This window comes from Bos javanicus, chromosome 9 (genome assembly GCF_032452875.1).
Source record: "Bos javanicus breed banteng chromosome 9, ARS-OSU_banteng_1.0, whole genome shotgun sequence".
Taxonomy (NCBI): Eukaryota; Metazoa; Chordata; class Mammalia; order Artiodactyla; family Bovidae; genus Bos; species Bos javanicus.
Window position 1 is genome coordinate 95,927,309 of NC_083876.1, and position 270,438 is coordinate 96,197,746.

General features: G+C 45.6%; 8 protein-coding genes, 1 long non-coding RNA gene and 3 other non-coding genes across 29 annotated transcripts; 7 read left to right on the top strand and 5 right to left on the bottom strand.

The window, feature by feature from the left end:
• Positions 1 to 34,460: 34,460 nt before the first annotated feature.
• Positions 34,461 to 46,579, bottom strand: SOD2 (superoxide dismutase 2). Its single transcript, XM_061428456.1, has 5 exons — positions 46,494 to 46,579; positions 45,931 to 46,133; positions 41,216 to 41,332; positions 39,332 to 39,511; positions 34,461 to 37,354 (listed from the first exon to the last, which is right to left on the bottom strand). Exons 1-5 carry the CDS (start codon positions 46,514 to 46,516, stop codon positions 37,209 to 37,211), a joined length of 669 nt encoding a protein of 222 aa, XP_061284440.1. The 5' UTR covers positions 46,517 to 46,579; the 3' UTR covers positions 34,461 to 37,208.
• LOC133254254 (uncharacterized) lies at positions 46,578 to 61,992 on the top strand. Of its 4 annotated transcripts, XM_061428469.1 has the most exons (5): positions 46,578 to 46,789; positions 48,360 to 48,426; positions 56,548 to 56,746; positions 59,654 to 59,796; positions 60,700 to 61,992. In XM_061428469.1, the coding sequence occupies exons 1-5, from the start codon at positions 46,578 to 46,580 to the stop codon at positions 60,700 to 60,702; spliced, it is 624 nt and encodes a 207-aa protein (XP_061284453.1). In that variant the 3' UTR covers positions 60,703 to 61,992. The 4 variants fall into 4 exon arrangements, 2 of the variants coding, with proteins under 2 accessions (XP_061284453.1, XP_061284452.1); XM_061428468.1 differs by having other exon boundaries at positions 59,654 to 61,992; XR_009738622.1 differs by having other exon boundaries at positions 46,658 to 47,555; positions 59,654 to 61,992.
• A 7,744-nt stretch (positions 61,993 to 69,736) lies between these two features.
• Positions 69,737 to 69,809, top strand: TRNAG-UCC (transfer RNA glycine (anticodon UCC)). The gene has a single exon. It is a non-coding gene; the product is annotated as a tRNA-Gly (tRNA).
• A 7,818-nt stretch (positions 69,810 to 77,627) lies between these two features.
• WTAP (WT1 associated protein) lies at positions 77,628 to 104,217 on the top strand. 8 transcript variants are annotated; one of them, XM_061428461.1, is made up of 9 exons: positions 78,935 to 79,853; positions 81,181 to 81,343; positions 86,144 to 86,181; positions 87,946 to 88,001; positions 91,077 to 91,135; positions 92,400 to 92,527; positions 96,075 to 96,253; positions 101,454 to 101,608; positions 102,972 to 104,217. In XM_061428461.1, exons 3-9 carry the CDS (start codon positions 86,152 to 86,154, stop codon positions 103,553 to 103,555), a joined length of 1,191 nt encoding a protein of 396 aa, XP_061284445.1. In that variant the 5' UTR covers positions 78,935 to 79,853; positions 81,181 to 81,343; positions 86,144 to 86,151; the 3' UTR covers positions 103,556 to 104,217. The 8 variants fall into 8 exon arrangements, with proteins under 8 accessions (XP_061284446.1, XP_061284443.1, XP_061284451.1 ...); XM_061428462.1 differs by lacking the exons at positions 78,935 to 79,853; positions 81,181 to 81,343 and adding an exon at positions 77,628 to 77,712; XM_061428459.1 differs by lacking the exons at positions 78,935 to 79,853; positions 81,181 to 81,343 and adding an exon at positions 77,928 to 78,011.
• A 5,666-nt stretch (positions 104,218 to 109,883) lies between these two features.
• ACAT2 (acetyl-CoA acetyltransferase 2) lies at positions 109,884 to 126,844 on the top strand. Of its 2 annotated transcripts, none has more exons than XM_061428457.1 (9): positions 109,884 to 110,065; positions 110,800 to 110,934; positions 114,582 to 114,763; positions 116,197 to 116,314; positions 121,944 to 122,087; positions 122,868 to 122,990; positions 123,656 to 123,810; positions 124,252 to 124,362; positions 125,061 to 126,844. In XM_061428457.1, exons 1-9 carry the CDS (start codon positions 110,011 to 110,013, stop codon positions 125,229 to 125,231), a joined length of 1,194 nt encoding a protein of 397 aa, XP_061284441.1. In that variant the 5' UTR covers positions 109,884 to 110,010; the 3' UTR covers positions 125,232 to 126,844. The 2 variants fall into 2 exon arrangements, with proteins under 2 accessions (XP_061284441.1, XP_061284442.1); XM_061428458.1 differs by lacking the exon at positions 109,884 to 110,065 and adding an exon at positions 110,073 to 110,601.
• TCP1 (t-complex 1) lies at positions 125,371 to 136,434 on the bottom strand. Its single transcript, XM_061428455.1, has 12 exons — positions 136,131 to 136,434; positions 134,420 to 134,505; positions 134,096 to 134,224; positions 132,926 to 133,023; positions 132,438 to 132,548; positions 131,952 to 132,133; positions 131,435 to 131,561; positions 127,306 to 127,481; positions 126,860 to 126,983; positions 126,386 to 126,578; positions 126,131 to 126,294; positions 125,371 to 125,666 (listed from the first exon to the last, which is right to left on the bottom strand). Exons 1-12 carry the CDS (start codon positions 136,192 to 136,194, stop codon positions 125,450 to 125,452), a joined length of 1,671 nt encoding a protein of 556 aa, XP_061284439.1. The 5' UTR covers positions 136,195 to 136,434; the 3' UTR covers positions 125,371 to 125,449.
• On the bottom strand, positions 126,667 to 126,796 carry LOC133254514 (small nucleolar RNA SNORA20). Its single transcript, XR_009738694.1, has one exon. It is a non-coding gene; the product is annotated as a small nucleolar RNA SNORA20 (small nucleolar RNA).
• LOC133254516 (small nucleolar RNA SNORA29) lies at positions 132,627 to 132,763 on the bottom strand. Its single transcript, XR_009738696.1, has one exon. It is a non-coding gene; the product is annotated as a small nucleolar RNA SNORA29 (small nucleolar RNA).
• A 220-nt stretch (positions 136,435 to 136,654) lies between the features above and the next one.
• Positions 136,655 to 142,508, top strand: MRPL18 (mitochondrial ribosomal protein L18). Of its 2 annotated transcripts, none has more exons than XM_061428471.1 (4): positions 136,655 to 137,390; positions 137,893 to 138,079; positions 141,378 to 141,460; positions 142,135 to 142,202. In XM_061428471.1, the coding sequence occupies exons 1-4, from the start codon at positions 137,339 to 137,341 to the stop codon at positions 142,200 to 142,202; spliced, it is 390 nt and encodes a 129-aa protein (XP_061284455.1). In that variant the 5' UTR covers positions 136,655 to 137,338. The 2 variants fall into 2 exon arrangements, with proteins under 2 accessions (XP_061284455.1, XP_061284454.1); XM_061428470.1 differs by having other exon boundaries at positions 136,665 to 137,390; positions 141,378 to 141,609; positions 142,135 to 142,508.
• A 2,244-nt stretch (positions 142,509 to 144,752) lies between these two features.
• PNLDC1 (PARN like ribonuclease domain containing exonuclease 1) lies at positions 144,753 to 171,674 on the top strand. Of its 5 annotated transcripts, XR_009738621.1 has the most exons (20): positions 144,756 to 145,633; positions 146,046 to 146,103; positions 146,384 to 146,457; positions 148,276 to 148,315; positions 149,069 to 149,192; positions 149,370 to 149,458; positions 150,614 to 150,714; positions 152,340 to 152,416; positions 152,972 to 153,115; positions 153,641 to 153,710; positions 156,066 to 156,151; positions 157,980 to 158,035; positions 161,839 to 161,903; positions 162,306 to 162,359; positions 162,560 to 162,602; positions 164,059 to 164,158; positions 164,551 to 164,726; positions 164,810 to 164,908; positions 167,019 to 169,715; positions 170,037 to 171,674. XR_009738621.1 is itself a non-coding variant. In XM_061428451.1 (19 exons), the coding sequence occupies exons 1-19, from the start codon at positions 145,558 to 145,560 to the stop codon at positions 167,080 to 167,082; spliced, it is 1,596 nt and encodes a 531-aa protein (XP_061284435.1). In that variant the 5' UTR covers positions 144,756 to 145,557; the 3' UTR covers positions 167,083 to 171,674. The 5 variants fall into 5 exon arrangements, 4 of the variants coding, with proteins under 4 accessions (XP_061284434.1, XP_061284436.1, XP_061284435.1 ...); XM_061428451.1 differs by having other exon boundaries at positions 167,019 to 171,674; XM_061428452.1 differs by lacking the exon at positions 164,551 to 164,726 and having other exon boundaries at positions 144,755 to 145,633; positions 167,019 to 171,674.
• Positions 171,675 to 177,880: 6,206 nt separating this feature from the next.
• LOC133254258 (uncharacterized) lies at positions 177,881 to 185,163 on the bottom strand. The gene is made up of 2 exons (XR_009738624.1): positions 184,952 to 185,163; positions 177,881 to 183,338 (listed from the first exon to the last, which is right to left on the bottom strand). It is a non-coding gene; the product is annotated as an uncharacterized LOC133254258 (long non-coding RNA).
• On the top strand, positions 185,143 to 210,461 carry MAS1 (MAS1 proto-oncogene, G protein-coupled receptor). 2 transcript variants are annotated; one of them, XM_061428473.1, is made up of 2 exons: positions 185,143 to 185,454; positions 203,322 to 210,461. In XM_061428473.1, exon 2 carries the CDS (start codon positions 203,357 to 203,359, stop codon positions 204,332 to 204,334), a length of 978 nt encoding a protein of 325 aa, XP_061284457.1. In that variant the 5' UTR covers positions 185,143 to 185,454; positions 203,322 to 203,356; the 3' UTR covers positions 204,335 to 210,461. The 2 variants fall into 2 exon arrangements, with proteins under 2 accessions (XP_061284457.1, XP_061284456.1); XM_061428472.1 differs by lacking the exon at positions 185,143 to 185,454 and adding an exon at positions 186,655 to 187,051.
• Positions 210,462 to 270,438: the final 59,977 nt, after the last annotated feature.

The following is a 270,438-nucleotide window of genomic DNA, read 5'->3' on the forward strand; positions in this document are numbered from 1 at the left end:
AGTTTGCCTGAGAGCAGTAGTTCCAGAGAGAAATTCAGGGATGAGAGATATCTGGGTAGAGGATCAAGTTCTAGGCCCTTTTGTTTGCCCTGAATCCCCCTCTTCCCGAATGGCTCTGTGGTAAAGAGTCTGCCTGCAAAGCAGGAGACGGAAGAGACACAGGTTTGATGCCTGCGTTGGGAAGATCCTGTGGAGGAGGAAATGGCAACCCCACTCCAGTATTCTTGCCTGGAAAATCCCATGGACAGTGGAGACAGGTGGGCTACTGTCCATGGGGTTGCAAAGAGTCAGGCATGACTGAGGACACAGGCACACACACGCGCACACACGCACGCAGACCTGTCCCAGGGGCAAGCAGCCAACCACTTGTGCAGTGGGGTTGGTCCTTTATCTGTTCAGGCAGGGCCAGTGCATTTTGTCCCGAGTAGCATCTTCTCTAAGGAACAGTGTTTCCATGCAAAAAACAAAACAAAACAAATAAACAAGGACTGTTTATCCTTTCAAAATATGGACAAAAAGAAAGAGAGAGGAGTTGAAGGCTTTGCAAGTGAGAGCCAGGTTTCTGCATTTTTTGTTAAGAGTTTTTAAAAGATACTACAATCTCAGTATTGTGTATTATCAAGCAGGTGACAATCAGTATTATTTCCATTCTCATAGTATATAAGGACAGCCCCAACCTGTGCACCTCTGATCCCAGTGGAGCTATGGAGTTGTTACCTTCAGGCAGAAAATCATCATGTCTATGGACTAAATGATGAATAAATAAAGTGATATATATATATATGTGTGTGTGTGTGTGTGTGTGTATAATATATATATATACCACTTTTAATGTTTTTCCATGCTTTATAAATAATAAAATGCAAGTTTGTAGAAACATCACTGAATTCACATCAGATTTTATAGTTATATTTGTTTCAAAGATTTGACATTACAAAAAAAAATACAACTGCCATAAAACTGATTAACTGGAAATGTCAGATTTCTTTCTTTGCTTTTAATCAACCTGATTGCAATTCTGAGTTCCCATCCCTCTGGATCGGCAGGAAATTCAAGCCGTTCTTCTCCAGGCTCCCCTCATCCACAAGCAGTGCTAATGTTATATCTTAAATTCTTATGCATTCTCCCCAGTGATTTTGTTAAGTATGGAAATCTTCAGTGAGTTTTGGTACCATCAGGTGCTGGGGACCAAGTCCCACTGGGAACAAGTGTCTGAGGGCTGACACCTGTCAGGACCAGGACCCTAGAACCCCTTCTATGCTGGGCCTCAAACAAGAAGGAGGTAGAATATACAGAGGAACAAACTTCATATTTCTATCAATTATTCTACAATCATCTTGTATCAGGGTCTAACTAGAAAACAGAACCCACACAATAATTTTAACAGAAAAACTTTAATATAAAGCATTATTAACTACAACAGGAGATTAAAGGGATAAATAGAACTCTAAACTATGAAGGGATAAAGAGAACTTCATCCATGGGATGAAGAAGGGCCTCCCACAGGGGTGCTGGTAGACTGCACTGTGGGCAAGGAACTGCAGCTGGATTGGCAAGCAGGGAACACCCCACCAGGATGCAGGTACCTGAAAGCTGAGAGGCCAACCACTGGGGTGTCTGTTAGACCCACCAGCAGGGATGCCTCTGAAATGCAATGTCTAGCAAGGTGAGCATCACTAGACGTTCCTCCCCTTGTGTCTTCTTCCTGCCACAGTATGATTTAAAAAAAAAAAAAAAAAGAATCACACCAAAAAAGAAAAAAATCATACAAGTACAAGGAAGTGCTATTCATCCTGCTTTACTGTCAGCCTAGCACTCTACCAACAGAGCATTAACCACGTGCCAGCTGCTAAGCAGAGATGCTCACAGGGCCCAGCTCCACAATCACAGGGCAAGCAATAAAGGGTGGGTCTAGTGCCAGGCAGAAATAAAGAGACAATGGGCACATGTATAAAGAATCCTGGAAAGGTCTGTGTTCAACAAGACCTCCTGTCCACAGCAACTGGGAACTCATGATCAACATTAAATGATAGTAAGCTGCCTTCCCTTCTGTTATCGGTTTGAGAGGCCAGGATTCCATCTTGGGTGGGTGTCATTCTATGGACCACAGTCCCCCATCTTCCAGAAGGACCTAGTGCAGAGACTCCTCTTTGCTTTCCCAGGACCCAGTCCACCCTCCCTCCAGAATCTAGCCTTGTCACCTAATGCCCAAGAACCCAATACATGTAACAAATCCTCAATGGGACGGTTGAACTTCCTACAAAGTCTATTTGAGGTTTGAAAGGCAAAGACTATAAAAATTCATATGCAATACCACTTAATCGAATTTTCAGTGAAATTTTTATTAAACCTCTTTTTTGATAAAGTTGTGTATATAAACATAGCTTCCAAAAGTATTTCACATGCTGGAGTATATGCTTCTCTGACAAGAAATAAAATTTAATTTTGTTGAACCGCTGCAGCTGTCCACAAAGAACACATTTCATGATTACATACTATTACCTACCTACCCATATGTATCAGATTAGTTCTGATGGAAGTAAAATAAATTTTGGCACATTTGATTATTTGAAAAAAAAAAGTCTTCAGTGAGTTACAAAATGCTTATGAATTTTATTGAGAGAAATAAATATTATAAATAACAAGAACAAATCATTATTTGCAAACAACATAATCCTATACTATGAGGAGTAAAATTTCAGATTAAAAAATTAGGATTAGGGGTCTTCTCTGGTGGTCCAGTGGCTAAGACTATGCCCCCAGTGCTGGGGGAAGGGAGGCGGGTTTGATCCCTGGTCTGGGAACTAGATCCCACCTGCTACACTAAAAGGTCCTGAATGCTGCAACAAAGACCTGGTGCTGCCAAATAAAGAAATAAAAATAAATATTCAAATTTAAAAAAAGTTAGGATTAATGAAGTTTCCAGTGAAGTGATCAGAAGTGAGAAAACACTTAAATAATTTTCCCATGCATCAGCAAAAATGTATATAATGCAAGGGAAAAAGACATTCCACTAGGAAAATATCAACAATGGCATTTTAGAATAAAGAATTTCTATACCTTTCTGAAGAATAACTAGTGTCTAAGAACATAATCAAAGATCTTTTTGTAAGCTGACAGCACTCAGATCAGTGTCTGACCCATAGCTGACTCAAAAATATTTACTGATTTGACTAGAGTTGAAACCCTAAGACATTTTCGTAAGCTGATTGGTTTACCCAATCTTATTTGGAGATACACACAGTTACATGTCAAGTCTGCTGAGCTTTATCCAAAGAGCTCTATGCTTATTGATTTTGGTATCTAATGGCTCTGCTTGGTTCAAGATAACCATCCAGGGGATGGATTGGAACAGCACATCTGTGTGATAGAGTGCTGTATCCAGCAGATGTGCCCCCAAAGCCCAGTCAGGCTGGAGCAATTGCCTGGCAGAGTGGTATGAGTTGGTGAGGAGGAGGGAAGGCCAAGCTGCAAAGAGAACCAAGCTTGGTGAATATTACAGGAAGCTGGTGGAAAGCCCATCTAATCAATGCCTACACACACTCACGTGCTGCAGAGTGAGGGGCAGGGGCTGACCATCCTCTGGACTAAATGCGTCTAGGACTTCCCTGGCGGTCCAGTGGCTAAGACTATGCCTGCTAATGGAGGGGATGTGAGTTCAACCCCTGATCCAGGAAGATCCCACGTGCCGAGGGGCAATTACACCCGTGAGCCACAGCTACTGAGCCTGAGCTCTGGAGCCCGTGACCCACAATGACTAAAGCCCTGCACACCCTATGGCTGGTGCCCTGCAGCAAGGGAAGCCACCACAATGAGAAGCCGGAGCACCACAACCAAGAGCAGCCCCCGCTCGCCACTAGAGAAAGCAACGAAGACCCAGCACAGCCAAAACTAAAAATCAAGAAATATTTCTTTAAAATGCATCTAGTCATAGAGTGTGAAGGTGCTAGTCACTCAGTCGTGTTCAACTCTGTGCGACCCCCTGGATGTAGCCCTCCAGGCTCTTCTGTCCATGGGATTCTCCAGGCAAGAATACTGGAGTTGCCATTCCCTTCTCCAGGGGATCTTCCCAACCCACGGATCAAACCTGCGTCTCCTGTGTCTCCTGCATTGGAGGGTGGATTCTTTGCTGCCTGAGCCACGGGAGAAGTCCAGACACAGGCAATAGTTAGAACATGGGTGAAACTCTAGATTCCTCAGAGCTTCCCCATCTATGAGGAGAGATCGAGGTCACATCAGTTATAAGAACTGCTGCCCTGGTTGTGGCCTGCCTTGGTCAGTCTGAGACTCCTGGTCCTCCAGCCCTTCCCCATGCCTGCTATTTACTCCGCCTCACTCCCTAGCCCTGATATTTCCTCCACCCCCTCCATCTCTGCCACGTGCTGTGGGACCCTGCCCAGAGCAGTGGGGCTCTCCTGGTGTCCCAGCAAAAGGAAACAGAATGCCTCACCACCCACTTGAGCTGCATACGGGTGAAAATACTAGACAGATTCCAGGGTTCTTCAAGCCTTGAAGGTGAAGTCACTCAGTCGTGTCCGATTCTTTGTGACCCCATGGACTGTAGCCTACCAGGCTCCTCCGCCCATGGAATTTTCCAGGCAAGAATACTGGAGTGGGTTGCCATTTCCTTCTCCAGGAGATCTTCCCAACCCAGGGATTGAACCCAGATCTCCCGCATTGTAGGCAGACACTTTACCGTGTGAGCCACCAGGGAAGTCGGTCTCCATGCCTTACAGAGATTGTTAATAAGAAAGCTTCCAGGACCAGATCAGGTAACCAGGGAGACAAATCCCAGCATCCATGGTGAAACCCGGAAGCACCTTTTCCCTCCGGTGATGGAGATGTTCCCACCCTGCCTGGCCCCTCTGCAGACTCGGGCAAACACCTCAGCCTCTCGTCAGTGTACCAACAAACCCAAACTCCACCATGGTATCCACCCAAATTCTATCTCAGGAGGCTCCTCATGGGTGGGGGTTCCAAGAAGAAGCTGAAAGGATTGGCCTTGCTTCCCCCATCCCACCCCACAGTCAGCAGCAGCAGCCCTTTCCCATATTCTTTGATAAGTAAAAGAAATAACATCTCGATCTTGTATACAGTACTACGCAGCTGGAAGGCATGTCCCAGCCTTACACCCTTTTATTAGCTTATGGCTATCTTCATCCTACATGAAATCCTGGCATCTCTGCCTCCAAGGATTCCCACCACCAGACAAGCTCCAGTGGGGCTTGTCCAATTCTAGTGGTAGATTTGGGGGAATACCTCAAAGCTATGGTTTTTCCAGTTCAATTCAGAGTTCAGTCGTGTCTGACTCTCTGTGACTCCATGGACTGCAGCACACCAGGTTTCCCTGTCCATCACCAACCCCTGGAGTTTGCTCAAACTCTTGTCCATCAAGTCAGTGATGCCATCCAACCATCTCATCCCTGTCATCCCCTTCTCCTCCCACCTTCAACCTTTCCCAGCAACAGGGTATTTTCCAATGAGTCAGTTCTTCACATCAGGTGGCCAAAGTATCGGAGTTTCTGTTTCAGCATCAGTTGAGTTGGACCATAAAGAAAGCTGAGTGACAAGCAGTTGATTCTTTTGAACTGTGGTGCTGAAGAAGATTCTTGAGAGTCCCTTGGACAGCCAGGAGATCAAACCAGTCCATCCTAAAGGAAATCAATCCTGAATATTCACTGGAAGGACGGATGCTGAAGCTGAAGCTCCAATTTGGCCATCTGATGTGAAGAGCCGACTCTGATGGAAAAGACCCTGATGCTGGGAAAGATTGAAGGCAGGAGGAGAAGGGGGTAAAAGAGGATGTGATGGTTGGATGGCATCACTGATTCAATGGACATGAGTTTGAGCAAACTCCAGGAGATGGTGATGGACAGGGAAGCCTGGCGTGCTGCAGTCCATGATGTCACAAAAGAGTCAGACACGACTGAATGACTGAACAGCAACAATTCAGTTCCTCAGAGTCACACCAGCACCCTCAGCTCCTGCAGCCTGATCCCCACTATCCACAGCAGATCCTTCCTGAACAGCAGGGAGGCGGGAAGGCGGTGGCCTCCCAAGTGCTCTTCTTCACGCTGTTTCCAAGGTGAACTTTCTAATAAGAAGAATTTTATGTAATAAAGAGCTGGAGAACAATGGATATTTACAGAAAAAGAATTTTGAAAGAGTTGCTTGTATTTGAATTTCCATTTGGCATTTAGAGCAAGACCCATTAGGAAAATGGGTTGTCTGACTTTTATCCAAAAGGAGGATATGAATTATTTGGAGAGGTTTTTGGTTAGATTTGCGGGGGTTGGGTTGGTTGTACATTTGAGGGGGAGTGAGTTAGCTGGCTCAGGGCATTGGCATTTTAAATGATGGAGACTAATTCAGCTTTGACAGCAAATTCACCCATAGGTGCTGACTTGAAGGAAAAAAGAAAAAAAAAACAAGCAAACAAACACAATGACTCAGGACTTAAGAGTCTAGAAGAGAATATAAAAATATCCAGGCATATCTCTGTCTCCTGGCACAGACATTAAGGGATTATTTTCCCTTGAAGTATTCTAAAACACAAAAAGGAAAGGAAGAGAAGGAGGGAGGAAAAAGGAAAGGAAGGAGGAGAAAAGAAGGAAATAAGGGAAAAAATGATTTGTGGGATTTCTTTTTGGACAGGGGTGTGGAGACGTCTTCAAAAAACATTAGTGAAATATACGTAGGTTCCAAAAGCATAGACAGATGTTGGAGGAGGATTAAGAACTTAGTTATTTGCTGTTTTGAAACTTTAGTTGTGTTTAGAATAAACATAGAAAGAAAGAAGGAAGGAATTGGATCTAAATTTGGAATAGCTAACTGGGTGGTATGGTCGGAGCGATCCCATGGACTGCAGCACGCCAGGCCTCCCTGTTCACCACCAGCTCCCGGAGCTTGCTCAAACTCATGTCCATTGAGTCAGTGATACCATCCAACCATCTCATCCACTGTCCTCCCCTTCTCCTCCTGCCTTCAGTCTTTCCCAGCATCAGGGTCTTTTCCCTGATGTTCTTCACATCAGGTGACCAAAGTATTAGAGTTTCAGCTTCAGCATCAGTCCTAACAATGAACATTCAGGACTGATCTCCTTTAGAATGGACTGGTTGGATCTCCTTGCAGTCCAAGGGCCTCTCAAGAGTCTTCTCCAACACCACAGTTCAAAAGCATCAATTCTTCGGCGCTCAGCTTTCTTTATAGTCCAACTCTCACATCCATACATGACTACTAGAAAAACCATAGCTTTGACTAGACGGACCCTTGTTGGCAAAGTGATGTCTCTGCTTTTTAATATGCTGTCTAGGTTGGTCATAACCTAGACCTCTGGGTCTTACCTGCATTCAGTGAGGGAGGCTGATGATGACTGAGGAACCAAACATACTGAGTGGACAAACCACATGATCTCCAGGAGTCTACTTCAGTAAGAGCACGGGAAAGACAGCTCTGAGAAAGTGACATTTGATCAGACACTTGACCTGACCCCATGGCGACAGGCACCGGACAGTGTGACAAGCCCCTCTCACAGGTCAAGTTAATTTTGTTTCCAGCTCTACACCAGCTTTTCCTATTTCCTCCTAGTGTCCGTGGATCACAGGTATTAATGGCAGTGGCAGTGCCGCCAAGATGGTTTTCTCAGGAAACAGAATGAATACAGATGAAGAGGAAAACATTTCCATTGCACATTCAGGAAGACCAAGGTGGGGTGGAATTATCACCCCCGAGGAGAGGCTCCTGAGCTTGACTTTCATCACCGACAAGGTCATCATGCTTCTTTGCAGTCCTTGGTTTGAGACAGTAAATGAAGTCTGCACCCAGAGGACAGACAGGCGCTTATGGGACTTAGCAACCACAGTCCTTTCCCTGGGCAGCTTTTTGAGCTCATGTCTATGCTAGAACTGGCCTGAGGGGCAGTTGTGTGCACCCATAATATACCCAACATCACAGTCTCCACTGGCCACCAACCCCCAGCCCACTCATTCTTGTGGTTGGGTTATTCCTGGTGTCCAATATCTATTCGCCCTGCTGGCAGTGTTTTATTCCACTGTTCTGGGCTAATTAGAATAATCGAAGCCTCTCTCTTTTAAACACGAGCCACATATCATTAAATCAGCATCAAGCTGGTCTGGGCACTTATCATCAGCTTTCCACATTCCTCTTTTTTCCAAACTTTAGGTCGAGATTGCTGCACTCCTTTCAGCAACATGTGATTTTTGGAACTGTGACAAAAAAGGAAGTCTAAATAGGCTTCCTTGGCTGCAGCCCGGGAGAGCCCAGAAGGAAATGGAATAATGAACCGTGTGCTGTTAGTCAGCCTGGGTTTGTTACCAGGTCCAAACATAGCTTTTGCCTTTTATGGTATTTAGATCATATCAATGACTTAAGTTCAATAGCCTAGTCCAGCCCCACTTTCTTTCTGGGAATCTTCTGCCCAAAGGCAGTTTTCTATTAACACAATGGGGCATGTTATTGGGCCATTGTTCACAGATAATTCACCGAATTGTTCCTTATTAACTCTCCTTAGATTGCTTTCAAATGACTTCTATTTGCCAACATAGGTAATATATATTTCATTCCTCTTCTACATATTAAAATATTGTTATTTCCCATATAATTTGGATCCTAAATAGTTTTTTTTCCAAGTATTATTATCACTTAACACTCAAGGAATACCCCATAATAATAGCAAACTCTAAAAGAGCACTTATTATATGTTCTGGGCACTGTTCTAAGAACTTCACATTTATGAACTCATCAAATCCCCTGACAACTCTCTAAGTTAGGTATTATTATAGTATTTTACAGATGGAGAAACTGAAGCACAGAGAAGTTAAGGAACCTGCCCAGGGTCACACAGCTAGTAGGGCTGGGCCCATAACAGGTCTAATGCACTTGTTCCTTGGCACTTAGACTTAATCACAAGATCTCCCATTCTTCTTGTCCAAGTTTAATGATCATCAAATTCGCTACTTATCTCTTCTCTGAAACAGGAGAAATAGGTCGTGCCCTTCAAAATGGTAAACATAGTCAAAATGTCATCCCCTTCAGATTGACTGCTTAAATGGGGATTGGTTGTACCTCAGCTCTTCCAAGAGAACGGGTAGTTCCCTTACAGAGAAATGACTCAGATGCATTAGCTTTTCCAGGCCACTGGGCTACTATTTAACTCATTAACATTCAGGAGACTTTTGTATCCGAATTTTCTAGCTCGGTGCACCAGACTTTTAAGGCTGCAACTAGCTGCCCTTTCTTTTCTCATCCCTTATTCTTCCCTCCCGTGTCACCGACCTCCTGCAGCCTCCTTCCCACACTTGTGTTCATGCCTTTAGCCCAGAACACCCTCCCCCCTCCCCCAACTTTTCTTTTTTAATTAATTTTTGTTTGTCTCCAATTTAGACTTGTATATAACTTTAAAATAAAAAATAGTTCTAAAAGCTTACAATAAAGGAAACCAGCAGCTCCCTACCCCATCTTTCCCCATCCCCAAGTCTTAGGGACTTTCAACTCTTTTAACTGTGTCTTCTCCATATCTCTAAATAGCATGTGTGTCAAAGGGATTAGGATTATATTCCTTTTCACTTAAATCAAAAACCTTTCTACTTTGACTTAAATAAATAAGGCATTTAATTCACACAAAAAGAAGCTCAAGGATTTCCCCAATGGTCCAGTGGCTAAGACTCCACACTCCCAATGCAGGGGGCTCAAGTTTGATCCCTGGTCAAGGAATTAGATCCCACATGCCACAACTAAAGATCCCACATGCTGCAAGGAAGATCAAAGATCCTAGGTGCTGCAACTAAGACCAAAGCAGCCAAATAAATTAATTAAATAAATATATTTTTAAAAATTAAATAAGCTCAGGCATAGACATTCCAAGGCAAGAATAATTTCAACAGGTTCTTCAGAAACCAGGCTCCTTCCACCTTTCTGTTTCAGCATCCTTGCTGGTGACATTCATCTGCATGGTCAAAAGATGGCTGCTGTGCCTCCAACCATTGTGTCTACATTCCTGGAAAAAAGAATGGGAAGGACAAAGATCTCTCTCCCAGTAAGGCTTCACCTTTTAAAATTTTATTTGAAAAGTAATATACTCTGCAAGGACTTCTGCCTATGGCTTCTTCAGTGTTTTCAAAGTTATTGCTTATAAAGGTTTGGGCGAGGGGGGAGTTTTCTGCTCTTCTTATAGTATCTGTATTCCCTCAAGTTCTTTTTTCTGTTCATGTCTTTGTCATTTGTTTGTTACCGATCTGTCTTTAACATTGGAAACTTTCCCGTGCATCTTGCAATCTTTGCCTGCTCTTCCTAGTTAAGAGTAAATCTCAAATGAAGTGGTTGAAATAGCTCTATGTGGGCAGGATCCGTGGGACAGGGGACCCCAACACAGGCAAGCAGGTGTGTAGTCATCATCTGACACACGTGATTGTCAGTATCTGAAGGTCTTTTCTCTTGAGCTGCTCAGTTTCCCCAGAGAGAACTCCTCCAATATGCTGTTTAGGGTGCATAAGCTTGGTTGCCAGCATTCAAAACATGGGTAGAGAAGGTTCTAGGGCACCTCACTGCACAGCATGTAGCCCCCAGCCTTAACTGTGCCTGGCGTCCCTGAGTCCAGAGCATGTGTGATGAAACATCTGGTGGACTGTGGCCACCATACTGCTCAGCTGTCAGACGACCAGCAGCCTGAGCACAAGACGGTAACCAGCCTGGGCGTCACGGCTGATCGGGTGAAACGAGGGGAGAGTTTCCATGCTCACCAGCAGAACTAAACAGCCTTCCCACAAGAAAATAAACAATCCAACTTTTTCCATTTGTAGGAAAGAGCAAAGATGGCTTTGTCAGTCTGCGGTATCGAGTATGCCGGTCTCCTGTGAAAATTACCTCACTGACCCACCCTTGTTACAGCTGAAAGTTGGAGAGGTGCCCCTGTCGGGGAGCAGGCCAGGGCCGGCGTACCCACACCCGTACCCGCACCCCAGCCCCTGGTGTGGCTTGATGTGGGTGTTGGGGGGAACAGAGCCCTCGATCCTGGCCTCACCCATGCCCACCACGGTCCCTGGAGCCCACCAGCTCAGGCTGAGCATGGTTTCAAGGAGAGAGATGTCAACACACGGTCATCTTGTGATTACAACACCAGGTTCCAAATGCAAATCCTTGGGCACCCACCACTGTCAAACAGATTGTCTCTAAGTATTCGTTTAACACATTCATTGAGGCCCACACTGAGTGATTTTCTATCATTGTAAGTGTACACGTGAACAGGCTCATGACAAGCTCATTTCCATAGGCCAACACAGAGTCAGGGTTTTGGGGCGGTGGGGGGTGGGGAACTTGGCAAGCTTCTCACTTTTCTGCAGTTCTTTTTTTCTTTAAGTTTTTGGGGAGGACTTTCAGAATTACATGATTGCAGAGGCAAATAAAAGGGGTCTTGATTTAGGAAAGCTTAACCAATTCTCAGGGCTTCCCAGGTGGCGCTAGTGGTAAAGAATCTGTCTGCCAAGGCAGGAGATGCAGAAGACTCGGGTTTGGTCCCTGGGTCAGGAAGATTCCTGGAGTAAATGGCAACCCACTCTAGTATTCTTGCCTGGAAATTTCCATGGACAGAGAAGCTTGGTGGGCTACAGTCCAGGGGCGGCAATTTCCACTGACCTTGTCTTCCAGCTGATAACCTCGAGGGCACCCCCAGATCACGAAAATACAGGGACAGTTGGCATCATGGTGGCGTTGCTTCCATCCCACCTCACCCCCTCATCCCAGGGCACCCCCACCTGGGGAAGCAGGGCCCACATGTGTCCAGTGATGAAAGGACTTACTTCCATCACAGGTCCTTACTCACAGGTGACTTCCATTGCTGATTTCACCCAGCGATGGTGCAGGGCCCTCTGTGAATCAGATTCTTGCCTGGCTGACCTACTCATAAATCAACCCGTTTTATATATTTTCGGGTTTTTTTTTTTTTGGCCACACCATGTGGCCTGCAGGATCCTAGTTCCCCAACCAGAGATTGAACCTGCATCCCCAGAATTGGAAGCATGGAGTTCTAACCACTGGACCGCCAGGGAAATCCCTCAACTCTTATTTTAGTCTGAACCTTCCAACCTCACCAGCTCAGGGTCAACCTCACCAAGCAGGACGGCTGGAACGAGGACTTTGGGGAGCACAGAAGTTGCCATGTGCAAAGTTAAAAGGTGAGTGCACAAGGCTCAAGGCCAGACCCTCTGAGATGCTGACCTCAGTCTGGCTTCCCCCCTGAACTGGACACCTTTGACCCATGCATAAAAGGTCACCATTTTCCAGGGTATCTCTGGCCAGAATCACCCTTCCTTGGCTTCAAGGTCATCTATTATTTAGCCCAGTTTTACTTAACCTTCTTATTATTACCATCCTTCTCCCAAGAAGCCTTTTTAGACTTTTTCCCCCCTAATCACCCCCTCCTATAACATTTTCATACTGCAGATATACTGTCCATCAATGTGTGGACTGAATCCCTTTGGAAGGCATAAACCATTATAACAATCTAAGGTGTTTTGCTTCCTGAGAACAAGTTTTTGTGATTTCTCTGCATTCAGAAAACATGTACTAACTGTTACTGCCATAAATTTTGTCTTCTATCATCAGAGGAATCCACCTGCCCACAGAGAGGGCAAAACCAACTCACGAATAGCACCAAGATGATGGGCTCCTCACAATAGTCCCAAGGACTCTCCCTGCCAGGCTGTGCTGGACAGGGCATTGGTCCCCCACCCTGAGCCCACTTCCCAAGCCCCTTCTGCCCTCACTAACCTCCTCTCTTCCCCTGGTTTATTCCTCCTCCCCAGGCTGTTTCCTGGTATGCAAGAGAGATTCAGCTCACAAGGAAATCTCATAAACTTTGAATACTTCATGAAACAAAACCTCATAGGTCTCTACGTTAGCAAGTTGATAAAGTCGTATATTTATTCATTTATTTATTAACTGGTTCAGTTAATCAACCAACAAACATAAGAAGATGATTCTGGGACTTCCCTGGTGGTCCAGTGGCTAAGACTCCACACTCCCAGTGCAGGGACCCAGGTTCGATTCCTGGTCAGGGAACTAGATCCCACATGCCACAACTAAAAGATCTCACCAGCCACAACAAAGACCCAGCACAGCCAAATAAATCAATAAATGTGTTTAAAAAGAAGACGATTCTGGGTGCAAGATGAATGAGATATAGCCTTTACGCACAGGACGTGGAGGTTGAAGGATGTAGAGTGACCTCCACCCAGAGCTGGTGCTTGACCAGGTCTCGAGGAGCAAACACGACCTGCTTTAGAGAACTGAAGAGACATCTGTGGGAAGACCAGGGGATTAGATGGACAGTGACCACTGTTTTGGGAAACTGTACCAGAGTCCAGCATATTGAAGGCACAGTGAGTGCAAGACAGTAGGGGCCCCTCTGTCTTTTATTAGAGACTTTGTTTTAGAGTCTACTTTGCATGATATGAGTATTGCTACCCCAGCTTTATCATTTGTATTTGCATAGAATATCTTTTTCCATTCTCTCACTTTCAGTCAGTGTGTGTATTTAGCTCTGAAGTGGCTCACTTGTAGACAGCAAATAGCTGAGTCTTGTCTTTTTATCCAATCAGCCACCCTATGTTTTTTGATTGGAGCACATAGTCCATTCACTTTTAAAGTAGTTATTGATAGATATATACTTATTGCCATTTTATTACTTGTTTTCCAGTTGTTTTTGTAGTTCTTGCCTGTTATTTTCTTCTTCTTTTGGTCTTCTCCCTTGTGATTTATTTCCTTTAGTACTATGTTTGGGTCCTTTCTCCTTAATTTTTGTGAATCTATTGTAGATTTTTTATTTACAGTTAACGTGAAGTTTATGTATATTGACCTACAGTATATGTAGTTGTTTTAAACTGATAGTCATTTAAGTTCTAACATTCTAAAAGATCTACATTTTTACTTCCCTCTCTCATATGTTTTGTGGTTTTGATGTCATATTTTACATCTTCATGTCTATCTTTAAATGCTTATTGTAGTCACTATTGATTTTGCAATGTTTGTGTTTTACTCTTAATACTTACTTATTCGAGTGGTTGATCTACTGCCTTTACTATATATTTGCCTTTACCATTGAGATTATTTCCCCTTTTGTATATTTTCTTATTTTTTGTTATGTTGCTGTTCGTCACTCAGTCATGACTTTGCAACCCCATGGACTGCAGCACGCTAGGCTTTCCTGTCCTTTACCATCTCCCAGAGTTTGCTCAAACTCATGTCCATTGAGTTGATGCTGTCATCCAACTGTCTCATCCTCTGTCCTCCCCTTTTCACCTTGCCTTCAATCTTTCCCAGGATCAGAGTCTTTTCCGATGAGTCAGGTCCTCACATCAGATGGCCTAAGTATTGAAGCTTTAGCTTCACCATCAGTCCTTTCAATGAATATCAAGGTTGATTTCCTTTAGGAATGACTAGTTTGATCTCCTTGCTGTTCAAGGGACTCTCAAGAGTCTTCTCTAGCACCACAGTTCAAAGGCATCATTTCTTCAGCACTCAGCCTTCTTTATGGTCCAACTCTCATATCCATACATGATTACTGGGAAAACCATAGCTTTGACTATATGGACTTTTGTTGGCAAAGTAATGTTTCTGCTTTTTAAAACACGGTCTAGGCTCATCATCACCCCACTCCAGTACTCTTGCCTGGAAAATCCCATGGACGGAGGAGCCTGGTAGGCTGCAGTCCATGGGGTCGCAAAGAGTTGGACACGACTGAGCGACTTCACTTTCACTTTTCACTTTCAGGCATTGGAGAAGGAAATAGCAACCCACTCCAGTGTTCTTGCCTGGAGAATCCCAGGGACAGTGGAGCCTGGTGGGCTGCCGTCTATGGGGTCTCACAGAGTCGAACAGGACTGAGAGACTTAGCAGCAGTAGCAGCAGCAGCAACAGCTAGGCTTGTCATAACTTTCCTTCTAAGGAGCAAGCGTCTTTTAATTTCATGGCTGCAGTCACCATCTGCAGTGATTTTGGAGCCCAAGAAAATAAAGTCTGTCACTGTTTCCATTGTTTCCCCATCTATTTCCCATGAAGTGATGGGACCAGATGCTGTGATCTTTGTTTTTGAATGTTGAGTGTCGAGCCAGCTTTTTCACTCTCCTTTTTCACTTTCATTAAGAGGTTCTTTAATTCCTCTTCATTTTCTGCCATTAGGGTGGTATCATCTGTATATGTGAAGTTATTGATATTTCTCCCCTCAATCTTGATTCTAGCTTGTTCTTCATCCAGCTGGGCATTTCGCATGATGTACTCTGCATGACCATGTACACAGGTCAGTAGGTGCCCAATATGCTACTGGAGATCAGTGGAGAAATAACTCCAGAAAGAATGAAGGGATGGAGCCAAAGCAAAAAGAATACCCAGCTGTGGATGTGACTGGTGATAGAAACAAGGTCCAATGCTGTAAAGAGCAATATTGCATAGGAACCTGGAATGTCAGGTCCATGAATCAAGGCAAATTGGAAGTGGTCAAATAAGAGATGGCAAGAGTGAATGTCAACATTCTAGGAATCAGCGAACTAAAATGGACTGGAATGGGTGAATTTAACTCAGATGACCATTACATCTACTACTGCAGGCAGGAATCCCTCATAAGAAATGGAGTAGCCATCATGGTCAACAAAAGAGTCCAAAATGCAGTACTTGGATGCAATCTCAAAAACAACAGAATGATCTCTGTTCTTTTCCAAGGCAAACCATTCAATATCACAGTAATCCAAATCTATGCCCCAACCAGTAACACTGAAGAAGCTGAAGTTGAACAGTTCTATGAAGACCTCCAAGACCTTTTAGAACTAACACCCAAAAAAGATGTCCTTTCCATTATAAGGGACTGGAATGCAAAAGTAGGAAGTCAAGAAACACCTGGAGTAACAGGGTGGGTGGGGGGGTTGGGGGGGAGTGGGGGGGGTTGGGGGGGAGTGGGGGGGTGGGGGAGGAGTGGGGTTCGTGAGCTCAGGGCTTCCTAGTCCTCCATTTTGATCCTTCTCAAATAACATAATATTGTGAGTTTATACTTTTGTACTCTATGTCAATCGATTAAATAGTGATATTCACAATAAGCATTGTATAACTGCAAATACACACACACAAACATACCGAGACCACCTACTTACCATAATTTTAACCAGAAGGGAAAAGATCAGTGTTTGGGGAACAATGCAAGTGTGTTCAGTTGCTAAGTCGTGTCCGACTCTTCTGTGACCCCCCATGGACTGTAGCCCACCAGGCTCCTCTGTCCGTGAAATTCTCCAGGCAAGAATACTGGAGTGGGTTGCCATTTCCTTCTCCAGGGGATCTTCCCAACCCAGGGATCAAACCAAGTCTCCTATATTGGCAGGCAGATTCTTTACCACTGAGCCACCAGGGAAGGTTGTGGAATGATGACAGGTTACCAAAATTACTTTAACAGTATCTCCCTGTAGCAGTGAAATTTAAATGCTTTGGGGTTAAGGTTTAGGATGAGATTTTAAACCATTGTAATAGCTGTTAGGCCCTAATAAAAATAATGAGCAAAGCCTGTGATAAATACAGGCATTACACTGAGGACATCACATGGTGAACACTCCATATGAATAAATATGTCTATTAACTACGCTGCACTACAGCTAGGCATACATAATACCAAACATCTGGTTGAAAACTAAAAGTAATCAGATAATAATGGATGTCTCCAAAAAGTCATGGATTTGGAATATGAAATAGGATTTCATATGTTAAGGTTTTTATTCCATGGTTTTTCTGTAATACAGCTTGTCTCTTTATCAAAGTCAGAATTAAATTAAAAGCTAAAATTTAACATCCATGTATTTAGCTAATTAAAAGCTAACGTATTTTATTTGTAAACCACTAGAATTGCTCTGTAAGTAGAACTAGAAAATAAAACACAAAATTGAATTTGAAGTCCCTACACTTTTGTTAATATGGGCATCTAAATATTGAGGCTGTCATACATTTTCAAGATATAGATTCCATGTTAATTTCAAAATTTGATTTTGAAACATAAATGCATTTCAAATGTTCACAGATGTGAGAGTTCAAAACTCAAATTTAAGACATACACATTCTCTGGCAGTAGTAAAGTATATATTGTATTTTTGAAGAATTCACAGAACCCTGCAGAAAATGTATGTGTAAAGTCAAGAAAAAATGTTAATTTGACACTGTAACTGAAGTCTGCCTCGTGACAATCACAAAAGACTAAAACCAGATAAATATCTTGTTTATTATAATCTAAATAAACACCAGTATGTCTTAGATATACTGTTTGATGAATAGTCCAGAAGATAACAAAATGATAAACACCATCTCCAGACAAAATTTCAAAATATTTGACGTTAATGGAAAATAAAAGACAATAGTCCTGGCATTTGCCCAGGACATGCATTCTCAAATTCTTGTATTTGTTTACTAGAACTAAAGAGCAACTTACATCTCAAGAATTCCAATGTATATGTTAAAAATCTTGAAAATAACCAGAGGTAAACATTCTGCCTGATTTTCTTCAAATATCTCTGTAAGAGGTTATGTACCCATCAATATTTAAAAACTAGCTTAAACAATTATACTTAAAAAATAAATCTTCTCAAACTTCGCAGGTAGTCCAGTGGCTAAGACTGAGCTTCCACTAAAGGGGATGTAGTTTTTCAATCCCTGGTCAGGGAAGTTCCACATACTGGGAAATGTGGCCCCCCCACACACACACAAAAAAAATCTTGTCTTTATTTTTTCACACACACACACACACACACAACACACACATCTCCCCACCCAACACACACAAATAAAGAAAAAACACCAAATCAATTTCGGAGTCTGAATAAATAGGCAGTATACAACTAGTCAGCCTAATGTTCTTAAGCTCTAGTCCTATAATACATTTTTGGATGTGCTCAAAGTTTTTTTCATTTCAGTAGTAATGTAAAATTTTTAATGTAAATGTGCTTTCTGGGCCATTTGGATGTCTGCTTTATGTCTGAGGATGCAAGGATGGCATTGTGTCTATCAATCACATGGTCACCAGCCACCAGCACTTTAAGTTTGGTGAGCTTAGCAGAACAATGAATATAGTAAAGTTGCAGGATATAAAATTAACACACATAAATCCCTTGCATTCCTATACACTAACAATGAGAAAACAGAAAGAGAAATTACGGAAACAATTTCATTCACCATTGCAACGAAAAGAATAAAATACTTAGGAATATATCTACCTAAAGAAACAAAAGACCTATATATAGAAAACTATAAAACACTGGTGAAAGAAATCAAAGAGGGCACAAATAGATAGAGGAATATACCATGTTCATGGATCGGAAGAATCAATACAGTGAAAATGAGTATACTACCCAAAGCAATCTATAGATTCAATGCAATCCTTATCAAGCTACCAACGGTATTTTTCAGAGAACTAGAACAAATAATTTCACAACTTGTATGGAAATACAAAAAACCTCGAATACCCAAAGCAATCTTGAGAAAGAAGAATGGAACTGGAGGAATCAACCTACCTGACTTCAGTCTCTATTACAAAGCTACAGTCATCAAGACAGTATGGTACTGGCACAAAGACAGAAATATAGATCAATGGAACAAAATAGAAAGCTCAGAGATAAATCCACACACCTATGGACACCTTATCTTTGACAAAGGAGGCAAGAATATACAATGGAGAAAAGAAAATCTCTTTAACAAGTGGTGCTGGGGAAACTGGTCAGCCACTTGTAAAAGAATAAAACTAGAACACTTTCTAACACCATACACAAAAATAAACTCAAAATGGATTAAAGATCTAAATGTAAGACCAGAAACTATAAAACTCCTAGAGGAGAACATAGGCAAAACACTCTCTAACATAAATCACAGCAGGATCCTCTATGACCCACCTCCCAGAATATCGGAAATAAAAGCAAAAATAAACAAATGGGACCTAATTAAAATTAAAAGCTTCTGCACAACAAAGGAAATTATAAGCAAGGTGAAAAAACAGCCTTCATAATGGGAGAAAATAATAGCAAATGAAGCAACTGATAAAGAATTAATCTCAAAAATATACAAGCAACTCCTACAGCTCAATTCCAGAAAAATAAACATCCCAATCAAAAAATGGGCCAAAGAACTAAACAGACATTTCTCCAAAGAAGACATACGGATGGCTAATAAACACATGAAAAGCTGCTCAACATCACTCATTATCAGAGAAATGCAAATCAAAACCACAGTGAGGTACCATTTCACGCCAATCAGAATGGCTGCGATCCAAAAGTCTACAAGCAATAAATGCTGAAGAGGGTATGGAGAAAAGGGAACCCTCTTACACTGTTGGTGGGAATGCAAACTAGTACAGCCACTATGGAGAACAGTGTGGAGATTCCTTAAAAAACTGGAAATAGAACTGCCTTATGACCCAACAATCCCACTGCTGGGCATACACACTGAGGAAACCAGAAGGGAAAGAGACACATGTACCCCAAGGTTCATTGCAGCACTGTTTATAATAGCCAGGACATGGAAGCAACCTAGCTGTCCATCAGCAGATGAATGGATAAGAAAGCTGTGGTACATATACACAATGGAATATTACTCAGCCATTAAAAAGAATGCATTTGAATCAGTTCTAATGAGGTGGATGAAACTGGAGCCTATTATACAGAGTGAAGTAAGCCAGAAAGAAAAACACCAATACAGTATACTAATGCATATATATGGGATTTAGAAAGAAGGTAACGATAATCCTGTATGTGAGACAGCAAAAGAGACACAGATGTAGTGAACAATCTTTTGGACTCTGTGGGAGAGGGCGAGGGAGAGATAATATGGGAGAATGGCATTGAAACATGTAAAATATCATATGTGAAATGAAAAAAAAAAAAAAGAAATGGACTTAAGAGATAAAAGAGGCATTGTTAAGCCAGCAAAGGTAAAAAGCAAATTGCATGGCAAATGGCAGAAGGAGTATATATTTTTGCAATACTGTGAATAAAGGAGAGTGTTGGGAGAATTGCATTACCTCAGGTCTTCACTTTCATGCATTGGAGAAGGAAATGGCAACCCACTCCAGTGTTCTTGCCTTGAGAATCCCAGGGACGGGGAGGCCTGGTTGGGCTGCTGTCTATGGGGTCGCACAGAGTCAGACACAACTGAAGCAACTTAGCAGCAGCAGCAGCAGCAAGGAATGGTATGGAAGCTGTAAAAGGAAACACAGGAGCAGGAAGCAGGCAATGAGATGTTTACACAAGGAGGTGTGACCCAGAATCACTGACGCTGCCCACTGGAATCGCATTAGCCTCATAATTGTGTTTGGAGAAGGAAATGGCAACTCACTCCAGTACTCTTCCCTGAAAAATCCCATGGACAGAGGAGCCTGGTAGGCTACAGTCCATGGGGTTGCAAAGAGTTGGACATGACTGAGCGACTTCACATTCTTTCTTTCATAATTGTGTTGATACTAAATGATATATTTGTTTGATTTTATAGCTATATACAATCTGTTAAAAAAATGAGCTGTTTATAAAGGTTTATATTTTTATATAAACATATTAAATATAAAAAATGTAAATGTTAAAAACTTAACTGAGTCTCCTGAATTCTTTCATTAACTCACAGAAAAATGGGTTTTCTTATCAAACCTTACCATTCCTCTGAAATGTCCTCATCTCACGTCTATGGCGCTACCACCCTGAATGCGCCCAATCTCATCTGAAATGTTCTCATCTGACTTTCCAATAAATTGTCAGAGTGGGAACATTTCTGACAAGTGCTAAATTATGGGCAGAGCTAGGCCCCAAGGTTCACATTGTGCTGGCAGAAAATGCAGTCTTGCAATGTATTCTTAAATGATGGATTTTTATCCAACAATATAATTGCCTATGGCTCTCCAAACAGAGGTTTCACAATGTTTGGCTCCGGCATCATAGCAATAGAGAAAATAAAAATTATCATACGGATTTCATGTATTCATTCATTCAACTATTTATTAAGTCTATCTATAAGGTGGTGTCATGGGTTCTGGGGACCCATGCTAAATGTTAAAGCAGCACCATGGCCTCTGCCTTTGTGGAGCTTATGGTCTAGTGGAGAAAATCATTGGTAACCGAACAATCCTGCAGCCTAGGAAGTAACAACCAATGATGGAATGTGTTCTCAAGTCACCTACCACCCTGAGGATATTGTACAGATGACCAAGTCGGGTCTCAACCCAATACTCTATTGTCAAAAGGGAGCCTTGATCAGAAAGTTGATCAGCTTTCTGGCTGTCAACACAAAGAGCACAATCTGAAAAGTCACACTTTCCCTAATCATTCTGCAAACCCACCAGCTGTTCAGGGACAGAGTTGACCTGCTACTGCAAGTTGAACAGAAGTTTTCTGTTGATCCACCGGAAAGAAGAGGAGGAAGAAAGAGAAGAAGAAGGGAAAAGAGAGAGAGGAAGAGGAGATGGGAGAGAGGGAGGGAGGGATGAAGAAAGAAGAAAACTGTAAGACGCAGATGAACAGCACCTTCCACGCCCACACCCTCCATTTGCTCCCATCTCGTTCAGAGCAAAAGCCAATGTCCCCCCCAGAGGCCACAGGCCTCAGTGAGCTACCCCCTCCCAGCCTCCAATCCCTGCTTTCCAGCCACACAGGTCCCCTTGACCACTGATCCCCCAGGGAAGCCCACTAGGAGTCAGGCACTGTGCTAAATGCAGCACCTGCATTATTTAATTGGTGCCACACCCTGTCAAGGGTATTCTCACCCTTTGTTACAGATGGGGAAATGGATTCTTAGAAAGATCAAATAAAGATCAGCAGTCACACAGGTGGCTACGGTAAATGGCCAGGACTAGGGCAGGATTCAAATCAGGAATGTCTGTTTCTGAAGGTCAGGCTCTCAACCACCGTCTTACACCTGTTCGAGAAACAGAGGTCTGCAAAACGCCAAGTGAATGTGGTGTGGGTAGATGGCACTCCAGTGGTCCGCATAGTCCAAGAAGGATTGCCAGAGGATCTAGCAAAATCTAGAGAACAAGTGGGTTGCATCAGCTCTACCTTATTATGGTAGAGGAGGAGGAAGGAAGAGGAGGAAGCAGATGAGAAGGGCGGCAAGAGAGCAAAACCTATCACTTATGAACAATCTCCATGGGATGTGTTGAGCAGGTATGCTCCAAACAAATTTCTATTGGTATTATTTCTTAGTTTTTATAAATATTGATCAGCAGAGAGTTTGGAGGTTTATTCTGACAACTATCTGAAGTATTGATTATATAGCACAAATTACAGGCAGGCCCATACCATACCACTTCATGGGCTTCCCGGGTGGTTCAGTGGTAAAGAATCCACCTGCCAGGCAGGTGATGGGGGTTCCATCCCTGGGTCAGGAAGATATCCCCCGGAGGAAGAAATGGCAACCCACTCCAGTATTCTTGCCTGGAGAATCCCATGGACAGAGGAGCCTGGCGGGCTACAGTCTATTGGGTAGGAAAGAGTCAGACATGACTTAGCGACTAAGCAACAACCTTCACCTTGTCAGTTGAGTTGAGAGGAGGGGGCTGCAGAATAAACTACAGTGTGCATGAACAGAAGGCGGTTTGCTCCGCAGGGAGGCAGCCCAGGAGGCATGGTCTCCCCAGAGGAGGGCTCTAAGCTGGCTTCAGCACACAAACAAATGGCTCTCGAAGGCAAGTATAGGCCAGGGACACCCTCGATCACTCTCACTGGGCAAGTGTTTTTAATGAATCTTACTAAACATTATTTATAGCTATTTTTTTAACCTCAGTAAAGCCAGAAATGTCTTGAAACACTTTAACTTTCAAAAAGTTTGAAGCAATTGAGCTACCTCGAGTGGTTAGCAACAAACCTTTAAAATGAGGTTTAGATTTTCAGAGACTAACATCTGTTCTTTGACAATCATTTGACATCAGTTCAAACAGCTCCTAGATATTGATAATAAAACTGTGTTATCCGTCTATGGGGTAATGCTTTCTATTCCACTTTCCAGAACTAAGAACATACGCCGTCTGGGACTTCCCTGGTGGTCCAGTGGCTAAGACTCCAAACTCCCAATGCAGAGGGCCCAAGTTCAATCCTTGGTGAGGGAGCTAGATCCCAAATGTCACAACTAAGACCCAGGGCAGTAAAGTAAACAAATACATTAAAAATATATATACCATCTAAACTGAGAAAAACGTTGGACTAAAGTGTGAGAAGAAATGTCTAAAGAAAGGTGCGGGGGACTTCTCTAGTAGTCTAGTGGCTGAGACTCTGCACTCCCAATGTAGGGGGCCTGAGTTCAATCCCTGCTTAAGGAACTAGATCCCACATGTTGCAACTAAAGATCCACATGCCACAATGAAAACTGAAGATCCCACGTACCACAGTTAAGACCTGACACAGCCAAATAAATGGATAAAAACATTTTTTTAAAAAGTGCTAGTAAAAGTAAAGAGCAGTTGAAACTGATGGGAGCCTGGTGTGAAGCCCTGTGGTGTTAGGGATACAAAATGAATAGAGACCCATCCCCATCATGGATAAATCCCAAGCTCATAAACAGCAGAAATCGACAAACAGATTGTTACAACATAAACCAGTGAGTACCAGCACACAGAGAGGGGCAGAGTGCAGGGAAGGGACCGATTTGGCCTAAAGTGTCCGAAACAGGCAAATCTCAGAGAACAGTGGATTTTCCCCAAGAAGAGAAAGAGATAGAGGGAAGGAGTGAAATATTTGAGGAAATAAGAATTGAGACACAGAACCTACACAAACCGGATTACACAAATCGGATCACCTTCTCGTGTAGAGAACCTCCTTGGCAGGAAGTGGAGGCAGTCAGATCTGAAAAGCCACAGAGTAATTGACACCCCCACTCGGTGGTCCTCCACTGTGGTTGGTAAAAAATGTCTGAAAACTGAACATGGCATTTCAGTAACCAAAATAAATCAGAACACAGAATTTGGGCCAGGGGAGTAGGAAGAAAAGGAACACGAAGCCTGAGCTCTTGCCTAAAGGGAACGATTTTTTAGGTGAATAAGAAAGAGAATTGCTAATAGTGATCGAAATTGGCAAAACTGTAGAAATTCGCCTCTGGCAAATTTAGAAGCTTCCTGTTTGGAGCCCTTACAAGACTCTGCATGTAGCTAAATACTCTATCCAGATGGATCAGATGCAGAAAACAAAGAGAGTGTTTTTTACCCCGTCACATTTCCACAGGGTCCTCAATGCAGGGAACTTCTAGCTACACCCATGGCAGCTTCTAAGGCAGGAAACAGGATTACTAACTACAGTGGTGACTCTGGATTGGATCCTTTTGCTACAAAGGGCATTATTGGGACACCAAGTGAAACTCAAATGGTATCTGAGGATGACGGGGTAGGAAAGGACAACTGTTAATGTTCTGACTTTGAAAGCTGTCTAGTGGCTTTGAAAGAGAATGCCTTATATGCAGGAAACACAGACCAAGAACTTGGTGGTGAGAGGGCCTCCCATCAGCAACTACCTCTCAGAATATTCTGAAAAACCCAAGGTTCTTATGCTGTGATTGCAACTTTTACGTAAATTTGAGATGGCTTAAAAATAAAAAGAATTCAAAGGTTTAAAAATTTGCAAAGTAAAAGATGATCTGTTCTCAAATGAGCAAAACTGACAAGCTAATGTACTTCTTTGGCAGGGGTAGGGGACCTTCTTTAATACTGTTCCAAACCACTCTTTCAGTAAATCACTTTTTTAGCAGAGAATGCAGGGGAGAAAAGTGTAGCAATACTGCCACCTACTGGTATCAAGCAAATGTACTTAGGGTGAAGTGAAGTGCAAGTCTCAGTCCCTAAGACTCTCTGTGACCCCATGGACTTTTCAGTCCATGGAACTCTCCAGGCCAGAATACTGGAGTGGGTAGCCTTTCCCTTCTCCAGGGGATCTTCCCAACCCAGGGATAGAACCCAGGTCTCCTGCATTGCAGGCGGATTCTTTACCAACTGAGCCACAAGGGAAGCCCCAGAGGTTTCCTCCAGTCAGTGAAAGAATAAAGCTTTTTATGGGGATTGACTTTTAAAAGCTGTTGGAGAGCAAGGCAAACAGGCCCTTTAACCTTGAGACCAGTGTTAGATTTAAATCTGAGACTCAGCGCAGATGGCACATGGCTTTTTGGGTTTCAGATGAGTCCAGGTCAAATGGGGAGTTGAAGAGATACATTTAAGGGGTCCAAATGAGACACAAGGCTTCCCTGGTGGCCCAGATGGTAAGGAATCTGCCTGCAGTGCAGGAGACCTGGGTTCGACCCCTGGGTTAGGAAGATCACCTGGAGAAGGAAATGTCAACCCAGTCCAGGATTCTTGCCTGGAGAATCCCATGGACAGAGGAGACTGGCGGGCTACAGTCCATGGGGTTGCAAAGAGCCAGACACGACTGAAGCTGCTGAACACGCAGGCATAGAGACACAAAATTTTCTTTCCTTATCCCACCCCCACAAACTTTGGAGAAGATGCATCCTCTAGGAAAGAGAAGGAATTCCTGGCTCTAGGAATAGGATATCAGGCCAGGCCCCAAGGAGGGGAAAAAAAAAAGAAAAGAAAAACCGCTAACAAGATCATAGCCAGCTCACAGGGCATCTTTGTGAGAACTGAACAGATACAGCTTCTCGAAGAGCAGAAGGAAGGCTGGATTTCATCCTAGTTTGCACCCTCCTGGCCTGATACCATAGTAGACACACCTTCTGATGGGTGAACATTTAACTATCCAAGAGTTATTAATTTTTCTTTTTAGTTTTTATTTTTTAGTTAAAGGATAATTGCTTTACAGAATTTTGTTGTTTTCTGTCAAACATCAACATGAATCAATGTGAATTTAACTCCATTCCTACAAAACTAAAATATACTCTGATCACTCCCCTTGTTATTTACCTATTGAGTTAAAAATCAACAAAGAAAACTGCACGAAGATGTTCATAGCAGCTCTATTTGCAATCGCCGAAACTCAGAAGCATTCAGTTGGTGAAGAAATAAGTAAACTGTGGTACATCCAGACAAGAATATTATTCAGTGCTAAAAAGATATGAGCTATGAAAAGACATGGAGGAAGCTTAAAAGCATTTTACTAAGTGAAAGAAGCTAATCTGAAAAGCCTAAACACTCGTGATTCCAACTCTGTGACATTCTGGAAAAGGCAAAACCATGGAGACAACTGAAAAAAAATCAGTGGTTGCCAGCAATTTGGAGGAAGGGGATAAATAAGTAGAGCAAAGACGATGTTTAGGGTAGTGATTCTATTTTGAATGATTCTGTAACGGTAAGTTTACGGCATATGTTTGTCCAAACACATAGATCATATAAAACCAAGTGAACCCTAATGTAAGCCATGGACTTGCAGTGATGATTTGTCAGTGTAGGTTCATCAGTTGCAGTAAGTTCAGTTCAGTTCAGTCGCTCAGTTGTGTCCGACTCTTTGCGACCCCATGAACCGCAGCACACCAGGCCTCCCTGTCCTTCACCAACTCCCGGAGTCCACCCAAACCCATGTCCATTGAGTCAGTAATGCCATCCACCATCTCATCCTCTGTCATTCCCTACTCCTCCTGCCCTCAATCTTTCCCAGCATCAGGGTCTTTTCAAATGAGTCAGCTTTTCGCATCAGGTGGCCAAAGGATTGGAGTTTCAGATCTTTTGGGGCATGTTAACAGTAGGGGAGGCTGAGGTGGAAAGGCAGGAGGTATATGGGAAATCTTGTACTTTCAACTTAGTTTTGCTGCTCATCTAAAGCTACTCTAAAAAAATAAAGTCTATTTTTAAAAATTCTATCTTTATTTCACCAATAACCATAATGATAATTGAATATAACCAAACTAGAAAGAATAAGAGACAATTGGGCATATAATTGCCCACAACTTTTCAGTGTTACAAATTTGGGACTTCCCTGGGAGTCCAGTGGTTAAGACTCTGCCCTTCCAATGCAAGGGGCTCAGGTCTGATCCCTGGTAGGGGAACTAAGTGGCTTTCCTCGTGGCTCAGATGGTAAAGAATCTGCCTGCAATGCGGGAGACCTGGGTTTGATTCCTGGGTTGGAAAGATCCCCTGGAGAAGGAACTCCACTCTAGTATTCTTACCTACAATTCACATAAGATTCTGCATGCCGATCCAAAAGTCTACAAATAATAAATGCTGGAGAGGGTGTGGAGAAAAGGGAACCCTCTTACACTGTTGGTGGGAATGCAAACTAGTACAGCCACTCTGGAGAACAGTGTGGAGATTCCTTAAAAAACTGGAAATAGAACTGCCTTATGATCCAGCAACCCCACTGCTGGGCATACACACTGAGGAAACCAGAAGGGAAAGAGACACGTATACCCCAATGTTCATCGCAGCACTGTTTATAATAGCCAAGACGTGGAAGCAACCTAGATGTCCATCAGCAGATGAATGGATAAGAAAGCTGTGGTACATATACACAATGGAGTATTACTCAGCCATTAAAAAGAATACATTTGAATCAGTTCTAATGAGGTGGATGAAACTGGAGCCTATTATACAGAGTGAAGTAAGCCAGAAGGAAAAACATAAATACAGTATACTAACGCATATATATGGAATTTAGAAAGATGGTAACAATAACCCGGTGTACGAGACAGCAAAAGAGACACTGATGTATAGAACGGTCTTATGGACTCTGTGGGAGAGGGAGAGGGTGGGAAGATGTGGGAGAATGGCAATGAAACATGTAGAATATCATGTATGAAACGAGTTGCCAGTCCAGGTTCGATGCATGATGCTGGATGCTTGGGGCTGGTGCACTGGGACGGCCCAGAGGGATGGTATGGGGAGGGAGGAGGGAGGAGGGTTCGGGATGGGGAACACATGTATACCTGTGGCGGATTCATTTTGATATTTGGCAAAACTAATACAATTATGTAAAGTTTAAAAATAAAATAAAATTGGAAGAATAAAAAAAAAAAAAAGATTCTGCATGCCAAATAAAAATATATTTTTAAAAAATAATGAAAATTTTTAATAAAATAAAAATAATAAAGTGTTACAAATTCATGTGTTTTGAGTTCAGTTTTAAGGTGGGTGGGAAGGGGAGCTCATTGCAAGTATTCAATGAAAACAAAATTGAAATATTGATTTCTTCTATTTCCTACCTTTCTAATCAGGAAATACACAAATCTTATATTCAGTATTAAAGAAATATAGAAAAACAAGTAATGTTTGTGCTTAGTATAAAACCTCAAAAAGTTGGAAATTCTCCTTAAAATTTTCTCTAAGTGCAAATGTTCCTTAAACAGAGACCAGGTGTTTGAGTACATGAGAAGGTTTTGTACAGTTGTCTTAACGATGTAAAAAAAAAGCGCGGGCGGCTGCGACGGGCGCGCTAAAGCGAGGCCGAGAGGAGCTACCCCACGTCCGAGCTCGGGGGCAGCAGCCGAGAGTGCCAGACTGCGACAGTGCAGAGGAGCTACCCCGCGTCAGAGGTCAGGGGCAGCGGCGGAGAGGAGCTACCCCGCGTCAGAGGTCAGGGGCAGCGGCCGAGAGGAGTTACCCCGCATCTGAGGTCAGGGGCAGCGGCCAGGAGGAGATACCCCACGCCCTTAAGCCCAAGGCCAGGGGCGGCGGGCGGGAGGAGCAACCCCACGCCCCAGGCCAGGGGCGGTGGCTGGGAGGACCAACCCCACGCTGTGGCTGCACGGGCACAGGAGGGCCTAGAGGAGCTATCCCACGTTGAAGGTCAGAAGGGCGGGGGTCCAAGGTAAGGAGCATTGGCTGCGCTTTGCTGGAGCAGCCGTGAAGAGATACCCCATGCCCAAGGTAAAAGAAACCCAAGTAAGATGGTAGATGTTGCAAGAGGGCATCAGAGGGCAGACACACTGAAACCATACTCACAGAAAATTAGTCAATCTAATCACACTAGAACCACAGCCTTGTCTAACTCAATGAAACTAAGCCATACCCATGGGGCAACCCAGGATGGGCGAGTCATGGTGGAGAGATCTGACACAATATGGTCCACTGGAGAAGGGTATGGCAAAGCACTTCAGTATTCTTGCCTTGAGAACCCCATGAACAGTATGAAAAGGCAAAATGATAGGATACTGAAAGAGAAACTCCCCAGGTCAGTAGGTGCCCAATATGCTACTGGAGATCAGTGGAGAAATAACTCCAGAAAGAATGAAGGGATGGAGCCAAAGCAAAAAGAATACCCAGCTGTGGGTGTGACTGGTGATAGAAGCAAGGTCCGATGCTGTAAAGAGCAATATTGCATAGGAACCTGGAGTGTCAGGTCCATGAATCAAGGCAAATTGAAAGTGGTCAAACAAGAGATGGCAAGAGTGAATGTCGACATTCTAGGAATCAGCGAACTGAAATGGACTGGAATGGGTGAATTTAACTCAGATGACCGTTATATCTACTACTGCGGGCAGGAATCCCTCAGATGAAATGGAGTAGCCATCATGGTCAACAAAAGAGTCCAAAATGCAGTACTTGGATGCAATCTCAAAAACGACAGAATGATCTCTGTTCATTTCCAAGGCAAACCATTCAGTATCACAGTAATCCAAGTCTATGCCCCAACCAGTAACGCTGAAGAAGCTGAAGTTGAATGGTTCTATGAAGACCTACAAGACCTTTTAGAACTAACACCCAAAAAAGATGTCCTTTTCATTATAGTGGACTGGAATGCAAAAGTAGGAAGTCAAGAAACACCTGGAGTAACAGCAAATTTGGCCTTAGAATACGGAATGAAGCAGGGCAAAGACTAATAGAGTTTTGCCAAGAAAATGCACTGATCATAACAAACACCCTCTTCCAACAACACAAGAGAAGACTCTACACATGGACATCACCAGATGGTCAACACCAAAATCAGATTGATTATATTCTTTGCAGCCAAAGATGGAGAAGCTCTATACAGTCAGCAAAAACAAGACCAGGAGCTGACTGTGGCTCAGGCTTAAATTGAAGAAAGTAGGGGAAACCACTAGACTATTCAGGTATGACCTAAATCAAATCCCTTATGATTATACAGTGGAAGTGAGAAATAGATTTAAGGGCCTAGATCTGATAGATAGAGTGCCTGATAAGCTATGGAATGAGGTTCATGACATTGTACAGGAGACAGGGATCAAGACCATCCCCATGGAAAAGAAATGCAAAAAAGCAAAATGGCTGTCTGGGGAAGCCTTACAAATAGCTGTGAAAAGAAGAGAAGCAAAAAGCAAAGCAGAAAAGGAAAGATATAAACATCTGAATGCAGAGTTCCAAAGAATAACAAGAAGAGATAAGAAGGCCTTCCTCAGCTATCAATGCAAAGAAATAGAGGAAAACAACAGAATGGGAAAGACTAGAGATCTCTTCAAGAAAATCAGAGATACCAAGGGAACATTTCATGCAAAGTTGGGCTCAATAAAGGACAGAAATGGTATGGCTCTAACAGAAGCAGAAGATATTAAGAAGAGGTGGCAAGAATACACAGAAGAACTGTACAAAAAAGATCTTCACGACCCAGATAATCACGATGGTGTGATCACTCATCTAGAGCCAGATATCCTGGAATGTGAAGTCAAGTGGGCCTTAGAAAGCATCACTACCAACAAAGCTAGTGGAGGTGATAGAATTCCAGTTGAGCTATTCCAAATCCTGAAAGATGATGCTGTGAAAGTGTTGCACTCAATATGCCAGCAAATTTGGAAAACTCAGCAGTGGCCACAGGACTGGAAAAGGTCAGTTTTCATTCCAATCCCAAAGAAAGGCAATACCAAAGAATGCTCAAACTACCACACAATTGCACTCATCTCACACGCTAGTAAAGTAATGCTTAAAATTCTCCAAGCTAGGCTTCAGCAATATGTGAAGCTTGAACTTCCTGATGTTCAAGCTGGTTTTAGAAAAGGCAGAGGAACCAGAGATCAAATTGCCAACATCCACTGGGTCATGGATAAAGCAAGAGAGTTCCAGATAAACATCTATTTCTGCTTCATTGACTATGCCAAAGCCTTTGACTGTGTGGATCACAATAAACTGTGGAAAATTCTGAAAGAGATGGGAATACCAGACCCCCTGATCTGCCTCTTGAGAAATTTGTATGCAGGTCAGGAAGCAACAGTTAGAACTGGACATGGAACAACAGACTGGTTCCAAATAGGAAAAGGAGTTCGTCAAGGCTGTATATTGTCACCCTGTTTATTTAACTTATATGCAGAGTACATCATGAGAAATGCTGGACTGGAAGAAACACAAGCTGGAATCAAGATTGCCGAGAGAAATATCAATCACCTCAGATATGCAGATGACACCACCCTATGGCAGAAAGTGAAGAGGAACTAAAAAGCCTCTTGATGAAAGTGAAAGTGGAGAGTGAAAAAGTTGGCTTAAAGCTCAACTTTCAGAAAACGAAGATCATGGCATCCAGTCCCATCACTTCATGGGAAATAGATGGGGAAACAGTGTCAGACTTTATTTTTCTGGGCTCCAAAATCACTGCAGGTGGTGACTGCAGCCATGAAATTAAAAGACGCTTACTCCTTGGAAGGAAAGTTATGACCAACCTAGATAACCTAGGAGGAGAAGGGGACGACAGAGGATGAGATGGCTGGATGGCATCACTGACTCAATGGACATGGGTTTGGGTGGACTCCGGGAGTTGGTGAAGGACAGGGAGGCCTGGCGTGCTGCGATCCATGGGGTCGCAAAGAGTCGGACACGACTGAGTGACTGATCTGATCTGATCTGATCTGACTTTTTGGTTCACAGGTCACCCAACCACACAGGCCACAAATAAATCTAATTGGAAAGGGCTGTGCCTTATTTGGGGATTGGGACTTTGGGCTGTCTGTCTTGGAGAACGGGTAAGTGTTCCCAGGAGGAGATTGAAACAGATGCTGTGTCTAGGAAGGCACACCATGCTGAGCCTAGAGTCCTGCTCAGTAACTCCTGGTTCTCTGTCCTGAGCATACACGCTTCACTTCCCAGCAGCACCCCTGGCTTGGTGTTGCTGCATGGCTAATTTCCAGCCAGCGATGTGGGAGCAGAGTGATGTGTGCCAGGCCATAAAGCTTCCCGTGAGCAGCTCTCCATGCCTTCTCCCAGGCTGCCAGCTTGCTCCTCACATGCACAGGAACCATGGAAGCCATGCAGTCAAAGTGGCAGGGCCTCAGTAGAAGCCTGTATGTGAATTACTAGTAATAGAGTAGACCATCAACCAGATCAAATGCTTGGAGCTTAATAGGAGAGAGAAACATCTAGCATTTATTCATTCAGAGGCTGTCAGTATAGCAACTAGCAATGTACCTCAAAAATACAATGACGGAACAAAGACACACCCAGGCAGCCTGGCTCCACACTTGTGCTATGCCACTCCCTACAAACATGAGGTGTTATCATGAACCATGGCTTTTGACATGCTGATGAGGGCTAGAAGCTAAAGACTTAGTTGGTTTTCTTCCTTCTGGTTTCCTCCTTGAGCCCCCGTGAAAGACGGAAGACAGTACTAACAGCAAATATGTGATTGGTTGGAAAATCTTTGTTTAAAGAATATAAACTGAATAGCTTTTGTAAATGACAGGACCATCCGGCATCATCAGTATGCATTTGGCTACAATGATTTTAGTTAATCCATAAAATGCTAGAGTTGTCACCTAAGATCATCTTTCCAAATCCATCATTTTACATGAAAGGCAAAGGACCAGAATCAGGCATGCTGACCAGTATCACACAGGTGCTGAAAGCATCAGGACCAGGGCCCAGGCCTCCCAGGACCACCCATTGCTCTTCTGAGTCATGTGCAAAGGCCCTGTGGTCACAGACGCTCTGTGCGGCTGCTCTGTGGGCTTCAGTAACTTCTGAGCCTGGTGGATACATGTATTTACAATATAATGTTGCTGTTGTTCAGTCATTGTCACGTCTAACTCTGTGACCCCATGGCCTGCAACACACCAGGCCTCCCTGTCCCTCACCATCTCCCAAAGTTTGTCCAAGTTCCTGTCCACTGAGTTGGACAGGATGGTTGATGCCATCCAACCATCTCATCCTCTGCCACCCTCTTCTCCTTCTGCCCTCAATCTTTCCCAGCATCAGTGCCTTAGTCGCTTGGTTGTATCCAACTCTTTGTAACCCCTTGGATAGTAGCCCACCAGGCTCCTCTGTCCATGGAATTCTCCAGGCAAGAATACTGGAGTGGGTTGCCATTCCCTTCTCCAGGGGATCTTCCTGACACAGGGTTTTTTCCACCGAGTCAGTTCTTCACATCAGGTGGCCAAAGTATTGGAACTTCAGCTTCAGCATCTGTCCTTCCAATGAGTATTTGGGGTTGATTTCCATGATGGTCTATCAAATCACATCATTTAATAAAAAATGTTAATGTAGGCCCAGAATTGTGTGCTCCATACCAAAGACACACAAATGATCAGGGACTTTCTGCCCTGGGCCTTCCTGGAGCTCATGTTTTCACAGGAGCAGAGACACAACAGCCACATTGTGTGTGGAGGTGTGGGGTGCAGCCCCGGGACACTCGGGGGAGAACTGTGAGCAGACAGAAGAGATGAGGCATTTGTTCTTTCCCTTTCAAACTAAAGTTGAGACACCTTATTTTTTCAAAGTGTCTTCCAGAAGCTGCTCAAGAGCAGCGTTCACTACCAATACAAGCACACGTGGAGCAGCTGACACGTGGCTTCCCCAAACACGGGCAAACCTAACTCTGCTTCCCGAGAACATACAGCTGACCCATGTTTGAACTGCACAGGTCCACTGACACGCAGACCTTTTTCAATAAACACATAAAGTACGAGATCCAAGGCTGGTCAGAAGCCAACTTTATATTCTATGTGGATTTTTGACTGTGTGAAGTGTCTGTGCTCCTAAGGTCCCGAGTTGCTCAAGAGTCAGGTGGACTAATGGTCCAGGGAGAGCTTCACTAATCTCATACTTTCCAACACCCAAGTGAATAAAATATAATCACTCAAGATGTGATATGATGTTAGTTGCTCAGTCATGTCCGACTCTTTGCGACCCCATGGACTGCAGCCTGCCAGGCTCCTCTGTCCTTGTGATAAAAATCTTTTTTCCTAGAGTTAAGACAAGATTCTGTGTTTGGGTAATGTTCTAAGATGTTATAATTGGGACTTCCCTGGTGTCCAGGGGTTAAGACCACACTCCCAATGCAGGGGGCACAGGTGCAATCTCTGGTCAGGAAACAGATCTCACGTGCCACACAGCATGACCAAAAAATAGATGTTTTAACGTTATAATTTATCATATAAAATGCTCTATAGCTGGAGATAGAATTCATATGTCTTCAGGGTTTTCAGAGTAAAATTTCAACTGCCTATCATTTATTATTCCTTTCCTACCGTAAAAATGATACAGCATTGTAGGATTATAAACATTTTTTGAACATATTTAATGAAGACCCCTTTTGGTGGCAAACAGATTCTTTTATTGGCAATCAAAAAACTTCACACTTACAATATGAAAATAAATGCTCCTTTAATGAATAATTAAATGAAAACTTTGCAGGACCTTACAGGGTATTTAGTAGGTACCACGTGTACCTTACAACACAGAATGTCAGCTTGATGGGATTGTGCGAGCGTGACTGAAAATGAGAGATGTCATTTATAAAACAGCTACCTCACAGCTTTCCCAAAGAGTAGTTCCTCTGCGATTAAAACAAGAAACAAAATTCGTACTTCTGCCTCGTTTTAAGATGTGACTGAGCATACATCAGTCTTAAATTTTATGATTTCGATGTTGCTTTTTCAAGGCACTCAACAGAAACTCAAATCTCATTTTAGAATCATGAATCTGAGATTTGCAGTGAAGCTGTAATTTCTCAGTATCAAAGTTTCATTATTACACAACAATTCTGTTTCACAAACACCCTTCGTACTTCGTCCTGCTCCCCTGAGGCACTGCCCATTCTAAGTAAGGTTTCTGCAGCTCGTCTGAGACTAGAGCAGGCTCTGCTGCTTCGGTCACAAAACTCTTCCTGGGTGAACAGGAAGAGTTGCCCTTGCCCTTTCCAGAAGAAATGCTGTTTTTACTTTTTCTGTTTCTTTTCTACTATGAAAAACAGGGCTAAACCGAATCTTAGAATCTTATTTTCTGCTGGATGATTAAAATCTGTATTGCATATGTCATCTTAAGTCTCTTAAAATCCAAAACTTTAGTGGAGGACAGTATGCTTTCTCTTGTTGTCACTTAATCAAAGCAAAAATAGAGCCCCATAGAAGTTTCAACATTGAATGTTTTGTGAGTCGTAAAGCTTAGTACGAGTCCAACAGCTTGATATGTCCGTAGTCTGTGCATTATCTTTGATAGTTCATGATCTAGAAGACCACTTGTAGTCAAAAGCCCATCTTTCAAAAAGGTCCTATTTCCTCAATAGTCTGTTTACAGAGTTCACTGCCTTGTTTATATATATAGGCATGTATATCTGTATACAGGATACATGTAACAAGTGGTCACACAACTGCCTTTATATATACAGGCACATATATGTATATATAAGATATATGTTAGCAGCAGTCACTCAGCTCTTAGCTGTGCTCCATGAAAGCCACTTTGGATGGCGATCATAGTCTCTGAGTCATTTTCAATCCATACACACACACACAGTTAACACCAGTCTCATAAATGCTGTTGACAATTCAGAAGGACTGCTTTTCTAATTGAACTCTAAAAGAAAAGTGCCTTGAATTTAAATTTTTTAAAAAACTTCAGTCTTCAATATTGAAACTGCTAAGTCACTCCATTTTTCTATGGAAAAAAAAAAAAAAACAACCCACAGATAATAGAGTTGGGGGAAACTTTTTAAATGAAAAAATAAATTTGAAAAAACATGAAAAAGCAAATTTGAGAAAACACCCTGTTACTAAATAGTTTAAGAAAAGAAACCTACAGAGAGAAAATATTCCCATAGAAAGGTAAAAGCTATGTGGACTGCCACAAATAATGGCATTATTTGTAATAACAATTAGAAATAAATGAAACCTTCAGTAATCGGACTGTAAAATTTATTAGGAAGTGTCCAACTGATAAAGCATTATACAGCCATTAACGATGAGGAGGGATCTGATGGACAGGGAACACCTGAAGCCAAATACAGAAAGGACCCTGCTGCTCTGAACAGCTCCAGTCGAAAAAACTAAGCAGGAACGCCATGTGCGGTGTCACTGAATTAGGGGTAGTCTTCCTTTTACTGGAAAAACCAATAAAGCAATATAAAGCTTCTGTATTGATTGTACCTTTTCTAAAAGAAAGCAAAAAAAAAAAAACCCTCAAAATGGAAGAAATTACTGAAAAACAAGTCTTTGCAAATAAATGTTCCAGAGCGGGGCGTGCGTCTGACTGCATCCAGAAACCAACGTGTCTTTCATCACTTGGGAGGCAGGACCTGAGCCAGCCTGGTTCTCTCGAGAGGAAGGCGGCGTGAACAGACCCGGAAGAAGAGGGGTAAGTGCCCAGCCAGAGGATCTGTGGCCACAGCCCTATTGTGGATTTTATTAACCAGGCTGTAATTTGTCCCCTTTGAGTGCTTAGACAACACACATTGCTATGCTTCAAGACAAAATTTCACAAAAGTCTTTATTTTTCTTGCTACAGAAAAATTCAGAGGCGCTACTATTTCCTTCTCATAATAAAGCAATTCTCAGCAATCAAGTCATATATATTTTTAATGACAAAATGGTTAGTGTTAACCCTATGTAACATGTGATCAGAAAATAATTAAAGACCACGGGGTGGTGACTATCAGAAACAATACTGGACAGAAGATTACCAACAGAGCAATTTTCAATAGAAAACTGAGCATTTTCCTTGGGAAATAAATTTAATATTCTATTATTAAGCAACTGGGGCAAAAAAGATTAGATTTTCTGTAACTGCGATTGAACAGGATTAGAAAGCCTTCATGGGGATGAAGTTTTTTTTGATGGTTTTATGATGACAACTACCACCTCCTAGCTAGTTTAGCTCTCAGAAGAAAATGTTCAATCAAAAGGCTAAATCATACAAAGCACTTAACGTTTTCAAACAGTTGCCTAATAACAAACTTTTAAAAGAGATTATCCATAGCAGTGGATTATTTTTATCAAATTTTTGAACAAGCCACACTCAGAAACACTACAACAGAGCAGCGTACTGGTTTATCTGGTTCTCTGCACTACTACAAAAATAGTCAGAAAGAGCTTGGTGTACTCAGTGTAAGGCTGACGGTTTACTTGCTGCAAGCCGTGTATCGTGCAGTTACATTCTCCCAGTTGATCACATTCCAAATGGCCTTCAGATAATCGGGCCTGACATTTTTATACTGAAGGTAATAAGCATGCTCCCACACGTCAATCCCCAGCAGGGGGATAAGACCTGTTGAAACAAAAACCACGAGATTCAATCTAAAACACTGCATCTTCTCACTTTAACTGTCCTATGCACACAAAATTACCCTTTACCACATTCTCGTCCACTTTTCAGTTTCTTATATATGATATATATAGGAAATCTGCATAAGAATAAAGATCCTAAACGATTTTAAACTTTACTCTTTGGAAGAAGAAAATGTGATAAATAGGAAAAATAATTGAAATAGACTTGGGAAAAATCAACTAAACCACAGTATTTAACAGGTGTTCTTAAAATCAACAGATTTATCCAAGAGCCAATTCTCAGTGGTCCTTACTAGGGGTCTCAAAAAGGGTGTGATTCATTTGCAGGGGTGGCTATGTGTATGCTAAGTCACTCAGTTGTGTCTGACTCTTTGGGACCCCATGGACTGCAGCCCACCAGGCTCCTTTGTCCATGGGGATTCGCTCAGCAAGATTACTGGAGTGGGTTGCCATGCCCTCTCCAGAGGATCTTCCTGACCCAGGGATCAAACCCAGGTCTCCAGCATGCCTGAGTACCTTCCAAAGGTGGTGTGCATTTGTGGGGGGCTATGAAAAACCTGCTCTGCTCCCCTGGACTAAGGTTAGTCACAGAGAGCACAAAGCATTTATGATGTATAATTAATAAAAGTGAGTCACTTTTCGGTACAACAGAAATTAACACAACATTGTAAACCAACTATATTTCAATAAAATAAAGCACAAGGTTTATATGAGACATTAATATAAGAATAAGTTAACAACGAAAACTGAGTAAGACTTAAGGAAAAGATGCACATTTCAGAAATTAAGTAATTTAAATGAAGAATTAGTTAAAGCTACAAAACATTCATTTAAGAAACCTCTCTAGGGACTTCCCTGGAGGTCCAGTGGTTAAGAATCCACACTTCCAATGCAGGGGGCATGGGTTTGATTCCTGGTCAGGGAACTAAAATCCCACAGACCACGCTGTACAGCCAAAAAAAAAGGAAACCTCTCCAACTGTAAGCACTCCTCTAAGAAAAGAGTCATCAACAAATGTGTCTAAATCCATCGTGAGGTGTGCCACTAATCATTTATAATTAAGGCAGCAAAATTCATACATGACTTTTCCCATAAATAAACTGCCATGACTTTCATTTATCTTTATTCCTATTGGCTTTCTTCAAGCGGGGAGAAGGCGGTGTCGCTAGGATTCACCAATCACAGCCTTCCGGGTCAGGTACCTGACTCCAGAGCACTCAGGGCTCACAAATCTTTGCTTTTCCCAATTCTGTGGCTCCCAAAAGAGCAGCTTAGATTCTGACTAAATCTGGACAGATCCGGGGCAGTGGGTCATGTAAGGAGGTCTCCTGACATGTGCAGAGGCAGAAAATATGGCTGAGACCCACTGCTAACCGATGCGATCACCTTTCATCAGAGTTTCAGCTGACCGCTGGATCGTTAGGACTACTCCCTAAAGAGCTACTACTTCCATCTGGCTCAACATGAAAAAGGAATTCATGAGCCCAGCCTTCAGCTTTGAAGCCCAGCCTCTTCCTGAGCCAAAGCCCTCTGCAAGGCAGACTCTGGAAACCTGAGCTCTGGTCCCAATTTAGCCACAGGTGCTCAGCAGAGGGGATGAAAGTCCAAGGTTTGAAGTCAGACCGAGCCTGTGTCTCTTTTCCTCCTTCATGCTATTTATCTAATCTTAGGTTTTTATTCTAGTGCATATAATTATTCTGTAGCCTGATATGAATGCTCTATCAAATGAAGCAGAGCTTACATTTAAAATCTTTTTTGTTAACATATCTGTAAAATTACATGTGCTAATTTTATAAAATATCAAGGACCTGGAAAGCATTTTTGCTCACACAAGACTCTGGGTATCGGCTCCTAAGATCTGCTCAAAACTTATTCAGGAAGGTTTAAACGCTGTTAGTCTCCAGTTCATGATAAATGCTTTATAACGAACCATCTCTCCAGAATAAAGAATTCTAACCTGTTGTTCCTTGCAGGGGATCCTGGTTAGAACAAGCAGCAATCTGTAAGCGTCCCTGCTCCTTATTGAAGCCGAGCCAACCCCAACCGGAGCCTTGGACACCAACAGATACAGCAGTCAACTTTTCCTTAAATTTGGCAAAGGAACCAAAGTCACGTTTGATGGCTCCCAGCAATTCCCCTATTAAAAACAGAAACCAAAAAAAGGTTACAAAACCCACCCATGAATGAAGAGATTACAACAATTACAATAAATCATTTTAGCACATATATCAAGTATTATTGTCATACGGCCCAAGACACCAGGCAACACAGAAAGCACTCCGTAACCCAGCGAGCCTACAAAACACAGTCATTCCTGCCCCGACATGACAGTCGTCGGGTTTCATGATTTTTATTCACGTGTGTGTTACTGAAACACGTTAGAGGGATTTTTTTCACTCACAGTGCTATTTCCACAAGGAAAGAAATAGTATTTTCCATTCGCTTTCTTTTTCCCCCTCAACAGAAGATTTTACTTTGAATCCTACCCTACCTACTCTGTCGCAATTTGGGAATAAAATGTTATGGCTGAGAGTTGCTTCTTCTCCAAGGCAGCCTAGATCTTTCCTATCTTAATTACTACATCATTTTAAAAAGAGTGATGTTGCCTCTTAAAGTGAACTGAGGGTGCACTCCACGGGTCATCACCCTTTTTATTCTGTACCCGTACAGAATACAGTCCTAGACTGAGCACATCAACTAAATCAACTACGCCCAAGATATTACTTCTCCTATTTTAATGGTCTAAAAGTAATCATCTAGGGGCTTCCCAGGTGGTCCGCTGGCAAGACTCTGTGCTCCCAATGCCCCAAGGCCAAGGTTTGCTGCCTGGCAGGGAATTAGATCCCACCTGCCATAGCTAAGACCTGGCAGAGCCAAAAAAATAAATATTCAACTTCTTTTTAATTTTTAAAGTAATCATCTATTATAAGCACAAGTGGTGAGATAAAGGGGCACGGATAACACAAAAATGGCAGAGTGCCAAAACCTGTTGGCTGAACATAGGTGTATCTGATATTCTGGTAACTCTCAATACCTCAAAAGTATTAAGTCATGGTCCAAAGATCTACCTCAGAAAAAATAAATTCTCCAGCTCCCCATACTTACTCCTCCAATCATCCTTACTTCCAAATGAAATTGCTTATTTCAAGTGCATAAGGTGCCTTCTAGAATATGATTAAAAATGCCTCAGAAACTTAAGGTAGATGCCAGAAGACCAGAGACAAAGGTGGAGAGCTCTGTTTATGGCCCATACCTTCCCTGGGATGGGAAGGATAAAGTTACGGGACTCCACGCACCAAACAGGAAGTCAAGTGAACAAGCAGAGCGAACAAGTCCATTGGCTCTGGACTCCCTTGTTACCTGCAGCTGTCCTGGAAAACCTATTTTTCTGGGACAGTTTACTTTTTTATCAGCTAGAAAGAGTAGTAAAATAATAGCAAAGGGCACTATTCTATAATGGCCTAATTTTTAAAACAACCCTATAATTATCCCCATACCATACAGATGAAGAAAAGTAAGATATGGAATGGTTAATATCTTATCCCAGGGCCTAGAGCAAGTAAATGAAAATTCATCTTTCCTAAAAACTCAGTCTTCCCCTGATGCACAGTGCATTTTGACCAGGAGATGACACCGTATGTGGTATTGTGTGTGTGCATAATTCCCTGGATGTATTCTGCACTCTCGCACGTGCCCCTCTGAAAGTTACAACTCTGTCGTACCCTCTGCTATGAGAAAGATGCCATCATGATACCTCAGGGAGAATGAAGGTAACTTAAGAAAATCAAGTCATTCCTACTATGCACAAAATGAAGCCAAGGTTGCCCCAGTTTAAACCAACCTTGGGGTTCTCCACCACCGTTAGGGCTCAGATTTGTCCAGAAGATGCTGTGATTGATATGGCCCCCACCGTTGAACTTCAACGCAGGCTGCAGAGCTATCTGAGCTGTAACATCACCTGAAAGATTAAAATACGAATACATTTTCTTTAAAGTCTTGAGCTTTATGGCAACCCACTCCAGTGTTCTTGCCTGGAGAATGCCACTGACAAAGGAGCCCGGTGGGCTACAATCCATGGGGCTGCAAAGAGCTGGATACGACTGAGTGACTGAACAAGCAGTCCCAAAACTTCACCATTTCAATATTTTACCAAAAAAAAAAAAAAAAGTGTCCCCAAATTATGTGTCCCAGTGGATTTTCAGTTCAATCAATAATGTAGCAAACAGCTAGTGAGCAAGAGTGGCAAAGCTAGTGAAAAATTCACTCCTAGGCTTCGAAGAACTCGGTTTTCTCGGATAGAAAAGATTTCAGTAAATGACCTGACAAAGAAAACAAGGACAGAAAATAGTGGAGTGCTATAAAATAGATGGTTGCATACACAGGCTATATGGAGAACGTTCAACTCTCATTCTCTAGATAGACAACCACCTACGAACATGGTTATACTACCCAAACCTCAACTTACTCAAAACTGAACCGCTCATCTTCAACCCCAAACGCGTTCGTCCAAAGGCCTCCCCCATCTCAGTGAGTGCCAGCTGTTTGCTCAGGGTATATTTGATGACATGGTGATTTGTAATTCTTTTCCTCTCACATCCCACATCCAACCCAGCAGCAAAGCCAGAGAACATCCAGAGAACATCCAGAACCTCATCCCTTCCTCCAGCCTCCATGTCTCCCACTGTCTGCTGCTTCTACACCCATCCCTACGGTCTATTCTCAACACAGTGGTCAGAGGGCTTCTCTAAACCTCAGACTGATCATGGCACACCTGGGGTCAAACCCCTCCACAGGCTGCTCTTATCAGAGTGAACCCCAAGTCCTTACAATCGGTACAGGGATGCGTGTCATACGGCCCTCTGCATCTCCCTGCTGGCCCAGCTCAGGCCACAGTGGCCCCTCCTGGCACTTAGATAGCCGGCCTGGCATGCAGCCAGCTTAGGGCTTCCACTGACCACTGCAGCCTTTGCTGGAACACTCTTCCTGGAGACAGCCTCCAGGTTTACCCCCCCTTTCCCTCTCAAGTCTCCACTGAAGCATCAACCACATTAGAAGGCTTCTCTAACCACAATATAAAATGGGCAATGCCCACCCGCCTCCAGACCACTTCCCGTCATCTGTTTTCCTCGATAGGACTTCAGCCCCTGACATACTACACATTTCTTATTCACGTCTCTTCATGCAAGGAAAGCTCCAATGAAGACATGGACTTCTGTGCGCTGCTGTGTCTCTGAGGCTCAACATATTGCCTTACAACATAGCAGGCACTCATGACACTAAATGGAGTTTCTACAGAAAAAGAATTCTGACCTCTGTACTTTAAAAAGAATGGCATATTTGGAGCTGTTTTTTTGACCTTGCCAAACATGGAGGCAAAATAAGATATTTTTTTCTATGCCTTGAAGAAGGTACAGACTAACAAAACTATTATGAAAGATGGGAATTTCCTTATTCAGTATTAAGTTCTTATGACTCCAAGATCCCAAAGTGAAGGACACAGAACCAAGCAGAACTCTGCCCTTGGGGAGCTTACATAACAGAAGAAGTTTTCTATTTCTGTTGTTGGTTCATTCACTCAGTCATGTCCAACTCTTTGCAACCCCATGAACCACAGCACGCCAGGCCTCCATCACCAACTCCCAAAGTTCACCCAAACCCATGTTCATCAAATCGGTGATGCCATCCAACCATCTCATCCTCTGTTGTCCCCTTCTCCTCCTGCCCTCAATCTTTCCCAGCATCAGGGTCTTTTCCAATGAGTCAGCTCTTTGCATCAGGTGGCCAAAGTACTGGAGTTTCAGCTTCAAAATCAGTCCTTCCAATGAATACCCAGGACTGATCTCCTTTAGGATGGACTGGTTGGATCTCCTTGCAGTCCAAGGGACTCTCAGGAATCTTCTCCAGCACCACAGTTCAAAAGCATCAATTCTTCGGTGCTCAGCTTTCTTTATAGTCCAACTCTCACATCCATACATGACCACTGGAAAAACCATAGCCTTGACTAGACGGACCTCTGTTGACAAAGTAACGTCTCTGCTTTTTAATATGCTGTCTAGGTTGGTCATTTCTGTTGTTAGGGTGCATGCTAAGAACACACATAAGAAATGGCGCTGTCTGAAACAATAAAGCCTCCAGGTTTTAGCAATTCAGAAAGTGAAGTGAAGTCGCTCAGTCGTGTCTGACTCTTTGCGACCCATGGACTGTAGCCCACTAAGCTCCTCCAGCCATGGGATTCTCCAGGCAAGAATACTGGAGTGTGTTGCCATTTCCTTCTCCAGGGGATCTTCCCCACCCAGGGATCGAACCCAGGTCTCCCACATTGCAGGCAGATGCTTTAACCTCTGCACTACCAGGGAAGCCCCAGCAATTCAGAAAGGAGAAGGCCAATGATATCTAAATACACAGATAATCTTTGAGAGTTCTGTTTAAGATACCAACTTTTGTCACTATGTTTACAAAATAATTTTCTGACAGATCAGTGTTTCCCTTACTAATTTTTTTTGGAGAATCAATCTAAAAATAAATACAGAATTTATATTGCTTTTTACTGCCAACAGTAACTATAATGGAAAAGAAACTTGCTTACTGAGAACTAGTTTCATCACAATCTCCTCAAGTTTACATAAGCATTTTTAAATTTTAATAGAAATTTAGGGGGCTTAATATCTGCTTTTAAGAATTTTTCTGAAGCTCAACGTTTTCTTTGGCTTCACAGTAGTTTTTTCCTCTGTTGAATACAGTAAAAGTCAAATATATATGTTTGTTTGAAAAGTATTTATGGTACTTACCTGAGATAAAATTAATGATGTTATTTTCCTTACACTTTTTTCCAAAATTTTCAAACATGAAAATGTAACTTCTTAATGGTTTTTAAAATATAATTGTTTAAATAAACAAAAGTACCACAGATACTTATAGAATATATTAGAATATATATATAGAACACAGAGTATATTGTGATAAAGTAAAGCTTTTTTCCCAGAAGCTTTCACTAGACAAGCAAAGCTTCTATTGCACAAGGACTGGCATTTAAGCTGCTTTTAAAATACTGAAGAGGCATTCATAGGTGTCATGTGTTGTCTTGCAGGAAATAAGTTTCACAACTGGGATTTACCCCAGCCTCTCCCCATTACCACATTCTTCCCGAAGTTGTTTTTTCCCTAAATCGTAGAACCTCTTCCTGTACTCAGAACCTTTTTCTTTCCTCAGACCATCCCTCTGATGGTCACAAGTAAATCTTCCAGAATGTGGTAACTTCCTCTTCTTTTCGTTTACCTAATAATCTCACACACGACCAGACTGAACTGCTGCCTTTTCCCACTAGATGTCCCCAGTCAACAAGCAGTCACTGCCTAAAATACAATCAACCAATTTCTCAGGACTGAAATTCAACTCGCAGATATAGGAAATCTAGAAAACTGGTGCTGATGAACCATGTGCAGGGCAAGAATAGAGACGCAGATGTAGAGAAGGAATGGACTCGTGGACAGGACGGGTGGGAAGGAGCAGGGGAGGAATTGAGAGAGCAGCACTGAGGTATATACAGTGCTGCTGCTGCTGCTGCTAAGTCACTTCAGTCGTGTCCAACTCTGTGCGACCCCATAGACGGCAGCCCACCAGGCTCCCCCATCCCCGGGATTCTCCAGGCAAAACACTGGAGTGGGTTGCCATTTCCTTCTCCAATGCATGAAAGTGAAAAGTGAAAGTGAAGTCGCTCAGTATACACTACCATATCTGAAATAGCTAGCTAGTGGGAAGCTCCCTGTACTGCACAAGGAGCTCAGCTGGGTGCTCTGTGATGACCTACAGGGGTGGGCTGAGGGGGCGGGTGGGGGAGGCTCAAGAAGGAGGGGATATGTGTATACCCATAGCTGATTCATGGAGAAGGAAATGGCAACCCACTCCAGTATTCTTGCCTGGAGAATCCCATGGACAGAGGAGCCTGGGGGGCTACAGTCCATGGTGTCGCAAAGAGTCGGACACGACTGTGCGACTAACAACAACAACATAGCTGATTCATGTCCTTGAACAGCAGAAACTAACACAACATTGTAAAGCAATTATACTCCAAATAAATAAAATGGGGGGAAAAAAACATTTAGGAAAAAAAATGCACTTTTAACTGTGTTGCTTCAGCCACACGTACAGCCTGGAAACAACGGTTTCCCTCACGCAAAAATGTAAAAACTATTCTGTATAGAAACGTTAAGACATCGTACTCCCATAGACGGCCCCAGACTCAAAACACAGAATAAAGTTCACGCACTACGGGTTTTGTCAACTGAGCTCCTCTAAAAAAAGAAAAACACCAACTCCGTACTATATTTTCACTCAATTCAAAAGAGTGGCATATAAAAGAAAACAGAGTGGCCAACAAATGCAAGCCTGGGTTCCCCACGAAACGGCTGTTGTCCCTGTGAATTCCGCCCCCAGGTCCACGCGCAACGGCGCGCGTTGGTTCTGCGCGGCGCCGGGGGGCACTGGTCTTTACCAGGCACGCCTCGCAGCGTAGCGCCCCGCCACCCGCTTCCCAGAGCCCGGCCGCCCGGCACCCACCCTTCTCCAGCGCCTCCCGGTACTTCTCCTCGGCGACGTTGAGGTTGTTCACGTAGGCCGCGTGGTGCTTGCTGTGGTGCAGCTGCATGATCTGCGCGTTGATGTGCGGCTCCAGGGCGCCGTAGTCGTACGGCAGGTCGGGGAGGCTGTGCTTCTGCCGGGAGCCCAGCACGCTCAGGGCCGGCACCAGTCTCCTGCTCGTGCTGCAGAGAGAGCACACCCAGCGCGATTGGGCCCCGCACGCAGCCACCTTTCCCCCGCGAGCGCGTCTCCGCAGCCCGGAGAGAGGACCCGAGCGCCGGAGAGGAGGAGGAGGAGCGGGGTGGGGCTGGCCCTTGGGACCGTCGGCCAGCCGGCCGTCCAGTCTCCAGCCTGAAACTCAAGCTGCGGTCCAGCGGATCCGGGGGCACCTGGGCGCGCTCGGCCCACCACCTGCCCGCAGGCCGGTGTCCTGGAGCCCGCGGGGCCAGCGCGAGCGGGCCAGTGGAGGGCAGCAGCGGCAAGCCACCGAGGCCCCCGCCGGGGCCGCGACCGGCCGCCGCGCCCGCTATCCGGAGCCTCACCTGCACGCCGCCCGCGACAACATGGTGGACGCCGCCCGTGGGCCTCTCGGAGCTCGAGTAGCAGCGCCGCGCTGACCTGAGACGATGCGCTTGTGTCCCGGGCTGCGCCGCAAGGACACCACCGCCGCGGCCCCGCCTCCCGCGCGCCCCGCGGCCCCGCCCTCCTGCGCCCGCCGCGACCCCGCCCCACTGCGCTCGCCTCGGCCCCGCCCCGCTGCGCGCGCCGCTTCCAACTCCGGGGAAATGGGGTGCTCGGCGCTGTGGTCGGCCCCGCCCGTGCTCCGGGCCCAGCGCAGGTGAGAAAGAGGCCCGGCAGTCTCCCCGGCGGCTGCGCGAGCCGCGGGGCCCCCACTGCGACTGCGCGTCTCCGGGCGCGTCGCCAAAGGGAGGGCCGCTGTTTTCCCTCCCCCCAGCCCCCGAAAGAGATGGTACGGCTCTGCGTTCCGCCCCCGTGAGGGCACCGCCTGGCGCGGCCCGCGGATGGGGGGCCCAGGCCCCGCGGGCCGTGCCGGGAAGCCCGCGGCTGCGTTCCTGCTCCTTCCCGGACGCTGCCGGGGTGGGGTGGGGGGTAGCCTCGGGGTCCCGGGCCCTTCGCACATTGGAAAGACTAGTGTTTCTGGGAGCCGCATCGGAGCGCAGCCGTGAGCCGACGCGGTCTCGCAGGAGAGCGGGCCCTGGCTCTGGGACGATGTAGGGCCGGTCCCTCTCCAACTACTGCCCGGAGTGAGCGTTCTTTCCGAGTGAACCGACCTTGGGACCTCCGCCAGGCCTGATAATAGTGTTACTGTGCACCCGCCACGTGCCAGGGACTGCGCTGCAGAGTTTACATACATTTATCTTTGTTTCACTCCTAGGATAGGCATCATTGATTCCCGCTTAATGAACCGGTTGCCCCGGTCACACCGTTAATAAGTGAAAGATCAGGATTAGAATCCAAAGTTCACACATTGATTACCAGGCCTTAGCAGTCAAGTCTTGAGTGTTTGCCGGGAGAATATAAAAGAAGTACAACAGAGGAGTCTTTGCTGCGGCGTCCTATTTCTAATGAACTGTAAATATCAGGTACTTTCTCAACAACTGGGAAAAAAAATCCTGAATTCTGTGAAGAAATTAGAAAGTTTTACACTGTTACTGGCCTGAGTTGGGCCTTTCCTGAATAGAATAGTACAGTAATAAACAGACAAATAATAGGTGCTGAATAGTGTTTCAGTTACCTTCCTCCACCCCCTTCACAATTTCCACCCCACCTCTGTGCCGAGGATGACTAGGGGAACCGAAAGGGGAAGCACTGAGCCCGGCTTCACAGAAAGGGTAGGGCTTGCTGGCAGTCAAGGTGAATGTAAGGGCATGCTACCAGATGGAGGAAATTCAAGTTGGAACCAGGTGATGAGTGTCCTTAAAACTCAAACACGTAATTGGTAACCGGAAACTGAAAAGCATTTTAGCTGACATGAGGCATATTTAAAGTAGTTTTCCAGTCAAGGGAGTCTGCCATTGATTTAAGGGGCAGGCTAGTTAAAAAACTGTTGTATAAATTCTAGCATGAGATACTAAGAACTGCTTTTAGGGTACTAGCTATGGGAACTGGAATAAAAGCATTTGGAAGAATGAAATAACAATTCAGTGATAGGTCAGTCGCTAATAAAAAGGCTTGTTCTAGTGAGAACAAAATATCACTAGAAGGAGATTGAGCCCAGTCAGGCCAAATCGCTGTACTTCTTTTTTGTACAAGTGATGCTTTGATATTTAAATTGAATTCCCACCCCACCCCCTCAGCAGGACAAGCTCTTTTGAGCAAGCAACAAAGGCTGGGTTGTGGGGAAGTGAGATTAGTGTCTCTAACATCATATCTGCCATTGGTTACAGCCTTCCAGAAGACACCCCAACTACGAGATTGACCAGGATTGAGACCAGGGCTTGGGGGCTGCAGGAGGTAATGAAAATGTCTTACATCCAGTAAACGGGCCTGTTTTTCCTTTATAGTTGACCATTATCAGTTCAGTTCAGTTCAGTGGCTCAGTCCTGTCCAACTCTTTGTGACCCCATGGACTGCAGCATGCTAGGCCTCCCTGTCCATCACCAACTCCCAGAGCTTGCTCAAGCTCATATCCATCCAGTCGGTGATGGCATCCAACCATCTTATCCTCTGTCATCCCCTTCTCCCACCTTCAGTCTTTCCCAGTATCAGGGTCTTTTCCAATGAGTCAGTTCTTCGCATCAGGTGGCCAAAGTATTGGAGTTTCAGCTTCAGCATCAGTCCTTCCAATGAATCTTCAGGATTGGTTTCCTTTAGGATTGACTGGTTGGATCTCCCTGCGGTCCAAGGGACTCTCAAGAGTCTTCTCCAACACCGAAGTTCAAAAGTATCGATTCTTCAGCACTCAGTTTTCTTTATAGTCCAGCTCTCACATCCACACGTGACTACTGGAAAAACCATAGCTTTGACTAGACGGACCTTTGTTGGCAAAGTAATGTCTCTGCTTTTTAATATGCCATCTAGGTTGGTCATAGCTTTTCTTCCAAGGAACAAGTGTCTTTTAATTTCACGGCTGCAATCACCACTATAAGATGTACTCATTCAACTGTCTCAAGGAGTTAGATTACAGTTGACTGGAATCTGTCCCAAATTCCTCCCGCCGGCTCAGGATGTCATCTGCCACATCAGGGCACCATAATTGTGGATTTCCCATCAACAAACTTCCCAAGACTACTTCACAGGCATCTCAGACCCACCAGAGTCTAGATCAACATATTGGCTGAAGAAGGAAAAATGTAGGTTGAAATGAAATCCTTTGGAGTTGGTTATTAAACAGATCCAGCCACAGTGTCTCAAACCCAGAAGTGTGTATTCCCTCCTGTAAAAGAGATCTGGAGTGGGTAGTCCAGGGCTGGGATGACAGTGCTGTGAAGTCCTCAAGGAACCAGGTTCCTCTGTCCTCAGAGTTGCCTCATGATGATAGCTTGTAGAACACCAGCTATCTCACCCCCTCTCCATGAAGAGGGAGGGACAAAAGGTTGGTCCCAGCTATCTCCTTTCAAGGATTCTCCATGGTAGATTCACCCAACAAATTCCAATCAGAATTTTGGTAGAAAGCTGTACCTAACTATAGAGGAGGCTGGGAAACATTCGTTTAGCTATGGCCATTCCCAGTGTTAAAAAATGTGGAATTCCTTAACAACAGAGAAAATGAATAACGGATTGGAAATTAACAGTCTCTGCCACATATCCTTCTACAAGACATATTTTCACATGCTTAGTAATGAACTCGGACCATTTATGGAATGACTTTAGCTACATTCTCTCCTTTTTCTCTCTCACTCTTCCTTTTCACCCCTTGTACCACAAACCTTACCCAGACAGGAATCTCAGTGAGAATTGCTCCACCAGCTTTCCTTTTGCATAAATGAGATCGCTAACAGGATCAAGTTGTTGTTGTTTTACTGTAGTTTAGTCACTCAGTCATATCCAACTCTTTGCGACCCCATGGACTGTAGCCCACCAGGCTCCTCTGTCCCTGGGATTCTCCAGGCAAGAATACTGGGAGTGGGTTGCCATTTCCTTCTCCAGGAATAGGACCAAGAGTAGTACTTAAATTGCTAAAATGAAACCAGTGATCTAGACAAAGAGAGAAAATGATGGGAAAGATAGAATATCATTAACAAAGGTTTCAAAGTGAGCTGCCCACGCCACAACATCAGGCGGATTATAATTAAATTGCATCCTCTAAGAATGCATTAACTCTTGGAAAGGAAAGGGGAAGGTTGGCTCAGAGCAGAAGTGTTTATTGAATGAGACAGGTAGTCAGAGACCCCAGTTTGATTCCTGGGTCGGGAAGATCCCCTAGAGAAGGGATAGGCTACCCACTCCAATATTCTTGGGCTTCCCTTGTGGCTCAGCTGGTAAAGAATCCACCTGCAATGCAGGAGATCTGGGTTCAATCCCTAGGTTGGGAAGATCCCCTGGAGAAGGGAATGGCAACCCACTCCAGTATTCTTGCCTGGGAAATCCCTTGGACAGAGGAGCCTGGTGGGCTATAGTCCATGGGATCTCAAAGAGTTGGACACAACTGAGCAACCAACATAAAGGAAGAAAGGAACTGACGTAATTGAGCAGATCCTCAGTTCTGGTACTGTCAGACCCTGTTCTGGTGCTGGGTCTGATGCTCCACATCTTGTCTTAATTCACAGCATCTCTGTAAAGTGGCTTATTATTTCTCTTTTGCACAAAGGTAGTAAGTGACTTCAGCTTCCCTGGTGGCTCAGCAGTAAAGACTCTGCCTGCAATACAGGAGACCCAGGTTCGATCCCTGGGTTGGGAAGATCCCCTGGAGGAGGGCATAGCAACCCACTTCAGTAATCGTGCCTGGAGAATCCCCATGGACAGAGGAACCTGGCAGGCTACAGTCCATAGGGTCGCACAGAGTCGGACACGACTGAAGCCACTTAGCACACACACACAGAGTAAGTGACTTGACCAAGGTCACACAGAGCCAGTCGATAGTAGAGCTCGGCTTTGAATGTACTGCTCTCCCTGTTAACCCTAACATCACTGTGCCTTTAAACAGCCACCACACCCCCTGCCCGCCACATTCCTTGCACCCGGTAAAACTGAGCTCAACCCTATTTTGTTTGTAGTTCACTGTTTGAAACTTGCCCCTCCTATGCTGGGTCCCAGCTTTTTCCTGTCTTCTCGACTCCTGATTGATCTTCAGCCTCTTCTCTTGCATATGATTCAGGTCCTAGCTCTTGAACCTAAAGCTTGAACTGGTCCTCCGTTCTCCCTTGCCCCCTCTCATTTGCCCCTTCGATCACCTTTGCTCCTTAGTCTCATTGAAGACCCAGCTTCCTGGAGCTTCCCTTGACCCTGACCCACCTGGCTGACTTTCCTACCCTTGTCTATGGAATTAGACTCACTAGCCATGAACCTGGGAAACCAGAACAGAATGGGGGAAGGGTGAAGAGAAAAGTGGTCCCATACTTAGAATCCAGGTGATGCCTGCGTAAGATCCCTCTGTAAAAACTAGGCAACATCTGCCCCTTTAGGGGAATCAACAATCCACCATCATCACCACTCCTGGTGTGTACTCCAGAGAAACAAGGCTACTAAGATGCGTATATGCAGAGAGAAAGAGATGTATTATAAGGAAGTGCCTCATGCGATTATGGAGGCTGGAGATCCAAAACCTATAGTGTGAACTGGCAGGCTTGAGACCCAGGCAAGCCAGTGGTGCAGTTCCAGTGTGAAGGCAATCTGATAGAGGATTCCCTCTCACTTAAGGAAAGTCAGTCTTTGCTTTACTTAGGCCTTCAACTGATTGGATGAGGCCCACACACCTTATAGAGGACAATCTGCTTTACCCAGAAATTTACCAACTTAAATGTTAATCTCATCCAAAACATCCTCCAGGTTAACACCTAAAACTAACCACCACACAGGTAAAACACAGGGGGGGCAATGCATTCCATGTAAGCGGTGGGGAGATTTGTTAGTCATTACACCGCAGAATTCCACTTAACAACCCAGGATTTATCATGGAGTGAGGCTGAATTCATGGCATAGTTCTAAGAATAACTCTCAAGAGCTACTCACAATGAGTTGACCCTGACCACAAAGGGCAATCGGAGAAGGCAGTGGCACCCCACTCCAGTACTCTTGCCTGGAAAATCCACGGACAGAGGAGCCTGGTGGGCTGCAGTTCATGGGGTCGCTAAGAGTGGGACACGACTGAGTGACTTCACTTTCACTTTTTACTTTCATGCATTGGAGAAGGAAATGGCAATCCACTCCAGTGTTTTTGCCTGGAGAATCCCAGGGGCAGGGAAGCCTGATGGGCTGCCGTCTCTGGGGTCGCACAGAGTCGGACACAACTGAAGCGACTTAGCAGCAGTAGCAGCAGCACAGAGGGCAATGACCATGCAGAAGGAGCTCAGGCTGGCTATGTCTCCTGGCCAGCATTTGTTAGGAGCCGCCCTCCCACCAAAGGTCCACTCTGGAGAACCAGAGGGGGCACGCAGGAGGCATGGCCTCATATACAATGGAGGTTCATTCCAGAACTTGGTCCACGAGAAAGGATGGACCCTGGGTCCCGTCTCAGGCGTGTCCCAGAATATTCTCCATCCTGGTCTGCATCACCCGATCCTAGGGCCCACTTACATGTGCACTGGCCCTTTGGTGGGAAACTGGATAAAATCCTGTCCAATAAGCCTAGAGGGATCTTTAACCTTTGATTTAGTGTCAGGAACTAGTCAGCTATGTGTTGGGATAAGATGCTCTGTTTATGAAAGACAGCTGATCAGTTACTCTTGTAAGGAGTTTGAAGAATAGCCTCTCAGTGATGGACAAACCAGCAGCTCTCTTATGCTCCACATTCACCCTAAACATTCCAGTCCCCCCTGAGCAGACATCTTAGTCCTGTCCCAGACCAGTTTAACACTTAATCCAGTTGTCAAGGACTATATTTGTCCCCCAGATTCATATGCTGAAGTCCTGACCCCCAGTACCTTAGAATGTGACTGTATCCAGAGACAGAGCTTTTTTTTTTTTTTTTAGTATCAGACACTTTTACTTTTTATTTAAATTATTTCCCTTTTTATTTCCTTTTTATTTTATTTTGGAGTATGTTTGATTGAGATGGCATCATCAACTCAATGGACATGAGTTTGAGCAAACTCCAGGAGAGAGTGAAGGACAGGGAAGCCTGGTGTGCTACAATCCATGGGGTCGCAAAGAGTCGGATGTGACTTGGCAGCTAAACAACAGCAACGGTAGTCGATTTACAGTATTGTATTAGTTTCAGGTGTACAGTAAAGTGATTCAGTTATACATTTATCCATTCTTTTTCAGATCCTTTTTCCATGTGGCTTATTACCGAATATTGAGTAGAGTTCCCTGTGCTATCCAGTATGCCCTGTTGTTTAGTTTACATACAGTAGTGTGTATATATTAACCCCAAACTCCTAATTTATCCCTCCCTGCACCATAGTAAGTCAGACGAGGAAAGACAAATATCATATGATTCCACTTATATGTGGAATTTTAAAAAATAAGACAAATGAACTTATTGACAAAAATTAGAAGCAGACTCACAGACTCTAAGAAAACAAACTTATGGAGACAGAGCCTTTTAAAAGGTAATTAAGGTACAATGCAAGCACTAACCCCCCCTCATAAAAAGGGGGCAAGGCCAGGGACACACACAGGCCAAGGGGCGACCATGTGAGGACATGGGGCATCGAAGAGCCCAGGAGGCAGACCTAAGAAGAGGCCAACCTTCCCACACCTCGCTCTCAGACTCCTAGGGGTGAGGGGTGAGCAGAACGGAGAAGAGTCAACCCCAACGCTCTGTTAAAGCCAGAGACAGCTCTTCTGTCTCCCCAGTGCCGCGCTGCCCAGAACAGGAGCCTCCCTGCCTCTGGTCCAGGCTCGGAGACTTCATAATCGTGCTTTGAGTAGCAGCTGACTCCATTAGCTGGGGTTGGAGGGTGGATGAGAAAGGATTTCAGTGGGTGCTTGAACCTTCACGTTCTACTCCCCGCATGGACCGCCCTCTGGTGCTAAGCCCGCCAGGAGCTGGGATGTAGAACCAGCCATGTCCCCACCCACAGGTGCTTGGTCATAGTCCTGCAGAGCCTGTTACCCCAGAAGATCAGCGGCTCTCGGGGTGTGACAGCAAAAGCCTGAAGCTACCCAGAGACTAGAGTCTGGGGTCAAAGGCTGGAACCCAGACAGCTGGGGCTTCAATCTCAACCTCCACACTGCTGACGATTTAAACCAGGTAACTGTCCCACTGGGGGGCTGTCCTGGGTATGCAGGATGTTTACCTACCTCCCCGGCCACTACCCACCAGAAGCTGGTAGTCCTCACCCACCTACAGCTGTGACAACCAAAGACGTCTCAGTCTGCTCGTTGCACGTGATGCTACCCCAGCCCTTCCATTTTCAAGTCTTCTCAGCCTCCATACCGTCCTGGCCTGAAGCTTGGTTGGATGAGCTTACAATTAGTAGCAAGGCAAATAACCTCTAAGAGAGATGAAAGAAGTTCTTGGTAACTGTTATTAAGAAACAAACAAACAAAAATAACTGGAGAAAACCTATACATTGGAACAAAGTTATGCTGAATGATGACAGCTATCTGGGAAAAACAGTATCTGCAAAACAAAAAAAAGATGCTAACATCATCACCCACAAGTTTCTCAGTTTAAAGGGTAAACACAGTTGTGAAAGATTACTAATGTCCTTTGGGAGGTATGATTTGAGCAGCTGTGAGCAAAACACTGAGGCATTGGGCAAACTGGGAAACAGGACAGTGAATCAGAGTTTCTTTTCCTTTCTTGAGACATCAGTGGTTTGATGAAAGAGGGAGCTTGCACACACCCCCACCACCCCTTTGATAAGAAAAATCACTAGCTGGGGCCTGGGGCAGGTATAGAGGAAAGTCAGTCATGTGAGTTGGTGTATGTGAAACAGGCCTTGGTCCCACAGGGGATGGACAGAGAGCCAGAGAACAGCCATCTTGAGTGGCCTGGTCATACACTCCACCCTGACATACCCTGCACGACCCTACACTCTTGATCCACCCCTCTTCCGGAACCTTCCTGGGGTCAGGTATGTAGGGGGCACTGCAACCAGATACAACAAATACAGCACAGACAGAAGCAGCCAAAGAGAACTAAAGAGCGAGAGACCAAGTCTGCTCAGAATTCACGTGCCAGGATGTGCGCAGATTTTGCAGCCAAGCGCTTACTGGGTCAATGGAAAGGGAGTCAATAGCAGCGGTATCCTGTCCAGTTATAAGGAAGGCCACCCGCGGTTTTCACCAAGCCAGAGCCACCCCCACATGGAGGGGCAGGCCGGCTTTAAAAGAAACATTCTGGGACTGCCCTGGTGGTCCAGTGGCTAAGACTCCCAAATACAGGGGGCCTGGGTTCAATCGCTGATCAGGGAACTAGTTCCCACATGCCACGCTAAAGATTTCACATGCCACAGTGAAGATCCTGCGTGATGCTACTAAGACCTGGTACTGCTGCTGCTGCTGCTGCTAAGTCACTTCAGTCGTGTCCGACTCTGTGCGACCCCATAGATGGCAGCCCGCCAGGCTCCCCCGTCCCTGGGATTCTCCAGGCAAGAACACTGGAGTGGGTTGCCATTTCCTTCTCCAATGCATGAAAGTGAAAAGTGAAAGTGAAGTCGCTCAGTCGTGTCCAACTCTTAGCGACCCCATGGACTGCAGCCCACCAGGCTCCTCCATCCGTGGGATTTTCCAGGCAAGAGTACTGAAGTGGGGTGCCATTGCCTTCTCCGAAGACCTGGTACAGCCAAGTAATATTTTGTAAAGGACAAATAAATAAAAGAAACCTGCTGCTGTGAGGCACAGCCAAAATAAATCAATAAAGAAACCTTCTGGTGGTCTAGCAGGAGTCAGCACAGCACGTTCTATCACCCTAGCTATGTTGCATGCCTTTAGAGGTGGACCCCCCACTAGGTCTTTCCAAACAAAAAGCGGTTAATCCCACCAGTTGGACACGTGTGTCCAGAAGCCAGCCTACTGCACTCCACATAGCACAGCCTGGGGGCTCATGGGCATCAGTTACACAGTAAGGCTTACCAACGGGATTCCTTCCGATGTATCGGCGTGAAGCACAGGAAGACGGGGAGAGTCTTTCCCCTCCGTGGGGAAAAAAAATATATATATATAATATATATTTCAGTAATATATAAATAATATATGTTATAGTATATAATATATGTTGTATATTATATATGTTAATATATATAACAATATGTTATATATACTATATATATTATATAATATTTATAATATGTAATATATTTCAGTTATATATATATATAATTCTTTCCTATTATAGGTGGGCCCAAGATATTGCATATAGTTCCTTGTGCTATACAGTAGGTCCTTGTTGTTTCTCTATTTCATTTATAGTAATGTATTTCTGTTAATCCCAAACTCCTAATTTATCCCCCCTCCCAACTTTGTCCTTTAGTAACCATAGGTTTTCTTTTATGTCTGTGTGTCTCCAACTTTCATTTTTTTCAGTTCAGTTCAGTTCAGTCACTCAGTCGTGTCCAACTCTTTGAGACCCCATGGACTGCAGCACGCCAGGCCTCCCTGTCCATCACCAACTCCCAGAGCCTGCTCAAACTCATGTCCATTGAGCTGGTGATGCCGTCCAACCATCTCATCTGTCGTCCCCTTCTCCTGCCTTCAATCTTTCCCAGCATCATGGTCTTTTCTGGTGAGTCAGTTCTTCGCATCAGGTGGCCAAAGGACTGGAGTGTCCGCTTCATTTTTTTTACATATTTATTTATTTGGCTGCATTAGGTTTTAGTTGTAGCAAGGGGAATCTTTGCTGTATCATGCAGGATCTTTAGTTTGAAGGCATGGACTCTCTAATTGCAGCAGGCGGGTTTGGTTGCTCCGAGGCATGTGGGATCTTGGTTCCCCAACCAGAGATAGAACCCAGGTCCCGCTGCATTGTAAGGCACATTCGTAATCACTGGATCACCAGGGAAGTCCCATGACTCCAACTTTTTAGATCACACGGAGTAAGAAGACATTCACCTCTTAGTGCTAAATGAAGAACACATTATCTCTGTGATCACACTTTGGAAGTTGTGTTTAAAGATTCTGGTCTTTGGAACATAATATCCATGTTGTTAAAATTGGACTTTCCGTTGGCCTAGTTTCCTCGCAAGTTCAAGCCTAAACTTTTCAAGTTCGAGACAGAGATTTGTGTTTCTTTTCTCGTTTCCCTGGAACACGACGCCATCCCTCAGTTTTCAGACTGAATTCCAGGGGAGAAATCCTCAGCGATAGGATGGTCTCCAAAACCAGGAGAGAAAAGAGTCTGCTTTAAACATCTGCCAGGCAAGACAGTGGTGGTCAGGTAGCAGCCTCGCCCCCACCAGCAGGAATCTCCCACCCCACCACCACGAACAGTACCAGAACCTCCACACTCCTGCAGCTCAATCCCTGGAGAAGTCAGAAGCCACGAAGAGCTTACTGGAAGAGGAGGAACACAAGAACAAGGCTGGAAACTTAACCTCCACCAGCTTCCCACCTTTCTCCCACTGCAGGCTTGCTAGCTTCCTACAGGTTTGTGCTGAAAGAATAGAGTTTCAACCTTAAACCAGAGATTGTGCCTGTGTAAGGGAACCCTCCTGCACTCTTGGTGGGAATATAAATTGACACAACCTCTATGGAGTACAATATGGAGCGTCCTTTAAAAAACTAAAAATAGAACTACGATATGACTCAGCAATCCCACTACTGGGCATATACACCGAGAAAGCTGTAATTCAAAAAGACACGTGTACCCCAGTGTTCACTGCAGCGCTATTTACAATAGCCAGGACATGGAAGCAACCTAGATGTGCATCGACAGATGCATGCATAAAGATGTGGTACATATATATACAATGGAATTTTACTCAGCTATAAAGAGGAATGAAATTGGATCACTTGCAGTGATGTGGATGTACCTAGAGTCTGTCATACAGAGGAAAGTAAGTCTGAAAGAGAAAAACAAAATAGCGTACAGTGACGTATATGTATGGAATCTAGAAAGATGGTACGGATAAGGTTATTTGCAGATCAGGAATAGAGACACAGACGTAGAGAATGGATATGTGGACACAGAGAGGGAAGAGGAGGGTGAGACAGATTGGGAGAGTAAGACTGACAATATATACACCACTGTGTGTAAAATAGGTAGCTAATGGGAAGCTGCTGTGTACCGTAGGGAGCTTAGCTCAGACTCGGGGATGATCTAGGCGTGGATTGAGGGGGTGGAAGGGAGGTTCACGAGGGAGGGGATGTATGTATACATACAGTGATCCACTTCACTGTAGACCAGAAACTAATACAACATTAGAAAGCAATTATACTCCAATCAAGGAGAGAAAGACTGTGCCTGTGTTCTGACTTAAAGTGATTATATGACTTTTTATTATGTAAGAAGTTTTTTAAAAAAAATGGCAACGGGGGCTGGCATTTTGGTCCAGGGCAAAGAAAACAACAAGCCCCCAGGCCAATGTAATGACACAGCTGGGGACAAAAGAGAGTCACTGTATTACCACAGCCTATGAGTCATTGTTACTCAATGTTTTGAGTACTCAAACACTGAGCAGGACTCAATGTACTGCTACACTGACCAGAAATCCTCCCATGTTTCCAGAGGATATTCGAGTGACCACCAGATTTCCAGCACTAATTTGGATATTTTTCCCCATGAATCATTTTGGTGGGGATTTTAGAGAAGAAACTTTGCTCATGCCAGCATTTTGCCTAACAGTATCCATCCCAGGGATTTCCCCAGCAGTCTAGTGGTTAAGACTCCACCTTGCAATGCAGGAAACATGGGTTTGATTCCCTGGTCAGGGAAGTAAGATTCCACATGGTGCACAATAAAAAAAGGAAAAAAAATGACTATCCATCTCCAATCAGCCCAAATATAACCTTAGAATTCAAAAAGGAGTATGGTGGCTCAGCAGAGAAGGCAATGGCACCCCACTCCAGTACTCTTGCCTGGAAAATCCCGTGGATGGAGGAACCTGGTGGGCTGTAGTCCATGGGGTCGCTGAGAGTTGGACACGACTTAGTGATTTCACTTTCACTTTTCACTTTCATGCATTGGAGAAGGAAATGGCAACCCACTCCAGTGTTCTTGCCTGGAGAATCCCAGGGACAGCGGAGCCTCGTGTGCTGCCGTCTATGGGATCGCACAGAGTCGGACATGACTGAAGCGACTTAGCAGCAGCAGCCCCAGCATGGTGGCTCAGATGGTAAAGAATCTGCCTTCAATGCAGGAGATCTGGGTTCTGATTACTAGGTCTGGAAGATCCCCTGGAGAAGGGAATGGCAAACCACTCCAATATTCTTGCCTGAATTATTCCATGGACAGAAGAGCCAGGCAGGCTACAGTCCATGGAATTGCAAAGAGTCGGACACGACTGAGCAACTTGCACTTTATGCAAAATTACAACTTAGATTCTTCTAGATATTTAATGGCTTCCTGAGTTGTTTTCAAACTTTTCACCAATTCCTTTAGAAGAGTATTAGTAAGAGTAGCTGCTCTGACAGACAAGCTCCCACTTCCCCAGGGTTGACATTATATATTCCAGCATTCGTGTATATATTCCAGGGTTGTGTCCCCAGCCTCCTGTCCATTGGTGGGCAGGTGAGAAAGAGAATGAGAAAGGTGTTAACCGGCCCAGCCTGGAAATGCCATACATCCCCTGCCCACAAACCATTATCTGGAGTTCAGTCTTACAGCTGCATCTGACGGTAAGAGAAGCAGAACCAAGTAGCTGACTTCCGTGATGAGGAAGAGGAGGAAATGGGCTAGATGAGTATCTAACAGGTGACTGGCACACACATACTAAGGATTCCGGTAATTGTAATAAATGTGAAGATGTCAGTTAAGGAACTTTTCTGGTGGTCCCCTGGGTGAGACTTCGCCTTCCCATGTAGGGGACGCAGGTTCGATCCCCGGTCCAGGAAGGTTCCACATGTTGGAGCAACTAGGCCTGTGAGCCACAGCTACTGAGCCTCTGCCCTAGAGCCAGTGCTCCGAAACCAGAGAAGACATCACAGGGAAGAGCGGCCCCGCTCACCAAAGCTAGAGAGAAGCCCACTCGGCAACGAAGGCCCAGTGCAGCCAAAAAGAAACAAATAAATCTTAAAAAAAAAAAGCATATTAAATAGGTAACTTTCGGAAGACAATTACATTCTCTTGAGTCACTAAATGTTTATAAGAATTTAAGTAATGATAGTAAATAAGGGAGATATATTTAGCTCCTTTAACATTCTTATATAATGAATATACGTTTATACAACTGACTGATAAAATTTCAGTGAACACAGAACCTAGGATGATTGTCACCCCACGCCACATCTAGGCACTCGCTAGTTTGAAATTAATCTGAAAAACATGCCTTGGTAATATGACTGACATCATTACCACAGTTGAATATGGTGGTAACCTAAGCTCTTACACAATCACTCGTCCAGCACGAGGTCAGGGATGGCCCAAATGACCCTGTAGACAGCTCTTGACTCCAGTTTTCCAAAGGCCAAGGCTGAAGCCAAGTACATAGTGGAGTGTAGATAAATACCTAGGTCAAAGTCATACCATGGTTTATCCTTTAAAAACTTATTAAATTCTTGCCTCTTTCTAATGCCTTCTAGTAAGATTCCTATACGGAGCAAGCACATGGATCTGCTGGCTTTGATCCTGTACATATTGTTCATTTGCTGTTTCCAGAGGCCTGTAAACACTTCTTACCCTCACCTGTCCCTTCATCTAGAGGCTTGGTCCTCTTCTCAGCATCGGCACTTCTGCCTGGGCCCTAGTTGGATGTAACTAGCGGGTACCACCACGTGTCTCCCCCTCAGCTCTGCTCCTAGAATGGGCCTCTGACAACACTTGTTCATCTAAACACATCTCCGTTTCCCATGCTTCCTAGACGTGGCCTTGGACAGCCTAGGGTTCCTCATTAATAAAGGCTCTGAGGGACTCCCCTGGTGGTCCAGCGGTTAAGAATCTGACTGCTAATGCAGCAGACGTGGGTTCGATCCCTGGTCTGGGAAGATCCCACATACCACGGAGCAACTGAGCCTGTGCCCCACAACCATCGAGACTGTCCTCTGTCCTCCACAATAAGAGAAGCCATCGCAATGAGAAGCCCACACACCACAACTAGGGAAAGCCTGCGTGCAGCAACCAAGACCCAGGGCAGCCAAAGAGTAAACAAATAAGTAAATACTTAGAGAAAAAAAAGCCTGGGGCCTCTGCAGCCCCTCTTACCTTGCCTCATGCCCAGTCCTGCTCTCGCTACCACGCGGCTATTCCTCCAGTGGGACAGAAGCACGACTCAGACTTATTGGATTGTTTGGCTATATTCAGCGTTTATTTCCTAGGGACCAAAAAGAAAACCTTCCTGTGTGTGTATCTAAGGTTTATCCTACTGAGAGGGAGGCTTACTATTCAGCTTAAGGGTTTACAGGCAGAAAATAAGGAATTTCCAAGTTGGGGACACGTCATCATAATATCTGCCTGATGAAGGTAAACATCCAACAAAGGTCCGTCTAGTCAAGGCTATGGTTTTTCCAGTCATCATGTATGGATGTGAGAGTTGGACTATAAAGAAAGCTGAGCACCAAAGAATTGATGCTTTGGAACTGTGGTGTTGGAGAAGACTCTTGAGAATCCCTTGGACTGCAGGGAGATCCAACCAGTCCATCCTAAAGGAGATCAGTCCTGAAGATTTATTGGAAGGACTGATGCCGAAGCTGAAACTCCAACACTTTGGCCACCTGATGCGAAAAGCTGACTTATTTAAAAAGACCCTGATTCTGGGAAAGATTGAGGGTGAGAAGAGAAGGGGATGACAGAGGATAAGATGGTTGGATGGCATCACTGACTCAATGGACATGAATTTGAGTAAACTCTGGGAGTTGATGACAGACAGGGAGGCCTGGCGTGCTCGAAAAGAGTTGGACATGACTGAGCGACTGAACTGAACTGAGTCACATGCTTTGCAGTAGCTGGGCTATTACTTTGCTAATGGTTTCTATTTTTGCATATGTCCCTAAGGGAAGCCTGTTGCGTAGGTTTGGGTGGACTCTGAAATCAACTTAAATTCATCCAAGCTGATCACCCCTCGAAATTGGTGCTAATTACTGACTCTGCCTCAGCCGTCCCACCTGTGAAATGGGACAAGCACAAGCCCTTACCTCGCTAGATGTCTGGCTGTGAGGATTAAAGAAACAACATGTGGAAACAACCAGCAAAGCATTAGGAGCAGTTTCCCACCTCTCTTTCTGCCTATACCCTCCCCCACCCCCGTATTCTTTTTCTCTCCAGAAACCCAGCCAGACCTTGAGCTTCCCTGAGTCCCCCACCGGGTGACGAGTCCCATACAGACTTTCCACGTCCTAAGAGGGATGAGCCCGGCTTTGAACTGGAACATTCTAGCACATTCCATCTGGGCTTCACCAGTCCCTTCTCTTGACTGCACGCACCCAACTGCCCCCACCCTGGCTGGGCCTGGGTAGTGATTTGGCCTTGACTTGGCTTTGACCAGAGGGCTTGGAGGCACAGTATTTCCCCTTTTTGCTTTTGGTTCCTCACTAGGTGGTACTCTTTCCCAGAAAACTCTGAAGCATTTCCTGTTCTGCAATCCATTGAAAATTTGTATCAGATGACTGATTCCAGTGCCCAGGTGGTAGGGTAATCCAGCCCTGGTGCGGCTCCAGTTAACCACATCCAGGCGTGTCGGGGTTCAGATCAGAAGCCTGTGCAGGAGTGAACGGCAGAGAGAGTGGTTGCTGTCCATGGGGTCTCTGTCTTGCTGGGCTGCCCCTTCCCAGGTCTTGGTTACAGGGAACAGGCTTTTGTTGGGGGTTGACAGGGGCATGTTTTGTCTATACTTTCCAGGGTGCCTGCTTCTGGGGTTTATGTGTGTTTGTGTGTACTCAGTCAAGTCCAATTCTTTGCAATCCCATGGACTGTAGCCCACCAGGCTCCTCTGCCCAAGGGGATGCTCCAGGCAAGAATATTGGTGTGGGTTGCCATTTCCTTCTCCAGGGGAATCTTCCTGACCCAGGGATCGAACCCCCATCTCTTGTATCTCCTGCATTGGCAGGTGGATTCTTTACCACTAGTGCCACCTGGGAAGCCCCTGGGGTTTATGAAGCCAAAGCAAAGCCAAGGGTCCTGAGATCCCCAACCAGTGTGTCTGACTGTGGTTGATGCACACGCGACATCTGGGATTTTTAGTTGTGGTTAGCGAGAGTAACATGGAAGTGTGTGTCTACTCCATTTCCCCGGGGCTGGAACTCTCCTGGAGAAGAGTATTAGTGAGAGCAAGTCTCCCGAAAACTGACTTCTCTTGCTGAGTTCATGATTAACCTCTATCCAAACCTTGATTGCCTTGCTTGTCTCCTCTGCCCTCAATTCCTTTCTTGTCTCCTCTAATCTCAATCCTGTGCTGACCGAACGCTAACCAACCAGAGTCAGATGGCCGAGACGGTTGTGCCGATGATGTCATTAAAGTGGTAGCGTGTCTGCTGTTGTAGATCTCGTCACTGATGGACACACTCAGGTTGTCTCTCTGGGGCAAGGTGAGTTCACAGACCCTGGAGCCATGGACCACCTGGTCAGAGAATGGTAAACTGGAGACATTCTGATCTCCAAAACCACAATTTAGAAATGTCACAAGAGGGACTTCCCTGGTGGTCCAGTGGTTAAGATTCCGCACTTCCAGCACAAGGGCTGCGGGGTCCATTCTAGGTCAGGGGGCTAAGATCCCACATGCCTCACAGTGTGACCAAAAAAAAAAAGAGAGAGAGAGAAATGTCACAAGACGACGATTAACCCGGGTTTCTTTGCTCTTTCCATTTAAAACACCCCTAACTCAAAGACCAAGGTGGAGTGGATCTGAGGCTTGTCTCCTACTCCCTTGCCGGATTCCCTGCAAATTAACCCTTACGTTGCTGCAAACACCCTCTGTTAGAGTTTGGCTTTCTGCACTGTGGCCACACGAACGCTTGCTCAATTATATTAGAAAAGCAAGATGGTTTTGATGGGTGGCTGGGAACCAACTAGGAGAAAAGATGAAGGTCTGGACTTGACTGGCAGACGCAGATGAGTGGGATGCAGGAAAATAGTTTGGAGGTTAATAAAGGCAGGAAAGAGCAATGAAAATAAGTCTGATATTGGTCCTAGCAGACCTCTGTAGCAGGTGGTCAGCATGGTCAGTATTAGAACAACTGCCCAGAGTCCAGCATGCTTCTCTTGACAGAAGAACAAACTGGCAATTTGTCCTGGGGAATCAGCTAGTAGGTCTCTTGAGCTAGTAGGTCTTTAATCTAAAAAGGAAATAAAGCTTTCCTTTTTAAAAACTGGGGTTCTGCGGTAGCTCAGTTGGTAAAGAATCTTAGAAGAGGTTTCACTGAGTGTTTGACCCAACAGAATTTATCTATTGCTCCCATAGGTTAAACCCAGTTGGTGAGACTAAACAGAATACTATTTTGAAAAGTTCTGGAAATAAGGGTCTCCAAGCCTCTTATATTTTTAATGTACTGAGGTCTGTATAAGTTTGATGTTTTGAAAGTGAATAATGGGATTTAAATGTCTGCTTTACTACACTGCTAAACCATGAGGGCTTGTAGTCATAACGTGCTGTGAAAACAATAATAAAAAAGCAAAATGCCACAGGAAGATCAATTATTTTGATGTGTGGGTAAAGGAAGCACAGTTCATGTCTTAAGACTTTGAATAGTCAGCTCTCTCCTGGTGAATTCCTTGATCATCTTATATTACATATATAAAGGAATTATTATATACATATATGTATGTATGTACATATACACACATACATATTTTTATCCTGAGAAAAACCTCCTTTGTTGGTAACTTTCCATTTTCTTTAACTTGTTTATCATGCAAATACCCTTTTTCTCTGTGTAGGTCAGCACGTGTTTTGCAATGGGTAACAGGAATCCTGACGGACAGTGGTTTAAACCATTAAGGAGATTTTCATTTTACTTCATGAAAAGCCCGTCAGCTGGCAGTCCCTGCTTTAGTTTGGAAGCTTACCAGTGTCATCCAGGATCCAGGGACTTTCCACCCTGTTTTTCCACTTGGCCCTCAGGGTCAGGATCATAAGACGGTTTCTACCAAGGAGGCGGAGGCGAGCATTGCAGCCCCTCCCAGCCTGTCAGGAGAAGGAAGGTGGCGTGGGGTGGGGGTGGAGAGGGGAAACGGACACTTTTTCTCCTCAGACACGTCTCTCTTGTCAGAAGGCAAAGTCTTTCTCAGAAGCCCCAGAAGACATCCTCTGGTCCTGGCCAGAATTGGTCAACTGGCCACGTCTGCCTGCGAGAAGACCGGGTGTCACTGTTTTATAAAGACCACAGTGCCCACAACTGACGGGGTTCTTAGCAGGGGCACCTGCTCCTCTGGAGGTACTGGAAACAGAGAAGGGGCACTTTTGGTCGTCACAGAAAAAAAAAGAGGTGCTACTGGCATGTCGTGGATTAGTTTAAGGATGCTAAATGTTCTAAAATGCACAGAACCCTTCTACACACAAAACAAGATTTGTCTTACTCAAAATACCAAGAGCAGTGCTATTAAGAAACACTGGGCTCAAACCAACAATCATTCACCCCATGGGCTGAAGGTATCACGACTCGAACACAATCTGGGGGCCAAGAGCAAGAAGGAGAACACGGCTCCCAGCAGAGGTGCCCTGGTACCCCGGTGGGGGTCGGGAGGAGGGTGCGTAATCGTGCTGGCACGTTGAGTCCTTTTCAGAAAGTACTGTTACTTACAACGAATGGAGAGCAAGACAGGGAAATCAACTCCAAGGGCTGCCTTTATTTTTCCTAATGAAGAGATTTCCCCGTAATTGGACAAGCCTGTTTCCAGGAACAAGTGAGTCTGAGTTCCCCCCGCCTCTAATATCTCTGCTCCTTGCTCCCACCAAGGATTGAGAATGACTAAAACCCAACTGTATAGCCACTATTTCAAAGATAAACATCTCCTTTGAAGACTGTGTACCCAGTTCAATAGTGGCAGGTATCTAATAAATATTTCTTGGGTATATGACAAAATAAAGTGAAAGTGTTAGTCGCTCAGTCATGTCCAATTCTTTGCGACCCTGTGGACTGTAGCCCACCAGGCCCGTCTATCCATGAAATTCTCCAGCAAGGATACTGGAGTGGGTTGCCATTTCTTTCTGCAGGGGATCTTCCCAACCCAGGGATCAGAACCTGGACCTCCTGTATTGCAGGCAGATTCTTTACCATCTAAGCCACTAGGGAAGCCCTATATGACAAATATGTTGATTCAAATCAATACAAGGAAGCAAATCCCGGAAAAACATTCCACATTATGTTCAAGGAGATAGATACGGTGAAATAGAATTTGAAAAATTGTACTAGTAAAGTAAAGTAATGCTCAAAATTCTCCAAGCCAGGCTTCAGCAATATGTGAACCGTGAACTTCCTGATGTTCAAGCTGGTTTTAGAAAAGGCAGAGGAACCAGAGATCAAATTGCCAACATCCACTGGGTCATGGAAAAAGCAAGAGAGTTCCAGATAAACATCTATTTCTGCTTCATTGACTATGCCAAAGCCTTTGACTGTGTGGATCACAATAAACTGTGGAAAATTCTGAAAGAGATGGGAATACCAGACCACCTGACCTGCCTCTTGAGAAATCTGTATGCAGGTCAGGAATCAACAGTTAGAACTGGACATGGAACAACAGACTGGTTCCAAATAGGAAAAGGAGTACGTCAAGGCTGTATGTTGTCACCCTGCTTATTTAACTTATATGCAGAGTACATCATGAGAAATGCTGGACTGGAAGAAACACAAGCTGGAATCAAGATTTCCAGGAGAAATATCAATCACCTCAGATATGCAGATGACACCACCCTTATGGCAGAAAGTGAAGAGGAACTCAAAAGCCTCTTGATGAAAGTGAAAGAGGAGAGTGAAAAAGTTGGCTTAAAGCTCAGCATTCAGAAAACGAAGATCACGGCATCCGGTCCCATCACTTCATGGGAAATAGATGGGGAAACAGTGTCAGACTTTCTTTTTTTGGGCTTCAAAATCACTGCAGATGGTGACTGCAGCCATGAAATTAAAAGATGCTTACTCCTTGGAAGGAAAGTTATGACCAACCTAAATAGCATATTCAAAAGCAGAGACATTACTTTGCCAACAAAGGTCCATCTAGTCAAGGCTATGGTTTTTCCTGTGGTCATGTATGGATGTGAGAGTTGGACTGTGAAGACGGCTGAGTGCCGAAGAATTGATGCTTTTGAACTGTGGTGTTGGAGAAGACTCTTGAGAGTCCCTTGGACTGCAAGGAGATCCAACCAGTCCATTCTAAAGGAGATCAGCCCTGGGATTTCTTTGGAAGGAATGATGCTAAAGCTGAAACTCCAGTACTTTGGCCACCTCATGGGAAGAGTTGACTCATTGGAAAAGACTCTGATGCTGGGAGGGATTGGGGGCAGGAGGAGAAGGGGACGACAGAGGATGAGATGGCTGGATGGCATCACCGACTCGATGGACGTGAGTCTGAGTGAACTCCGGGAGTTGGTGATGGACAGGGAGGCCTGGTGTGCTGCGATTCATGGGGTCACAAGAGTCGGACACGACTGAGCGACTGAACTGAACTGAACTAGTAAAAAATATGATAAAAACCTAATTGTAATATATATATATATAAATATATATATATATATATATATTTTAGAATACCAGCAGAGTTCTTTGTGGTCTGCAAAGACAATGAAGACTAAATATCATTAGCTTTAATGGTGGTTACAAAATTGTTAACCAAGGCTGAAGGATTAGATTGGGTTGGTATGCTGCAATGAGGCTCACAGAAAAATTGTAAGGAAGTCAATGTAGAACCCACTAGCTTAGAAAATTCATCTACAAAGCTTGGTTTAGCTCCTCTATGTGTAAAACCACAAACCTCTATATTTGAGCGCACAATTAAAGTAAATAATGTGTTTAAAGCTAGTTGCTAGTGAGGAATGGCAGATAACCTGGTAAAGAGGAGTGGAAAGAGCACTGAAGACAGGAAGGATGGACGAAGCTAAGGAAGTGACTCACAGAAGAGCATGCTATGCTCATGGTGAAGGCCACATGAGCTCTGAGCTCAGGAGTGCTTCTGCGAATCGCTGCTGCTACTTCTCCAAGGACTAATTCTGCCCATCACCAGGCTCCCTAGACTTCTTGGGTGCAAAGATAAAAAGCCACACTTACTGCAAATACCTTTTTCCATGTATTATTGATTTATTTATTTGGCTGCACTGGGTCTCAGTTGCAGAAGAAGGGATCTTTTATTTGAGTCAAGCAGCACGTGGGATCTAGTTCCCTGACCAGGGATGGAACTCTGGCCACGTGCATCAGGACTGCAGAGTCTTAGCTACTGGACCTCCAGGGAAGTCCCACAAGTACCTTTTCCTTTTCTTCTTCTGGTATCCCTATTAATACTTTATTAGGTGGCTCCTAAATCAAAGTAGGAGGGTTCTAGGTTATGCGCTGAGTAGCAGGCTGATGCGGAGAAGGCAATGGCACCCACTCCAGTACTCTTGCCTGGAAAATCCATGGACAGAGGAGCCTGGTAGGCTACAGTCCATGGGGTCGAAAAGAGTCGGACACGACTGAGCGACTTCACTTTCACTTCTCACTTTCATGCATTGGAGAAGGAAATGGCAACCCACTCCAGTGTTCTTGCCTGGAGAATCCCAGGGACGGGGGAGCCTGGTGGGCTGCCGTCTACGGGGTCACACAGAGTCGGACATGACTGAAGCAACTTAGCAGCAACAGCAGCAGCAGCAGGCTGATGGGAAAGAAGTGACCACTTGACTTAAACCAATCTAAATCGATCACATGTGCCATTTAAAACAATAATATGTAAGTAAGTTTCTTCATGGGCTTCCCTTGTGGCTCAGCTGGTAAAGAATCTGCCTGCAACCCAGGAGACCTGGGTTCCATCCCTGGGTTGGGAAGCTCTGCTGGAGAGGGGAAGGGCTACCCATGCCAGTATTCTCGCCTGGAGAATTCCATGGACTGTATAGTCCACGGGGTCGCAGAGAGTCGGACATGACTGAACGACTTTCACTCACTCAACCTTCTTCATTCTTTGACATCTCATTTGAAATTGCAGCTTGAAGCTGGCTGCATATTGACACTGTACTAGGTTTAACTGGGGTGCTCAATAAAAATTTATTGTTTATAGTTTCACAAAGGTTTTTTTTGGAGTAATTAATTTGGTAGCGCCGTTAAACTTGTACTACTACTACCCTTTCTCCTGTATTTACTGTAAATTGGAGGTTGTCCCACCATTTCAGATTCAGAATTTGACCAGTTCAGGCAGTGACCACCAGGTGGCACCACTATACAAGCGTGTTCCCTTTGCAACTAGATCAACTGTGAGGTGATCCTTCCGTGCCACATGAATCCTCCTATTTCCCAGCAATCTGTCTAAAGGCTGTCTAAAGCAATCTGTCTGGCTAAAGGCTTTATTTTCTTTTAATATCTTGCAGTTTTATCTGTCAGTTATATCTCATTAAGGCTGAGGGTGGGAGGAAATTTTTCAGCTGGTTTTAAAGACACAAGATTCAAATTCTTATTCCATGAATGCAAGTACTTTACCTTCAGAAAAGTTTAATATTTATTTTTTCCTGGGACCTCCTTGGTGGTCCAGTGGTTAAGACTCTGCACTTCCACTGCAGGGGGCACAGGCTCAATCCCTGGTCAGGGAACTAAGATCCTGCATGCTACTTGGCATGACCAAAAAGAATTTTTTTTAATTTGGACCTTTTTTTTTTTTTTGGTTCACTGGGTCTTCATTGCTTTGTGTGGGCTCTTCATTGTGGTTCTCAGACCTCCAGTTGTGAGGCACAGGCTTGGTTGCTCTGCAGCACGTGGAATCTTAGTTCCCTGACCAGGGATCAAAGCTGCATCCTGCATTGGCAGGTAGATTCTTAACCACTGGACCACCAGGGAAGTCTCAGGTCCTGCTGTTCTTGATCTAGACTTTAAGAGATACCACCAAAGTAACACAAGAGAAGATTGTTTTAATGACGTGCAGTTTCATTCATTCAACAAAAGTACACCTAAGCGTCAATAATGCAGCAGGCCCTGAGCTGGGCACTTGAGCTCTAACTTCACAGAAGAAATGGTCCCCTGTTTAAAGCGGGAATGCACCTGCCTCATCTGACTGGAATATGGCCAGGAATTAGCCCTGATTTGCAGAGGGAAGTCCTGTCAACAGATAAAGGTTTTAAAGTCCATTGATAATCCTTCCTGAATCAATTGTTTCTTTTTTTAACACTTATTTTTAAAATTTTATTTATTTGGCTGTGCCAGGTCTTAGTTGCCGCCTGTGGGATCCAGTTTCCTAACCAGGGATGGAACCTGAGCCCTCTGCATTGGGAGTGCAAAATCTTAGCCACTGGACCCCCAGGGAAGTCCCCAAAGATTTCTTTATTGCATAACAGTTATCTTCTAATTACCTCATTTATATTTATTTGCTAGTACCCTATTGTAAGGAAGAGTTTCTTCTCATCCACCCAGAGTGAACCACACTATTCCTTGAAAAAAAAAAAAGGCAGGGCAAATACTATTTTTACTTTTAATAACTAATTTCTTAAGAAGCTGGTGTAAGTCATTTCCGATGATGGAAAACCAGCCCCCACCCGCTTTGTCTCTTATCAAGTGTAACTGCAGAGTCATAGATTTTTATTTTTTCAGTACTTACAATCCAGTCTAGTCATTTTCTTTTACTGTTCATTCATTCATCTGGCTACATAGGGTCTTGGGTATGGCAGGCAGGATCTTTGTTCAGTCTTCGTCCTGGCATAAAGGATCTTCAGTTGTGGCATGTGGGGTCTAGTTCCCTGACCCGGGCTCTAAACTGGGTCCCCCAGCATCGGGAGTGCAGAGTCTTAGCCACTGGACCACCAGAGGAGTCCCTGTAGTCTTCTTCTGGTGCTAAATTTGCCTTAAATTTGGCCTGTGGGAGATCCTTCAAGCTAGTTCCTGTGTCTTTTAAAAATTTACTTCTGAAGATTGAATATACCAAAGGACATGGCCTGACCAAATATGAAAAAAGAAATTCTGACCCACAACCTGCATACGCCTGCCCAGGAAACCAATTCCCTTATCTCTGATAACCAGCCTCAGAAGCCAACCTGCTGTAAGTCACAGTTAGAGGAAGTCAGGCTGCTATCACAAGTAACAATCCAGGAAGGTAAATAATAATGTATGACAATCAGCTCAAAATGGCCCTGACCTAATTAAAAACTGACAGCTTCTCTAAGTTTTGTCCCCACTTCCAACTTAGAACTAACCAGAGAAAGCCAAATCAGCACCCCTAAACAATCAGACAGGTAAGCTTGCTCCCAGATACCTGCTTCCAGCTTCTCCGTGCCAACAGCCACCAGCAGGGCATATCTGAAGCCATTCTTTCTTTCCACTATGAAGCCCTCCCATTCCTCTGCCTGCCTCTGCCAAAATGCAAGGGATGGTGGTTGACCTGACTCTGACTCTGAAGAAATAAGACTTTGCTTTTCTCATTGGCTGGTCTTCATTTATTTCCACACATTACTGAAGTACAATTTACATACACATGAGGATGCAATCTCAAAAACGACAGAATGATCTCTGTTGGTTTCCAAGGCAAACCATTCAGTATCACAGTAATCCAAGTCTATGCCCCAACAGGTAATGCTGAAGAAGCTGAAGTTGAACGGTTCTATGAAGACCTACAAGACCTTTTAGAACTAACACCCAAAAAAGATGTCCTTTTCATTATAGGGGACTGGAATGCAAAAGTAGGAAGTCAAGAAACACCTGGAATAACAGGCAAATTTGGCCTTGGAATACGGAATGAAGCAGGGCAAAGACTAATAGCGTTTTGCCAAGAAAATGCAACTGGTCATAGCAAACACCCTCTTCCAACAACACAAGAGAAGACTCTACACATGGACATCACTAGATGGTCAACACCAAAATCAGATTGATTATATTCTTTGCAGCCAAAGATGGAGAAGCTGTATACAGTGAACAAAAACAAGACCAGGAGCTGACTGTGGCTCAAATCATGAACTCCTTATTACCAAATTCAGACTGAAATTGAAGAAAGTAGGGAAAACCACTAGACCATTCAGGTGTGACCTAAATCAAATCCCTTATGATTATACAGTGGAAGTGAGAAATAGATTTAAGGGCCTAGATCTGATAGACAGAGTGCCTGATGAACTATGGAATGAGGTTCGTGACACTGTACAGGAGACAGGGATCAAGACCATCCCCATGGAAAAGAAATGCAAAAAAGCAAAATGGCTGTCTGGGGAAGCCTTACAAATAGCTGTGAAAAGAAGAGAAACGAAAAGCAAAGCAGAAAAGGAAAGATATAAACATCTGAATGCAGAGTTCCAAAGAATAGCAAGAAGAGATAAGAAGGCCTTCCTCAGCGATCAATGCAAAGAAATAGAGGAAAACAACAGAATGGGAAAGACTAGAGATCTCTTCAGGAAAATCAGAGATACCAAGGGAACATTTCATGCAAAGTTGGGCTCAATAAAGGACAGAAATGGTATGGCTATAACAGAAGCAGAAGATATTAAGAAGAGTGGCAAGAATACACAGAAGAACTGTACAAAAGAGATCTTCACGACTCAGATAATCACGATGGTGTAATCACTGACCTAGAGCCAGACATCCTGGAATGTGAGGTCAAGTGGGCCTTAGAAAGCATCACTACCAACAAAGCTAGTGGAGGTGATGGAATTCCAGTTGAGCTATTTCAAATCCTGAAAGATGAGGCTGTGAAAGTGCTGCACTGAATATGCCAGCAAATTTGGAAAACTCAGCAGTGCCCACAGGACTGGAAAAGGTCAGTTTTCATTCCAATCCCAAAGAAAGGCAATGCCAAAGAATGCTCAAACTACCACACAATTGCACTCATCTCACATGCTAGTAAAGTAATGCACAAAATTCTCCAAGCCATGCTTCAGCAATACGTGAACGTGAACTTCCTGATGTTCAAGCTGGTTTTAGAAAAGGCAGAGGAACCAGAGATCAAATTGCCAACATCCACTGGGTCATGGAAAAAGCAAGAGAGTTCCAGATAAACATCTATTTCTGCTTCATTGACTATGCCAAAGCCTTTGATTGTGTGGATCACAATAAACTGTGGAAAATTCTGAAAGAGATGGGAATACCAGAGCACCTGACCTGCCTCTTGAGAAATCTGTATGCAGGTCAGGAATCAACAGTTAGAACTGGACATGGAACAACAGACTGGTTCCAAATAGGAAAAGGAGTACGTCAAGGCTGTATATTGTCACCCTGCTTATTTAACTTCTATGCAGAGTACATCTTGAGAAACGCTGGACTGGAAGAAACACAAGCTGGAATCAAGATTTCCAGGAGAAATATCAATCACCTCAGATATGCAGATGACACCACCCTTATGGCAGAAAGTGAAGAGGAACTCAAAAGCCTCTTGATGAAAGTGAAAGTGGAGAGTGAAAAAGTTGGCTTAAAGCTCAACATTCAGAAAACGAAGATCATGGCATCCGATCCCATCACTTCATGGGAAATAGATGGGGAAACAGTGGAAACAGTGTCAGACTTTATTTTTCTGGGCCCCAAAATCACTGCAGATGGTGACTGCAGCCATGAAATTAAAAGACGCTTACTCCTTGGAAGGAAAGTTATGACTAACCTAGATAGCATATTCAAAAGCAGAGACATTACTTTGCCAACAAAGGTTCGTCTAGTCAAGGCTATGGTTTTTCCAGTGGTCATGTATGGATGTGAGAGTTGGACTGTGAAGAAGGCTGAGTGCCGAAGAATTGATGCTTTTGAACTGTGGTGTTGGAGAAGACTCTTGAGAGTCCCTTGGACTGCAAGGAGATCCAACCAGTCCATTCTGAAGGAGATCAGCCCTGGGATTTCTTTGGAAGGAATGATGCTAAAGCTGAAACTCCAGTACTTTGGCCACCTCATGGGAAGAGTTGACTCATTGGAAAAGACTCTGATGCTGGGAGGGATTGGGGGCAGGAGGAGAAGGGGACGACAGAGGATGAGATGGCTGGATGGCATCACCAACTCGATGGACCTGAGTCTGAGTGAACTCCGGGAGTTGGTGATGGACAGGGAGGCCTGGTGTGCTGCGATTCATGGGGTGGCAAAGAGTCAGACACAACTGAGCGACTGAACTGAACTGAGGATAAAACTTATATCAGGTATAGTTTACATTAAGTGCACCCATTTTAATGTACTGTTGGATGAATATTGACAAACTTATATACTTAGCTGTGCATGCACGCTCAGTCACTCAGCATGTCTGACTCTTTGCGACCCCATGGACTGTAGCCTGCTAGGCTTTCCTGTGCTTGGAATTTTTCCAGGCAAGAATACTGGAATGGGTTGCCATTTCCTTGTCTAGGGGATCTTCCCAACCCAGGGATCAAACTTGCATCTCCTTCGTTCTCTGTATCACAGGCAGATTATTTACCACTGTGCCACTAGGGAAGCCGTATATATTGAATTATCACCACTGTAATCATAATTTAGAATATTTTCATCACCCCCAAAACTCCCCCGTGTTCCTTTCCAACCAATTCCTGCTCTGTTCCAGTCTGAGCCAAGCATGGATTTGACTTCTATCCCTATCAGTTAGTTTTGCCTGTTCTCCTAAGTCCTGTTTAGTGTGTTTAGTCACTAAGTCGTGTCCAATTCTTTGTGACCCCATGGACTGTAATCTGTCAGGCTCCTCTGTCCATGGGATTCTCCAGGCCAGAATACTGGAGTGGGCTGACCATTCCCTTCTCCAGGGGATCTTCCCAACCCAGGGATCGAACCCGAGTCTCCTGCATTGTAGGTGGATGGGTCTCCTGCATTGTAGGTAGATTCGTTACCACTGAGCCACCAGGCAAGACCCTTACTTACAGGTTTTTTCCGAACTTCTTTGATCTTATATTTGTATCTCATTTTCTCTTACAAAGTCTTATACATGAGAACATTAAAATATTTGTATTACCCAATATACATGTTTCAAAACCACAGAAACAATATTACCATTAATTATAAACATCTGATTGAAACTGAAGATTCCTTTGCAGTTTTTTTTCTTATCCTAAGCCATCCCACCATAGATAATTCTCTTAAAGTACTGTGTCCAAAAGGCCTGTGGAATTCTTTTCTCCATACAACAACATAGTTACATTACCAATGTGACTTAGAGTTAAGCTTATTTTAATGTGCTATCAACTTTGGGTTTACTTGTTAATGTTTATGGAACAAGCTTCCAATTTTCCAAATAGGCTGGCACGTATTTCAAGGTAACAAACATCATCCTCATTCTGTTTTTCTGGCGGCATTGTATTCCATGGTATGAATATATCATGTCTAACCAGTTCCCTATTAATGGACATTTATTTCCAAACTTTTGTGATGACACTTGTGACGTAACCTTGTCCACATGTTCTTTCTGTATGTGAAGGTGTATGTTCAGAATAAGGTTAGGGTTAGACTTGAAACTGCAAGACCTAAGAATGAGTGCATACAGAATTTTGGCACTCCATAGGGCTTGAATCGTTTTCCCATTCCCACCAGAAAACATATCAGCACTGTTTCTCCATAGCCTTGTCATTTCAGTGGGCATTTCCATTATAAGTGAGCATGAACAGTCTTTTCTGTTTACCAGTCATTGCTGTTCTTCTGAGTGAAATGTCTACTCATTTCCTTGCCCGTTTTTCCCTTCAAATTTTGGTCTTTGACCATCTAGAGCATACTTCGTTGTCATTCAGTTGCTAAGTCGTGTCCTACTCGTTGCAAGCCCATGGACGGCAGCACTCGAGGCTCCCTGTCCTTCACCATCTCCTGGAGTTTGCTCACACTCGTGTCCAGTGACGCCATCCAACTGTCTCATACTTTGCTGTCGCCTTCTCCTCCTGCAGTCAATCATTCCCAGCCTCAGGGTCTTTTCCAGAGCCGGTTCTTTGCATCAGGTGGCCAAAATACTGGAGCTTCAGTTATCAGTCCTTCCAGTGAATATTCGGTTGATAACTTGTAGGATTGACTGGTTTGATCTCCTTACTAAGGGACTCTTAAGAGACTTCTCCAGCACAATTCGAAAGCATTTAAGCGTATACTGTACTCTTATCCTTATAAATCACCTAATTCCAGAATACCTCCTTTGGGGATAAACGGTTTTGGGGAAGCTGGATAAGGGGAGCCCAATGCAAAGTCTATCTGACTCCTCCAGTAAGAGTCTAACATCCGCCAGACAACACCGTGGTTCTGATAGACCAGATGGTCGTGTAAGGGAGGGTATCTGAATTTAAAACTTGTATTATAGGGTTCTTGAGGGGTTATTTATTGTCTCTCATCTCTTATTCAACTATCCTGTATGATGACAGGGGAGGCCGGTGACTTAAATGCAGCCTCTCTGGATCAAAAGAACCCCCCTCCACCGCCCTGCCAACCTTGCCGTGATATAGGTAATACCTTAACGTTTCAGACAGTGAGCCTGTTGTTAGGCCTGGAATGAAGTGGACTTTGTAGTCTCTTGCAGTGAGGGAGCCGAGAAGGCAATGGCACCCCACTCCAGTACTCTTGCCTGGAAAATCCCATGGACGGAGGAGCCTGGTATGTTGCAGTCCATGGGGTCGAAAAGAGTCGGACACGACTGAGCGACTTCCCTTTCACTTTTCACTTTCATGCATTGGAGAAGGCAATGGCAACCCACTCCAGTGTTCTTGCCTGGAGAATCCCAGGGACGGGGGAGCCTGGTGGGCTGTTGTCTATGGGGTCGCACAGAGTTGGACACGACTGAAGCAACTTAGCAGCAGCAGCAGAGGGTAGAATAAGCCATGGAACATGAACCATGTTAAGAAAAATTATATTGTTTATTATTGCTCACCACTCATGACAAGATACTTTCTGAAACAAACGAAACAAGACAAAAAGAACTCAGGAGGCTCGCCTTCCCCTGGTTTTTGAGTTAGCAAGGTGCCCCCAGAGCAGCAAACAGAGGTACAATCTCCATCTCCCAGACAATAGCTCCCAGGTTTCGCCTCGAGATTTCAAGGAGCGGTCGAACCAAGCGTCCACTTCCAGACGGAAGAGCGGGCATCGATTTCTAAATTATCAAAACCTAGAGCAGCGACGGTTGGCGACGTCTAGACTGACCGCATTCGCCGCCTAAGGCCGTCCTCAGGAGAGTTGCACCTGGCCCGCCAGCGCGCGGAAGCATCACCGCTGGGCGCTGCACCAAAGAGCAGCCAATCACGCACCGCCTTCGCCCAGATTCCTCCGCCGGAGGCCGCGCCGCAGCCGCAGGTGGCCCGGCGAGCGCGTCCACCCAGCGCCGCCAATCGCGACCCCCGCCGCCCGTCCCGTGATGCCCCGCGGCTGACCTGCGACCTCGCGGCTCGCCTTTCCCTGAGGCCAGCTCTTCTCCCCGCCCCCCCTCACACGCCCCCGGCGAGCTTGCTAGGGCTCTAGCGGCCGCGAGGCGTGCTGCCGGGAGCAGCTCCTCCCTGAGCGACCGCAGGCCTCCTGGCAGGCGCCTTCCCTTAGGCTCTCCTTCTCGCGGCGGGGCCCGGCGGGCGGGTAGCCGCGACCGCGTCCGGGAGGCACTACCCGTCGGTGAGTGGGCCGGGCGCGAACTCCGCGGGGCGGGGAAGCGGGCGGGCGCCGGCGGCGGCGCGGGGCGGGGCGGCGGGAGGAGCGGGAAGGGGGTGGGGCGTCGGGGCCTCGCTTCCTCCCTCAGCGCCATTTTGTGGCAGCGAGACCCGCAAATAAAGGGGAGCGCCGGGGTTGCGGCGCGGAGGAGGAGCGCGGGGGCCGGCGGCGGCGGCGCGGTCGGGCGGCCTGGGCGGCGAGAGGACAGCGCGGGGTCGGCCTATGTGACTGGGCGGGCGCCGGCGCGGCCTCCGTCTGGAGAGGTAGGTGCGGGCCGCCGCCGGCCGCAGCGGAGGCGAGGACCTCCGAGTCCCCAGGCGGCTGAGGTGCGGCCGCCCGGCCCCGGAAGGGGCCAGCTGAGCGCAGGAGGCGGACTCGGGATTCCCGGGCCCCCCGGCCTCCCGTTAGCCCCCGCCGTCTGCCCGCTGACAGGGACGACACTTCCGCCGTCTCGAGGCCATTTTACCTCGGTTCTCAGGGAGCCGGGGGCGAGGTGGGCGCTCCCGCGGGACCGGCAACGCCGGGAGGCCGTCCCCTCGGAGCGCGCGTCCCGTCCCGTCAGCGCCTCGGCGTCGCGGGCTCCCCCACCTCCCTCGGCAGGATCGTCAGGAGTGGCGGCGCCGATGAGCCGAGGGGAGGAAAGCCGCGTCCGTGGAGCACGTTTCACATCGCGCAGTAGCTTCCTACTGCAGCTGCGTTGTCTTGTAGACTTCCATTTTTAAATGAGTGCATGCCTTCTAAAAAAAAACAGTGAATTCGAGGGTTTCGTGAAATTTTAAAATCTCGCCTTGGATCCCTGTAAACCGTATTTCTCTAGTCAGTGGGGAACACGTAGTGGAAAAATGTCCACGTTTGTTTTGATGAAGTTGGATATTTGATCCCAAAGGACTAGGTTAAAATCCGGAATAACCGTGTTCATAAGGGAAGAAATGATCCTTTTCCCGAGATTAGAGGAAGGTAGAAAAATATTTCCACGAGAATGTTATGGTCCTGAGTTCACCTAGTTTTCTATTTCAGAATTTAGTTCCATCACTGAGGAGGATAAGTTGAAGTCACAGGTCTGTCACCACAAATTCTACCGGGTTTTTTTTTTTTTTTTTGAAATAGGGTTGATTTACACTGTTGTGTTTCAGGTGTATAGCAGAGTGATTATCTAGAGTGTTTTACTTAAAAATTTTGACCATTAAGTTTTGTATAACATAAACACTTTTGTATAACATAAACATATTGTAGCCATTCAAAACCCCGTTTAAAAAAAAAAAAAAACTATCGTGAAAATCTTTTCAAGATGTCTAAGTGTTACACATTTACATATGTCATTTAGTATCATCTGATTAGGCAAGTTGGGGAAAGATATTGGGGCTTGTGATAAGGATGAGGTTAAATTTCAGTGATTTGTTTCGCTGTATTCCTACAATTCTTCCAGATCTTACATTATCTTAAGTAGTTAGTTATAGCTAAGTGATCAGTGTTTTCACTTCCCAGTAGCAGAACTTAGGCAAACTACCTAAATTTCTAAGTCCCAACTGACAAAAGTAATGATAATCAAGTGTATCCGAGACACAGCTATTTTTTTGACTTAACTCATCTAACTTAGAACTTCACCTGTTTGAATTTTGAGTATTTGTCAGAAATGAGAGAAATACAGAAAATTCATAGCCTTGTGGCATGGAGACGAGAGTTGTAATAATTATATTTGTCCAGTCCGTTACAGCACTCAGAGTCCTTTACATTCATCTAAGTATGTATATATGTAATACACAGTTCCCCTGAAAATACTGTTTATTTTAGAGGTCTTGATCATTTTCATACAACAGAACATTATCTTGCTCTTGAAAAAAATTTTTCTTAAAAATTTTCTGTTGGATCCTTTAGCAAAACAAGACCTAGACAGTATTTGGCTTTATTTTTGTTTTTATTAATTATCTCCCACTATTTTGCCTCTAAAAGTCCTGTCTGACTCTTCTGCTACCCGGTGGGCTGTAACTCACCAGGCTTCTCTGATCGTGGAGTTTCCCAAGCAAGAATACTGGAGTGGCTTGCCATTTTCTTCTCCAGGGGATCTTCCTGACCCAGGGGTTGAACCCATGTCTCCAGCGTTGCAGGTAGAGGAGCCACCTGGGGCTTAAATATATTCTAGTACTAAGCTTACTGGAACAAAACTTCTCAATATTCCTCTAACACTATATCCCATTAGATATAAAGGTGCATCAGGCTAGAACTCCGTGCTATAAAGAAATGGTCTTAACTCTTGAAAATGTAGTTGGTGGAATTTAATTTTTCCTAAGTGCACGTTAAAATTCTCTTATGCTAATATTAGTATTTTATTTGAATTATATTTGTTTGTAAAGCATCTTTATGGTATTTAGAGCATTGAGATTTGTAGCACTTTGTGAGGCAGGAAATTGGCATCCTCTTTTCTGATTTAGAGGCTGCAATCTAAAGAAAATACCTTGCTCAATATCACATGACTGATGATTACGAAGTTAAGAAAAGCTGGTCTTCCGATTCCTAGCTAGTACCCTTTCTGCTGTTGTGCCTTGATTAGTACAGTGTCAGATTATTAGTTTCTTGCATTTAGTTACAATTAGTTTCAGCAAGGTACTGGTTTGTTACTGAAGTTGTGTCATCTGGTACATGCCAAGTCGCTCCAGTCTTGTCTGACTTCTTGCGACCCTATGAACTGCAGCCTGCCAGGCTCCTCTATCCATGGGATTCTCCAGGCAAGAATACTGGAGTGGGTTGCCATGCCCTCCTCCAGGGGATCTTCCTGACCCAGGGATGGAACCTGTGTCTCTTATGTCTACCTGCATTGGCAGGCGGGTTCTTTACCACTAGCGCCACCTTGGAAGCCCACACCATCTGGTACTACTTTATTAAGTGAAGTGAAAGTTGCTCAGTTGTGTCCGACTCTTTGCAGCCTCAGACTATACAGTCGGTAGAATTCTCCAGGCCAGAATACTGGAGTGGGTAGCCTTTCCCTTCTCCAGGGGATCTTCCCAACTCACAGATTGAACTCAGGTATCCCGCATTGCAGGCGGATTCTTTACCAGCTGAGCTACAAGGGAAGCCCAAGAATACTGGAGTGGGTAGCTCCTCTCTTCTCCAGTGGATCTTCCTGACACGGAATTTCATGACTTAGGATCATAATGCTAAAAGCCTGGGAAGCCCTGGAATATGGGATGCTAGGCACCTAACCAACCAGAACTGAACTTAACATCATAATGTCGTTTCTCAGTGTAAAGGCATCAAGAGTACAAGGTACTTTTGACATTCTAAACTTGAGCTATATTATCTGTGTTATCCACATGGATAACAAACCTTTACATAAAACTTGAAACCATGTTTCAGCCAGTCTTTTTCAACTTGCTAAGGGCAGCTAAATTGGTCCGTTTTTAATTTTTTTCTGTTTTGCTTTTCTGCATTGTCCAGTTTGCAAAGCTTGATCATTATTAAGGATGGAGGAATGGAAGAATTACCTGTCCTCATTGGTACCAACTTTTAAGAAGCACTAAATTTGGGATCCTAAAGCCTGAGTTTTTAAATTAATAGCTGTTTTAATCTGAGCCGATTACCTAGTGATTCATAGCTTTAGGTATATATTCATTTTTTTTTTCCCCTTCAAGATTCAACCCCAAATAATATTTCCAGTCATTCTGTTTTTCTGATAGATTGTTCTGAGAACCTGGTATATCCATTGTCTTTATGAATCTAGAATTTAGGTGGTTATTGTGCTTGTCACTTGTGCTAAAAAAAGTACCTTGGGGAGTAATAAGTGTTATAGCACATGTAATATGAAAGTTGTAATTGAGAATCATGTTCTGTTTGGATTAAATAGTTGAATGTTGATTCTTTTAAATTTTAAGCCTGTTTCTAATTTGCCTTTTGTCACACTGTCCATTTAACTATTGTGGTATATCATAGAATCTCAAGCCAAGATTGACTTTTCACCAGCTAAAGATAAGGAAGCAATTTCTTACGAAATGCTGATGTTTTGATTTCCCAAGTCATATATTCCGTAATATGTGAAATGATAGGTGATTGAGAGTCAACATATAAAACACAAACATACGTACAAAACCTGTATTTATCCCTGACTTACATTACAAATTTAGACATTTATTTTTATAAAGAAAATCTAGATATCCTTTAAACAATGTGTAATTAAATTCTACGTAGTGTCAGACTTTTTAAAAAGGAACATAAGCTAGTGTTAGAAGTGTAAATTACTGTTTAGAATTCTAAAAATCAGAGATACCAAGTAGGGGCTGCAGTAGGGCTTAGAAACAGGAGCGTGTTATGATCTTATCCTTGTCAATTTTCTCCTCAGAATCTTTAAAGAGTGATTGAGTCTTTTTTGTGGTGATTTTTCTCTCTCCAGTGGGAAGAAGGAAACTAACAAAGTGCTTACTTTGTGTCAGTTACTATACTAAAGATTAATGTATGTCCTCAAAAATAGCACAGTAATTCTGAGCTTTGGCAGTGGTAATCCTTTTTGAGATGGGGAAAGTGAGGCTCAGAGGTTCTGCTGTTTTTTGTTTTCAAAGTTTACACCCTCTTCAAAAAAGTGGAGTTACTAGAACTTTCTTCATGTGTTTACCAATCCTTTAAATATCCTTTAAAAAACAGATTAGCTTATTTGTTGCTAATTAAGCTCATGGTTTTAAGAAAAGAATGAACAAATAAACCTGGGGGAAGTGTCAAATTGTACAAGTATATACTAGTTTATTAAACTGTAATTTATATTGAATATCATCCATGAAACTTTGTTTTACAACCAAAATTCTGAGTAGCTAGGGTGCCTAGTAACCAGATAGGTAAACTACCTATCCGTAGTGGTAAATTTAGCTGTTTTCAAGCTGTTAGTCATAGAACTCAAAGTACGTGTTATATTGAGTTTATTCTCAGAATTTTACAGTATGGTCATCTTGGGTAATTTGGGGGGGAAATTAGGTTGTCTTATTTAGTTCACTCTTATAATTTAAATAGTAAATGAAGCTGATTCATTTGTTCATATTTTCATTTACCATATATTTGAGTGCATACTATGTATTGAGATATCAGCAGTGAATGAAACAGTTCTTTCATGGAACTTATTCTATCCCTGGGGTAGACAGATAAGTATACAAAATGTCAGCTTGTGATAAGAGTTGAGAAGAAAAATAAAGCCGGATATGAGGGGATAGCAAGGGATTGGTATGCACAATTTTTGGTTTTTGTCTTTTATTGGAGTATAGTTGATTTACAATGCTGTGTTAGTTTCTGCTGTACAGCAAAAAGGATCAGTTATACATATACCACTTTTTTTTTTTAATGCTTTTCCCATGTAGGTTATTACAGAGTATTGCGTTGAGTTCCCTGTCCTATATGGTAGGTTCTTACCTGTTACCTGTTTTATATATAGTAATGTGTATATTACTATATATACAGAAGAGGGACAAATAAATAAGTACACATTTATATACTGTTGTTTTTTTTCAGTCCCTAAGTCATGTCCAACTCTTTGCGACTCCATGAACTGCAGCATGCCAGGCTTCCCTGTCCTTCACTATCTCCCTGAGTTTGTTCAAACTCATGTCCATTGAATCTGTGATGCCATCCAACCATTTCATCCTCTTTCCCTCCCTTCTCCTCTTGCCCTCAATCTTTCCCAGCATCAGGGTCATTTCCAGTGAGGCAGCTTTTCGCATCAGGTGGCCAAACTGTTGGAGCTTCAGCATCAGTCCTTCCTATGAATATTCAGTTAATTTCTTTTAGGATTGACTGGTTTGATCTCCTTGTTGTCCAAGGGACTCTCAAGAGTCTTCTCCAGCTCCACAGTTCGAAAGCATCAGTTTATCAGTGCTCAACCTTAAAGTTCAGTCCAGTCACTCAGTCATGTCTGACTCTTTGCGACTCTATGGACTGCAGTACGCCAGGCTTTCCTGTCCATCACCAACTCCCGGAGCTTACTCAAACTCATGCCCGTTGAGTTGGTGATGCCATCCAACCATCTCATCCTCTGTCATCCCCTTCTCCTCCCGCCTTCAGTCTTTCCCAGCATCAGAGTCTTTTCCAATGAGTCAGTTCTTCGTATCAGGTGGCAAAAGTATTGGAGTTTCAGCTTCAGCATCAGTCCTTCCAATGAATATTAAGGACTGATGTCCTTTAGGATGGACTGGGTTTATCTCTTTGCAGCCCAAGGGACTCTCAAGAGTTTTCTCCAATACCACAGTTCAAAAACATCAATTCTTCGGTGCTCAGCTTTCTTTTGGAGAAGGAAATGGCAGCCCACTCCAGTGTTCTTGCCTGGAGAATCCCAGGGACGGGGAGCCTGGTGGGCTGCCGTCTATGGGGTCATACAGAGTCGGACATGACTGAAGTGACTTAGCAGCAGTAGCAGCTTTCTTTATGGTCCAACTCTCAGATCTATACATGACTACTGGAAAAACCATAGCTTTGACTGTATACTAGTGACGTTCAAATGGCACAATTTTTTTTTTTTTTAATTTTTAAATTAAATGTGTTACTGATATTTACCTACTGTCTGCTGCTGCTGCGTCACTTCAGTCGTGTCTGGCTCTAGCGACCCCATGGACTGCAGCCTACCAGGCTCCTCTGTCCATGGGATTTTCTAGGCAAAATTACTGGAGTGGGGTGCCATTGCCTTCTCCGAACCTACTATCTAGCTCTGGACAAATGGGGAGTTCCAAGGAAATGTTAAACTTGACATGTGGATTCCAAGAGGTTGCAGTCTAGTAAATGTACATTAAAGTCAGGCCTCTGGAGTTAAACACAGTGAGGGTTTATTTCTCAGATGATTAGATTTATTAGAAGCATGTTAGGATAGTCACTAAACAGCTATCTATAACTTGCAACAGAGGCTATAAACTGGGTGATAAGGGGCCTAAAGTAGGCAGGGGTCAGTTTAAAGAGAAAAAATACTGATTTTTAAAAAGTAGAAATACAACCGTGTCTTCATAGGTATTAGTTGGTCAGAGAGACTTGATCAGCTACATCAGCTCAGAAGCAAATGATACATACTCAGGTTTTTGTTCATTACATCCAATGACAAGATCATCAAAGAGGGAAGAATTAAACCAGTTAATTGATGGCATAATCAATATATAGTTTTTTTTTTTTTCTCTAAAGTGTACTGATTTCTTCAACTCAGTGTACTGAGTTGAAGATCAGGGTTCTGAAAATCAGGGTTTAATGACAGTATAATTAAAATATTTGATGTTTGAGTTGGGATTGTATGTAATATAAAAAATGGTATTAAAGATCATCTTCTTTTGAGGAATCTCAAATATTCACTAAAAGTCAAGTAGCTTTTAAAACTCAGTTTTATACTCTAGATTCTTTGGTTATTTTTTATTGAGGTACTGACATGTGACATGTTGACATACATTATTTTCAGGTGTACAGCATAATGATTTGATATTTATATACATTGCAAGAGAAGCACTCATAAATCTAGTTACCATCCATCACCATGCATAGTTACAAAATTTTTTTCTTGTGATGAAGCCTTTCAGGTTGACTCTTTTAGCAGCTTTCAAATATATAATATCATGTTACTAACTATAGTCACTGTGCTGTACATCACATCTCTATAACTTGCTTACTTCTCTTTGGTTAGCTTTTTAATAGTTAACAGAGTTTGTAATAAGTATGGGTAAGTAAAATAAACTAAAAGTTTACGATATAAGGGGACATTTATGACTTTACTATTACTAGAAGGGATATCTAGGAATAACAAGCTAATTTTGAGATTCAAATTATTCTGTGATATGAAGTTAAATAATGTCGGTAATGTAGGAATATTTTTATTAAGGTGTAAATACCTTCATTCCTGCATTGTATAGTGGTGAATTATGACAGTGATAAACTTGACCTTACTGTAACAATATTAATTCTGTAAAAGGCAAGGCTTATCGATTGGTATTACCCTTCTGTATCCTTTTAACAAGATGCCTGGGATACTGCCTGAGGCCAGTATCTGACTTCAGCACAGATCTGTCCTTTCTGCTGCGAGATGTCTTTCACAGGGCAGTTGTAAGAATGCATTGAAAAATTGCATTTCTTTCGATCCTTTGTGGGAACATTACAAAGAATGATCAACTTTTTTATGAGAGAATTCTTTAAAAAAAAAAAACAAAACCTAATGACAGTAATAATGTAAGATGTTAACCAAGGAGAACCTGGGTGCACAGTATACGGGAACCCTGTAATACCTTTGTAACTTTTCTGTAAATCTAAAACTAGTCTAAAAGATGTGTTTTAATTAAAATAACCTAATGATTTGGTCATAACTGAGTTCAGTAATAAATTCTTTTGCAAAAGCCAGTATATTTTGTTTCTACCTTAACTGGAAGAAAATCAGGTGACATTCTTGTCTTTATTCCTTTTCTAGGATTCAAGATGACCAACGAAGAACCTCTTCCCAAAAAGGTTTGCTTTCTCAGCAGTTTTTAAGCACTTTATTTGAATAATAGAGTGGAAGGGACTGTCCATATTGTTTGCTTGTTTTCCCGCTTGATATCAGTTATATAGCATTGTGGGTATATAATGTGTGAGACATCGTATCTATATGTAATGTAGATTAAGAACATTTTCAGCCTTTGGAAAACTTGTAGTATCCCCATGATCTACTTGTAACCTTTATCATATGACTGTTTCCAGCTACGTAGCTACAAATAATGTCAAAGTAGGAAAGTATTTTACAAGATCCTCTAAGTTACTTATTTTCTTTTTCTTCCTAACTTAAATCCCTTTGGTTTTAATGCAAAACCACTTCTATATTTAAAAAAAAACAAATAGCTAAATTCTACCTTTTCCAGTTAAGTTTTATTTTCTAGTCTCACTTTCCTTGTTTTATTTTCCTGTGTTAATTCAGTTTACGCACTGTGACACACACACAAAAGAGGTTACAAAGGAATAACATTTTCTAAGAGGAATTTATAATGCAGTTGGGAAAGCGGGAATATGTGCTTACTAACCAGTGAGTATTTAAGTGAACCATTTATTGGATAGTAAACATGGAAATTTTTATCCTAGAAAGTCAAGTGCTTTAATAATCTGAGAGTTACTGGGTGCTTTCAGTTAGGCTTAGTAATATATTCTGATGCTACAGTGATTTTCCCTCTTTTGTTTCTGATAGTAACACTTACATTGTGGCAAATGCTACAATTTGAACCGTTTTTATGAATAAAAATGTTTTAATAAGGGAAATTAATAAGAATTTTATATTAGGATAGGTTCTTGAGCTTTATAGTCTTCTTTGCTTAGAGAAAACAATATTTCTCAATTTACAAAGCAGTTTCATCTTATTAGAATATTCTCATCTTTAAAAACTTTATTTTGAAATAATAGTAAGCGGCAAAGACATGTACAGGGAGGTTTTGTGTACTCTTCACCAAGCCTCCTTCGATGTTAACATCCTGTGTAACAGTATCAAAACCAGCAGCTTGACCACTGGTACAGTCCACATGGTCAGATTTCACTAGTTACATGCACATTCTGTGTGTGTAGTTCTGTGCAAGTTTATCACTTGTAACTTAATGTAAATACCAGCGCAACCAAAACAGTTACCTGAACCATCACCACAAGCCTCTCGATGCCACTCCTTTCTTTATAGCCACATCCATCCTCTCCCACTCTATCCTCAACTCCTGGCAACCACTAATCATTTCTTCATTTACGTAATTATGCTACTTCACAGATGTTGTATACTTGAAATAATGCTGTATTAAGGGTCCTTTTCATTTTCTCACAGCATCATTTCCTTGCGCTTTCTCCATGTTGTATATGCTGGTGGTCTGTTTCTTTTTATTGCTCAATCGTACTTCGTGGTATCATAGCCTACCATTCACCTGTTGAAGGACATTTGGGTGGTTTCCAGTTTCTGGCTATTACAAATAAGGCTGCTGTTAACGTTTTTATACAAGTTTCTGTGTGAAAATAAATTTTCATTTCTTTGGGATATGTGCTTAAGAGTATAAATGTTGGGTTGTATGGAACATCCATTTTTAGTTTTAAAAGAAACCACCAAATTACCTCCAGAGCAGCTGTATCATTTTACATTCTCAGCAGCAATGTATGAATGCTGTTTCTCTGCATCTTCACTCCATATTTGGTATTGCCACTATTTTTTTATTTACTTGTTTTAAAACTTTTGGAAAGAGCACTTAGTTTATATCTTAATTCTCTTCGTAGGTTCGACTGAGTGAAACAGACTTCAAAGTTATGGCACGAGATGAATTAATTCTAAGGTAAAATATTCTTTTATGAAAAATATAAAAATCTTTCTATAGAACATTATGTTGTGATTTTATACCATAGTGTTTATATCAAATACTGTTTCGTTTTTAATGTTAACACATCTTCAGATCATTTAATATACTTTTTTCTATGGCCTGTTTCTTCGTTGTATAAACATTGGGGAAAGCATAACACTTTAAAGAACTAAAGCACTAGCTTGGGTAACTTCTAGACTGACAAATAGCCTAAATTTTTTTCTTGTAGAGGCATGTGTTCAGAACTCTTAACTAGAGAAGCATTTGTACTTCATGTATATAACTTGGTATGGGGAAAGACACTGCTCTCAGAAAGCTTTCAGTTTAACAAATGAATAGACTTGTTTTGATGTTTTTGGTTTTTTTTCCCTTTTCCATGTAACATGTGGAAAAGTTGTAGCCTTCAAGGATATTCTTCTCATGAAAGAAATATATTATTTACTGATGAAGTGAAGTTAATCTGTCTTGTGACTGTGACTTTAGTCACCATTATATCCTTCATTTTCTAATCTGCAAGTTTAAAGAGTTGGATTTAATTACTTTTAAAGATGACATCCAGCTCTGAATTTCTGTGGTTGTCTTATAAATGTCTTACTAAAGCAGACTGTCAAGTACAGCATTATGTTACTCATTTTTTAAATGTAAGAAATCAGAAAACGGGATCACACATGTTTTGTGTTTTATAACTTAAATGTATTCTTTCTGCATTTTATCACTGTCGTAAGTTTTTTACGAAATAACTTTTAGATAAAAATTAATGCTTTTCAGAGCAGCCTGCAAGATTATTGAACTTTTTCCTCTAGAAATTTCAGGGAATTTTTACTTGCTGAACTGAGTAAATTTAACAAGTTGGAAGTGGGGGGAGAGTAAAGGTGGTTTGGGCTCAGTGGTAGAAAATCTGCCTGCCAGTGTTGGAGGTACGGGTTCGATCCCCAGGCCAGGAACATCTCCCGGAGGAGGAAATGACAACCTACTCTAGTATTTTTTCCTGGGAAATCCCATGCACAGAGGAGCCTGGCAGCCTACAGTCTATGGGGTTGCAAAGAGTCAGACGCAACTTAGTGACTATGCACACACGCATGCAAAATAGGGAGACACAGATGATGTGCTCCCTTGTTTGTTAAGAGTCTGTGCTCGTTCTCCTTAGCTCCTCTATTGTGGACATGCTCTTTATCTTTCTTTGCCATCGTCTCATGCATAGGATAGTTTTCCTATTGCATAACTTTATATTCCTGCATATAAAATTTAAATAGTTAGCATTTTAAATTACTCTTGCTGTTTTTTGCTGATGTAGATGCTCGTGATACACTACTCGTGTGTTGATGTTCTCTTTCTGTCTCTGGTATGGTTATGACTTTTAAGTAGGTTTTTTTTCTATCTTCTTGATAAGAATGTTTGCGGTTGAGCTTTTGTATTTGTCTTTTCTTCTAAAATCTTACTTTTAGAAAGGAGAAAAGAAACATCTTTTTTCATCCCGAAACGTTGAATAAACTCCTCTTTGGTCTCCTGTTAGGTCTAACTGAAGAGCAGCTTGAAAACATATTTCTTCAGTAAGCAAGGTAGCAGACAGCTTACCGTCCAGAGCAGTTGCTTAAGCATAAGACTGGGGAAAGTTTGTTATCTGCAATAGTTGCCTAGAGCAACTAGTGTGTGTGTGTATATATGTGTGTGTGCACACGCTCAGTTGTATCCAACCCCATAGATTTGTAGTCCGCCAGGCTCCTCTGTCCATGGGATTATCCTGGCAAGAATACTGGATGGGTTGCCATTTCTTTCTCCAGAAGATCTTCAGATCTTCCTGACTCAGGGATTGAACTTGAAACTCCTGCATTTGCAGGTGGATTCTTTACCACTGAGCTACCTGGGAAGCCCTGAGAGGTGTTTTTTTGTTTGTTTTTTTTTTTTTTTATGGCTGCACTGGGTCTTCGTTGCTTCATGCAGGCTTTCTCTAGTTGAAGAGCGTGGGGGCTACTCTGTTTTGGTGCACAGGCTTCTCATTGCAGTGTCTTCTCTCATGTGGAGCACGGGCTCTAGGCGAGTGCAGCACGCGGGTTCTAGAGCATGAGCTCAGTAGTTGCGGCCCATGGGCTTAGTTGCTCCAGGGTGGTGGGATCTTCATGGATCAGGGATCAAACTTGTGTCCCCTGCATTGGTAGGCAGATTCTTACCCACTGTGCCACCAAGGAAGTCCTAAAGCCTATATATTGAGGGTAGAGGAATGTAATAAAGAAAGATCCAGATAGCGTATGGCATTTATGCAAGTTTCTGCCAATTAGATATGCTTTTGAAAAATAGTATGTTCTGTTTTTTATACTGTACAAAAAGGACAGACCCCCTTTTTTATTACTTTGTCAGAAAGCACATACTACTTTCACATAAGAGCTGAGATCACCTTCAGTCCCTTAGAATTCGGCACATTTTAAAAATGCCTTTGTTTGAGGTGGACAGCATATCTGAAAAGTGGTGGTGAGCTTTTCACTCACCTTTTACAATCCAGGCATCATGCTGAACGTCAGTGATACGCTGTCCTGTATGGTGTGTGATCTGACTCATGGGAACGCCTCTTGTTGTATACTCAGCAGAGAACACTTTTCTCTGTACTTCCATTTATCTAACGCCTATAAGTTCAAGAAGGAATAATTTTAAAGTGACTAATTTATTACGGCTTATTATGGGTTAAACTAGATTTATAATTATCTTAAAATAATAAGAGTGTGTGCATGTACACTCATTCATGTCTGACTCTTTGCAGCCCCATGGACTGTAGTCTGCCAGGCTTCTCTGTCCATGAGATTTTCCAGGCAAAAATACTGAAGTGGGGTGCCATTTCCCACGGCAAGGGATCTTCCTGACCCAGGGATTGAACTGGAGTCTCTTGACAGGCAGATTCTTTACACTGGTGCCACCTGGGAAGAAGCCCCTGTTAAAATGGGAGCGACGTTAAAATCCACACAGTGGAATTCTTAGTATTTAAAGTTAATGGATGTGATTTCTAGTATATTTAGTAAAAGCAGTTTAAACATAACTAACGTGGCTTTATTTTTGTATTAGGTGGAAACAGTATGAAGCCTATGTGCAAGCTTTGGAGGGCAAGTACACAGATCTCAACTGTAAGTTAGAGTTTTAGCTTCCTAAGGACTATGTGAATATTTCCTTTTAGATTGTTGTTATAAGCACAGGATAGTTCGTTTTACTAAGTGATTTTTATTCTAGAATTTTATTAAGGACCTATGTCCAGGCACTGCATTTGATGCTAGGAAGTAGAAAGATGAAGGAGACATGATCTCTCTTTTAGAAGAGTTCACGTCATTGGAGAAGACTGACATACAGTAATCTTAACAGTAGCATGACTTTAAACTGAACGACAGGGTTCTGAGAGTGCACAGATAGGGAAATTCACAGCTACTTGAAACTTCCTTGATGTAGCCCTTCCACAGAAATACTTGAAGTGAAACATGAGTTATTACTCTAGCAGGGGGAAATGTAGAAGCAACTGGTATTAAATTTATGATAGCTTAAATTGTAACAGTAGGAGATAGCTGTGTATTTATGGATTTTTCCAAAATCTACTGAAAATAATAAAGTTTATAATTTTAGACCATTTTAGTCTTTATCACTTTTCACTGAGTTTTAGAGTAACATATTATTTGCGAGTGTAAAAACCAGTACAGTTTCCCAAGTTCAGAAAGATTAATATTTTAAGATCTCAATTGTATAATTATGGTATAACCCATAAAAGTTGTGAATAGTGTTGTTTAATGTCTGAGTCACGTCTGATTCTTTTGCGACTCCATGGACTGTGGCCCTCCAGGCTCCTTCTATCAGTGAGATTTCCCAGGCAAGAATACCGGAGTGGGTTGCCATTTCCTACTCCAGGAGATCTTCCCAACCCAGGGATCGAACCCACATCACCTGCATTGGCAGGTGGATTCTTTACCAGTGAGCCACCAGGGAAACCCTTGTGAAAGCTTAAAGTAATAATTAGCTGTGCAGTTATGGGCATGTTTATATTGATGAGGTTAAACAATACTATATAGGATTTTGTGAATACTTTGTAGTAGAAACAAATGCAAATAATGGAATTTCCTGTCTTTTTTGGGAACAGATGAGACTATAACAGCATAATTCCATCTAGCATTAAGTGGTTGTGGACCAGTTTAACACCACTAACTCTTGAAAAAGCACTCATGATCAAGAATGAAGTTTGTTGTCATAGAAGTTTAGTTTAGGATAGAAACTAAAGACTTCAATTTTTGTACCATGGTTTTTATTATCCTTGACAAAGGGAGTCAGAACTTTAATTTGGTTAATTCAGTTTGATCTTTAAATTATGTTTCATGATGTTTTGGGATTTTTTTTCCTTTTAATCATCAGCTAATGATGTAACTGGCTTAAGGGAATCTGAAGAAAAACTAAAGCAGCAGCAGCAAGAATCTGCACGCAGGGAAAACATTCTTGTAATGCGACTAGCAACCAAGGAGCAAGAAATGCAAGAGTGTACTGTAAGTGTTTCAGATGTTTTAACCTTTATGAGGGTTTGGGTTTTGGTTCACATTATTTTGTGTGTTAACTCACATTAAGTTAATTTTATATAATTAATACTAATTATACATGTACATTTTATTAAGGTAGATATGTTTTGAGCTTCAGTGTGCTAAATGTAAAATTCTGATACATAATTTCTCATCATTGGATTTAAAGTAATTTTTTGTGGCCAAGAAGTCAGAAGTTTAAGTTATTCTCTGAAATCTCTGTAATTTATGAGAATTAATGTATTGGTTCATGTATCTTTTTTTTTTTTTTAATTTTTTTTTTTTGGTTCATATATCTTTAAGTAACATAATACCTGAGGGTATAAGCACCATTTACTCATTTTACTTGGCAAGCTTTCTTGTTAATTTCTCCTTTGCTGTCTTTATGTCTTTCTACAGAAAACTAAGTATCAACTTCTACTGGGTCTCCTTTTAATTGTTAATACCTTTCATTTGTACTGTTTGCCATGTCTACATATATCTGAAATCTATTGACATATTTGATCCTTTAACCCTGGTTGAATTTAGACTCAGTTTTGTCTTAAACAGCCTTAGCCCTTGTTTTAGTGTTTTTATATGTAAGTTACATAAGATAGAGGCAGCTCTTTCCCTGTTGTTTTTTATTACTTTCATTTTTTTTTTTTTCTTTTCATTTTCGAGCCATGCCACGAAGCTTGTGGAATCAGACTTCCCTGATAGCTCAGTTGCTAAAAAATGTGCCTGCAGTGCAGGAGTCCCCGGTTTGATTCCTGGGTCGGGAAGATCCCTTGGAGAAGGGATGGGCTACCCACTCCAGTATTCTTGGGCTTCCCTGGTGGCTCAGCTGGTAAAGAATCCGCCTGCAATGTGGGACACCTGGGTTCAATTCCTGGGTTGGGGAGATCCCCTGGAGAAGAGAAAGGCTACCCACTCCAATATTCTGGCTGGAAGAAGTCCATGGACTGTATGTATAGTCCATGGGGTCACAAAGAGTCGGACACAACTGAGCAACTTTCACTTTAAACCAGGGACTGAACCCAGGCCCCTGTGGTGAAAACGTTGAGTCCTAACCTCTGTGCCACAAAGAAATTCCCTGTTGTTTCTAATCTTAAAAGCTGCAGTTTTCTTGAATAATTTTGTGTAATATCCATTTGATAGTTATTAAAATCTAATGCATAAGCCAGTATTCTGGTCATTGGAGGTTAATAATCTATGGGACACACTTCTATTTCTTTTCCTTCTCTCACCAATAAAATGTTCTTTAGGATTTAATCACAGTCTTTATTCTTCCTGTGTCCACATTTGCACAAGTCTTCAGTCCTTTCTTCACTTTTTCAAAATGACTTTACCTGTTACTTTGCTAAAGAAAAGGGTAGCCTCTTATTGTCTGTATCTTCTCAGCGCTCCTTTTGTTTCTACCAGTTACTTTCCACCTTCACTGCCAGTACATTTTTTTTTGTAAGGTCATTGTATTAAGAAAATTCTCTTTCTCATCACTTTTATGTCTTCACTTTCCCCAACTTTGGCTTTTGGCATTCCTTCTTTTGACTTTTTTTTTTAACTTGGGTACTTGGTTCAAAGAAGTCTTAACAACATTCTTAGTATAATGGGTTTTGTTTTGTTTTCTGTAACACCCCTCCAATTTTTTTCCTCTTGGGATTTTCATATCTAATGGTATGAGTAGTACTACTGAAGTGCCAAGTCCCAAAATGAGTTAATTCTTTCTTTTTGTGATACTTCGGATTCTAGGTTCAACCCTTCACTCACTAATAGTTTTAGGTTTCCCTGTTGACACAGCACTGTACTAGATGCTAACACATGCAAAGGATGGCTCTTACCTTCCAAATGCAGGCACCTGGTAGGTAGTGTGAGTGGATGGTGCCAATGATAGTGTCTCACAAAACCAGTGTGTCTTGATTTCTGCCTCTTGAGTCCTCCCTACTCTTGACATCCTGGTCCGGGCACTTCTTAACCACTTAACTTGGACAGTATGTGCTGTTGACTCACCTCAGCGATTCTACAGCCATCCCATATACACTGGCAGTTTTGATCATTTTATTCCTAATCTAAGCCTTGGTGCTGCCTCTTCACCCTTCGGTCATCTCAACCTAGATTTAAGATTTTTTTTCCAAGTAGAACCTAACTTACCAGCCACATTTTTTTTTTTAATAGCTCTTCTCTGCACATCTCAGCTGAAGCACTTAACTGATCTTTCAGTTAGAACACAGTGAGGTTTTGCAGAAAGGGCAGCAGGAGCAAAAATCACAAGGAAATGGCAAGCTTATAGTAGTAGATGAGGGCATTTCATTTTGTAAACTTTTAAAATTCCTTAAGCTAAAAGAAAGAAAATTAGTTCTGTTTTCTTGGTGAAGTAGTAATTAAGTATAGCTTGATCCTCTTAGTATATTTGTATCTTTTACTAAATTCATGTTAGACATTAATAGCTGTTTTAGAAATATTATTTTTAATCCTATTTAAGGTTTAGAATGAAGTAGGATCTTGAACCTGATCTACTTTGGGTGTGAAGAAAGTGATGCATTTAATGCTAATCAACTGTATTTCCTATTTTAAAACTGTGCTGACAGTACAACCAGAGTTGAAATTGAAGGTTTCATATATAAGTAGAGGGATTTGGTATGGTGGGAAAAGCCTTAGACTGGAAGTCAGGAAGCTTGAGAATAAGAATTCTAGTTCCAGTACTGGCATTGAACTAACTGTGTCCTTGAACAAATGGCTTCTTTAATCTCTCAAAACTAAGCAGTTTGGACCAGGTCAGTCACCTTTCAGCTTTACAATGCTGTGATTCAAATCTGCTTGGAGGGAAAAAAGTGAATATGTGCTTAATTTTGGGTTAAGGTGCTATTTTTAAAGCTGTAATGCCAGTTCATGTAAATATGTAAGTACTATGTACTTTTATTTAGAAATGCAAATATGTTTTAAGTTGTAATCTTGTACCTGGTGTAATGTTAGGGAACAGTTTCCCAAAAGCACAGATTTGTATGAGTAAATCACTATACTCTTAAATAATTAATATTTTAAACTTTGCCTTTTTTTTTCCCTCATTGGGCATCAGCATTTTTAATAAACACAGCAACTTTTTTTTGTTTGTTTTTTTGTACTGTTTCGATTGCCAACATGTAGTTTCCTTATATTTAAAGTTTCCATATATGGAATGCAGTCAAATGGTGTTTTTTTTCCTACGTGGATAACCTTAGTTTTGTGAGTGTTCTTTTTTGTGGGTTTTTTTGTTTTGTTTTGGAGTTTTTTTGCTGCAAGGCTTGTGGTATCTTAACTTCCCTGACCAGGTATTGAAATCAAGCCCTAGCAGTGAGAGCAACTGAGTCCTAACCACTAGATTGCTAGGGAATTCCTAAATAGTTGTTCTTAATTTGTACTTTTTTTAGAGGATTTTAAGATAGAAGGGAGAGGGGCTTAATAAGCAAGTTGGTAAACCAGTGAACAGAAAGGGATTTTATCTCCTCATCTTAGGTATGTTTCCTTTGATTTGGTAGTAATGGGGTTTTTTTGCTTTGCGCAGACTCAGATCCAGTACCTCAAGCAAGTCCAGCAGCCTAGCGTTGCACAACTGAGATCAGCAATGGTGGACCCAGCGATCAACTTGTTATTCCTAAAAATGAAAAGTGAACTGGAACAGACTAAAGACAAACTGGAACAAGCCCAAAATGAACTGAGTGCCTGGAAGTTTACGCCTGATAGGTAAACAAATCATACTCCCCAGTCAAGACTTCCCTGACAGTCCCACTGCGAGAAAGCTGTGGTGGGACAGCCACGTACTCGTTTCCACACCAAGACTCAGACTTTTTGAGCCAAAAAGCCACATTCTTATACTATCCAGCTTGTAAAGGTTAATGTAAAACTTACCAGATGAACCTTGTGTTTCAGCTTTTTTCTCTTCCCCCTCCCCTTGCTTCAGAGGCCTGATGGCGTCGGACTATTCCGAAGAAGTGGCCACCTCCGAAAAATTCCCCTTCTAGAACATGTAGACACTTGAGAAATGTTTCTGTTTGAAGAAAATAGAGGGAGAAACAGAAGTCTTAAGTCTGTGGCACACTGTGTCTTCAGACAGTTTGGAGGAATGAAAACCTAGAGATTTAAAACCATGAATTGAACATGTAAAATTCCAGTAAATGTAAAGATGGAATATGCATCGCTCTTAACCTTGAGCATAGTGACTTAGAGACACTGTATATCAGTTTTGCCAATAAGACCGTGGACTTCGTGATTGTTGTTGAACTTCTGGGTCACACTCAAATGAGGTGAATTTTGCCTTTAAAGGGTTTATTTGCTAAGAACCAACTTAATAGTCATGAGTGAATCAAATAATAGATGTCAGTACAAGTAGTTCATCTATTTAACCATTTCGTTTGGGGCTCTATATTACTTGATTGAGCCTTAAATCTGTGGTTTTACTCAATGATTTGTTCTTTGAATGGTTGCTAATACTGTAGATAATCTTACCGAGGACTGTACAAACATGAAGGTGTGGTGTCAAACTTCAGGTTTTAAACTGTTTGAAGCGTTATAAACATTCATTTCACAACTAGATTGTATAAGGATATTGGCTGTGATGAGACTCACTGCGTTATTTTTTTTCAGTAGTGAAATTTATTAAATCCCCATCCATTCAACAGGCACATGTTGAAAGAGCATTGTCGTTGGTGTTAATGGGGGAATGTGTTCCTTCATTGTATTTGGGCCTTTTGTATTGCACTCTTGATATTAAATTAAATGTGCCTTGAAATAGTTGTTTTTTTTTTTTTTTTAAGTTCAAGGATTACTATGATGATTTTGTTGTACTTTTAACATTTTGATTGGGGGGGCGCTGTGGAGAGCAGATTGATTTCGAAAAAATTGTTGGTGTGCTCTTCAAAGTGAAGGAAAAGGCTCTGTGTCTCATTTTTTGAAGACCTACTTTTTTCCAGCTGGTATCATAAAAAAACAAAGAGACTTGACACTTGTTGCTTTTTGACACCTTGTCCCAGGATATTGCAGTAGAAATTAATGTGGGACAGCTTTACAGGGTGCCTGCCAGAAGATTGGGGACAGAATATATCGGAACTGTGGGCTGGCCTAAGTGAGACATTTTATGAATTGAAAAAAAAAGTATAGTGATCATTTCTAGCAAATTCATTTGCTCATTAGATAAATGAGGCATTATTTTCTTCATGCTTCCATCCAATCCTGGAGGTGAATTTTTTTCGTCAGATCATTCTATAAGTCACCAATGCGAATTTTCACTTGGTGATAATGGAGTCTAAGATGAGTGGAAGATAAAATGTTCCAGATTGTCCCAACGTTTAAGTGCAGTTTTAACAAGGGTGACTTAAGTTCTCTCTTAATCATTCCAATCAATTGTAAGTATCTTGTATGTCTGTACTTGAGGGAACTGATTGTGGGGCAGAGGGCGGGTTGAAGAAGTGGTTTGTGTGACTTCACAGCAAGAAATCCGCTTCTAAGATTCTCACTGTGGGGGTTGGAGGGTAAGTAACCACATCTGTTTCAAATTAGCTTATTGTACCCGAATTAAGGCTTTTGTATATATTTTATGTCATTAAAGAATATAGTAGAAATGGGCTACGTATTTTCAGTAGGTCAAGAGATAATTAATTCATAAAAGGTATTATGTACTCAAATTTAGCCAAGCATTTTTCTTTTGCCACTTAAGTAACAGTCACGTTGAGGTGGGGTTTTTTCTTATTGTTAAAAAACGTTTAATTAATAAGATAACACATGCTCATGTATAAGATTGAAACAGCATAAAGAAAAGTAGAGGTGTAAAATAAGTTTTACTCCTGGGTGACCTTCCCCTTGCCCTTTCTATTCCCCAGGAATAGTGACCATTTTTAAATTTCTTGGGTATCAAGATAATTTGTATGCATATACAGTAATTATATGTGTATTGGTTTTAAACAAATGCGGACATGCATATGTACATAGAGATGATTTGTAGCATGACTTTCCCCAGGCCCCCTTTATCCTTGGACTTTTTTTCCATTTTTTAGTATATTTAGGTTACTTACCATTTTTAATGGTTGTATAATATTTTCATTGTATTACTTTATTTTAACCACCTATAAAGGGAATTTTGTAAAAAGTGAACTATAAGCTAGAGTTCATTGGGTGGTATAACTACATCATTAATTTGAAACAAACAGTGCTCAGTCAATACTCTGTCTGCAATAATTCAAATAGAATGGGTTGTGTGGGTTTTGTTTTTCACTTTTTCATTGTTTAAATTTTGAGAGAGAATGATCCCCTGAATTATGTTGTCCACTTTAGTTAAAATATTTCAATCATGTGACAGTGTGTATACTTTAGAATAGTTACAGGGAGATGTTGCAGAGTTTTGACAGTTTTCAGTTTGCATTTATAAACAGTTAGTTGTGTGTGTACACCTTCAGAATACCCTCATCCCTTCCCCTTGATAACAAAGCAGTGTACAGTATCCGTTCCTTCTCTTAAATTATTTTCTACTTTTTTCTTTGTGAGTTATTTGATTTTTAGCAATGGGTTAGAATACTTTTTAATTAAAAAAAAAATTACTCCAGAGCCAGGTTTCTTGAAATTGGATTCTTACCATTTTTTGTGATACAATGAACACAACACAAATTTTACACAACATAGTAAAGTGGCATAAAATTACAGAATGTTTAAAGAAAACATTCAGTGCAGATTTGTTTTAATCATTTTAGAAGTGATAGGATTATTTTTAGAACATTTATTAAAAGGCGTGACTTCATAAATGAAATATTTTTGCGTTAGAATTTGGTACTTTCTATGAGGTTAAGTCAGGTCACAAATTGCTCTATTGATTTTACAATTGTTTGTATTTAAAAATTTGATACAAAAGAATTCTCAGGTTGGTAAACTGATGTTTTCACAAGAAAGCAGAGTTGGGGGAAGCATAGGCAGTGAAATGGAAGGAAAGCCTCTGTCTCTGATGATAGTGCCTGTTTCTTAATTCCTCGTTTGGTTTCTCTTATTCAGTAGAGGCTAAAGTCTGAGGATGCTAATAGGAAATACGGGAAATCTGGAGCTGTAATGGCAACAAACAGATATCATCAGCTGATAAAGTTGCCATGTTGTGAGAGAACCCTTCCCACGTGCTAACTCGTTTTCATGTGAGGCTTCTTTGTGCAATAGTAAGCCAGGTTTTGTGCCTCCCTGGTGGCTCAGTGGTAAAGAAGCCCCTGCCAATGCAAGAGATGCGGATTCAGTCCCTGGATGGGGAAGATCCCCTGAAGAAGGAAATGGCAACCCACTCCAGCTTTCTTGCCTGGAAAATCCCATGGACAGAGGAGCCTGCTGGGCTACAGTCCATGGGGTCACAAGAGAGTCAGATACGGCTTACTGACTAAACACCACCACCAGCAACCACCAGGTTTTATTTCAGATTTGTGTAAGGAAAATATATCACAAACTTTCACTTGAATCACATTGGGTTAAAACATGTGCTATTGATAAAAGAAATCTTGCATCACAAACCCCAATAACAGTGTCTCAGTAAAACTTGAGTGCTTTTCTTAGTGTCAGCATTAAGAATAGAAATGATCACGTTTTTAAAGAGTTCTGATTTAAGCATACAATTGTGATGTTACCTTAGAGACTTGGAAAGGGACAGTTTGATATTCTTACCATAAAGTTGAGAATGATCTTACTGATGAAAAATTTTTTTGCTGACACTATTCTTTTAATGGGCTTTGATTTGCCCTATATATTACTTCACAATACATCTTCTTCTTAGTAATACATAGAGGATGAACCTTGATTGATTTTTGCAATTGCTGTATATATGCATGTAGAAAGTATGGCATTCCTAATTTGGCAGATATTCACATATTTGCATTATTTGTGCTGCTGCTGCTGCTAAGTCGCTTCAGTCACGTCCAACTCTGTGTGACCCCAGAGACGGCAATCCACCAGGCTCCCCATTCCCTGGGATTCTCCAGGCAAGAACACTGGAGTGGGTTGCCATTTCCTTCTCCAATGCATGAAAGTGAAAAGTGAAAGTGAAGTCGCTCAGTCGTGCCCGACTCTTAGCAACCCCATGGACTGCAGCCCACCAGGCTCCTCCACCCATGGGATTTTCCGGGCAAGAGTACTGGAGTGGGGTGCCATTGCCTTCTCCGATTATTTATGCTAAATAACCCCAATCTTATTTTTGTGTCCTAAGGATAATCTTTTCAACATGAATAAAATTTCACCATATATTAGTATTAAAATTTCAAAAACTTATATCCCAGTTTAAGACAGCTCAAATATATATATACATATATATCATATAAAGTTAATTGAGGGATTGATAAGTAGAAATAGTCTTGAGTCTTAAAAACAATTACTGAACAGGCCTCACTTAATGCAATAAACGTTCTTGTGGGAACTGCCTATTAACAGGCATCCTTATAAACACTGGTCTAGCAAGAATTTATTCTCATTTGTATATTTATAGGTACTGATTTTATATATTAGGTAGAAGTTTACATTTGTGGTTGATGTTGCATTTACCCTTTCAAGAACTTTTCTGTTTCATAAAGCTAAGTACCTTAGAGTTTTATTAATATTGATATATTTGAAATGTGTGTCAAATAACTGGCCTGTTTGTATTTCAAATTATAATTTGGGATAAAAGTAGATTTCAGAATCAATTATAATGTAATAGAAAGTAGCCACTTAGGTATTTTTTCTTCAGGTTTTATCTTTGCTGCTGTATTGGCAAAATACTGAAATGTACAAGATGGATGTGTCCGGAAAAGAAGATGGTAATTGTAGGCAGGCGTCTACTGTGACATAGAGTTATATTCTGTATGTGTTATATCTGTTGCTGTAATAATTTCAAACAAAGAAGGTTGTCAAGAATTTGTCTTCATTTTGTGATGAATGGCTCTTTCCTTTGCAGCCAAACAGGCAAAAAGTTAATGGCGAAGTGTCGAATGCTTATCCAGGAGAATCAAGAGCTTGGAAGGCAGCTGTCCCAGGGACGTATTGCACAACTTGAAGCAGAGTTGGCTTTACAGAAGAAATATAGTGAGGAGCTTAAAAGCAGTCAGGATGGTAAGGGGTTTTTTGAAAAGTTTGGTTAACTTTGCACTGGCTTTAAAATACTGCCAGGCATGAGTATTATAGATTAGAGTCTCTATATGCTAATCTCTACCAATGGTTCTATGAAGTTATAAGTGAAATATTTCCAGTTGAGTCAACCAACAAAGCCATTTAATTTAGTGGTGGTTTCCCCCTCCCCCCCAGTTGTTTGTGCAAATTTCATAAGTTTTTGGTTTTTTAGGGGTGGGGTTTTTTTAGGGGAGGGCTTTTGTATTAATAAGGCATTCTGTAGCTATATAAATTTATATTCAGTGCTTAAAAGGATATATTCAGTGCTTAATATCTTCACTTAACCGATTTCTCTAAGTGTAGATCTTGGAAATATTTGGCCATGTCCAGGGATCTAAAAATATGTAATTGATTGTGGAAGAATTCCCTAGTGGTCCAGTGGTGTGGAGTCAGTGCTTTCAGCTCCTGGGCCAGGTTCCATCCCTGGTCAAGTCACTCAAGTTCCTGCAAGCTGCGAGGCATGGCCAAAAATAAGAAATAAATACAGAGTTTCTGTTTAGTGAATAAGATGTAATATTTATTTGCCCAAAGAAATGGAACTTGTCAGCCACCATGCTGGTCTAGTACAGCTGCATGCATGCTCTTTCTCCTTTGTGAAGAAAATTAGTAAGAAAAACACCCAGTCTCTCTTAAAATTAAATTAATTGCAACTTTGCAGGTAATTGCAAAGAAGGTCAGTAGTCAATATCTTTAAAATTGCCTCTTCAAAGTGGTGGTTTTTAGCTCTTACTATTTGTAAATACACTAAATAGGAGTCTTTTTGTATAGTAGTGAAGGAACTCCCTCACCCCAAGACCTTTTTAGAACTTCATAGATAACTGTATTTTCATCAGTTTCAAGAGTTATTTTTTCTGAATTTTGTTCTTGAATGTAGAATAATCTTTGCTGACAGCATAGGCTTCTTTGGAGTGTTGGAATCAAGGGCTTCCCCAGGGACTACACCTGCTGTGGAGCTGAACATGGGCTAGGCGGGTGTGGAGTAAGGGGCCAGGCGTGTGGGCCCATAGGCAGGCAAACGTGGAACAGATTTTGTGGGCTGTAACCAGTTTTATGTGGCCAGATAGTTTGGATCGTTGTAAATTTGGTTGCTTTTATATATTCAGGCTTTTGCTTTCTCTCACAAATAAACTTGTTGAATGGCTATTTTAAAATTCTAAGCAAAACCTTAAAATATTCTTTCGTGATTTTAGAATTGTATTTGTTTACTTAAACATTTATTGACTGCCTAGCTTTGTGCAGGCACTAAGAAGTATTTTTAATTATATTGTAAGAGATATTAAAGTAGGTTTGGCTCTCCTTTGCACAGAACTGAATGACTTCATCATTCAACTTGACGAAGAAGTAGAGGGTATGCAGAGTACCATTCTAGTTCTTCAGCAACAACTGAAGGAGACGCGCCAGCAGTTGGCTCAGTACCAACAGCAGCAGTCTCAAGCCGCAGGCCCGAGTACCAGCAGGACTACATCTTCGGAGCCTGTAGGACAGGCAGAGGCCACAGGTAAAGACTGCAGTCGTCTGGCCAACGGACCAAGTAATGGCAGTTCCTCCCGGCAGAGGACGTCTGGGTCTGGATTTCACAGGGAGGGGGACACAGCCGAAGATGACTTTCCTTCTTCTCCAGGGAATGGGAATAAGGCCTCCAGCAGCTCGGAGGAGAGAACTGGCAGAGGAGGTAGTAGTTACGTAAACCAACTCAGTGCGGGGTATGAAAGTGTAGACTCTCCCACGGGCAGTGAAAACTCTCTCACACACCACTCAAATGACACAGACTCCAGTCATGACCCGCAAGAGGAGAAACCTGTGAGTGGGAAAGGTAACCGAACTGCGGCCTCCCGCCACGTTCAGAATGGCTTGGACTCAAGTGTAAATGTACAGGGTTCAGTTTTGTAAAAAAACAAAAAAATTTCCAGCAAATTTTTATACAGTGTCATTTAATTTGGAAGAGGATACTGTCCAGTTAATTAATGCATACTTTTGTCACAATTTGCCTTTTTTGTGGGTGGTTTTTTTTTTTCCTTTTTTCTTTGCTTCAATACCTCTGCCACTTTGGAAATTGTAACAGTTAATTACTTTGAATGTTGCTAAAAGGACATTTTGTGTAGGGTCAGGTTATTTTTATATGAGTTAATGTGAAGTTGTAAATGGAACTTTTTGCTTAAAGTATAACACAGTGATGTCTGTGTGAATCTGTGTCTACCCTAGAACCTGTGCTGTGTGAGGGCATTCTTACTCATGCTGTTACTATGCTTATGCACCATTCAGACTTGTCAGAGTAGATGTGGGTTTATGACTGCCAAGTTTGCCCAGTACAGTAGTTTTATCACTAAAAGTTGGACTTGTTGAAGGAGTCCTATAGTAGTTTCAGTGTTAGATACAGTTTTTCCCACCATACATCTGTGCATTTTCTCTTTAGGTGATTGAATGTTTAAGAAATTTGTGTGCATAGTTACTCAGTTTTTATGAATTGTTGTATCCTGTTAATGCATATTGCTCTGTGACTCCAGTATATCTTACCTGTACTGACCAAACTTAAATAAAGATTTTTATTGTAACTCCTTACATTAGTTGTTTTTTTGTTTGTGTGTATGTGTATAGCATTTGTCATTTCTTTTCATTGAATAGCTGAATGTCTACTCCATTTTTCCACATACCACAAAGGTGGAACTTAAGTCCATGCATACATTTAATTGTGCACTTTGTTTTTCTCCTGCCTTATACAAATAATTGTTAAAATATTTCAAAATTCAGAAAAATGTAAAGAAGGAAATAGTCACCTAAGTATTTGTTCGGTTATAATTGAAAAAGTAGGCTTTGTGAAATGATTTCAGGTAATTAGGTATCGTGTAGTCAGTGATGTTTTAAAATCTTGTCCACTTACACGGTTTTGTACTAATAACATCTGCTAATATTATGTAATAACAGTGTGGAGTGTTAGAATGAAGGCGAAATGTTTTAAAGAGGTAAGACTGTTTGCTTCATTTCCTGTCACATTTTAAACATTAAGTATCAAGGTCCAGTTGGGGGTGGGAGGTGGTCTCAAGAGGGAGGGGATATATGTATACTTAATAGCTATTTCATGTTGTTGTACAGCAGAAACCAATACAAATTGTAAAGCAATTGTTCTCCAAATAAGTATCAAGGTCTGGAATGGAATGGCTCTAAAATAGCTTTTCATATGTGTGGTTAAGATGAAGTATGAGTTTTGCTAAAAGCAAAATACTTTGTTTTATATATATCTGTAATATAATCAGGGAACCTCAGACGGAGAGTTAACGGCATTTGAAACTGAGGTACAACTTGAAAATAACTCCTTTGGTTTTGCTTAACTGGCATACAAATATATCTGGTTTTCATGGTGTAGTAAAATACTGAACTTGTCTTTTGATTAACCTTTTGTGCAGTCTTCAAGTGTTGAAAAAGATCCTACACAATTTTAAATGAATTTGCTTATATACATTTTGGTATGTACTGAAATAACTATTTCCTTGGTGTATTAAGTAATGTGGACTTTGGCTTTAATTGTCTATACTTTTAACTTGCTGAATTTAAACGGAATTTCTCTTTCTTTTTGTGGTATGTAATCATTGGTGTGTGCAGGAAGAAATTTTTCAACTAGTGATAGAATTGTATGACTAAATTTAATAGGCCTATTATGTATCATTACCAGTTTTCAGAATTCTGTTGAATCTGCGTTAATGGGTGAATGACTTGGGCAGAGAGAACTCAAGGTTGTTGGTATTTTTCGTTTCTGGAGTTGGATGCTTTATTTGCCTGGTGTGCCTGATTAAAGAGATGGTAAATCATAATGGAGGTTAAGAGTGACCTAGATTTTAATAGGCTGGAATCCTGGCTTTACCGTTTATCTACTTCATGACTTGAGTCAACTACTTTATCTCTGTGGCTCCAGTGTTTCCCTGTAAAGAGCAATAAATGAGTTAATACATGTAAAGTGCTCTCAACAGCACCAAGCATCTAGTGACTGCTCACTAAATGTTCACATGACTGTTACCTTGAAGTTCCAGTCCTGGTAACAGACTGTCTCCTTTGGTCATACTCCCAAGTAGAAATTTTTATTGTTTGGGTAGTTTCCACTGATGGAACAAGACAGTAGCTTTAATGTATTGTTGTATCTTGGAGGGAAAAGTCAAAAGCCGCCTGTATTATTTCATTTCTGAGTTTGACTTCTTAATGCTGGACAAGTGCAGGTGCCTAAGCATTCTTGAAGATGGAGAACCCAGCTTTTGGCAAAAAGCTTGCCGAGTACTGCCAAAGAACGGTAATTTTATGGGCAGACAACTTAGTTAAAGCCCAAGATGATAAAGTATCTGTGTTTCTACTTGAACATTATTTTCAGAGTGTTTACTATGAAGGTAGCAAAAAAAAAAAAAAAGGTCTTAACATTTTTTGACATGTTTTAAGTACTTACATGCCAGAAACTGACGGATATTTTACATGCATTATAATTTTTATCATCACTCCATGAGACAGGCACTTGTTATCCCCACCTACACAGTAGTAGATGTGCTTAAAAGGGTCCTGTAAAAAGCAAAGGGTTGGCAAACGTTCGAGCTGCCCTTCAGGTGCTGTTACTAAAGCTCTCTGGACATGTCAACCTCAAAACTGGCCGCTGACCCAGGTCTGATGCCAAGAGCCGATTCTTGACTCTGCCATTCTGCCTCCCTTCATCCTCTAGAGTAAGAGGAAAACAGTGTACCTGAGCTTCTAAGGAGGACACTTCACCAGCCGCCTGGGTGGTCACTGTGCTAAGCGGGTCAGAAACTCCCAAAACGGCAGTGCAGTATGGGAAAAATGCAAACCATGATTCTAAGTATATAGTTCAAGATGCTAGCTAAGGGAAGAGGGTTTAGTTAACCTCTCAGAAGTGGTTAATTTTAGCCCTCGAAGGAAATGATCCTAACTAGTTTGTGGACAAAAAGATTGAGACTGCATCTGAAATTACTAGGGGATATACCAGTTGCTATCTCTTAACAAGATTTAGCGGGTACCACTGCTGGGATGATTTTAATGAGAAAAAAATGTAAAAGTGCTTGTTACATAGGGCTCACTAGACTAGTTCTCTTGACCTCTCAGCTATGTTTGATGCAACAGAGCACTCAGGTTTCTGGGACACTTGTGCAAACAACGTAAAGTCATTCTGGCAGTTTTCTCTCAGATGTTTCTTACTGCTCACTAATTCTCACTGTTCCCTGTGCCCAACCATTGCCTACTGCTCTTCTCTGCTGGCACTTCCCTATCTGGCCCATATATAGCTTTGGGGTAGACAAAACTGTGAGGATAGGTGCTGCGTGGCCACTCAACAAAAGCAAACAATTGTCCTCAACTTTTGCTGTTAGGTTGGTGGGTTCTGAATAGAGCCTCAGGTGGGAAACAAGTGAATACATTTCTTGCATTCAGAAGAATATAGTCATTCAGATATATAAGGCCCTGAGCTTAAAGAATGTATTAATTTATATTGTAATGTGCCAGGGGCTGTGCATAAAGCAATACAGCAAGATCTTGTGAAGACAGAAGTAGGAAGTTTAATATAGTAAGTAGAAAGACAAAGAACATGCTCAGAGGTACTAAATAGGAAGTCTTCCTGGAGGAAGAGATGTCTAAGTGGAGTGCTACATGGTAGGCTGGTAAACAGAAACTCAGCTTGGAATAGAGATAGAACAAAGACTTGAAGAGGTGGGTACAATGGGTTTGGTTTAGGCATGTTAAATTTGATGTGCTTATGGCAAATTTTCATAGGGTCTGTCAGCTCAGAAGACAAAGTAGGGAGAGATTTCCAAGCAGTCAGTAAAAGGGCAAAGTAAGCCTGGCTGAGAGTGGCCAGAGACGTAAGGGGATGCTGGTATAGAACAGAGTGTGAAATCGAAGGACAGGTTCCTTAAATTCCTTAGAGACTCATGTTTCTGGACAGAACACATTCCAGTCAGAAGACTGCTGATTCCATCAGGGTTCCAAACGCTGAGGATTCTCCTGACTACCATTATCCAAGCATTTCCTTCTCCACAGGGCCTGTGCTTTATAGTGCATGTCTCTGTAAAGTCTTAATGTGGGTTCCCAGGACCTAATGAATTTTCAGTCTACTTGAAAGCTCTTCAGAAGGATCACCCCTGTCTTGTCAACAGTTTTCCCTCCACAACCTGTAACTAAATTTTCTTCCTCCAGTGTTCTCAACAAGTTGCACTGCCTGCCTGGAAACTCTTTGCTTCCTAGTATATTAGGCATTTCTCTCTGATTTACTGAACAGAGTAACTTCTAGGGAGTCAGCCTGGATGAATCAGGATGCTTTAAGTTTAACAGAACAGAACAGCTAAGACGGGCTTAAACAATAGTATGTGTTAGTCGTTCAGTCGTGTCCAACTCTTTGCGACCAAATGGATTGTAGCCTGCCAGGCTCCTCTGCCCATGGGATTTCCCAGGCAAGAATACTGGAGTAGGGTTGTCATCCCCTTCTCCAGGGGATCTTCCCATCCCAGGGACTGAACGCAGGTCTGCATTGCAGGCGGATTCTTTACCAGCTGAGCCATTCATTAGGGAAGTCAGGACTTAAACAATAAGGAAAACTTTTCTCACACTGTTGGAAGATGAGAGGTTGAGTGAAGTCTGGAGTTGCTCTCAAAGATGTCCTCCAAAGGCCATAGTTCTGTTCATCTCTGCTCAGATGTCTTCAGAGTGTTGGCCTTGCAATCATGCTGGCTCTTCTCATGATCAAAATGTGGGTGCAGCACTTCCAGGCTTCACACCCAGACACCACAATGTCCATAGGGAAAAAGGATCTATCTCTATCTTTCAGAAGTGAGAATACATTTCCCAGAGCGACCCAGCAAGTTTCCCTTCACATTTCTGTGGCCAAGATTAGGTCAGTGTACATTCCAAAACCACTGGCCAGGGCTAAGACTATTTAGGGTAAAATGAATGTTTAGGATCCAATCACTATATAACGGCTCATGGGAAAAAGGTGAAAAATACCGTCTTTTTTTTTTTTTTTTTAAAATAGGATAAGTCTATTCAGCTCGGAAATTCCAGCCATCACTGATTACCCCACCAGTACCCTTTACTCAAACACCTTGTCAATACAGAAAATGGTGGTTTAGTGTTAATTATTAACTCCGTGTCTATTGCCAACTCTAACCTCTTTGTATGCAACCCTTGGGCATGGGTAAAGCTCTCGGCTAATACCATGAAAAATGCATTAATATCTCTTTTACAAGCATTAAGCCCTTATCGTGTGTCCAACACTGTCCTATTGCTAGAGAGAATAAGACAAAGCAAGACTTCTCTCTGGGAGACTAGATTTTTGGAGTGAGTCCAGGGCAAAATCGCCAGAGCTGAGGCTGGCAAGCGGGGCCAGGTACTGAGATTCCTAGAACTCTGAAGGATTTTGAACTTTGCCCAACAAGGGATAGGAAGTTGGAAAGGGTTTAAAACAGAAGTCATCCAACTGTTGTTATTGTACATGCTCCTTGCCTTCCAGACTATCTACACAGTCAACTAGGGGAAATCCTTTTGATGTGTGGGACAGAAACACTTTGCTCACACACTCGCTGCTATGGCTGATCCTCCAGGATAAGAAAGGCAAGGGGGCCAACCCCACAAAAGGGCACGGAGTCCTCCCACTGTTGGCAGAGAGGAACCAAGCTAACCCCCTACGTAAATGAATGATGGGTTACGGACGCCCAGGCAAAAACAAAGAGGAACTTGAGAAGCCCCGAGAGCAAAAAGCACGCATCAGAGAGGCCCGCAGGCCTGCAGCTGGTTGGATTCACACCGAATTCTCAATGCAGAGATACAGAGCCTGGGCTGAACGCGGGATACGCCTGCCGCCTCACTTGTCAGTGACTCCAAAAAATCCTTAAATTCAAAAAAAGACAACCTTCCTGAGTCGGGAAGATCCCCCGGAGAAGGAAATGGCAATCCACCCCAGTATTCAGGCGGGGGAAATCCCATGGACAGAGGAGCCTGGCAGGCTACAGTCCATGGGGTCGGAAGAGTCGGACACGACTTGCGACTAAACCACCACCACCATCCCCCAAGACAAAAGTGGTCAATGCAGAAACGACAGCTCTGGGGGTATCCAGATAAAAGGTGGTCGGCTGCTTCCGGGCGCAGAGGCCCCTCCCTCCGCCCTGGGCCCAGAGGCCAGTAACCCCCCCAGCCTCGCCCCCGCTCCCGTCTTGCGCATGCGCACCGGCGTCCGCCGAGGCGGTGGGCGGGGCTGCCAGAGGCCCCGCCCTGCCGCGCGGTATATCCGCGGCGGAGCTGGCCCCATTGGTTCACTAAGCCGGCTGTTCTGGGGCCCATAGGAGCTGCTCGAGAGGCGATTGTGCGGCAGGATGAGTGCAGACTCGGACCCGGTGGTCATCGTCTCGGCGGCGCGCACCATCATAGGTGAGTGGAAAGACGGACCTGGCGTGGGGTTTGAGCCGTGAGCTAGGCCTGGCCTGCTCGTGGGGACCGCCTTCCGCCGCACCCTCAACCCACCCACCACAGGGCCTCCGGGACGCTCAGAACCCCGCGCCTCGCGCCTCTGCGGCCGGCCTGCCTTCCCTGCCCATTCCTCGCTCGCTCTCATCTGAGTGTTCTGATTGGCGTCTTGGGTAGGGCCACCGCGCCTCCTTGCCCTCCTATTGGTTGGCGGGGAAAGACGCTTTGCCGCGAGCCCCCTGATTGGCCAGCCACGGGAAGCACCATCTCAGCCCTGTGGCCACAGGGGGCGGGGTCGCTGGGTGGTCTGAGTTGGCGCGGGGCGGGTGGGGGACGCCGGGCAAGGGGGTTGCGTAGCTTAAAAGGAGAGTTAGAATTGTCCTAATGTCCTTAGCGGTATATAGATTTCAAAGGCCCTGGGCACGCTGGAGTGGGCGCCCTCTTTTGTTAGGGAAGCTTTTGCCCGCGCCCATCAAGCTCGGATTTGGGGGAGTGAATGGGTAGGTTTCCCGCGGGTCCGCAGTTTCTCCGCACACACTCGGGACTGCCTGCCTGGGATTCGACTGCTGCGCGTCCCCCGCGCTCCTCTCTCTGCCCGTAGTGGGGCGTCTTTTCCGAGGGAAAAAGCACCGGCCCGCCGGCTCCCCCAGCGCCCCAGGCTCCCTTCTCCATCGACCTCGTCTTCCCTTCTGTTCTAGGCTCCTTCAATGGTGCCTTATCCACCGTTCCTGTTCATGACCTGGGCTCAACTGTCATCAGAGAGGTCCTGAAAAGGGCCGCTGTGGCTCCCGAAGAGGTCTCGGAGGTCATATTTGGACACGTTTTGGCAGCAGGTAACTGCCTAGATTAGGGTTATTGGAAGCAATAACCTCTCCTCCCCCTGCTCCCTACTTCACACACAGAAACATGTGTTCTTGCCTCTATGCATTTCATCTATTAGAATGTCTCCTGTCACCTTCTGCCAGGCCCCATCAGTAGCTTCTCTCCAACTTAACCCGAGGGTCTTTAATATACGTTTCCTGGTCGATCCTACATCTCCGTCCTCCGCTGCCTTTTCATTCTTTAGAGGCAGGACCAGCCTGAGGTATGGGAGAGGATGCAGGGCCTTCTGTATTTCCCTAGTTTCTCACATTCAATAAAAATGCATTGACTTCTTCTGTGTCCCGCTCTGTGCTGGGTGCTGGGACAGGGCTCCACCAGCACAAGTCAGTCCTTGGCCTGCACCGGGTTCACTTCTGTGCTGGCCTGGTGGGTGGCTCCCAGAGAAGGGTGCATCACCCCTGGAGGGGCTGCTGTAGATGAATCTCAGGAGTGTTCCAACTCACTTCTGATTCCCACTAGGTTTACAGGCCCACACCCACTGACAATTCCAAGTTAGTTATCCATAACTAGTGCTCATTCAGAAGCACAATAAATTCTAATTATTCCTAGTGATAATGGTGTCACACTCACTGCCAACTTTTGTCCTTACTGTATCCGAGACCCAAACCATTTTTCTGTACATTTACTTTGCAGTTTTGTAGTTAGTTCCTCTTCCTAGTTCTCCTTTTTCACTCTGTCCTCATGGGCTTTAAGGCTGAAGCACATTACTTTTCTCCTGACTTTCCAAGGCATTGAAGTGTTTGAGTCACACCCTCAGGTGTTAACTCATTTTTTGGAACACTGCCTCCTTTTTCCCAGACCCAAGCTCAGACTTGTTCCGTTGCCGTAGGGTCCTCCACTCCAGGTTTCTCTGTTACCTCTTCCACATCACTTTTCTCCTCTTGAGAGACTGAGTAACGAATACAGGATCACAGCCTTGAACCCACATCTGTCCTACTCTTTAAGCCCCGGTCCCCTCCACCGTTGTGTAACTAATATTTACTGAGCAACTGCTGCACTCCAGACTGCCGGGGTCCTGCCCCGGCTGATGCAGGGTGTTCGAAGGAGAGACGGCCTAGGCGACTATTTATATGCTAATTAGAGATATAAGAGTAATAGAATGAGGATAGCTCAGTAGGAAAATTCAGTGGAGAAAAGAGGCTGAGTAGCTTGGTTTACGCGGGAGACCAATAAAACTTCAAGACAAGAAGTTTGCACCACTTAAGTAGGCCGCAGGCGCCCTCTCGAATAGTGGAAGGTGCCCCACCCTAGACACCTTCTCGAGTGGGTCTTAGAAGCCCAGGCATAATTAGTAAGCATGGTGGGTTCCGCGCTCCAGATGGAGACTTCAGCCAGAATGTGAAAAGAAAGACATGGGGAGACCAAGCGCTGGTGAGCAAGGCCCGTAGCTTTATTTTTAACAGGGGCTTATATACTCTAAGTTACACATAGAGGATAATAGGGGATGCAAAGTCAGCAGTTTTTGATCCTTATCAAAAACCAGGGTTTCTTTCCTGCAAATTTATCGTATACAAATGGTTTAGGTGATTTACATCATCTTCTGGCCAGAAGGCCTATTAACATTTTATGACTCTTGACAAGGACTTATCAACAAAGACTTATCTTCTCTTAGAGTAATTATTTTAAGGTTTGGCGCCATCTTCTGAAGATAAAATTGCATTCCTATAGGGCGGATGTGTAATGGGTTTACAACAAAGGAAAGAATTTATTACCTTAAGGGTCTAAAGTTACTAACACCAAGGCCACTACTTATTTTTTCTACATACCAACTATGTTAATTAATACACATTCAAGGATACAATTCAGGGGATGTGAAAACTTGGCAACAAGCATTGGCTCATCAATGAAATCCTTTACTAGTCTTATTCTGACAGTTTCTAACTCTCTGAGAGGCTCTAAGCTATTTGAATATCTTAAGCTTCCCGTGAGACTGTAAACAATCGTATGCATAGCTGTAGGAGTCCGGGTAACTTGTCAGGCGAGTTAGAGAGCCATCTGAGGGGTTTGGATTTAAACACTCCTAATTGCCCAGGAACTTTATTAATTGGAGCTGTAAGTTAACTCTTTGACAGAGAGAGCGAGATGGTGATAGGGGACAGCCCCCAGTAAAGTCAGAGGTGAGAGCACAAAGCAATAAAGTAGGCAGACTCTGGTTTTTGGGGGGCACATGCTCGAGAATATCCGGGGGACTCCTGAGGCTCGATCCCGCCTTTGCGTATGCTGAGCCTCCTTCCTCATGACCTTTGTCACGAGTGGAATGCCTCACCGGCTCCCGGCACCAGACATTATCAACTGACAAACAATGTTCATGTTAGATGGAAATCCTCAATTCTCACTGAGTTCACTTTCTGCTAAATGCAGACCATTAATTAATTCTGTTTGGCACTCATTTCTTAACTCTAAGCAAGATCCCCTGGAGTAGGAAATAGCTAGCCATTCCAGTATTCTTGCCTGGAAAAATCCCATGGACAGAAGAGCCTGGTGGGCTACAGTCCATGGGGTTGGAAAGAGTCAGACACCACTGAGCAACTGAGCATGCACGCACCTAAAGATGGGGATTATGAATAAATGCATACTTATTTATACATACTTATGTGGAAGGAAATGGCAACCCACTCCAGTGTCCTTGCCTGGAGAATCCCAGGGACGGGGGAGCCTGGTGGGCTGCCGTCTATGGGGTCGCACAGAGTCGGACACGACTGAAGCAACTTAGCAGCAGCATGTATGAATAAATACATACTTCCTTCCCTGAAGGAAGTGCCCACAATTGAATTGTGGAAAAATATTTGTCAGTTCTGATTTTGTACGTGTCTTGTTATATAACCAGTTAATCATGGTGTGATCAATATTAAGCAAGTAAAGAGGTGCTTCTTAGTAGAGGTTTCCTAAGTAGAGGAAACTTTCCTAAGTTTAACTTCCTACTAAGAGGTTAAACCTTAGTAGAGGTTTAACCCTCTTAATCCTCCCGGGCTTTCCAGGAGGCTCAGGGGGTAAAGAATTCGCCTGCAACGCAGGAGACGCAAGTTCAATCCCTGGGTTGGGAAGATCCCCTGGAAGACGGCATGGCAACCCACTCCAGGATTCTTGTCTGGAGAATCCTATGGACAGAGGAACCTGGTGGGCTACAGGCCATAGGCTTGGAAAGAGTTGGACACGACTGACTCGAATGAGCACACGTGCACGCTTACCCTCCCAGGTATCTTAAGCCATGATGAAGAAAGCAAACAGCCCTAGTGAAAAACAGGAATAATGCCAAATTTCTGCCCTATTTTTTTTCCATGTGTGCTCATTCAAGTACACACTTGATCAAAAGATCAAGCAAAAGATCAAGAAGACAGTTCCTTCTTACAGTATTAATAACTTTGTGGAGGAGGAAGCTTATATTCATGAAGTTTCTATGGTACAGCGCAAGAGAATATGTATTCAGGGGTCAGACCGGGACAGGTCCATACAATTCTCTGCCTCTCTCAGGAACTTGACTTGGCTGGGAAGTGGCCGGAGACCCAGTTGGCAGCCTCTTGAACTCTGCATGCACTTTCATCCCAACATGCTGTCTTTCTCTTTGGCTGCTGAGTGGCCTCTGTGATTCTTCTTCCAGGCTGTGGGCAGAACCCTGTTCGACAGGCCAGTGTGGGTGCAGGAATCCCCTACTCTGTTCCTGCATGGAGCTGCCAAATGATCTGTGGGTCAGGCCTGAAAGCCGTGTGCCTCGCAGCCCAGTCGATAAGGATAGGAGACTCCAGCATTGTTGTTGCAGGAGGCATGGAAAATATGAGCAAGGTAAGGCCTCTGAAGAGATGGCACCCCCGACCACTCACTGAGGAATTCTGTGCATTGCCACAGCAGGGTCGACTGATGGTCTGAAAGCTGGAACCAAACAGGGAGCAAGAAAAATTTGAATCGAACCTTGATCCCTGCCTGCATGTTAATTATTCACAGTGATGGGGAAATTCAAGTGAAGAAAAAGCTGGTCAACCAGTGTGATGTCCTTAGTTTTACATTTCTTTCTCATTGTGAGGAAAAGTCAAAAACCAGATGTTGCGCTCACCTTCCTGCACGGGACAAAGGGTATTCCTGGGGACCACAGCCTGTCGACCTTTTGTAGGTACACAATGTGGAAGAGAGGACCCACTGAGTGGTGCCCATCTCCAGTGGGCTTCCCAGGTGGGATTGGCTTCACCAAGTTCCATCCCTCCCACTGACACAGTGGGGGAAAAGGAAAACGTGTATCCCCTGCTTCCTGCAGCAATTCAAGGTCTCCCCTGGGGAACCCCTGGGCAGAGGCCGATTCAGCCCTCCTTGCTCAGGCCTGGGAGGAGACAGGGTGAGCGCAGCAAGTGCAGAGTGATTCTGGTGGGGCCGTAGCAGCACCTGTGTGGTGCTTCATGGGGTGCTTTCACACATGCGGTCATAACAGCCCTTGGTTTGGGCTTTATTCCCAATTTACAGTTAAGGAAACTGAGGTCCAGAGCCAGGACTCAAAATAGAGATCTTCAGACTCTTCAGTCTTTCCTTTCTAGCTGCTGTTGAGTTGGTAGGAGTTGAGAGGGGGCTTCCCTGATAGCTCAGTTGGCAAAGAATCTCCCTGCAGTGCAGGAGACCCCGGTTTGATTGGGAAGATTCCCTGGAGAAGGGATAGGCTACCCACTCCAGTGTTCAGGCCTGGAGAATTCCATGGACTGTATAGTCCATGAGGTTGCAAAGAGTCAGACGCGACTGAGCGACTTTCACTTTCAAAAGGAAATCCTTTGAAATCCCTCCACTGAGAAATCTCTCCCCATCGCTTAATCAGGCAACCTGATTATTCTCACTCTAGGCATTGTACGTCCCATCGAAATAAGGAACACATTGTTAGCATCACTTAAGCCCATTGATCAGCTCTTTGTGTAACAAATTGCTGGTTGCTTTGGAAGAATAAATGAGCTTTTTAAAGAAATAGGACAATATTCACAGGTTTATTTGATGGAAAGCTGCAAATGCATAGGGAAGAGAGTTACAGGTGGGTTTCCAAGGGCAGGTGGGGTGGAGTAGCCTATTAATTCCAGGGGTCTTCAGGCCCTGGGCCCTCGGTGGTGAGGAAGATGGGCTGGAATGGAGAAAGGTCACAAGGGGGACTCGGTGAAGACTGAGGAACCACTGGATGGTTTTGAGGGGAGCCTAAGGAGAGGACTAGTTACAGCCACGCCTAATCCATCTGTATTTCTTGTTTCCAGGCTCCTCATTTGGTTCACTTGAGGACGGGAGTCAAGATTGGGGAAACACCGCTGGCTGACAGTATACTTTGTGACGGGCTCACTGACGCATTCCACAACTATCACATGGGCATTACAGGTCAGGCGGACGCGGCTGAAAACATCCCGACTGTAGAAAGGTTAAAAGGTCTCTAACATTTGGTTTTGCAGGTGCTTTTCCACTTTAAGGGTAGGGACCGAGTCCTCATCATTTTGTATCCATGATGACGGGGATAGTTCCCATTTGATGTTGGGGAAATATTCCCTCTCTCCTTTGTGACTCCTTGATTGTCGGGAAGTTGGTGGTGGGAAGAGCCTCAGAGTTCCTCTGGGTCAATCTCTCATTTTATCATATGAAGAAACAGGGCTCACAAATAGTGGCTTTGTGGCAAAGGCAAAATCAGAGATAAGCTAGTACTTCTGGTATCAAACTCTGTATTCGTTGCAGTACACAATCAGGTTTTCATCCACCCACAAGGCTTGCAATATTTCAACTGTCTTTTCATTATTGTATTCATTATGGTGTTGACCATCTGGTGATGTCCATGTATAGAGTCTTCTCTTGTGTTGTTGGAAGAGGGTGTTTGTTATGATCAGTGCATTTTCTTGGCAAAACTCTATTAGTCTTTGCCCTGCTTCATTCCGTATTCCAAGGCCAAATTTGCCTGTTACTCCAGGTGTTTCTTGACTTCCTACTTTTGCATTCCAGTCCCCTATAATGAAAAGGACATCTTTTTTGGGTGTTAGTTCTAAAAGGTCTTGTAGGTCTTCATAGAACTGCTCAACTTCAGCTTCTTCAGCATTACTGGTTGGGGCATAGACTTGGATTACTGTGATATTGAATGGTTTGCCTTGGAAATGAACAGAGATCATTCTGTCGTTTTTGAGATTGCATCCAAGTACTGCATTTCGGACTCTTCTGTTGACCATGACGGCCACTCCATTTCTTCTGAGGGATTCCTGCCCGCAGTAGTAGATATAATGGTCATCTGAGTTAAATTCACCCATTCCAGTCCATTTCAGTTCGCTGATTCCTAGAATGTCGACGTTCACGCTTGCCATCTCTTGTTTGACCACTTTCAATTTGCCTTGATTCATGGACCTGACACTCCAGGTTCCTATGCAATATTGCTCTTTCCAGCATCGGACCTTGCTTCTATCACCAGTCACATCCACAGCTGGGTATTCTTTTTGCTTTGGCTCCATCCCTTCATTCTTTCTGGAGTTATTTCCCCACTGATCTCCAGTAGCATATTGGGCACCTACTGACCTGGGGAGTTTCTCTTTCAGTATCCTATCATTTTGCCTTTTCATACTGTTCATGGGGTTCTCAAGGCAAGAATACTGAAGTGGTTTGCCATTCCCTTCTCCAGTGGACCACATTCTGTCAGATCTCTCCAGCATGACCCGCGCATCCTGGGTTGCCCCATGGGCATGGCTTAGTTTCATTGAGTTAGACAAGGCTGTGGTCCTAGTGTGATTATATTGACTAGTTTTCTGTGAGTATGGTTTCAGTGTGTTTGCCCTCTGATGCTCTCTTGCAACACCTACCATCTTACTTGGGTTTCTCTTACCTTGGGTGTGGGATATCTTTACGGCTGCTCCAGCAAAGCACAGCCATTGCTCCTTACCTTGGACGAAGGGTATCTCCTCACCGCCGCCCTTCCTGACCTATGTGGGATAGCTTCTCTAGGCCCTCCTGTGCCCGCGCAGCCATGGCTCCCTGGACGTGGGGTTGGTCCTCCCGGCCACAGCCCCTGGCCTCCAGCGTGGGGTTGCTCCTCCTGTCCACCGCCCTTGGCCTCAGGGGTGGGGGCGTGGGGTAGCTCCTCCTGCCCGCCGTCCCTGGCCTTGGGCTTGGGGCATGGGGTATCTCCTCCTGGCCGCTGCCCCTGACCTCGGACACGGGGTAACTCCTCTCGTCATCGCCCCTGACCTCGGATGCCGGGTATCTCCTCTCGGCCGCCCCCCCTGACCTCTGATGCGGGGTAGCTCCTCTAGGCCGTTCCTGCGCCGTCGCAGTCTGGTACTCTCTGCCGCTGCCCCTGACCTCCGACGTGAGGTAACTCGTCTTGGCTGCCGCCCTTCGGGTATGGGGTCCTCCCGGCTTCTGCCCCTGACCTCGGATGTGGGGTGGCTCCTCTCGGCTGCGCTTTAGCGCGCCCTCTTTGCAGCCAAAGATGGAGAAGCTCTATGCAGTCAGCAAAAACAAGACCAGGAGCTGACTGTGGCTCAGACCATGAACTCCTTATTGCCAGATTCAGACTTAAATTGAAGAAAGTGGGGAAAAACACTAGACCATTCAGGTATGACCTAAATCAAAGCCCTTATGATTATACAGTGGAAGTGAGAAATAGACTTAAGGGCCTAGATCTGATAGATAGAGTGCCTGATGAACTATGGAATGAGGTTCGTGACATTGTACAGGAGACAGGGATCAAGACCATCCCCATGGAAAAGAAATGCAAAAAAGCAAAATGGCTGTCTGGGGAGGCCTTACAAATAGCTGTGAAAAGAAGAGAAGTGAAAAGCAAAGGAGAAAAGGAAAGATATAAACATCTGAATGCAGAGTTCCAAAGAATAGCAAGAAGAGAGAAGACAGCCTTCTTCAGCGATCAATGCAAAGAAATAGAGGAAAACAACAGAATGGGAAAGACTAGGGATCTCTTCAAGAAATTCAGAGATACCAAAGGAACATTTCATGCAAAGATGGGCTCGATAAAGGACAGAAATGGTATGGACCTAACAGAAGCAGAAGGTATTAAGAAGAGATGGCAGGAATACACAGAAGAACTGCACAAAAAGGATCTTCATGACCCAGATAATCACGATGGTGTGATCACTGACCTAGAGCCAGATATCCTGGAATGTGAAGTCAAGTGGGCCTTAGAAAGCATCACTACGAACAAATCTAGTGGAGGTGATGGAATTCCAGTTGAGCTATTCCAAATCCTGAAAGATGATGCTGTGAAAGTGCTGCACTCAATATGCCAGCAAATTTGGAAAACTCAGCAGTGGCCACAGGACTGGAAAAGATCAGTTTTCATTCCAATCCCAAAGAAAGGCAATGCCAAAGAATGCTCAAACTACCACACAATTGCACTCATCTCACATGCTAGTAAAGTACTGCTCAAAATTCTCCAAGCCAGGTTTCAGCAATATGTGTACTGTGAACTTCCTGATGTTCAAGCTGGTTTTAGAAAAGGCAGAGGAACCAGAGATCAAACTGCCAACATCCACTGGATCGTGGAAAAAGCAAGAGAGTTCCAGAAAAGCATCTATTTCTGCTTTATTGACTATGCCAAAGCCTTTGACTGTGTGGATCACAATAAACTGTGGAAAATTCTGAAAGAGTTGGGAATACCAGACCACCTGACCTGCCTCTTGAGAAATCTGTATGCAGGTCAGGAAGCAACAGTTAGAACCGGATATGGAACAACAGACTGGTTCCAAATAGGAAAAGGAGTTCGTCAAGGCTGTATATTGTCACCCTGTTTATTTAACTTATATGCAGAGTACATCATGAGAAATGCTGGACTGGAAGAAACACAAGCTGGAATCAAGATTGCCGGGAGAAATATCAATCACCTCAGATATGCAGATGACACCACCCTTGTGGCAGAAAGTGAAGAGGAACTAAAAGGCCTCTTGAGGAAAGTGAAAGTGGAGAGTGAAAAAGTTGGCTTAAAGCTTAACATTCAGAAAATGAAGATCATGGCATCCGGTCCCATCACTTCATGGGAAATAGATGGGGAAACAGTAGAAACAGTGTCATACTTTATTTTTCTGGGCTCCAAAATTACTGCAGATGGTGACTGCAGCCATGAAATTAAAAGACGCTTACTCCTTGGAAGGAAAGTTATGACCAACCTAGATAGCATATTCAAAAGCAGAGACATTACTTTGCCAACAAAGGTTCGTCTAGTCAAGGCTATGGTTTTTCCTGTGGTCATGTATGACTGTGAAGAAGGCTGAGTGCCGAAGAATTGATGCTTTTGTGGTGTTGGAGAAGACTCTTGAGAGTCCCTTGGACTGCAAGGAGATCCAACCAGTCCATTCTGAAGGAGATCAGCCCTGGGATTTCTTTGGAAGGAATGATGCTAAAGCTGCAACTCCAGTACTTTGGCCACCTCATGGGAAGAGTTGACTCACTGGAAGACTCTGATGCTGGGAGGGATTGGGGACAAGAGGAGAAGGGGACGACAGAGGATGAGATGGCTGGATGGCATCAGACTCAATGGATGTGAGTCTCAGTGAACTGCAGGAGTTGGTGATGGACAGGGAGGCCTGGCGTGCTTCGATTCATGGGGTTGCAAAGAGTCGGACACGACTGAGCGACTGATCTGATCTGATTCATTATGGTGATCTGAATAACCATTTGACCTAGAATAAGCCAAAACAATTGGAGAAGGCAATGGCAACCCACTCCAGTACTCTTGCCTGGAAAATCCCATGGACATAGGGGCCTGGTGGGCTGCAGTCCATGGGGTCGCTAGGAGTTGGACACAACTGATCGACTTCACTTTTTCACTTTCATGCATTGGAGAAGGAAATGGCAACCCACTCCAGTGTTCTTGCCTGGAGAATCCCAGGGACTGGGGAGCCTGGTGGGCTGCCGTCTATGGGGTCACACAGAGTCGGACACGACTGAAGCAACTTAGCTGCAGCATCAGCAGCAAGCCAAAACAATATCGACAAAATAGGAAACAGGGAGGTTTGATCTTTGGTACTACCACTATAGCTTGCTCCAAGGCTCAGATGATGGTTAGTGTGTTTTTAACAATAAGGTATTTTTAAATTAAGGTATGTACATTGTTTTTTTATAGTGCTATTGCACACTTAATACACTGCACATACTGTACAGTGTAGAAATATGGTGGATATCACTTTAATCAAGTGAGCAAAGTTGACATAACCTGAGATAAACTCCAACATGTATCCTGATAAGATACATGAAAAAATGTAAAAATGAAAAAATATCATCATCCAATACTTTCCCACATTATATTCTAATGCGTTAGAATATTCTAATGTTATATTCCAATGTGTTATCTAATCTTGAGGAAACATCAGGAAAATCAGGATTGGTGACATCTGACAAAGGAACTGGCCCCTACCCTTCAAAAACACCAAGGTTAAGAAACATGGAGATATGCTGAGGACCAGTTGCAAATAAAAACTGAAGAGATTGACAGTGAAATGCAGTGTGTGATCATGGATTGGATGATACTGAACAAATTAGCTATAAAGGGCATCCCTGGGACAACAGGTGGACCTTGACTGTAGACTGAGCGTGGAGATAACAGTATTTTATGAGTGTTGCATTTCCTGATTTTGGTAGCTGTGGTTATGTAAGAAGCTGGCTTTTCTTGTGGAGAAATAATACACTGACATTAAAATTTAGAGATAAATGGGCATGATACCTACAACTTTCCATCAAACGGTTCAGAAACCAAATGAGAAGGCAAATGGGGCCAAAAAATAGGAACAATTGGTGAAGCAGCAAGAAGGAAATTTCTGAAAGGTATTTTATAGAAAGGAAAGCAGAAGGAAGGCAGCAAAGAAAGAAAACGGCTTCTTAAGAATCCTTGCAACCTTTCCACACCTGGCGGGAGGCAGGAGTGCCACAGAGGACTGTCTCAGCGCACCAGCGGGCCCGCCGGTGTTGGCCATCAGTGCTTGAGCCAGCGCCAGAAGCCGTCCTGAAAATGTTTGTTTTTCTTTCACAGCTGAAAATGTGGCCAAACAATGGCAAGTGAGTAGAGAAGACCAGGACAAGGTTGCAGTTCTGTCCCAAAACAGGACAGAGCATGCACAGAAGGCGGGCCATTTTGACAAAGAGATCGTACCAGTTTTTGTATCTTCTAAAAAAGGTGGGTGTGTCAATCGTAAAGGTTTAAAGGTCAACAGGGCTGTCTATAAGGCAATCATTACTAGTCTATAAGAAAAGCATTAATAGTCCAAAGGATACCATACAGGAATGTCTGTGCATTGTTATCTTAGTTATGTCTCTCAGGATGCAAAGAAAAGCTGTATTCAGGGTCGATCTGAACATGAGGTGGGGAGGAGGCTCTCCTGGCCCGCGGTCTCCCCGAGGCTGTGTAGGTACAGCGGTTAACGAGACAGGCGTGCTGGCCCCCGGGGAAGGCAGCAGCCCACCTTTCTGCCCCTACCAGTTCTCTCTTCAGAAGCGACTGTCCATTCATTTCTGTTGCTTCTATGTGCGCTTCATATTTCTTGAGGGTGTCATCTTTTGGGGTTACTTAGCTCTTCTCCAACACAACGGTCAAGTTCTTTTACTGACTGACATCAATTATGTCCAGCCTTTGTGAGAGACTGGCTTTGACACCCTAGACCCAATCAGCTATAACCAGCCGAGACCTATACCCCAAACCTTAGCAACCTCTTACATGAAGAACTCCCTGTGACTGCCTTCCTCAGAAAGGGCTGTATTGGTATGGAAAACACTGAAGACGGTACTAATATAATGTCACAATAATTTGTATTACTGTGGACTTTTCTATTAGAAGTATTTTATAATAAATTTTTCTTCCAAATGTGAATCTTTCTGTATCACATTTGAGGAATCCATCATTTCTAGTACCCTGACTGCCATCTTTGTACTAATCTTGGGTCATTTATTTTCTTTTCAGGTCTTACTGAAGTTAAAACAGATGAGTTTCCTCGCCATGGGAGCAACATGGAGGCCGTGTCTAAGCTAAAGCCTTGCTTCCTTATGGATGGAACAGGAACTGTCACCCCAGCTAACGCTTCAGGTTAGATTATTTGAAGGGCGGTTTGGGGAATACCATCTTCTGCAAGGAGTACCATGTACTAAGATTCTTCTTTTTTGGATGGGGGTGGGGGGGCTGTGCCTGTGGCCCGTGGGATCTTAGTTCCCTAAGCAGGGATCAAACCCATGCCCCCTGCATTGGGAGCACTGAGTCCTGACTAGTGGGCCACCAAAGAGGTTCCTGTACAAGTTATTCTAAAATCTTATTTCAGTTGCTTTAGGGAAAAATGTAGGTTTGACCATTTGTTTCTTTGTATTAGACTCATATATAATATACCGAAAAATGGATTTGGCTTCCCTGCAGTATCCTAACGGGACATACACATGAAAAAAGCCAATCAGATTTTATCTACTACCTTTGTGCTTTTCCAAAACCAGAAACTCCGATTACCTTCTGTGATGTCTGGGCTACTTCTTCCACTTCATTAATCTCCTGTCCTCCAGTGCTTCCATCTTCCTGTTCTTTCTCCCGTGGAAATGTTCTGTAATCAGTTGTATCAGATTGGCAAACCTACCATTTCTAATTACACTGTAAAGCCTAACAGTACATGACTTTGCCAAGATGTGTTAAGGCTGACTTAACTCACGTCTCCTGGTGTTAGAGAAAGTAGACACAGCTACTTAACGAGGATGGCTTCCTATTTACAGGAATTAATGACGGTGCTGCAGCAGTGGTTCTTATGAAGAAGTCGGAAGCTGGCAACCGTGGGCTCACACCCTTAGCACAGATAGTTTCCTGGGCACAAGCAGGTGTGGAGCCTTCGATTATGGGAATAGGACCAATTCCAGCAATAAAGCAAGCTGTGAGTTTAATTTTCAGTGTTGGTACCTGTCCTTTGTCGCCAAAACCTCTATGGGAGCACACCCGTAACTTGTAAGCTTTATTTCTGTCTTCTTCAAACCTTTGCTCAGATCCTTCCCACTCCAAAATGCTGAGACGAGGCTTGATTTTGTTTTCATCTTTATTCCTATCAGGTTTCACCTGCGTGTCTCTGAGCCTTCCAATTAGCCTTAAATGTGCTTATTCATCTAGTTTTCGCTGTTCTTTACTAAAAGAGCAGCCAACATTTGGATCACGTGCTCCATAACCTCATGCGGACCTAACAAATGTAACTGGTTCAGATTAACTGGGCAGTTTTTAGGAGATCCTTCATCACACAGTATATATCCTGCTTTTACATCTACAACAAAGAATGGTTCCGCCTGAGTTCTTTAACCTCTGTTCAATTTAACCTTTCCTTTAGGTTGCAAAAGCAGGGTGGTCGCTGGAGGATGTTGATGTATTTGAAATCAATGAAGCCTTTGCAGCCCTCTCTGTTGCAATAGCTAAAGAACTTGGATTAAACCCAGAGAAGGTAAGCATAACCAAGCAATCCTGAGAACTTGCAAATGAATGTTCACAGTGCAAGAAATTGCATGCGGCTGTGCGTTCATGCGTGCTATTGTGTCTGATTTTTTGTGACCCCATGGACTCCTCTGTCCATGGGGCTCTCCAGGCAAGAATACTGGAGTGGGTTACCATGCCCTCCTCCAGGGGATCTTCCCCAGGTCTCTGGCATTCTGCTGCAGTGCAGGTGGATTCTTTACCACTAGCACCACCTGGGAAGCCCCAGTTTTAAGGCTGTCAACACCAAAATACAGGCTATGTCCCAAGTCTTGGCCATACAGTAATGGGTGGGCACTGGGTGGGTTCCTACTGGGACTCCAGGGAAGGTGACATTTTTTTGCTTCCTAAGGCAAAAAACTTATCTGCATTAGTTCACTTCCCACAGAAAGAGTGCATTTTAAATCTTTGTTGTGGGATAGCTCCTTGACCAGGGACTGAAACCAGCAACCTCCTGCAGTGGAAGGGTGGCGTTTTAACCACTGGACTGCCGAAGAATTCCCGTATTTAAAATCCTTTAAACTAGTCAGAATGAATGGTACAAGGGTAAAATCACTTCCTAAGCAACTGAAGTAAAAACAGAATTTGAGAAGGTGGTTTACTGGTATGACACTAATGAGTTTATGTCCAGAGAAAACTATAAATGACACAAATCCTTCTGCCCCTCAGGTCAACACTGAAGGAGGAGCCATAGCCCTGGGCCATCCTCTTGGAGCATCTGGCTGTCGGATTCTTGTCACCCTGTTACACACACTGGAGCGCAAGGGTGGGCATCGTGGTGTAGCTGCCCTGTGCATTGGGGGTGGGATGGGGATAGCAATGTGTGTTCAGAGAGGGTGAAACTGCTGCCCAACAGCTAATTCGGCTGAGTTAAACTAAAACCACAATTGCATTTTTTACTAATAATACTAAGTCATGTGAAACCAGAGGACCAAAGTGAGGGTGGAAACTATCTCCCACTTCATAAGGAACACAAGACTCGGCAGCCTGTTGCATTTTAATGTGTAATATTCGAGGTACAAGCAAGCTGCATCTAACATTGTCATAAATAAAACAGATCAGGCATCAAGGGCTCCAGAGTGAACAGCATCTTCATAACCTCCATGCTTATCATCTTTGCTTTCTGGGTGTAATTTAATAAGATCATCAATTCGAAGAATGGTAATTGCAGCTTCAGTGGCAAATTTCAAGCTCTTAACTTTAACTATGGTTGGTTCAAACACCCCTGCTTGTTTGTTGTCACGGGGTTTACCATTGACCAAGTCAAGACCAATCCTGCAATTTAGGAAAAAAACAATTGAACAGCCTCTTCTGTAATTCGTATCCATCCCATTTTACCCCTTTAAAAGCTGGCTTACAAATGCCAGCTATTCCATTAAAATGTTAACCTTGGGAAACCTGAGGGCAGATCCCTTTAAGTAACTAATGGATATACAAATTCATCACTGAAAGAGGTGTAGAAAGCCTAGGTGGAAGTCAAATATTTCTAAATGCCACTTAGTATCTTAAAGGGAGGCTGCTTAAAAATAGGCATGGACCACCCAAAAATAACTTCCTCTTTCTGGGGAACCTTCCTACTGTACGTAAATGACTACCTAGAGAGAGGTGAGGAATCATTTGGTAACTAAGACACACCAATGCTAGTAATCACTAGTCACCCCCTTAATGAGTTTAAGAAGAAAAACCAAACTACCGTGTATGATACACAAATGACAATGAAAAAGGGAGCGTATGCTTACCATTTTAGATTTTTTCGTTCTGGGTTAACCTGAGCCTCGTTATGAAAAGCTCTTAATTTTGCAACCAGATCTGTGGAGTCCTGGGCAGCATTAACTGCCAGAGTATTAGGAATAACAAGAAGAGATCTTGCAAACTCCGCAATAGCGAGCTGTTCCCGGGAGCCCTAAGAGGAAAGACAATGAGGTGTCTTCACAAAAGAAAGAAAACCCAAAGCAGCAGCTTATGAACCATAACAGGCTTCAGGGTGTTCTCACCATGCTGGTCGCGTAGTTCTCCAGGTAAATGGAAAGGGCCGCCTCTACAGCGCCCCCACCTGGGACCACAGACTTTGACTCCAAAACTCTCTTCACCACACAAAGGGCATCGTGTAAGGAGCGCTCCATCTCGTCACACATGAAATCATTTGCGCCACGTAAGATGACCGATGCAGAGGTACGAGCCTTAGTGCTATTTAAAACAACAGCGATAGTCTTTAACAGTAGTAAGTCCATGAAGATATTCACTACTACTTACACAGGACATTTAGACAGGGAAGCAATGTCTAGACCATGGAGAAGAGATGAAATGGTAACTTCACCTCCATTTACAAGGGCCCAGTATTGTTTTATCCCATGCGTATAACTGCTCATATCACTGAAGGACTATAGCAGCAAATAAATGGGAAGGTGATCTGTTTTTACTCAATAATAAAATCTGTACAGCCTTACAATGTATGAAGTAGCTCTTACTTTTTAATTAAGATCAGTTCATCATCACAAATTCTCTCCTGTACCACTTCTTCTGCTTGTCCCAACATTGAAGCTTCAAAAGTTTCTTCGCCTTCCAAATTGGCCAGCGTTGACAGAACAGTTGCTATTAAAAATAATTATAAACACCTGTAAGCACTGTTCTCTCGTGAATATTTTCAACCCTGCTTTAAACATTCAGAAACATGGAATCTACCATAGAAGTGACACATAATCTCAAGTTTAAGGCTTACAGTAAGACATTCAAGGAACCATCCTATCCTAAGAGAACGATGTCACTTCGAGGTGAAGAACACTGAAGAACTTTCCCAGTTAAAAATGCACAAAAGATTTCACACATTTGTACACAAAGCATTAAGGAAGTTTTCTGGATCTGCTTATCTTACCATCCAACGTAAAAAGAACATGACAGCTGGCAGGAGACATACCTCCGGAAGCTTTAGCAATGCGTTTAAGGTCCCTTTTTAAAACTCTTCGAACTGCCATAGCACCAGCCTCCACAAAATACTTCAGACACATGTCGTCAATTCCACCAGTGGTTAGGATAACGTTGGCACCAGTTGCCAGGATCTTCTGGATTCGCTCCTTGGTGATGTCAGATTCTCTACAAAAATGCAGTACTTGAGTAGTAACCCAAAGTTATCTTCTGTATTTTTACTATTACATAAAGCTTGAACTTCCATTAAATATTTTTCATAAAATAACTACAGATTAAATGATACTAATGAGTCTCTCCCTTCTATGAGCAGAACTTACATCAGTCCAATTTACAGAAAAATTCAAGGAATTAAATACCAGTTAGCTCTCCCCACCCCAACTTTAGTTTCTAACCAAGAATGGCGCCTAAGAAAGGAAGCTTGACGGACCTGGTAGGGAGACAAGACCATCAAGCAAACTCAAAGGCCAGTGTCACTTGCAATACACAATGCAATGCAGGGAGGACAAGCACACGAGAGCCACGTGTCCAGGCTGGCAGGGGGACAAGGAAAGCTTGACGGTCTGGAGTTGAGGGGTCCAGAGTTGGAACTCCAGGTAGGAACAGAAAATGAAGAACTCTGTAGCAATGTCAGAGTCTGAATTGATAAGTTTTTTTTTTCTTTTTAATATTTTAAAGCGAGAGTAGTAGTATCAATCTGTGTTTTCAAAGGATGAAAGAATGAATACACTCTGAGGCAATAACTGGAGATGAGTCTATCTGATGTGAACAGATGGCCTTAACAGAGAAGGCAAAGCTTATGGCTTGGGTGACTGGGAGATTCAGCGATTGATTTCTGGAGTGAAATAAATACTAACAGGTTGGGGGCAAGATGAGAAAAAAAGAGTTCGGTTTTCAACAAGGTGAATCTGAAGCCCCCATGATATTCAGGTGAAACTGCATGGGAATTACAGGCAAACTACGGGATACACAGATCTGAAAAACAGTCAATAAATATTTACTTATTCAAAGAACAGAGAATCTTTTTTCTTTTGCCACACCGTGCAGCATGTGGACTTGCAGTTCACTGACCCCCTGGTGAACTCAAACCCGAGTCCCCTGTGGTAGAGGCTTGGAGTCTTAATTGCTGGACCACTAGGCAAGTCTCAAGATCAAAGAATCTTTATAAAGTGAAATGAGTTAAAGATGAACCTCACAATAAACCTCTCTACATCCTAGACAAATACTGTATGTCAAAGCCATGAAACTAAATCATTCAGCCTCTACCTTTACAGACCTTACACTTTAAGACGTATTAATACATAGTTAGAAAATGTGGTAAGCCCCAGGAAGACAAACTGCAGTAACTCAAGGGACAGCATAATTCAGACTGAGGGGGAAAGAGAAGCATCTCTGAAAGTTACCAACTGAAAAACAAGTAAAAAAAATTAGCCAGTCAAAACAAGCAGGCAGAGAATGTTCTGGGCAGAGGAAGGAACATTCTACTCTTAGGGGCTGAAGCTCTTAGAGAAGGAGCTTGGTGGATTCTGGTTTCGGCTGTGCTAGACCACAGTGCAAAGAGCAGGTAAGGAACTGAACTAACCCAGAGTGATGGGAAACCTCCAAAAGGCTCTGGCCTTGCAAGGGGTAAGATCAACCTGGCTGCTGTGTGGGAAACAGCCTTGGAGGTGATGAGACAGGAACCAAGATGACCAGCTTGATACCCCTGGAACAGCTTGGGCAAGAAAATGGAAACGAAAAGTGGGTGAGTTTGAGATTTGATTTACAGAGAGACATCAAGTGGTCTTTGATAGGTTAGCAGAGAAAAGGAAAAAAAAGAGTTAAGGACATTTCCTAGTCTTCTTCCTCAGTAGAGGGGTCCCTAACTAAAACAGCAAAGAGCAGATTTGGGGGTATCATCACAAGTTCAATTTTAGACATAATGACTTTGAGATGCTTAAAAAACATTCAATCAATTCAAGCTCCAAGAAACAGATTCCAAGTCTCCGGCACAAAGGATGCAGTGGCCCAGGCACAGGACAGATGATGCAGAAGCAAAATGCTGCTCCAACCTCCAAGTTTTTCAAAAGTAGCCAAAGGCTTGATAAAGATCAAGTGAAACTGGATGTGTGTAGTGAGCTTCACAGCAGTGGTCACTAGTGATCTTAGCAAGCGGTTCTCCACTGGAGGAGCTGAAAAGGGCATAAGAAATAAAACACCAAAAAAGTTTTTGTGCCAATCATTCTTCTAACATCTGGCTATACAGAAATGAGGAAGGACAGGGAGTAACTGCAATAGGATGTGTACACAAGAGGCTTTTTTATTATATTTAAGGATAAAAGAGCTACAAGTGAAGTGAAAGTGTTAGTTGCTCAGTCATGTCTGACTCTTTGTGACCCCATGGATTATATGTAGCCCATCAGGCGCCTCTGTCCATGAGATTCTCCAGGCAAGAAAACTGGAGTGGGTAACCAATCCCTTCTCTAGGGGATCTTCCCAATCTGGGTATTGAATCCAGGTCTCCTGCACTGCAGGCAGATTCAAGAGGCTTTTACAATAGTTAAGGATAAGAGAGCTACAAGAGGAATCTAGAAAGGAATGAAGAATAGAGTCAGTATTGAATATGCAGTTCAGCAAGAATAATCAATGAAGCAAGACTGTAAAAGCAGAAGGGAACAGGATCTCACACACTTATTCTAAAGGGACCGGCCTTTGAAGGAAAAAAGGACACCTTTAGATACCAGAGGAGAAACCATTGCAATGTTGGCGCACTGCAACGAAGACCCAGCACAGCAAAAAAATAAAAAAGGTACACTAGCTCTCTAGCATGTCAACCAGTAGTTAAAGACCATAGGCACTGCCTAGTACCTGACAATGTCAGTTTTCATCTATTACCCCAATCTCTCTTAAGACACTGTCACCACATTTTCTAATTTCCCTGGCAGTTTAGGTAATATAATTAGACTTTGGTTAAAAATGTTAATTTTTAAAGTCTGATGGGAATACCAGACCACCTGACCTGCCTCTTGAGAAACCTATATGCAGGTCAGGAATCAACAGTTAGAACTGGACATGGAACAACAGACTGGTTCCAAATAGGAAAAGGAGTTCATCAAGGCTGTATATTGTCACCCTGCTTATTTAACTTATATGCAGAGTACATCATGAGAAACGCTGGGCTGGAAGACGCACAAGCTGGAATCAAGATTGCAGTGAGAAATATCAATCACCTCAGATATGCAGATGACACCACCCTTAGGGCAGAAAGTGAAGAGGAACTCAAAAGCCTCTTGATGAAAGTGAAAGAGGAGGGTGAAAAAGTAGGCTTAAAGCTCAACATTCAGAAAACGAAGATCATGGCATCTGGTCCCATCACTTCATGGGAAATAGATGAGGAAACAGTGGAAATAGTGCCAGACTTTATTTCTGGGGGCTCCAAAATCACTGCAGATGGTGATTGCAGCCATGAAATTAAAAGACACTTACTCCTTGGAAGGAAAGTTATGACCTAAATAGCATATTGAAAAGCAGAGACATTACTTTGCCAACAAAGGTTCGTCTAGTCAAGGCTATGGTTATTCCAGTGGTCATGCATGGATATGAGAGTTGGACCATAAAGAAAGCTAAGTGCCAAAGAATTGATGCTTTTGAACTGTGGTGTTGGAGAAGACTCTTGAGAGTCCCTTGGACTGCAAGGAGATCCAACCAGTCCATTCTAAAGGAGATCAGTCCTGGGCGTTCTTTGGAAGGACTCATGCTAAAGCTGAAACTCCAATACTTTGGCCACCTCATGTAAAGAGTTGACTCAGTGGAAAAGACTCTGATGCTGGGAGGGATTGGGGGCAGGGGGAGAAGGGGACGACAGAGGATGAGATGGCTGGATGGCATCACCGACTTGATGGACGTGAGTTTGGGTGAACTCCAGGAGTTGGTGATGGACAGGGAGGCCTGGTATGCTGCAATCATGGGGTCGCAAAGAGTCGGACATGACTGAGCGACTGAAGATATTCACAGTTGGAAAAAAAAAAGTCCAGTTGCATAATCTACCAAACCCTGCTACCCATTAGACTTTTTAGTTTATCCTTTGACAGTAATTTACAAACATGCCTTTCCCAAGGTCAAAAATGAATCTCTCAACGTACCTCTGTCTAATCTGGTCCAGTTTTTCAGGGTCTGTAATAACCACTTGTACACCAAGCTTCATTTTTGTTTTCTGCAGGCTGAAGTCAAGGCAAGCAATTTTTGCATTAACTATTCTCTTGGGCATGCCTAAAATTGAACATAACATTAAGTACCTTTACAATTAACAATGCTATATTTTATAAAACACACCTATCCTTAGAAAGAACTGCACAGATTTTAAATCGTTATAGGTAAACACACAAATTTAGATTTTATTACTTTTAACATTATAAACTAACACTCATGACATTAAACACATGTGCTTTCTTTTAATTGGCATCTTTCTTAATCATATGCAATTACATTACAAAGAAACTGGCAACACGATGTACCATTTCCTTTATCTCTGGGCTTCACTAAAGAATAAAAGTACACATGTTGGATAGTTCATCTGAAGATGGAGTAGATAATCCACAAACAGCTAGCTTTATCCTTTAGCACAATGGTTATATGACAAAGTGAAATCACAAGCCTTACCCTGGGATCCCACCACACAGTTGAGAGCATAGCCGTTGATGAGCATACTCTCCATCTGACTTCTGCCATGGGCTTTCAGAACATTAATGGAGTTGACTGGATAGCGAGGCTGGCCTCTGGTATCTGTGTATTTAATAGCAAGCACAGCATCTACCACCAGGTTAGCGAAGAAATCACCATTTCTAAGCCAGCAGTTAAGGAAAACAAGAGACTTGGGATGGATAGCGGGCGCCCATGAAGATCAAGGGTAACACAAAGGCACTTCCCTTTAGCAATCTCACCAAAGAAACAAGCATGATATATGCCACTGAAATGTTAGAAAACTGTTTATCACCATCTGCACACTACTTTCACAATACTTTGTATTACCCTTCCCTGCGGAAAAAGGAAAATAGGCAACTTCAATACAGCATCATCTGGCACAAAAACTAACACAGGGTTTTACTTTTAAAAAGCCTAAACTTTATTAGACCATCACAAGGATACATTCCAATGACTTTGGAAGACATCGATGTCTTAGCAGCATTAATCAGGCAATCCCTTCCAAGCTCATCGGTGTTAATAATCAGATTTTCACTGATATAACGCACTGCTTCCCTGTTTGAAGTGTGGGGGAGAAAACAATTCACTACTCAGAATCTTGTTTTATCAGTGTGTCACAATATTTAGGGCATCAATGCTCTGTTCAGCCATTTCATATAGGAGGAGGACACGAGCAAATCCCCCCTCTTCAGATCACGGCAGTTCTTATCTATCCCACAAGCATAGCCACTAAAATCTATCAGGAGATAATGTGGTAGTCAAATGGGAAAAAAGGGATACTGGCCCTAGTTCTTATTTCAAGTGTTACTACACATACACTAAAACACAGCTTTATCAAAGTATAGTCATCAACTGGAAAATTCAAAGAACAGAGACTCTAAACTATTACATCAAACAACAAATAAAATTTTTTCTGAATGTAACAATCTTACTTGCAAGCAAGTCGATAGCCACTAATAACTGATGTGGGATGAATTTTCTGTTTGACTAGTTCATCTGCATTTTTTAGAAGTTCTGCTGCAATAATAACCTGCAGAGAAAACATCCATTGCTCTCATGTTATCCTGACATTATGGGCAACACGTATGTACAAATACTAACACACATCAGATAATAATAATGAGAATGATAGGGGCAAAGAGATTAACTCCTTATTAGAAATCAGAAAAAGATAACCCTACACAGTATCTCATATGGAAATGGATAAAGCCAGATAGGAGTCAGCAAACTGTTCTGGCTCTTAACTAGAATAAGCTAGTTCTGCAGTAGAACAGTAGAGACGATTCATTCATTCCTTTTCAAGATGAAGTGCTTACATAGCTTTCAACATAAGCTAAATGAAGAGCCTGACAATTAAATGATCTGCACTGTTTAATTATTTATTTATTTTGGACACTCCACTCAGCATCTGGGATCTTAGCTTTTGGACCAGGGATTGAACTCAGGCTCTCAGCAGTGAAAGCTTGGGAGTCCTAACCACTAGACTACCAGGAAATGCCTGATCTGTACTATTTTAGATTGTTATTTAGAAAATCATCCTTTTACGGAGACCAAAAATTACGCTTTAATCAAAAAGACTTTAAAATTCTTGCCTGCATCTTTTGGGGGAAAATTAATTGTATTTAAAAAGCTTTGGTATCATGTACAAGTTACTTAGCAAAGATCATTCTTTCAGAAGAGGTGGATTCCATTCTTCCATGGCTTAGAGATTAAACATTTCCCCACAAACCAGTGCTTTTTTTTAAGACAGCAAATTATTATTTTTTCCCCTCATCAAATATTAAGTGTTTCTACTACATCAGTGTGCTGGGTGATCTTCAAGGCGTTTATATCATGTTATTGATCATGTTTACCAACTCTCTCAAACTCCCATTTGAACTCATGAGTTCACTTGTCAGCATTTAAAATATAGAAACATCTTGTTTTTTTTTAAATACTTGGTAAGGTTTTAGGAATTTCTTCTGCGCCTCAGGTTGTAAGAGAAAAAGAAAACATTTTTTTTTTCCTTTAAATGACTTACTTATGGTTAGGGCTTTATTTTCTGAAACTTTGATTTTAGGGGGGAAAAAAACACTAGTCCTCAGTTAGCAGTCTTTACCTACCACGGAGGTGGTCCCATCTCCCACTTCTTTGTCTTGCAGATCTGCTAGCTCACAGAGAACTTTGGCTGCAGGATGCTCTACCTCCAGTAGCTTCAGGATGGTTGCACCATCATTAGTAATGGTTACATCCTAAGAAATTTCCAGGGGAGAAAAAAATGACATAATCACCCACAGAAAGAGACTATCCCCTAAATTAGCCCAACCCTGTTATGATACATTCACCTTCTGTATACCTTCCAATACCAGCACTCTGACAAACACAAGTGAGATATTCATGAACTTATTCTTTAAAGTAATGAACACTACGTGTAGACATATACTCACACCAATGTCATCCACCAACATTTTATCCAAGCCAACTGGACCAAGAGAACTTTTCACAATATTGGCAATTGAAGCTGCAGCCATGACTGTAAATACAAAAAAATTTTTTTGAAAACTCAAGATCCCAAGAGACAATCATTTCGGTCTAAAAGAAGTAAATGACAGCCTCTGAATTTTCAAATTTATCTAATCTGTCCTAATCTGAAAATCAACCAAAAGTCTAATGTAAGGAGAGAGAGCACCCAGTAATATACAGTTTTAATTCAACTGCAGACAGACACCAAGTGTTATTAAGAGTACTCACTTCATCGCTTTAAAGAAAAAATAATCACCTACTAGTCCTCACTGCAGATTCTGCCACTCCACACAAAACAAAAAGATACCAGCCTTTTTCAGATTCTGGCAAGTTAAAAAAAAAGTTATTTAAAAAAACTTAGTAATTCGAATGTTCTGACTATACTTCAAATTTGCCCACGACAAAAATCAATAATCTATCAAATAACGGTAAGACTGACTGATTTCAACTGGTAAGATTCACAAGATCTGTGACTTCAAGCGACTCAACAACAAATGCTTTAACAGGTTAAAGTTTACTAGATAAACTCATTTTAAGTACCGCTTATGTTAACATTCAACTAAGATCATGGCATCCGGTCCCATCACTTTCTGGCAAATAGATGGGGAAACAATGGAAACGTGACAAACTTTATTCTTTGGGGCTCCCAGATCACTGCAGGCGGTAACTGCAGCCATGAAATTAAAAGACGCTTGCTCCTTGGAAGAAAAGCTACGACCAACCTGGACAGCATCTTAAAAAGCAGAGGTATTACTTTGCCGACAAAGGTCTGTCTAGTCAAAGCTATGGGTTTTCCAGTAATCATGTACAGATGTGTGTTGGATCATAAAGAAAGCTGAGCGACCGAAGAATTGATGCTTTTGAACTGTGGTGCTGGAGAACTCTTGAGAGTCCCTTGGACTGCAAGGAGATTAAACCAGTCAATCCTAAAGAAAATCAGTCCTGAATATTCACTGGAAGAACTGATGTTGAAAGTGAAGTTCCAATACTTGGGCCACCTGAGGCGAAGAACTGACTCACTGGAAAAGACCCTAATGCTGGGAAAGACTGAAGGCAGAAGGGGACGACAGAGAATGAGATGGTTGGATGGCATCACCAAATCGATGGACACGAGTTTGAGCAAGCTCCGAGAGTTGGTGATGGAGAGGGAAGCCTGGCGTGCTGCAATCCACGGGGTCGCAAACAGTTGGGCCTCGACTGAGCGACTGAACAATGTGCAAGTCATCTGAATAGCGGTCTATGGTCACGCACTCATCAATAATACAAAAACAAAGCAGTTAGAGATAATTCTGTCTGGTTAACGGCCGTAAAACGAGACCCAGAGACGCCTTTCTGGACTAGAACCGAAACAAAAGGGCGGGCGCAGGGGCCCGGCCGGCAGGGACTGGAGGTGCGGCGGCACGTGCCGGTGCGCGGAACTCGCTCTCCCAGCCCCCGGCCTCCGCAGCATCCGGTCAAACCGCGCTACGCCCTCGGCGGAGACCCGCCGCGGGACGGAGAGGCCACCCACCACTCCCAGGGGCCCTGTCGGGGGGTAGAGAAGGGAAGCCACGAAGACGGCAACCAAGGCCGAGGCGGGGGTGAGGGGGACGCGCACCTCCGCGGGCCCGCCTTAGGCCTCGCTCAGACCCTCACCGTTCTGGGAGCGGATCGCCTCCCCAGTGCTGCGGTCCCCGAACACGGACAAAGGACCCTCCATCCTGGCGGCGGGGCGCACGTCGAGTTTCCCTCACACCGCGGGCAACCAGCGTCTCACGGTCCCCGGGCCGGGCGGTGGCCACTGCAGCCGCGACGGCGTGGAAAGGACCCGAGCGACGTCGCTCGCGGGGGCTGCTGGGAACGCCGCTCCCAGCCTCTCCCCTCCCCAGACACAGACCTTGCCGGGCCGCGCCGCGGGGCAGGACGGGGAAGAAGGTGGAGAAGCGAGAGCGCGCCGGAAGTGAGCAGACGGAAGGGGCGGTCGCAGCACGTTCGCCCAATTAGAGAGCGAATGAGAAGGGCGCGAAGGTAGGAGAGCGGAAGTCAGTATCTTGGACCGCTAAAGGGAGGAGGTACTCGACTGACGCTTTCTCCCAATAGGCACAGGTTGCGCGTGCGCTTCTGCACATTCTGGCACCTTCTAGAAAAGGTGGGCGGTAGGGCGGAGCTTGGAGTGTGGCGGAAAGTGGGTGGGTGGTGTAAGGTGGTGTGTCTGAGGTAGGACCGAGGTTCTGTACGGTTCTTGGTGGTTTATAAATCGGCGTCCTTGTTTTCCTTAAGTATGAGCTCGAGCGGAGAGCGCGCAAAACAAGCGCTCTATTCCCGGCCTCAATAGTTCAGGCTTGGGAGCCTGAGTGGGACCGCGTAAGGGTTCTCCATGAGTCATTAGGGAAAACAACCATAACATCTGAAGAGAAAACCGCCTCGCGCTGCCGTTTTCTCGCAGAGACCAACGTGTGTGTGTGTGTGTGTGTGTGTGCGTGCGTGCCCGACGATTATCGAGCCCAAGTAAGGTACCAAAACGCCTTGCGGGCCAGCGACGCAGGATGCTGCAGACAAGCGCGGACCGGCTTAACGGACCGTGCCCAACCCCTCTTCTGGCTCACTGCGAGGTGGTTGGCTGGCTCCGGCGTCTCCGTGCGCCACAGCGTATGCGCTGATTGGAGGAATGGAGATGACGGATTGCACTCTCCGTCACTCAGCTGCAGAGGCTCGTTAGCGCGGCGATCTAGGCCTCTATGACCTTACGTCATTCGAAGGCTTTTCCCTGAGTAAGTATGGCTGCCGCTGGCGGCTCTTTGGGACGCCGTTGAGGAGAAGAGGGCGAGGTCTATCCGAGGCTTTGGCTGCGATTCTCCTCAGCGATGGCGCTTCGGTCGCGGTCCTGGGAGTTGTTGCCGGTTTGCAGAAACCCCGGTAATTCGTTTCAGGTTACACCCCGGGGTCTGCACTGGCAAATGGTCGTTGTATATGCAGCATGCATTATGCATGCTCAGTCGAGTCCAACTCTGTCGACCCCGTGGACTGTAGCCACCCAGGCTCCTCTATCCATGGAATTCTCCAGGCAAGAGTACTGGAGTGGGTTGCCATTCTTTTCTCGAGGGGAATCTTCCCCACCCTGGATCGAACCTGCCTCTCTGGCGTGTCCTGCCCGGGCAGGCAGATTCTTTAGGCTCCTGGGAAGCCATCATTTCCCACGGAAAAGTAAAGGAGCTAACGGTAGCGTGGTGACGACATTAGTAGAAAATTAAGGACCAGGTTCTGTGGTGACGACACCCCGTTACCGAACATATCTCTTGTACCTTTTCCAGGGCGCGAGGCCTGAAGTGGGGAAAGATGGGCACAAGTTACATCATGTTCCTGATTTGTCCGTATTCGTCATTCTCTTAAGATCCATGTGGTGGTTTTTGTTCTTTAGGATGTCGGGTGGCAGCGTTCTCGACCAGTGCTAAGCCAGTGGTGAAGCCTGAGGCGGACCCCGTGGGAAATGAAGCCGTTGCCCCAGAGTTCACCAACCGGAACCCCCGGAATCTGGAGCTCTTAGCTGTGGCCAGAAAAGAGCGGGGTTGGGGGACCGTGTGGCCCTCCCGTGAGTTCTGGCACAGGTAATTAAGTTGCTCCGTGTTGACCACACAGCCCTGCACGGCAGTTCGTTTAAGGAGCGTGCCAGGTAGCTGCTGGCGATTCTCAGACTTGTGCTGGGTCTAGGAGGGGAAGAGGGAGGCAAACGGTAAATAAATAGGTGTCATGGAAAAAAGGTAAAGAATAGGAGACTGGTTGCCTACCCAAACTCTCCGAAAATAGAATAAAACCAAACTATCTGCCAAGAAGAAGGTACCTAATAGAGGAAAACAGCTAGGGTGGGAATGAGCTAGGTGTGTTTGAGGAACCGAAAGGCTTGTGTACCTAGAGCTCTGGGCCAGAAGGTGAATGGAGAGGTAGGTAGGATACACGTCATTAGCTTTGTAAATCAAGGAAGCGTTGGGGGCTTTATTTTTATTGTAGTGGGAAACTGACTTTAGTTTAACCCTGAATGGAAGATCATTCTGGTTCCTTTGAGGAGAACAGATTTTTAAGGGGGCAGTGGTAAAGGCAGGAGAGCAGTTAGGGGTTTATTCTTTGTTATAAAGATGGTGAATTATTGAATACTTTCTATTTGCCAGGAACCTGATGCTAGGCACTTTATATGCATTTTCTCATTTACTCCTAAAAAGTACTTTTTGAGGCAAGTGCAGTAAATTCCCCCATTTTATAGAGCAGGGGAATTGAGGCTTAGGGAAGGAAACACGAGGGTTCAAAGAAAGGTGGCAGGGCAGTTCATATTCAAATAATCTGACTCTTAAGTCTAGAATTTTTTTTGAAACACTCAAACTATTATTTTCTGTTAATATTTGGATATTTAAATAATTGGAGACCTACCTCCCCCTTCCCCCCATTTGTCCTGTTCACAGTACTACCAGTAGAAAATTGGAAGTGACCTTGGAGATAATGAGTCCCACTCTTTTATTGCACAGATGGTTTAAGACAAGGATCAGCAGACTTTTGCTCCTGGGCCAAAGCTGGCTTGGTAGCTAAATATTTTTACATTTTTGAAAGGTTCAAATAAAATGCAAAGAATATTTTGTGACATGAAAACTGTAAAATTCAAATTTCTTTATCCACAAAGAAAGTTTTCTTGGCACACAGCCACCACCCATTCTCACCTGGCTGTTCTGGTATTACTGTGGCTGAGTTGAATAGTTGACCTATATTGTTACCTGAAAACTAGGTTCGCCTCTTGGTGGGTGTCAGGCCAGAAGGCACAACCAAGATCAGGAGAGGGAGGGGTTTATTACTTGCAGCAAGTAAAGAGAACACTGGGTGTCTTCCTCAAAGCAGTGTTTCCCCAGACAGCATAACTGGGGAAGTTTTAAGTTAAGGTTACACACATATTCATGAAGGGGCTTGAGCAGAGGAGCACTCAGTATAGAATAGAATCAGGGCCAAGGTCTACAGAGTGCTAGCTTTAGTTTGTTGAAGTCACAGGGTCAGCATCGTCATTTCCTTCCTCCACCTGAGTGCAGAAATCCAAGGCGGTATCAAATTGTTCTCTATGTCCCTTGAGGAGGAATCAGGACTCTCTTTTATTCTTTTGTTTCTTGATTGCTTTTCCTTTGTTCCTTCATTCCCTTACTTCCCTTAAGATCATTAATTACTGAGACCTATTCAAGAGCAGTTACAGTGGCCAATCTTAGATCACAAAATGGCTTAGGTCAAAAATGGCTTCTCTTAGGTCAAGAAAGCCACACCTGGTTCTCTTTCTCCAGGGACCCACTACCCTTTCTGCTTTCAATCTGGTCCCTTATAGAAAAAGTGTGTTGACCACTGAATTAAGAGTTTGTGATTTTTTACTAAGACTAACAGCAAAACCAGGAGTAGAACCCATATTTCTAAATCTAGTGCTTTTTATGCTGTTTCATACTAAGAACCTTTCTATAGTCTAATTTCAGCGTTTTCTCCGCACCCCCCCCCCCCGTGTTTTCTTTATCGTGAACTTAATTTCTAAATGTGTAATGTATGCAAATGTTATAAAATCCAAAAAGGAGTAGTTTCTCATGTACCCTTCTATAGCTAGTCTGTGCACATAAGTATAAACTTGTAATTTTTTTTAACATAAATCTTAACATATCTGTTGTTCTGCATTTCCCCACCCATTCCTTCACCACTACCCCCACCTCCGCCACAGAATACGTCTTGGAAGTATTTTGTGTTGGTTGGGAACATTGGCTCTGGAGCCAGTCTCCTGGACTTAAATCCTGCCTATGACCATTTCTTACCATTAGTTGTAATATCGCTCAAGTTATTTAACCTTTCTGTGTTGGTTTCTGCAGCCCAAAAGGAAAGAAAGGATAATGGGATTAGTTTGAGACATGAGCTGTACCTGTAAACAATTAGGACTCCCTGGTACAGTCAGTGTTCAATAAATGCTTGCAGCAGCAGTAGCAGCATAAAGTGCTACTTTGTTCTTAACTGTGTAAAATAACTTTAAAGTTACTGTAAAATACCATTGCGTGACTGTTTTAATTCATTGATTCCGGATTGATGATTATCTTTTATTATTTCAACCAGTGTTGCAATTAATTGTCTCATGCATGCAGTTTAGCACTGAGATTGGGCATATATTCATGGGTTTTAAGAGTCATTAATAGTTTCCTTCTCTGTGAACAGTCTGTCCAAATCCTTTGCCTAGTAAGTTACTGGTCATTTTCTTATTGATGATAGGAGGCTTTTTATATATTATGGGAATTAGCCCTTTGAACAATATATGATTTTAAAATATTTTTTGTTTCTTTGTTTGCCTGTTGACTTTACTGTTTTTTTTTGTTTTTCTTAGCATGCAGAAAACTCACTTTTTTTCTTTTTTATAAAAGCCATAGGATATAGTTTGATGTTATGTTAACTAGCTTGATATAGTTAAATAGGCTTATTTTACTTTGAGATTGTTTAAAAATATGTTGTCTTCTAGTACTCACATGACTTCTGTTTTTATATTTAAATGTTTGAGCCATCTTACATTTATTTTGGAAAATACAGAGTAAGTATATCTTTATCCAGTGAAGAGTCAGCAAGTTAGCTCTGCCTCCTCAGTTCCTTTTTTGAAGTAGATACTGTGTAAATCTCAGCTCTAAAATGCCAACTTTCTTCTGGGTATTTGAGGCTAAGTAGAAATGTTTGGTTTACTATTGAGGATATCCTCATAAAGGCAGAGGGAAAACAACTCTCCCAAGTAAAAACCAGGTTGAGTATGTTGACATAAATGAACGAGACATTGCATTCTTGAGAAGTACTTTTGCACTTATTCACCTGAAGTCATTTGTCTTTAGAATTCTTCTATGATTTTTGTCCTCCTCTCACCTTGTGTAGGTTGCGAGTTATAAGGAGCCAGCATCACATAGAAGCGCTTGTTGAGCATCGCAACGGCCAGGTTGTGGTGTCAGCCTCCACTCGTGAATGGGCCATTAAGAAGCACCTTTATAGCACCAAAAGTGTGGTGGCTTGTGAGAGTGTAGGACGAGTGCTGGCACAGCGGTGCTTGGAAGCAGGAATCAACTTCATGGTCTACCAACCCACGCCTTGGGAGGCAGCGTCAGACTCGGTATTTTTGTTCTCACTACTTAGTTAGGAGGTGTCGTGTTAATTCTTGACATTAGATACTTACATAATAGTAGTTTGTTTATAAAGTTCTTTCCAAGTGTCTGAGCCTGAGTTAAGTGTCCTGATGCGCGGTACCTCACTTCAGCTTCACAGCAGCCTTAGCATCAGGAATCATGGTCTCTCTTCTGTAAGTTAGCTGAGGTTGGCTGACTGGCTCAGTGTGGTGCTGGGCAGGGTTCAAACCCATGCGACCAATTCTATAGCTGTAATGTTGACTTCTCTGCCGTTCATATAGTATCATCTTGTCCACAGAATATTTTCAAATACTGCTAATCCTTAACATCTCTATACCTTCTTTTATCTGTGTCATTATTAAGATCACTTTCTGAAAAAAACAGTGTAGGCTGGGAAGTTAGCAAGGAGCAGATCGGTGGTTTATTTCTCTTCCTCTTAAGAAGTGAGCTATTTATGGTCAGCTTTTAGTGTTAACTTCATCTTTTCCTTCTTTCTTGATCTTCAAAACCAGATGAAACGACTACAGATTGGCATGATAGAGGGTGGTGTGGTGCTGCAGGAGCCTCGGAGAATCTATGAATGAAGCAGAAGCATTGTTTGGAACTTGTAAATGAAAGCTGTCAGCTCTTCATTCATCAGAAAAGCGCCTCGGGAAGAACTGCCAGCTTGGACGTTTTATACAAAAATTAACAGCAGAATGTTATTAGTTAAGGTTGTCTCCTTCTCCCCTTCAGTATGTTTGTCTTAAATCCAGGGCTGAATTCTTCGTTCTTGGACATGAGAGAAGTGTCTGAGAAAAATTGTTGCCAATTGTAATTGACTTCTGAAGGACAAATTAAATTGTTGTTTATAAGTTAAAGAATAAAGGTATATTATTAACTCTTATTTTTTAGTTATATGGCATTTTCTCCCAACTATGAACTCTCGGTGGCAAGGATACACATTAAAGGTTTGTGCACTTGGTCATAGCAGGTGGTCTCAGTAAATGAGAACTGTTGCTGCTCAGGTGTGGAGGCTTTTTTTTTAAGTAGGAGATGTCAGTATCAGTTTATTATAAACAGTAATGCAAAGATAAGAGCAAATCCTAACCTTATTGGGCTCCTGGATCCTAACAGAGCCAGATTTGAAGAAAGGAATGCAGTGAGAAAAGGAAATAAGGTGTCTATACCATCTAGAGAAGCTGTTGGGAGATGGAGCCTGAAGTGCATTTGGGTTAATTTAAAGTTGAGGTAGGGTAGATGGGAATCATGGCAGGTCTCTTAAATGAGTGATTAAGTCAGAGTAAGGTGTTAACTGATCTTGGCTATTTAAGAAATGTGGTGAGGAAGAGCCAGTAAGCACAGTGGCTTCTAGCATATTCCCCCCACATTTTAAATATGAAGTCCAATTCTGTATTTATATAGAAGTGAAATAATATTGCTATCATCAATCTGAATATTCAGGGTATTATTTTAAAAGGAAAATGTATGCAATCAACGTTTTTTGAAAGTTTGATTCATTCTGAGAGGCTTTCAGAATGCAATGCTTAGTTTTCCTTTTGATCTGTAGCTATTACAGTAAAGACATTTATAGGTATGTATTAATAGTTCTGGGCTTCCCTGGTGGTTCAGATGGTAAAGAATCTGCCTGCAATGCAGATCTGGGTTTGAACCCTGGGTTGGGAAGATCCCCCTGGAGAAGGGAATGGCCACCCACTCCAGTATTCTTGCCTGGAGATTCCCATGGACAGAGGAGCCTAGCAGGGTCCATGGAGTCACAGAGTCAGGCACGACTGTGTCTAACACCACCACCATGATAGTTTTAATATTTTCTTCTCTCATCTTAAAGACCACAGTTCTAAAAGGCTGTCAAAACAAGTCTAGAATTCAAGGGAGGACACAAGACCATGGACTGGGGTAGTGTGGCTTTGGAAATTGACAACAGGGTTCACCTGTAAATGGTAGTGGTTCAGTTGATTAGTGGAGTCTGCGACCCCATGGACTAAAACTGGACAGGCTCCTCTGTCCGTGGAATTTCCCAAGCAAGAATATTGGAATGCGTTGTGATTTCCTTCTCCAGGGGATCTTGGGCACTTAGAGATCAAACCCACCTCTCCCTCACTGACAGGTGGATTCTTTACCACTGCACCACCTGGTGGGGATTTTTTTCTTGGAGGCATAGGATCTAGATCATCTCAGTATCAAGAATTCCTTCAGTTTGGGCAATTTTTGAGACTTGGTATAGCAAGTATGATAAATGGTGTTACAAAGGCAACAGCAATGCCAAATAGGGAAAAGGGGACCGGGGAGGAGAGGAGGGTACGGGGCAAACGTATGTTAACAGTGATGGCCAAGGTGGCAAGAAGTGATTTAAAAACCAGAGGCTATGCGGGCCCCCTATCCCCGCACCATGGCTGCAGTACCTGCTTTATTGCAGTTCCTTCAGGCTCTGTTTACTGGTCTGTTTTTACTCTTTCGGGCACTACTTTGTCCTACCATTGCCTCTTTTTTTTTTTTCTTCTAATTTTATTTTTAAACTTTACATAATTGTATTAGTTTTGCCAAATATCAAAATGAATCCGCCACAGGTATACATGTGTTCCCCATCCTGAACCCTCCTCCCTCCTCCCTCCCCATACCATCCCTCTGGGTCGTCCCAGTGCACTAGCCCCAAGCATCCAGTATCGTGCATCGAACCTGGACTGGCAACTCGTTTCTTACATGATATTTTACATGTTTCAATGCCATTCTCCCAAATCTTCGCACCCTCTCCCTCTCCCACAGAGTCCATAAGACTGTTCTATACATCAGTGTCTCTTTTGCTGTCTCATACACAGGGTTATTGTTACCATCTTTCTAAATTCCATATATATGCGTTAGTATACTGTATTTATGTTTTTCCTTCTGGCTTACTTCACTCTGTATAATAGGCTCCAGTTTCATCCACCTCATTAGAACTGATTCAAATGTATTCTTTTTAATGGCTGAGTAATACTCCATTGTGTATATGTACCACAGCTTTCTTATCCATTCATTTGCTGATGGACATCTAGGTTGCTTCCATGTCCTGGCAATTATAAACAGTGCTGCGATGAACACTGGGGTACACGTGTCTCTTTCCCTTCTGGTTTCCTCAGTGTGTATGCCCAGCAGTGGGATTGCTGGATCATAAGGCAGTTCTATTTCCAGTGTTTTAAGGAATCGCCACACTGTTCTCCATAGTGGCTGTACTAGTTTGCATTCCCACCAATAGTGTAAGAGGGTTCCCTTTTCTCCACACCCTGTCCAGCATTTATTATTTGTAGACTTTTGGATCGCAGCCATTCTGACTGGTGTGAAATGGTACCTCATAGTGGTTTTGATTTGTATTTCTCTGATAATGAGTGATGTTGAGCATCTTTTCATGTGTTTGTTAGCCATCTGTATGTCTTTGGAGAAATGTCTATTTAGTTCTTTGGCCCATTTTTTGATTGGGTCGTTTATTTTTCTGGAGTTGAGCTGTAGGAGTTGCTTGTATATTTTTGAGATTAGTTGTTTGTCGGTTGCTTCATTTGCTATTATTTTCTGCCATTCTGAAGGCTGTCTTTTCACCTTGCTAATAGTTTGCTTTGATGTGCAGAAGCTTCTTAATATTCCAGGTCTACATAAATGACATTCTCCCCTTATAGGGATTGCAAAGGAATTGTTGCGGAGCGTAAACGACCTTTGATTGCTAGGGCGGGGGTCTAAGCGATCCTTAACCCTAGGGGATCAAATAAATACAAGATGAAACACCTGTGGGCAGGCAGGTGCGCTGCCTGCCGGGGCTGGTGGGCGCGGGGGCTGTGCGTTTCTTCACTCCGCCCCCCCCCCACCTCCGCGAGCCCTTTAAGGCGCCGGCGCGGCGCTTGCGTGTAAGTGCGAGGCGACGCGTGGCCGCACTCACTGGGCGCCCTCCGCCGAGCTGCTGCGTGGCCATGGACATAGGCGCCGATGAGTTTGAGCAGAGCCTCCCTCTGCTGCAGGAGCTCGTCCTGGGTGCGGACTTCGTGGGTAAGGCCCCGGGATCCCAGGCTTTGGCGCCGGAGCTGGCTGGCCGGCGCTCCTGGGGAGGGTATGGTTCTCGGGCCAGACCGGGCGGGAGAGGTGAGGCCCAGCCGGGTGGTCTCCAGGCCACAGGAGACTCAAGCAGGGCTCCTCGGAAGGACAGTGGGACTCCTCAAGTTTGGGCAGTGGGATGTTGGTCAGCAGTTCCATTCGTAGTCCCCGTGTAGTCCAGGTGGAATGGGGTGGCCTGGCATCCTCGCTTTGGCTCCCTGTTTTCCTTTCTCGACCTCACCTGGCTTCTCGAGTGCCAAGAAGGTGAGCCAGTGCTTTTGCTACCTGCAGCGTTTATAGCATGAAGAGCCTTGCGATGGTCTGTGCCTGGGGACTCTTTTTTTTTTTTTTTTTGCCTTCCCTGCAGGTCTGGACATAGAGTTCACGGGCCTTCGTTCTAACCTGTCTGGGCCCCAGCAGATCAGGTAAAGCTAAAGCTGCCTTAGAGCTGGGCTGGAAAGCCTCTTTTGTGCCCTGGTTGACCAGCATTACTTAGTAGCGGGCACCCTGTTGGCAGCAGCTGGGCAGGACAGCTTTTTGGGGGGGGGGGTTGCGGACCTGGCTGGCTTTCCACAAAAGGCAGGTTCCCTAGTTGTTGTAACAAGGAAAGCGCTGCCCTGGTTGAGAGCTGCTAACCCAGCGTGGAGGCTGCTGCCTTGATAGCATCTCTTTGCCTCTGGACTGAGACGTCTGTTTTTCTCACAGTCTGTTTGACTTGCCATCAGAGTGGTATCTAAAGACCCGTCAGAGTGTTCAGCAGTTCACCATCTGTCAGATCGGTGAGTTTAACCTTCAGCTGTTTGTTTTGAGTTATTGAAAAAAACCTTTTTTTTTATTGTCTCTGTGTTTCCTACTGGTAAAACCTCTTTGGCGCCGTTCTGAGACACTGGCTGTCATTTTGCATGCTCGTTTGGTGTTTGGCCATGTCTTGCCTGAGAGACCTAACTCTTCAGAATAAGTAGAAACTTGATCTCCATGCCGGAATCAACATTGAGGCACTTGGACCATCTTCCAGGGGAAAGTGTATGTTTTCTTTAAGCAAAAATCATACATAGCAAGATTATACTATAAATATGTTGTTCTGCATATCCCCCCCCCCCGCCCCCGCAAATAGAGCTTTTTCTATATCAGCTTATACAGATTTCCGGTTCAGTTAAAAAAATTTTTTTTTTAATTGGAGGAAATTACTTTAAATATTGCATTGGTGTCTGCCATACATCACCATGAATCAGCCATAGGTATACGAATGTCCCCTCCGTCTTAAATCTCCCACCCCATCCCTCTAGGTTTTCACGGAGCACCTGATTTCAGCTCCCTGTATCATGCAGCAAATTTCCACTGGCTGTCTACTTTACATGTGGTAATTTATTTGTTTAGCACTCCTAACTCTGTGTATGGTTTGGCTCTATCTCCTAATGATGAATGCTTTGGTTGCCATTTGTATGTGATGAAACAAGGTTGCATTGACTGTCTTAGCTCTTATATATTACTGTGCAGTCCTGAGTGTATGTGTTTGGTGTACTTGTAAAAGACCAAAGTAAATATTTTAGGTTTTGTGGGTCATATGGTCTACATATGAAGTTACAACAACTCAGTGCTGCCTTTGTTAATGAGGAATCAGCTGTAGTTAATACATAAATGAATTGAGCATGGCTGTATTTCAGTAAAACTGTTTAAAAAAAAAACAGGTCCTGAGATATTTTACTGATTGTTGCTTTTCCTGTGAATGAGTAACACCTGTGTGTGTTCTCTGTCTGTCTGCTGTTTTCTTATTTATTTGTCCTTTGCTGTTTTCTTATTTATTTTTGGATGCTGGATCTTCATTGTGCGGGAGGGCTTTCTCTAGTTGCAGTGCCCTGGGCTGCTCTTTGTGCATCCTTTGGAGCGTAGGATGCTCTTGTTGCAGAGCACGGGCTTTTAGTTGCCCGAGGCATGTGGAATCTTCCAAGACCAGGGACCAAACCCATGACCCCTGCATCAGCCTGCAGTTTCTTATCCACTGTATCATGAGGGAAGTCCTGCTGTTTTTCTGTTGTGATTGTGTTTAATTGTGAGACCTCTTTGAAAGTATGGGAAACAGCACTTGAATACGTTCGTATTGTTTCCCCCTTCTTCAAAGTCTTTTACTTTTGATCTTTTTAACAACACAAACATTTAAAAATTGTTCAAATGTGTAAATCTTCATAGATTTTAGTGTCTCTTGTTTTAAAACTATAAAAGTGTCTTGTAAAGCAACTATACTGCAATAAAAATTAATAAACTAAAAACTAATAAAACTGTAAGTGTCAATATTCTGTGTTTGAACAGCCATTTACAGTTATTTCAGGAATTTGTGTGAATTACAGTTTGACGGTTCTCATGTTTTGACTCTTTCCCTTCCTCCCTTCATTCCTTTCTTCCTTCCTTTGTTTCTTTTTTAGAATTTATCCTAAAGCCTATGTAGTAACTTTGGGTGTAAAGAACTGACTCCTGATTTGATACTCAGAGAGGCAAGAACCCCATTCCAGTGCTAGAGGGGATATGTGCAGGACGTTTTTTGAGTTAGCTTCCGGTAGCTTTTCTCTTGGCATTCATTCTGTCCACCATCACTCTTCTAGGATTGTCTGTGTTCTCCAGTATTGAAGGCGAGTCGAACAAGTATGTATAAAGACCTTTGGCGAAACACCTGGCTCTCGCCTGTTTCTCTTCTCCACCTGCTCCCCCTTCAAATTCTGCTTCAGGCTCTGACCCCTTTGGCCCTGGATGCCCCACAGTCTCCCTGCTCCCGGGCCCGCCACCCTGCCTCCCCTGCAGACGCCGGCTGGCCCTTCAAGTCTCTCAAAGCAGCACCGTCCCTGGGGGCTCTCCCAGCACCCCCTGGACCGTCAGTGCCCCTTGCCACGCGTCCTTCACTCCTGTGTGTTTCTTCAGGATTGCAGTCAGCAGTGTTACAATGAGGGGGACGCAGCTCCCAGGCCCCAGCGGCCAGAAAGGATGTGAATGGCACCCCCCTCTCTCAGTGGGGGTCAGACTGTGTGCCTTTGTTCACTGGCCCCCAGCACCAGTCATAGTACTTGAAACACAGCTGGCATTCAAATACAGCGAACCCTTGAATAACACAGGGTTTGAACTGCCTGAGCCCACTTACACTCACTAAATACACACTGTGGTACTGTACGCCCCAGAGTGGGGTCTGTGGGTGCAGAGGGCCTGTGGCTGGACCCAGGGCAGGCTCTAAAGTATACTCAGATGTCTGGCTGTAAGAACAGCTGGTGCCCCTAACCCCCATGTTGTTCAGGGGTCAGCTGGACTTCTCAAGGGGAAGGAGGAGCCCACTAGGAAGCCTGCTCCATGAGCCAGAATTTTAAGTGTTTTCTGTCTTTTTCTCCTTCTGTTTGTTTTTGTTGCTAGGTATGTAGCTCATTCATGTAACTTCTTCCTCTTCCCTACGACATTTGGGGTTTTGGACTCAGAGTTCTCTTTCCAGGCTTCCAGTGTTCAGTTTTTGAACCAGTATGGCTTCGACTATAACAAGGTATGGCCTGGGAGGAGGGGGCCCAGAGGGTTGAGGGGCCGGGTGTCCACCTGGTCCCAGTCCGCTTCCTGTCGCCCTTCTGACTTGTCCACGTACAAGCGGACGACAAAGGTTTCTTTCTGTGCTGTCACACAGATGATGCCACTGACTCGTTTCCTGGTCTCTCCCTGTCTTTAGTTTCTCAAAAATGGGATCCCCTATATGAACGAAGAACAGGAGAAGAAAATTAAGCACAACATTCTGACTGGGAACTGGAAAGTTCGCAGGTAAAGCCCGCTTCTCCGGGTGCTCTGTAGGTTTCTTTGTTGCTGCTGTGTTTCTGGCTTTGCTGGACGTGGTAACCTCACACTGTCCCCTTAAGCTGGGCTCAGCCACACATGACAGCCCGGAGTGCTGGTATGCCGTTCCTATGCCTGAGATCAGAAACCTCTCACTGCATAGCGTGGGATGAAGGGGCAAAAGAACTGACTCTTAACTTGGTCCTCAAAGAGGCAGGAACTCCATTCCAGTGCTAGAGGGGGAAAATGGCTCTGTGGGACTTCCTGTGAGAGCCTTAGGGTTTTTCAAGGCAGGTCACAGGTAACCTTGACCATGTGGCCCTGTAGCTCAGCTTGGTCATGTTGCCCCATGAGTTTGATCTGTGTGTTCCCCGAGGGCAGGGTCTCTGCCTTGTCTCTCTGGCCTCCAGTGCCTGTTGTTGTATGTTAACCCGGTCGTGCTGTGGGGCTTGGGCCAGGCCTGCTCAGTGGCCTTGTGCGTTGGAAGGAGCCGCCACCTGGGCCCAGGTCTGCTGAGCATTGTGCGGTTCTGAGCCAATCCTTTAAGTTCCTTGGGTTTTCGATTCTTTGCCTTTATCGGTGAGAGGGTTAAATTAGACAGCTTTTAATTCTGGAATGTTATGATTGTCTGGTCCAAATCATTATGTAACGTTGGAATTTTATCCTTGTTCTTGGTTTTATATAAAAATACTGCTTTGGAAGGGAAAAGCAACTTGAATTTTTAATCTTCTGTTATGTTCAAATGTTCGAGAAAAGGCTTTCCTTTTCTCCATGTGACACAGTGTTCTTGTATATTTAACACAGGAAAAGATGTACTTACCAAAGTTCCTTTCTTTTCCATTCTTCACCAGATGGTGCTTTTCCACCTCTGAGAGGGGCACTGAGGAGACGGACCCGATAGGCTCCCTTAGTGTTGGTTGTCTCCCAGCCCCTTCCCCCCACAGGCCGGTCAGCGGGAGGGGGGCGTGCCCCTGTGGACAGACCCGAGGGTGGAGGCCAGGTGTTTGGTTTCCTCTTGCAACACAAGACTCGGAAAAGAAATGGTCTTTCTGGGGTCCGTTTTCTTGCCAGGATCACAGGGTGAAAACGGGCGCCTTCAGAATCCCCTCCCGCATTAGTGTTGTCTCACGTGCCCATTTTCAGCTCTCTGGACAAAGACCAGATCAAGGTGGTGATTGACGAGGTGACGCGCTGGCTGGACCTGGCGGAGGAAGGGGACTGGATGACCCTCCCTGGTATTGCTGGTAGGCAGGGGCGGCCCCCCGACCTGGGAGCTGGGAGCAGGAACTGTCACCTGTGGGGAGCATCCCTTCTCCTCCGGTGGACCCTGGGTGTCGGCTCAGCAGACACGTGGTCCCTGTGATTAGATGGAGCTCTGACCTCGGGTGGGAGGTTGGGGGGCTGTCCACCTGTTCTTAATTTTAAGGTTGAGGAAGTCAGGTTCCGCTCAGCACCATCCTTTTCATCCCAATCCTTAGTGCCCCTTGGACTCTTTCTTTATTTCTGTTAATCTCTGAATGTTTCCCCCACAGTTCAGTGTGGGGTTGCTGCCCTACATTAGCAGTTCTCAGCCTTGGTCATTGGACCCCAGGGGTTGCTGAGACCCTTTCCATGGGGTCCATGAGGTCAGAATGGTTCTGAAAACATGGTTTGGCTGCTGCTTGCTGCTGTCCTTGTGCCATCTGCACTGGCGGTCCCGCAGCCCCTGTGAGTGATGCCCCTGGCGCCTCCGCACAGGTGGCGTGGGAGCATCTGGCCGCACAGCACTCATGTTCTTTGTTGCCACTTCCAGTTTAAAAAAATTCTGACTGAAGAACCTTGTGAGTGAAATAATAATTCTTAGTTTTATTAAATTTCAACATTTCATTGCTCGTCTTTTACAACGTTCTGTGCATCAATAGAAGTATGGAAGAAATAAATGTGCGTGAAATGTGGCTGCTGCTTCCTGCAGTACAGTGGTTACCTCAAGGAAAAGCACTTGGGCAGGATTTTGTGTTGAGAGCTGAGTTAGCTGCCTTCTATTTTTTTTTAATTTTTTTTTTAAGGAAAGTAATTTTTTTTTTTCTTGGCCATGCTGTGAGGCTTGTGGGATCTTAGTCACCTGAGCAGGAATTGAACCTTAAACCTTTGGCAGTGAAAGCAAGGAACCCTAATCACTGGACTGCCAGGGAATTCCCCAAAGGAATATAATTTTCACTTGAAGGAACTGACTGGTTGTTTTGATGTGGGTATTTTCAGTCACCTTCTCAAGTGAAAAAAGTAAGCCTTGTCTTCAGGAAGACTAACCCCTAGTGTTTAGTAGAGATGAGATTTGAGCTTTCAGTCAGAAACTGAAATTTGAGATTTCATCTCTCACGGTTAGCTCGACAGCTTTATGAGACTTTCTGATGAGATCAGTGGCCACATGTACGAGTGTGTCTTGATGGCATCTCATGATATGTGAGCATGTGGAAGGTGGTGTGTATAATCAGGAAAACAACATTCTCCAGATAACCAGTGCGTGGCGTCACACAATCATAGGCAAAAGTGTAATGGGTTTATTATTTTTCAAACCTTACAGTTTTTAGTGTCATGTGTATGGTTTTAATTTCTGACATGGTGGACATCAAGACCTGTAACCCACACACACAAAGGCTCTTTGGGGTCCTCCGTTTGAGAGTGGCCCTGAGATCAGAGACTCAGAGAAAGCTGCCCTGGTTCATGCCGGGCCGCCCCCGTCACTCGGCCTGGGGACAGCGAAGAGCTGTCTTCCCACGTGCTTCCTCCATCTCTCTGCTGCTGCTGCCTGCGAGGCTTCTCCTGAGGGGAGGGTGAGCTGCCCTGCCAGCATCTCTGGTGATTCCGTGCAAGCCTTGTTTCCTTGCTGCAGGCTTCCAGGCCTTCGAGGTCCAGCTCGTACTGAGGAAGGCCCTCCCTGACATCTGGACGGTGCTGAGAGACCAAGGGGTGAGTTCCCACCTGGAGGGGCCAGCCCCCATCATTTCTGTCTCATTTGGCCAAATCGGGCCTCTGTGAAAGGCTTCTTCCCCCCACTCCTTCCCGTTTGACATGAGGGACCACTTCTTTGGCCCCATTCCCGGGATGCTCCATGCTAAGTCCCTTCAGTCATGTCCGACTCTTTGCGACCACATGGACTGTAGGCCAGGCTCCTCTGTCCTTGGGATTCTCCAGGCAGGAATACTGGAGTGGGTTGCCATTTCCTCCTCCAGGGGATTTTCCCGACCCATGGAAAATGGGGATGGAACCTGTGTCTCTTACGTCTCCTGCATTGGCAGGCGAGTTCTTTACCACCAGCGCCACCTGGGAACCCCAGAGAGGCCTTGGGGCGTCTGCCTGGTGGCTCAGTGGTAAAGGGTCCACCTGCCATCGCAGGAGACATGGGTTTGATTCCTGGTCCGGCAAGATCCCACCTGCCACTGCAGAGCCTAAACCCCTGCACCAGCGGTGGGGCCTGGGAGCATTCCCAGGATTCGGGAGCTTGTCTCCTCCTCTTGCGCTCAGGTGATCGTGAAGAAGGTGAGTACGCAGCACCGCTGGTATCTTGAGACCACCTCCTGTGATCGAGAGAGCTGCTGGAAGGAGAAGATTCTTCTCTCTGCAAGGGGCTTTTCTGTGTTTTTCCAGATGCTGGTGAAAGCCCGGAAGGTAGGGAGAGAATTCTCTTTCCTTGGTCTTTTTGCAGTGTTTTGTATCTGACTGTAGAGACAAATGAGTCCTTCAACAGTAAACTCAGATTCCTTAAAATGAGTGGTTTCTTTTTGTTAACTAACTTTGTGGATCTAACCTTGTTTTACAAAGTCATGATAGACTAATTTGGGGAAAGACTGTCCCTGTGAAATATTACCATTCCCTTGCTCCTTTCGTGCACACAGGCATTTCAATACAAATTGACTTAAAACTGCTTGGGGACCGCGTGTGTCTGCTTCACAGCTTAGATCCCAGTGTGGCTGGGGCCTCAAGTCCCTCTGACCCACTGGTTTGCCTTTCTAGCATTTGAGCAGTCCAGCTGCCTTTCACGGGAGTGGATTGCGTGTGGGGATGGAATTACCATGTCATCAGAATGCAGTGGGTTCTAAAGCTACACTCTTTGGCAGAGACAGCAGTTAGTCTACAGCGTTTGTTTTATTTTTAAAATTTCATTTCTCTCACCTGTCGATTTCCTCCAAGTAGCCCTTAGTGGGACATAACATGATGATGGATCTGCTGCATCTCCATGAGAAGTTCTTCAGACCTCTCCCAGGTAGGGCCGACCCATCCTTCTCCTTCCTCTGACTCAGCTTGCCATCGGGCAGGGGGGTGGGCCCGGCTTTGTGCTCCTGAGCAGCCCCTACAGGCATCGGGTTTCCAGAGAGGTCCGGCGCATCTGTGCCTGTTACTGTTTTCCTGGAACTAGGTGACTTTCTCGGAGAAGGCAATGTCAACCCACTCCAGTACTCTTGCCTGGAAAATCCCATGGACAGAGGAGCCTGGAAGGCTGCAGTCCATGGGGTCGCTGAGTCAGACACGACTGAGTGACTTCACTTTCACTTTTCACTTTCATGCACTGGAGAAGGAAATGGCAACCCACTCCAATGTTCTTACCTGGAGAATCCCAGGGACGGGGGAGCCTGGTGGGCTGCCATCTATGGGGTCGCACAGAGTCGGGCACAACTGAAGCGACTTAGCAGCAGCAGCAGGTGACTTTCTCAGGGAGAAAAACTTATATTTGATTGATACTCCCCACCCCCCACCCCCGCATTACAGAAGTTGTTCAGTCTCACTGTAAAACTTAGTGAAATCAGAGATGTGCAGGAAAAACAAACTTGCCTTTAATCACGGCTGTAATTCTTACACTTTTTGCTTTTTCTTCTGTTTTGACTTTTCCATGGGCTTCCCGGGTGTCGCATTGGTAAAGTGCCTGCCAGCCAATGCAGGAGATGTAAGAGACCTGGGCTTCATCCCTGGGTTGGGAAGATCCCCTGGAGGAGGAAATGGCAACCCACTCCAGTATTCTTGCCTAGAGAATGCCATTGACAGAGGACCCTGGTGGGCTGTAGTCCATAGGGTCGCAAAGAGTCGGTCGCACACACACACATAATCTTAATTTGCTTTTTCCTTTGTTTTGGCTTTTACATATTTGACCACACAGTGTATTTTATTCCGTTTGGCTTTTTTTCCACTCACCCAAAGCATTTATTTATGTCCTTAACTTGAAATCATTTCAGTGGCCATACGGTACTGTCTAATGGCTGTCCCAGTCTTTTCCATGACGGATGCTGTTGGACACACTGCAGTGTGATGGAGTGTTAACAGCATGCATTCAAGAGTCGTGCTTGAATCCTCATTCCATCCCTTGTTACACATGATCCTGAGCAAGTTACTTTAATGTAGCTGTTCTGTTTCCTTATCTGTAAAATGGGGATGATCATAGTATCAGAATTGGGGATTAAATGAACTAACACTGCTCAGAGAACACTATTCTGCTGTTCAGTCGCTCAGTCATATCCCACTCTCTGCACCTCCATGGGCTGTGGTACACCAGGCTTGCCTGTCCTCCACTGTCTCCCAGAGTTTGTTCAAGCTCATGTTCATTGAGTCAATGATGCCATCCAACCGTCTTATCCTCTGTCACCCCCTTCTCCTGCCCTCAGTCTTTCCCAGCATCAAGGTCTTTTCCAGTGAGTCGGCTCTTTGCATCAGGTGGTCAAGGCATTAGAAAACACTAGCATAGCTGGAAAGGGGTGAACAGTTTCCCTGAGATTTTTCTAGGAAATGAATTAATAAAACACCTCAGTTTGAGCATCTTGAGAGATTTGGGGAAGAATTAAGTGTCAAATAATCACTTCCCCCAAACTAAGCAGACAGGCAAACAAAGAAATTGCTGAAACAAAAGCTATGGCAGAAAGGCCCCTGGAGGCGACCGGCTGGCCCCATGGAGAGAGCTGTGCAGGTGCTGGGGGTGGTGAGTGGCCCAGGGCGGGGCAGGCGATCCTCTCACCTTGTGGGGGTCCAGAGTTAATGCCCCAAACTGGGAGACCACTGAGCAGCATAAGCTTTGTTTAGAAGTGGTGGGAGTACACACCAAAGGAAAAAATTGAAGATCACTGCCGTCAGGGAATAGGAAATGGGAGGTAAATGAGGAGAGGGTGAGCAGAGAGATTTTGGTTTGTTGGTTTTGCAGTGAGCCTCTTTAAAAGGTATGTGGTATAATTTTGACAAATATGCAAATTATAGGTGATTTTTATCAAGGCACTTACAATTTTTAACTTACTGGATTTTTCTCTGAACAGTTATTTACAGATTTCACATTTGCCTTTTCAGTAATCTCTTTCTCCCTTTTACCATTGACTACAACTTTGCAAACTGCATTAACTAAGGTTGGTTATAGACAATAGTCTGAATTTAATGGAAAACTGTTCGACTTCTGCTGTAATAAAGGGTAATGTCAGGTTGGTTTAAGATTCAGAAATCCTTAATGATGAGGAGCAAGGATGTTTTCAATTCCTGTTTTGTTTTATTTGCTTTAGTAACCAGTGTTGGTGACAAGCTAGATTGGAGAATTTCTTCCCATTTTTACCGTGAACTCACTTCTGACTACCTGGGTCTTTCCCTTCAGAAAGCTACGATGAGTTTAAGCTGAATATCCACAACCTATTTCCTGTTCTCATTGACACCAAGAATGTGACAAAGGATATCTGGAAGGTAATTAAACTCCTTTGGGAAAGGAACACTTCATTAGTCCCAGGAACATTTAGCTTTCTCACTCTTTTCAGAAATTGTTTCGTGAACCCTTTTCTCATATTTTATAGCCAGTATTGGTTTTTTAATTTGACTACCTGTGAGTCATATTGGCTTATATGTGGTCTTTTTTTCTTTCCCTCCTTCGAGTTCTCATGCTTTGACTTATTGCTGTCTAGTTCATGGGCTTATTTAGATGGGTCAACAGAACAACTTATTCTAGAGCTTGGTAGATACCTTGTGTGTGTTTCAATGTGCTTAAAAGTTGTCAGGGTTGGGGGGCAGGGACCCCGCTTGAAAAATTTTACAGAGCATTCGGGTCAAGGAATTTCAACTCAGATAACAAAATCACCTGAGAAGGTGAATATTGATACCTGGGCCACACCTTTAGCTCCTCTGGTGTAGAGGGGCTGGGAGCGGCATTTCTCCAGCTGCCAGGTGACTTCTGTGGTGCAGCTGGGGTTGTGCACTGCCCATGGAGAAGAGAAGCACCCAGCTAGTTAAGATCCTGCTTAAAAGTTAAACTGAGTGTTCTAAATAAAGCCTTAAGCTGACGCCACAGAACTGGGACTGGGTTACTTGGTACGTCTTTGCCCAGGGACACACTTACTGCTCGTACCTATATTTGCAGCTCTGACGGTGTGCTGTGATGCTGCCCGTCTCTACGTAACTGAGTCATAGGGCAAAGTGGGGAGGACGTGGGGGCTGATCTGAGGGAGTGAAGATAAGGTGAACTCTAGGACTTGGTGACCTGGCAGGTCCTTAGACTGCCCAGCGACCATATGAGTCCCTGGCCACAGTTTGATGCCAGGGAGTCCTTAAACACTTGTCTTTGAGGGAAGATGGTATGAGTTGTTTGTGGCAGTGTTTGTTTTTTTTTACTGGAGGACAATTGCTTTACAATATTATGTTGGTATCTGCCATACATCAACATAAATCAGCCACAGGTATACATATGTCTCCTCCTCTTGAGTCTCCTTTCCACCTCTTACCCCATCTCACTCCTCTAGGTTGTCAGAGGGCACTGGGTTGAGCCCCCTGGGTCCACAGCAAATTCCCACTGGCTATCTGTTTTACATACGGTAATATATATGTTTCCACGCTACTCTCCCTTGTGCCCTCTCCTTCCCACACTGTGCACCAGCTGTTTTCTCAGTCTGCATCTCCTTTGCTGCCCTGCACATATGTTCATCAGTACCATCCTTCTAGATTCCACATGTATGTGCTAATATACAGTATTTGTCTTTCTCTTGCTGGCTGACTCCACTCTATGCAGAGTGGAGTAGATGTAGATTCATCTACCTCATTAGAACTGACTCATGCATTTCTTTTTTTATAGCTGAGTAATATTCCATTGTATATATGTATGTGGCAGTTTTTTTCTAGGCTGGGTTATCGGGTCCCAACCAAGTACACTAGGTACTCTGTCATTCACAGTTAAGGAATAAGGACCAGGTGTGCGTGAAGAGGACCTGGAGTTTTCAAGGTCTTTTAATGGCCACTTGGTAATACCCGAGGTGCTCGCATGCTCAGTCGTGCTCAACTCTTTGTAACCTTGTGGACTGGAGCCCACCAGCCCCTCCTGTCCATGGGATTCTCCATGCAAGAATACTGGAGTGTGGGTAGCCATATCCTCCTTCAGGGGGTCTTCCCAAACCAGGGACTGAACCCTCGTTTCCCGCACTGTAGGCGGACTCTACCACTGAGCCAGCCACCTGGGAAGTCCATTAAGCAGAGAGGAAACAAAACCTCAAATGTCTTACTCTCCCTCATTTGTTTTCCATAATTACAGGAACTCAATTTCCCAAGGGTTTCAAATCTCTCAGAAGTTTATGAAGTCCTGAACAGGTAAGGAGGCTGTTTTCGGGGGGTGCTTAGAGAGCAGGGGTTCCCAGCTGGGCCAGTTTTGTTCCCTAGGGCACCTTTGGCAGCACCGAGACATTTCGGTTGTTTCAGCTCAGGGAGCTCCTGGCACCTCGTGAGCAGAGGCCAGGATGCACAGGAGAACCTTCAACACAAAGAATTCTCCAGTCCCAGATGTCACTGGTGCTGAGCTGAGGAACCCTGTTCTAGAGGGGAGGGGGCCTGGGAGGGGACTTAGAGCTGTTTGATTTCAGTTCATTTGCTCAGTTGTGTCTGACTCTTTGCGACCCCATGAACCATGGTGCTTTCTGTTTGGCCAGGGTTTTATTTCTCTTGTGATCTGTTTGATTGTTGGAGTGATAAGCTCCATGGGAACAGGTTTTATTCTTCCTTTGCACTCTTTCCTTTGGGCCTAAACAGTGCGAGGCACAGTAGGTGCACATTAAACTTCTGAGCTACTGAATGAACCTGGTACCTGGTCAAGTTCCTGATCTTCCCACGGGAATAGCAGTCCAGTTTTCCCTCATGCCTGGCCATACCGCGGACATGTGCCGGTGGGAACGTGTTGTCTGCAAGGAGGAGGCTGGGGTCTGCTCTGCCGGCTCCTCCCTCCCCAGCTGGTGTCTTTCCCCATCCTTCACCAGCTCCCGGAGCTTGCTCAGCCCAAGTCCATTGAGTCAGTGATGCCATCCAACCATCTCATCCTCTATCATCCCCTTCTCCTCCTGCCCTCAATCTTTCCCAGCATCAGGGTCTTTTCCAGTGAGTTGGTTCTTTGCATCAGGTGGCCAAAGTATTGGAGCTTCAGCTTCAGCATCAGTCCTTCCAATGAACATTCAGGACTGATTTCCTTTAGGATGGACAGGTTGGATCTCCTAGCAGTCCAAGGGATTCTCAAGAGTCTTCTCCAACACCACAACTCAAAAGCATTAATTCTTCAGCACCCAGCTTTCTTTATGATCCAGCTCTCACATCCGTACATGACTACTGGAAAAGCCATAGTTGACTAGACGGACCTTTGTCGGCCAAGTAATGTCTCTGCTTTTTAATACTCTGCCTAGGTTTGGGGCGTGGAGGGTGGCTGGGGGCAGTTGCAGGTGGGACCTCTTAGGGAAGAAGCTGTCTCTGTTGGTCACCGTCGTCCAGCCACGCCCATGAGTGCCTGGCCCGGTCCCCAGTGGCCTCTTACGAGTTTCCAGGAGGTGCTCTTTCCTCTACTCACAGCATCACTTACTTGCGATGTGACAGTGTCCTCTGGCCTCTTATGCTTCATCTTTTTTTCCTTTCTCACACGGACCTCCTGGTCCTTGTGAAGCCAGAGGCGGGAATCTTTCAGCGTCCCCTCCTCGCCTGCAGACGCGTCTGCGGTGTTGTCACCTTCAGCACCCTCTCTCCCGTCACATCGGATCCCCTCCAGTGTCCTGCAGGGCAGGAAGGGCTGTCCTCCCACGGCCTGCCCGCCCTCCTGGCCCCACCCCTTCCCTCCTCGCCTCGCCCTCCGTGACACCCCTCCACCACCCCCCCCCTCCTTACCTCGCCCCTTCCCTCATCGGCCCCTCCCCCTCCCTCCTGGGCCCCCACCCCTTCCCTCCTCACCCCCGTCCCCCGCCCTCCTCACCCTCACCGCCTGCAAAGTCCCAGCCCCTCCCTCTGTCTGTCCCTCGGCTTCAGCATCCCTTCTTCTAGCTCAGAAAGCATGATGCTCTCCTTGGTCCCCACCCCTCCACCGCGGTCCTTGTCCTTCTTGTTACAGCAAGTCTGTTCAGAGGCCCCGCCTCCGCCCTGGTGCCCTGAGGCCAGTTGTCTTCTCTCCACAGCACTCTGTTTCCCCATCTGGTGGGAGGATGCACAGAGGCGTTTGGACCAGGGCGTGGCAGGGGTGGGGGGGGGGCGGGTAAGGGGAACCCCTCGCTGGCATCTGACGCAGTGGGCACCCCTCCCGCTTCCCTTCAGTTGAGCCCTCTCCTGGATCTCTTATTTTATGGTGAGGGTTTTCCTCTCTCTTCTGCGTGCTCCCCTGTGGTCCCTCCACTCTTGAGGGCCCCTCCGCAGCTCTCTTCTTCCTCCTGACCATGCCCCTGGGTGACTGAGTCTACCTCGTCAGCCTCAGCAACCGCTTCTGTCCCACCGGGGCTCCAGACTCCTGCTTGCTGTCCTTGGTGGTTCCTGCCCCAGGAGGCCTGCAGGCACCTTCTCGGCCCCCCTGCCCCCCTGTCCATCCGTCAAGCCTGCTGCTGTTGAGTTGCTGCAGCAACTTCTGCCGCCCCAGCGCCGGGCTGACAGCATCTGTGCGGGCGCTGAATCTAGACCTCTTGGGCTTAAACCCCAGCTTTGCGGCTCGCTGGCTTTGTGCGTGAGCTTGAGAACGGCTTAACCTCTGCATGCCTCAGTGTTACCACCTGAAGAGAGGGGGTCATTGCACAGAACACCCACGCTGGCCCTGAGGGTTACACGAGCTCGCACGTGGGAGGGGAGCTGGGGTGTGCCCTGCGTGTCGTCGACATTTAGCGGGACGTCCCCTGCCGGGCAGATCCACGGCCACCTTGCGGCCCAGGCACATGCCGCTTAACAGATGAGGAAGCGGCGTCACAGCTAGTAAGTGGATAGGGAGGCGCCAGTAGATTCTGTTGGGAATCAAATGAAGGGAAGATTTCCCTGTTGAGGGCTGCCCTCGTTCACCCACGTGCCAGGACCGAGCCCTGGAACGCATCCCAGAGCCGGACTTCCTGTATCTTCTAGTCTAGTCCTGTGAGTTTTACTCCCCGAACGTCCTACACTCTGTTCCTTTTTCGGCATCCTCAAGAGTCATTGCTTTCACTCAGGCTTTTACCTTTTATTCCTGTGGTGTCGGGAGCTCCTACCTGGTAGCTGGTTGTCCCTGACCTACTTTATTTCTTGTGCTGAGTGATCACCACTGGAGTGATCTTCTACAACGTGAATTCGACTGGATCCTGTTTCTCTTCTGTGGTTCTTGACGCCCCCATGCATCACCCGAGCTCTTTCCCGAGCCCCTGCTTTCACCGCGGGCTGCGGCCACATTCAGGTTTCGGCGTCACAGGTCGGGGCTCGCCCTTTGCGTCGTGTCTCCGCCTGCTCTTCTGTCGGCCCCAACACCTGGTGCCACCCGCTGTCCACTCAGCCCCACTGATTTCCTGGGCTCAAGGCTTCCTGGAAGACCAGCACCGTGGGCACTGCATTCCTCGGGTGCGCTGGACAGTAAGGCCCCGAGGGCAGAGCCGGCCCGGAGTTGGTCCTGGCGCCTTCCTGGGGTCACACGTCTGGTAGATGCTCAGAAAGATGCAGGTGGAGCTTCTCACATTGCTGTTCTTTCCTCTGTCCTGTTGCCGGGTTACTGAGACCCATCTGCCCATGCCTAGATCCCTGGTTTTTGTCTGCTTAAATTTTACATTCTATTAGAAGCACAGTTTGTTGTGATTTAAAAAGAGTCCTTTTTAAATCGCACACTGTGTCTGTGTGTCTGTACACACATGTGCACAGTCACGTCTGACTCATTATGACCCCATGGACTATAGCCCACCAGGTTCCTCCGTCCATGGAATTCTCCAGGCAAGAATACTGGAGTGGGTTGCCATTTCTTTCTCCAGGGGATCTTCCCAACCCAGGGACTGAACCCCCGTTTCTTGTGTCTCCTGCAACCACAGGCAGGTTCTTTCCCAACTTCGCCCCCTAGTCCCAGTACGGAGGGCACTTTTGGTTAACTCGAGAGGGTGAAGGGCAAACAGAGGGACCGTTTTCAGCGAACGTTCTTTACCTTTCTTCTCTCCTAGTGACTTGAACCCCACCAAGAACTCTGGGCCGGTGATCATTCACGCCAGCAGGTGTGAGAAGTACGGTAGGTCCCCTGGGCCGGGCTCCCACGTGGTCAGCGTGGCTTTGAGGTGCTGGCGCTCAGGCCAGTCCCCACGTGGAGGTGTGGGGGGGCCAGGTGGGGCTTCTCCAGCACCCTGTCCATGTTGTAACCCCTCCCTCAAAAGGAGCAGTCCCAGGGGCCATGAGTCTGTTGGGAAGTCCTCTGCTTCCTGCTTCCATGGGTCCTCTTGCCACCATGTGTGTGAGGGGGACTAGGTCAGGGTGGCATGAAGCTGGGACAAGGGTCATGGTCTCTGGAGGAATAGCCGTGGGTGTGTTGTGTGTGCATGGCCGACGTGGGTGCGTACCTGGGGGACCTGGGGGCGTGCCCTCTCCCAGGCTGCGTTCTAATGGCTGTCCTCGTGCTTCTGGGGAAACCCTGCAGTGGAGACCAAGTACCCCCACGAAGCGGCATACGACGCCTTCCTGTGTGGGTCAGGTGAGCGCCACCGCCCCCTTCCAAAGTTGGGGGTGGCTTGCGTCTTCTTTGCAATAATCCCCCACTGTCCCTGGGCACCCCCCGCCCCATTTACTTCCAGGTGGGCGGCCCCTTGGAAGTAAAGCCTGAGTTTGCGTATCACGATAAGGTGGGCGGGTGTGCCTTGGTGTCTGTCACGTTGCTAGCTTCTTCTCTTCCAGTTCTGTTGAAAGTGGCGCACCTGCTCCTGTGGAAGGTACACAGGTGAGTGTCGCTCTCATCCTGTGACCGGTCCGTGGTCGGGGGTGAGCCAGGGCCGCGGGGCGCCCACGCTCTCCCAGAGGAGGAGGATGCGTGTTGTGTAAACAACATGTTCATGAGCAGCGGGCAGCTCGCCTCCATGGGTGGCCTTCCCCCCTGACCCCTGGGCTGGTCCCTGCCCTCCTGCCTCTTGTCCCAGCCTTGGGAAAAGTCCCTGTCAGGCCAGGCCGTGGGTGAGGCTCGGGTCCCAGTGCCGTGTGCCCGCTCCATCTGTTACCCTCCTGTTTCCTCATACCGTGTGAATCACAGTGAGCTGAGAAAACAGAGCTGATCCGGGGGACAGATAATCCGTGCCGGGTTCACAGTCGGGCTGGGGGAGAGGGCAGGGACTTGGACTAAGGCACCTGCAGGGGAGGTTCTTAAAACCCCAGACTGGAATCGGAGCCGTGCATTCTCAGGGCCTCAGCCTCCCTGCAGGGCCCTGCTCGTGGGCACCAGCTGCACGTGTGCCTCACGCTCAGCAGCACCACCCTTGCCGCACACGTGTGCCCGGTAGGATACAGCATGCCCGGGGCAGGAGCCAAACAAAGTTGTGTTCTCTGGGGCTGACCTAAAAGTTTTCAGACTGTACCCTGTTCATCTGGGTATTGCCTGCACTTGTCCATTTTGGCAGAGGGTACCATACTGGCAACCCACTCCAATATTCTCACCTGGAGAATCCCATGGGCAGAGGAACCTGGCGTGCCATGGTCCATAGGGTCGCAGAGAGCTGGACATGACTGAAGCGACTAAGCACGCATGCACTGTACATAGAAATAGCCTGTGACACGCCGGTGTGAAGCTTGTAACTTGTGAGATGTTGATAGCTTAAGAAATCCACCCCCTCCCTGCCCCCATCTCTGTCTTCCCTGCACCCTGACAGCGGGGAGCAGTGGAGCCTTTTGGTGCCCTGGTATCTGGGCCTTGCCTCCTTCATTTCTTTTACTCCTCACCACCTAACCACCCTCCTTGGTGTAGAGGGGTTCCGCGGCAGCCCAGGCCCTCCTGACCCCATGGCTCCTACTTTCTCGGACGTGTGGCGGGGGCTGGTGACAGAACCAGGCCGTGGGGGGAGGGACGGTCCTTTGGACAAAGTGGGGGGTGATGCCCTCTCGAGGGGCGACAGAAGGGACCTTCCTCTCATTCTCTGACCTGTGGCTGGTGCTCATCAGCCCAGAGGTGTTCACCGAAGTGTTGCCAGCAGATGGTGACCCCTGGACGCTCCCCCTGGGCTGGGGCTATGCTGAGAGCTCGCTGGTTGTGAGGGGGACATCCAGCAACAGGAGCCCTAGAGCTTGCAAGGAGGGGTAGGAGGGTGGTGTCGGGCAGCACAGTCCCGCTGTCCCCAGGCCCCAGCTTCGGCCGAGGGCCGGGCACGGCGCCCGTAGGCTGAGCACCACGGCGTTTTCCGCCCTCGCAGCGCTGTTCCCATCCCCGAGCCCAGCTTCCCGCTCTACCTGGACGTGCTGGCTCCCTACGTGAACCAGGTGAATCTTATCCGAGCCGGGGTGCCCAAAATCGTAAGTAGACTTCACTCTGCCCTTTGTAGGGGAGGGGGACAGGCTCGTGCTAGGATGCAGCATGCTCCTCTGGGCTCTCTAGGGCTTCTGACAGGAGCCAGACTCAGAGTCGAGAAGGGTGCTCACACTGAGCCTGTTATTTTCTTTCTCGTGCTTCCATGCCAGAAGCAAGGTGACCTCGCTTGTTCCTTCTTTCTCTCCCACCACCACCACCCCTGGCAAACAGGGCCTTTCCTAGTTTCTCTTTCAGGATGTTCAAGCTGGGTGGGTGGTCAGTCCGTAGGAGCTGTGGGAAATCTCTTCTCCTCCCTGCCTTCTAGAACAAGCTGGGTGGGTGGTCCGTCCATAGGAGCTGTGGGAAATCTCTTCTGCTTCCCCTCCCTGTCTTCTAGAACTTTGCGGGCCCAGACTCCCCTAGCATCCGCCCCCCCATCCTCATCCTCACCGTCAGGAAGTGGCCTGGGGTCAGCGAGCAGCAGGTCTACCGCGAGTTTCAGAACCTCTGCAAATTTGACGTCAGGAGGCTCACGCGGAGCCAGTTCCTGCTCATGACCAATAAGTTCAAGGAGTAGGTGCCTGGGCTCTCGGCCCGCCCCGCCCCCGGGAGCAGGCCAGGCCCCCGCGTCCCTGACTGTGCCCTTCCCTTGGCAGCACGCGGAGCATCCTGAAGGAGTACAGGTGCCACCCGACACTGCGGATCTCCCTGTACCGCTACTGGAGACACTCCCCGGACATCAACTGCCTGCTGCAGTAAGTGGCCGGCACGGAGCCTGCCTCGCGGGGCTGGTGGTCCCCGAGCGGGGCGAGTCGACACGGCTTGCTGGCTGGAGTGTGTTGTAAAGGGGTCGTAGACCCATAGACCCGTAGAGCACTGTGGACCTCTTTGCGACCCCCATGGACTGTAGCCCACCAGGCTCCTCCATCCATAGGATTTTCCAGGCAAGGGGACTGGAGTGGGTTGCCATTTCCTTCTCCAGGGGATTTTCCCAACCCAAGGGTCAAACCCAGGTCTCCTGCATTGCAGGCAGATGCTTTACCATCTGAGCCACTAAGGAAGCCTCTCCTGTAGGGAATAGCAGATTATTACTCGAGCATCTGCAATGCAGTGGCAACCCACTCCAGTATTCTTGCCTAGAGAATCCTGTGGACGGAGGAGCCTGGTGGGCTGCTGTCCATGGGGTCGCACAGAGTCGGACACGACTGAAGCGACTTAGTATGCATGCGTGCATTGGAGAAGGAAGTGTCAACCCATTCCAGTATTCCTGCCTGGACAATCCCAGGGACAGAGGAACCTGGTGGGCTGCCATCTGTGGGGTCACACAGAGTCGGACACGACTGAAGTGACTTAGCAGTAGCAGCAGCAGCAGCAGCAGCAGACAATGAACAGGTGAATTGCATGGTCTGGTAGGTGATGAAAGAGAAATGAGCAGGGTCAGGAGGCAAGAGCGGTGGCCTGAGGGGAGGTTGCTCTTTGAAGGGGAAGATGGGGGCCCTTGTCGAAGACTGGCCAGGAGGGGAAGGGAGTGAGCCAAGCACACGGACAGTGGAGGGACCGGCATCCGTCCAAGCAGAGGGGGTGGTGGAGAGGGGGGCCCTCAAGTGGGGCCTCCTAGTGTTGTCGAGGGGCAGCGAGAAGCCACTGAGACAGGACAGAAGGGGCAGGAGGCGAGGCCGCAGAGGCTGGCAGGTCCCAATGGAGCGGAGGGCGCTGGGTGAGGACTGGGCGAAGCTGGGTCTCCATCGATAGTCCTGGCAGAGCAGTGGCGCATCGCTCCTCACTAAGACACTGGGGGACACAGGGCAGGAGTCGTCAGGAAGCCAGGCCACCTGGACACACGGTTCCATTGCAGCTTGTGCCCCTCGGTGACAGAGGGGTGATGGGGGTGGTGGAGCTGGGAGCCGACAGACAGGAGCACGGTCAAGTTTAAATCCAGGGTCTGGCGCCTGAGCAACTGGGAAGATGGGACTGCTCTTGACTGAGCTTCAAAGGTTTCGGATTCCCGTTAGGGGCCAGATCCACTGAAAACCACGTCGTCATCGTTGTCTAGTTGGCATAAAAACTCCTTCTATGTCAACCGCATGGTGGTGGTGGAGTCGCTCAGTCGTGTCCGACTCTTGCAACCCCATAGACTGTAGCCTTCCAGGCTCTTCTGCCCGTGGAATTTTCCAGGCAAGAATACTGCCATGGGTTGCCATTCCCTTCTCTGTGCAAGCCACACCGTTGGCATATAAGTAAGTTCTTTATGTTATAATCCCAAGAAACTATTAGCTGTGGCTTGTGTATGCATTAATACTACTTGTTGTCTGCTTATAAATTAAACTTTTCTTGTTTTGAAGTGAGATGTCTTTTTTTGTAGATGTCATATGATTAAGATATCATATTTGTAGATGTTCCTTTTGAGCATCTACATATATGAAATTTGAGAAACGTTAAATAATATAACCATGGGAAAATAACCTGCAGAGATGGAAGCCTGAGCAAATGTTTCGATAATAGGCAAAGAAACTAGCAAAACAGGCAAGATATTTTGGTGACAACTAAATTTAAATGAAATCTTCATACAAAATCCCATTAAAATAAATGCTGAAAATTCTGGAGAGAGCAAAAACTCTTGGCTGCTCAGCAGTCCATTTACCTCTCCTCCTCCAACGTAAGCCACCAGGGAAGATGCCCTCTGCGTCCCAGGGCTGGTCCAGCCTCGAGAAAACGTGGGCTCCGGAGGCACACAGAAAGAACATGCCATCCGGGCAAGCGGAGGTGGGAAGGGAGAGGGGGCGGAGCCCGCGCCAGCCTCACCCGCTGGGTGCAGCCGGGGCCTCCGCGCGGGCCAGGCTGCTGACCCGGGTCCTTGTCTTGCAGAGTCTGCAGCGTCATTACCACCTGGGCCTTCATTGCGTTTCTCCTGGGAGGAGCTGGCCTGTGAGGGCAGCGAGGCCGCCTGCAGCTCCGTCCTGTCTGCACGCGACCCCCGTAGGGCTGTTTGCCTCACATCCTCCGTGCAAGTGGATCGGTACCGTCCCCACAGGAAACTGTGTTCTGGTTTCAACGTGAAAAAGTCTGTAAATATTATCACCGATAAGTCCTTTGTTTGTGGCCCAAACGTTTCTTTCTATAAATGACTGAGGAGAAGTAACGTCTCCTGGGCGTTTAAGCTCACGTTCCAGAGCATCTTCTGAACGGACAGCTAGGCATCCAGCGGAGCTGGCCACTGAGCGAGCCAAAGGCTCTGTTATTTCTGGCAGAGAAATCATTAGCCAATCGGTTGACAGGGATTTAGGCCTTAGAAATGGCCTACGTTTTAGTAAGGGGGAAAAGTAAAGCCAAGTGTCCATGTGCACAGGTGTTGATCTGTTTTTATTTATTTTGGGGTTTCTCTTTGGGGTTTTTTGGTTTGTTTGTTTTCTGGGTCAAAAATAGTTTTTACTGAGGAGAAAAGACTCCAGCCTACAAATGTGCTACTTGTAGTTAAAATTTTATATGTTTAAGTTGTAGAATATAGTATTTCATAGGTTAGAACAGAGAACAGTTAATATCAGAATCATGGAAAATGCCATGCAGAACAAGTAAATAGGACATCGTATTGTTAGGTTTGTGTAGCTCAACTCTAGTGAGTGTAAAGGTAGGTTGATTTTCCTTATTCATCTGTTCACTGATTCAGCAAATATTTACTGAACTTCTATGATGCCTAAGATGTTAGAACGTGTTTTTTGGATGTTTATGGTAATAGTCATTTAGTTTTTGTTTTTTAATTAGGTTGCCATTTATAAAATCATACACGGCCCCTGATGTTTTGCTAAGAAGCTTCCCCTCGGATAAATAGGGGTAGAGCAGACTACGGTTTTATGGTCCATGTTTGAGATAAACATTATAAACCATAAAGCATTAATACTCACTTTGGAAACAAAGTGACCTGTAGCACAGGTGTGTGCCCCGAAACAGGTAGGATCAGATTCTTTTCTTTCCTCAGCAGTGACGTGCACGTCACTTGGCCTTATCGGGAGCTGTTCTCTGTTGGGGGTTGAACTTGGCTGGGCTGTGTGCTCAGCCTTGAACTTGACTTCATTATTCAGCAAAGCCTTGAGCTCTGTGCAAAAGAGGTTTTTTCCTCTGTAAAAGCAGAAGTGTTAAGAGATGGCAGTCACCCAGAAGAAGAGTTTGGAAGCTGCCATTCTGGAACTCCCCTGTTGTCCTGGGGTGTGAGTGACACGCTGACTGATGGGCTGCTGTCCCTACAGCCTTCCGGGCAGCTCTTGTGTTCAGACCAGTGAAAGGCTTCCCTCGGTCGGGGGAAGGGGGCTTTGTCCATCTGTCCACACAGCGTCTTAGGGGAATTTTTTTCTTTTTTTAATTTATTTGGCCGCACCAGGTCTTAACTGTGGCATGCAGGGAGTCTTAGTTGGCAGCATGTGGGATATAGTTCTCTGACCAGGGATCGAACCCGGGCACCCTGCATTGATAGCACTGAGTCTTAGCCACTGGACCACCATGGAAGTCCTGGGGGATTTTGTTTTGTTTTTGTCTTCCTATTGGATATTCCTTTGTGTATGCTGTGGAAAATTCCCACTGTTTATGGGCTTTTGGGACCCTGTCTCATGGATGTGAGCCGTGCAGTCAGTAAGCAAACCTGGGAAGTGAAAACAGATTTCTCAGCTGAGCCTGTGCAGTGGCCATGTTGACCTCCTGGTGTCAGGGCGCTGAGCACTAAGCTGTCTTAGTTCTGGAGCAAGAGACCCTGTAGTTGTTTTATCAGATGTTACCCATTTGCTCTTTAACTCTTTGTCTCTTCATAAGTTGTTGCGGAGTCTGTGCTAAGGGTGCCCTCACCAGGGCCTCTGTGCTGCAGTCAGCGTCCTGCTGTCCATCTGTCCGTGGGGACCCCGGCTGGCTGCATGGTCTGCTTTCCCTCCTGGAGGAGGCTTTGGTGGTGGGATCTGAGCTGCTCAACCCATGACCTCGATCTGCTTCTGTTTATTAACTTCCCTGAGGATTCTCCACGGGTGCCGCGCTGGAGGTGCCGAGTCCAGGAAGCGCCCTGCTCGTACCACCTCCCACCCTGTGTCCCCAGACAGAGCCTCGGGGGCTTGGGGGGCAGCTCTGGGGCTCTTGCCCCCGCTCTCTCCTCAGCTCAGCTAGTTCTTCACGTCGGTGCATCTTGTGCCGTGCCTTCCCCGTCATCAAAGGAAAGAACCAAAGTGAGAAACAGATAAAGCAGACTCTCCCCTCCAGTCTGTGTGTACATGAGTGTGTGTGTCTCACGTCTTCCATTGTTTCCCTGTCTTGGCTGCGGTGAATAATGCTGCAGGAAACGGTGGGTGTGCATATCTCTCTTTGATAGTTTGTTTTCATTTCCTTTGGATATATACCCAGAGGTGGGACTGCTGGATCATATGGTAGTTTCATTTTTAATTTTTTGAGAAACCTCGATGTCGTCCTCCATAGTGACTGAACCAGTTTACAGTCCCACCAGTCGTGCACATGGGTTGCCTTTTCCCCACAGCTTTGCCAGTACTCAACTTGCAACCTGTCGTCGTCTTGATAATAGCCATTCGTACAGATGTGAGTTTATCTCATTGTCTCATTGTGGGTTTGTTTGTTTTGATTTTTTTTTTTTTTTGGCTGTGCCACTGGCTTGTAGGGTCTTAGTTCACTGATCAGGGATTGAACCCAGGCCCTGGCGGTGAAAGCGCCAAGTCCTGAATCCCAACCCCTGGACTGACAAGGGGATTCTCTCATTGTGGGTGGTTTTGATTTGCATTTCTCTGACAGGGCTCAGTGGTGAAGAACCCACCTGCCATGCAGAAGGTGTAGGTTCAACCCTGGGTTAGGAAAATCCTCTGGAGAAGGAAATAGCAACCCACTCCCAGTATTCTTGCCTAGGAAATCCTGTGGCCAGAAGACAGAGGTGGGCCACAGTCCACGGGGTCGCAGAGGAGTCCGTCACAACTTGGCGCCTCAGCAACAACAAACAGCAACAATTAGTGACGCTGAGCACCTCTCATGTACCTGTTGGTCATTTGAACGTCTTCATTGGAAAAATGTCTATTTGGTTTCTCTGCCTGTTTTAAAATTGGACTGTTTGTTTTTTTCTTCATTGAATTATGTCAGTTCTTTATATACTTTGGGGTGTTAACCCCTTATCTGATACAGATTTCCCCCACTCTCTGAAAGCAGAGCTTTCCTGTGAAACCTTCTGAAAGCCCCAATGGAGCAAAGGGAAGAAGCAGTTACCTGGGGACACATGTTGCTCGTAAAATGTCCAGATGGATGGGGATAAAGCACAGATGCTCAGAGACAGTGAGGACCATAGAGTGGGGTGCCGAGGTGCTAGAGTGTAGCTCCTGGGGGAGGAGCCTGGTAACGCCAGTCTTGCTCTTGAGGTGACGCTGCCCCTAGGACGTCTTGCTGCAAAACAAATACTGAACACTGTCTCTGCTTTTTATCTTTTTCCATAAAAATGAAAAACTTGATTCCTTTCAGCTAGGAATATCAGGTACTAATGTAGGCCTTTTGAAAAAGCAAAGTGGCTTAAAACCAAAAGTGGGGGAGATCTCTCCATGGTTGTGCAGCTCTTTCTCCCATTCTGCAGGCTGCCTTTTTGTTGTGCTGATTGTCCATTTGGCAGCGCAGAAACGTTTAAATGTGATGTAGCCCCACGTGTTAATTTTTTTTTTCCTCTTTCTGCTTTTGGTGTCATATCCTAAAATCATTGCCAAGAGCAATGTTGAGAGGCTTCCTCCTTATATTTTTCTCCTAGGAATTTGATAGTTTCAGGTCTTAGGTTTAAGTCTGAGCCCCTTCGAGTTACTTTTTGTGTGTGGTGTAAGATAAGGGGTTCATTTCATTTTTCTACTGTATTCAGTTTTCCTAACACCTTTTGTTGAGACAACCCCTTCCTCATTATATGTTCTTGGCTCCCTTAAGAAATATTAGTTGACCATATTATAAGATCTTAATTTTATCTTTATCATTCATTATAAGAACTCATGCAAGTCCTCTAGAATGTTTTATGTAATTAAGAAGGGTAAGGAACTTTCCTGGCAGTACAGTGGTTGAAACTGTGCATCTGCTGCAGGGGGCCCAGGTTCGATCCCTGATCAGAGCACTAAGATCCCGCATGGCACAGCCCCAAAAAAGGGGGAAAAAAACAAAGTAGTGAATATTTATGGATGGACATTTCTTACAATTTCGTGTCTATAGGACTTCACTGGGTACCCCCCCTTCTCCTTGCAGCAATGTAACTGCTGTGGAAACAGGACGCTATTAATATTCTTACAGATCAGAGCAGACAGGGGTCCCCATGAGAACTGGGGATGAGAAGGCAGGGGACTAATGTACAACCAGAACTGTGGGCTTATTTGGCCACGTAGAGTCTTATTTACCTGAAGACCTGAAAACTCCACTTTCCACTCGTGGAAGAAATGAGCTAGTCTTACCTTTAAGATCGCCACATGCTAGTTTTGATCCAGATACTCTGCTTTTGTGTCTTCCAATAAATACAATGTGTGAAATTTCTAATCTGTTTTGTGCAGTATTTTGTTTAAGTCCTCTAGCATCCACATTTGCCTTGAAGATCATTCTGAACTTTTTGGTTGTTGCTGGTGTCAGCGCTCTGATCTCTACTTGACCTTTGGAACAAGTTCAAGGGCAGAGACCCACAAAGCTGAAGGAGCGGTGTGGGTGATGGCTAAATATTGTGACGTTATCTTGGGCAGAAAACAAAGGAATGTCATTAAAATCCCTTTGAGTGCTGCCTCGTAGAAATTCAGAATGTCTGTCATGACTTTAAAAAACAGCCTGTTTAATTTGGGGAGATGGCTCAGTGGGTGAAGAATCCGCTTGCGATGCAGGAGACTCAGGAGACATGGTGGGTTCGATCCCTGGGTTGGGAAGATCCCCTGGAGAAGGAAATGGTAACCCACGCTAGTATTCTTACCTGGAAAATCCCATGGACAGAGGAGCCTGGTGGGCCACAGTCCATGGGGCCACAAAGAGTCGGACACAACTGAGCAATTAAGCACACACATACAAGGTAAAGGAATCTTCCCTTGTCTTTTGGGGGAAATTCCCCTAAAGTAACTGTTGAAGAGTGTTCATTCAAATGATCTCCATTTTGTAATAACCTGAATCACCACTTGATGGCACCAAAAAGTAAGAAACCCAGAAGGGCTTCCCACTGCTGACCAGAGGAGGCGTTTAAACGTCATTTTTCCCAGCGGGAGGGAGGGATGCTATTGTTTGAAATAATGTTTGGATGTATTTTGTTCTCGGAAGAGCTTGTTACCTGTGACTCCCTCTTCCCCTCCCTAGGACAGACACCGTTGTCCAGGCTGGAGTTGAAATGAGCTTAGAAAGGGATGGCTCAGACAGTGATGGGGGGCTCCTGGGGAACTTGAGGGCGGCGCCATGAACGCCCACAGGTCTGGTCTGGAGGACCATAGGCTAGAGGGTTGGTTTTAAGACAGGCTGCAGACTCTCGGGGGCTAGTGCCGGCCAGGAAGTCCTAGCAGAGCTGGCACAGGACGCGGGAAGGTGGGGGGCAGCAGATTGGGGGACACTCGACACGGACCCCAAGGGAAGGGTCCCCCAGAGAGTGTGGGACCTTCAGGGGAGGTGGCGCCACGCTGCTTCCTTCCTGGCTGGGGGAGCGGCCGCGGTGGGGCAGGTGTCACATGGCGGCCTGGGGATGACCTCCTGCTTCACTGTGCAGGGCGAGAACCAGCGCTGGGGGTGGAGGTGGGGTGCCGCAGGGAGACGTCCCAGAGCCAGGCCAGGAGCGGGCCCTGCGGAGCCAGCACTAGGCACGGCCATGGGGAGGACACTGTCCGGGGCCCGGGTTCCCCCTTCGTGTGCGCCCCGTCCGGCCTTCTGCCGGCGGATCCGACGCGTCTGCCAGCTGTCCTCCCGCCCCTTCGCTCAGGGTGAGGCTCGCCTGGGGTCTGGCGCCTCCCAGCGGCTGCTCTCTTCCCGTCTCGTCTCTCGTCTCACGCCGGCATCTCACCTCACACCATTCCTGTATGCGAATCCTGCCTCGTTTGCCTCTCAGGGGCCAGGGAGGGGGGCGCTCACACCCCCTCCTGACACCCCGAGGTCCCAGAGCCGCCCTTACAGGCAGCGCTGTATCCACTCTGCAGAGCGGGAGGGAGGGAAGGACTGGGTGGGCATTGAAATGGCTGAGCTGAGCATCTTAACTGCCTCTGAACCTGAAAGAAGCCATTTAAACCTGAAGCGATGAGTACTGTCAAGGCGCCAAAATTAAGGATGTTTCCAGAACAAAGCGGTTCCGGGAGTTCTCGCTTGGCTCTGGAAAATTCAAAAGGGATGTAGTTCTCCATATCTGAGTCAGAGGGAATCAAGCTACACCTGGTTCGTTGCTCACGGGACCCTGTCCGGGTTGCTCTTGACTTGTGAATCTGGGGCGCCCCAGTGACCACTCACCTCAGTGGCTCCTTTGTGATGGGCTGGCTCTGTCTTGCTAGTGGGATGGAGCTTTGGGAGGGGAATTCCTTCTTAGAGTGTGTTGAACAGTGTCCCTCCCAAAGTCACGTCCACACAGAGCCTCGGGATGTGAACTTATTTGGAAATAAGGTCTTTGCAGGTGTCACTGAGGGTCAAGCTGAGGTTACCCTACAGCCCTGAATCCCTGAGGGTCTCCCCTAAGAGACAGACACAGAGGGGGAGGCCACGAAGACAGGGGCAGGGAACGGAGGGTGCTGGGAGCCCAGAAGCTGGAGGAGGCCTTTTCTCCTAGAGACTCTGTGGGCCACAGGCCCTGTGTACACCTTGATCTCAAGCTTCTGGCCTCCAGGACCGTGGTGTTCTGTCGCTCTGTCCTATCCGACTCTCTGCGACCCCATGGATTGCAGCACACCAGGCTTCCTTGTTCTTCGCTGTTTCCTGGAGCTTGCTCAAACTCATCCACCCAGGAGCAACTGCCAAATGGTTAAACAGCATGAGGGCTATCCATAGAATATGATTCAGCGTCGAAAAGGACCTTCTAGGGGGCAAAAGAAAAAGAAAAGGACATTCTAACACATGGTATAACCCGGATGGACCTGGAAAGCATCAAGCTGGGACTTCCGTGGTGGCCGAGTGGTTAAGAATCTGTGCTTCCACTGCAGGGGGAGTGAGTTCCATCCCTAGTCAGAGAACTCGGGTTCCACTTGCCACACAGAGTGGAAAAGCAAACAAGAACCAAGACATCATGCTAAGTGACACAAGCCAGCTCCAGACCAGTGCTGTGTGACTCGCTTACATGAGGCATCCAGAGCAGTGAAACTCAGCTGACTAGAGCTTACAGGGCCCAGAGGAGGGAGCAGCGGGGACTTGGTGTTCAGTGGGTACACAGCGTCAGTTTGGGAAGATGGAAAAGCACTGGGAATAGTGAAGTTTGCACAGGATTGTTGGTTGCAGTTAGTGCTGCTGAACTGTACGCTTAAATTCAAGTGTATGTTTTCTGTCATGCATATTTAACCACATCAAAAAAACACAAGATACCAAACTGTTCAATATAATGTGTTCTATTGTTCGACCTTGACAAATATAGTTCAGTAACAACTGGAAGGCCGGCTGGGTTCACGCTGAGACTTCGTGGACTCCTTGGAGTTCTGGGCTGGAACACGGCCACACTGGGGAGCTGGGCCCTGACCTGTGGTCAGCCTTCTCCTCTCTCCCTGCATTGGGCCCCGTCCCTGACCCCGAGGGGCCTCACGCACGGCTGGCCGTGTAGATGCCCTTCGCCGCACATGAGGGCTCCTGGCAGCATGGTTGACCCTCATGGAGGTGGGACCAGGCCCTGGAGGCAGGCTCAGAGCTGTTTGGCCCAGAGCACCAGGGTCCTGGGTGCTCAGAGCATGGCCTATGGCTTCAGGCCGGCCCAGAGCCTGTGGCTGTGAACTTTGGTGGGTGGGACTTGATGGGGCAGGTCACTGGGGCCTTTAAAATGTGGGGCTTGGGGTAGGGGGCCCGCTTCTCAGGCCTAGGGCAGTATAGGACAGTTGGGGACCACTGTTATCTGTGTTGAGATGGGGCGAAGGCTAGAGAAGCCATCAGCCTGACCTGGATCCCTGTTTCTCTTTTTGGCCCTGCAGAATCCGGGTCCCTGCCCACCCCCCTGCCCCCACCATGGGAGGGTTCCCAGCCTCCCTTCCAGTGGGCTGAGGCACTTGACCTTGGAGAGCAGTCAGCCAGATTCAGCCTGCCTGGGCTTTGCCTTGGCTGCTGGTGACAAGAAGGAGGTGGGACACTGAGAGTCCCCCCTGGTGGGGGCAGGTGCCGAGGGGAGGACCCAGAGCCCAGGGCAGCAGCAGCAGGGCTGTGAGGGCAAGGGAAGAACGGAAGAGCTTGGCGGAGGCAGCGGCGCGTCTTGATGAAGCTAATTCTGCCGCACGATTTTAGCATCACGCAGTTGTTTTTGGCATCGTAACTTAGCCTGGATTTTTCTGTCCTCCTGGAGATTCTGTGAGTTGGCGAATGTGCTTTTAATAAATCGCCGTTCTACTCAAATTAGCCAGAGTCTGTTTCTGTTGTTTGCAGTTAAGAGCCCAGACTGATAACAGCTCCCTGGGCACACGTGGAGCTTAGGGGCTAGAAGTACCTGCAAAGTAGCTTCTGTGTGGCTTTCTTTTTCGTTAAATTTATTCTGTTTTTGGCCGTGGTGGGTCCTCGTTACTGCACGTGGGCTTTCTCTAGTTGTGGCGAGCAGGGGCCACTCGCTGGTTGTGGCCACGGCTTCTCTCTGTGGTGGCTTCTCTTGTGGAACACGGGCCCTAGGGCTCACGGGCTTCAGGAGTTGCAGCACATGGGCTTGGTAGTTGCGGCTCCCAGGCTCTGGAGGGCTGGCTCAGTAGTTGGGGTGCATGGGCTTAGTTGTTCCACGGCATGTGGCGTCTTCCCAGACCAGGGATTGAACCAGTGTCTCTTGCATTGCAAGGTGGATTCTCAACCAGTAGACCACCAGGGAAGGCCCCTTTCTGTGTAGTTTTAAGTGAAGCCTCCTGGGTTATTGATTGCAGGATGTGCCTGAGAACGGGGTGGGAAAAAGGGTATTTGGGTTTTGATTTATAATGCAGCATTCTTAAAAAGGACATCCTCCAAAAACCCAAGTGTCCATCATTGGATGGACAGAGAAATCAAACGTGCTGCACACACCTTCCCCTCCACACACAGAACACTATGCAGCCTTTGGAAGGAGTGGAGTTCTGACACTCATGACAACATGGATGCCCCTTGAAGACCTCATGCCAGGATGGATATCGTGCAGACCCAGAAGGACACGTATGATTCCACGTGTGTGAGGTTGCTAGAGTAGTCAAGTCCATAGAGACAGAAAGTAGAAGGATGGTAGCCGGGGCCTGGGGAAAAGGGCTAATGGGGAACCTTTGCGGAAGGGGCAGGGTTTCAGTTTGGGAAGATGAAGAACATTCTGGAGATGGATGGTGGCGATGGTTACACAACAAGGTGAATGCATTTAACGCCAATGACCTGTACATTCAAACATGGTTAAAATGATACATTTCGTGTTATGTATATTTTAGCATAAAAATTACTGAAAGTAGAGGTCTTCCAGAGAGAAGCTTTTGTGTATCAGAGTCTGTCTGATCGTGAGACTTGAACCCGCATTAGATTTCCTAAGTCTTCAAGTGGGCCCCTAGAAGCTGCTTGCAGGAGGATGTGGATAGGGCTGTCTCTGTGGTAAGGCCTGGCCGTGGTCCCCTCACGTGACCGCTCATTGAAACCAAAGCAGATGCTGACGGTCTGAGGTGGGGCTGTCTGTGTGCGTGCTCAGTCGCGTCCGACTCTGGCCCCAGGGACTGTAGCCTACCAGGCTCCTCTGTCCATGGAGTTCTCCAGGCAAGAATACTGGAGTGGGTTGCCATTTTCTTCTCCAGGGGGTCTTACCAACCCAGGGATTGATCCCAGGTCTCCTGTGTTGCCCTGGAAAAGTGAATGGCAACCCACTCTAGTATTCTTGCCTGGAGAATCCCATGGACAGGGGAGCCTGGTGGGCTACAGTCCATGGGGTCGCAAAGAGTCAAATATGACTGAGCAACTAACACTGACGCTCCTGCATTGCAGGCAGATTCTTAACTGTCGGAGCCACCGAGGAGAGAGCCCCACTGCAAAACTGAGCCCTCCGCGGCACCAGGCAGCTCTGGCCTGCTTCATTTGGGGCAGGAGACGGAGGAGGATGTAGGTGGGATGGTCCAGAGCTGCGGGCCTTAGGAAAGCTTGTGTCTCGGAGGAGCCTCAACATTTCACTGCAAACTAGAGTAGAATAGAAGGCAGTGTTGACCTAAGTGCTGCACAGCCCTGTTCCAGGGTGGTCTTTCCTCTTGATAAATTGCCGGGGTCCAGCCCCGGCTGATCCAGAGTATTCAAAGTGGGGACGGCGTCGGCGAGGGTCAGGATACAATAGCTTCAATTAGATATTAATTAAAGATATAAAGAGTAATAGAATAAGGATAGCTCAGTAGGAAAATTCAGTGGAGAAAAGAGGCTGAGTAGCTTGGTTTACGCGGGAGACCAATAAAACTTCAAGACAAGAAGCTTGCACCACTTACGTAGGCCGCAGGCATCCTTCCGTTCTCCCGAAGGAGAGGAGACACTGAGGCCTCCCCGGTCGGATCTTAGAAGCCCAGGCATAATTAGTAAGCATGGCGGGTTCCGCGCTCCAGATGGAGACTCAACCAGAGTAGAGAGAGAGCGACATGGGGAGACCAGTATTTTGAGAAACTGATCCCAATTCTTTATTTTCCAGAGTCTGTTTTTATACACTGAGATGTTATACAAAAGTCACGTGGGGACAGCAGTCCTGACTTTTATTAAAGTCAGGTGCTTCACACAAATGTATACAGAGGTCTTAGGGGTGTTACATCATCTTCTGGCCAGGGGGCCTGCTGACAATTTACGACCCTCTCCTTGTGACAGTGGTCAGAACTCTTTTTTCTCCAAGGGTGATTATTCTTAAAACAGACACCACCCAAATAAAGTTACATTCCTATAGGGTGAGGGTGTAGTGGGTTTTAGTTAAGGAAAGAATTTACTTAGCCTAAGGTCTAACGCGATTAATATCAAAGGTTAATAGTTATTTCTTCTATATATTCATTAATGTGTGTAAGGGCAGGGGATATGGAGACTTAGCAACAAACATTGGCTCAACAAATGAAAAACCCTTCACCAACACAATTTCTAATCAGCCCATTATACTTATACTAATAGTTTTCTAATTTTTCTAAGGAACCTGTTTTTAGAAGGTTTAAAGCATCTCGTGCCTCTCACAGTTGGGAGGCTGTGAGCAATCACATGTGGCCGGACAAGCCTGTCAGGCAGGCTAGAGAACCTTCAGAGGAGTTTGTAGGTTAAAACACTCTTATCACGCCCAGGAATTATTATTAACTGGCGCTCTAAGTTAACTCCTTCTCCAAAAGAGGTGGTGGGGGACAGCCCCCCGTAAAGTCAGAGGTGTAGGTGAAAGCACAAAGTAGCAAAGTAGGCAGGCTCTGGTTATGGGGGTAGATGCTTGAGGATTTCCAGGGGGACTCCTGAGGCTCGATCCCGCCTTTGCGTACGTCGAGCCTCCTTCCTCATGACCTTTGGCATGGGCGGAGTACCTCACTCCGGCCCCCAACAATAAATGTTCATTGTTCAGGACGCATCAGTGATGATTGCAGACTTCGGAGAAGGCACATTCTTCCAAGAAGGCAGGATGTGGTCACTCTGAACGCCTCGAGACTACCGTATCCAGAGGGTGATATTGACTTTAGGGACACTTAGGAGTCGACTCTTCGAGACAGCAAGGCACAGGTATTGTATGTCCACGCTGGTTGTGGGAGGGACTTGGGAGCATGAGTCTGGGCATGCACTGATGTGTCTGCCCAGGCCACGTGTCCTGTGCGGGTTGGCTCCCCCTGGGCCAGAATCCTTACATTTCAGGGTATGGGCCTCCTGCTAGAAGAATCCTCTTACACAGGGGTGATGCATGCAGCATGGTCCTCAGCCAGGGAAAGGTGGAGATCTAGAACCATCCACCAACTGCTCCCAAGGCGGCCTCAACTGGGGAGATTTAATGAAACTTCCCAAAGATGCTAGACGGTTGTGTGTCCTTAATGCCCCTGGGAAACATCTCAAGTGGGGGCAACCTAGGTTGTTCATCTCCATCTGGAAGGAGTGGAGATGCAGAATCCTAACCCAGCGGCAACTGCTTTCAGGGATAAACACAAGAACTGTGTGAAGAGCTGCTGATGCGTCCTGGGGCTGCTCAGAGGTGAACAGGTGAAGGCTGGGGGCCAGAGGAAGGCCTTGGGGGCTGTTGGGACACAGGGTGTTGCTGGGGAGCCAGGGCCTGCAGGACAGGAGCAAGGTGGTCAGCTGCTGAAGCCCCCCCCAAGAGGCCTCTCCTGCGACAGTTTAGGCCTTACCTAACTGGTCACTGTTGTGAGCTGAGTTGCATCCCCCAGATTGATGTGTCTAAGCCCCAGCACCCCAGAATGTGGCTGTATGTGAAGACAAGACCCTTTAAAGAGATGGTTAAGTTACAATGAGGTTCTCAGGGTGGGCCCTGATCCAGATGACTGGGGTCCTTATGGGAAGAGATTAGGACACAGACACACACAGAGTGACGTGAGGAGGCAGAGAGAAAACGGCCATCTGCGTGCCAAGGAGAGAGGTCTCAGGAGGAACCCACCCTGCCGGCACTGTGACCTCAGACCTCCGGTGTAAGTTAGGCAAAATAATAAAGCCTTAATTTGTCCCAACTTTAAGCTGGACACTTGTGTTTTTGTCTGATACAATTTTTATAACCAAGCACAGGGCAGCTGAGTAGGTCTAACGTAGCTATGGTTGCAGGAGACATTTAACTATTGTTTTCTTCTGGCTGCAGACACCGCAGAGTGTCCTACTTGGGGGCAACATACACATGTTGACTTACCAATATTGAGCTTGTCGTATGGGTTGTTTTCAAACAATGGGAGCAAGGCTAGTTGGATCCATTTTCACCTCTGTGACCTGCCACCCAGATTGCCTGGCAGTTACACAGTAGGCCACAATAAGGCACTCTGGTTTTGCAAAAGAGTCACAAGCCCTTACCCTCTAAAATACCGCAGGCCTAACGCCCAAGGACCCCCTCAAAGCCCTGAGCAAACAGAAGTCAGCAGCATGGCATCATGTTATATTCAGAAGCATTTGCTAGGTGCTAATTGTAATCAGTGGAGACAGATTAGTTCATCAAACCATCACCTGAGGGCTTTGGAGTTTCCCTCTCAGTGACGTGAAGCCAGGTATTTGTCAAACCACCTGTCCGTGCTCAGCCCTGGTGTTCTCAGGGAATGTAGATGTGGTTCCTTCTCCAAGTGGTGTACAGTGCAGCTGGGGAAATTAAACTAACATTCAACAAAGAATTAGAAAACAAGCAGTATTTAAAATTGTGGTCCCAGGCTTCCTTGGTGTGCTCAGTGGTAAAGAATCTGCCTGCAGTGCAGGAGACCCGGGTTCAATCCCTGGGTCAGGAAGATCCCCTAGAGAAGGACATAGCAACCCACTCCAGTTATTCCTGCCCTGGAGAATCCCCATGGACAGAGGAGCCTGGCGGGCTACAGTCCATGGGGTCACAAAGAGTCAGACACGACTGAGCGACTTCACTATAAACTACCTGGATAACAATGAGTCTACTTAATATCGGATCATGATGCATGATCCTTTAAGAGACAATTAAGAATGACTGCCAAAACAATGGGTGTATTTGAGGAAGAGATAGTTAAAGCTTCCTGATACTTAGTAGGAACACTTATAAACATTTTATTTACAGCAAAAAAAAAAAAAAAAAAAATCTGCCCCCCAGTGCAGGACACACGGGTTCGATCCCTGGTCTGGGGAGGTCTCCCATGCCTGGGAACAACGAAGCCTGTGCACCACAACTATTGAACCTGTGCTCTAGAGCCTGAGAGCTGTGACTACTGAGCCCACGTGTCCTAGAGCCCAGGCTTCACGAGAGAAGCCACCACAATGAGAAGCCCACACACAGCACCTAGAGAGTAGTCTCCAAGACTAGACAAAAGCCCAAGCGGCAACGAAGACCCCGCACAACCCCAAACAAGGAAATGCATACAATTATTAAAAGGTAAGTAAAAATAAAATCGTGGTACTAACTTTATACATAATTGATTTATTTAACTTACCCTTTCACTCAGCCTATGCCAGATGAGTAAGACTTTATCTCTGCCTCCAGGGCCTAAGTGTCTGGAGGTAAACAGACACATAAACAAGTAACTCTAATAAAATAATTTAATAGGTGCAGTCACTGAGCACCCAAGAATGGATGCTTTTGAACCATGGGGTTGGAGAAGACTGTTGAGAGTCCCTGGACTTCAAGGAGATCCAACCAGTCCATCCTAAAGGAAGTCAGTCGTGAATATTCATTGGAAGGAGTGATGCTGAAGCTGAAGCTCCAGTATTTTAGCCACCTGATGCGAAGGGCCAACACATGGGAAAAGACCCTGATGCTGGGAAAGATTGAAGGTAGGCGGAGAAGCGGCCGACAGAGGATGAGATGGTTCAGTAGCATCACTGACTGAATGGACATGAGTTTGAGCAAGCTCCAGGAGATGGTGAAGGACAGGGAAGCCTGGTGTGCTGCAGTCCATGGGGTCTCAAAGAGTTGGACATGACTTAGCGACTGAACAACAGCAACAACAAATCACAAAAGTTAGCGAACTCTTCTGCATGGGTCCAAAGTCCCAGCTATTCAGGTTAGCTACTTGTGGTACTCTCAATATGTGAATTTTTGTCATTTGAAGATGACTGATATTTTCAGTCTCCTTGAAAAAATTGTAGGTGGAAAAACATTGTTTGCCCAAACCCATAGTCATTGGCAGAAAAAGACAATGGGTAGAAGTTTGTGTCCAAATTTGACCTTGGACTAAATTTGTAATTTCAGACATTCTTTTAAGTAGCCTTGTGGGACATTTGGAAAGGCAGGTCAAAAATGTGTCTTCAAGCTTCCTAGAAGGAAAAGAAAACCCCTAATTGCACACTTTATGGTGTTCTATTGACATAAACAAATTGGCTGCTGCAGTCCCTCCGGATGCAGAAATCTCTGACAGGAGACTCTGGAGTTACGGTGGGAAGCCTGCTAGCCGGTTCCAACATGAACACAGTCTTCATCTTTTTATGTCTCTCTCTCTTTTTTTAATAGAGCCTCTAAATGTTAGCTGATGAATATCTCCAAAGGATAATTTAGAAAGTACAGTTTTATGAAGGGCCGAGACAATGCTGGCCAAGAATGCAGGGCTGAACCCAGGGTAATATTTAGAACATCCAGAGGGATGGACAAACTCCATGACCCCAGGCAGTGCTCCAAAAATACTCTTTCTCACAAGTGGAGTTTTCATGATGTTTGGACAAGGGAGAGCACACGATTACAATCTAGGTAAGGAATCTAGAGGGCAAGTGTCTATGTTGCCAATTCGGTGCTGACTCAGAGCAGAAGGAAATGGTCCATCTGTTATCATTAAGGAAGATGCCCGATGCTTCAGCTGTGTCTACACGGGTGACCGCCACACCACGAGTGTCCCCACTGCCCCTCGGGGTCGAGAGCCATCTTGCTTGAGGACCGCTAGCCTCATTGTGGGTCACTTCACACTCTCCCTGCAAAGGCGCTTCGTGCTGGGCTGGAAGAATCTTTCTGGCAGATTCTAAATACTGAGAGGAGACCGGGGGAGGCTCAGGGCAGGGGACCTAGTCCCCCACAGCAGGGCCTAATCTGAGCTCCGGCTCCTCCCAGAGTCCACGCGGAGGGGCTGCTTCCACAGCCTCTGGTGGGTCTGCTTTCCCCAGCGTGGCTCCCGCCATGGGCTCTGCTCCACCATATTCTCATGGTCCCCAGCACGCCGGCCTGCCTGGTCCGAGGAAAACATAGGGCAGGGTGTCAAACGTGCATTTCTCTTTAAGATTCGATGTTTAAGAAACGTGCACTGAAAGTAAAGATCCTTACTTGGGAGAGACCCAACTGATGCCGGGCCAGGGCAGGCGAGGAGAAGCAGGGCAAAGATTCCCCGAGGCTGATGGGATTCGGAGCAGATTTCTGTTCTCAGGGTTTTATCTTGGGCTTTTATCTGGCCAATGGCATCTGAGGTCCCTTTTGCAGGACTGGAGGGCAGAGGGCGGGGCCAGGCCCATTCTGAGATCCTGTCAATCAAACAGATGGGATAAAACTTCACTCATCACTCCAATCAAGCTTGCGAGTCCCAATTTCTAGCAGACCTGAAGTTGCTTAGCTGACAAATGGTGAACCGAGACAACTGGGGCTAAATGACTCGCCTGCCATTTTGAGGAGCTGCTGCTCCAGCACTGACTCTGGGGCCATCTTTCCCCGTGGACATGAGGGCTCACACCTGCCCCACCTGGGGCCTTTCTCTTGGTCTGAGCGGCCCGCCCTCTTCCTCTGCTAGCTCTCAAATCTTTCTAACTCTAAAGGGGAGTGCTGGCCTTTGGGAAGTTCTAAGTTCTCTAACTTCTGTGGTTCGTTGTTGCTGTTACTCGATTGCTAAGTCAGGTCCCACTCTTCATCTCCTGGAGTTTGCTCAAACTCTTGTCCACTGAGTCGGTGAGCCCACCCAACCATCTCATCCTCTGTTGCCCCCTTATCCTCCTGCCCTTAATCTTTCCCAGCACTGTTTGGGAAGGGCTTTGGGAAGCACTGGATAGCTGTTTCCCCGTAACCCAGGGCTTGATAGCCAAGGTACAGTAGAGGTCCGTCCAGATGGAGAGAACATCCTAGGGTGTGACTGGAGTTCACTGGGCGTCCATGGGGTTAGCACAGAGCAAAGTCCACATGGCATTCAGAGGGTTTGGAACTTAAGAGTAAACTCTTGAGGAAACGGGGCTTCCGTGGTGGCTCAGCAGGAAAGAATCTGCCTGCAGTACTGGAGCTGCAGGAGACTCAGTTTCAGTCCCTGGGTTGGGAAGTTCCCCTGGAACAAGAAATGGCAAACCACTCCAGTGTTCTTATCTGGAGAATCCCATGGACAGAGAAACCTGGCGGGCTACCGTCCATAGGTTGCAAAGAGTCGGACACGACTGAAGTGACTGAGCACGCATGCACACTTGATGAAGGAAAGGGTTTCTACTGTGTGTGGCTCTGTTTCTGGCTTCCACCACCTGATGGGTCTACCATTCATGTGTTGCTCTACTTCTGGGTCCACTCTGTGGCCTCCTTGGTTACCAAGCTTACTCCTCACTTGATCCCATAAAGCCCTTCCCTGGCCACGTCTGCCATGTTTCCCTGTTGTTTGATGGGATAAAGAGGGATGTTGTTTCTGTAGGCAACTTGTGGAGGTGAAAGCTAGAACTTCATCCCACCCTGGATGTTTGGGACCATGGAGTCCTCATTTTGGGCCTCTGCCATCTCTGTTGCCCCTTCTCTCTACACTTCCCCCACCCCAGACTCTGCCTGCCTCTCAAGAGGAGGACGATTACTCACAAAGACCAGCCGGGCACAGAAATAGCCAACCTATTTGTGGTTTAAATGCAAGCAGTTTTATTTTTACAGAGAGTTGCTGCGTTTTCTCTAAGTATAAAGCATCATCTACCACGAGTGAAACGCCTGCTCCATCTGCAAGAGTCCCCGCTTTTGTTAGTGGTGCCAATTAGTCACAAAACAATCAGCGCCTCCCCCTACCCGTTTGATCAGGGGAGGAGAGTGCCATCTCCTCCAGGCTTCCCCCGGGGCGTCTCCTCCTACCTGGACCCCATCTGGCCACTCCAGGCACCGCTTCCCGCTGCCTTGTTTTTTTGTTTACCTGGTGACCGTTACCAGTTTCCAAATGTGGCATCTTGTTCCCTGCAGGATGGACAGATGCCTCTGCTCTGTTAGGAACTGGGAGAAGCAAATTGGGGAGGCCCTCTGTTCTGTTGACTTAAATCGTGACGTTGTAGACTTTCTTCCCGTGGGTCCCTCAGCTGAGAGTTTCACAGCCCCCGAAAGGACAGGGTGAAAGGTTCATAGATCCAGACAGTCCCTGAGCTTCTGAGGAGTGCAGCGCTCCCCATCCTTCATTCCTCTTTCCCTTCTGGTCTCTTCCTTCCCGCCCGTGACCTTGGCACCTTCTCAGCCAGCCTGATCCTTCTCTCCCAATCGTACTTGCTTCTGCGTGTCTGATCTCCTCTCCTCCGACCGCTCCTTTCTCTCGGCCTGGCTGGTGGCCTCAGGCAGTCCCGGTTTCCCTGCAGTTTCTGATGATCCTCGGGGGAAAGGAAAGGTCTTCAGAAGGCTGACTCTCCTTCTTTGGAGCATCGCATCCAGGTAATGAAATCGCACTGAGTCTCCCCCATCTTCTGCTCTGCTGCTCAGCACTGCCTGCCCAGTAGGTGCCCGGACCTCACCTTGTTCTGCCTGCCGTTTGGAGATCTTCGGGGAGGTGCCCTGGTACCCCCCTCCTCTTCCACTGGAGGGCAGAGCCGCAGGTCAGGTTTCCCACAAGGCCAGTTTGGCTGGCCTCTCATCTTCCTGCTTATGAAAACAGTCCGAAGAAAGCTCCGTCTGTGGGTTCCTAAGGCTGCTTTCCCACAGAATCCCAATTTGCTTTCCTGCCCTCTGTTGATCAAGTCATTCCCAGGAGTCCACAGCTACTTTGCCACAGTAACCATGAAGGAATACTTTGGGGAAAAAAAAAAGGAATAAATGCTGCCACAAATGGGTGGTGGGGTTCTTCACCGCAAGGCTTGGTTACTCAGACCTTCCAGAAGCCTCTTGCTTGGTCTTGGCACCTTCACGTGGGGTCTGTTGACCAAGAAGAGGGTCTTGGGAGAAAGTAACCTGACTGCCTGGGTGAGGATCTGCATCTCACAGAAACAGCTGCTCCCAGGAATCATCTGTGAGCCAGGCTGAGATGCGAGCTGGGCACTGGTGCTCATCCACTCCTGGGACCCAGTTCTGGGCTCTCTCTCTCCTTCTCCCTCCTGCATTGCATCACGTTTGCACACTCACATGGGCATGAGACTCTCTGAACATGGGTTGTAGGAAAGGGAAGTGTCAGTCGCTCAGTCATGTCCGACTCTTTGCGACCCCATGGGTTGTAGCCCACCAGGCTCCTCTGTCCTCAGGGATTCTCCAGGCAAGAACACTGGAGTGGTTTGCCATGCCCTTCTCCAGGGGATCTTCCCCACCTAGGGATCAAACCCAGGTCTCCCTCATTGCAGGCAGATTCTTTAGCGTCTGAGCCACCAGGGAAGCCCTGCAGGAAGGGAGGGGATGTTTAATTGTTTAACCACAGGTCCCTCACTGTGCAGGTGCGTTCCTATACCTCATTTAACCATTGCAGCTTTGGGTCATGATGAGTTCCATTCTACAGGGGACAAGACTGAGTCTTCCAGAGCTTGGCAGAGATCACTTGGCCAGTCACAGGCTGAGTCAGGAATCTGAGCTGCGGCTGTCTTTCGGCTACACACGTGATTTTGCCCTTCTGTGCAGTGTTTCTCTGGGCCGTCTTCTTCCTCAACCCTGGCTGGCCCTGGTGGTTCGGGGTAGGGGGGAGGTCAGTCACCTCACGTGATCACCAGCCTAGTCCCACTCTGGATCGGAGTGAAGATTTTCACTTAAGCGTGTCACTGAGCTATGCCATTTGAAGCACAGCTTCTGCTGATAAGCGTGGGACCATCTGCTTGGCACATCTCGAATTTTTTCAGCAGTGGGAGAGCAGCTCTGATTTCCTCAGAGAAGGCAGGCTGCAGCCTGCCTGGAGGGGATGTGGGCACAGGGGACCCTGCAGGTCGGCAGGACAGCAGCGCCCAGGACGCGAAGGTCCAGCCTCCCGGCCGCCACCTCTGACTCTCTCTGAGTGAATGGACTGCGTGAGCCTGCACCCTGGTTTCTAATTGTTCAGCTGACCTTGACAACCAAAGTAAGATTTTTCCATCTTCCAAAAGCTATTGCCCGGGCCACTCTTTCTGTGCTGGTGGTTTTAACGGTGTCTTAGATGTCTGCTCTGTGTTGCCAAAAACCTCTCTCTCCTGCCTTTGTTTTGGAAAATTTGCTTCTATTGCTGCATTAACTGTCCCCGGACGTCGGTTTTCAACTTTTGGGGTCGAAACTTCCACACTAACTTTTTCTTTCTGACTCGTGACAGGGGGCGAGAATCTTGGGGGCAAGAATCTTGGCAAGAATCTCAGTTCCCAGAGTCAGTGGTGGACTTAGAGGTGGTCAAGGTTGTTTAAGGGGATATTATCAGGGATAAAGGAATTGGGGTTTAAAGGGGTTGTTACCGTGTGTTTGATTCCTCTGGGGACATCACTTGGCTGGAGGCAGCGGGGTTGAGTCTCCTCTGCCTTCCTCAGAGGGTACGGTGTGTTAGTCGTGGTTTCCGTCGCTTCTCAAGTCAGGTGCGCAGGTGGTGAGGTTCTGTTGAAAGGATTCCCCTGTTCTTTGATGTGAGCATCTTGGCAGCATTTCCCAGGCAGGGTGGGTAAGGGGAACTGGAGAGAGAACATGCAGGATTTCGTCCGATCGCTATGCAGAGAGCAGGGAGAAGGTGGTAAGAAGCCCACCGCTAGGTATCTTGACCTTGGCATCATGACATTTGGCGCTAGAAATTCTTCCCTGTGGGAAACTCTTTCCTGTGGGAAGCTCCTAGGATGTTGAACAGCATCCCTGGTCTCAGCCCACTGGGTGCCAGTTCCCTCCTCCTCTCAGTGTGACCATCAAAGCGCCGAATGTCCCCTCAGATATAAAATCACCCAACTCCCCCCACGTTCGAGATGAGTGGTCTAAGGTGACCTTGCTGTACCCTTGGAAAGGGAGTGAGGAGTTTCTGCTTCTCTGTGCAGACGGCTCGAGGGAATGAGGCATTTAATACAAGGACAGATGTCCCTGCCGGCACATTCCCATCAGATCCGGTGCCTGCCATGGAAATTCCACCTCTCGAATGGGTCTCTGTTTGTCCAGGTTACCGCACACACACCGAGGCAGGTGCCCGTCTCTCCGGAGCTGCACACCCGCACAGTCCAGCCTGGGGGCCGGTCCCTCCTTTCGGTTGCCTAGGAGCGTACGAAGTTTCAGGTGGCCTACCCTGGACGCTGGCTGGCTTCTCACTCTTGCTCTTTTTCCTTTCCTTTCCTTTCTCCCTCCTTCTCTCCCTCCATCCCTCTCTTCCTTCCTTCCTAAGACGGCTATGATAGCCTGAGAATTCAGGACCAGGGCGGACCTTGGGCACCTGAGTGGAGAGGGAGCTATGGCAGAGGATGCTTTTCTTTCTAGATTTTAAGAGAAAACTTCAGCAAGCACCTGAACAGAGCCTTTAAAACTCTGCCTTCTACCTCCTTGAAGCTGGAATGCCCCCATGACTCTGCCCTCTCTCATCTCTCTTGCTTTTCTGTCACCCTCGCTGCCCATCTGTTCACTGAGAAGTGAATGCAGGTAGCAGTTTCAAGTAGACCTGCCAGCCCGCTTCCTTAAACATCTATGGAAACCACCACGCTTGTTTTCTCTGCTTGTTGATTTATGATCTCAGTTCGGCGTTTCCATGAGACTTGTACTGGCAAAGTGCTTTTCAGTCTCTAGCTTTTCTGACACCCCAGGCTTCCAGAAATACAGTAAAATATGTGCCAACGCTGCGAAGAACCTGGGGTTCAGAGGGGCTAAGCTGCTTTGTTCAGGACTCACACCTGAACAAAGGTCAGTTGGAGTGAAAGTGTGGCTCTCAGGCAAAGTAGGATAAACAGACAGAATACAGTCACCCCTGGGACATAATTTGAACAATGTCCAACTTTTTTTTCTGAACATTTCTTTTGCATTCAAATGCTTTACTGACTATGATTCTTTTATGTTTGCGGGAGGGAGGTGGGTGTTATGTTCTATCATAGCCTGGTTCATCATCAGTTCAGTTCAGTTCAGTCACTCAGTCCTGTTTGACTCTTTGCGACCCCATGGACGGCAGCATGCCAGGCTTCCCTGTCCATCACCAACTCCCAGAGCTTGATCAAACTCAAGTCTATCTAGTCAGTGATGCCATCCAGCCACCTCATCCTCTGTCATCCCCTTCTCCTCCTGCCTTCAATCTTTCCCAATCAGGGTCTTTTCCAATGAGTCAGGTCACCAAAGTATTGGAGCTTCAGCTTTAGCATCAGTCCTTTCAATGAATATTCAGGACTTTTTTCCTTTAGGATTGACCGGTTTGATCTCCTTGCAGTCCAAGGGACTCTCAAGAGTCTCCTTCAACACCACAGTTCAAGAGCATCAGTTCTTCAGCACTCAGCTTTCTTTTTGGTTCAACTCTCACACCATACATGACTATTGGAAAAGCCATAGCTTTGACTAAATGGACCTTTGTCAGTAAAGTAATGTCTCTGCCTTCTAATATGGTGTTAGGATTATCCTAGCTTTTCTTCCAAGGAACAAGCACCTTTTAATTTCATGGCTGCAGTCACCATCTGCAGTGATTTGGGATCCCAAGAAAATAAAGTCTCTCACTGTTTCCATTGTTTCCCCATCTATTTGCCATGAAGTGATGGGACCAGATGCCATGATCTGAATTTTTTGAATGTTGAGTTTTAAGCCAGTTTTTTTTTTTTTTTTTTTTTTTACTCTCCCCTTTAACTTTCATCAAGAGGCTCTTTAGTCCCTCTTCACTTTCTGCCATAAAGGTGGTGTCATCTGCCTATCTGAGGTTATTGATATTTCTCACTGCAATCTTGATTCCAGCTTGTGCTTCTTCCAGCCCAGCATTTCTCATGATGTACTCTGCATAGAAGTTAAATAAGCAGGGTGACAATATACAGCCTTGACATACTCCTTTTCCAATTTGGAACCAGTCTGTTGTTGCATGTCCAGTTCTAACTGTTGCTTCCTGACCTGCGTACAGATTTCTCAGGAGGCGTGTAAGGTGGTCTGGTATTCCCATCTCTTAAGAATTTTCCACAGTTTATTGTGATCCACACAGTCAAAGGCTTTAGCATAGTCAGTGAAGCAGAAGTAGACGGGTTTTTTTTTCCTGGAATTCTCTTGCTTTTTCGATGATCCAGTGGATGTTGGCAATTTGACCTCTGGTTCATCTGCCTTTTCTAAATCCAGCTTGAACATCTGGAAATTCTCAGTTTACATACTGTTAAAGCCTGTCTTGGAGAATTTTGAGCATTACTTTGCTAGCATGTGAGATGAGTACAATTGTGTGGTAGTTTGAACATTCTTTGGCATTGCCTTTATTTGGGATTGGAATGAAAATAGACCTTTTCCAGTCCTGTGGCCACTGCTGAGTTTTCCAAATTTGCTGGCATTTTGAGTGCAACACTTTCACAGCATCATCTTTTAGAACTTGAAATAGCTCACCTGGAATTCCATCACATCCACTAGCTTTGTTCTTAGTGATGCTTCCTAAGGCCCACTTGACTTTGCACTCCAGGATGTCTGGCTCTAGGTGAGTGATCACACCATTGTGATTATCTGTGTCATGAAGATCTTATTTGTATAGCTCTTCTGTGTATTCTTGCCTCCTCTTCTTAATATCTTCTGCTTCTGTTAGGTCCATACCGTTTCTGTCCTTATCGAGCCCGTCTTTGCATGAAATGTTCCCTTGGTATCTCTAATTTTCTTGAAGAGATCTCTAGTCTTTCCCGTTCTATTGTTTTCCTCTATTTCTTTGCATTGATCACTGAGGAAGTCTTTCTTATCTCTCCTTGCTATTCTTTGGAACTCTGCATTCAGATGGATATATCTTTCCTTTTCTCCTTTGCCTTTTGCTTCTCTTCTTTTCTCAGCTATTTGTAAGGCCTCCTCAGAGAACGATATTGCCTTTTTCCATTTCTTCTTCTTGAGGATGATTTTGATCACCGCTTCCTGTACAGTGTTAGGAACCTCCATTCATAAGTTTGTCAGGCACTCTATCTATCAAATCTAACCCCTTGAATCTATTTTTCATTTCCACTGTATAATCGTAAGGGATTTGATTTAGGTCATATGTGGATTGTCTGGTGGTTTCCCACTCTCTTCAAGTCTGAATTTTGCAATAAGGAGTTCATGAACTGAGCCACAGTCATTTTCTGGCCTTGTTTTTGCTGACTGTAAGAGCTTCTCCATCTTCAGCTGCAAGGAATATAATCAATCTGATTTCGGTATTGACCATCTGGTGATGTCCACATGTTGAGTTGTCTCCTGTGTTGTTGGAAGAGAGTGTTTGCTATGACCAGGGTGATCTCTTGGCAAAACTCTGTTAGCCTTTTCCCTGCTTCCTTTTGTACTCCAAGGCCAAACTTGCCTGATGAGCCAAACAATATGAAAAATGACTCATCGTGGCTTGTATGAAGTGGGGGAATCTGAGCAGGGGAGGAACAGCCATCGGGGAGCAGCCCAGCTAGGTGAAGAGGGTGGTGGTGATATGGCAGGGCAAGAAAGCCATCTGCACAGCAAGGGAGGAAACCTGGGGCCAGGTTCAGGTCTTCTGTTGAGGGGAGAAGTGTGTCCCAGGGCAGGAGACAGTGGCAGTGTTAGACACAGGAGAGTGATTGCCCGTAGCGGGGTTGATTGAATAGGTAAATGCTTGAGGGCGATGGGAGCCAGGTTTCTTACCATCAGAGATAGGAATTACAAACGAGAAGGGGAAGAAAACGAAACTGAACTCAGTGATGCTGGATCCAAATTGGAGATACTGATGTGAATTCAGTGGTATTCAATGCATATGTAGAAACTTACAAAAATATGGATGTCAGTCTCTATATGTATGTATATATGTATTCATATACATATATTCCTTAGCTCTGTGCCTGGGAGCAGTGACACCTCAGTAGCACTGGGTATTCACAGTATCCAGATCTTGGCTTCTATAGCCCCTTCTCTGCTAGGAGGAACCAGGGCTCCTTGAGAAAAGCCTACTTCCAGGGACTGTGCAGGGAACATACAAGGTGAGTAGTGCCTGGTAAAACATCCGTTTTTTTTTTGTTTGTTTTGTTTTGTTTTGGCTTGGAAGGCTAAAAACATCAGAGGAGGTATGGAACAGCCTTTTCATACTGTTCATGGGGTTCTCAAGGCAAGAACACTGATATGGTTTGCCATTCCCTTCTTCAGTGGACCAATACTCTGGCCACCTGATACAAAGAACTGACTCATTGGAGAAGACCCTGACACTGGGAAAGACTGAGGGCAGGAGGAGAAGGGGACGACAGAAGATGAGATAGTTGGGTGGCATCACTGACCCGATGGACATGAGTTTGAGCAAGCTCCAGGAGCTGGTGACGGACAGGACAAGCCTGGCGTGCTGCAGTCCATGGGGTCGCAAAGAGTCGGACGTGACTGAGCGACTGAACTGAACTGATGGAACAGCAGGGAAGCTCTGATTTCTGTTGTGGATCAGCTGAGGTTTGTGTGCTGCTATGTGAGGCCCAGTTAAAATCTCCAGGGCTATTATTAATAGCGTCTGATAGTCTGGAGAGATGTCTGAGTTAGAACTGTCAACTTGGACTCCATCGGGATATGATAATAGTTGAAATGAGGGAATCGAATGAAACCACCAGTGCATGTTTACAGAGTAAGAAGAGAGGAGGGCCAGGGATGGAGCCTGGTGACCCAAAGAGAGGGTGAGGACAGATCCAGGAAGCGAGACAGAGAAGAAACTACAGAGAGACAGGGGGAGAGCCAGAGGGAAGAAAGCACGTCCAGGCAGCAGTGTCCCCTCGAGGCCACAGCATGGAGATGCAACGGCATCTCATAACACACGCTGTATCATGTCTGGGTGAGGCGGGTGTGAGAACTCTATCATTCCTAATCTGTTTCGGGGGACTTGTCTAAAAGCTGTTGAATGGATCACCTTGCTTTAGTTGTTTTCTAATAGAGCTGTTGATAGTGGTGATGACTGTGGTCACTCCATTTTGCAGAAGAAAGTAGTGGATGAGCAGAAACTGAAACCATTTTTATTGTTGTTCTGTGTTTGGCATTGGATAGATGGTGCTTTAATAAATAAAAATCTACCCACTGATGAGTAATAACATTCTCTGAGAAACAAAAAGTCCATTCCTTGGAACTTTAAATAAAAATCTTTACTACTAATCACTTTGATTGCGGTAATCACTCTGGTGACATTAAGGCCATTGCTAAATGTCCCCAAAGTTCTATTTGCCTCTTAACGTGGGTGAGTGAATTTCACACACACATCAACTATTGACAGAAGCCTGGGGTGGGCAGGAGAAATAGTGCCCACTTGAACCTGGGCAATGTAGGGTCCATTGCTGGCGTGGCTGCCAACTCAGTATGTGATCTTGCTAGTCATGAGCTGGATTCCTCACCTGTAAGACAAAGAGTGGTTTACAGTATATATAGAATCCTTTCAACTTCCAAACCTCAATTATCAGCAGAGTACAGGCAGACTTGTAACAGTTGTTACTGTCCAGTTGCTCAGTCGTCTTCAATTCTTTGCAGCCCCCTGGACTGCAGCACATCAGGCTTCTCTGTCCTTCACTATCTCCAGGAGTTTTCTCAAATTCATGTCCATTGAGTCAGTGATGCCATCCAACCATCTCGTCCTCTGTCATCCCCTCCTTCTCCTGCCTTCTATCTTTCCCAGCATCAGGGTCTTTGTAACAGTAAGGAAATGCTTTTAAGAAAACTTCAAGCTGTATCTTACATCTTCTACCCCAGTTTCAGAGGAAAGAATTTCTAACATATATGGCAAAATATTATATTTTCAAAGAATTATTGCAGCTCTGTAAAAGAACATGAAAAAAGAATCTGTCAAAGAAGAAATTCAAGTGACTGTTAACATGAAAAATATTCAAACTCATGAGAGATCAAATAAATGCAAATTAAAGCAAAATGCCTTTTTAATCAGCTACCAAAGTTGGGAATTTTAAAAAGTGGAGATGCTGTGGGGACAAAAAATGTATATATGCTGTGAAAAAAAAAAAGTTATACTGTTGATATCAGTATAATTGGTACAGTTTTGGGAAGACAACTTGTTAAAATGTTTTAAAATCTTGAAAAATATTTATACTGTTTAATTCAGCAATTCCACTTTTAGAAATATGTCCTAAGGAGATGATGAAAGACGTGCACAAAATTTGTATCCAAGAAAGTTCATTATAGTCACTTGTTTTTTGAAAAATAATGGTGGAAAGTCAGAAGCAACTGGGATGTCCACAGTTAAAGGATTATTAAAAATAAATCATGGCACATCCACACAGTGACAGTCAAAGTCATGTTCTTCTGTAATATATGCTGACAGAGAAAATGTTTCCAATATGACACTGAGTGAAAAAAAAGAAAGCAGGCAACCACACAGACTATAAGACGCAGTCTCAATTTTAAAAGACAGTGTATGTGAGATGGGGGAAAAAAAGACTAGAAAGAAACATCCCCAAATGTTCGATCAGGTTAATTTTGAGTAATGGTTTAATGTGTGATTTTTTTTTCCTTACTGAATTTTCCAAATTTTCTTCAGTGAACAAAAATATTGTTTTATAATTAGAGAAAAAAGCAATGAAAAAAAGTTAAATCCCCCTCATTTTGTGTTAAGATTAAACTGGCTACAAAAATGAGCCCATCGGGGGAGCCCTCGGGTCCTCTGGGGCTGTGTAAGCTGCACTGGCGGCTCCTTGGCTTCACGTGGACTTGGAATATGGAGACCATCCAGTGGTCTCCATCCAGCATTAGCAGAGTCATAATCAGGAATTAAATGAGAAAAAAAAATCCTATAACATAAGAGAATGTGATGCCTTCTGTTCCTTAAGTAGGAAGGATTAGAGGCAGGCTAGATTAGAAAATTTATAACAGAGAGGCTATAAAAGGTAAGGTCTTAAAAATAGGATTCCGCCCCAGGGCAGAGTGGGATGAGCTCAGAGAACGAATCAGGAGCTCCCAGCTGCTGGGCCTGCAGAACTGAGTTGGGATTTTATGTGTCTCCAGCTTCTCTTTAGTGGTCGGCAAAATGCGGGTGGCTGGTTAGAACAGTGGTTTCCAGACTGTTTTTTTTTTAAGTAGGAGACTGGAACTTGGGGGACCTGGATTCCCACCCTGGCCATCAGGGTTCAGGATCCACGTGAACTTTCAGGCCTCGATGCTCTGCAGGGCCCAGGGAGCAGCGGACTCGGAGCGGATGAGTGGTGGAGCCCCCTGGAGCTGTGTGATGCAGTGACTCTGAACCCTACCCCTGCCGAGTTTTTCCCTGTAAAATGAGGGCAATGTCTCCTTCCTTCCTTATGTTGACTGAAAAAAAAAAGAAACAACCCCCCCTCAAAACCATACAACCTAAAAATGGATGGTGGTGTGTCGTGTCTGACTCTGCAACCCCATGGACCACAGCACGCCAGGCCTCCCTGTCCATCATCAACTCCTGGAGCTTGCTCAGACTCATGTCCATCTAGTCGGTGATGCCATCCAACCATCTCACCCTCTGTCGTCCCCTTCTCCTCCCACCTTCAATCTTTCCCAGCATCAGGGTCTTTTCAAATGAGTCAGTTCTTCCCATCAGGTGGCCAAAGTATTGGAGTTTCAGCTTCAGCATCAGTCCTTCCAATGAATATTCAGGACTGATTTCCTTTAGGATGGATTGGTTGGATCTCCTTGCAGTCCAAGGGATTCTCAAGAGTCTTCTCCAACACTGCATTTCTAAAGCATCGATTCTTCAGTGCTCAGCCTTCTTTTTGACCCAAGTCTCACATCCATACATGACTATTGGAAAAACCTGGATTTTTCCTACTGGAAAAATCTACACATCCATACATAACTACTGGAAAATAATAGTTATGCTTTATTTGGTGGAAAAACAGAGGACTAAAGCTTGAGACACAGCGTCTCAGATCACTCTGAGGGACTGCTTCAGAGGATAAGAGTGGAACCAGGATATATAGGAGCTTTTGCAGCAAAGCCAGGTAGATGGTACACCAAAAGATTACTATTAATTAGAGAAAACCAGGCATCTCAAATTACGGGATTTAGTGCATATCTGTGTATGAGAAGATGTAAGGCTGGGCTCACTGAAATGACTCCTTTGATGTGTATCTCAGCTATCTGGGCCCGGATCCCGTGATTTTTCACCCGAGTCTCCTCAGGTGCACCTTTGGGGTGGCTGCAGCATCTGACTGCCTGATGGTGGGCATCAGGCCTCCATCCTGAGTTCCCTCGGGTCTTACCATCAACGGGGTGGCTCTAATATTGGCACTTGACGGTTACAACATCCTTTGTTTACTGATAATGGCAGGCGATGTCAGTATTTTCATTCACACTTCTCAGCCTCCCAAGCCGATTGAAGGACCCAGAGCTGACCCGAAGGGAAGTCGCTTTGAACCCTGAAGTCCTATGTGACGGCATTCTCGCACTCCACCTGACGGCTGTCTCCTGGGGACTTGTAGGGAATAAGAGGGAAGAGAGGCTGGGATAGCGCTTCCCAGAATCATGCTCCACTCATATCTGTTCTCAAGCACATGGTGGGGTTTCCACCCACCACTGTGTTGCTGTGTTACTGACCACGTTGCAGGCACAGAGGGCCGTCAAGACGTTTTGCCTCCATCCAGGACTATCAGTTCAGTTCAGTTCAGTCACTCAGTCATGTCCAACTTTTTGCAACCCCATGGACACAATCCAGGACAGTCCCTGCCGGCTAAACATTGTTGTGTTGTATTAGTTGCTCAGTCGTGTCTGACTCTTTGTGACCCCATGGACTGAAGCCTGCCAGGCTCCTCCGTCCATGGAATTCTCCAGGCGAGAATACTGGAGTGGGTTGCCATTCCCTTTTCCAGGGGATCTTCCCGACCCAGGGATGGAATCCGGGTGTCCTGCATTGCAGGCGGATTCTTTATGTTTTTTTGAGCCACCACGGCAGGTATGTTTGCCACCTAGAAACAGACGTACATAAAGAAGATGCTGTGTGTGTTGAACAGAGGAGCCCACAGGACCAGGACTGGGTTGACCTGGAGACAAGTTACCCACGGTGGTTAATACTGCAGTGCTATTGCTTCCTCCCATCTTCCCTGCTATCTGAGCTAGACGGTCTTGTCAGTGAGTCGCACCCACCCTTCTGTTCTCCTTATTCTTCCCGACCTCAAACACCCTAGTCATCCAGCCTCAGAGATGAATGGTATCCAAAATGACCAAGGTGCCCAGAGGAAGAAAGATTTGGGGAGCTGGTGAGCAGATAGGACCAGCTGTGTTCAAGGCACTTCTTGCTACCCTCTGCTATTTCACTTGAGGGACTGAAATTCAGTTTGGTCTGGTAAGTCTGGGAATGTCATTTTTAGTAATGTGTTCATTTAAGTAAAACTGTGCTGCAGCAGATCAATTTGGAGGGTTATTGTTAGTTTTTAGTGAGAATTAGTTTTAATGGGATTTTTTATTTGCTTTCCAACCACATCATGACCAAAGTCTGCCCAGGTACGGGATTCATGAGTTATATTAATCATTAGAGAACCTTTTATTAACTGTGGCTGCCTAGGCTCAAGACAGCGGTTTTCTTTCTCAGGTAACCAGGGTACATTCTCAGGGCCATTGTGATGGGCTTTATTTCTTGGAATAATTCAATAAATATTTATTGAATGGCTATGCCAAGTCCTGGAGAGTCAGACGTGAATAATACAGTTTTGCCTTGGAGGAGTTTGTGGTTTAACAACAGAGATGCAATTTTAACTCTATGGGGAGGAATGTCATGGCTATGGAGGTAATTAATGGGTTACACCAGAGTAGTGGAGGGAATATTAGAACAGGAAGGGATGGCAGCATGAGGGTCTGGGAGGGGCAGATTGGTGCAGGGAGCAAGGAGAACAGGAAATGAGGGGAGTGATCCCAGGAGGCTAGGCCAGAGGCCTGAGACTAGAAGAGGAACACATGGTCTCAGGTGACTTCTGCATCTGAAATTTACTTTTTCATTTTCATTTTTAAAACAATTTTATTGGAGTATAGTTGATTTGCAATGTGGTGTTAGTTTCAGGTGTATACCAAAGTGAATCAGTTACACACACTGCATTTGGCAAATGCACAGTAACAATGTTCTAAAGGTCTCCTATGTGTGTCTATTATTAGTATTTTTTAAATGCAGTTCTACTTATTAAAGGATGTAGGCCCTCAGGAGGGAGAACATACAGGTGAGCAGATCTGGAACCCACCCTTCTGTGTGTCCACTGATGCTTCATTCTCAACACACCGTGAACCCAGTTGCTGGTTCCCCCGGCCACTGTCCCTCCTGCTCCCGATCTCAGCCACCAAGCATTTGTCTACACAGCCTCTTCAGATGGGAGGCTCAGTCCACTCACTGCCCTGTCTCTCTCCCCCTTGGTGGACACAGGAATCTGACTGGCCTGCTCTGAAATGTCTCTGGAATCCATTCGTTCCTCTAGCCACTATCCTAGTTCTCATTTCTCACTGGGGCTATTTCAACAACACCTTACTGGCTTTCTTGCTCCGTCTGTAACTCCCTTCCATTCAGGCTGTAGACTGTGACCAGGGTAACCTTTCTAAAACATGGTTCAGGCCACCTCCCAGGCCTGCACTGAAACTTTAATGGCTCCAGAGCTTTGCAAAGGGTTGTGTTTTTCAAACCATGGCCTAGGACCCATCTGCATCAGAATCCCCTGGGTTATGAAAATTCAGATTCCAAGGCCCCAGCCCAGGCTTCTTGAAATAGTGGGGCCCTGGAATTTGCATTTTTAATAAGGAACCCTATGTAATTTTTAAGCACTACTGTTGGATAAGTATAACCTATAAAATAAGTCTGATATTTAAAGAAGCATCATAGCCAGGCCTTCATGCTTCAGTCCAGTTGTTTCTTTGTAAAGCCATACATCCACCCAAGGCCCACCAGGTTCCTCAGACTCCACCACCAACTTCCTGTGCCTCCTGCCGCCACACCCCTGTCCATCTGTTCTCTTTTCTTAAAATGCCTTTCTTTCTCTTCCTCAGCTAACAAACTCCTATTGACCTTTCAAGGCCCAGCCCTGTGAAGCCTTCCTTGAAATCCTGAGACGTGGCTTCCTGGTGTGTGCTTGCTCTGATGCGATCAGTCTCCTTTATTCCATTTCCCATACTGAATTAGTTTCAGTTCTGCCTGCCTCCCCTGCCAAACTGTGCATGAGGTTGTATCTTGTTTATTTCTGCCTCTTTAACTCTTAGAATGGTAACTGAAACCTACGTGTTGGTTGGGAAATGAAAAGATCACCTATCTTCAGAGAGGGACTTGGTGACTTGGGTTTGACTGTAATAGAAAAATGCAGTTTGGTCTCGTGGGTTGAAACATCTTTCCTAACTGATTTTCACGAGTACACGAGCGCTCTCATGCACGCAATGACAAACTAAAGGCTGAATGGTGCTGTGGTCCACACGAGATTCTGGCGTCTGAACCTGAGTCAGAAAGATTGTTCTTGTCCCTTTTCTTAGAAATTTTGATTAGGTCCTGATTTTACGCTCTAGTCTTCGATTTTGGTTTAAGTTCTCTTGGCTTTGACAGCCCCGCTAGACCTGCAGCAGCCAATACGGTGGCCACGGGCCCGCGTGGCCACCTACGTGTGACACGTGGCTGGTCTGAGGCAAGATGCTCCGTGAGAGTAAGATACACACTGGGTTCTGGAGACTTAACGTGAAAAAAGAAACTGAAGTAGCCCATTAATCATTATAAATCAGTTACATGTTCAAATGAGATTTTGAGTACACTGGGTTAAATAAAATATTGAAATTCATTTCGCTTGTTTCTCCTTATATTTTATGGCTCTCAGAAAACCTTAAATTACGCATATGGCTCACATTGCATTTCTGTTGGACAAAGCTGATCGAGACCCTTCCTCCCTCTACCATTTTTGTGTCTCAGGTTATTCTGTTTGCTTCTTCTCTCCCCCCGAAACACTATTACCACCACCACCACCACCAAAGCACCCAGCTCTGAAGTGCACACCATCCAACCATCTCACTTACCACCCCCTTACTGTGACCATCTACAGACCCCCGGGCCGCTCTCTCAAATTCCTTGAAGATTGAACACCTGGCTCACAGCCAGCTTTTCTCTAACGATGTCCTGTATTCCAGCCCTGTTTCCCAGTGATTTCAATGTCTATGTAGACAATTCTTCTAACACTCGGGTCTTGATCTCATGTCAGAAGATATTGTCTTCCCCTCTCCTCTAGCTATTCACTCCCATGGTCATGGGCTACATGTATCAATACCAATAACCACACTTATCAATACCAATAATCAATACCCAAACCACGCCACCACAGGCTCGGCTTTGGGCATCCCGCTCTTCGACCTCTGCCTCCGATTTTCCAGTTCTCTGCCTTCAGGACTCGGGCCTCAGCAGTTAGTTCTCTGACACCGATGGGATCTACAAAGGCTCCTATTTCCTGTTCACCAACTCTCACCTCTCTCCTGGCCTCAACTCTCTCCTAATCTTGTTGAATTCCATAGTCTCTGCGCTTCAGTTCCTTTGGTCTCCAGTTTCCTTTGCACCAGCCCGGTAGAACCCCAATCCTGGTTAAATCCAACTCTCCTCTTTCTGCACATTCACACCTGGACAGCTGAGCCATAGCTGGAGAAAAACCAGTGCTAATCATCTCACTCAAGATTCCTGAGCCCCAGTCCAGGCAGGCTCTGTTTGCCTAGAAATGTTGCTCTCTTTCCTGCTTTCACTTAATTACATCTTGCCCGCTTTCCTTAAACTCATAACACCTCCTCATTCTTAGCAGATGACCTTGCTCTTGACTTTGCTGAAAACAGAGATACTGTACATCCAAAAGAGAACTTCTTGTAACTTCTAACACCCCCTCTTCACTTTACCTAGCTGTCTGTACTTTAAACTGCACACTCGGCCTTCCCTCCTGCTCTCATGAATAAATTATGCTCCTAGCCTCCCAGATTCTTTTGCTTCCTTCTCCTCATCCCCCAACCCCTAAGCTTTGAAATGCCCCAAGGCTCAGTCCTTGGACCTCTTCTCCTTTTTAAGGACCCAGGTTTCATAAGCAATCTCATCTAGCCTCATGATTTTATACTTCACCTGTTCTCGCTGCTTCTGCCCCAACCCCAGCTCCCAACATGCTCCAAGACAGCTACATGTGGCAGCTGCATAAGATTCCCAAGCTCCATATGACCCCTCCCAACCCGCTCCCCCTGCGCCTTGTCCAGACAACAAATGGCTAAAAGCCATTCTCTTTTCCTACAATAACTCCTGTCTCACCTGGTAGCAACTCAGCGTGCATCTAGACCCTAACCACGTCTCACTGCCTCCACAATTACACTCTGGTCCCGCCGTGGTCCAGGCTTTTCTTTTCTCTGTGGCGCTTATTCCAATCGAACATCCATTGGTTTGTTGCTGCTGTTATTGGGTATTGACTGCCTCCCACTGAAGCCTCCCAGAGGTTGGTACTTTGTCTGTTTCATTCACTGCTGTAGCCCCATTCCTGGAACAGTGCCTGACCTGAAGTTGGCATTGAATAAATCTTTGATGGACGAACTTGGGGAACACAGCTATCTCACACCTACAAACTTTTAACAAAGCCTGGTCTGTACAGCAGTACCGTGGGATTGTGAATTCTGGGCCTTGCGTTGGGCTCCTGAGAGCTTTGGAGTCTCTCCCTCTATGGTCTGATTATGAAACGAAAAGAGAATGTGCTCCAGGAAAAATAATTTCCAGCATCTCAGCAGAGCAACTGAGGGGAGTGTTGGTAAGGAGAGGAAAGCTAGCTGTGTGGGCTCCAGGGTCTCATCACCTAGAATGTGACCACCACTCCCGCACCTGCTCACAAAATAGCACGTCTAGGTTCTGTTCTGCCTCTGGTGAGGTCATGAGGAAAAGCGGCAGTCTGCGAACTAACTTTCTTTTTCTTTATTTTTGGCTGTGCTGAGTCCTTATTGCTGTTTGGGCTTCCCTCTAGTTGTGGCGATCGGGGGCTGCTCCCTTGGTTGCTGCGTGCTGACTTCTTATTGCAGTGGCTTCTCTTGTTGCAGAGCCTGGGTTTAGGGGCAGGTGGGCTCAGGAATTGCAGGCTCTAGGGCACAGGTCAGTAGTTAGGGCACACAGGCTCAGCTGCCCCATGGCACGTGAGATCTTCCCGGATCTGAGATTGAAGTAGTTGGGGCACACAGGCTCAGCTGCCCCATGGCACGTGAGATCTTCCTGGAGCTGAGATTGAACTGGTGTTCCTTGCATTGCAAGGCAGAGTCTTTACCACTGAGCCACTGGGGAGCCCCTAGTAAGTAACTTTCTAAAGGTCGATTATTTTGCACATATAGGGCCCCGGTCTGCAAGGACCAAAAGCAGAGAACAATATTTTACCACCACCATCAAAAATAAAAAGCCAAGGACGCCATGAATAGAAGCAAAGAAGGTGACCGCTGTGGGCACCTGCCTTTTCTGTTCCCCAGCAGTGGAAGTGGCTTATGTACATTTGTTACATAATAGGAAAGGGGAGGGGGGCGTGCATACATTTATTTAGCAGTTCCTAAAGTGTGAGGGGAAATTGCTGATAATGGTGTTTTGCAGTCTCAGATATTTAGCATTTTACTGGGCTTGGGTCAGGGCTTTGTTTACTATCGATCGGTAGTGTTTTCCAGCGTGGTCTGGCCCATGGAGCTCGGGGATGTGAATACATCTTGTTGAAATGTGCCATCTGTTCCCCAGGGATGGTTTGCACTGCACACTTGGTCTGAGTTAGGTACACAGCTTCATCACAGATATTGAGACTATAGAAAACACATACTTCTAATTGGTCACACTTGTGAAGATATTGGTGCACTATTGAACCTATTTTTTTCTATGTCTCCCTTCTCACTCACCCATCACTTACGGCACTTTGTTCATTAAAAGGTGACAGCAGTAGTGTGGCCCCAACATGTACTTTGTCATCGAATTCTAACGCGGTTAACCTGGTCTCTCAGGCCAGGAGATGAAGGAACAGAAGATGAGATGATTTTCAAAACGCCGTTCAGAAAGCTTGGGCCAGACCAGAAATGGACACCAGAAACCTGATCCTCTTGCTCTGATGGACCCCCTTTGGTGCTGAACCACAAGCAACAGTACAGAGCCAAAGGCTGCTGGGGGGGCTTCCAAAAGGCCATTAGATCAGTTCTCTCTTGGTGAAGTGCCTCATTTTCACCTTCGTTGGAAAGAGAATTGTACAGTCCAGTAGACATGTTCTCCTGTATGACATGAAGGTTACAAGCCATAGCTGAAATCTTTTACTGCAATTCATCAACCTTGATTTTCTTTCTAAACTTATTTACAGAAAACTACCCGAAGAACCCAGACTGAGGCCCCCTCATGGATGAGGCAAACGGGACATCATTTGTTGCTGAGGAGCCCTCCAACGCCTCAACCAGCGGGAACACCTCCGTCAAGGACCCGCGCCGGGAAATTCCCATCGTGCACTGGGTGATCATGAGCATCTCCCCGCTGGGCTTTGTTGAGAACGGAATCCTCCTCTGGTTCCTCTGCTTCCGGATGAGAAGAAACCCCTTCACCGTCTACATCACCCACTTGTCCATCGCGGACATCTCGTTGCTCTTTTGCATCTTTATTCTGTCTGTTGATTATGCTTTAGATTACGAGCTGTCTTCTGGCTATTACTACACAATTGTCACGTTATCGGTGACGTTTCTCTTTGGCTACAACACAGGCCTGTACCTGCTGACGGCCATCAGCGTGGAGAGGTGCCTGTCTGTCCTGTACCCCATCTGGTACCGGTGCCACCGCCCCAAGCACCAGTCGGCGTTCGTCTGTGCCCTCCTGTGGGCACTCTCCTGCTTGGTGACCACCATGGAATACGTCATGTGCATTGACAGTGAGGGACAGACCCACTCCCGAGGAGACTGCAGGGCCGTGATCATCTTCATAGCCATTCTGAGCTTCCTGGTCTTTACTCCCCTCATGGTGGTGTCCAGCACCATCTTGGTGGTGAAGATCCGGAAGAACTCGTGGGCGTCCCACTCCTCGAAGCTGTACCTGGTCATCACCGTCACCATCATCATATTCTTCATCTTCGCCATGCCCATGAGGCTCCTCTACCTGCTCTATTACGAGTACTGGTCGACATTCAAGAACTTGCACCACGTTTCTCTTCTCTTCTCTACCATCAATAGCAGCGCCAACCCTTTTATTTACTTCTTTGTGGGCAGCAGCAGGAAGAAGCGGTTCAAAGAGTCCTTGAAAGTGGTTCTGACCAGGGCTTTCAAAGATGAAATGCAGCCCAGGCAACCAGAAGACCACACGGCCACCACAGCAACTGAGACTGTTGTCTGACCAGCAGAAGGAGATTGTATAGACCAAAACAGTGGGACGAAGATGAGCCGCAGTTTGTACTTGGGAATGAAAATGAATACCCCCTAAAATACGATATGGAAGGACACCCTACCCCACATGCATGAGATGCAAATTAATGCTGAGATTGTACTCTTGTGCTGTACCTTCTGGAAATGCCTGACTACGTGTCGAAATTTCATCCTTTCTGTAACTTCCAAAAAAATTCCTTCTATTCCTCTTCAGCTCTCCTGGAAGCATTTCTCCATGAACTATAAAAATTACACCAGCAGGAAGGTTTACAGGTGTGTAAAGGCACAAGTATTTGATGAACCTTGAAAAAGTAAAGCCATATTGTAGGAAGAACATGAGTTTCGGAATCAGACTGACTCTGTCCTTTGCCGCTGGTTTGACCTGTTTTAACCCCCAGGGACCTCATTTCCTCAGTATAAAATGGAAGCAGTAGTAGTCCATACCTCCTGGACTTGTGGTGAAGATGACACTGGAAGATGAGGTATGCGAAGGGTCTGGCACACGTCAGTGTTAAGAAACATCAGTCTCTGTGACTCTTTGAAGTGGAAGAAGAAATACACATTTCTGTTTTGTAAAGCACACACACACTCCCACACACACAGCTCTATCATGTACAAATAATTGTTACATGTTTTTAAATGATGACTGTAATTTACAAAGGTCTTCTGTCCGTTTGCTGCACGAGAACTCTTTGTGGGACATCACCATCTGAGATGTTAGGACCCCCAACCGCTGTGTGCTGGGGCATCATTTTGGGTTGGGAGGGGAAGCATTTGGCCACCAGCACAGGAGTTCCTTGCGGCTTCCCTTCCCTCTGCGGGAATGCTTCATGAAATGAAAGTCTGTTTTGAAATCCTTTGCTTGATATAAATGTTCATGAATGAAATCATGCGGGTGATTGTGTTTTTGGAACCCCCTCCCTTCATGAAGAGGGTTATGTATTTATAGTCACAAAGTTCCCATTGGCACAACAGGCCAATAAATCGGCAGACAATTTGTTGGAACCAGGAATAACGGCTTTAATGGGAAAGCTAGCAGACTGAAAAGATGGCAGACTAGTATCTTAAAAGAAAAACCCCATCTTCCCTCACCAGGTTCCTTTTATTTCCAAGAGGGAGAGGGGCCCACTGCGGCACCAACTGGCACCTGGACCTCTTGCTCCAACTGGTGCCTGCCTCACTGCCATTGCGTCCTGCTCATCTCCTTGCCTTGCTCTGGAAGGAGGCTCAGCAGCAGGGCTGAGGACAGCATGGCCACATCTCAGAGGGAAACAGGACGTTTCTCCCCAGACAGACCTCAGCAGGATTTCCCCGCACTTCAGTGAGCTGTGGCTTACCTGTTGGGACCTGTGTCTGCACCTTCGGGCGGCACGTCCTAGCCTGGAGACCATGCTTGCTTTCCTGCTCTCCTTTCTGGGTGTCCCACGAAAAATGGCAATGCTCCATGTGGCTCTGTGGGGAGTAAAATGTTCACATCCATAAATGGGCCCATTACTATTTATGGACTTCCCAGGTGGTTCAGTGGTAAAGAATCCACCTGCCACTGTGGGAGACATGGGTTCAGTCCCTGGGTCGGGAAGATCCCCTGGAGAAGGAAATGGCAACCCACTCCAGTACTCTTGCCTGGGAAATCCCTTGGACAGAGGAGCCTGGCGGGCTACAGTCACAAAGAGTCGGACACGACTGAACAAGTATTTCTGTAACTGTTGGGCTCCGAAGGGTCAGAGAAGCTGTGATAACCTGGGTCTCAGTTGCCACCTGTTTCTGCTCCATCCCCTTTCTTTAACAGGAAATGGTCACCTGTAACCAAGGGGGCAGCCTCGCTGGGAGAGATGTATGAGGCTTTCCCACCCAGCCCAGTTTGGAGGTGGGAGGCTTTTCAGTGGGTGATGACATCTGATCAGAAACAAGGCAGCTTGCTTTCAGGAGTCCAGATGGATGTTGAGTGGTGACATTTAGGATGATCTTGTTTTTGATTGAAAACAGAGCATCTTCACTGGGGAAGAACAGAAAACGGGAGATCAGAGTCACTCTGCTTTGTTTATGTCATCTCCCCTAATGCCTCTGGGTCAGTGAAAAATGGAGCAACTTCATCTCGTCTCAAATGGATCTTGGTCTCAAAGAGGAACTCAGATACTCTTGGAAACAAGGAATTTTCACCCAAGGAGAATATGATGAACTAAATGGGAAGCCCCCCACTTACTGCCTTCCTAAAGCGGGGAAATTTAACGTAATAATGAATATAAAAATTCTCCTAATGTTTTAAAGAGTAATGCCTTGTAAAGAAGTGAGAGTCAGAATCTGACAGGGTTTCCAGGACAAATGTCTCTCTCTTCATCTAAAACCTGCTCCCAAAAGTGATTTATAAAGTTAAAACTAAAACAAGAAGAGTTAAAATAATATGCAAATATGAAGAGGAGACTAGATCATCATTTATATCCACTGGATATTTAGACAATCTGCTTAAGTCATCATGGCTTACTAGGTGCCATTCTGAGAATTCCTAGGGCACAGGGATGAGGCTGCTAGAATAGAATGCTTGGTCTTGATGAAGAGGAAGGATTTGAAGCATCTCTGCTGCAAATATTCACACATGGCTTTCTCTGCCAAACTCCAGGATCAGAACAAGGCCAAGATGAGCAAGTAGAAGCCCCAGTCTTCTAGAAGAGGAGAGGAAGGTACACACAGGCAACTACAGCTCCAAGCTGCACACAGTCAGTGTCAGGAGGGTGTTATAAACAAAGCTGGGTGGCAGTCAGGAGAAAGGGGAATCCAATCTTTTGTAGTAAAAGGGGAATGTTCCATGGAGGTACCCTTTGGTTGCTGGAAGGGAGGTGGGATTTCAAAAAACTAAGGAGCGAGAGGATTCCAGGCAGAGGGCAGGCAGGAGTGAAGGCAAGGACACGCCACATGGGGTGGGGGTGGGAGGGGTGCTGGGGAGCAAGGCCAGCCACTCTCAGTCTGCAGACCGGCTGGGGAAGTGGTCCTTGGAGACCCATCCGCTCCTGCCCACCACCCCCTCCTGTCTCTTTGTCGCTATTATTTTTGGCATCCTGGCACCACATTCTTCAAGTTCCTTGGAATACAGCTCCCAGGCCTCTTTCTCTTCCCACTCACATTGTCGTCCAGCCTGGCCAGGGTGGCATTCTAATGTCTTAGAATTTCTCCACAAGTCCTCCACTGGCCTGCTTCCCTGTGTCAATTCAAGGGACCTGCAGCTCCTCTCCTTTCTGGGCTGTACCCTGAGTCTCACTGCAACTCAAGCCAGTCTCCTGGAAACCAAAGCCCCATGGCGCAACTGTCTGATCACAATCACCTGCTTTCTCCCTCACTACCCCTGGGTTTCTACACCACAGAGACCCTTACCTCTGACTGTGGGCCCACCCCTTCTTGAGTCCCCTCTGTATCATCTCTCGCCCAGTCTGCGAGACCTCTGGTGGCCCGGGTCCAGCCACTCTCATCTTATGTGTCTCTTGAGTCTCTCACCCCCTCATTCTCTGTCCCACCCAGACTGCTGAGTGGAGCAGAGAACCCTCCCTTTGATCTTATTAGGTAAATAGAATAGGGAAAAAGGAGTCCAGAATAGCCGAGTCACAGCACCATAGATGTCGGGGGAGTTTGTAATTTCCTCGGTTCTGTCTCATTGCAACAAAAATATGAAGTGACGGACGGACCAGTATTACAGCTCTGTGTTACAGCTCAGTTTTATTTAGAAAGTAAAGGAAAATAAATCTTTGAGGCATGTGGGCATGCTGACCCAAAAGACTCGAAGAGAAGAGAGGCCCCCAGCCCAATTTTGGCCCCTCTTTTTATATGTGTTTTCTCCTCCCACTGGGCCTGCCCTATGTAAATTGGGATAGCCAGGAGTCCTGCTTGTTTTACCTGAGGTCCTAACTCCAATACTAGGACCTTCCTTTGTTCTATTTTTGTGGGCTTTTTCCTTCCTTGTCTTTTAGCCACCACCATTCTGGACTCCTTTTTGCTATTCTACCTAACCGCCTGATCAGGGCTTCTGCCCAGGGGTTGGAGTCCTAGCAGACTGGCCTCTCACCAGGTTCCCTTTAACTCCTCCTCCATCCACTGGGCAGCTCTTCTGAACTCCCTCTGTCTCCGCACTCTGCCTGGCACTTTCCCCTCACCCTTTTTCTCTCCTCACTACCCTGCTGGATCGATCCCTGAAAAAAGAAAAGCTGTTAGGCAAGAACTCTCAGATTCCCCCACCGAGGAGGACCCCAGCCCCCATAAACCTATTCATTCCACACTTGTTTATAGTTATCAGTCTTGACAGATCCGGTATATCCTGCTGAAAATAGGACCATTTCCCTGAGTACATTTTTACAAAGCAGTCTGATTGAGGTTAGATTCTCTGTGAGCAGTCTCAGTTGAGGCCATTTGTTCCCCAGGGCACTCCCTGTAAGAAAGAGAGTTCTAGGCTAACACTCCCTTTCTAATCTCTCTCAGCCAAGACCAGACTAAATGCTTGGGGCAGAGACCTCGTCTTACAAGGAGGGGAGAAGCGAGCGGACACTGCACTTGGAATGAGAAGAGGAGGGCTAAGGTGTACTAGGTGCGCATGGGTCAGCATGTTACCCTCTGACTCTGTTATCTATACTCTGTAGTGTAGATATGTAGACAGTTATCTATATTGTCCAAAGCAGAGCCTGAGGCAAGGATTTTGTGTCTGTAGTCTCTGTGGAAGGTTGTCCCAGGGAATACAAGAGGGAGTGAGGAATTCAGACTGAAGCGAGGAAGTCAAAATAGGGTGACTTGGGGAGTACAGGGGCCCAGGACAGTGGGGACCCTCTAAGGGATGCAAGTAACTCACCTCAGAACTGTCCTCCTTGGGGATGAAAGTGGTGCCACCTCCCACCCCTCATAGGCATGAGCCACTCTCAGAGTGACAACCTCCAGCTCTTCTGGGCCTTTCCTGTGTCTAGGTGCAGTGTGGCTCGAGGTGAGAACACTGTTTGCAGGTGACCTCAGGGTAGCCCCAGAGTTGCCTGACAGATTCTGTTCTAATGGAGTAAGATAACCTGCCCCACAAAGTAGCTGTGCCAAGTCAGAGAGATAATGTGCGTGAAACTCCGTGTAAACTGGGAAAGCGCAGTGAAAGTGTCAGTCGCTCAGTCATGTCTGACTTTCTGTGACCCCGTGGACTACAGCCCGTCAGGCTCCTCTGTCCACGGGATTCTCCAGGCAAGAATACTGGAGTGGGTTGCCATTCTCTTCTCCAGGGGATCGTCCCAACCCAGGGATCGAACCTGGGTCTCCTGCATTACAGGCAGATTCTTTACCATCTGAGCCCCTAGGGAAGCCTAAACAGCCACCAAAAGTCAGTTGTTCCTTGAAGACATCATTCTAAGCAATGGACCAACCACAAAAGGACAAACACTACATGATTCCTCACAAGTGAGGTGCCCAAAGAAAGCAAATTCCTAGAGACAGAAAGTGGAGGGGTGGGTGCTAGGGGCTGCAGGAGGAGGAGCAGGGAGCTATTGTCTAGTGGGGACTGAGTTTGAGTCTGGGAAGATGAAAAAGCTCTGGAGACGTGGTGATGGCTGCACATCACTGTGAAAGTCCTTAATGCCACTGAACTGTATACTCAAAAATTAACATGGTGAATTTCATGTGACATCTATTTTAGGAAAATAAAACAATCAGTGCTCACACTTTTGAGGCAGTAGGTGTGCTTCTCAGCTCTCTTGATGGTGTGTAGCCCGTGCTGAGCACCAAGCTCATAGTATTAATGACAAGGAAAGGAGACAGACTTCCTCTGTCACCCAGGGGTGCGTGGCCCTGGTGCTGTCCCCAGGGCCAGCACAGAGACAGGAGGTTAATCAACAACATAGCTCAGAGTCAGTATTTTCAAATGAATGTGGTCTCCTCTGAAGCAGACCCACTCGACCTCAGCAAAACCATGCAGAGGTCACAGAGGAAGCCTTTGGGGCTTGGGGAGCCTTGCAATCTATGTTTCAAGAACTCAGCTCTGCCATTTTTTTATTTGAAAGCAGCTGGAAACCATAGTAAATGAATGAGCATGGCTGTGTGCCAATTGTACTTTATTTACAGATACTAAAAATTAAATCTCGTATAATTTATGTGTGTCATAAAAATTCTTTCTTTTTTCTTAAACCATTAAAAAATGTGAAAAATCACTCTTAATTTGTAGAAAAACAAGAAGTGGTGGCCAGCTTTGGTGGCAGCTGTCCCATGCTACTCCTGACCTAGAGAATTTAGGGAATCCCTCTTCTGGAATTGCCTTCGGGTTGACAGCCCATCTACTTGAGATCCTGACCTCGCTGTTTCCTGGAGACTGGACTTTGGAAAAGGACCAGCAGACATCCGGACTCAAACCTGAGGGATGAGACTGGTGTAAAGCTGAGAAATGTCATTTTTCAAAAATCATAAGGTGATACTATTAGCAGAAAATGAAGAAGAAATAATCTATCATCGAAATACTCTTGGTTGTAAATATGATTTCAATTCTATTCTCAGAGACTGTTTTATTCAGCCATACCACACTGTATTCTCTGAATCCAGAGGCACTTATTGGAGTTTTTCAGGAACTAGGAATGAAATATTGGTGAATAAGAATTCTTGTTAGGGTTTTAGAAGGATAAAACTCTCACATATGGCTCTTGGGTACAGCATGAATAAACCCTAATTGCTAACAAATTTAAAAAACAGAACATTCTTAATATTGGATTGATTAGTACTTGCAAGCTTTGTACCATCACCATCCTCATGTAAGAACATAAGCCTTGTCCCTAGTTGTGGGATAAATATTTCAGGATATTACTAATGCAAATGTCATGATCACACTGACGTACCGATGTAGGCTTTTCATCAAAGCATCCCCTTTAGAATGACTCGCTCTTAGTCAAACACAGAAAGCTAACAATATTCCTTAGAACACAAGTAAAATAATGGCACAATGAACCACCATTAAAAATCCTTTGGCATCTTACAGCTTGAGTATGCACAAATATTCACGGGAAATCCAAGTGGGCTCCCAAGCCTTCCTACCTTCCTTCTTCCAAGGAGAGAGGAGATAGATGTGGCTGAGAGAAACCAAGGGGTCCTTTTCCTCCTGCGTCTGACTAAGTCAAAGACTCACTACCCCAGTGAGGGCAGCTCAGATTGCATTTTTGGAGGGCTTACCACCCCCACCCCCATCTTGCCTTTTATCTCTGCAGACCAAGAACAAGGGTGTTTGTGATAGAGTGTCAGATTTGAAGGGCCTTCTGTTAGACACATTAAGTAAGGAGATCAATGTTAGTCTCACTTGCATGGAGCGTGTCCATCAGCTGGGTGGCCCTGCTCCGTCCTCCCTGTCCTCTGTGTTCTCTGGGCCCGACCTCAGGGAGGCAGGTACAGAGCCCTCTCCACGCCCACCTGCCGGTGTTAATCATCACTCTTAGACTGCTGCTGCTCACTTTGACATTTTTCTCACAGAATGTATCAGAGAAGGCAATGGCAATCCACTCCAGTGTTCTTGCCTGGAGAATGCCAGGGATGGGGGAGCCTGGCGGGCTGCCGTCTATGGGGTCACACAGAGTCAGACACGACTGAAGCAGCTTAGCAGCAGCAGCACCAGCACAAAATTTATTCCTCACTTTCATTTTCCTTGTCTTAAAATCTGATGAACTGAGATGAGGGAAGATGATGCTAGAGATGGCCAAGCATCACTGAAGATACAGATGTCAGAGACCCTGGGTCCTCGTGTGTCTCCTCCCCGTGCTGGTGTGTGACTCTCTGCAATCCCATGGACTGTAGCTTACCAGGCCCCTCCGTCCATGGAATTTTCCAAGCAAGAGTACTAGAGTGGGTTGCCATTTCCTTCTCCAGCGGATCTTCCCAACCCAGGGATTGAACCTGGGTCTCCCACATTGCAGGCAGATGCTCTACCCTCTGAGCCACCAGGGAAGCCCGAAGGCAGCACAAAGGAGAACAAAACAAAACTGTAATGCTGGGCGAGTGGCCCAGGAGATGGAGTGACTGGTCCCCTCTCTGAGTGACCGGGGTGCTCATTAAAGCTGGTCCGAGTTTGGTGATGGCAGTATCAGGGAGGACAAGGCTGGACACTGGGGTCTTAAGAGTTGAGTGGTGTTTGTTAGATGCTGGAGAACTAACTGCAGGTTAAGGTTATCTCAGGAGGTGTCCCCAAAGACATGCCAGCTCCCTGCTTGGTCTGCAGCCTGGGACAAGACCAGGGGAGGACTCCTGTTCTCAGAGAAAGGCCTTCTTCCAGCCGAGTGACTCTTGGACTGGTTCCTGGTCCACAAGGAGATCACACCGAGAGGAAGCTTTGAGAAAGGTGATAGTCATTAGGGAGAAGAGTTTCACGTCTGGGTGGAGTCTGATAATGAAGACACTGGACTAGTACTTTGCACGACTTTGTCTCCCACTTCATTTTTCCAGTCGTTTTCTTTTGTCACATTTTGCAAAAGAAACAATCTGCGATGGGTCATTAATAAAAGTAAGAAGATAATGTCGTGGTGATGGATCGTTGGGAAGCACAGCTCTGAGGCTCTGTGGACTTAGGCCGTCCCTGCTTCTTGTCCTCTCTCCCTCGGGGGAGTCGTTCTCACGAAGCCCTGCTGTGGTGTCCTGCTGTGCTGTACGGGTCACCCTGGACACAGGGCAGCAGGCATCGGTGTGTGACCTCACCAACAGAAAGTGCCTGGGCTGCTGCCCAGTGGGCTGAGTGGCGGCGTCACGCAGAGCTGGTCCGGCTACTGCTGTTGACACTGGCCGCGTCCCCATCGCCTGGAGCCTGGGCTGGGCCGCCTGTCGCCGCTGCCTGCCACGGGGTTACTGTGCTGGGCAGAGTCAGGACCCGGCTGCCGCGGGGCAGGTGGAAGGGGCTCCTCCCTCCAGAGGCCTGGACCTCTGCAGTCCACAGACGCTCCGCGTCCTCGGACCCTCGGAAACGGCAAATGCCTGGTCCGAGTCCAGGTTGGCCCACCGTCTTTGCGGCCCTGCGGTCCACACAGGCCCCGCCCCCATTTCTACGGACCACCCCCGACCTACCTCCTTCTCCAGCACAAGGCACCTCCAGTTACCGCATCAGCTCCGAGTCCAGAATGTCCGGAGGTTGCCTTTTCTCACTCTTTTTTTCTTTTTGACTATGCTGGGTCTTTGTTGCTGCTCGGGCTTCTCACTGCGGCGGCTTCACTTGTTACAGAGCACGGGCCCTAGGGCGCATGGGCTCAGAAGTTGTGACTCCCAGGCTCTAGAACACAGACTCAATAGATGTGAGGCACGGGCTTAGTGCTCCTCGGCACGTGGGATCTTCCCGGTCCAGGGATCGAACCCATGTCTCCTACATCGGCAGGCAGATTCTTTACCACTGAGCCATCAGGGAAGCCCCTCTCCCACTTTCTTGCCCTGAAATCCTGTTCTGGATTTAGAGGGAAGCAACGAAATAGGAAATTCTAAACATAAAGGCACGGGGTCGCAAATATCCATCATTTCAGTAATTAGCCTCTGAAAAATTAAGATATTTTTCATTCAGTTTACATCCTGTTGAGCTTCAATTTGAGCATCTAAATGATACATCTTATGGTACAGTTTTCACACGATCTACATGTGGTGAGTGGAGGATAATAAACAGTTATATAATGACCAGCAGCATGAGTTTTCCTTCAATTCTATGATTTTTCATAAGAAGCTATAGGACAAACTTTCTCACTGTTTCTAGAAAGTTAGGCAACTTTACGTTTGGGTATGTGTGGGACTCATGTTTTAAACAGAAGGGGGAAGAGTTGATTTTGTGCGGCAAATTTTTCACATCTCTTAGAGCAATGTTCTTTGGTAAAAAAGATTCATTTCATTGAAGCAGAGTTGATTTACAACAATGTGTTCATTTCTGCTGTATAGCAAAGTGATTCAGTTATACATACATGTTCTTTTTCCTAGTCTTTCCCACTGTGGTTCATTACAGGATATTGAATATTCCCTGCGCTATTTAATGGGACTTTGCTGTTTGCTCATTCTGTATTGAATAGTTTGCGTCTGCTGATCCCAAACTCCCAATCCGGCCTCCCCCTGCCCCCACCCCTGGGCATCACACGTCTGTGTCTGTGTCTGTTTCAGGATAAGTTCAGGATAAGTTGTGTTATTTTTAGGTTCCACATGTAGGTGATGTCACATGGTATTTATCTTTCTCTTTTCGACTCACTTCATTTAGTAGGATAATCTCTAGGTCTATTCATGTTGCTGCACATGGCATTAGTTCATTCTCTTATGGCTGAGTAGTATTCCATCATGTATATACACCACACCTTCCGTATCTGTTGATGGACATTTAGACTGGTTCCGTGTCTTGGTTATTGTGCATAGTGCTGCTATGAACATAGGGGTGCGTCTATCTTTCTGAATTACACTTTTGTCTGGGTATATTCCTAGGAGTGAGATTTAGAGCAATGCTCTTTTCTGGACTTTGCGTGAGTTCAGAAGTAAGACCAATTGGCCACTCTTATGAGACTTTGCGTAAAGAATGACACCTACTTCGTGAGAAGTAGAAATTAATACTACAAGCTTGAATGGATATCTGCTATTTGACAGGCACTTTTCTTAGATTTAGTGAGATATCTATCTCAATTAATGCAGACTTATGAAAGTGTTAGTTGCTCAGTGGTGTCCGACTCTTTGAGACCCTCTGGACTATACAAGGCTCCTCTGCCCATGGAATTCTCCAGGCCAAGAATACTGGAGTGGGTGGCCATTTCCTTCTCCAGGGGATCTTCCCGACCCAAAGATCAAACCCAGGTCTCCTGCATTGTAGGCAAATTCTTACTGTCTGAGCCACCAGGGAAGCCCAATGCAGTCTTATAAGGACATACTATTATTATCCCTATTTTTCTGACCTACGTCCTCACGCCAGTTGATGGTAGCTGTGACTACGAGAACCCAAGCTGTGACAGTCTAACTCCAGACCTTCTCCTCATCTTACTTCTGTATTAGAATCTTTTTCATGGTGACCAAAGATGGCTTTCAGTGTGAGCTCTGAAAAGGAAGTGGAGAGATCTATATCGTGTAGATGACATGAGGAATCACTGGGGAGAGATTAAGACTTCCTTCCAGCTCGACATCTTTTGCAGAGATAAGCATGGCAGAGTTTCGCTGGTAGGAAAACGAAATCTTGCTGTTCTGGCTTCTCAGTTTTGTCCCCTGTCTTCCTCCCCCAATGCAGCAGCTAATAGCACTATTAAGCTCTAAGAAGAAACAAAGCTGGGGCCTCTCCAAGGTTCTCATCTCAGGTTTTCAAGGAAGGTTCTGTAGGATGCTAAGCTGCGACTCCCCACCCAGCAGACAGCAAGAACCGGGGGAGTGGAGGATTAGGGCAGCCTCTAGGGAGTGTTTCAAATTCCTGCTTCGTGGGCCATTTTTATTGACACTTTGTGGTGGTTCTTTGGGAAATGGATCTGGTGGCCCCATGCCTTGTAGATGTTCCTGTGCAGAATGTGGCAAGTTGCAGGGTACAGAATGAAAATGTAAGACAGATGGAGCTGGAAGCACAAAGGGCTAAAGCGTCTTCAGGGGAATCAGAGAGAAATCAGTCAATGTCACATGAGGCTAAAGGACATGACCAAACACTCGAGCAATGAGCGAAGAAGGCTGGAATTAGCTTGAGAAAGATAAGAATGAACAGTACACAAGATTATGAATAAAACATGAATTGTGTCATGGTTACAGGAATTGAAATCTTCTTTCATCAAGGAGCTTAATGTTTCAAAAATAAAATTTAAGCTCTTTATGTACCCTGTCTCCCTCCCCCCTTTTGAAGCCCCTTCCTTTCCCAGATTGAGCCAGGGCTGACCCACCCACCCTTTTAGCCTCCAGAGAAGACCCCTCTCTGACAGCTCTTGTCTCAATAGCTGTTGAATGAATGAAGGAAGGAAACTTTCACAGCAAAAACTGACCATGAATAAGTGATTTGTCCTCTTTCGCCTTCTGTGTGCCAGGCTCAGATTTTGCTTTTGGAAATTCCTTCAGGGCAGCCAAGACATCCACGTTGAATCCATTCCACTCCCACTGATCACTGTCTTTCAGTTAACATTTCTTCATGCATGTTACCTAACATGTCATTTACCTTTGTGTGTTTCGTAAAAAATGGTATCATGTTCTATGTAGTTTTTGTATAAAAATGATATCACGTTCTATGTAGTTTTTGTATAAAAATGCTATCATATTCTATGTTGTTTTCTGCAAATTGCTTTTTTCCCTGCACTCAACATTGTGTTGAGAAATTCCCCTATGCTCTTGTGTGTGGTGTAGTCCATTTGCTTTGACGGCTGAAAGACCACAGTTTATTTATTCTCTTGTAAGTGAATTGTTTTCAGGTGTCTTTTTTTTTTTAACCAGAAATGCTGCTATTTAGAAGTTTTACTATATATGTCTTTTGGTGCTCTTGGGCGAGAATTCCCCTCGGGCACATGCCTGGAAGCGAGCTTGTGGAGGCATCATAGCGGAGTGTTTTCTGCAGTGTGATGGGTTAGGTGGCATGAACCAGCTCTCGCTTCCCCACACGTGAGTCCACCTGATCCATTCACTGGTCTGGAGGATCTGGCGGATCCTCTCTGCACATCTCAATGCTCCCAGTTGAGAGGAATGAAAACCAGTGTACTGTGGTAGACCTAATTTGCATTTACCAGAGTCTGAAAGGGCTGGACATCTTTCTGTGGTGATTAGCCGTTTATGACTTGAATAGTGTCCTCTCCTCCCCCCCCAAATTCATGTCCACTCCAAATAAATAAATAAAAACAAAAAAATTTACATGTCCACTCAGAATCTCAGACTGTAACCTTATTTGGAAACAGAGTCTTTGAAACTTATGCAGTTAAGTTATGATGGGGTCATTTTAGACGAGAGCAAGCCTTGAATCCATTGACTGGTGTGCTGGGAAGGGTGCCACGTGGAGACACAAGTGGAGACTGGAGATGCATCTACATGCTGAGGACCGCTAAGGACGGCAGCAGCCACCAGGAGGCAAGGAAGACTTCCTCTCTCGAGCCCGTAGAGAAAGCATGGCCCTGCCGGCACCTTGAAATTTTTTCCACTGGTCAAATTTTTTAAAAAATCTCTCTGACAAGACCATACTGCCTTAATTACCAATAGCTTTAGATAAGTCTCGATATCCATTAGCGAACTTTCCTCACATGACTTACTTTTTGTAGGAGCGATGTAGCAAATGCTGTCATGTCTTCCTTGAATTCCTTTACTTGGCCATTTCACCATTAGTTTCTCAGGAACATTTCCTAATAATCCATTTTCCCATGGACCCCTCTCTCACGGTCTTTTGGGGAATGATTTTAACATTCTGATGTTACACGTACATTTTAGAATATCTTTTCGGGTTACATAAAATCCTATGGAGATTGTGTTTGGAATTGTTTGGAAAACGTAGATCAGTTTAGGTAGAGAATTATGCATTTATGATATGAAATATTTTTTACACATGAATATGAAATATTTTTCTATTTGTAAGTCATTTGAGCGAATTTCAATGAAAGTTTCGTTTTCTGAGTAATCATCTTGCACATATCTTATCAGATTCATTTCTATGGTTTTCATGGCTGTTGTAAATGGTGAGGGTTTTGTTTTGTTTTAATTTTGCTTCCTAACTGCTGCTAGTGTGTAGAAATACAGTTTATTTTATGCTTGGTCCTATGTCTTTGATATGCCTGGTCATTTTTGATTGAGCTCTGGACTTTGTATATGAGAAATATGTACCAGGATCTCCTTGTCAACCTAGCGATTCCTTTTTTATTTTTGTAAATTAATTTTTACTGGAGTATAGTTGCTTTACAATGTTGTATTCGTTCCTACTGTACAGCAAAGTGAACCAGTTATACATATACACATGACCCCTCTCTTTTGGATTTCCATCCCATTTAGGTCACCATAGACCACTGAGTGGGGTTTCCTGAGGTATACAGTAGGTTCTCATTAGTGATCTATTTTATATACAATATCAATAGTGTATATGTGCCTATTCCAGTCTCCCAATTCATCCCACCCAATTCCCTCCTTGATGTCCGTATATTTGTTCTCTATGTGTCTCTATTTCTGTTTTGCAAATAAGATCTTCTATACCATTTCTCTAGATTCCACATATATGTGTTAATATATGTTATTTTTCTCTTTCTGATTTACTTCTAGTGATTCTTCCTTAGAAGTGAAGTGACAGTCACTCAGTTGTGTCCGACTCTTTGTGACCCCATGGACTATAGCCCTCTGTCTATGGGATTCTCCAGGCAAGAATACTGGAGTGGGTTGCCATTTCCTTCTCCACTTCCTTAGAAGAATATTTTTAAACGCAAAGAATAAAATGCACGAGATTACAAAGAAACCAGTTATATTGAACTGTAGCTCAAACGACCTGGGCGCCCACAGATCCTAGTTTAAGAACAGTGCAGAGGTTCTGGGTGATGTTGCTGTCCACCAGAGAAGGTTCACTGCAAGCTTTGGGGAAGCAGATGGAGTGGAGTTTGAGGACTTCAGCCCAGTCATGAGCTGAGCTGATTTGAGACTCAACTGCAGTTTTGGAAGACTCTGTCTGTTTCAGGTTTGCACTCCCCTGCCGGGGGTGCACCCTCCTTGGGTCCCAGTAGGAGCTTAGTTTACTTCTGCTGATTTCGAACAAAGAGAAAATCTCAAGCATCCCATGTCTTAGGGTATAATATATCTGGCAGAAGCAGCTATCTTTCTACAGATAATAGGCTCCGACAGATTGTAGATCTCAAGACACTTAATCACGGGGTTCTGACATTTAACAACTCAGGAGTTTGGAGTTTTGTTGGCTTTCAAAGATAAGCAGAACATAATAAGCCAAATAAATTATTCTTCAGTTTTCTGCTGAAAATGCTATAAATAACATTTTACAAGTTCTGTCTCATCTTTTTATGAGGAACATTAATTCTTCCTCTAGCATAATATTTTTGTGAAGGAAAGGACATTTCTAAATATATTTATTAATTACTGAATAACAAGACAAATGAAAGGTTGGGGTCAGTTGTCTCCTATATTTTCTTTCAATGATCCAAAAAATTGCATGTTTTTACTGTACAGTTCTGAACTTTTAGTTAATTTACATCGGGCTTTGGCAACAGAAAGGGTTATATAATTGTGCAGCTTTCTTCTACCACATAGAGATCTGAGTTTTGAAAAAATAATCTCACTATTTAAATTTAGGAAATAATGAATGCTTGGTTAAGAAGGAAATTTTTTAAGACTTAATTTTTTTTAGCGTTGTTTCAAGTTCACAACAAAATTTAGAGAAAGATGCAGAGATTCCATGTATGCCCGCAGCCCCACATATGTACAGCCCCCTCTGTTATCAACAGTCTCCGCCAGAGGCGAGATCGGGCACCGCTGATGGATCTGCACTGGCGCATCGTAATCCCCCGCAGTCCATGGTTTACGGGCAGTTCAGTGTGTGCTGTGGATTTGAATGCATAGTGATATACATCCATCACTACAGTATCTATCAACGGAGTAGTCTCATTGCTCTAGAAATCCTCCGTGCTCTAACTAGTCATCTCTCCCCCAAACCCCAGGCAACCACGGACCTTTTTTTTTTAACTGTCTCTATAGTTTTTCCTTTTCCAGAATGTTATTTATTAATAGTTGAAACCATACAGTAAGTAGCCAGTTCAGATTGACTTCTTTGATTTAGTAATTTGTATTTGAAGTGTCTTTTTGTGGCGTGACAGCTCATTTCTTTTTAAGCCAGAATAATATTCTATAGTCTGGAGAAGGCAATGGCACCCCACTCCAGTACTCTTGCCTGGAAAATCCCACGGACAGAGGAGCCTGGTAGGCTGCAGTCCATGGGGTCACTAAGAGTCGGACACGACTGAGCGACTTTACTTTGACTTTTCACTTTCATGCATTGGAGAAGGAAATGGCACCCCACTCCAGTATTCTTGCCTGGAGAATCCCAGGGACAGAGGAGCCTAGTGGGCTGCTGTCTATGAGGACGCACAGAGTTGGACATGACTGAAGCGACTTAGCAGCAGCAGTATGTACCATAGCTTATTTATCTACTCACCTATTAAGGCACTTTGTTGGTTCCAAGTTTTGGCCATTTTGAATAAAGCCACTGTAAACACTTATGCACAGGTTTTTGTGTGGACCTAGCTGACCTTTTCATTTGAAAAGACCCTGATGCTGGGAAAGATTGAGGGCAGGAGGAGAAGGGGACGACAGAGGATGAGATGGTTGGATGGCATCACTGACTCAATGGACATGAGTTTGGGTGAACTCCAGGAGTTGGTGATGGACAGGGAGGCCTGGCGTGCTGCGGTTCATGGGGTTGCAAAGAGTCGGACACGACTGAGCGACTGAACTGAACTGAACTGAGGTTTTCAACAGGCTTCCCTGGTGTCTCAGCAGTAAAGAATCCGCCTGCCAGTACAGGAGACTCAGGTTCAACCCCTGGGTTGGGAAGATCCCCTGGAGAAGGAAATGGCAACGCACTCTGGTATTATTGCCTGGAGAATTCCATGGACAGAGGAGCCAGGTGGGCTACAGTCCACAGGGTCACAAAGGATCGGACTTGACTGAGCGACTAAGCAACAACCACGTTTTCAGTGCTTCTGGGTAAATACCAAGGAGCAGGACTGTGGGGTCATATGGTACGTTTAGGATGTTTAGTTTTGTAAGGAACTTTACAAAACTGCCCAACTGTCTTCCACAGAGACAGTAACATTTTGCCTTCCCACCAGCATGAATGAGCCTTCCTGTTGTTCCGCATCCTCACCAGTAGTTGGCCTTGTCAGACTTCTGGATTCTGGCCATTCTACTCGTGCAGTGGTATCCCATGGTCATTTTAGATTGAACCAGTCAATCCTAAAGGAAGTCAGTCCTGAATATTCATTGGAAGGACTGATGCTGAAGCTGAAACTCTACTTTGGCTACCTGATGAGAAGAACTGACTCATTGGAAAAGACCCTGATTCTGGGAAAGATTGAAGGCTGGAAAAGAAGGGGATGACAGAGGATGAGATGTTTGGATGGCATCACTGACTCGATGGACATGAGTTTGAACAAGCTCTGGGAGTTGGTGATGGACAGGGAGGCCTGGAGTGCTGCAGTCCACGGGTCGCTGAATCAGACACAACTGAGCGACTGAACTGAAGTGTTCTTTGTATATTTTGAATGACAGTTCTTTATCAGATGTGTCTTTTGCAAATGTTTTTCCCATCCTGTGGCCTGTCTTCTCATTCTCTTGACATTGTCTTTTGCAGAGCAGAAGTTTTAAAATTTTGATGAAGTTCAGTTTACCAAAATTTTTTTTGACTGCACCATCAGCTTTTGAGGACCTAGTTCCCCAGCCAGGGATCAAACGTGGGCCCCTGTCAGTGAAACTGAATCCTTACCACTGGAATGCCAGGGAATTCCTTATCAACTATTTTCTTCACAGATCATGCAAGAAGAATTTTTCCCTTTTGATTTTTTAAACAAATTTTCTCTTATTAATAAAGAATACAAAAATAAATACATTACAGTATTCTCAATATTATATTATTTCAATTACTTGAGAGCCACTAGAAGAAAAAGACAGTTCTTCATAGTATATAGATTTAAAATTGTTATAATTCTCCAACTTATCTGTTCAAATCAGTTCAAACATTTATGGAGCATCTTCTACATGCCATATACTATGCTAAGCATCAGCTTGTGGTCCTGGCTTAAAGAATCTATGTTCTGTACCAGGCTTCAGTATAAGCAGTGGATAGGCTGAGTGTACCAACAAGCCAGGGTCACAACCTAAGCAAAACAAAGCGTTTTTTGAACATGATATATTTGTTTTCCATAAACTTACTTAGCATTTTGCAGAAAAATCTAGACGTGATTGTTAATTTCAGCACACATGTAAGCTTGGAATGTTATAGTTTAGTGTTCTTGTTTTGAAGTTCATCGAGGGCAGCTGGTGGACATCAGGACCTTTTCAGTGCTGGGCGCCACTAAAGGTCTCAGTGTAGTTTAAGTTCTGACTTTGCTATTCTTGGTTGAGATCAGCTTAGAAGATGGGGATGGGATACTGCATTCACCCTACCTGCTTCTCCTCCCCAGCACACCCTCAAGAATTCTTTGGGCTGTGGACAAGAAATTAAAGGAGGATGGGGACAAATCTGATGCGAAGAGCAGGGGGATTTCAACGTTACCCTTCTTCCGAGAGTTCAGACAGGGCAGGAAGGGTCATACAGAAGTTCTTCCAGGAGACGCTGTTGAGGCCGATCAAGGAGGAGACAAGACCACAAGGTGGCAGTGTTGCACAACCAGCTTTATTGGGTGACACTTGAGAGGTGGCCTATGAGAAGGTCCCTCTCAACAGGAGACGCTCCGGGGACAGGCGGCACGGCGCCACCACCTTATGGAGGAAGAGGACAGGGAACTCCCAGGGCAGAGGGGGCTTACACATCCAGCTGGTGTCACTCAGCAGCAGGGTAAGTTGGAGTGCGCCCAAGGGCAGCAGGGCTCTAGGGTGGTTAATTTAATGTATCAACTTGACTGGACCATGGGGTGCTCAGATTTTTGGCTAAACATGACTCTGGGTGTTTCAGGGTGAGATTAACATTTGAACTGATAGACTCCCCCTGCCCAACACGGATGGGCCTCATCCGACCCACTGGAGACTTGAACAGAAGAGGCTGAGTGAGGGAGAATGCGCCTCCTTTGCCTGCCTGCCTCCAGGTGGCGACCTCGCTTTGGACTTGGACTTGACCTGGAATCTACACCATCAGCCCTCCTGGATATCCAGTTGCCAGCTGCAAATCTAAGGAAGTATCAGCCTCCGAATCACATGAGCCAATTCCTTATAACTAACCTTTTGTATCGATACCCATATCTTCTGTATCTATCTATCTTACCTATTGATTCTGTTCACCACCAGGCTCGTCTTCTCCATGGCTCATGGATACGTTATGTCTATGTGGGTTATTTCTGATCTGACGATACGTCAGCTTACGTGGCTCTGAACATTTTGGAGCAAGTCTTCTGGTGAACATACGTGTGCACCTGCGTTTGGTGTTTACTGGAGAGTGGGGTGGCTGCGTCGTGAGTGTGTCCGTGTCCCTCTTTAGGAGATAGGACCTGTCAGTAATGCCTAACGGAGCTCCAGACAGTCCAGCTCCAGCAAGGACCTACGCGTTTTCTGAAGTAGTGGCCCCGACAGCCGTGGACGAGGGTTCCTGTGGCTCCACACCCTCAGCAGCGCTTGGTGTCGTCAGGGTTTATTTTAATGATTCTGGTGCATGTGTAGTGGTATCTCATTGGGGTTTTATTTTGCATTTTCTTAATAAGTAAAAGGGTTTCCCAGGTGGCACTAGTGGTAAAGAACCTTCCAAACATTGCCAAAGCAAGAGATGTAGAGACGTGAGTTTGATCCCTGGATTGGGAAGATCCCCTGGAGAAGGGCATGGCAACCCACTCCAGTATTCTTGCCTGGAGAAGCCCATGGACAGAGGAGCCTGGTGGGCTACGTCCATGGGGTCGCAGACAGCACAGCACAGCGGGTGTGTTGGTTGCTGTTTCACTGGGTATGTAAAGTAGGTAGGCTCCAAATGGCTACAAATATATTTATTTAGACTATCCATGGAACAACTGAATGTATGAGAACCTGAGGTTGAGTGCCAGTGGGCTCTGAGCTAACAGTCCTAGCTTGTGTGAAGAAGAAAATGCCATGGGGACCATTTTAGGCAATGCACTGGAACCTTCTCTGGCCCATTTATGTAACAACTCTGGAGGGAAAAGAGGAGAGTCCTTCATTAGTCAAAGTCTTGGTAGCTAATGGTGCTTTCCCTGATTCTTGAGTCCTCTTTGTTTCAGGATGGCAATGAGCTGGGGGGATCTTACATTTCACGTGAACTCTCTGTCACTCCAGTCGGTCCATACCACACCAGCATGGAAAGGGGGGGCAAGGGCTCAGGTAACCATAGCAACAGGAACAAAAATAGCTGCATCCTCTCAGCCACCGTCTATGCCCTTACTTACCCCTGGCAGAGTGCCATGCAGCTCTCCTTGGCTGGCAGCCACTTCAGGGCACCTACTGCAGCTACTGTGTTTGCTTAATAATGCTTATCTTGTTTCAATAATTGAAATATATTAAATGCTTATTACAGAGGATCTGGGAAGTAGAAAAATACAGAGGACTAATAGTGATCAATACTAGAGATAACTCTTAACACTTTTATATACTTCCTCTTAGTAAACAGAGGAGCCTGGTAGGCTGCAGTCCATGGGGTCGAGAAGAGTCGGACACGACTGAGCAACTTCACTTTCACTTTTCACTTTCATGCATTGGAGAAGGAAATGGCAACCCACTCCAGTGTTCCTGCCTGGAGAATCCCAGGGACAGGGGAGCCTGGTGGGCTGCCGTCTATGGGGTCGCACAGAGTCAGACACGACTGAAGCGGCTTAGCAGCAGCAGCAGTAATTTTTTAAGCTTTTTATTGTGTATTGGGATATAGCCAATGAACAGTGTTGTGATAATTTCAGGTGAGCACTGAAGGAACTCTGCCGTACATGCACACGTGTCCATTCTCCCCCAGACTCCCCTCTCATCCAGGCTGCCACGTAACGTTGAGCAGAGTTACATGTGCTATAAAGTAATTCCTTGTTGGCTGTCCACTTTAAATGTGGCAGAGTGTACCTGTCCATCCCAAACTCTCTGACTACCCCTTCTTCTCATCCTTCCTCTTCCTACTTTTAAAGGGGTATTTATAAATACTGAACATCATTACTGTTTTGTATTCATTTTTTTGCGCCTTACATTAAACCATATGATTTTCCTGTGTCATGAAATACGCTCTAGAAACAAAATTCTTTTTGACCATGCTACGTGGCGTGAGGGATGCTCGTTCTGATACATGTTACAACACGGGTGAGCCTTGAAGACATCATGCTAAGTGAAATAAGCCAGACAGAAAAGGATTCCACGTAAGTGAGGTGCTTAGGGTAACGAGATTCATGGTACAGAAAGTCAAATGTTATTTGCTAGAGGTTGGGGAGAGGGACCAATGAGGGGCTGTTGTTTAATGGACATGGTTTCAGTTTTACGAGATAAAAAAGTCCTGGAGATGGACGGTGGTGATGGCTGTACAACACTGCAAGCGTACTTAGAACCCCTGAACTGTACATGTAAGCATGATTCAGATGGTCCAATTTTGTTATGTTTATTTTCCACCAAGAATACACGTGCATGCAATAGTCAGCACAGGGACAGAGCCTGATGCTAGAATCTAGCAGAAGCGTGAAAGACTTTAATGTATTTAGCCTTTTAACTTTATTAATCTTTTTATATTTATAAGTTTACAAACTTCTTGATGTTTTCTTTAATGGTTCCACAGGTTTAAAAAATTTATTTTATTTTTGGCCATGCCACGCAGCATATGGGATCTGACCAGAGGTCAAACTCACACCACCTGCATTTGAAGCTGAGTCTTAACCACTGGACCACCAGGGAATTCCTTCCAAGTTTTTATTTTATATTGCAGTATTGATGTTTGAGTTACAAAGTTGTGTTAGTTTCAGGTAAAAGCAAAGTGATTTAGTTACATACATATATATATTTTTTCTTTTTCAGATTCTTTTCCTATGTAGGTTATTACAGATTATTGAGTTGAGTTCCCTGTGCTATAATCAACAGTATGTCCTTGTTGATTACTACTACTATATATTATACTTACCACTACTATATATTAATATTATATATATTATATATATATATAATCTGTTAATTACACTACTGTGTATCTGTTATATTATATATATATGTTATCTGTTATGTTACACTGCTATATATCTGTTTGGGGCTTCCCTGTGGCTCAGATGGTAAAGAATCTGCCTGCAATGCAGGAGACCCGGGTTCAATCCCTGAGTCGGGAAAATCCCCTGGAGAAGGGAATGGCAACCCACTCCAGATTTCTTGCCTGAAGAATTCCATGGACAGAAGAGCCTTGCGGGCTACAGTCCACAGGGTTGCAAAGAGTGGGACATGACTGAGTAGCTAACACACACATGTATCTGTTATATTATATGTATATATATATATGTTATCCATTATATTGCATTACTATATCTGTTTTATATACAGTGGTGTGTATACATTTGAGAAGATTGGCTGGCATTACCGACTCAATCAATGGACATGAGTCTGAGCAAAACCCCAGCATACGGTGATAGACAGGGAAGACCGGTATGCTGCAGTCCATGGGGATCACAAAGAGTTGCACACAATTTAGTGACTGAACAATAACAAAAATACATTAATCCCCACCTTCTAATTTACCGTTCCCCGCAACCTTCCCCCTTTGGTAATCATAAGTTGCTTTCTAAATCTATGAGTCTTTTTCATTTTGTAAATAAATTCATTTGTGTCACTTTGTAGCTTCCACATAAGCAATATCATACCGTATTTGTCTTTAGGTCCGACCTACTTCACTTAGTGTGATAATCTCTAGGTCTATCCATGTTGCTGTAAACGGCATTATTTCATTCTTTTTATGGCTGCGTAATATTCCACTGTATACATGTACCACATCTTCCTTACCCATCCTCTGTAGATGGACATTGTGGTGGCTTCCATGTCTGGGCTGTGGTTGCAGAGCAGCAGAGGTGGAGCTCGATGCTAGAACCTGGTAGAAGAGTAAAAGGCTTGTTTAAAAAAGAGTCCAGGTTGCCTGCCAAGTCCACCAGGGCAGGAGTAGTACCTACCTTGCTGATATTATATGCTTTGCATGGAGAACGGGGCTGGCATCTAAGAGGTGCTCAAAGCTTATTGTAGGGATACAGCTCAGTTGGAAATGCTGAGCACAAGCAGGGGTCAGAGGGAGCCCTCTGGGCCAGACATCAACCAACTCACCTGATTACTTTCACCAACTAGCCCCTACACTCGCTGGGTAATGCGCGGGCTCTGCAAACCAGGCCTTCCCTTGTGGCTCAGCTGGTACAGAATCTGCCTGCAATGCGGGAAACCTGGATTGGGAAGATCCCTTGGAGAAGGGAAGGGCTACCCACTCCAGTATTCTGGCCTGGAGAATTCAGCATGGACTGTATAGACCATGGGGGTCACAAAGAGTCAGACATGACTGAGCGACTTGCACACTGCAAACAAAGGTCTGATTTGCAGTGGCTCCTCCCAGGTTCTGCCAGGTGGGGGCACCACAGGGAAGGCTGAAGAGGGGCAGCTCCTTCCTGCTTGCTTCCTATGGGTTCCGTGCCTGCTTCTGTGCTGAGAAGCCAGAGCTGGTGTATTGAACCAGGAATACGCACATTATGACCCGCTGAATGGGGAGCGGAGGGGAGAGCACAAAAGCCCCCTCCCAGGGGTGGCAGGGAGCTCCCTCCATATCTGAGCTCCACTTTGGGGAAGTGAAAAGCCCGGGGGTCATTTTGACTGAAGGTGCAGTTTCAATAAACCCACACGAAGGAAGTGGAGTCACAAGATGTATTATTACTGACAGATCCCAGAAGGGAGGGGGCCTAGTGAGCCAAGGAGGGGGCCAGCCCCCATCCCAGGTCACTGGGGAGCAAACAGCCACTGCATATTAGATGGTTGGGGCTGGCTTTTCACAGGCTTAACTCTTAAGTGGTCTTTTTTTTTTTATAGTGGTCATTTTTACAAGGCGCCCTGGGAAGAATAAAGCAGGAACCGGTGGCAGGCGTCTTAAACTCTTATCTCCAGGCTCTGTGTGTGAGCAGGGTTATCAGACAGTAAAATGCCTAAGTGGCAGCTCAGAAAAACAGAGTTGTTTTCCTTAAAGACTTTCTCAAGAGTTGTTTTTCCCATCACAGCTTGTGATCCCATGACCGCCAGCCCCCCCTGCATCACTGAGCCCACTTTAGAGACTCCAGCGCCTCAGAGACCTGGATTCCAGGGTCTTGGGGGCCTCCTCCAGGCTCACAGGCTTAGTAACACAAGCCTCGTCTCTTCTCTTTGCTCCCCAGTCTCAGGGTACATCTCCTGCAGTTCTGTGAAAAGTGTCATGCGTTCTTAAAGGTAGTTTATAGCTTCCTCTTGTATTTCAGTCCCTAGTTTACAACTTTAAATGTAAAGACAGTTTCCCTGATAGTTCAGTTGGTAAAGAATCTGCCTGCAGTGCAGGAGACCCCTGTTTGATTTCTGGGTCGGGAAGACCTGCTGGAGAAGGGGTAGGCTACCCACTCCAGGATTCTTGGGCTTCAGGATTGGGCTTCACTCCAGGATTCTTGTAGTTCAGCTGGTAAAGAAACTGCTTGCAGTGCAGGAGACCTGGGTTTAATCCCTGGGTTGGGAAGATCCCCTGGAGAAGGGAAAGGCTATCCACTCCAGTATTCTTGCTGGAGAATTCCATGGACTGTATAGACCATGAGGTCGCAAAGAGTTAGACACAACTGAGCGACTTTCACTTTCACACTTTTTGCTTTCATAATTATATTTATTGACTTTTGGCTGTGCAGGGTCTTCCTTGCTGCACGGGCTTTTCTCTAGTTGCAATGTGCGGGTTTCTCATCGCAGTGGCCTCTCTTGTCGTGGAATATAAGCTCTAGGGCTCTCACACCTCAGTACTCATGGCTCCCGAGCTCTTGAGCACAGGCTCAGTAGTGCTCCCGGACCAGGGATTGAACCCATGTCTCCCGCATCAGCAAGCGGACTCTTTACCACCCAGCCGTCATCAGGGAAGCCCCTGTAAATGACAGTTACGAAATTCTTTCTGCTCACATAGCTGATGTGGGCCCTGACTCCTGCCCAGGTGCTGAATGAGGAGTTCTGCAGGAGAAGGCGTGTGTGAGGGATCCCTGGTGGGGAAGGCCCAGCCATCCTTCTTATCTTTAACTTGTGTTGAGCTTGCAGGTGGCTATTGCCACCCTCGGGGGCTTCCTACAGCTTCTGTTAGGAGAGGGCAGGAGCGGGTACAGCCAGCTGACCATCCCTCAGGGCCACACTCAAATACCAGGCAGGAGATGGAAAAGACGGGCCTGGCCAGGAACACGGCCAGGAACGCTGGGGACAGCAAGGAACCGAAGGGCCCGTGTTGGGGAGCAGACGCAGGCAACCCACCGCTGCCCTGAGAGAGGCGGGCTCCGCGGGGCCCAATCTTCTCAGGTTTTAAGAGAAGCCGCAAATCTGGATTTTCACGTGATAGAACCCCCTCCCCACCATTTCAAAACCTTGCTAAGTAGTTAAAAAACTGTTTGTGAATCAGACACGGAATGACCAGGAACTGTCATCCGCCAGCGTGTGGTGTCTGCCCGGACAGTCCACCCCCAGAAGGCCCTCACCATGCATGGCCCGGCAGGCCTGGGGTGTTCGCCTTGGTCTTTCTCTGAGAGCTTCAATGTCAAGGTCATGAGGTTCCACGGGTGCCTTTACTTCCTTCCCCAGGAGGCCAACCGACCCGGGAAAATCCCAGAGGTGTCCCTCCCAGGTTCTGCTAGCAGGGCGTGCAGATGGGGATCCCACAGGACTCTGGCTCCTTTCGGTATTTCTGACTCTACATAGATGCAACGCGAGACCCAGTTTTAACCTGGCCAGGGCTACCTTGCTGGGCTTGGAAAATCAGGGCAGCATCTCCTTGAAGCAAGGAAGTAGGGTGACTGTTAATCTGATTAGTACCTAAGGAAATGTTTGCTTGAAAACCAAAGAAAGGGCAAGACAGCCTGTTTTCATTTGTAGAGTTTTGAAGGAGAAGATGAGACCAGGATATCTGGGGCTTGGGAGGCCTGCCTGACATGCAGTGTTTTGCTCCCTGGAAATACACCAAGTCATTTCTGCTCAGGACCTGGCTCGAGGAGGGTCCCTCTGCTCAGGATGTCTTGAGGAGGCTCCTGCAGGTGGGGTGGCGTTGGGGGTGGATGGGGCCAGAGGAGGAGGAACCAGGGGGTGATAGTGAGGTGCATGCAGGCCAATGGCTCCCTGTCTTTGCTCTGAGGTCACCCATTCACACCCCCACCCCGTGACCTGTTCACCCGGTGCCCCAAGTCCACCCACACTTACCCTTTGTTAGCAGACAATTTCCACAATTTTTGCTTCTACAAACTCACAAGCAGAAACTCACAAGCAGTCCCTAATTTTTCTCATGATAAAGGAAAAAATAATATTGTCTCTGTGGATGAAAGAGTCAACACAGGCATTAAACAGGCACAGGTTCCGCGTGTTCATCAAGCACACTGGAGGTAGCGGCACAGTCACCAGTGACCGTGAACTGTGGGCCAAGTGTGTGTGAACGTCCCTCAGCCCCAGGGAGCTTATCGTAACTCAGACCACAGGGCTCACTGATGGGGCGAAGACCCCTAATACACATAGGGACTCTTAATTTTTTGGCCATGCTGCACAGCACGCGGCATCCTAGCTCCCAATCAGGGATTGAGTGTGCCCCTCCAGTGGAAGCACTGAGCCTTTGCCGCTGACCTCCAGGGAAGGCCCTGGGGACACTTTTTGTTTTGCACAAAAGAAAGATAATAATCAACATGGGACTTGAGGGCACACAACTGAGCTTGGCCTTAAAAGGACAGTCACTCAGGCGTGTCTGACTCTTTGTAACCACATGGACGGTAGCCCGCCAGGCTCCTCTCTCCATGGGGTTCTCCAGGCAAGAATACTGGAGCTGGTTGCCATTTCCTACTCCAGGGGATCTTTCTGACCCAGGGACTGGATGCTTGTCTCTTATGTCTCCTGCGTTGGCAGGTGGATTCTTTACTGCTAGAGCCACCCAGAAAGCCCTAAGGGGACTCTGAGTGAGTGAGTGAAAGTCGCTCAGTCATGTCTGACTCTTTGCGACCCCATGGACTGTACAGTCCATGAATTCTCCAGGCCAGAATACTGGAGTGGGTAGCCTCTCCCTCCTGCAGGGGATCTTCCCAACCCAGGGATCGAACCCAGCTCTCCAGCACTGCAGGCAGATTCTTTACCAGCTGAGTCACAAGGAGCAAAGTAAGGGCACTTGGAGCTTCCCAGAAGCTCCACCACTGCAGCATCAGCTTGGAGTTCACGTGTGAGCTCAAGGGAGGCCAAATTCACCGCCTGCTGCACTTGGAGGAGCGCGCTGCCCACCCATCCCCCACGCAGGCTGTGCTGAGGCCTCGCCCTGGTGCCCTGTTAAGCAGGCTTCTCTCTCTGTTTCTAGGCAGGCCAGTGGCTGGGAGGTCTTGCTCTCGGTGTGTTTTTGTCTGAACTGACCCCTGGGAGACAGTCTCTCTGCAGGGACAGAATTAATTATAACACCAGTGGACTTTAACATACAAATTTTCTTTTGCACTAAGGCTTTGTTACCAAACAATAAGCCCATAAAAAGTGACCTGTTCAGCTTGGACGCAGGGCAGCCCTGAGCCCCACTCGCCCATGAGCCGATCGCCGACAGCGCCAATGCTGCCTTTGCCTCGAGTCCTCTGGGACACCTCGTTCTCCCGGATCACACGTCCAGTGTGGCAGAAAACCCTCCTCCCTCTCCTCCGAGACCTCGCCTTCCCTCTCATCTCCCCACTCAGCCACCTGCTCCAGGCCCCCTTCACCTCGAACTTGGATCAGTGCAGGGGCCTTATCGGGTTTCCCTGCTTCTTCCCTTGCCCACCTGCTGAAGTGCCTTTGCAGGTAACAGCCAAGTCACGTCGTCTTACTGCTCAAAGCTGACAGTGTCCCTGGCGGGACAGTGATTGAGACTCTGTGCTTCCAATGCAGGGGGCACAGGGAAAGAAATGCACCAACTCTTTCAGTCAGTTAAGTCACTCAGGTGTGTCCGACTCTTTGCGACCCCGTGGACTGCAGCACGCCAGGCCTCCCTGTCCATCACCAACTCCCAGAGTTTACTCAAACTCATGTTCATTGAGTCAGTGATGCTATCCAACCATCTCATCCTCTGTCATCCCCTTTTCCTCCTGCCTTCAATCTTTCCCAGCATCAGGGTCTTTTCCAATGAGTCAGTTCTTCGAACGAGGTGGCCAAAGTATTGGAATTTCAACTTCAACATCAGTCCTTCCAATGAATATTCAGGACCAACTCTTTATCTGATTGAAAACTGTGGGGGAAAAAGAGATTATCATGAACTTGAAAGACCTTTTTGACAAGAAGTGGGACTTGGAGGCAGTATGTTACAGCTCTATGACACACCCCACTGCTTGGCCGAAGAATTGATGCTTTTGGACTCTAGTATTGGCTCTTGAGAGTCCCTTGGACTGCAAGGAGAAACATCTTAAAGGAAATCAGTCCTAAATATTCACTGGAAGGACTGATGCTGAAGCTCCAATACTTTGGCCACCTGATGTGAAGAACTGACTCACTGGAAAAGACCAGACCCTTATGCTGGGAAAGGTTGAAGGCAAGAGGAGAAGGGGACGACAGAGGATGAGATGGTTGGATGGCATCACTGACTCAAAGGACATGACTTTGGGTAAATTCCGGGAGTTGGTGATGGCCAGGGAGGCCTGGCATGCTTCGGTCCATGGGGTTGCAAAGAGTTGGACACAACCGAGCGACTGAACTGAACTGAACTGCTTGGTCTGATGCCAAAGAGCCTAGTTGCACTGATGCTGGAAAGGGAGCACTCAGCTCCTCAGCTCCCCCTCCCCCAGGTCTCACTGGAACATCTACAATTAGGCTTCAGAACCCAAGTGTGATCTCCTCTGACGCCATGTCTCTTTCCTCCTACAGCTTACCTGAAAGGAAAGTCACCACCAGCCTCCAGGTCTACTTGTGACTGACTGGTATCATTGCTACATGGGCATCGTCAGGGGCTTCATGTCTGATCACTGATCGTTCTAGATTGGCTTCGACGGGCCCCCTTTGACGGGCCCCCAAGAAGCCTTTGCCAAATGGTCAACAACCGCAGTCTTCCTACCTCCTTATTTTTAGGTCCTGGTTTGTGTGGAATGTCTCCAGCCTGCAGAGAAAGCCAAAGGGCTCAGTGGACACCAAAGAGGCAGGTGGACCAATGTGATGTGGATGGGCCCAGAGAGGGATCTTGGAATAAGACAGAAGAATCCTAGACACAAAGAGGGTTGAAGGAGCAGGTGGTGGAGAATAGAGAGGAGGATGGGCCCCTGGGCTGCGTGGCCCCTTCTTTGAGGTCATTGCATTTATCCAAGAGGAGGCAGAATGTGTTAACGAGGAACCCGATGTTGGGTCCCTTTGCCTGAGTCTGTGTTCAAGCTGTGCCAGTTCCCTAGCTGGCTCCTCCAAACCTCACCCTCCCCGTGACCCAGTTTCTTTATCTGCACAACTGGAATGAGTGTAATAGTGTTCATCTCATGCCTGGTTGTGAGCATTAAGTGCTACTCTATGTGCAGCACTCGGAGTGTGGTGCGAGGTCAGCTGCAGGGCATCGATCCCGGTGACTTCTCAGCCCTCGGGGCCTTGGCTGGGGATGAGACGTGGTTGTGGATGTGGAATCAGCTCAGACCAGCCGGGTACATTGATTAAACACCTTGGACATGGCTCTGGCCCATGTCAATTCACTTGCTCCCCTACAGAGACCTTGCAGGGCGGTGGTCAGCCCCTCTATGCTATAAATACATGAGAGAAGTCAAGGCTCAGAGAGGGTGTCTTGCTTGGAGTCACACAGCAGGACGTGGCTTCATACTTACCTCCTCTCCTCTGTCTGAACCTCCCTCCTCCCCTGCCCCTTGCTCTTGGGGAGGGTGGCCATCCCTAAGAGCATGCCTGCTGAAATTAAAGTAGGAGGCGAGGGCCCTGGCTATCCTTCCGAAGCCCTGACCAGTGACATTCCTGGAAGGACCTCGCTCCGTGATGCTGTTCTGGGGCCTCCAGGGCCATTGTGGGGCCGTGAGCCCCACCTCGGGAAGCCTCTTTCATAGCTACTGTTGCCTTCGGAAGCTCCTGGTGCTCCTGGATCACAGCTTGACCACAGCTTGAAACCGCGTGGTGAAGGAAGGAAGCCTGCTGGAGACCTCAGTCCGAGTTCCAGCCACCGAGCCCTGCAGAATCCCACCAATGGACTGGTCCTGCAGAGGCTCGTTCATTTCTGTGACAGGATGGTGTTTGGCTCTATGAGCTCCAATAAGAGAGCCTCCATGTCCATCTCTTTACATAAAAAGACCCCACAAGATTTTACAGAACTTCCACAAGACTAGAGGATGATGCCACCTTATGAAAGTGAAGAGGAACTAAAGAGCCTCTTGATGAAGGTGAAAGAGGAGAGTGAAAAAGCTGATTTAAAACCCAACATTCAGAAAATCAAGATCATGGCATCAGGTCCCATCACTTCATGGCAAATAGATGTGAAAAAATGGAAACAGTGGCAGATTTTACTTTCTTGGGCTCCAAAATCACTGCGGATGGTGACTGCAGCCATGAAATTAAAAGGCACTTCCTTGTTGGAAAAAAATCTATGACAAATTTAGACAGTTTACTAAAAAGCAGAGACACCACTTTGCCGACAGAAGTCTGTCTAGTCAAAGCTGTGGTTTTTCCAGTAGTCTTCCAATGTGAGAGTTGGACCATAAAGACGTCTGAGAACCTAAGAAATGATGCTTTCAAACTGTGCTGCTGGAGAAGACTCTTGAGAGTTCCTTGGACTGCAAGGAGATCCAACCAGTCCATCCTAAAGGAAATCAGTCCTGAATATTCATTGGAAGGACCGATGCTGAAGTGGGAGCTCCGGTACTTTGGCCACCTTATGCGAAGAGCCAACTCATTGGAAAAGACCCTGATGCTGGGAAAGATTGAAAGCAGGAGGAGAAGGGGACGACAGAGGATGAGATGGTTGGATGGCGTCAACCACCCAATGGACATGAGCGAGCTCAGGGAGATGGTGAAGGACAGGGAAGCCTGGCATCCTGCAGTCCATGGGGTCGCAAAGAGTCAGACACACTTAGTGACTGAACAAATGGTGCAAGAGTTTAAACATGTAAGGAAAGAAAGAGAAATTGAAGCCCAAGACCTAGCTCTCTGTTTTCCTGTCTTTACCAGGTTCATATTTGCCATTCTGTTGTTCTTGGTTGTGGGAGTAATCCAAAGCCCCAAGTATGCAGAAACCAGTTGGAAGTGTTTTGAAAGGGCAGCCAAATAGGCATTTCTCTTCCAAATAACAAGTCTGATTCCACTGGATTTTTTTTAAACTTTTGTTTATCTCCACGAATTATTTGACTTTGATTTTTAGTGCTTTCTCACTGAATAAATATGCCTAAATAGGTTAAAAAAGCAGAAAAATAAGATCATCCAAAAACATGAGTCATGCAACGTGCTCTAGTGATAAGAGTCCTGGATGGGACTGAGGAAATGTGGTTTTGCTTCTGACCCTACCGTGGGGCACAGACTCTGGGCGCCACTGACCTCTCGGGGCCTATTTCTTCCTCTGTCAGATTATGTATGACTCTCGGGGAGGGGGGGGAATGATTCTTTTGGGGATGTTCATTTTCTGTCTCCTTTCTCTTCTGGTCATGCAACCATGGGTTTCCTTTGGAGAACCACCCCTGTTCTGCTGCTATGTCTTCCTGATGGGGCTCTACCCAGAGCCATCTGATTTGGGGGTCCCCTCTGTGGCAGGAAAAGTGGGAAGGGATGCTTCTTGTAGCATGAAGGGGACATCCTAGGAACAAAATGTTTATAAAGTCCAAGCGGCTAACACACAAAAACATATCTCATTCCCTTTATCAGTTAACCATTGCTGTGTAACAAATTCCCACAAACTTAGCAGCTTAAAATAACACTTATTCGGCATCGCAGAGTTTCTGTGGGTGAGGAATCTGCGCAGGACTTAGTTGGATCCTTGGCTACAGCACCTCACCAGGCTGTGGTCAAGATGTTGGTCAGGGCTGAGTAAGGCTGTTTCCCTTGCTCCCTCGGGTTGTTGACAAAATTCATTTACTTCCTGTTGCAAGGCTAAGGCTTCAGCTTCTTGCTGGAGGCTGCTCTCTGCAAGTAGAGGCACCCACAGTTTCCCGCCCTGTGGGCTGCTCTACCCTGGCTGTTGACTTCTTGATGGCTTCTTCAAGGCCAGTGAGGCAGCACCTAGCATGTTTGTTACAAGACAAATCTCGTCCATATGTGGTGAGCTGGCCAAGGAGTGACATCCCATCATCCCTGCCACATTCTCTTGGCTACAAGCAAGTCCCAAGTCCTGCCCACACTCAGGGGGAGGGGAATCACACAAAGGTGTGAACCCCAGGAGTCCTGTGTCCTTGGGGGTTACCGAGGGTGGTTCACACATTCTCTATTAGACTGTCTCTGGGGGAAGATGAGTCTCTAACACCTTCCTTGTTCTGGGGGTAAGGACCTCACAGTCTCAGATTGAAGCTGCCCTTGTGTATGCTGTGCAGTGGTTAGTATGAAGCTGAATGTCTCCTTGTGATTTTTATATTTTAGTAACAGCTGTCCAAGGTGTTGAGGTCCAAGATAGACCTGTCTTTCATGGAATTCCATTCCAAATGGGTATTGTCAGGGTCAGACTCCAGGGACTCTGTTTTCGTTTCGACATTGGTGTTTACTGGATGGGCTTCCTCCTGGCAAAGATGTAACTAGGAGACAAGTTGGTGTTAGGGGGTGACAGACCCTGTGCTTTTATCTTTATCCACTTTTGGGATTATCCCACTAGGGGGATACTCTTTAGCATCATCCTTGCCAACCCTGCTTCCCAGCTCATAGATGTCTTCTATCGTTATTGCATAAAAGCTGTGGTGAGACGCGGTGACAGCCTGAAGTTCTCACCTCTAAACTTATGCTTTCGTACCTTCCGTAAGCACTGAACATCTCCAGACTCTCCTTTGAGGAGACTTGCAAAATCTGTTCTACATATCTCTGATTAAACCAGGAGAAAGACATAATCAGTGCTGGGGAGAAGGAAAAACAGATCGAAGGGTGTTTTCACCCAGAAGCGTGGGGGAGAAACAAAAACACACTCACCTCAGCTTCCTGGCGCATCTCAGGACCATCCTACAGCTTGGAGAAGTAAACACCGCATCCGAGAGGAGCCTCTGGAGGATGGGAGGTTAATGGTCAGTTTTCATTTGGGAAGATGAAAATGAAGAAGGCGGTTACCTTTTAGAACTGCCATCTTATTTTTCAGCAGTTTGAGTAAATCTTCTCTTTCTGTAGCTTCTTTTTCACATGGCTATGTTGATTTTTTTAAAAATAATGTTTTAATTTTAGAACAGCTTTTTATTTACAGTTTGTGAAGATGGTACTGAGGGATTTCACAGGCGCTGGCCTCCCTTTCTGCGCAAAGCTTTCCGGTATGTAGTCACCAGGCTGACACAGATCATCAGCGCTGTGCCCCTGGGATGTGGGGCATGAGGCAGGACCTCTTCTTCCATTTCCTTTTTAGTGTGTAACTGGCTCACAATTTTCAAAGCAGAGGATTGGAGTGATGTTGGGCAATAGAGTAACATTCTCAAATTGTATTTTCATGGCTAATTTCAGTCTCCCTACCATCTGCCCATCTTTCTAGAAACTGCTAGCGAGTGTCCAGCTGGGTGACGGGTGCTCGTTCCAGGAGGGGCCGTACGAGGCCGCTGGGCTTGCTCTGTCTGGTTCAGGTGCTGGCTTAGGGCGTGCTCAGTCGTGTTTGACTCTTTGCGGCCCCATGGACTGTATGTAGCCCGCCAGACTCCCCTGTCCATGGAATTTTCCAGGTAAGAATACTGGAGCAGGTTGCCATTTCCTCCTCCAGGGGATCTTCCTGACCAGGGAGTTGAACTTGTGTCTCCTGCATTGGCAGACGGGTTCTTCACCACTGGCACCACCTGGGAAGCCTGTTGGTTTAGGTGGCAAAAAGCAAACGACAGGGCAATTTTCTGCAGTTTCCCATCATTGATATTCTTCACAGCAGCAACAGAGTGTTCTCTACTGCAACCTGCACAGCAGCTGTTCTAAGACCATTTAAGTGAAAGGTAGACCCCGCTGTCCTCTGGGAGGAGAAAGCAGGCTTTTCTTGTTCAGGGAAGAAAGAAGGACCCGCAGACTCTGCCGGGTGGAATGGACATCAGGTTTATTTAAGCTTCTCAACACACCTTAAATTCTGGTGCTGTAATAGAAACAGCGTGGCGTTGATAGACAAGTGCATAGATCAGTGGAGCAGAAAAGAGAGCCCAGGTGAGAGGACAAATAGCAGCTCAGCAGAATAGTGTGTGTGTGTGTTATCCGCTCAGTCATGTCTGACTCTCTGTGACCCCATGGACTGTAGCCCACCAAGATTCTTTGTCCATGGAGTTTTCTGGGCAAGAACATTGGGGTGGGTTGCCATTTCCTTCTCCAGAGGATATTCCCGACCCAGGGGTCAAACCCAGGCCTCCTGCACTATAGGCAGATTCTTTACCATCTGAGACACCTGGGAAGCCCCACAACAGAATATTACACAGCCAGGAAACGGAATGGACCATTGATCCATGGAACACCATGGATGAGTCCCAAAATTATTATTTTGAATAAAGGCATCCAGACAAATGGAGTCCATATTGTAAGAATCCATTTATGGCAAAGTCTAGAAAATGCAAAATAGTCTGCAGTGCCTGAAAGCAGATCTGTGGTTGCTGGAGGGAAGCAGGGAGGGACAGAGAGAAGGGCTGACGAAGGAGAAAGTTTGGGAGGGGTGCATCTTTCCACCTTTCTGACTGTGGTGATTGTTTCACAAGTGTGTATGTCTATCAGGATTTGCCAAGCTGTCTGCCTTGAATGGAGAGTTTATTATCTGTCAATGTACACTTTATTGCATGTCAATGATACCTCAATAAAGCTATTGAAATTTTCAAAATTCTTCCGTTGAACAACTGCCAAGAGCTTTTCAGCAGAGCTCCCTTTGTTAGAATCAGAGATAAGCCAGGGCCAAAAGTTGCAAGCCAGAAGTCACTTGTCCCAAATGAGACTAGAGTTTTCTGTGTAGAGTTCAGTCCGAGTGACAGGGTGAGGGGCTGGAGAAGAGTGGGTTGGTTCTTCAACCTTCACCTGCAAGACAGCTGCCTTGGCTGGACTGACCTCCAATAGCAGGGCTTCCTTGTGTGGTATTAATACAAATGCCTTGCGATTTTCCACAGGACAGGTCAGAACTTGAGTCCTGGCTCCACCTCGCACTGGTCTCAGCCTTGCCCTCTTGTGTCCTGGCTCAGTCAACATGGGGGAGATTATTAACCCCTCAATGGAGGGTTGAACGTATTTGTGAGGGGATGGGTGTACTGATGAGAAGGAGTGCCTGGGCTTGAGTGGTGTTCAGTGTGGGCTTTTACTCCTCCCTTCCCTTTCCTCAGGCTTCCCTGGTGGCTTAGAGGTTAAAGCATCTGTCTGGAATGCAGGAGACCCGAGTTCGATCCCTGGGTTGGGAGGATCCCCTGGAGAAGGAAATGGCAACCCACTCCAGTACTCTTGCCTGGAGAATCCCATGGAGGGAGGAACCTGGTAGGCTACAGTCCATGGGGTTGCAAAGAGTCGGACACGACTGAGCGACTTCACTTTCCCTTTCCTCATTCTGCTGGACTTGAGTCTCAGTCTACCAAGTCAGACATGCCAGAAATTAGCTTTTTTCCTACTTTTCTGATACTGAATTTTTTTCTTTTATGTATTTATTTTTTAATTTGAGTAGTTCAAACCAGTCAAACCTAAGGGAAATCAACCTTGAAATATTCTTTGGAAGGACTGTTGCTGAAGCTCCAATACTTTGGCCACCTGATGCAAAGAGCCAACTTGTTGGAAAAGACCCCGATGCTGGGAAAGATTGAAGGCAGGAGGAGAAGGGGACGACAGAGGATGAGATGGTTAGATAGTACCACTGACTCAATGGACACGAATTGGAGCAAACTCTGGGACATATAGTAGAAGACAGAGGACCCTGGAGTGCTGCTGTCCATGGAGCTGCGAAGAGTCGGACATGACTTAGTCACAGAACAACAAACAGATCGTTCATTTACAATGTGTATTAGCTTTAGGTTACAGCAAAGTGATTCAGTTACATACATACATATGTGTGTGTGTATATGTGTGCGTGTGTGTGTGTGTGTATACATACACCCATATTCCCTTCTCCAGGGTATTGTCCCAATCCAGGGATTAAACCTGGGTCTCCTGCATTGCAGGCAGATTCCTTTCTGTCTTTTTCCGATTCAGTTGTACATACTTATATATGTATGTGTATAAATAGACATATATACATATATATATTCTTTTTCAGATTCTTTTCCCTTATGGGTTATTGCAAGACATTGACTCGAATTCCCTGCCTTATACAGGTCTAATTGTTTATCTATTTCACACATAGTAGTGTGTATATATGTATATGTTAATTGATCTGCCCTCCCTCGCCCCCTGTGGTAACCATATGTCTGTGAGTCTAATACTTTTTGACACTGGATTTAATTTCTGCTTTGAGCCATCAGTCCACTGAAGAGTGGGAATCGGTCAGTTTGGTGGGTGCCTTTCCCCAAACTAACTTCCAAGTTTCCGGGCCATGGTGGGGCTGGAGGTCTGCTCAGATGTCCTGACTGGCCCCTGGAGGACAAGCGGACCGGCTCAGGGTTGAATCACCCCGGGCTCGACCTCAACCCCCTGCAGGCCACGCCCCTTTGCCTCCTCGCGCCCCATCCAGGGAAGCGGTTGGCACGGAAGTCAGAGGCGTGGGCCTGGAGACCGCTGGGGTGCGCAGCGATGCCCCACCATTTCCGAGCAAGGCAGAAACTTCATTTTTCACATCTGAAGACAATAGAGATTAAAATAATTTAACTCGTAGGGTGTTTGTGAAAGTCAAATGAGTCAGCACTAAAACAGCACCCAGGACTTGGCGTAAATCTAGCGTAAGGGACGCTGACTTTGTCATGCTGGGGGGCGAGCGGACCCTGTCTGTCCTGCTGCGGGCCCTCCAGGTTCTCACAGGAAAGGAGGCCCTTTGCCCTTGCGATCTTCCCCTTGATGACTCGGGTGTTCCCAGGGGTGAAGAGGGCAGAGCCCGGGGCTCCATCACACTCTGCTTGCTTGAGGCTCTTCCCTCCAGAGAGGCCCTGCCTGGGAACCTTTCTCCTGTCTGGGGGAGAAGGGATCGGGGCAGAGCACCTTGCTGCACTCTTCCCAAGAATACACCCGTAAGTATCCTCCCAGGCTCACAAATCTCAAAGCCAAGGCCCGAAGCTTTCGCTTTTGCATTCTACGTGACACAGGGCACAAGAGACAAGGGGCACATGCAGACACCCATGACGGAATGCAGGAGGCACTCGGGCACCGGGACATACAGGGGGCACCCTTTGTTAACATCTCTAAATGCTCTCTTCCGCCTGGTTTGCTGGAGTCCAAGAGGAGGCTCCTGGTGCAGAGGGAGAGTTGCCAGCAGAAGCCTCCTGGCGCCCTGACCCCGCATGTACTGAAGCCAGATGACCGAGTTAGATTTCCCCACACGGAGACCAAGTGGGGTCAGAATCCCCTGCAGCAGAGGCCCCTGCAGGAGAGGGGGCTACCTGTGACTTGATGCCCTTTGCAAAGGTCAGGGCTCAGCAGAAAGGGGTGAGGCTGATCCAGGAGTAAAATGAACTCTTAACTCCACTCTTCCGGGCACACAGGATGTGTGGGCACACAGGATGTGTGGGCACACGTGATGTGTTCTAAGGTAGCTTAACGGGTGGGCTGATCATGTTTTGGAGAACTCGAGTTGAAAAATACGAATTGAAGAGCAATGTCATTCTGCCACCTGGTGGCGATATCGTTCTGTGAATTCTTTTTGTTTCTGTAGCCAGCAACCTAAGGACTAGCAGGAAGCATTAACTTCTCCTGAAAGGATGAGTGTTTAATCCTACATCGTGTCTTTTTAACTTCCATTAAGCTCTGTATGGGCTTCCCTGGTGGTTCAGCTGGTAAAGAATCTGCCTACAATGTGGGAGACCTGGGTTCGATCCCTGGGTTGGGAAGATCCCCTGGAGGAGGGAAGGGCTGCCCACTCCAGTATTCTGGCCTGGAGAATTCCATGAACTGTACCATCCATGGGGTCACAAAGGGTCGTTCACAACTGAGCGACTTTCACTCAGATCAGAAAGACAGATTACTTAAAATATCCCATTAAGATCAGTCTTTGAGGTTATGACACTTAAAATATTCATTCAACAAGCATCACAAGGTTCTGGGGGGAAAAACATACAGCTTCTGTCTTCAACAAGCCTAAAATAGACCTGAAGAAACAAGTACATTTTATGCAAATTTATATATTACAAGGCAAAACCCTAAAGTATGTGTGTCATATGAAGGGCTCTGGATAGATGGGGAAGGAAGTTGATGACTTCATGGGAAACTAGGTGGGGGTGGGTCTGATGAGGGAGGTGGCATCGGAGATCAGGACGCCACCCAGCACAGGAGGGCCACGAGAGGGTCTTCGAGGTAGAAAGCTCACTGGATTAGAGAAGTGACCTGCAAACTTTTTAAATCATGTACCTCTAAAAAATCAAACAAACGAAGTGAGCATGCATCCCATTAAAAATGTCTCGTTCATAAATGATAAACATTTGCAGATATAGCACGTACATTATAAGGCATATATTACAAGGAATAGACTAAAATAACAAAAGAGATCAGTCTTGGTATTTCTTCATATTCCCACTGGTCTGTTAGCCAGCACCCCCCCCCACCCACTCTGGGCAGGGAGGCACCCTCACAGACCACCAGTGTGCCGATCTGTTCTTCTACGCCCCCAGGAGGAAGGGCCGATTCTCCTGATGACCAGGGTCAATTCCCCCTGTTGGCATGATGAATCCTTTTTTTTTTTTTTTTGCCAGCTTATCTCTTTATTTCTTTATTTTTTTGTCTGTGCTGGGTCTTTGTTGCTGCGGGTGTTTCTCTAGTTGCGATGAGCGGGCTTCTCTCATTGCAATAGCTTCTCTAGTTGGGGAACACGGACTCTAGGGAGCCCAGGATTCAGGAGTTGCAGCACCCGGGCTCAGCAGTTTCGGCTCCCAGCCTCTAGAGCACAGGCTCAATAGTTGTGGTGGTGGCCTTAGTTGCTCTGAGACGTGTGGGATCTTCCCAGACTGAGGATCAAACCTGTGTCCCTCGCATTGGCAGGTGAATTCTTAACCACTGGACCAAGCTGTGGTTTTTCTAGTAGTCATGTATGGATGTGAGAGTTGGACTATAAAGAAAGCTGAGCACTGAAGAATTGATGCTTTTGAACTGTGGTGTTGGAGAAGACTCTTGAGAGTCCCTTGGACTGCAAGGAGATCCAACCAGTCGATCCTAAAGGAGATCAGTCCTTCCAATATTGGACTTATGCTGAAGCTGAAACCCCAATACTTTGGCCCCCTGATGCAAAGAACTGACTCATTTGGAAAGACCCTGACGCTGGGAAAGATTAAAGGCAGGAGGAGGAGGGGACAACAGAGAATGAGATGGTTGGATGGCATCACTGACTCAATGGACATGAGTTTGAGTCAACTCTGGGAGTTGGTGATGGCAGGGAGGTCTGGTGTGCTGCAGTCCATGGGGTCTCAGAGAGTCGGACATAACTGAGCGACTGAACTGAACTGGACCTCCAGGGAAGTCCCACCAGCTTATCTCTTGCTGCACAGGCATCTGGTGGCCACTGTGGCCCAAAGGGAAGCAGACCTTTTCTGGAAAGCAGGGCCTCTAAGCCCTAAGATCCAGGCTCCTTCTGGATTCATCCATCCATCCTGTACTGAGAACATTCCCTGTGCAGTGTTCTTCCGAAGGAGTCCTGTTTCCTGTCTGGTGGGAGCTGAACCATTAGCCTAGGGTTTGGACTCAGACCAGGGGTACAGCTGTGCTCCCTTGAGTGCCGCCTGATGCTGCCTGTGGTGACTGGAGTCTCTGTAACTAACAAGAAGAGGAACAGGGAAAAATGTGAGTCCTTCTGCTGCAACAGGCCTGGTAGGGAGTAACTCAGTCAGTTCTAGAACAAACATCGTGCCCTTGTCAACAATACAGATCTCATTCTTTGCATTGCATGATGTTTCTTTTCCATTAGCATGTAATGCGTTTTCATTGCGGACCTTCCCTGGTCATCAAATACCTCCATCTTGTTTTAGAATTTCTTGTCCTTATTTTTGGATAATTCAAGGTGTCTCCATCTCAGGGTTGTAGAAATTCCCCAAATGAAATTAATTTTAATTCCCCTAAAATACCAAACCCCATAATTATTAAGGGTGGAGAAGAGCAGAGAGGGAAGAGAAAGACTATTTGAGCAAACAAGTGAGAGATGTCATCACTCCCCAAATGTAGGGAATCATAATGAATCATATTCTGGGTCTTACGTGTGAATGGCTCGGGGTTAGGGGGGGCGGGGAGGGCGGGGTTAGGCTTGCCTCTGCTACCAGTTGCTGATTTTTGATGTTTCTGACTTTCCATGCTGTTTACCGCAGCTAAGAAAAGCTTGAAGGCTGTAACAGCAAATAGAAGGTTTGAATCATTCAATTCTTGCCAGAGAAAAGTTCACCTAGCACTGTCTGGACTGACCTGCTTTTCAACTTTATAAAGAATAGGTCATGACTGGTTCTTCTACTGTGTTGTCCAACCCTTCATGTTAGGCCAAATGCCTAATCTCAGTCTTCTTCCTGGCATTTATCCCTCTCACTCAGACTTCTTAGGAAAAATAGAATATACTCATTAGGATGTTACTTTCCTGTTCATTTCTTTATCAACCATTTTATTGAATTCTTCTTATGTGCACAGTATTGAATTGGTCACTTAGAGGCCACAGCATTGAATGTGTTCTTGGCTCAAAAGGGTGATGAGCCAGGTGGTGCGGTACCAGGGGTTTGCTAGACCTTGTAGAGCAAGGTTTGCTTTATCCAGAATAGGTATATTGGAAAAGATCTCCAACTCCATTCCACAGATGCCTGGTATTTAAAAAAAAAAAACAAACCATGATTTAGACAGGTTTATTGAGGCTTCCCTAGTGGCTTAGATGGTAAAGAATCTGCCTGCAATGCAGGAGAGGTGGGTTCGATCCCTGAGTTGGGAAGATCCCCTGGAGTAGGAAATGGCAACCCACTCTAGTATTCTTGCCTGGAAAATTCCATGGGCAGAGGAGCCTGGTGGGCTACAGTCCATGGGGTTGTAAACGGTCAGACATGACTGAGTGACTAACACTTTCACTGAGATATAATTCATATACCGTACAATTTGCCTATTTAAAGTGTATCATTCAGTGGTATTTACATGTATTCACAGGTAGGGGCAGTCATCACCACCATCAGTTTTAGAGCATTTTCATCACTTCAGAAAGAAACCCCTTCCTCTCTGGCTACCCATTCCCCCACCTCCCCTCTTCCTATGCCTAAGCAACTCCTCACCTTCTTTCTCTGTAGATTTCCCTTTCTTGGGCATTTCATACAAACGGATTTACATCCTATGTGCTATTTGTGTGCTTGTCAACACTTGGCGCACCTTTTTGCTTTGAGCCATTCCGGCGAGTGTGAAGTGGTACCCTGCGGCTTTGACTTGCGTGTCCCTGGTGACTGATGCTGTTGAGTATCTTTTCATGCACTTACTGGCCTTTTGTATATCTTTCTTGTAGAAGAGACTATCGCATTCCTCTGCCAATTTTAAAATCAGCCTATTTGTCTTTTTATAATCGCATTGTAGGAAGGTGTGTGGTCTTTAAAATGAGTTGATATTTAAAGCAGCATATTTCAACCAGGGGATACATGGCCCTTAGGAGTTTAATATATGTATCATGTTTTAAAAAAAACTTTCCAGAAAGTATACATATACCAATCATGAAGTCTCACAAAGCAATTTAACTCTCAGATTTCTTTCCTTGAGTCAAGGATTATCACAACCTAGCATGGTCACATGAGTTACGTCAGGCTCATCAGCAGCTGATGGTATGGAGTTCTCTGGAGTGAAATTGATGACCCAGACACTGTGGACAGAGCCACCCCTCAGTGTCTGAACTGGACACACCCAACACGCACGCAGCCTCAGACAAGAAAAGAAAGTGACACGCCAGATTTTAGCAGTGTGTGTGGCCATTTATTCACTCAACAAACAGGAGGCATTTTGTTTGTGGCAAACCTGTGAGAATAATTTCTGAGGGAATAATTGATTTCCACCCATCTCTTCTGTAGATGAGATTTCTTTTTTAAGATAACTAATTTACTTATGTATTTTTGGTTGTGCTGAGTGTTCACTGCTGTGAGTGGGCCTTCCCTAGTCGAGGAGAGTGGAGGCTACTCTTGGTGCACGGGCTTCTCTGGCCGTGGAGCACCGGCTCTCGGGCGTACGGGCTTCAGTAGTTGCAGCAGGAGGGCTTCGGTAGTCGTGGCTCCCAGGCTGTAGAATGCAGGCTCGGCAGTTGTGGTGCACGGCTTTAGTTGCTTCGCAGCATGTGGGATCTTCCTAGACCAGGGGTCAAACCCACGTTCCCTGCATTGGCAGGCAGATTCTTATCCACCAGACCACAAGGGAAGTCCTGCAGATTGTTATTCAAAAGGAGACCACATTCATTATCACTATTACCACATGCATTACCATTATTATTTCAGCATTCTTCTGGCTAAAGATAATCTACTCCATTTTCTTATACCTTGTTATCATTTATCATGCTCTCTCCAGGGTCTTCATTAGCAAATATGTAATGTGTATAACTGTGGGAAGTTCTTAAGGAGATGGGAATACCAATCCACCTGACCTGTCTCCTGAGAAATCTGTATGCAGGTGAAGAAGCAACAGTTAGGAACGGGCATGGAACAACGGACTGGTTCCATATTGGGAAAGGAGTACATCAAGGCTGTGTATTGTCACCTTACTTATTTAACTTACATGCAGAGTATATCATGCGAAATGCTGGGCTAGATGAAGCACAAGCTGGAATCAAGATTGCCAGAAGAAATATCAATAACCTCAGATATGCAGATGACACCACTCTTATGGCAGAAAGCGAAGAGGAAATAAAGAACGTCTTGATGCAAGTGAAAGAGGAGAGTGAAAAAGCTGGCTTAAAACTCAACATTCAGAAAACTAAGATCATGGCATCTGATCCCATCACTTTATGACAAATAGATGGGAAAACAATGGAAACAGTGAGAGACTTTATTTTTTTGGGCTCCAAAATCACTGCAGAAGGTGACCGCAGCCATGAAATTAAAAGGTGCTTGCTCCTTGGAAGAAAAGCTATGACAAACCTAGACAGCATATTAAAAAGCAGAGAAATTACTTGGCCAACAAAGGTCTGTCTAGTCAAAGCTACGGTTTTTCCAGTAGTCATGTATGGATGGGAGAGTTGGACTATAAAGAAAGCTGAGCACTGAAGAATTGATGCTTTTGAACTGTGGTGTTGGAGGAGACTCTTAAGAGTCACTTGGACTGCAAGGAGATCCAACCAGTCAATCTTAAAGGAACTCAGTCCTGAATATTCATTGGAAGGACTGATACTGAAGCTGAAGGTCTAATCCTTTGACCACCTAATGAGAAGAGCCGACTCATTAGAAAAGACCCTGATGCTGGGAAAGATTGAAGGCAGGAGAAGGGGACGACAGAGGATGAGATGGTCGGATGGCATCACCGACTTGATGGACATGAGTTTGAGTAAACTCCGGGAGCTGGTGATGGACAGGGAGGCCTGGCGTGCTGCAGGCCATGAGGTTGCAGAGTTGGACACGACTGAGCGACTGAATTGAACTGAATGTGTATAAAGCATAGGGTTATAATTTGGACATATGGCTCTATTTTAGAATCTCACCAATGGCAGAGCAGAAGGCTGGCTATGTTCTGTTCCTATCCATATACTCTGGCATCATCTATTCCTATCGAAAAACTCCAGCATCCCCTGATCTAACTGATACACTCCGGCATCTCCTATTCCTGTTGATGATACAGTCTGGCATGCTGCTTATCCTAGAATCCCTTCCCTCCTCCAAATCATGGACACCACTTCCTTTTCTAATATGGAAGAATTTTTAAACTGTAGTGAGCATTGTTGTCCTCTCTGAAATTTTTGCTAGGGTCTGTGTGCCTTCCCCACTCCTGTCTCTTGACCACAGTGTCAGTTTTCTCTCCCCAGGCTGTCACGGTGCGCACTCTCTGCAAGGCCTTCTCCAAATTTGCTGAGTACAATCAGTCATTTCCAGCCATGAACTTCCTGTGCACTTTCCAGAGTCCTTAATGATGCTGGTTAATTCCTTTGCTTATTTGTCCATTTATTAAACAGTTATTTGCGGGTACCTACTACTTTCCTGGAGATCCCACGGACAGAGGAGCCTGGTGGGCTACAGTCCATGGGGTCGCAAGACAATACGACTTGGTCGGACACGACTTGGTGACTAAACCACCACCACCACCACTACAGGCAGGTGCTGGGCTAGAAGGACAGAAACCACTGCAGCGAAATCCCCACCCTCACCGAGCTGACAGCCTAGCAGGGGAACCTATAGACAAATAAGTGACAATACAGTGTGAAACGCTATGGAGTGAAAAAGCAAAGAAAAGAATGCTGAGATAGAGAAGACGACGTGGAGAGAACAACCGTTTGGCTTGCTTGCAGCTGGCCTCTCTGAATTTGAGAAGGCGCCAGTTTCCTCTGCTGGTGTGGGAAAGCATGTTCCTGGCAGAAGAAACTGGAGCCACATGAGCCTGAGTCAGGAAAGAACGCGGGAGCGCTGTTCACAAAAGGGGCCAGTGGGACAAAAGGTTAGTGTGTGCGGCGGGGGAGGTGGAACCAGAGGGAGAAGAACAGGTTCGGGATCTTGGAGGCCCGAAGCCAAAGTGTGGATTCATTCACAAGGAAACAATATTCCTTTAGCAGGAGATCGCAGCCACCTCATAATAGGCATGCATGTTGGGATCCACAGACCAGGGTGTGCAGACAGGTGACTTCTCCAAAATGGATTTCGACTTAGCTGACAACGTTTTGTTTCTTTTGAAGGAGGAGAACTTCATCTTGCTGTAATCCGGTTCCCTCTGGTCTCTGGGCTTCCCTGGTGGCTCAGCAGTAAAGAAAGCTGCCTGCAACGCAGGAGTCACAGGAGATATGGGTTTGATCCCTGGGTTGGGAAGATCCCCTGGAGGAGGCAATGGCTACCCACTCCAGTATTCTTGCCTGGAGAATCCCTTGGACAGGGGAACCTGTCCATAGGGTCTCAAAGAGTCGAACTCGACTGAAGCAACTTAGCATGCACACATGCTGATCTCTTTGGGGAAAGTGCTTGGTGAATTGATGATCCTCTCCAACTTCTCTCCCCGGGTGATGCTGGGGTTCGGGGGAGGCTCCCACACCGTTCTGAGGTGGGGAGGTGCTCACGGTCCTTGGTCATCGTGTTCTTGTTGGCCTCCAAGGAGGCACCCCATTCTGCAAGGCCACCCTCACCGGGCCGTCTTCACTGGTCTCTGTCTCAATGGGGAGAGCCCTGCCGGGGCCTCTGGCCACTCCGGCTGGTTCCCTGCTGCCCCGCGCCTCTGAGAAGCTTCTTGCAAGCCCACCTGCCTGAGCACCTTAGCATTGCTGCCCAACTACACAGGTGCCCCGTGGGCACAGAAATTGTCTTGGGGGTTTGCAGCCTGTAGGCCGATGCCCCGGGCGCCAGGCATCCTTCAGTTTATGTGGGATTTCCACCACGCTGGCGGGACTCTCCCGTTCTAGCAGTCAGCCCGGGAGATGGTGCTGGGCCCTCTCAGCATCTCAGTATGGATGACTCACCATTTCCTTTTTTTCTCACCTGCAGGCTGAACTCCGCCTTTTGGGTGGGAAGTGACTCTTAAGCTTCCACCATTTTCCGTCCTGGAGGCAGGGTTGCCCTAATCCTGGAAAGTGTAACAGGGTCCCGGCATTCTACCTGGGGGGTTTAAAAACTGGGTCTACCTAAGCCCACCTTGATCAAAGGTCAGCTCTCCCTTCAATCTGCCAGCCCCACTTCAGGATGCCTACCTCCAGGAGAACCTCTGTCCTTACTCTGGGGGACTCTGGCGCATCCTGGGTCCTCAGACAGTGCACTGCGAAGTCTTGAGGCACAAGTGTGAGAACCTGCCAACCAGAACCTTTAGACTGGCGGGCATCAGGCTGCTGGTTATCACCAAAGGGCACCAACAGCTGGTCTCTGCCTCTTTCAGCCTCAAGGCTGTCAGAGGCCACGCCTGGTGTTCTGGGAGGGATCCCCCTACCTTCCCCTCTGCTTCTTCGGCTCCTGAAATTTGACGTTGTTTGGCTGTGCCGGGCCTTAGCGGTGGTACTCGGAATCTTTGATCTCCGTTGCAGCACGTGGCATCTTTAATTGTGGTGTGCAAACTCTTAGCTGGGTCATGTGCGATCGAGTTTCCTGACCAGGGACTGAACTCTAGCCTGCTGCGTTGGAAGCTCGAAGACGTAGCCACTGGACCACCAGGGAAGTCCCATCTTGGCACGTCCTATCTCTGCTCTGGGAACCTAACCTGGGTCAGGAACTTCGCATCTGAGTCTTCACGTCCTCAGGGCCCCCAGACGACGGCTACTGAGCCCGGCTGACAAGTCCTTGGAATCATTCTTCCCATCTGGGTTGCGTGGGTGACTCAGGCCCACGGGTAGGGAGGAGGGCCAGGGTTACCAGAGGACAGCTTTCAGGTGGAGGGGGCTTGGATCGCTGAGAGGGAAACTCACTGGCGAGTGCACTGAAACTTGATTCTGGAACATTTTGAACATCTAAAACGTCCCAGTGGCTGTTGCATAGCAGCAGAGAATGGAAGAAGACCAGTCAGGAAGCTAGAGTGGATGATGGGCTGGGCCTGGGGGTGGCCCTGGCACTGGGGTCACACAGAACTGTACTGATTTGTTCTGGGTTTTGTAGACCTGCTATCGGGCTTCCCTGGCGGCTCAGATGGTAAAGAATCTGCCTGCCACGCAGGAGATCCGGGTTTGATCCCTGGGTCAGGAAGATCCGCTGGAGAAGGGAATGGCATCCCACTCCAGTATTCCACTGTGTGTGCCTCTAAGTCAGGGACCTCACTTCACGATTTCAAGGATGCTTGAAATAATGCAGACGAGTTCTGCATACAAGTGGAATTTATGAACTCCATTTCAGTCTGTTGTTGAGCCTTTCAGGGTCATCTTGATGACATTCTTGTTCTGGCAAAGACTAGCCATTTCATATAAATTTTGATTAATGGCAACGACTAGCCAAAGAAAGCAGCTGTCTTTTGTAAACACACTCAGAATGTATTTTGTCTCCTGAAGAGTCATCTCCTGAGGGGATACATTCAGGAAGGATCCTGTTTGGAGGCGATTAGACAGTGTAATTAAAAGAGAATGTGCATTTGTGGTTTGTTCTTGAAAGTCATCTAGTTTCTCTCTTTAGCCTAAAGCCGGCAAGTCCCCAATTTGGGCAAATAAGAGTTCGGGAAGGCTTGGCACAGCCCACACGAGCGATCTTCTTCATTTTCCAAAAAGGAAAGATTTCCTGGTGGGACACCCAGGTCAATGGGCAACACACCCCCTGGGGCTCGTGTGACTCCCACGGAGACTTCCTGTCCCTTTGGTGACAAAGCTGTCTGGGCTGTGTGAACAATCACACCATCTGCCTTGAGTCTACGGGACAGGAAAGCATGAAGCAACAGCCCCTATGTATAATCAGCCCACCCTACCAGGCTTTTCTAACTTCTGTAACCACAATGCCTCTAGCATACTCTTGGGAAACAGAAAATCATGATAAGAACTGCTCAGTGGAGCTATCTCACAGACGCTAGAATAGAACTGCTTCAAGTTCAAGGTGGGAAATCAAACACAGAGCAAAGGCACACTCAGAACAGCTGGTTCCTGGGAACCATTTTCTGGAGTAGCAGCCTGCAACGCTGGACGTTTTTCTTAAGCTACGAGGAAGATGGACCCTTCCATGAGAGCATCTGTAGGCCTGGAGCCAGGGAGGGACGTTGCTTATTTCAAGGCTGTTAATTGTAAACAGGGGTGCTGGCAGGGTTTCTTTAAATGGACCAGAAAAATGTATTTTAAAATCAAAGAGCATCCTTACCCTTGCTCCCACGGCGTTATGACAAAGATAATGAAGACTAAGGTGACTGCTGCGTGAAGGTGGGTGAGGTGATGTCATACTGCACTTAGAAACTAGAAGCGTCTTATTCTAGGGGTCCTGAGCCTTTTGGCTTCAGGATTCCTTTGCACTCTTAAAAATTACTGAGGGCCTCAAAGTGGTTTGTTTGTTTTTTAATGTAGGTTAAATCTACTGATGGGCTTCCCTGGTGGCTCAGATGGTGAAGAGTCCACCTGGTCAGGAAGATACCCTGGAGGAAGGCATGGCAACCCACTCCAGTATCTTGCCTGGAGAATTCTATGGACAGAGGAGCCTGGCGGGCTACAGTCCATGGGGTCGCAAAGCGTTGAAGACGACTGAGTGACGAACACTTTCACTTTTTAAAATATCTACTGACATTTACCATATTCTATATTAAAACTGAGAAATTTAAAAAACACAGGAATAATGAAACCCATATGCCATTAGCTGAAAGATCTGACGTCACTTCAGAGAGACTCGGGAAGACACTACTGTACGAGTGTTAAAGAGGAAAAAAGGAAAAATGAATCTTAGTATTACTAGAAAAACAGCTTTGATCTCATGGACACCGTGAGGAGGTCTCAGGACCCCTCAGGGGCCCATGGACCACACTTTGAGGACCACCGGTGTAGAGGCATGTGACTGGCTCCTGGCTCTCTGCTGAATGCCACGGAAGAATGAATCCTGTGCACAGAAGGACACAGTTAATAGTGTCTAGTGTGACATCTACAGCCCAAAGGAAGGGTCACAGCACAGTGTGGATGGGGAGTCCCACTGTATGGAGACTCACTGTGCCTTCTTCTGAGCAGCGGTACAGCTAGAGAGGAGCAGTTGAATGTCAGGTTTCTTTCTGTTAATTCTCAGTCTGCCTTTTCACATGCATTCAACACAGGATTTGGCCACTGATATTTAAAAAACCGTCACCACACCTATACTATTTATTGAGCACTGCACATGTGTGGAGCACATGGACGCTCTCCATCAGGACAGAGCTGGGCCCGTCCCAGGCCCTAACTGCTATCTGTATTTTACAGATTCAGAAATTAAAGCAGAGGGAGGTTAAGTCAGTCATCCAGGTGGCCCAGTAAGAAGGCAGGAGGAGAAGAGGGTTCCAGACCCAGGACGCCTTTTGAAAGCCCAGATCTTAACTACAAAACCTTAGTACGTGGGGACTTCCTCGGTGGTCCAGTGGTTGAGAACCCTCCTGCCAACGCAGGGGACACGGGTTCGATCCCGGGTCCAGGAAGATCCCACGTGCCTTGGAGCAACTAAGCCTACATGCTGCGACTACTGAGCCGGTTCCCCAGAGCCTGTGCTCCACAACAAGAGGAGCCACCTCTGTGAGAAGCCCACACGCAAGTAGAGAGTTAGCCCCTGCTCCCCGCAACTAGAGAAAGCCTGCATGCTGCAACAAAGGCCTAGTGTGGCCAAAAACCAACCCACATAGTCCATTCCGAAAACACACTGTGCCTTCAAGGGCTGTGAGAACAAGGCTCAGACACCAGTCGGTCTCTCTTGCTAGGTGGATTCAACATCCAGTGTACGCGTGCATGCCTGCGTGCTCAACCGACTCTTTGCGTCAACATCCATTAACGGAATGTTATGACATGCTTGGTGTTGTGGGGAAGAACAACTTTTCCCTTCCTCCCTTGATTGCTAAGTCGCTTCAGTCGTGTCCAACTCTGTGTGACCCCATAGACGGCAGCCCACCAGGCTCCCCCGTCCCTGGGATTCTCCAGGCAAGAACACTGGAGTGGGTTGCCATTTCCTTCTCCAAGGCATGAAAGTGAAAAGTGAAAGTGAAGTCGCTCAGTCGTATCTGACTCTTTGAGACCCTATGGACTGCAGCCCACCAGGCTCCTCTGCCCATGGCATTTTCCAGGCAAGAGTACTGGAGTGGGGTGCCATTGCCTTCTCCGCCTCCCTTGATTAAATTGGTCTAATAATTAATAATTATATTGACTGGTCTAACAACTAAATTTGGCTTCCCTGGTGGCTCAGCTAGTAAACAATCCGCCTGCAATGCAGGAGATCTGGGTTCTATCCCTGGGTTGGGAAGATCCCCTGGGGAAGGGAATGGCTGTCCATTCCAGTATTCTGGCCTAGAGAATTCCATGGTCCATGGACCCCGGGGGGTATGGTCCATGGGGTCACAAGAGTCAGACACGACTGAGTGACTTTCACTTTTCAACAACTAATTTGATATGACAGATTAACAGGAGAAAACCAAATTTAATTACATGGGAGCCCAAAGACGTGAGGCTCAGGGCAGGTCGGGCAGCTGGGGCTTATGTGAGGTTCTAAGGTAAGGAGTGGGATGGAGTCTGGGCCTTTCAAGAGGAGGAAGGTGGTTTGTTCAGAGGCCATGAGAAGAGCAGGTGTTTGGTAATTGGATGTTTCCCCTGCCACAGATAGGTCATTCAGATAAAATGTTATCTCTAGAAATAGCTCCCTTTCTGGCCCTGTCTAATTTTTTTCAGGTAGTTAAGGGAAAAGTAATCAGTTTTCTTGACTCTGCTGGGTCTTGATTGCCTTCGGCTAAAAACAGTCCACTCGGCAAGGTGGTGCATTTTGGGGTGGCCTGGCCTACTCCACTTCAGCCTTGTATCCGATCCTGTGGAGGACACAAGAAATAACACGTAGGCACAGAAATCATATAAAATATAGCCCCTGCCTTTGAGTTTACCAAAATAAATACCCTTACATGGGAGGTTAACTAACCACATGTATTCGTATATGAAGTTGAGAAGTGAGAGTGTTGGTCACTTGAGTCATACCCGACTCCGTGTGACACCATGGACTGTAGCCCACCAGGCTCATCTGCTCATGAAATTCTCCAGGCAAGAAAACTGGAGCAGGTTGCCATGCCCTTCGTTACGGGATCTTCCCAACCTAGGAATCAAAGCCGGGTCTCCCGCATTGCAGAGATTCTTCACCATCTGAGCCACCAGGGAAGCCGTAGTTAGTGTATAGTGAATGCCAAACAAGAGGAGTGTCCTTGGCATTCCAAGTCGAGAGGCCACTGGGCCAGAGGGACCCACTATGCCATCATGGAGAAGGAGGATTTGTGCTCGGCTGAAAGGCAAGATGTATGGTTGTGCGAGTTGGACTGTAAAGAAAGCTGAGCGCCAAAGAATTGATGCTTTTGAAGTGTGGTGTTGGAGAAGACTCTTGAGAGTCCCTTGGACTGCAAGGAGAGCCAACCAGTCAATACTAAAGGAAATCAGTCCTAAATATTCATTGGAAGGACTGATGCTGAAGCTGAAGCTCCAATACTTTGGCCACCTGATGTGAAGAGCTGACTCATTTGAAAAGACCCTGATGCTGGGAAAGACTGAAGGCAGGAGAAGGGGACGACAGAGGATGAGATGGTTGGATGGCATCACTGACTCAAGGACATGAGTATGAGCAAACTCTAGGAGTTGGTAATGGACAGGGAAGCCTGGCACACTGCAGTCCATGGGGTTGCAGAGTCGGACACGACTGAGCGACTGAACTGAACTGAAAGGCAAGAGACAGGGTCTACAGGAAGACCAGAATCAGAAACCAGACTTCAGCTGAGCCCCAGTTCTGTCGTCACTCAGATGGACGAGCTGGAGCCCAGTCAAGGCATCCTGGGTGAGAGGGAAGCCACGCAGCTGGGACATGCAGGCACTGACATGGCCTCACTCTCTCTGGGCGGCAGTCAGCCCCTTTCCTTGCTGACATGCAATGGGCGCGTCCCAAGTCCTGCCACCCCCGTGTGGCCTGTCCAGCCTGGAGCTGGTCCTCAGCCAGTGGCACCCCATAAACATCAGCTCCACTCATTCTTCTCATAGTTTCCCAGCTGAGCACGTCTGCCCGAACCTCCTCTGCATCTCACAGACACGTATTTCAGGCCCTCCGCTCCCGTGTTCTACAACCTAAGGCAAGTCGCTCTGACCTCTTGTGAACCACAATTTGCTCCTGTGTAAAGTGAAGAAAATGATGCCTGGGACTGCCCCAGCAGTCCAGGGGCTAAGACTCCAAGTTCCCAGTGCAGGGGACCTGGTTTCAATCCCTGCTCAGGGAATTAGATCCTCCATACCACAACTAAGATCTGGCACAGCCAAATAAATTAATAGTTTTCAAAGTGATGCCTTTCAGAGTTTTGAAAGTGAATGATTGTCAACCAGCCCCTATAATACTCGGCACGTCATAAGTTCTTGATAAGTTAGGACGGCTATTTATGATCCCTCTCTGGTTTACTTTACCTATGACACAGTTGCCAGCAATACAGTTTATGAGATGTTGTACTGGATTGCTTAATGTCTTTGTTTCAGATATCAAGTAATCATGGAACTAGGTTCATCGTGGAAAGATAAAAAATAAATAGAAAAAAAAAACTTGCTACTTGAGCAAAACATCTCTAGGGAAAGACAGAGGGAGAATGAGACATTTTAACTTTAAAAGCTGCTGGGTACTTCTTGATCTTCATAAATAACCACAGCCCTGCTTAGTCGCTCAGTCAAGTCTGACTCTTTGTGACCCCATGGACAGTAGCCCGCCGGGATCCTGTGCTCATGGGATTCTCCAGGCAAGAATATTGGAGTGGGTTGCCATTGTCTTCTTCAGGGAATCTTCTTGACCCTGAGATCAAACCCTGGTCTCCCTCACTGGAGGCAGAGTCTTTACCATCCGAGCCACCAGGGAATCCTCTGAGCCACCAGTAAATCCTCTCTGAGGGCTAGTCAGACCTAGTACACAGTGATTTACTCAGGGGCAGCAGATGGCTGGCTAATCAAAGAGGAGTGATTTGTTTATTGATCTTTGGCTGCACCTCGTCTTCGTGGCTTACGCGGGCTCTCTTTAGTCTCATTACAGCGGCTTCTCTTATTGCAGCTTGGACTCCAGGTGTGTAGGTTCTAGTTGTAGCAAGCAGGCTCTGTTGCCCTGCGGCACATGGGATCTTCCCCTGTCCCCTGCATTAGCAGGCAGATTCTTAACTGCCGGACCACCAGGGAAGCCCAAAGAAGGATGTTTTTTTGACTCTAGTCTCATGTCCCTCAAACTCAGCTTTCCCCATTGCTGTTTGCCAGAAAAGGAAGGCAGGAAGGAAGAAAGGAAGTTAGTTTTGCAAAAACCTTCACCCACGACTTCATCGTTTTGATAGGCTAATAATTACTGCTGGCTTCTTCCCACCAGGTTTTTTTTCTCATGGTTGGGGATCTCAAACTAGGAGAAGTGACGGCTTGCAATTAAAAAAAAAATTATTCAAGACAGATGAGGATTTCATTTTTAATGAAATAAAGATGTCAAAGACCTTTAACAATGTGACTGAGATCCAGTGATGATTTGGGGGAGGACTTGTGTGATTATTTTAATATTACCAATACTCATGTTGGCTGAGCTCTATAATTGGCATGCCATGGTCACACCCACTGCCATACCATTTAAATCTTTAGATCTCATAACTACCCTTTGAATGGGGTTTTCACTTAGGATGCTTTTAGCTGAAATAACAGATAACCCACTTCAAAGTTAATATGGAGAAGTTGGACTTTTTTTTTTTTAGCTCACATGCAAAGAAGTCTAGAGAAAAGTTTCTCTTTGCCATTTGCATTGTCAAATGTTCCCTAAGGCTGCTGGATGGATGCTGGTGGTGATTAGATCTGTAAGATTCCCCATTTATGCCTTGGGGAGAGAGAGGCTAGCTTTCTGCAGCAGCATTTTCTTAAAAGCAAGACCTCAGTTTTCCAGAAGCCTCCAGGAATCCACTCTTCACGTCTCACTGATTCAGAATGAGTTGGGCACGTCCATTTCTAAATTAAAACAGTTCAGGAGATAGACATCTTTGATTGGCTTAGATTACTAAATAGTCAACCACAACATCCTCAAAATGTGCCCATTTTCTAGCTCCAGGTTGGCAGACTGTATAGCCCTTGGACCAAATCTGGCTAACTGGCGGTCCTTGTAAATAAAGTTTTATTGAAACACAGCCACGCTCATTTATTTATGTAGATTTATAGCTGCTTTCATGCTTCTATAGTAGAGCTGAAAAGTCATGACGGAGACCACAATGCCTAAAATATTTGCCATCTAGTCTTAATAGAGAGTTTTGAACACTGGATCTAAAGGAAGAAAGTGTAGTTGAGGTTAAACAACCCTCAAAGTCAAAAAGCTCATTGGAGGCTGGGACCAGATTGTCACTCAGAAGCCAAGGCTCCCTCTGCTACCAGTTCCACTGGGAGAGTTTCTTGGGATAGGCTTGCATTTTTTGTGGTGTGTGCCGTTTGCACACAGCATCACAGACATGGGCCTGCTGAAATAAATATGTCCATAATGATGAACTCAGTTCTTAGGAACAAGGTCACCTGTTGCTATAAACAGAGGAATAGGTTGGGGCATGAGAACACTGAATTCTAGAATTTATCATGATAAGTCTAACACACCATCAAAAAATCCCACAAATCCAACTGGGATAGGAATAAAATTTGTTGATAACTATTGGGATACAATTAAAGATTTTCAAAAAAATAACTTCACATAAGTGAAAGGTTGATTTGTGTTACCTTGATGAGTTTTTTAATCACTGAAAATGAGTCTTGGAAATGAAAGAGAAAACAGTGAAATAAATGAATATAGTAGCACGAAAAAGACTTACCCATGATATCTGTTTTTCCTTGATCATGCATTTACCTTCTCCTTCTGACTTTCTATAGCAACCAGTCTCCAAGAGGACATCCAGTTACCCTCACCTTCTGCATTCACGCTTTTGTGTAATTCCCTCCCATGTTATATAAGCACTGGTCGATGAGACTACAGAATATGGCCAAAGTGATGAAACTGGAGGGTTTTGTCACAGAAGGTATTGCAGCTTCTGTCTTGGTTTCCTGGATTGCTTGCTCTGAGGGAAACCCGCTCACCATGCTGTGAGGACATTCAAGCAATTCTGGGGAGAGGCCCCCACACAGAGGGGCCGAAGCCTCCCGCCGACAGCCGAGCAAACTCACTGGCCACGCGAGTGAGAGCCGTGGAAGCGGATCCAGCCTCTGCCAAACCTTCAAGTGACGGCAACATTGATTCACATTCAACTGCGACCTCAGGAGAGACGCTGAGTCAGAACTTCTCTGCCAAACCACAGAAAGTGGGAGATAATAAATGCTTACTGCTATTTCAAGTCATCAAGTTTGGGGTTTTTTTGTTAAACAGCAAGACTCAACTGACATATATTTCTCCCATATTGGGTCAAAAGACTCATGGTATATTTATTATATAAATATATATTATTTATAATATATTATATGTAAACATTTATTTTTAAAAGTTATATGGAACGGATGCTGAAGCTCCAATACTTTGACAACCTGATGCGAAGAGCCGACTCATTGGAAAAGACCCTGATGCTGGGAAAGATTGAAGGCAGGAGGAGAAGGGGACGACAGAGGATGAGATGGTTGGATGGTATCACTGACTTTATGGACATGAGTTTGAGCAAACTCCTGGAGATAGTGAAGGACGGGGAAGCCTGGCGTGCTGCAGTCCATGGGATCACAAAGAGTAGGACACAACTTAGCAAATGAATAACAACAACAATGAAACTTTTGAAACTTGATGAGATGAGAGAAAGTGTTGAAAATATCTATGTGGGTACTGTGCGTGCATGTTCAGTTGCTTCAGTCGTGTCTGACTCTTTGTGACCCCGTGGACTGTGACCCACCAGGCTCCTCTGTCCATGGGATTCTCCAGGCAAGAATGCTGGCATGAGTTGTTGTGCCCTCCTCCAGGGGATCTACCCGACCCAGAGATCGAACTTGCATCTGCCTGTGTCTCTTGCATTGCAGGCTGATTCCCTACCCACTGAACCATCTGGGAAGTCCCGTATGTGTATTGCAGGTATTCCCTATTTCGTTTAGTTTTTCTACTCACTCAATAAACATGTAGGTCCTGCACTGTCACTGTTATGATCCTGGGAACCAGAACAAGCCAAACACAGTCACAGAGCTTGCGTTTTAGGAGGATTTTCTCTTCTTCAGTGGTAGCATCCCCAAATACCTTGTCCCCCTGCCAGATACCTGGGAGTCAGCCCAATGCCTCTCTTTCAGCCTTCACGGCTGGTCCCCTGCAAACTGTTAAATTTGTAGTTCTCTCTATTCTCTGTTCCCGCTGCTGCTGCTGCCTTCGTGGGAATGCTCATCAAAATCCTACCCTGATGGGTCAGTTTCCTGGGGCTGCTCCAGCCACGTACCATGCTGGTGACTGGTGGCTGAGAGCCACTGAAATGTATCACCTCCCAGTTCTGGAGGCCAGAAGTCTGAGATCAAGCTGCTGGCCGGCTCAGGCTCAGCTGAAGGTTCCTGGGAAGGGCCTGTTGCAGGCGTCTCTCTGAACTTCCAGTTGTTCCTTGGCTCGTGGTGGCGTAATTCCAGCCTTCCCTTGGCATCCTCCTGCTGTGCCCGTCTGCCCCTTCACACCATGTTCTTTCTATGAGGACACCTGTCACGTTGGATTAAGGGCCCGCCCTACATCAGAATGACGTCAACTTAACCCAGCACCTCTGCAACAGCTCTGTTTCCAAATAAGGTCACATTGTGGGTTAATGGGCTTCCCTAGTGGCTCAGCGGTAAAGAACGTGCCTGCAAAGCAGGAGACATGAGTTCAATCCCTGGGTTTGGAAGATCCCCTGGAGGGGTAAATGGCAACCCACTCCAGTATTCTTGCCTGGAAAATTCCATGAACAGAGGAAAGGACTGAGACTTTAACACTTCATGAGGGATACAGTTCAACCTAACACCTGGGTTATGTCACAGTCTTTCAACCAGCCTCCCTGCCTCCAGTGAGTCACCCTCATGTGACCCCCACATTTGTCCTTCACAGGGTGGTCAGTGTGGTCTGCCTAAAATAAAAATCTCATGATGTGGCTACTCAGCTAAAAATCATCTGAGTTTCATTTCTCTTTATCATTATTATTCAGTTCAGTTCAGTTCAGTTGCTCAGTTGTATCTAACTCTTTGTGACCCCATGAACCGCAGCACATCAGGCCTCCCTGTCCATCACCAACTCCCACAGTCCACCCAAACCCATGTCCATCGAGTTGGTGATGCCATCCAACCATCTCATCCTCTGTCGTCCCCTTCTCCTCCTGCCCCTCAATCTTTCGCAGCATCAGGGTTTTTTCAAATGAGTCAGCTCTTCACATCAGGTGGCCAAAGTATTGGAGTTTCAGCTTCAGCATCAGTCCTTCCAATGAACACCCAGGACTGATCTCCCTCAGGATGGACTGGTTGGATCTCCTTGCAGTCCAAGGGACTCTCAAGAGTCTTCAACACCACAGCTGAAAAGCATCAGTTCTTCGGCACTTAGCTTTCTTTATAGTCCAACTCTCACATCCATACATGACTACTGGAAAAACCATAGCCTTGACTAGATGGACGTCTGTTGGTAAAGTAATGTCTCTGCTTTTTAATATGCTGTCTAGGTTGGTCGTAACTTGTCACCCTGATTATTTATTATTATTGTTTCTATTTTATTGAAATATAGTCAATTTACAATGCTGAGTTAGTTTCTGATGCACAGCAAAGTGACTCAGTCCTACTTAGATGTAAATATATATACATATAAACGTATATGCATATACATATATACATACATATAAATATACCTTTTCACATTCTTTTCCAGTGTGATTTATTACAGGATATTGAATACAGTTCCCTGCACTACACAGCACGAGGGCCTTGTTGTTTATCTGTTCTGTATACGCGTGCGTGTGCTCAGCTGCTCAGTCGTGTCTGACTCTTTGTGACACCATGGACTGTAGCCTGCCAGGCTCCTCTGTCCATGGGACTTTTTTCCAGGTAAGAATACTGGAGTGGGGTGCCATTTCCTCCTCCAGGGATCTTCCTGAGCCTCAGATTGAAGCTGTGTCTCCTGCACTGGCAGGAGGACTCTTCACCACTAGTGCCGCCTGGGAAGCCCCATTCTATACACAGTAGTTCGCAAACTCCCAGTCCTTCCCTCCCCAAACCCCTGCCCCCTTGGCAACCACGAGTTTGTTTCTGTTTCAAGAGAAGCTCACTTGTGTCCTATTTTAGATTTCGTATGTAAAGTGACACGACATGGCATTTGTCTTTCTCTCTATGACTTACCTTCTCTTCAGCAAAGCACAAAGTTCCTCAAAATCTGGCCTGAGCTTCCCTCACGAGCGCCTCCCCTCTGCCTCCGCAATCCTTTCCGCTCCCTTCTGTTCTGGCTGTGTCGACTCCGAGATCATCTTCTCTGGGAATTTCTAGAGGAGATTCCATCTCCCTTAGTTCCCCGTGGGTAACTGCCCGTCTCCTTATCACACTAAGGAGTAAATCACTGGTTTCTTGTCTTCAATCTCTGAGTCCCTCCGGGAAGGGACTGTGCCTCCTTGGCATCCCTAGGGCCAGTACAGTGTCGATTAAAAACAACCTACTCAGTATGTGTTTGTTGAATTAACTTCACTGTCTTCTCGTGGGATGATGCGCTTTGCGGAGAGTGAGTGCAGAAGAGAGAGATGGTGTTCAAATGGTCACCTCATTTCTATTGCAGTTCTGCGAGAGCCCTCACTCACACAAGTCTCGCTAATACATAGCTAGGGCTTGTGTTTATTCACAAGCTCCTGACTCTCCTCGTAAACAACATTGTAAAGTGGGGAAACCACAGCCCATATCCTGAGTCAGATCACGGTTTGGTTGAAGAACGTTATTTCCCATCTTCTCACTTACTTCAGAAGAACTTGAATGAATATCTATGATTAATCTAAGGACTTTTCTTTCCAACCACCAACCTAAAATGATATTCCTGCTAGAGTTGCTACAGTGCTGCTGCTGCCGTTCATTCTCACGTGTGTGTTAGAGCGGGCTCCACAGTTCCAAGGGGAACTTCACAGGAACTTTCTCTTCCCTCTTGGCTCCCTCAGTTTTCTTTCCGTGCTTCTGCTCTTTTTCTGGCCTGGTCTCTCTTCCTCACAAACATGGTGCCCTCCAAGGGGGCACTTTGCATTTTTCAAACACGGCCACACCTTGATACCTGTCTCTTTCCCCTTGCTCATTGAGAGCTGGGGTCCAGGGTTCCTCCCCCTGAAGCTGGCGAGGGCCTACTAACTGCCTCCCCCAAACCGGTGATCTGGGACTTCCAAGCTGAGTCCCCCTCTCGACCCCTTCTCTCTCTCTCTGCTTGACTTGGAGCCTAGCCACCACGTTTGAAGGAGCTCAGGCCATAAGTCGAGGCCACATCCAAGGCATTCCAGCTGAGGGCTCAGCTGATAGCCACCACCAACCATCAGGCAGTGGAACGAAAGAACCTTCAGATAATTCCAGCCCTGAGCCCTCCAATCTTCTAGCTGAGGGCCAGAAGTCATGAAGCAGAAAGGAGACAACCCTACTGGACCCTGTCTGAATTCCTGATCTACAGAAACTTGTGAGAATTAATAAAGGATGCTTGTTACCTGAAGGTTATTTGTTATATTCCAATAGATCCTGATGCTGGGAAAGATTGAGGGCAGGAGGAGAAGGTGGTGACAGAGGATGAGATGGTTGGATGGCATTATTGACTCAATGGACTTGGGTTTGAGCAAACTCCAAGAGATAGAGAAGGACAGGGAAGCTTAGTGTTCGTGCTGCAGTCCATGGGGTCACAAAGAGTTGGACATGACTGAGTGACTGAACAACAACAAAAATAGATCACAGGTACACCAAGAATCCCTTTTGTTCTCTCCCTGGGCTGTTTTATTCACTGGACGCTATTGATGTCCAGTCACTGTGCCCGTCACCAATGCTCCTGTCTTTCCAAGTGTCTCCCCTGCAATTATTCCCAGCTCTGACTCCTTGGCCATGCTTAGCACTGTATTACCAGTGCCTGCAGGGCACCTCTTCCTGGGTATTCCTGACTCTTTACTGCACAGAAAGACACAGCACTTTTCTTTTCTAATCCAGTTTTCCTCTTCTGTTCCCTTCTGTTCTTGGCAGCACCAACTTTCCAATCTGGAAACTCTAATCTTCACTGATGCCTTCTGTCTGTCACGTCGAAACAGTTGCCAAGCGCTGCGCCGTGTTGTCAGTTGGTCTGCTTTAGGCTGCAAGTAATGCGAAAGCCAGCTAAGCACGCAGAGCAGTCTGGGTTCAATCAGAGAAACAGGGAGCTTCAATATGGAGAACCATTAACTCTGAAGAAAGAGCAGCTGTAAGACATAAAGGGACTCTATATGGTACTCTAGGGCTAGTACCAAGGGAGGATAAACTAGGAAGGGGTTTGGATCTCATTGGATAAGCTGTGGTTCAGCTCATTGAGCAGTAGAGAAGTTCCCTGGTGTGGCCAGGCTGGTCTGTAGGTCACCCTTCAGCATGCAGGTCAGGGAGGAGGTGGGCAGAGACCAGTGGTGTGGCTGTTCTGGAGACAGCAGGAGACTTTGCTCTCAAGATTTCCCTCCAGAGAATATTCAATTCAGAAAGTTTAACATCATGCTCATTGTAAAGAGAAGTGCTTATAAGAATTCCTTTGTTCACAAAATAGCATGTACTAAAGGGTGCACTTGTAGTGACAGGCAATAAATTATCAGCTAACACACTTGGCTTAAGCAAATTTATTTATCATGTCACAAAGTGAATGATCAGATACTGGCCAGTTCAGAAGTGGTCAGCAAAGACACTGAAGATCCTTTTTCCCACTGTGTTGACCATATCTTCTCTTGGAGTTTCAAGGGACTAGAGCAGCTACAAATGCCCTATCAGACAATACTGCTTCCAGAAAAAAAAAAAAAAAAAGAGAGAGGGGTGGAGAAGAGAGGATCTTCTTTGCATTTCTAATTTGAGGGAGAACTATTTTGCAAAAAATCTCGGGAGACTTCCCATCTATTCCCATGGTCAGAACTGGAGCACATGCCCTCCCTTGGGTTATAAAAAGGGATATGTTACAAGGGTCTCATACCTTTAGCCTTTTTAGTGGGAGGAGGGATTCACCAGCAAAGAAAGGCATGGTCAACCCCCATGGGAAGGCAGGCAACATCGTCTGCCCCTATCCCCTGTCCCTCTGTCCCCACCCCCCACTGCTCCAGGTAGTCACAGGGCACCTCATGCCCAAGGAAGTCACAAGACATGGGTTCTACTGTTGACCAGGTGTTAACCAAGTGGGAACGAGGCGCTCCTAGGGAAGGGCAGACACCTTTCCACTGTCTCTTTTGTCGCCTTAATTCTGGTGCTTTCATTAAAGTGGTTCTCAGTCCATCCTGCAGTCAGATGAATTTTCCTGATGTGTAACTATGAACTCTCTCTCTCACACACACACACACACACACACACACACATGCTCCAAATCTCCCAATGAGAAGGAAGTTTATGAGTTAAAATCACAGACTTTCTTACTAGATTATATGATTCACATCAAAGCTCTTACTCATTGCAAAACCTCAGGGAAGGTGTTTAATTTCTTTGTGCCTGAATTTCTCATGTTTAAAACGTGAATAGGATGACTATGCTCAGAGGACTGCTGTAAAGAGTAAATCATAAAATACAGGAATGTTTTTTGACACCTAGTGGCTCTTTAATAGGTAGTATATTGTTAGCTATTATTGTTCCTCATTTTGTGCTTAGTTGCTCAGTCGTGTCCAACTCTTTGTGACCTCGTGGACCATAGCCCACTATGCTCCTATGTCCATGGGGATTCTCCAGGCAAGAATACTGGAGTGGGTTGCCATGCCTTCCTCCAGTGGATTTTCTTAATGCAGGGATTGAATCCAGCTCTCCCACATTGCAGGTGGATTTTTTTTTTTTTCTTTTTTACCATCTGAGCCACCAGGGAAGCCTTTGGTAACTCACTTCAGTTGTGTCCAACTCCGTGCGACCCCAGAGACCGAAGCCCAACAGGCTCCCTCATCCCTGGGATTCTCCAGGCAAGAACACTGGAGTGGGTTGCCATTTCCTTCTATAAAAGGGAAGCCTTTTATATCCAATTAAATCTAAATTTCTTGCATGTGTACCTGCTCAGTCACTTCAGTTATGTCCAACTCTCTGCAACCCTATGGACTGTAGCCTGCCAGGCTCCTCTATCCATGAGATTCTCCAGGCAGGAATATTGGAATGGGTTGCCATGCCCTCCTCCAGGGAATCTTCCCAACACAGGGATCGAACCTGCATCGCCCGCATTAGCAGGCGGGTTCTTTACCACTAGCGCCACCTGGGAAACCATTACATTTCTTAGGTGACCACTTAAGATCCTGTAGGAGCTGACATCAATACAATTTTTTTCAAACTTACATTAAAATTCACTATCTCCCCTACTAAGCCATTAACTACTTGAAGAAAGGATTACGTTACCAAAAGGTGTGTGGTGGGTCCGCTGCTCGCCACTCAAAATGCTCAAAAGCCAATAAACAGGCCACGTTGGTGGAAAGGGAAAGTTTGCTTTATTTCAGATGCTGGCAACTTGCAAGGGATGAAGGGTGGTGGACATCTGTCCAAAGGCTGACTCCCCACCCCTGATAGGCAGAGAGTGAAAGCTTTTATAGACAGAGTCAGGGGCAGGCGGGGGCTACGTGCAGCTGTCAGTGCTACACGAAGCTTCAAATGGGTCATCGGTGGTCTGACTAGCATCTTCTTGGTTGTTTAGGTACAGTTAATCTTCAGTTCCAGAGTCCATTTGTTCCCATGTATTTGTGACCAGTTCTTAGAAATGTGGCATCTTCTGTTGTGGGTAGAGTCTGGTCATCATGTAGTTAATTTCTTCTTCCTGGTGTTTCAGTATCTATGAGGCAGCTCACAGGATACAGTTCAGAACATTATTTATAGCCCTTGAGAAAGAACTCAAGGTCCTTGACTATGCTTAATGACTACATTATTATTATTTGGTCTCCTTTGACTGTTTTCCTTTGTTCTCACATGTTCTAATTTCTCTGATCAAACTTCTTTGACTAAAGTTTTTCACAGACAAAAGGCAAGCAGAGGATGGGGGGAGGGGGAAGCATCACTGGATCCTGCTCTGTTTCAGGATCACATTCTAGAAGCCTAGCGTTTAGCACAACCTTCGGCCAGAGTCATTTCTCTGTGTTGCCATGTGGTTTTCATGTAAGCATCCCTTGACCTGTGGATCCATCACTTCTCCTTCCTTACCAGGTCATCTTCTCCCTGTGTGTCTCAGTGTCTCTGCCCCATTTCTTATGATGGCACCACTCACACTGGACTGAGCCCACCCTCCTGTCGTAGGATCTAATGAAAACAAATTACTCTGCAACAATTGTATTTCCAAGTAAGGTCACATTCCAAAGTCAAAAGGATTAGGACATCAATATATCTTTTTCGTGGTGGTGGTTTAGTGGTTTAGTTGCTAAGCCGTGACCCCATGAACTGTAGCCCACAAGGCTCCTCTGTCCATGGAATTCTCCAGGCAAGAATACTGGAGTGGGTTGTCATTTCCTCTTCCAGGAGATCTTCCTGACCCAGGGATCAAACCTGAGTCTCTTGTATCTTTTGCATTGGCATGTGGAGTCTTTAGCACTGAGCCACCAGGGAAGCCCCACATACTTTTTAGGGACATAATATGACCCATAACACAAGGTCTTGAGCTAATATTTTTAAGTCCTGCTTTTTCAAAGGTTTGCTGCAAAATTTAAATGAAATCCTGTACAGGAGAGTTATGCCCTCTACCATTTGACTTCAGAGTTTCTAATATACAACTTATGTTCAAATTTTCCCAATTATCCCCAACTGTCCCTTACACCTTCCATTTTTGGTATCTGGGCTCTAGTTAAGGGTCATGTGTCACATTTTGTTGTCTTGTCTTTTCAGTTCAATTCAGTTCAGTCACTCAGTCGCGTACAACTCTTTGTGGCCCCATGGACCTCAGCATGCCAGGCCTCCCTGTCCATCACCAGCTCCCAGAGCTTGCTCAAACTCATGTCCATTGAGTCGGTGATACCATTCAACCATCTCATCCTCTGTCATGCCCATCTCCTCCTGCCTTTAATCTTTCCCCAAAACAGGATCTTTTCCAGTGAATCAGTTCTTCACGTCAAGTGGCCAAAATATTGCAGTTTCAGCTTCAGCATCAGTCCTTCCAATGACTATTTAGGACTGATTTCCTTTAGGATTGACTGGTTGGATATCCTTTCAGTCCAAGGGACTCTCAAGAGTCTTCTCCAACACCACAGTTCAAACGCATTAATTCTTCGGTGCTCAGCGTTCTTTATAGTCCAGCTCTCACATTGGTACATGACTTCTGGGAAAACCATAGCCTTGACTAGATGGACCTTTGTTGGCAAACTAATGTCTCTGCTTTTTAACATGCTGTCTAGGTTGGTCACAACTTTCCTTCCAAGGAGCAAGTATCTTTTAATTTCATGGCTGCAGTCACCACGTGCAGTGATTTTGGAGCCCAGGAAAATAAAATCTCTCACTGTTTCCATTGTTTCCCCATCTATTTGCCACGAAGTGATGGGGCCAGATGCCATGATCTTAGTTTTATGAATGCTGAGTGTTAAACCAACTTTTTCACTCTCGTCTTTCACTTTCATCAAGATGCTCTTTAGTTCCTCTTCACTTTCTATCTATAAGGGTGATGTCATCTGCCTTTCCATGCTCCTTTAATTCAGGGTGGTGGTGAGACAAGTGGGAAGGGCAGGGTACAACCGTTAAAAGAGTGACACAGCCCTTGAGGATATAATAAAAACTGGTTAGAATCAATTCTGTCCAAGATGGCAGAAGATCTGCCTTCTAGTAGACCTTGGGCCTCATTATGCGCTCGTTGTAATACATCAGTCAAAGGACACACCCACAGGTGCCATCTCAGTTTGGATGTTTGAACGTAGTAGGCCAAAAAAGTAGGAAGTGGCTTAATTCCTGGAAATCCCCACCCCTTCCACCAAATAACTGGAATAATCCTCCCACTCATTAGCCTATGAAATTATCCAGCCCATAAAAACTAACCACCTCCACATCTCAGGCCTCTCTCGCCTACTGAGATGGACTGCATTCTGTCTATAGAATCCATTTCTCTCTAAATAAACTAGATTTCACCTTACTACGGGCTTTCCAGGTGGTGCTAGTGGTAAAAAACCTGCCTGTGAGTGCAGCAGACATAAGAGTTGCAGGTTCGATCCCTGGGTTGGGATGATCCCCTGGAGGAGAGCATGGCAACCCATTCCAGTATTCTTGCCTGGAGAACTCCCATAGACAGAGGTGCCTGGTGGGCTACAGTCCATGGGGTCACAAAGAGTCAGACAGGACTGCAGTGACTTAGCAGGCATGCCTGCACCCCTTACTACAGCCTCCTCTTGAGCTCCTTCCTGCACAGAGCCAAGGACCTTCACTTGTCGGCCCAACCCAGGAATGCACCGGACACCCAGGACATGACTATTCTCTTGCTCACCCTTCTGCAACAGTAGTTCTCAGACCATCATGTGTATGAGAATCTCCTGGAAAGCTAGTGATCAAATTTTCTGGAGCCCATCTCCAAAGATTTTGACTCAGTGGGTCAGAGGGAGGCCCATGAATTTGGCATCTCTAACAAGCTGCCAAGTGATGCCAAAGTTGCTGGTCCAAACATACAATTTGGAGAACTGCTGATCTAGATCCAGGGTTGGCAAACTTTGGCTGTAGGGGATAGATGGTAAAATACTTTAGGCTCTATGGCAACCACTCAGTTCAGCCACTGTAGGCAAAAGCAGCCATCGACAATACATAACTGCATGCTGCTACATTCCAGTAAAACTTTATTTACAAAACAGCTGCCTGGTATCTCAGTCTGCTGTTTATTCTTGCCTTTTTGGAGGGGGAGGGGGAAGCAGAGGAGGTCTTTCAGAGCCCTGGCATTTTTGAATTGTCCTGTTCAGTTTTTCTGTAGAATGTTTCACAGTCTGGATTTGATCATTTTATTTTTGATTTAGTTTAAACATCTTGGCAAGAATACCACATAAGTGATATTGTACACTATAAGGGGATATTGTGAAAGACTTTGAAATGGACTAAAAAATTATTGGGTAACTTGAGGGGAAAGCTAGATGCTGTCTCATGCAACTTTGTGGGTTATCTGATTCTACAGGGTTTTACAGCTTTCATTATCTTCGAGCTCTTTTACAGTTCTCTAAATTGTGGAATACTGAAGGTAATGTCTAAGGTTCTCATCTCTAGAACTGCAAATTTTGTTCCTTTGACATCCATTTGACCTATGGGTCTTGACTAATCTTCCATCTATTAGGCAACATAACTTCAGCATTCCT

Coding starts and splice junctions, on each gene's coding strand:
- SOD2 (XM_061428456.1), bottom strand. CDS start 46,516: ATGTTGTCGCGGGCGGCGTGCAG. Junction 41,333..45,930: donor CCGGGAGGCGCTGGAGAAGG/GTGGGTGCCGGG, acceptor TTAATCTTTCAG/GTGATGTTACAGCTCAGATA. Junction 39,512..41,215: donor CGGTGGTGGAGAACCCCAAG/GTTGGTTTAAAC, acceptor TGTTTTTAATAG/GGGAATTGCTGGGAGCCATC.
- LOC133254254 (XM_061428468.1), top strand. CDS start 46,578: ATGCGCTTGTGTCCCGGGCTGCGCCGCAAGGACACCACCGCCGCGGCC. Junction 46,790..48,359: donor GTGCTCCGGGCCCAGCGCAG/GTGAGAAAGAGG, acceptor CATTGGTTACAG/CCTTCCAGAAGACACCCCAA. Junction 48,427..56,547: donor GGGCTTGGGGGCTGCAGGAG/GTAATGAAAATG, acceptor CATTTTTTTCAG/TTCAGTTCAGTTCAGTCACT.
- WTAP (XM_061428462.1), top strand. CDS start 86,152: ATGACCAACGAAGAACCTCTTCCCAAAAAG. Junction 96,254..101,453: donor TGGAAGTTTACGCCTGATAG/GTAAACAAATCA, acceptor TTTCCTTTGCAG/CCAAACAGGCAAAAAGTTAA. Junction 101,609..102,971: donor GCTTAAAAGCAGTCAGGATG/GTAAGGGGTTTT, acceptor TCCTTTGCACAG/AACTGAATGACTTCATCATT.
- ACAT2 (XM_061428457.1), top strand. CDS start 110,011: ATGAGTGCAGACTCGGACCCGGTGGTCATCGTCTCGGCGGCGCGCACC. Junction 110,935..114,581: donor TGGACACGTTTTGGCAGCAG/GTAACTGCCTAG, acceptor TTCTTCTTCCAG/GCTGTGGGCAGAACCCTGTT. Junction 124,363..125,060: donor TTGGATTAAACCCAGAGAAG/GTAAGCATAACC, acceptor TCTGCCCCTCAG/GTCAACACTGAAGGAGGAGC.
- TCP1 (XM_061428455.1), bottom strand. CDS start 136,194: ATGGAGGGTCCTTTGTCCGTGTTCGGGGACCGCAGCACTGGGGAGGCG. Junction 133,024..134,095: donor GAGATGGGACCACCTCCGTG/GTAGGTAAAGAC, acceptor TTTTCTCTGCAG/GTTATTATTGCAGCAGAACT. Junction 127,482..131,434: donor CTGGACCAGATTAGACAGAG/GTACGTTGAGAG, acceptor GCATTTTTGTAG/AGAATCTGACATCACCAAGG.
- MRPL18 (XM_061428470.1), top strand. CDS start 137,339: ATGGCGCTTCGGTCGCGGTCCTGGGAGTTGTTGCCGGTTTGCAGAAAC. Junction 138,080..141,377: donor TCCCGTGAGTTCTGGCACAG/GTAATTAAGTTG, acceptor CACCTTGTGTAG/GTTGCGAGTTATAAGGAGCC. Junction 141,610..142,134: donor GGGAGGCAGCGTCAGACTCG/GTATTTTTGTTC, acceptor CTTCAAAACCAG/ATGAAACGACTACAGATTGG.
- PNLDC1 (XM_061428450.1), top strand. CDS start 145,558: ATGGACATAGGCGCCGATGAGTTTGAGCAGAGCCTCCCTCTGCTGCAG. Junction 149,193..149,369: donor ATGGCTTCGACTATAACAAG/GTATGGCCTGGG, acceptor CCCTGTCTTTAG/TTTCTCAAAAATGGGATCCC. Junction 149,459..150,613: donor GGGAACTGGAAAGTTCGCAG/GTAAAGCCCGCT, acceptor GCCCATTTTCAG/CTCTCTGGACAAAGACCAGA.
- MAS1 (XM_061428473.1), top strand. CDS start 203,357: ATGGATGAGGCAAACGGGACATCATTTGTTGCTGAGGAGCCCTCCAAC.